At 37.2% G+C, this 288,358-nt stretch overlaps 1 protein-coding gene across 1 annotated transcript; it reads right to left on the reverse strand.

Annotated features, from left to right (window-relative positions):
* Positions 1-57,229: 57,229 nt before the first annotated feature.
* LOC128657790 (deleted in malignant brain tumors 1 protein-like) lies at positions 57,230-217,048 on the reverse strand. Its single transcript, XM_053712203.1, is given in 27 exon segments — positions 57,230-57,938; positions 58,511-58,899; positions 70,601-70,776; positions 77,357-77,577; positions 78,403-78,544; positions 80,771-80,991; positions 86,570-86,723; positions 86,815-86,850; positions 90,402-90,419; positions 95,482-95,502; positions 96,959-96,979; positions 99,012-99,217; positions 108,575-108,728; positions 108,811-108,834; positions 109,196-109,219; positions 121,790-122,104; positions 130,849-131,072; positions 161,911-162,064; positions 162,145-162,168; positions 177,527-177,559; positions 178,535-178,576; positions 180,651-180,965; positions 186,715-186,770; positions 197,591-197,621; positions 205,399-205,713; positions 216,200-216,363; positions 216,897-217,048. Coding segments are annotated over 27 exon segments (3,882 nt in total). The 3' UTR covers positions 57,230-57,688.
* Positions 217,049-288,358: the final 71,310 nt, after the last annotated feature.

Raw genomic sequence — 288,358 nt, forward strand, 5'->3', positions numbered from 1 at the left:
ATTTATATACGTGATCCGTTAAATATTAATATATTGTTTACATTTGATTTTGATTTTATTTTTAATCACGATAGTAAATATAATCCAGTCACATTAGTAAATGTTTTACACATTTGGATGTTTAATATTGATCATGTTATTTATTATATAAATATTTGTTATTGTAAAATGTATGTATTCATTGTTTATTAAATAAATATTGTGACTCATTGTGAAGTATTGACATTGCTCTATTAAATGTATTTACAATCCCAACAATGCACATTGATTGTGTGCTAGTGCTTGACATTAGAAAATAATTTTTAAAGATGCTAATCTCATGTTGCAAGATACGTTTACCACGCTATATTTCAGCAATGCTTAATTTGTATTTATAATGGACGGAACTTGGATAAAATATTTATAAATTTTAAAATCCACGTTTGTTCATTATTAGTAAATAAACCTTGAGCTTGTATTGGTCTGAACTGCTCACATATTTAATTGGGCAACGGCGTCTTTATTTTTTAAAGGACATTACACCCAAATATTTGATTTCTGGATCAGGAGAGAAAACACAATTTTAAATATTAAAATGTAACTCGATCTGTTTAGCTTATTCTTTACATAAGCTTTATAGAAGAAATAGCAATGCACATGGTTGATCCTATCACACAAGGCATCTCTGTGCATCCACCAAACTTCAGCTACTGAGCATATCTAGATATGGTTGTAAAGGAAAGTCTATCAAAATTATGAAGGAAATTAGATAATATAAGTACATTTTAATGCTAAAAAATATATTTTCGTGATGAATCATGAAAGAAATGGATTTGAATTAATGTCCATTTAATGATCTAATATGCAATCTTTAAATTAATCTAAAGACATCTCTCTAAACATTATAAACATGCATTGTTGCCCACCCACAAATAAGTAGATATTTCCCAGTAATGCTTTGCTGATCATAAATCTATGCATCTGTTTTTAAAAAAAAAATATGATTACATGAGAATAAAGCATATTTGTATTAACTTATGTATTGTATGCCCCACTGTGAATGAAATATCTTACAATGGCTGTAGCTTTTATCTCTTGATATTATTTCATGAAAAGTATATCTAGATAGGCTGAGGTGCTGCTGATTGATGGCTGCACATAGATGCCTTGTGTAATTGGCTAACCCATGTGCATTGCAATTTCTTTAACAAGGGTTATCTAAAGAAGGAATATAATTAGATAATAGAATTACATTTGAATGTTGTTTAAAATTGTATTCTCTGTCTGAATCATGAAATAAAATGTTGTGTTTAATGTCCCTTTAAGGACAAAACTATTATGAATATGTGAAGTTAACATTGGCTACATAAAATAAAAGGTAACGGAAATACCTATAGATATGTGATATCTATCCAACAGGTAAAGAGTATAATTGTTATAACTTCTATTTTGATATATCTATTTTTAACTGACCCTTCAAATTACTCCACTAGATTGAAAAGTCATCAATATGGCATACAATAACTAGCTTTGTAGAAATGTGAAATTAACTTACGTTTTATTTAAAGATCACTATAAATATATTACCTTGCTAAGAATTAAAGCATAATAACCTATATTTATTTAAATAATGTTTTTGGATACCTAAGAAAGATTATAGAGATTAGAATGTAAATATAACATTAACTTCTTACATTAAAGGGACAGTGTAGTTTAAACGCTTTCATTTCTTAAAAGTGAAATGATCAGTGAAGTTGTTATGTATAATCTATACTACATATCCTCGTCATAAACATTTTATGATTTTAACATCTATAAATCACACAATCAAATCATAGATGGCTGTATCTAACTCCACTTTAAATTTTGTACGATACTTGACTTTTGCATTATCTGCTTAAGCTGTGTTGATATATTTACATTATATAAATTAATCTGAGTCTATTTGATATCAGGCCTGTGCTCGAAAAATAGATACTTTAACAGTCATGTGACTAATATTTTGTTTATGGATGTATTTCTTCTTATCTTACTGTGATAGAGATGTCTCAAATAATATGTATTTAAATAAAATAAAATGGAAAAATATCGTATGTAAATAAATTTATTTAAAAAAAAAATAAAAAATAGAATTTTGGAATTCATCAAAAATGAAAATCTGAAAAAGAAAGAAGACATATTCAAAACATTAGTCATTTTATGAACACATCAATTAAAATATTTCTTAAATCTAATAATTTAAAATTAATCTTCTGTCTATGCTCTAACATGTACTGTTTGTCTTGATATTAAAAACAGGTTCAGACTTGAAATCTATATCTATCCATAATTTGCAAATAATCACATAAAATTGTCTAATCAATATTTTAATTACACATATTAGCATTTACAATTAGACAAAATAATGCATATCAAATTTTTAAAATATAAAATTATTGTTTTGTATGAGTGACATAATTTAATTTAATATTTCATGTCCATTAAAATAATAATATGCCTAAATGTCAACTATAAAATGTATCCCTTTGTCTGATTGGTCAGAATCTGAGTCCTCTCTAGCACAAAGTAGGGGTAATGTATATAAAATAAACATATTCTAAAATAGGACATGTATATATTCTGAATTATTTGAACATTCTTCCTCCTATGATTCGTACATAGCATGCATTGTGCAAACTAACCTGGATGTATGGTCTTTGAAAGACAATTCTCTTCAAAATATCAGTTTATCTTCATTAGGGGGCATATTTATCAAAGGTCTTGCGTACCTGATCTGACAGTGCGGATCAGGTCCGCAAGACCTCGCTGAATGCGGAGAGCAATACGCTCTCCGCATTTAACATTGAACCAGCAGCTCACAAGAGCTGCTGGTGTAATGCCGCCCCCTGCTGACTCGCGGCAAACCAGCAGGGAGGTGTCAATCAACTCGATCATACTTGATCGTGTTGAATTCTGGCGATTCCTGTCTGCCTCATCAGAGCAGACGGACAGGGTTATGGAGCAGTGGTCTTTAGACCGATGCTTCATAACTGCTGTTTCTGGCTAGTCTGAAGAAACACGGGCCCACAAGCTCTGTTCAGAGCTTGATAAATGGGCCCCTAGGTGTCCTATTCATCATTTTCAAAATAGAGGATTGTGAAATACCATCTAAAATTTAGAAAAAATAACAACCATAAGTGTGTCCCATAAGATACATCCTGCATCCCCAGTCTTGTTCCAGAGATTTGTTGCCACTTACCATGTGAACGTGTGTTAGTATGTTTTTCAAAGTCAGCACAGTTGAAAGACAATGCCACAGACATGATCAGATTGGTATTCTTCACTTTCAGTATGGAATTCTAAACTTTCAGTATGGGATTCTTCACTTTCAGTATGGGATTCATCACTTTCAGTCTGGAATTCCTCACTTTCAGTCTGTAGATGAAGTCATCTCCCTAATTGAAGATTAAGGCCTGTAGTTATCAACGTGTCTACTTACCTGCATTCGCCGGCCCCAATATGCTCGCCTAAGCTCGCCTACCATCACTGCTGCGGACCTGAAAAATCTTGGCAAAGTTATCAATAAATCTGTCAAAAAGCTGCGCACCAAGTACGGGGCAATGAGCAGCAGACTGTGATAGTTATCACTCATCCGATCTCGCTGCTCTTCGGCTTTTTTACAGCTTTATTGACAAGCTGTCACTAAGCACCCACAATAACTATAATGTTCTACCCCCTATACCGGCGCCCCCGGAGCCCCCGCAACTAAATAAAGTTATTAACCCCTAAACCGCCACTCCTAGACCCCACCGCAACTCTTATAAATGTATTAACCCCTAAACTGCCGCTCCCGGAGCCCACCACCACTCTAATAAACTGATTAACCCCTAAACCGGCGCACCCGGACCCCGCCACCACCTACATAATACCTATTAACCCCTATCCTGCCCCCTATACCGCCGCCACCTATAATAAATGTATTAACCCCTATCCTACCGATCCCTAAACCGCTGCTCCCAGACCCCGCCGCCACCTATATTAAACTTATTAACCCCTAATCTGCCCCCCCTACACCGTCGCCACCTATAATAAATTTATTAACCCCTATCCTGCCCCCCAATAACCCCTAAACCTAAGTCTAACCCTAACCCTAACAACCCCTAACATAAATATTAATTAAATACATCTAAATATTATAACTCTTATTAACTAAATTAATACTATTTAAAACTAAATACTTACCTTTAAAATAAACCCTAATATAGCTACAATATAAATAATAATTATATTGTAGCTATTTTAGGATTTATTTTTATTTTACAGGCAAATTTCAATTTATTTTAACTAGGTACAATAGCTATTAAATAGTTATTAACTATTTAATAGCTACCTAGTTAAATAAAGACAAATTTACCTGTAAAATAAAAACTAACCTAAGTTACAATTACACCTAACACTACACTATCATTAAATAAATTATTCCTATTTAAAACTAAATACTTACCTGTAAAATAAACCCTAAGATAGCTACAATGTAATTAATAATTACATTGTAGCTATTTAAGGATTTATATTTATTTTACAGGTAACTTTGTATTTATTTTAGCTAGTTAGAATAGTTATTAAATAGTTATTTACTATTTAATAGCTACCTAGCTAAAATAATTACAAAATTACCTGTAAAATAAATCCTAACCTAAGTTACAATTAAACCTAACACTACACTATCAATAAATAAATGAAATCAATTAACTACAATTACCTACAATTAAATAAACTAAACTGAATTACAAAAAACAAACAAACACTAAATTACAAAAAATAAAAAAAGATTACAAGAATTTTAAGCTAATTACACGTACTCTAAGCCCCCTAATAAAATAACAAAGCCCCCCAAAATAAAAAAATTTCCCTACCCTAATCTAAATTAAAAAAGTTAACAGCTCTGGGGCGGAGCTTGGCCACGCTTGTAGATGGCCACACACTAATCTAGCTCTGAAGCCTTAAGACTCTTGTTATAGGTATAAGTAGCTCACAGCACGTTGGAACCTGTTCAAAAAGTGGTACATAGCACCTAAGGTCGAGCCGGACACTTTTAGCAGTGACCCTGGAGGTTATAGCGGTTGCGGAGGTTTCTCATTAAGTGGAGCGCATTGGGGCCTGAGCTGAAAAGGAAGCAGCCGTAGCAGTAACAGCAGAGAACGCATGCGACAAGATACGGCTTATACCACACTTGGGCTAAAACAGCCATTTGCTGACGGCGAGACCAGGCTGACTGTGGCCCAGATTCCCTACAACTTAACAGACCTGGGCAGCTGGGTGCGGTAACACGCTGCATCGGAGACCGGGGGCATTGAGGCGCGCTGGGCCTACTGCTTCCCCCTACATCTAGGAGCAGACCGGGAGCCAGAGGTAGCCGCATGGAGGTGAGACGGAGACGTCCTGTAAAAAATTCATTATAGTGGGTCCTGAGCTGGAAGGGAACCAGCAGTGGCGGTTGTGTCAGGAGCCGCATCAAGTGAGGAGTGACCCGCACCACATTACAACTAAGTGCCAGTCTGGCTGAGGTTGAACGGATCCGGTGGACTATTCTGCCTGGAAAACTTCCCTAATAAGACGAAGCAGAAACAAACAGGTACATTTATAAAGAAGACCGGTGTGGCATGACTGGTGGGCCCTAATAGAGTAGTGGAATCGCATAAACATTAAAGGCCCTGCTGACAGATTGCAAAAATGAAATAAGAACTTGTGGGGACTTTTATATGAAAAGAGTTTAAAACCTCCTCATTTAACAGCACTAAGTAGACACTGTTTTATAGCGGCCTATTTGCATACACTGAGTCACTTTGGTCAATACAACTAGCCGGGCCTGACAGAAGTAAGAGAAAACTCTGAGCAGACCCCATGTGAGGCAAAACCACTAGATTGCATAAGCCTATCTCCCCTGATTTTACATCCCTTATAGGCATACAGTCACTCACTTGCTATTACTGAACACTGGGGAACCCTTTCCTGCCCTGTGGTGTTGTCCTGAACCCTGAAGAATGGCTAATAGGCGCATAGTCAAGCCGCACAAGGGCTCACAATCATCCAATATGGAGAGCTATTTAATCTCAGCTGACACTAACCCTGGTGCTCATAGAGAGGCACAAGACAGTGGTAAGCACTCTGCAGCCGTACAGACATCTAATCTGGAACCCCAGCAACCTTCTTACCTTACCAGAGATGACTTTAGCACCTGTCATCCAAACATGATATACACAAAGCTATGATGGATGTCAAGCTTATGTTTGGGGAATTGAAAAAGGACATAGCAGCAGTTGATCATAGAGTTTCCCAGATGGAAGAAGTACAAGAGACAATGCGCTCAGATCTCCAACACCAAGCCAGCTGCATACAATACCAAGACGCAACATTCCAGACCCTGACCGACAGGATTGAGGACCTGGAAAACAGGAGCAGGCGCAATAACTTGAGATTGCGCGGAGTGCCTGAAACAGTGAATCCACCTGAGATAGGCCAATATATACAACACTTCTTCAAATTTCTTAAAAGTGCACCTACCGCTGCAGATATACAAGTTGAAAGAGCACACAGGGCTCTTAGGCCCAGACCACCGGCCAGGGCTGCGCCAAGGGACATAATTATCAAATTACTCTCTTATAAAGATAAAGAAGATATCCTTCGGCTGTCCAGAAACAGGCATCCTCTTACATATGAAGGCACAGAAATTCAGGTCTTCACAGATCTGTGCCCTGCAACTCTGCAGAAGCAAAGAGAACTGCGCTACATTACCTCCAGCCTCAAAGAACAACAAATCCAATACAGATGGGGATTCCCCACTTGCATCATCGCCTCGAAGAATGGCTCAACAGCAATTTACAAGTCTCCAGAGGATCTTCACACTCTAAATCAAACTTTTGGATTACAGATCAGAGCACCTAATGTACCTGTGGCTCCTGCTCAACCAAACCCTGATGTTAACAGAGGGGGGACGGTCCGGGGTCGAGATTAGGCTATCTGAGGCCTGATATCCTGTATCATCGGCCTACATTTGGTGCACTGGTAGACCTATACCTTGCATAGAAAGCCCCGCCCGGGTTGAACAGTCCCAGGAACAGATAAGTTAATGACTACCTATTCCAATCTGTGAAATATGCTTAATCATAATTTTTCCCTTTCAGCTTTTTACCATGGTGCCTAGCATTAAATATATCTGACACCTCAGTTGGACTGTTTAAGCACTGAGAGACACTGACAGATACTTGGAACTGATGTATTGCATATAAACATGTCCTTCAATAGCACTGCATTAACTGTTTATTTGTGCTTAATAGTTATTATTGTATTGATACATGTGTTCACAATATATCACGCACTGAAATAATTTCTGCTCATAGATGTGACCTGTGGGTCTGCTGGCCGGCTCTCTCTCTCTCCCCCTAGATTTAGCAGAATGTACATATAATAAAATAATATAGAATGTAAGCAAAGGGGTCACTTGGGGTTTGGGGGGGAGGAGGGGACAGTCACTTGGAACATGTTGCATCAGGCAAGAGACACCAGGGTTGCATGAAACCAGAATTCTTACATAAGCTGTACTGGAGACCTATTGGTAAAACAATATCTAATAAATAGGGGGGGGGGGGAATTAAAAAAAAAAAAGCACTAGTCAAGAAACCTATTAGCCCAATTGAAGCGACATATGGGGATAAACGGAGGAAGAATTTAGCAAATTATAAGCTAATGCATATTGGATGGGTTTTATTGTTCAGGCACTATTTAGAATATATAAAGTACCAAGCGGGTGCTGTGTTGATGGACGGTCTGAGTACTCGTCCTTAGTTTATATCTAGGTTCTGACAATTTTATATGATATGTTTTTGAGTTACTTTACCTACAAAGTTCAAATATCTGTTAATATATTGTAACAAGAGTATTGAGGCTAATACCTCCTATTGGTTTATTTGTTTAACATATAGATACCAATCCCCTCTCTTCTAATCCTCTACCCCCAGATTCTACTGTGCTACGTGTGAGGATCCAACCTTTTGCTGCTTGGTCCCTTTTGGAATCCTCCACATCTGCTCTCTCTTCCCCTACCTCTCTGCCTAATATCCCTCTCCCCTTTAGGCCTCTTCTATCCACCTGAATTTGCCCTCACCTCCTTTCCTCTCTTTATTAGCTCTCCCCTTTCCACATTTAAAGCCTTCCCTTCTTGTCCCTTCACCTACCCCTCCCCCTTATCCCCCTTGTTCTCCACCCTCCCCCTTTTTTTTTCCCCCATTCACCTCAATGGCGCTCCTGCAACCACGAAATAGAGCCCATAATCTGGATCTACTCACAGTAAATGTTAAGGGCCTAAACAACCCGGGGAAACGCTCAATTATTACAAGAGATTTACATAGAGTGGGTGGTGACATCATTTTTATTCAAGAAACCCACTATTCTAAATGCAGGGAACCCAGGTGGTTTAGTAGACACTACCCAACAGCTGATTTTGCCTCTGGACCCTCCAAAAAGAATGGAGTTGGCATTTTGTTCCACCACAGTGTCCCCTTCCAGGCGGAGCAAACGCTGAAAGATCCTAATGGAAGATATATAATTATGACAGGTAAATTGTATGGCAGACCCATGACCCTGGCCAACCTTTCCAAACAAGGCTCAGGATGTGTTTTTTAAGAAAGTAGTGCAACATATCTTAGAAGTACAAAAGGGTGTCCTTTATCTGGGAGGTGATTTTAATATCTCACTAAATCCCAATTTGGACGCGTCGGACGGCCTATCTAGCGTCCCCCAAAAGGTGGCAAAACATCTGATTCGGTCTTTAAGAGACTTAGGCATCCACGATATCTGGCGTACCTTCCACCAATTGGACAAAATCTATACTTTTTATTCACATCCACACAGGAAGTACACTAGAATCGACTACCTCTTTACTGACTCTGCGGGTCTAGGGGTGATGATGGGTTGCAGTATTAATACAATCACGTGGTCGGACCATGCTCCGGTTAAATGCACTATTAACTGGCCAAACACTCCAATTACTCCTCACGTCTGGAGGCTTGATGAGTATCTCCTAGACAACAAAATCTTAGCGCTGGACCTACATAAAAACATAGAGGAATACTTCCTCCTGAATGCGAATGACGCTATGGACAGCTCTGTTGTATGGGAGGCACACAAAAGTGTAATCAGGGGTCGTCTGATTGGATATAGTGCAGCTAAGCACAGATCCAAAAGAGAAACCTATAGCACATTGCTAGCACAAGTATCACAAATAGAACTAGCGCATAAAGAAAGGCCCGCTGACCGAGCACTGCAAACAGAGCTAGCATCAGCTAGATCGGCGCTGCTACATCACCTGCAGGAGGAGCAGCACAAAAAAGTGCTCATACTGCGTCAAATGTTCTTTGAACATAGCAACAAAGCAGGGAAGTTCCTGGCCCGAGCACTGGCATGGAAAAGATTGCGCTCATATGTCTATGAATCTACAGACAAACAGGCGAAAATGCATAAGGAAGGTCAAGCCATAGCAAATATCTTTGGCAACTTCTATAAAACCTTATACAATATACGTACAGCAGAGGATCTGCAGGGAGACCCCCGAGATGGACAAACTCTTGAACAGGAGACCCTTGACTATATTGAAAATGCAGAGGTACCATCTCTGTCTGCTGAGCAGGCAAGTCAATTAGAAGCGCCTATAGCAGTGGAAGAGATCCTGGCAGCCATCAAGTGTCTTCCAGCGGGCAAGAGCCCTGGCCCCAATGGGTTTGGCATGCGCTATTACAAAAAATTTGCTGACATACTAATACCCCACCTGCTTCGGGTGTTCAACCGACATTCTGAAGCCCCCACTCTACCGAGTACGATGCTTGAGGCATATATTTCAGTTATTCCCAAGCCGGACAAACCAGAAAAACTGCCTGGCAGTTACAGACCAATATCGCTGCTTAACTCCGATGTTAAGATCCTGGCCAAAGTGATAGCGAACCGCCTCCAAAAATGTCTGCCCCAGCTGGTCTCCACGGACCAAACAGGGTTTATCCCAGCTAGAGAGGCATGGGATAACACTCTCAGAGTGATCCAGCTGATCGCACATGCACAGGCCAATTCCGCTCCGTTGGTACTGGTGTCGAAGGACGCGGAAAAGGTCTTTGATCGGGTCAATTGGGCCTTCATGCGGCATACTCTAGGAAAAATGGGTTTCGGAGCGCGTTTTGTAAATTATATATTCTCCTTATATTCCAACCAGAACGCCAAAGTGCGGGTGAATGGATTGTTCTCGGAATCGTTTTGGATTTCAAATGGAACGAGGCAGGGATGTCCCCTTTCGCCCCTACTATTTGCTCTGGTTATGGAGGTCCTGGCCTGCAGAATACGCAAGAACTCTGAGATATGTGGATACCGAACAGGGGGTGTGGAGCACAAACTGGCTATGTATGCCGACGATGTGCTTCTGACCTTGGCTGACAATGACATGTCTTTACGGGAATCGCTGGCCGAGTTTGAGAGATTCGGGCGGGTATCGGACTTTTCGCTCAATCTCTCCAAGTCTGAGATGTTGAACATTTCGATATCTGGAGACACTTTTGCATCCCACAACGACCGTTACCCCCTAAAAATTGCTACAAAACATTTAAAATACTTGGGCGTCACCTTGGCCTCCTCGGTCAGAGAAATAGTGAACACAAACTACAAGCGTATAAGAGAGGAAGTAACCCGGGATTTGGCGACTTGGAAGAACAAAACCATCTCTTGGATGGGTAGAATCCAAGTAGCAAAAATTAACATCTTGCCCAGAGTTCTATACATTATGCAGGCGATCCCTCTCTCATCAGCAGAGCATATAATCCACCAAATTCAGTCAGCACTAGAGTCCTATGTGTGGAATGGTCTGAGGCCAAGGATTAATAAAAGAACAATGTACCTCCCTAGAGATCGAGGAGGAGCAGGCGTCCCTCGACTGAGCGAATACCTTAAAGCTATTCAATTGCAGCACTTGGTGGAATGGTGTCATGGCTCATCCAACAAGGCTTGGATAGGCTTAGACAGAGAGATCAACCGGAGGGGCAATGTGGGCTCCCTCGCGTGGATCAGCCCAACGCAACGCCCCAATTGGCTCTCACAATACCCTCTGATTGACGATGTGCTACGTAGCTGGGACAAACTGATTAAGTCGAGACCACATATCTCCACCCCCCTCTCGCCGGTGACGCCTGTTCGAGAAAACCCGGATAACGGGTTGGCAAATAAAAATTACTCTCTGGGATCTAGCTACACACTAGCTGAGACCGCAATTTCGAGCACCCTGACAGGGAATAAAATCAAGCCACAGGCGGAACTGGCTGATTAGGATTGTGACCTATTCTCTTCATGGTTCAGAACGGCGCAATTTAATCACTATTTTAACACCCTGCGAGACAGGGACCCGATGAATAGGCAGAAAACACCTTTTGAGGCCCTTTGTACCTCACAGAACTTGCCAAAACATCTTATTTCGACTCTATAAAAGCTACTATTGGAAGGAGGAGATGATGTACTCCCTTCCTACGTGGTTGCATGGCAACAAGAACTGGGTCTAGAGCCTGACTCAAAGGCGTGGATATCTATATTTCGAAAGGCGAAACGGGCATCGGTCTCAATGAGACTTCAGGAATTACATTTTAAGTTCCTGAGTAGGTGGTACCTCACGCCACATAGGCTGAAAAAAATCTACCCGCACACGGGCGGGCGGTGTTGGAGAGGATGCGGAGAAGAAGGATCTATGTTGCACATTTGGTGGCATTGCCCCTACATACAACCCTTCTGGAGCGAGATATTTCGGGAATGTAGCAAACTGCTTGAAGTTATTATACCTCCGGACCCTAAATATCTGATATACCATGAGCTACCTAAAATTGCTATGGACGCAAAATGCCACCTGCTCCTCCTGATGTTAAACTGTGCAAAGGGACTTATACCAAGATATTGAAAATCACTACATGCACCCAGCCTTGAGGAATGGAGGGCCGGGGTCTGGGACTTACTGAGCCTGGAGAGATTCCATTACATGAGGACAGAGAGGTTGGAAATACATGAATACATGGTTCTGATCTGGGAGGGTAAGGTTATATAGATCATGACATAATATGGGAATTTGAACGGGTCGCTGAGGTGGAACCTGTGAAATACTTGGATTCCCTAGGCCAAATATGGTTAAAAATTCAATAATTGATATTCATTCCCCCCTTTTTTTTTCTTCTTTTCTTCCTCTCTCCTCCTTTTCACCCCTCCCCCCAATCATTTGCTCACCCCCCCTCCGTTTACTAACATGCTCCCTTCCCCCCCCCCTGTTCTTCCCCCTTCTATTTCCCCGCTCCTTTCCATGTCTTGTTCGAAATGTTCAAAGACCATCCGGGGTAGGCGTGGTCGGGTCCATCAATATTTAACGTTGAAGTGACAGCCTTGCTAGTGTGTAAACATAGTATCCCTGGGCCCGACGGCGTTAGCCTCAAAAATGTTTTTGCTTATAATTGGCAACTTGCTAAGTTAAATGTATAAACATTGAACATGCCAAATGTAATAATATGGTTATTTATCATTCCTTTACCTCGACTTATCTCCTTTGATATGATGTAAATATCTTGTCGATAAATATGTTATTTGTTGCACTCAATGTAAAGGATGTCATTCTGTATGTGTTCATTCAATAAAGCTTTTATTTGGGAAAAAAAAAAAGTTAACAGCTCTATTACTTTACCAGCCCTTAAAAGGGCATGCCCCAAAGAAATCAGCTCTTTTGCCTGTAAAAAAACACAATACCACCCCAACATTACAACCCACCACCCACATACCCCTACTCTAACCCAAACCCCCCTTAAATAAACCTAACACTACTCCCCTGAAGATCTCCCTACCTTGAGCCGTGTTCCCCAGCCGGGCACCGATGGACCAAAAGAGGGCATCCGGAGTGGCAGAAGTCTTCATCCTATCCGGGCAGAAGAGGACATCCGGACCAGTAGACATCTTCATCCAAGCGGCATCTTCTATCTTCATACATCCGGAGTGGAGCGGAGCCATCTTCTTCCAGCCGACGCGGATCCATCCTTCTTCCACGGCACCTACTCGCCGAATGAAGGTTCCTTTAAATGACGTCATCCAAGATGGCGTCCCTCGAATTCCGATTGGATGGATCCGCGTCAGCTGGAAGAAGATGGCTCCGCTCCAGATGGATGAAGATAGAAGATGCCGCTTGGATGAAGATGTCTACCGGTCTGGATGTTCTCTTCTGCCCAGATAGGATGAAGACTTCTGCCGCTCCGGATGCCCTCTTTTGGTTCATTGGTGCCCGGCTGGGTGAACATGGCTCAAGGTAGGGAGATCTTCAGGGGAGTAGTGTTAGGTTTATTTAAGGGGGGTTTGGGTTAGATTAGGGGTATGTGGGTGGTAGGTTGTAATGTTCTGGGGTGGTATTGTGGTTTTTTTTACAGGCAAAAGAGCTGATTTCTTTGGGGCATGCCCCGCAAAAAGCCCTTTTAAGGGCTGGTAAGGTAATAGAGCTGTTAACTTTTTTAATTTAGATTAGGGTAGGGAAATTTTTTTATTTTGAGGGGCTTTGTAATTTTATTAGGGGGCTTAGAGTACGTGTAATTAGCTTAAAATTCTTGTAATTTTGTGTGGGTTTTTTTTTTTGTAATTTAGTTTAGTTTATTTAATTGTAGGTAATTGTAGTTAATTGATTTAATTTATTTATTGATAGTGTAATGTTAGGTTTAATTGTAACTTAGGTTAGGATTTATTTTACAGGTAATTTTGTAATTATTTTAACTAGGTAGCTATTAAATAGTAAATAACTATTTAATAGCTATTGTACCTAGTTTAAATAAATACAAAGTTGCCTGTAAGATAAATATAAATCCTAAAATAGCTACAATATAATTATTCGTTATATTGTAGCTATATTAGGGTTTATTTTACAGGTAAGTATTTAGCTTTAAATAGGAAGACTTTAGTTAATAATATTGAACTTATTTCGTTAGATTAAAATTATATTTAATTTAGGGGGGTGTTAGCGTTAGGCTTAGCTTTAGGGGTTAATACATTTATTAGAGTAGCGGCGAGGTCCGGTCATCAGATTAGGGATTAATAAGTGAAGGTAAGGTAGCGGCGATATTGGGGGGGCAGATTAGGGGTTAATAAATATTATGTAGGTGTCGGCGATGTTGGGGGCAGCAGATTAGGGGTACATAGGGATAATGTAGGTTGCGGCGGTGTCTTTTAGCGGAAGATTAGGGGTTAATAATAAAATGCCGGTGTCAGTGATAGCGGGGGCGGCAGATTAGGGGTTAATAAGTGTAAGGTTAGGGGTGTTTAGACTCGGGGTTCATGTTAGGGTGTTAGGTGCAGACTTAGAAACTGTTTCCCCATAGGAAACAATGGGGCTGCGTTAGGAGCTGAACGCTGTTTTTTTGCAGGTGTTAGGTTTTTTTTCAGCCCAAACTGCCCCATTATTTCCTATGGGGGAATCATGCACGAGCACGTTTTTCCAGCTAGCCGCTACCGTTAGCAACGCTGGTATTGAGAGTTGAAGTGGCGGTAAATATGCCTGTACGCTCCCTTTTTGGAGCCTAACGCAGCCCTTCAGAGAACTCTAAATACCAGCGTTGTTTAGAAGCAGCACTAGAAAAAAAAACCATGCGTAGCTAACGCACCCCTTTGGCCGCAAAACTCTAAATCTAGGTGTAAGTTAATTGTTTTCTTTCCCTCTACCGAATTCCATTTATCTACTAGAAACAATATTCTCTCCTTATTGGATTGGAAATTTTCTAACTTCAAAGTCTTTTTGAACCATAATTCAACTTTCAACCAAAACTGGTGTTTGTTCTCTTTACTATTAAAATAGATTTTTTTTAATAAGTTGGCTTCTATTGTCCCATTCATAAAATATGGTGACCAATTCCCTATTATATATTGAAGATTTCTGTCCCCTCCTTGCGCCAATATAATTTTCTACCAAGGTGATATAGAGCACATTCCTTGTCTGGCAAATACCATCCATTGTTCTAAAATACCCCAACTCCAGTCAAACCTATGTTTAGATGTTAGCTCATTCGTAATATGCCTAACCTGGAGGTATGCATACAAATCTTTATTAGATAGACCATAGGCCTTCAAGAAATCAAATGCTTTTATAACACAAGTCTGTTTATCATAAAACTGATATATACATATAATATATATATATATATATATATATATATATATATATATATATATATATATATATATATATATATATATACATATTCTAATCCCTTAATCTTCCAGACATTAATTACCTTGGAGGATAATCCTTCTGGGAATTACGGGTTTCCCTTAATTGTTAAATAATTGGAAACGGCATATTTAAGATCTAATTTCCCACAAATTTTTTGCCAAGCCCGTATTGGGTAGTTTAGAGTTTTTAACCATTTTATGTCTTGTGCAAGTTTATCTGCTTGAATATGCATTGAATTCCTGAAATCTTCTTTTACCTTTTCTAGGGTAGGTAGGACATTTAATTTATACCAGTCATCTGAATTTAAGGATATTCTAATACCTAAATATCTAAAGGAGCACAGTACTTCTTTAAATGGTATATCTTTGGCGAAATCCGTATTTCTGATGATCAATAATATCTCAGATTTAGAGGTGTTGACCTTGTACCCTGAGAAAGAGCTAAAAACATTAATAATATTTAACAATCTGGGAATATTCCTCTTCGTATTTCTCATAACTATCAATAGGGCATCCGCGTAAAGTGCTATTTTTATTTCTATTTTTCTAACTCTAATTCCTTTAATTTCATCTCTTATCACTATTACTAGTGACTCTATAGCTAGATCAAATAGCAATAGAGAGAGGTGGCAACCCTGTCGGGAACAACCTCTATTCTCCTATGAGGCTAAGAAACAATCTAGAGAGAGATGTGAGGTGGGAGGGATTTTAAGCTCTGATTTATCCCATATGTTATTTGAGGACTGTGGACCCTCATTATTTTAAGAAATAAATACATATAATTTTAACATTGTATTTAAGTCTATCGTCATAGCTCCTATAGTTTTAATAGTGTAACAGGCTTTCATTAACCCTGTGATACACCTGTGCTTGTAAATGTAATTTTTAGTTAACAATGCATAACTTTGCAAATAAACTTTGTTTATAGCATGCTTGTCTCAATAAAAGCTGCTATGTAAATGTTAGTTTTAAGTGTTAGTATTAACATTGCTATAAAATGTTTGATTAAAAACTATACCAACAGTAAGAAATACATTCTTTCAGCAAGACACTTATAACTTACTATAAATGATAGATTTCTTTTAAATCTATCATGTACAGCTTCTATACATAAAGACTGTACCTTGTTATAAGAGCCTTTTCACATAAATTGTGAAAAATATAATCTTTAATATGCTTATTTTGCAATATATAAAGTGTGTTTAAATGATGTACTTCTATAATGTGTACAATGTATAACTGTATCCTTTTATATGTTTAAACAAAAGTCTTTTACAATATAAAAGGTTTTTATTATCTGTATGCTAACATACTAACCAACTAACTAGTTTTAACATAAGATGTTATATGATCTAAAATGGAGGTTTATTCAACCTTGAATTTATAGCTCTAAAATGGATGCTCATTGCAATTTCAAGTGCGTATGTCTAAACTCTTGTATAACAGATTTTCAAGGCCACGTTCCTAAAACAAGTTAGACAAGTTTTGTTGATGTTAAAATGATGCTAAAAATACATATAAAAAGAAAACAATAAATGATGACGTCATCCAAATAAAAAACTATAAATACACCTTGTTGTAAACATGAGGCAGGTGACTCTGACAGGATGTTATAGAGCATCTCTAAGGATAAGATTTGGTTGCAAAGAAGTCATTTCGAGTGGTATGTAACAATTGTTATTGAAAGCAAGTTTAACTGATAGTCTTTTAACTCTGTATGTATTTTTGGATTTAAATGAATTTAATTTTGTATTACTTCTGTAAGCTGATTTTTCTGTATAATAAAAATTTATTTTTAAACAATGTTATCCTCTCAAGTACCATTTCTTTATTGTACTCAGAAACTTTCTTTGTAAGAAATGAGACCTATTTCATTGATATAATATTAAAGGTCAGTGCTTGGAATTTATATTTCAATATAACTGTGCTTTAAGACCTTATAAGTGAATTAGGTGTGAACCACTACAATAGGGAGTCTTTGTGTGTTTTTTGGTCTTTAATAGTCATGTAGAGCGAAGACATGGGCCTCTAGTTATGAAGCCGTCTACTTACCTGCATTCGCCGGCCCAATACGCTCGCCTAAGCTCTCCTTACATCGCCGCCGCGGACCTGAAAACGTTCAGCAAAGTTATAAAAAAAGCTGTCAAGAAGCCGCGCACCAAGTACGGAGCGATGAGCAGCGGACTGTTGTTAACTGACAGTCATCAATCTCGCTGCTCATCGGCTTCTTCGCAGCTTTCTTGATAGCCTTTCACTAAACACCCACACTAAACTATACTGTTTTACCCCCTAAACCGCCGCTCACGGATCCCCCAACACCTAAATAAAGTTATTACCCCCTAAACCGCCGCAACTCTAATAAATGTATTAACCCCTAAACCGCCGCTTCCGGACCCCGCCGCCACCTACATTATACCTATTAACCCCTATCCTGCCCCCCACTACACCACCGCCACCTATATTCAAGTTATTAACCCCTATCCTGTGGATCCCAGACCCCGCCGCAACTAAATAAATTGTTTAACCCCTAAACCGCCGCCCCCGGAGCCCACCGCCACCTACATTACATTTATTAATCCCTATCCTGCCCCCCACTACACCGCCGCCACCTACATTAAACTCCTTAACCCCTAAACCGCTGCTCCCGGACCCCGCCGCCACCTATATTAAAATTATTAACCCCTATCCTGCCCCCCTATACCTCCGACACCTATATTAAAATTATTAACCCCTAAACCTAAGTCTAACACTAACCCTAACCCCCCCTAACTTAATATTATTTTAATAAATCTAAATAATATTACTCGTATTAACTAAATTATTCCTATTTAAAACTAAATACTTACCTGTAAAATAAACCCTAACTAATAATTATATTGTAGCTATTTTAGGATTTATTTTTATTTTACAGGCAACTTTGCATTTATTTTAACTAGGTACAATAGTTATTAAATAGTTATTAACTATTTAATAACTACCTAGCTAAAATATTTACAAAATTACCTGTAAAATAAATCCTAACCTAAGTTATAATTAAACCTAACACTACACTATCATTAAATTAATTAAATGAATTACAATTACCTAAAATTAAATTAAATTAAATAAACTAAACTATAGTACAAAAAACAAACAAACACTAAATTACAGAAAATAAAAAATAATTACAAGAAGTTTAAACTAATTACACCTAATCTAAGCCCCCTAATAAAATAATAAAGCCCCTCAAAATAAAAAAATGTCCTACCCTATTCTAAATTACAAAGTAACCAGCTCTTTTACCAGCCCTTAAAAGGGCTTTTTGCAGGGCATTGCCCCAAAGTAATCAGCTCTTTTACCTGTAAAAAAAATACACCCCCCCCAACATTAAAACCCACCACCCACATACCCCTACTCTAACCCACCCAAACCCCCCTTAAAAAAACCTAATACTAACCCCCTGAAGATCACCCTACCTTGAGCCGTCTTCACCCAACCGGCCAAAATCTTCATCCAAGTGGCACAGAAGAGGTCCTCCATCCAGCAGAAGTCTTCATCCAGGCGGAGTCTTCAATCTTCATCCATCCAGAGAGGAGCGGAGCCATCTTCCAAGGAGCTGACCCGGAGCCATCCTCTTCAACCGACGACTGAACGACGAATGACGGTTCCTTTAAGGGACGTCATCCAAGATGGCGTCCCTCGAATTCCGATTGGCTGATAGGATTCTATCAGCCAATCGGAATTAAGGTAGGAAAAATATGATTGGCTGATTCAATCAGCCAATCAGATTGAAGTTCAATACCGATTGGCTGATCCAATCAGCCAATCGGATTGAGCTCGCATTCTATTAGCTGTTCCGATCATTCTATTGGCTGTGTTTAGACTCGGGGTACATTTTAGGGTGTTAGGTGCAGACATTTCCCATAGGAATCAATGGGATATCGGGCAGCAGCGAACATGAGCTTTCGCTATGGTCAGACTCCCATTGATTCCTATGGGATCCGCCGCCTCCAGGGCGGTGGATTGAAATCCAGGTACGCTGGCCCGGAATAGTGGCGAGCGTACCTGGTAGTAGTTTGATAACTACCAAAAGTAGTCAGATTGTGCTGAACTTGCGTTCGGAACATCTGGAGTGACGTAACCATCGATCTGTGTTGGACTGAGTCCGGTGGATCGTGGGTTACGTCACTAAATTCTACTTTTGCCGGGCTGTAGGGCTTGATAACTATGGCGAATCAGCCTCGCCACAAATTGAAAAAAATTTTTTTTTACAAAAAAGAAAAAACACAACTATACACTTCATTTGGTGATATGGCCACACAGGGCATCTTAAAACATAAACAAAGTTATAAATATATGACACAATCTTTTCACATAATCAGAACTAATATTTAACCCCTTAATAACGGCCCTGCGGTCACCTGTATAAATTATACTTTTTCAAGGCCTTCATCTCTATAAACTTAACTTTTATCCAAAAAAAAAAGTAATAGGGTACTCCCTCTCACCATCCTTCCCGAACTCCCCTCCCCTGAAACATACCCCCTTCAGAATCTACTTATACCTTTATATTAAGTCTAATATTTCTGTGAATTTAAAGGGGTAAATAAGCATATTTTGTTCTTTTTCTGGTAAGCCATTCAAGAACAAGTTGAGCTTTTCTATTATACATTGCTTCTTAATAAAATTAATCAGATCTCCAAGTTTAGGCTCTTGTCTAGTTTTCCATTTTTTAAAGATTATATATCTTGCAACTAATATGACTAAGTTAAATTATATAATAACTAAATGTATTTATAAGTAATAGTAAGTATGTGCAAGAATTAAAAAAAAAGTTTAATAACACCAATAGCTACTTACTATTTTAATTTTTTTAATTTTTCAAAAGAGCTTTATTGGAAAAGAATGGTTTAAAGTGTACAACATAACAACAAAAAAGATACATCTCTGAAAGGGATTCAGATCCCGTACATCTAGTATGCAAATATGTACTTCTTGTCAATTCTTCAAACCAATGAGTAACCAGATCTCAAAACATACATGGTCAATAAAGTTCAACTTTGGTGCTCCAGCTTTCCTCTTTCACTAAACTGTATACCAATTATAATTGCTATGGTAGTTAAAGGATTAAAGATGTGAGGCAAGGGCAAGAAAGCAGAGGGGAAGACACAAATATCAAAAGTATAACATTTCAAAATATCTGTCTTCCTGGGTATAGAAGTCACATAGCTGTATATTATCTATACATTACTCATAGTTAACAAATTATCACTACTTATATGTGGATGAAATTAATAAATTACACATATCACTTATAGCACAAGCCAGGTTATAGTATGGTAGCTAGAGAGTTAAACATATATAAACTCTGAGCAGTATCAGAACAGATAAAGTCTTAATACCAACAAGCACAAATTCTTATTACCACTATCATGATCCCTATCAGGTTGAAAATAACTAGAACTTAAGATCAGCAATAGTCACTATATGTTCTCCTGTTATAAATATCAGCTGAAATAGTATGCTCGTAGTCTTAAGCATTCAGCACATTTCCTCCCTGTGCATTTATATTATGGGAAAGGAGAAATAGGTAGTAAAAACATTCACATTATCATAAGTTAAGCAGGAGGGACATAGAGGTCTCCCTATGAACTAACTGGGAGTGTTGCCGACATACAATATACAAAGAAAACCCTAACAATACCTGAGGAGTATGTAAACATATCTAAATGATAACTGAACATTTATAACCCATTGGAGTATAAACTTCAATCTGTATTATTATGAGATATCTGATCCCAGCTTTAACATGAGAAGTGTCAGGAATTTAACCCACACCTAACTTATAATGAATGTAGTCAGAAATGAGGTAAATCTTTCCATTCCCTTGGAATTGAACTACTTCCTTAATCTTCAGCCAGACTGCGGTCAGTAAAATGCCTTGATCTATGAGCCTCTGTTTGTTCCGTCTTCTCCTCGGTTTGAGATCATCAAGAGCGTTATAAACCACTAAACCCAACTGCACGTTTTGAACTAGGTCCTGTATGGGCCCAACGGCTCTGATTGTTAAGGAGTCTGACGCTGCAAATTCTCCAAGAGACTGTGCCGTCCCTTGGGAGCAGAAATCATCCAAAGGCGATAGGACCATCTGACTAGCCACTTTGATATCCACTAAGTCAGAATCGTCCTGGGGGATAGTTGAAATTTGTAGGGTGGTACAATCGTGTGTCTCTGTCTGTACTTCTAATTTATGACATACATAGTCTGATATCTGGGATCGATCTGTGCCTATCATAGTGGTATTTGCAGAGTATATTGTTGCTAGCTGAAACACTGACCTGAGTTCATTTTCTAATTTGTCAAGTTGCTGTATTAGTGAGTTCAGAACCGATTGTTCCCATATGTAATATGACTAAGTTAATTGTTTTCTTTCCCTCTACTGTACTCCATTTATCTACTAGAAATAATATTCTCTCCTTATTGAATTGGACATTTTCTAACTTCGAAGTCTTTTTTGAGCCAAAATTCAACTTTCAACCAAAACTGGCGTATTTTTGTACATTCCCAAAATAAATGGTTAATATCTGCTTTCTGGAGGTAACACAGCAATTATTAAATTCTAACGGCTAGATTACGAGTCTTGCGTTAGGCTTAAAAAGCAGCGTTGGCCGGTCCCAATGCTGCTTTTTAACGCCTGCTGGTATTATGAGTCTTGCAGGTACAGGTGTACCACTCACTTTTTTGGCCAGACTCGGAAATACCGCAAATCCACTTACGTCAATTGCGTATCCTCTTTTTTCAATGGGACTTGCATAGCGACGGTATTACGAGTCTGCCAAAAAGTGAGCGGTAGACCCTTTCCTGTCAAGACTGGTACCTCATATTAAAGTCAGTAGTTAAGAGTTTTAAACTACAACCCCATAGCATAAAACTCTTAACTAAAGTGCTAAAAAGTACACTAACACCCATAAACTACATATTAACCCCTAAACCGAGGCCCTCCCACATTGCAAACACTAAAAGAAACATTTTAACCCCTAATCTGCTAAACCGGACATCGCCGCCACTATAATAAATATATTAACCCCTAAACCGAAGAACACCTGCAATAACTGAGCGTAAAGTTCCGTAACGCAGCCCCATTGATGTCTATGGGGAAACAAAATGTATGTTTACACCTAAGACCCTAACATAAACCCCGAGTCTAAACACCCCTAATCTTCCACCCCTGATATTGCCGACACCTACATTATACTTATTAACCCCTAATCTGCCACCCCCAATGTCGCTGACACCTACATAAATTTATTAACCCCTAATCTGCCGTCACAATGTCGCTGCCACCTACATAAATTTATTAACCCCTAATCTGCCATCCCCAATGTCACCGCCACCTACATAAATTTATTAACCCCTAATCTGCTGCCCCCAATGTCGTCGCCACCACTATACTAAAGTTATTAACCCCTAAACCTCTTGCCTCCCACATCACTAACACTAAATAAATATATTAACCTCTAAACCTAACCTTAAGTCTAACCCTAACCTTAACACCACTAACTTTAATATAATTAAAATAAATCTAAATAAAACTTACTATCATTACCTAAATAATTCCTATTTAAAACTAAATACCTACCTATAAAATAAACCCAAAGATAGCTACAATATAACTAATAGTTACATTGTAGCTATCTTAGGTTTTATTTTTATTTCACAGTTAAAGTGAAGGTAAAGTTTTCAGGGTTGTAACACATCAAAGCATTTGTTAATCCTTATATAAGTGAATCGCTAACTTGTTTTCTCTATATAATTTATATTTTGCAAAATATGAAGATTTATCATTCCCTACCGTTTCCATGATTGACTCCTCCCAAACCCTATTTCCTGCTTTTCTGATCTTTGACGTATAGAGCGGTCCCACGACTAAAGCGCGTTCACGACATCCCTCTCCACTGTGCATGCGCTAACCGGCAACCCCTTCTGAATTGCGCATGTGTTAAATTAATGAAAACAAACAGTTGAAACCAGCTCCACTAGCCCTGTGCCCCCTTACCACACTTCCGACACAAACAGCGATATCTGTTTACTTCATGTGTCCGTGGTATCTCTGGTGGAGGCTGGTGTCCCTGTGGAGCTGGAAACTCTACTCCTCCTCTTTTCAGGGGTGTGTGTCTGTCTTGTCCAATCACATTGCAGGATACCGGTTTCATCGGGCGGCTCAGCTGATTCCAGGCAGGTACACAAAGAAAATGTTCGCCAGATAAAGGATATATTAAAACTCACTTTTTATTAGCATCTTTAAAATTGCACAGTCTTTGTAGTACTGCAACAGAGTAAAGAAATGACACAAGCACACTGGCGTAGCACAGAACGGCTTAAACAGCCGTAGTCATAGCCTGATTTCTTTACTCTGTTGCAATACTCCAAAGACTGTGTAATTTTAAAGATGCTAATAAAGACTGAGTTTTATCTGGCGAACATTTTCTTTGTCTACCTGCTTGGAATCAGATGAGCCGCCAGATGAAACCGGGTAAAAGTAATTTCCTCACCGCATGTAGCCGTCCGTATTGTCTGTAGAAATAAAAGCCTAGTTCTTATTATTTTTCAAAATAAAATTACGCATGCGCGAATCTGGAGCGCGCGTGGAGTCAGAGGAGGAAAGAAAAAATATAGCGCATGCGCATATTGTAAAGGAGGCTAATGACGTTGATTGACGGCCGCCTAACGGCCAGATTTTCAATAGGCTAACATAAAAACGTGATCCATACAGGAAAAAAAAAAAAAATCGGGTTGAATTTTCAGACCATCAAACAGTGAGTAAAAAAGGACATAACTTTATTTACACTCATAATTAAAAAAAAATGATGAATTAAACTCATATTCATTTTGAGGAAAGTATATTATTCCGGATAGAGATGAAGGTAACTTTACCTTCACTTTAAGTTTGTATTTATTTTAACTAGGTAGACTAGTTATCAAATAGTTATTAACTATTTACTTACTCCCTAATTAAAATAAATACAAATTTACCTGTAAAATAAAACCTAACCTGAGTTACACTAACACCTAACATTACAATAAAATTAAATAAATTAAATTATAAAATACATTTATCTAAATTAAAAAAAATAAACACTAAATTACACAAAATAAAAAAGAAATTATCAAAAATAAAAGTGAATTACTCCTAATCTAATAGCCCTATCAAAATAAAAAGCCTCCCCAAAATAAAAAAAAAACCTAGCCTACACTAAATTGCCAATAGCTCTTAAAAGGGCCATTTGTGGGACATTGCCCCAAAGAAATAGCCCATAAAAGAGCATTTTGCAGGGCATTGCCCCAAAGAAATCAGCTCTTTTACCTGTAAAAAAAAAATACAAACACCCCCCCAACAGTAAAACCCACCACCCACACAACCAAACCCCCCCAAATAAAATCCTATCTAAATAAACCTAAGCTCCCCATTGCCCTGAAAAGGGCATTTGGATGGGCATTGCCCTTAAAAGGGCATTTAGCTTTTTTACAGTGCCCAAAGTCCCTAATCTAAAAATAAAACCCACCCAATAAACCCTTAATAAAATCTAACACTAACCCCCGAAGATCCACTTACAGTTTTTGAAGATCGAACATCCATCCTCATCCAGCCGGGAGAAGTCGTCCTCCAGGTGGGCAGAAGTCTTCTTCCAGACGGCATCTTCTATCTTTATCCTTCCGACGCGGAGCGGCTCCATCTTCAAGACATCCGGAGAGGAGCATCCTCTTCATACAGTCCCAGCCGTACACTGAAGGTTCCCTTTAATGGACATCATCCAAGATGGCATGCCTTGAATTCCAATTGGCTGATAGAATTAAAGGGTAAAAAAATCCTATTGGCTGATGCAATCAGCCAATAGGATTGAGCTTAAATCCTATTGGCTGATCCAATCAGCCAATAGGATTAAGCTTGCATTCTATTGGCTGTTCCAATCAGCCAATAGAATGCAAGCTCAATCCTATTGGCTGATTGGATCAGCCAATAGGATTAAAGCTCAATCCTATTGGCTTATAGCATCAGCTAATAGGATTTTTACCCTTTAATTCCAATTGGCTGATAGAATTCTATTAGCCAATTGGAATTCAAGGGACGTCATCTTGGATTTGAATTTGAAGAATCAACTCAGGAAATAGGAATGCAAGGTATGCAATCTTGAAGATGGAGCCATTCCGCGTCGGAAGGATGAAGATAGAAGATGCCGTCTGGAAGAAGACTTCTGCCCGTCTGGTGGACGACTTCTTGCCTCTTGGATGAAGACTTCTTTCGGCTGGATGAGGATGTCCGATCTTCAAAAACTGTTAAAGGGACAGTCTAGGCCAAAATAAACTTTCATGATTCAGATAGAGCATGTAATTTTAAACAATTTTCCAATTTACTTTTATCACCAATTTTGCTTTGTTCTCTTGGTATTCTTAGTTGGAAGCTTAACCTAGGAGGTTCATATGCTAATTTCTTAGACCTTGATGCCCACCTCTTTCAGATTGCATTTTAACAGTTTTTCATCATTAGAGGGTGTTAGTTCACGTATTTCATATAGATACCACTGTGCTCGTGCACAAGAAGTTATCTAGGAGCAGGCACTGATTGGCTAGTCTGCAAGTCTGTCAAAAGAACTGAAAAAAGGGGCAGTTTGCAGAGGCTTAGATACAAGATAATCACAGAGGTTAAAAGTATATTATTATAACTGTGTTGGTTATGCAAAACTGGGGAATGGGTAATAAAGGGATTATCTATCTATAAAAACAATAAAAATTCTGGTGTAGACTGTCCCTTTAAGTGGATCTTTGGGGGTTAGTATTTTAAGGAACTTTCTAATTTACTCCTATTATCAATTTTTCTTTGTTCTCTTGCTATCTTTATTTGAAAAAGAAGGCATCTATGCTTTTTTTGAGTTCAGTACTCTGGACAGCAATTTTTTATTGGCGGATGAATTTATCCACCAATCAGCAAGGACAAACCAGGTTGTTCACCAAAAATGGGCCGGCATCTAAACTTATATTCTAGCATTTTAAATAAAGATACCAAGAGAATGAAGAAAATTTGATAATATGATTAAATTAGAAAGTTGCTTAAAATTTAATGCTCAATCTGAATAATGAAAGAAAAATTTTGGGTACAGTGTCCCTTTAATTGTCTTTGGAAACTCAGTCCAAAAACTATTTTATTCTTAGGGTTTTGTATAGGTTTTTATAATGAGACCTTCTATGGGAAGATTCTTTCTTTCTTAGTACATTCTATTCTTTGTCCCAAAGAAGAAAGGTTTATTCAGTCAAATCTTGGATCTGAAAACGTTATATTGTTTTGTAAGAGTCTCAACTTTCAAGTTGGCGACTATAAGGACTATTATGCCTTTTGTTCCGCAAGGTCATTTCATGTCCACTCAATTTCACAGAAAGTTTATTTTATTTCATTCAGACCACTTTTGGTTTCTGAGATTCTCTTTTTTATGTGAGCTTAACCAATTTGTTTGTTTTCCATTTGGTCTAGCGACAACTTTATGAATCTTTTCAAAGGTTCTTTGTGCCCTTCTTTCTGTATTTAGACAGTAGCATATTGTGGTGCTTCCTTATTTGGATGGTATCTTGGTATTAGCTTAAACTTTTCTTTTATTAGAATCTCTCATGAATCAACTAGTTTTGTTTCTTCAAGACATGGTTGGAGCATTTATTCTACCTAAGAGTTCTGAGATTCCTCAGACAAGGGTTACCTTTTTTTGGGTTTCTAGATGGGTTCAGTGTTCATGACTTTATCTTTATCGGACAAGAGTCAATTGTAATTGGCGTTAGCCTGTCTAAACTTCTAGACAGTCAGACAGACAGTCTAGAACATTCCTTTCAGTGGCTATGTGCATGGAAATTTTAGGTCTCATAACGGCAGCATTGGATGTGGTTCCTTTTCCTCGTTTTTCATCTGAGACCTCTTTAGCTTTGCATACTGAGTCAATGGTGCAGGGATTGTTTTCAGATATCACATTTGATATTCTTAAATTCCAACACTCAACTCTCTCTGATCTGGTGATTAGATTATCATTGTTTTTTTCAGGGGGCCTCCTTTTGTTCGTCCATTCTGGATTGTATTCTTATTGGATACAAGTCTTACAGTTTGGGTAGCTGCCTGAGGGTCTCTGACAGCACAAGGGGTTCTTTTACGAGAATTTTTCTTTCAGACAGACAACTGTGGCATATGTCAATAATCAATAGGGACTCACAGTTCCTTAGCAATTGAGAAGTATCTTGCATACGTTCTTAGGTGGATTTAATCTCCTGTCTAATCTCTATGATTCATATCTCAGGTTTAGACATTTGGGAGGTGGATTATCTCAGCCATCAGATTTTACATCCAGGGAGAAAGGTATCTTTATACAGATGTGTTTTCTCAGTTTCCAAGGTACCTTTTAAGGTCCAGGGATCCTCAGGCGGAGATGGTGGATGCATTAGCAGTGTCTTGGTTTTGCAACCTGGCTACATGTTTCCGCCTCTGGTTTTATCTTCCAAATGTGATCTCCAAGATCATATTGGAACAGTCTTATGTGTTTCTGATAGCATCTACATGGCCTCACAGGTTTGGTATGTGGATCTTGTCCGGATGTCCAGTTGCCATCCTTGGCCAGCCCTCTTGTTTCAAGGGCCGTTTTTCCATCGGGATCTCAAATGACTAATTTGTAGGTATGGAAATTGATCAGTGTTTAGTCATAGAGTTTTTTTCTGACTCAGTTTTTTTCACTATGTTGCAGGCTTATAAATCTGTGTCAAGGAACATGTATTATCTGGTTTGGAAAATGTATATTTTATGGTGTTCTTTTCATAAATTTTCTTGGCATTCTTTTAGAATTCCAAGAATTTTACAGTTTCTTCAGGATGGTTTGGATTAAGCTTGTCTGCAATTTTTTTGAAGGGACAAATCTGTTCTTTCTAATTATTTCTTAGAAAGATTGCTTAACTTCCTGCTATTCACTGTTTTGTTCAGGCTTTGGTTTGGATCAAGCCTGTTAAACCAAATTAAGACTCCAAAAAGGAGAAATTAATAACTTAATGGGCCAGTAAACCTAGGAAATAATGTAATATAATTCTGCACATAGTGCAGAATTATATAACATTCGCTTAGCTCAAGATTTAAAAAGTAAATAGTTAAAAAGATATCACGCAAAGAAAACAGAACGCTGCTCCTGGCTCTACTGAGCGGGTCTGTTTTCTTCTGCTAAGCGCATCACAGGTAGCGGATAGCGGGAGCGAGCTACATTGATTTTAATAGTGCAATCGGGCCGGCTGTGATTAGACAGCGTGCCCAGATGCGCTTAGCAGAAGAAAACAGACCCGCTCAGTAGAACCAGGAGCGGCGTTTTCTTTGCGAAGACTTCTAGTCAATTTGCTGTTTTTCTGGTTCCAGAAAAGGTTAGAAAGCATCTGCCATTTCTTTGGCATCCTGGTTAAAGGATTTGTTTCTCAAGGCTTATTTGGAGGCAGGGCAGCTCATTCTGCTAAGTTCAGTCTCAATTTCTGGGGCTTTTTCAGAATGAAACTTCGGTTGATCAAATTTGCAAAGCAATAATTTGGTCTTCTTTGCATACTTTTATTGTTTTTACCATTTTGATGTATTTTGCTTCTTCTGAAGCAGTCTTTGGTAGGAAAGTTCTTCAGGCAGCTGTCTCAGTTTGATTCTACTGCTTTTGATTTGATTTTTTAAAAGAAAAGCGTAATTATAGTGTGGATTTAATTTCTCAGTGGAAATAGCTGTTGTTATTTTATCCCTTCATCTCTAGTGACTCTTATGTGGACTTCCACATCTTGGGTATTTCTATCCCATACGTCACTAGCTCATGGACTCTTGCCAATTACATGAAAGAAAACATAATTTATGTAAGAACTTACCTGATAAATTCATTTATTTCATATTGGCAAGAGTCCATGAGGCTCATCCTTTTTAATGTGGTTATGTTTTTTTTTATAAAAACACAATAATATTTCCAGTTCCTCTTTTTGTATGCTTTTTTACTCCTTTTGTTATCACCTTACTACTTGGCTATTCATTAAACTGAGTTGTGGGTGTGGTGGGAGGTGTATTTATAGGCAGTTAGAGGTTTGGGAAACTTTGCCCCCTCCTGGTAGGAATGTATATCCCATACGTTACTAGCTCATGGACTCTTGCCAATATGAAAGAAATGAATTTATCAGGTAAGTTCTTACATAAATTATGTTTTCCCTATTATATATTGAAGATTTCTGTCCCCTCCTTGTGCCAATATAATTTTTTACCAAGGTGATATAGAGCACATTCCTTGTCTGGCAAATACCATCCATTGTTCTAAAATACCCCAACTCCAGTCAAACCTATGTTTAGATGTTAGCTCATTCATAATATGCCTAACCTGGAGGAATGCATAAAAATCTTTTGGCTAGATTACGAGTTTTGCGTTATAGTGAAAAAGCAGCATTATCAGGTTATAACGCTGCTTTTTCACTACTGCTGGTATTACGAGTCTTGCAGAGTTAGGGGTACCACACACTTTTTTGGCCTTACCGCAAATCAACTTACGCAAATTGCGTATAGTCTTTTTTCAATTTGATTTTAATAGTGCCGGTATTACAAGCTTGTCCTGGGAGGCCAAAAGGTGAGCGGTACACCCTATCCCGTCAAGATTTGTAACGCGTTCTAAAGTCAGTAGTTATGAGTTTTACACTACAAAGCTGTAGCATAAAACTCATAACTAAAGTGCTAAAAAGTACACTAACACCCATAAACTACCTATTATCCCCTAAACCGAGGCCCTCCTGCATCGCAAACACTAAAATAAAATTATTAACCCCTAATCTGCTGCTCCCGACATCGCCGCCACTTGAATAAACATATTAACCCCTAAGCCGCCGCACTCCCGCCTCGCAAACACTAGTTAATTATTAACCCCTAATCTGCTGTCCCTAACATCGCCTCCACTTATCTACATTTATTAACCCATAATCTGCCGCCCCAACATCGCCGCCACTATACTAAAGTTATTAACCCTATCCCTAAGTCTAACCCAAACCCTAACCCCCTAACTTAAATATAATTAAAATAAATCTAAATAAAACTAAATAATTCCTATTGAAAACAAACTACTTACCTGTAAAATAAACCCTAAGCTAGCTACAATATAACTAATAGTTACATTGTAGCTAGTTTAGGGTTTATTGTTATTTTACAGGCTAGTTTGTATTTATTTTAACTAGCTTGAATAGTTATTAAATAGTTATTAACTATTTACTAACTACCTAGCTAAAATAAATACAAATTTACCTGTAAAATAAAACCTAACCTGCCTTACAATAAAACCTAACCTAACCCTACAATTAAATAAATTCCCTAAATTAAATACAATTAACTAAATTCAATACAATGAGCTAAATTACAAAAAAACCCACTAAATTACAGAACATAAAAAACAAATTACAAGATCTTTAAACTAATTACACCTAATCTAATAGCCCTATCAAAATAAAAAAATCCCACCCAAAATAAAAAAAAACCTAGCCTAAACTAAACTACCAATAACCCTTAAAAGGGCCTTTTGCGGGGCATTGCCCCCAAAAAATTAGCTCTTTTACCTGTAAAAAAAATACAGACAACCACGCCAACAGTAAAACCCACCACCCACACAACCAACCACCCAAATAAAACCCTAGCTAAAAAAAAATAATCTCCCATTGCCCTGAAAAGGGCATTTGGATGGCCATTGGCCTTAAAAGGGCATTTAGCTCTATTACAGCCCAAACCCCTAATCTAAAAATAAAACCCACCCGATACACCCTTAAAAAATCAAGAAGTATTCAACGGCAAGAAGTATTCAACGAAGCCGGCAGAAGTGGTCCTACAGACGGGCAGAACTTTTCACTCAGACGGCATCTTCTATCTTCATCCTTCCGACGCGGAGCGGCTCCATCTTCAAGACATCCGGCGCAGAGCATCCTCTTCAATCGATGGCTTCTTCTACAATAAAGGTTCCTTTAAATTACATCATCCAAGATGGCGTCCCTTAGATTCCGATTGGCTGATAGAATTCTATCAGCCAATCGGCAATAAGGTTGAAAAAAATCCTATTGGCTGATGCAATCAGCCAATAGGATTGAACTTCAATCCTATTGGCTGATCCAATCAGCCAATAGGATTGAGGTTGCATTCTATTGGCTGTTCCAATCAGTCAATAAAATGCGAGCTCAATCCTATTGCGGAGTTTCTAAAAACCTGTAATACCAGCGCTGTAGGTAAGTGAGCGGTGACAATAACGTGCAAGTTAGCAACGCACCCATCTTACCGCAAAACTCATAATCGTTAATTAGACAGACCATAGGCCTTCAAGAAATCAAATGCTTTTATAACACAAGTCTGTTTATCATAAAACATATATACAAAACGAAAAATGATATCCAGGCTGCAGATATTAAAAACAAAGTCTTTATTAAATTCCACTTGGGATAAAAAATGATGAGACAGGGGGATCCAGCATATCAGTGTAACCAAAAAAGCTCCGCTAACATGTTTCGGTAAAAACCGTAATCATAGCTAATTGGAGACTGGTGTGCTGGCTACTTAAAAGACAAAAACATCACTCATTGGACAATGTTAAAACCAATGACACAGGTAATTTCAAACCATAGTTGAATTGAAGAACAAACACTCCCTGACATCTAAGTGAACGAACTCACATGTCACATCACAAAAGACAATCTCTTAAGTGAAGGCTGCGAGCACTAAGAGACAGAGGAAACAACAGAAACGAAAACACATGTAAAATATTAGATGTTAACCTCTTAAGGACATATGACGGAATTTTTCCGTCATAAAACAATTGAGCAAACTGAAAGCTGCGTCCTTAAAGGGTTAAATGTTAGATCCTACACATACAACATATGGCAAAGTTGCAGATAAGAGAACAAAAATATTTGGGACATAGAATACTCACATTGATCGAATTAAAACACACATCTAAATACAGGAACCACCTAGCATATGAATAAGTATATATGAATGTATGGGCAAAAAAATATATATATATAAGTAAACAAGTGTAAATACAAAAACATATATAAAAAAAGGTAAATATATATATGCACATATACAAACACATTTGATATATTGCAAATGCAAGGTATATCTAAGTATGGCCTGCTGAAATAACTATTAAAAATAAATTATATGATTTTAAATGATTTTTTTGATTACTTGTGATTACTATTTAATATCCAATATATCAAATTTGATACTTGATATTTGGAATTTTAATTTTTAAAATCATATAATACTTTACTATTTGTTAATCGTCTATTAACTTTCTTAATATATAATTTAAGAATAGGGCATACTCATTGTTATCCACAATTGTCATTGTCTCCAATTAGCTATGATTACGGTTTTTACCGAAACATGTTAGCGGAGCTTTTTTGGTTACACTGATATGCTGGATCCCCCTGTCTCATCATTTTTTATCCCAAGTGGAATTTAATAAAGACTTTGTTTTTAATATCTGCAGCCTGGATATCATTTTTCGTTTTGTGCCTAACCTTTCCAGCGCTCTGGGCTGTATCAGGAGAGTGCCTCTATTCCACTCCCCCTTTACCTCTCTACACTGTGCATCCCCTCCGACGTTGAATTCTGCAAGCCTCCTGGTAGGCTAACGGATTCCATTGGCTGTGACGCCCGATGCTCATCACATGACCGGAACCGGCTGGATAGTGGCATCAGGGCTGTTTTAGATGCCGTGGATAACGGAGCACACAGCAGGATCTTTTCACACAAGTTGTAAGTTCGTGACTACCAGAAAGACTGGTGAGTTACACAGCTTCTAGCTGTTTGGGTATTATTACAGATATCCTGTGGCAACGCTGCATTGTTTGCATGAGGGTGACGCATCCTCAGTTGCCTTAGATGAGACTCACCAGCCTACTCTGATGAACTTTATCTCTGCTAATATTGCTTGAGGGGGTGTTTGCACATTTTGTGATTGGACATTGTTGCTTTTTACAGTGAACTGTTTTTTAAGCCTGCATAAGGGAATAGATATCCACATGGTGGCTTAATACACACTTATCTCTTGGAGTCCCTTTACTTTATTCTTTTTTGTTTGCATAAAACATATATATATATATACATATATATTCTTTTTTTTTTTTTTTATAATTTTTATTGTTTAAATAAATGAGTGAACATAAGAGCATCAAGAGCATAAATGTAAATAACAAAAGTACATAATACGGTACTTGTAGAACATTACAATGTATGGAACAGATACATATAAGAAAAGGCATAATAGAGAATGCTGGATGTCAGAGTCCATTGCCTGTAAATCTCCAGATCTTTCCCGCCACCTCTCCAGGTGGGAGTGTTAGAGGCCAATATCCACGAGGAGACAGACACAATGTTAGTAGTCCAGAGAGATCAGCATTTTCCATGTAATATAAAGATTATATCATAACTGTTCATACCAACATCATAAATTAACCATCGAATATTGTAAATCAGATATATTAATCAAACCATACTGAGACTATGTCAAGCTGTTAGACAGAGGGGAGGAGAAAAAAAAAAAAGGAATGGGGAGTGTGGGAGGAGGGTTGTAGGGCAGAGGGCAAGGGGGGAACGGATTCATTCAAGGGAAGGGAATAGGAGCCTGAATGGATAAGTTTGGTCGTGTAGTTTTGGAAAAGACCAGTAACAGGGAACCATGAGTCCCCCGTAATTTTGGCAGTAAGAATCATTCTGGGCCGTATGCCCAAATTTTGATCTGGAGGTCTTCTGACCCATGAATGTGGAAGACATAGGATTCCATTTTCTTGACAAAGTTTAAGATGTCAGTCACTTGCTCCCAAGAGGGTGAAATATTTTGTAGCCACATACGGGCCACAGCTAGTTTAACGGCTAAGAATAGGTAAATACAGAACAATTTTTGAGGCAGGGTCAACTGCCTGGGCAAAATGTGAAAGAGACAGATACTTGGTGACATGGATAACTGAATACCCTCTGAAGAACAATACTGGATTGCCGCTTGCCAGAGCGGCTGGATATGTGGACAAGACCACCAAATATGTCGGGGGGTTCCCAAATCCTCGCATCCCCTCCAACACTTAGGTGAGTGAATGGACAAAATTTTAAAAAGGCGGACAGGAGTCATATGCCATTGGAGTACAACCTTGAGAAACAACTCATACAAAGTTGTACAATGTATAGCTTTTTTGGTGAGTTGGACCGCAACTCGCCATTGTTGTGGTTCATGTGTAACCGCTAAGGAAGATTCCCAACGTCGTATTGGGGGGGGGATTTGTAAAAGACTGGGGGATTCATGAGTACAAGATATGAGATAGATAGGAGTCTAGCAGGGGGGACGAGGAGTCCCATCTTACCTCCCAGCTAGTTTTGGTTCTCAGGGGGCCTTTATCAAAGCCCCACGAGATGATGAGGCTGCGTAGTCTCCAAAACTCAAAATGCAAAAGGGGAGGTGGGCTATACTTCCGAAGGAAACCTTGGAAAGTGAGCAGTTTATCTCCTACATAAAGGTCTGCTATTTTGGTTAGGCCCAAAGCAAGCCATAAATTAGGATGAGAGTCCGGCAGTGCTAATAACAATCCTCTCAGTGAGTGTGATGGCGAAGGGTGAGGTGCTATAGATGGAAGGTTACGAATCTTATCCCAAAATTTCAAATTTGATTTTATAATAGAGTTAGCCAAAAGGGCAGGTGGCCTGGAATGTCTGGGGATCCACAACAGGTCTCTCAGGGTATACCCTGTTGGAAGGGATGCCTGCTCAATCTCAGCCCACCGGCTCTCCAAGGTCACGCTCCATTGAATTACGTGAGATAATCTGGCTGCTTCATGATATTTTAAAATGTTGGGGGCAGCCGCTCCGCCCGCCAGCAAAGGCTGTTGTAGGATGTTAGTAGCTAGTCTTGGGACCTTATTACGCCATATGAATTTATTGCACAATTGTTGGAATTTGTAGATTGTAGGTCTAGGGATTGGGATAGATAAAGATCGAAACAAATAAGTAAGTTTCGAGAGGAGGCTCATTTTGAAAGCTGCTATCCGGCCCAGTCAGGACAATGATGGAACATTCCATGTACCAGTAGATTTTTCGATGTTTGATAACAGGGGGGTAAAATTTAAGTCAATCATCTCCGGTATATTATGGGATAGGTAGACCCCAAGATGTTTAATATGTGATGTGGACCACGAGAACTTGTATGTGCTCTTTAGCGCATTGAAAGTCTTTTCCGAGATGTTGATTGCGTAAGCCTCTGTTTTGAGAACGTTTAGCTTATAATAGCTAACTAGGGAAAATTTGTCCAACAGGAAGAACAGGTGGGGGAGAGAAGCAAGAGGGTCAAATATAAGTACTGTTAAATCGTCTGCGAACAGAGCTGTCTTCTGCTCTGTGTGGTGTATACTGACCCCTTTAATCTGGGGACAGGACCGGATAGCTTCGGCCAGGGGCTCCATCATAAGGGCAAATATGAGCGGGGATAATGGGCACCCCTGTCTCGTGCCATTCGTTATCAAGAAAGGTTTGGAGCAGAATCCCAGGCCCTTGACCACTGCCGATGGAGTAGAATACAACGCAGCGATTGCCGTGATAAAAGGTTCCGGAAGACCGAATCTTCGCAACACGGCAAACATATATTCCCAGTTCACCCTGTCGAAGGCTTTCTCAGCATCCAACGACAGGGTGACACAGGGTAGGCGCGATCTATGGGCCTCAAAATAGATATTCAGGAGCCTTCGAGTATTATCCAGTCCCTGACGCTGCAAGACAAAGCCCACTTGATCAGAGTCAACCAATATAGGTAGCAAGGAGTTAAGGCGCGCGGCCAGAATCTTGGCATAGAGCTTAACATCGAGGTTCAGCAATGAAATTGGCCTATAACTTCCGCATAGTGTCGAGTCTTTCCCTTGTTTCGGGATAGTGATAATAGTGGCCCGTAAAAATTCAGCCGGGAAGGTTCCCCGCGCACTTGCCAGTGAAAAAAGACACCCTAAGATAGGAATCAGCTGGGTTTGAAATTTTTTATAGAATAAGTCCGAAAAACCATCCGGCCCCGGTGATTTGAAGGCTTTGAGGGATTTGATAGCCCTCTTAATTTCCGTTAGCAAGATGGGACTCTGCAAGGAGTCAATGCGGTCCTGAGGTACCGAAGGAAGATTTAATGAGGCTAGGAATGTGTCAATAATTTCAGGTGTTGGGGGGAGAGTCGAGCCTCCCTGTTTCAAATTATAAAGGGAAGCATAATAATCTGCAAAGGCGTTGCCAATGTCTGTGGGTTTCGTAATACATTGCCCGTCCACCTTCAACGAGGGGATACGTGCTGCTGCAGTTTTTTGGCGCAGCCTATTAGCAAGCAGTCTATCGGCTTTATTACCTTTGTGGTAGTAGATTTCTTTAAGCCATAAGAGCCTCACGGCTGACCTCTCGGTCTCTAGTTTAACTATCCGTGTCTTGAGGTCCGTTAGCTGTTTAGACAGCGCAACTGTAGGGTTTCTCTTATGCTCCTCAGAAATCTTATGAAGACTCATAGGCCTAGATTTGGAGTTCGGCGGTAGCCGTCAAAACCAGCGTTAGAGGCTCCTAACGCTGGTTTTGGCCGCCCACTGGTATTTGGAGTCAGTGATTAAAGGGTCTAACGCTCACTTTTCAGCCGCGACTTTTCCATACCGCAGATCCCCCTACGCCATTTGCGTAGCCTATATTTTCAATGGGATCTTTCTAACGCTGGTATTTAGAGTCGTTTCTGAAGTGAGCGTTAGAGCTCTAACGACAAAATTCCAGCCGCCTGAAAATAGCAGGAGTTAAGAGCTTTCTGGCTAACGCCGGTTCATAAAGCTCTTAACTACTGTACCCTAAAGTACACTAACACCCATAAACTACCTATGTACCCCTAAACCGAGCTCCCCCCACATCGCCGCCACTCGATTAAAATTTTTAACCCCTAATCTGCCGACCGCCACCTACGTTATACTTATGTACCCCTAATCTGCTGCCCCTAACCCCGCCGACCCCTGTATTATATTTATTAACCCCTAACCTGCCCCCCACAACATCGCCGCCAGCTACTTAAAATAATTAACCCCTAATCTTCCGACCGCAAAGCGCCGCCACCTACGTTATCCCTATGTACCCCTAATCTGCTACCCCTAACACCGCCGACCCCTATATTATATTTATTAACCCCTAATCTGCCCTCTTCAATGTCGCCGACACCTGCCTACACTTATTAACCCCTAATCTGCCGAGCGGACCTGAGCGCTACTATAATAAAGTTATTAACCCCTAACCCGCCTCACTAACCCTATCATAAATAGTATTAACCCCTAATCTGCCCTCCCTAACATCGCCGACACCTACCTTCAATTATTAACCCCTAATCTGACGACCGGAGCTCACCGCTATTCTAATAAATGTATTAACCCCTAAAGCTAAGTCTAACCCTAACACTAACACCCCCCTAACTTAAATATAATTTACATCTAACGAAATAAATTAACTCTTATTAAATAAATTATTCCTATTTAAAGCTAAATACTTACCTGTAAAATAAATCCTAATATAGCTACAATATAAATTATAATTATATTATAGCTATTTTAGGATTAATATTTATTTTACAGGCAACTTTGTAATTATTTTAACCATGTACAATAGCTATTAAATAGTTAAGAACTATTTAATAGTTACCTAGTTAAAATAATAACAAATTTACCTGTAAAATAAATCCTAACCTAAGATATAATTAAACTTAACACTACCCTATCAATAAAATAATTAAATAAACTACCTACAATTACCTACAATTAACCTAACACTACACTATCAATAAATTAATTAAACACAATTGCTACAAATAAATACAATTAAATAAACTATCTAAAGTACAAAAAATAAAAAAGAACTAAGTTACAAAAAATAAAAAAATATTTACAAACATAAGAAAAATATTACAACAATTTTAAACTAATTACACCTACTCTAAGCCCCCTAATAAAATAACAAAGACCCCCAAAATAAAAAATTCCCTACCCTATTCTAAATTAAAAAAGTTACAAGCTCTTTTACCTTACCAGCCCTGAACAGGGCCCTTTGCGGGGCATGCCCCAAGAATTTCAGCTCTTTTGCCTGTAAAAGAATAAATACAATACCCCCCCCCAACATTACAACCCACCACCCACATACCCCTAATCTAACCCAAACCCCCCTTAAATAAACCTAACACTAATCCCCTGAAGATCTTCCTACCTTGTCTTCACCATCCAGGTATCACCGATCCGTCCTGGCTCCAACATCTTCATCCAACCCAAGCGGGGGTTGGCGATCCATAATCCGGTGCTGAAGAGGTCCAGAAGAGGCTCCAAAGTCTTCCTCCTATCCGGCAAGAAGAGGACATCCGGACCGGCAAACATCTTCTCCAAGCGGCATCTTCGATCTTCTTCCATCCGGAGCGAAGCGGCAGGATCCTGAAGACCTCCAGCGCGGAACATCCATCCGGACCGACGACTGAACGACGAATGACTGTTCCTTTAAGGGACGTCATCCAAGATGGCGTCCCTCGAATTCCGATTGGCTGATAGGATTCTATCAGCCAATCGGAATTAAGGTAGGAATTTTCTGATTGGCTGATGGAATCAGCCAATCAGAATCTAGTTCAATCCGATTGGCCGATCCAATCAGCCAATCAGATTGAGCTCGCATTCTATTGGCTGATCGGAACAGCCAATAGAATGCGAGCTCAATCTGATTGGCTGATTGGATCAGCCAATCGTATTGAACTTGATTCTGATTGGCTGATTCCATCAGCCAATCAGAAAATTCCTACCTTAATTCCGATTGGCTGATAGAATCCTATCAGCCAATCGGAATTCGAGGGACGCCATCTTGGATGACGTCCCTTAAAGGAACAGTCATTTGTCGTTCAGTCGTCGGTCCGGATGGATGTTCCGCGCTGGAGGTCTTCAGGATCCTGCCGCTTCGCTCCGGATGGAAGAAGATCGAAGATGCCGCTTGGAGAAGATGTTTGCCGGTCCGGATGTCCTCTTCTTGCCGGATAGGAGGAAGACTTTGGAGCCTCTTCTGGACCTCTTCAGCACCGGATTATGGATCGCCAACCCCCGCTTGGGTTGGATGAAGATGTTGGAGCCAGGATGGATCAGTGATACCTGGATGGTGAAGACAAGGTAGGAAGATCTTCAGGGGCTTAGTGTTAGGTTTATTTAAGGGGGGTTTGGGTTAGATTAGGGGTATGTGGGTGGTGGGTTGTAATGTTGGGGGGGGTATTGTATTTATTCTTTTACAGGCAAAAGAGCTGAAATTCTTGGGGCATGCCCCGCAAAGGGCCCTGTTCAGGGCTGGTAAGGTAAAAGAGCTTGTAACTTTTTTAATTTAGAATAGGGTAGGGAATTTTTTATTTTGGGGGTCTTTGTTATTTTATTAGGGGGCTTAGAGTAGGTGTAATTAGTTTAAAATTGTTGTAATATTTTTCTTATGTTTGTAAATATTTTTTTATTTTTTGTAACTTAGTTCTTTTTTATTTTTTGTACTTTAGATTGTTTATTTAATTGTATTTATTTGTAGCAATTGTGTTTAATTAATTTATTGATAGTGTAGTGTTAGGTTAATTGTAGGTAATTGTAGGTAGTTTATTTAATTATTTTATTGATAGGGTAGTGTTAAGTTTAATTATATCTTAGGTTAGGATTTATTTTACAGGTAAATTTGTTATTATTTTAACTAGGTAACTATTAAATAGTTCTTAACTATTTAATAGCTATTGTACATGGTTAAAATAATTACAAAGTTGCCTGTAAAATAAATATTAATCCTAAAATAGCTATAATATAATTATAATTTATATTGTAGCTATATTAGGATTTATTTTACAGGTAAGTATTTAGCTTTAAATAGGAATAATTTATTTAATAAGAGTTAATTTATTTCGTTAGATTTAAATTATATTTCACTTAGGGGGGTGTTAGTATTAGGGTTAGACTTAGCTTTAGGGGTTAATACATTTATTAGAATAGCGGTGAGCTCCGCTCGGCAGATTAGGGGTTAATAATTGAAGGTAGGTGTCGGCGATGTTAGGGAGGGCAGATTAGGGGTTAATACTATTTATGATAGGGTTAGTGAGGCGGATTAGGGGTTAATAACTTTATTATAGTAGCGCTCAGGTCCGCTCGGCAGATTAGGGGTTAATAAGTGTAGGCAGGTGTCGGCGACGTTGAGGGGGGCAGATTAGGGGTTAATAAATATAATATAGGGATCGGCGATGTTAGGGCAGCAGATTAGGGGTACATAGGGATAACGTAGGTTGCGGCGGTTTACGGAGCGGCAGATTAGGGGTTAAAAAAAATATGCAGGGGTCAGCGATAGCGGGGGCGGCAGATTAGGGGTTAATAAGTGTAAGGTTAGGGGTGTTTAGACTCAGGGTTCATGTTAGGGTGTTAGGTGCAGACGTAGGAAGTGTTTCCCCATAGGAAACAATGGGGCTGCGTTAGGAGCTGAACGCTGCTTTTTTGCAGGTGTTAGGTTTTTTTTCAGCTCAAACAGCCCCATTGTTTCCTATGGGAGAATCGTGCACGAGCACGTTTTTGAGGCCGGCCGCGTCCGTAAGCAACTCTGGTATCGAGAGTTGCATTTGCGGTTAAAATGCTCTACGCTCCTTTTTTGGAGCCTAACGCAGCATTTTTTGAACTCTCGATACCAGAGTTAATTTTATGGTGCGGCCAGAAAAAAGCCTGCGGAGCGTTAACAGCCCTTTTACCGCCAAACTCCAAATCTAGGCCCTAGTGAGCTGAGCCATAGTTTCCCCTTTACGCTTTTTCTCGGCTGCTGCTATTTTTATGAACGACCCCTGAATATACGCCTTCAACGTGGCCCACAAAGTGAAATCATATACTTCATTGGTGTCATTTAAAGATAGAAATTCCGCAAGATCCCTGGCAATAGAGGCTTCTGTTCCAGGAGCTGTGAATAAGTGGGGGAGTAAGCTCCACGTTGGAGTTTCGTAGAGGAGAGTAGATTAATATACACAGGGTCGTGGTCTGACCATGAGCATTGGGGGATCCAGGCTCGAGTTACACTGTCCAAGAGACCCGGATCGCAAAAGAAGAAGTCTAAACGTGAGTAAGAACGATGCACTGAGGAGAAGTAGGTGTAATCGCGAGCCGAAGAATTAAGGGCACGCCATACGTCAAACAGATTAAACTGATAGATCAAATTCCAAAATTTGTGTGACAGTTCAGCTACTGGTTTTATTGATTTGCGGGTAGTATCCGACCGCCTATCCAAGTTGGGGTCGCACACAACATTGAAATCTCCAGCGAGAAGCAACAGGCCCTGACGCAAAGCCTCCAGTTTCTGGAGAAATGTACGTATCGAGCGGATATGTTGTTTATTGGGTCCGTAGTAAGAGGCCAATGTATACATAACACCATCCAACTTACAAACAAGAATTAAGTATCTACCCTGAGGGTCAGAGTCAACAAAAATGCTCTCATAGGAGACAATTTTAAGTATGAGTATAGCCGTTCCTCTTGATTTCTGGGTGAAGCTAGCAGTCTCAACTATTGGTTATAGTTTAGATTGAATGGGTATTTTTGCGCCCTTTACCCAATGAGTTTCCTGGAGAAAAGGTGGGCTCCAGATTTTGCTAAAGACCTAAGGCAGATAATGCGTTTGGTCGGGGAGTTGAGCCCCCTCACATTGTGGGTGACACAGCAGAATTGCATAGTTCACTGGTATTTCTTCCTCCTATGGGCAGGAGCCAGAGGGGTTGTCTAATGGGAGTTGGGGTTCACTATGGAGAAGAGGGTATTTAAGGGGAGGCAAATAGGGTGAAGGGTCGGAGGAGGGAGGAGAGAGAAAAAAAAAAAAAAAAAAGGTAGGTAGTTAGAGCTCAGTACAGTCCCAAAAAGTTAAAGAGAAAACCAATGGTGTGGGCAATATCTGAGAAAAGAGAAAACAAAACAAGACACAAAAAAAATATGAGCACAAAGGATGCGGTATATAAACAAGGTAAACCGCGTGTGTAGCCTCTGGAACACACTTCCAGAGTACTTTAAGTGGGGGGGGGATAGCCAGCGTTAGCTGGTAGCTTTAGTTATTAGCTGAACATGTGAGAGAGGGGAATATGCAGCAAAGAAAAGGAGAGAGAGAAAAGCAAAGAAACAAAAAGAATCAAATAATGTGAAGTGAGGGGAGGAGGGGGAGATAGCGTCTCCGGATCCAAGGGAGAGGGGTGGAAAAAGTAGAGAGGGAAGAAAAGGGAAAAGAGAGGAGAGAGAGAAGAAAAGATAAATAAAAAAAAAAATCAATAGCAAGCCTAGTAAGAAGTTGTCAAAATGGAGGGGGAAGGGATGGGGACATGAGGCTGAGGCAATGCGTGGGTTGTAAATGCTAAACCCACACTAATGGTTTGTAAACATCAACATAGTAATAATAACCAAAACGAAAAGTACAACTATGCCAGTTGTGTAACACCATGCCTCAGTGATGTTGCAAATTACAGATAGCGCACAAGCCCACCATAAGATAGATAGGCTTAATGGGATAGCAACGGTTAAGGCAGTACGCAACACAAAATGGCATATATATTGTATTATGTGTCGGCTAGGGTATAATTCAATTATAAAACAGATAACATATACAAGATAACAATGCGTAAAAGGGTATCCCAGCCACAGGTATTACAATCAATGTTAAACCTGGTAGAAGATTGCCAGTATATGACTACCCCACCCTCTAAATAAAATATAGCACATTAGCAATGACATACTTACAAGTACATTCTTAGAAAACTTAAGTGCATTCCTAAGCTTTAGTCGAAATTTGAAAATGCTAGGCCCACCGTAATGGCTTGTAAACATCAACATAATATTAATAACCAAAACGGAAAGAACAAATATGCCAATTGTGTTACACCATACCTCAATGATGCTGCAAACTACAGATAGTGCACGAGCCCATCATAAGATAGATAGGTTTAGTAGCCTGGCAATGGTTAAGGCAGTATGCAGCACAAAATGGTATATACATTGTGATATGTGTCGCCTAGGAAACAATTCAGTTATAAAACAAATAACATAGACAAGATAACAGGTCATATGAGGGTATCTCATCCCCAAGTATCACAACTAATGTGAGCCCTGGCAGGGGATCGCCAGTATATGACTACCCCACCAGTTAAATAAAATATAGCACATTAGCATTGACGTATACAGATACATTCTTAGAAACTTAGGTGCATTCCTGAGTCTTAGTTGGAATGTGATGGGGTATACCAGTTGAAGAGGGGATAAGGTAGGAGGAAAGGAGGGGAGAGGAAAAAAAAAAGGGGAAGAGGGAAAAGGGGGAGGGGCCTGGGGGATGGGTAAGGTATAGAGAATAAATCAACAATAGTACTTGCAATACATAGATATGACAATAGAAGTTGCAATAAGAGTAGCATATAATCCTCAATGTGCACTGCATTTGGAGAGTATAGAGCGTCACCAAGATGGGGGGGGGGGAGAGGGGTATGGACATAAGGTTAAGTCTATGTGTGAGCTATAGGTGTTAGACCATTACCAATGGCTGTTAAACATCAACAGCACATTAATAATCGGAGCTGAGTAAACAAATATGCCAGTTGTGGAACACTATACCTCTCTGACATTGCAAACTGCAGATAGCGTAGCAGCCTGTCTTAAGATAGACAGGCTAGCAATATGTCAACGGAAAAGGAAGTATGTAAAAAAGTGGCATATACATTATAACATACAACGCCTATGATATAACTTAATTAGAAAGCAGACAGCATGTACAAGATAACAGTGCATAAGAAGATCTCACACCCAGTGGTTGATAGACCCAATAGTAAATTGCCAGTGTGTGTCTACCACACCACCTGGGCAGGGCAGAGCACCCTGGCAACAACTCATTTTACAAAGACATTCTTAAAAACGAAAGTGTATTCCTAATTCCTAGTTGGAATGTGGGTGGGTATACCAGTTGGGAAGGGAATAAGGTAAGAGGAAAGGGAGAGAAAGGAAAAAAAAAAAAAAGGGGGGGGAGGGAAGGGGAAAAAGGAGAGGGGGAAAAAAAGGGGAAACAGGGGAGGGGAGACATACATATACACTTAGAGTTAAGGTTTTTGCATTTACCAAAGTAAGAGCAGAGAAGAATACTATCAATAAATAAGTCACATGCAGTTTATGTGCAGAGATGGGGAGAAAAAAAGCGGATGTAGGCATTTCACCTACCCTGTCCCTCATAATCAGTCATCACCCTCCTCCTGGGTGCGACTGAGTGTAGTTGAATCCTTGGGTAATCTTTGAGGGAGTAGGCCCCATTGTGGGACCAATGGATTCAGAGAGCTTTGGGGTGGGGTGCCATGTGAAGGTGTAGAACTCCATCTCTGCAGAAGACTTTGACTTTGCTCGATTGTGGTGACTATATGCTGTTGGTTATCTTTTAGGACAAAGAGTCTGGTCGGGTGACCCCATCTGTACTTTATATTATGTGCTCTAAGGAACTTAGTGAATTCTCAAAAAGATTTACGCTGTTGGAGGGTGTGGTAAGAGAGATCTGCGAAGATTGTGATGTCTTGGAACTGATCTGGCATAGTAGGTTTGGACAGGGAAGCTCCAACGAGCCGCTCTTTATACGTATAGAAATGAGGTCGTACAATGACATCTCTTGGTTTATCAGTTGCTAGGTTTCTAGGGCGAAGGGCCCTATGCGCTCTGTCGATAAGTCCCTCAGTTGGATTCACTGGTGGTGCCAGAAGGTTGAAGAATTCGGACAGGTGAGTGACTAAGTCACTCGAGGTCACACTCTCAGGGATTCCCCTAAGGCGTAGATTGTTGCGGCGGGATCGGTCTTCGGCATCCGCCACTTTATTTTCGAACATAATAAGTTGCTCCGCCAAACTTTGCGCATAAGCCAAAACATTAGATTGTTCAACTACCATGTCCTCCTGCTTCCTCTCAATTGTGTCCACTCTTTCTGCAGTAGAGGTTAGATCTCGCCGCATCTCTACCAATGAGGCGGTAATTTGGGATTGAAAAGAGGAGTGGTGTGCCTCGAGTAAAGATTGTAGGGATGATAGGATAAATGTAGGTGTTACAGTTGTTGGGGCAGCCTCTTGAAGAGCCTGAAGAGTGGTAGCCACCATGTCTGATCCTGGTGTAGAAGTATTTGAGCTGTCCTGTGAATCTTCATTTGCAGAAAGTAGCAAGGGGTTAAAATGACCCGCTACAGTCCTTTTGGGGCCAACAGGAGGCTTTGGTTTCCTTTTGTTTGACTGCGCCATTCCTAGAACTATGGAAGGCACAGCGTATGAGCAGGGTCCCAAGCCAAGACCAGAGGAGATAAAAGTTGAAAATTAGAGTTATGGTATAGACTAGAGCTGTGTGTATATGTATTAGGATCCAGAGACTTGAGGTCTCCCCCTCCTCACAATTAATGCAATTAGCAGAACATTTGTAGTACAGGAGAGTGTCTATGAATTTTACAAGGTATTCCTCTACCTCTCACTTCATGGAGTTAGGATGGGCTCAGAACTTCGAAACAGTCGCTTGCCACATGATTTGTCTTTAATCGAGTATGTAATCTCAGACCCCCAGTGGGGTATCTTTAGCCTTATATTATAGTAACCTTGGTGTACCCAGGATGCTAATGCCAGCACCTCGGATTCAGGATCTGTGTATGATCTATGTATGACCCCCTCCCAGGGGAGTGCCCCTTTTGGGCGAAGTGGGAAAAGGAAATTGGGTATGACCCGCTGTTACCAGGGGCAGCGGGAAAGGGTGAGAGGGTGTCAGAGCTTGGTAATAAGTAACAGTGTCTTCTCTGTTTTTCCTGAGATAGATATACAGCCATCAATATAAAGAGTGTGACTTGGAATGTTTTAAATGTAGGCTGATATAGGCCACACTGTGAAAAAGATGTCACAGTTAGAACACAGCATACAACGTAACAGTAACAGCAATAGATGCGACTCCAAAAGAACTATATGTGCAGTATTCAACTTAGCTGTGAGTTAGTATTAAAGGATTAACACTAGAATCTCAGTAGAAACTGTGTGCTTTGAAGTGGAGGGGTCCCCCAAGCAAACAAACAACGTTGGAAATGTTTGAATAGGAAGAAATTGGGTATTTCAGCTTGTAAGGCTCCTGTTGTTGTAAGACAAACTGTATGAGGGTCATTATATGAGATTATTTATTTATAGTGCAGCAGGGTGACTTTATAACAGTCCAAAGTTCAGAATACTCCTTGGTATGAAAGGAACAAGTGGTAAAGGGTATCCTGCAAAAATTGAATAGGTCTAAGTGAGAGGCCGGAGTCGTTAATTAGTGTGATTTGCTCCACAGCAAACTATAGAGGCCTCTGCAAGCAATGTGTCTCGTGTCGACTTTGTATATGTGGCGCGTAATGGCGGACAGTGAAGGTCGCGTGATTCAGGGCCCCTCCGGTCGCCAGGTGAGTGATTATGTGACCATGTGTGGGGGGTACATAAATATCTTACTGTGCTCACCTGTGAAGTGCTGCCGCCATATAATTTCTGCCGTGTCTCCAACGATCAGGTGCAATCAGCTCCGGTCTCCTCTCTTTTGCCAGCTGCTATGCAAGATATACTCCGGAGCGGAGCCCCGACCCTCCGGAGTTGGGGAGAGACCCCGCTGATAGCAGATGTTCAAAGCGGCAGTGCGTGCAGTCCAGAGTCAGCAGGCTAGAAGGCAGGCAGGCTAGCAGATTGTATTCCCTCTGTCTATCACAAATGCTACTCCTTAGCAATGGCAGAAGTGTGGTTCTTATCTCTTGTCCACAAGAATTTAATAAGGTTTTGGGTTCTTTAATCCTCTCCACTGATGTTTTTTCACAATTTTGAGTACTGGGCTCAGGAGCTCTGAAGAAACACGTCTGCCATAGTTGAGCTCTAGCCATAGTTGAGCTCTAATCCCTTAATCTTCCAGACATTAATTACCTTGGAGGATAATCCTTCTGGTAATTACGGGTTTCCCTTAATTGTTAAATAATTGAAAACAGCATATTTAAGATCTAATTTCCTGCAATTTTTTTTGCCAAACCCGTATTGGGAATATTAGAGTTTTTAACCATTTTATGTCTTGTGCGAGTTTATCTGCTTGAATATGTACAATTGATGTTAGATAATAAAGGTAAGCCACATTTTCATCTCAATCAAGATATGTAAAATAAGGTTTACCAGAAAACCATTCTATTACTATTTTCCTTAATCCTACTAAGTTATATAATTCCATGTCTTGAAGTGATAGGCCACTATTCTGCCTTGTGAGGAAGAGTTTTTTTATAAGCTATTTTTGTTTTTTTACTCTGCCAGAGAAACTTGACCACTTCTTTATAAAATATTTTTTATCTTCCTTCTTTTTAATAGTATAGGAATATTTTGTATTATATATAAGATTTTTGAGAAGGAAATTATTTTGATCAGGCTTACTCTATGTGATAAGGACAATGGGAATTTCTCCCAGTTCCTAAAATCTTCTTTTACCTTTTCTAGGGTAGGTAGGATTTTTAATTTATACAAGTTTAATCTATATTCTAATACCTAAATATCTAAAGGAGCTCAGTTCTTCTTTAAATGGTATATCTTTGGTGGAATCCGTCTTTCTGACCATCCATAATATCTCAGATTTAGAGGTGTTGACCTTGTACCCTGAGAAAGAGCTAAAAACATTAATAATATTTAACAATCTTGGAATATTCCTCTTTGTATCTCTCATAACTATCAATAGGTCACCCGCGTAAAGTGCTATTTTTACTTCTATTTTTCCAACTCTAATTCAATCAATTTCATCTCTTATCACTATTACCAGTGACTCTATAGCTAGATCAAATAGCAATGGAGAGAGGGGGCAACCCTGGCAACCCTGTCGGGATCAACCTCTATTCTCCTATGAGGCTAAGAACCAATCTAGAGAGAGATGTGAGGTGGGAGGGATTTTAAGCTCTGATATATCCCATATGTTATGGAGGACTGTGGACCATCATTATTTTACGAAATAAAAACATATCATTTTAACATTGTATTTAAGTTTATCGATATAGCTCCTATAGTTTTAATAGGGAGATTTTGTGGGGGGTTTTTGGTCTTTAATAGTCATGTAGAGCGAAGACATGATGTAGATGTAGGCGTTCTGTGGAAGTTAGCTGGGTATTCCAGAGGAGTAACCTGTATTGTTATCGGGATACATTGCTAGTAGTGCAATATAGTCCTAGGGCAGTCCTGCAGATTAGGTATAGGGTTTCAGCCTTGATTTTCTTGCCACATTTTCAATAGTGAGACTATCCAGTGTGAGGCAGGTAGTGTAGGTGTAGTTACAGTAAGGATACACAGGCATTATTTGAAATGTTTCTACACAGAAACAGTGTTTTGTTTCAGTGACTGCACTGTCTGTGTTGCGTAGGAACACTTCAAATACCACCCCTCCCCCGCCTGCTGATAGTACCGACAAGTGGTGTTGTAGGCAGAAGCCGCAATACCTATTATTTCCTATGGGAGACACATTGTCCTATTTCATTATTACATTGTATTTTATGCAACTTTCTAATTTACTCCTAATATCAAATTGTCTTTGTTCTCTTGGGATCTTTATTTGAAATGCAAGAATGTAAAATTAGATGCCGGCCCATTTTTGGTGAACAACCTGGGTTGTTCTTGCTGATTGGTGGATAAATTAATCCACCAAAAAAGTGCTGTTCAGAGTCCTGAACCAAAAAAAGCTTAGATGCCTTCTTTTTCAAATAAAGATAACAGGAGAACAAAGAAAAAACGATAATAGGAGTAAATTAGAAAGTTGCTTAAAATTGCATGCTCTGAAAAATTGTATTCTCTGCTGGTTTCCGGAGGAGGAGCACAGGTGTGAGGTCAGGTGAGACACCTGTGCTGACTCTCCTACCTGCAAGCTTGCTGGCGGGAACTCTGCGCCCCAACCCTCTGACCTGGGCGGCTTGCATAGCTCACAATATATCGCTACTGGAACCCGAATTAGTGCCACTTCAAAGCACTAAAGCTGCAGACGGCAGCATTACCACAAAGACACAACTCGGAACAAAACAATAATATGGACACTTGCATAACACTACTTAATTTGGCTGAAATCTGAACGCAAAAGGAAGAGGAATAGACTCCCTCCCTCCTGCCGTTAATTGTACACATATAAGTTATCAACTGGCTCCTACACTTCCTTCTGTTATAAGCACTAAGTGGAAGCATATATTGCTCCGGTACACAGAAGAGCTGGAGGTCGATTAAAAAGAGGGGAGGAGAAGGCTTTTTACCTGGGTCTACTATGAACTGTGATCATCCTACGATTTGAGCTCAGCTGAATAGCCCTGAGGCTGAGGTGCCTCCTGATCATGTGCTGACCAGCCGGGCAACACCTGTTATTAGAGGAGTCGCAGAGGAAAGAGCTTTTTACCTGGGTCTCCTATGACCTGTAATCATCTTGCGGTCTGAGCTTCATCGAGCAGCCCTGAGGCTGAGGTGCTTGTTGATCAGATACCGCCCAGCCGGGCAAACACCCATCATCAGAGGAGCCGCAGAATTTTTTGGTGAAGAGAGAGAGTGACAGAATTGCGAGCACCGTCTTTCACTGATCCGGTTGTTCCCCTCCCACCGGTGCTGCGAGAGGGGCACGGATCAACTTTGTTTGCTACGCTACCTGTCCAACCAGGAGTGCGGCTCTCCTTACCTCATTACCCACCGGGTCTGCTTGTGTGGCTGGAGACATTCCGGGACTTCCGAGTCTATCTATCAGAGCTGTGTCCCCCCTCCCATCGGAGCTGTGTGAAGGGAGGCTAATTTCCACAGATGGGATTGTCGACAAAGGGTAAAGTAAAATCTACTCATCTGATATGTGACTGAACTGTGAGCATTCTCTGGTCTGCCTTTAAGGTAACAGTGTAATCTAACCTGAGCCGTACAGCGTAGAGCTGAACTTCTGGCATAACTTTGTTACAGTTTAATTAGTGTTGCAGTCTTCATTAGAGAATATATTTGGACTGTTGTTGGCGGCGGTTAAATTGGAAAATGGACATTAAGTCTGGACTAAAAGAAAAAAAACTGGGCAATAAAAGGAGGAGAAAGTAACAAGAATTGTGTTATATTGAACTTTTGAAAACAAGCCCTCCTACTCTTAGTATAACATTATGACATAGTGACATGTATATTTGTTCTTTTAAAAAATCTGGTCTACAAGGTTAAAAATATAAAACAACAACCCAGAGTTCTTGGTTCTCCTGATAAACCGGTATTTGGTTACCTTTGCAGTAGCAACTTAGTTAATTTTTGCGCTATTTTCTATGATTGATTTTACTTTTTTGAAATCTGTATGTAACCAATAGAGATTATTACTAACATCATATTTACTCTGTCTAATCACATCCTAAATTAACATACAGATTGGGGGAAAACGTTATACCTTGTTGTCTTTGCAAATAAATATTTCCCCTTGCTTAAAAGGGGAGAGAAGCAGGCGAGGACGGGAAAGGGAAGGGAAAGAGAAAATACCTTAGATAAATTTAAAGATACAAAATACTAAATATAGAGGGATACAAATAACCTATCTTGAGATGTGAATATACAGTGTACAGTTTATTTAGAAGCACACAATTATACAAGAAATATTAAGCACTAGTACCCAAAATTCTTTGTATTAACCTATGAGTGAAAATCTAAATACACAAATTACCTGAATTAGTGACATAAAGAATAGTAATAAGGGCAGAACAATTTAAAAGGAATTTGTTATAAAGGCAGATAAGTAACCCTCTAAAATAATTTAGAACTCACATAGCACTTAGAGTTTATTGTTAATTAATAATCCCGTACTTGAGAATGCCACTGATCTAATACAATCAGATATTCACAACCCAGAAAAATTTGGTACTATCCCGCCCTATCTAAACTAAGTATAACAAGGTGACCCTTACAATATTGGTACTTAGAAATTTAAAGTTAAACTTATCTTTCCTGATAAAAATTAGGGTTTTTTTTTTTTTTTTTTTTTAAGGTGTGAAATAACAACTATATAACCTTATCATAAAGGTTCTCCTGCAGGCTTCTTACTAGATAAATCAAAGCTGAACTAGGTTTCTCCTTCCTCTGACTATCCCCACAATAATCACCGAATCTAATTGATTATAGTATTTTCACGACACCTGCACTGCCTCACTTTTCACTCCCCTCCACCACTTCCCTTATAGAGCTTAACTCCCATATATCACACCTTTTTACAGAATTCTTTCTTTTTTCCTGTCCTCCTCACTATATCAACTCACCTCTTCACCAGTCACAATTCATATGATTATAATCATATGGATAAATTTTTACATCTTCACCTCAAAACACCACCTCCCCCTATGGCGGCTAGACAGAGAGATAGGCGAAATAAAAGCACTCTTGATCCTCCTGCCGAAACACAGTCACCTAACACCAACATTCAAATATTAGCAGAAAACATGGACATCCAAGCATTAGTTTCTAAAATATCTGAAGCCCTCACACCTAAATTTGAAACCCTGAAAAACGAGATTAGAGTAGATATTGCGCAACTCGCACTAGAAGTTAAACAATTTGCTGCTAGGCTCACAGAAATAGAACAAAGGGTTTCAGATCTTGAAGACGCCACAATAGAGAATAACATCAGATCTGAAACATCCTCCAACATTATATCTAAATTACAGAATAAAATCGAGGATCTAGAGAACCGCACACGTAGAAATAACTTAAGAATAATTGGAGTTCCAGAAGATAAACAATATGACGATTTATTTAAACTACTCACACTAACAATTCCCCAGCTCTTAAAGATCAGTGAAGAATTCCCTAAAACTTTCATAGAAAGGGTGCATAGAATAGGTACCATCTCTTCTAATAAAAATAATACAAAACCTAGGCCAATTATTGTTAAATTTCTTAATTATCAAGACAAGGTTACATTTATGCAATCATTTCGTAAGCATCAACCTATATTTTTAGGGGACAATAAAATCCTCTTGTTTCAAGATTACTCACTTGAGACAACCACAAAGAGAAGGGAAATATCCCCAATATGCACAAAATTTATTCAAAAGGGAACACGAGCAACTATTTTACACCCAGCTAGGCTTAAAATATACTCAGATAATCAGACATATTTTTTTGATTCTGCCACAGAGGCAGGAAGATTTTATGCCAAAAAGCTCCCTGAGGACTAAGAAATTATCTATTTAATATCAGAAATGTAAATAATTCAATGTCTAATAGAATTAAAATCAAGGTGAAGCCCTGCTTACATTGGGTACCAAAGAGACAGGATGGCACGAGGTTCCCTTTTTTTTTTTTTTTTTTTTTTTTTCCTCTCTCATTCCTCTCACCCCCCCCCCTATCCTTTACTCCTGTATGTTAAAACAGTTAACCTTGTATAGTCAATAGTCATGTTTAATAAACTTAAATTTACTTCGTGGAATATTGGAGGCCTAACATCCCCCATTAAAAGAAAAACAATAATAGCATATTTAAAGAAAATTAATACCTCCCTGGCATTTCTCCAAGAAACTCACTTAAAACCCGAAGAAATTCTCAAACTTAAGTCTTCCTGGGTTGGAGAAGTCCTCTTCTCCACAGGTATTAATAGAAAGGGGGGAGTAGCTATTTTAATAGGTAAAAATGTTAAATATGAAATAATCCAGGTAGATCCCGACTCTGAAGGGAGATTCTTAATTGTAAAAATAAAAATTGATAACATTTTATATACTCTTTGCAATTTATATGCCCCAAATGTTTTTGATTTATTGTTTTGGGAAAATTTACAAGCTAAGCTTATGACATGTGTCGAGGGTTATCTCATTATGGGAGGGGATTTCAACATGGCACCTAAATGTCCGCTTGATAGGCTTAGAAAGGATACTGTTCTAAAGAAGACAAAAAGGGACAAACTAGAATCAAAGCTTTTCTCTAGATTATTCACTAACCTGAAGGTTAGGGATGTATGGAGGCTACAAAATCCTGACACTCGTAATTATACTTGCCTCTCAAAAGCGCATAAATCGCTGTCAAGGATAGACATATCCACAGATATTATCGATTGCTATATCAGATCACGCCCCCATCTGTCTGGACTTCAGTGTTGGTGACTCAATGGGAGGTCCCAGGCGATTTTCATTCCCTACTTATCTTGTGAAAGATCTTAAATTTAAGAACTGGCTGGAATCCAAATTTAAAGATTATACCCAATTTAACCAGGAATTCATTCCCCGATCAATGTTATTTTGGGAAACGGCCAAGGCAGTATTAAGGGGAGAAATCCTAGCCTATTGTGTCAAAAGAACTAGAAAAATTAAGCAAAGAGAGGGGGAGTTAGTACGAGCAGTCTCAAACGCCTATAACTTACATTTAATTGAAAATTCTTCCCGAAGTTGGGTTAAGTATAATACAGCCCTACAAAATAGAGATTCCTTTTTACTTTATAAAACAACTCAAAAAGACACAAAGGTCCAATCTAAATTATACCGGTATGGTAATAAGACAGGGAAAATATTAGCAAATCTTTTAAAAATTGAGAAAGGTTCCCAACTGATAGATTCTATAAATATAGAAGGTAAGATTTTTAAAACATCTGAAGAGCTCTTACAAGTATTCCATGAGTACTACAGCGATCTCTATCACTCACAAACCTCGGTAGTGTCAAACCGAGAGGAATTTTGGAGTAAAATTACTCCCCCTTCAATAGACTCAGAAATCTTAAAAGACTTATACGCCCCCATAACTGAAATAGAAGTGAAAGAGGCAATTCAAAACCTTCCGCACAATAAAGCATCAGGTCCAGACGCATTACCCAATGAATTCTATCAAATATTACAACCTGCTATCACATCACATTTAACTAGGCTATTTAATGACATATATATAGAGGGAAAAGAACTCTCAGCTAATTTTACAGCATCTCATACCTCTTTAATATTAAAACCAGGAAAGGAATCAACAAAGAAAGAATCCTACAGACCCATTGCACTGCTCAACACAGATTATAAGATTTTAACATCTATACTAGCACATAGATTACAAACTATTCTGCCCCTTATCATTAACACTGATCAAGTAGGCTTCATAAAAAACAGAAATTCAGCTGCTAAAATACGGGAATTATTTCTTGTTATTGATTATTTTGAATCCTTAAAGACTCAGGGGATGATGGCGGGAGAGGGTATCCCTGACAGGGTAGTAATATCTATTGATACAGAAAAAGCATTCGATTCAATACATCACGATCATCTTCTGTTTACGCTAAATAAATTTGGTATAAGGGAAAATTTCGCTAGGTTCATAGCCAATTTATATCAAAGCGCTTCTACGAAATTAGTAGTTAATGGGAACCTGTCTCCAGATATACAACTTCAGCGAGGTACTAGGCAGGGATGCCCTCTCTCACCGTTATTGTTTGATATATCCATTGAGCCTCTTGCCATTTCAATAAGAAAACAACTTGAAGGTATAAATATAGGCAAAAAGGAGTTAAAGATTGCTTTATATGCGGACGATGTCCTTATATATATGTCCAATACAAAAACAAATATACCTAAGTTAGAATCTATAATACAACAGTTTGGATCTTTCTCAGGCTATAAAGTAAATAATACAAAATCTGAATTATTTTGGATTAATCGCGCAATAGATTCCTTGGCAAATATACCGTTTTCCATAGCCCAGACCTCCTTTTGTTACTTAGGTATTCATATCGCGTCCACCCCAGACACTTGGTATACTCTCAATATTACGCACCTATTAAATAAAATTAAGGATATACTTAAAAATTGGCAGAATCTTCCTCTCTCTTTATCTGGCCGGATAGCAGCTTACAAAATGATGATTCTCCCTAAATTGCTTTACACTTTACAAAACATCCCTCTTCTTCTTAAGAAAAAAGATGTTGATTATTTGAACTCTATCTTGAGATTATTTATATGGCAGAGTAGAAAACCCAGAATATCCCTTATCAAACTTTCACTGCCTGTGAAATTTGGTGGCCTTGCACTGCCAGATATACGGGCTTATAATCAGGCTTTCTTGACATGAACAGTTATAGATTGGATATTATTGCGGAATTATGTAACAGACTATGAACTTGAGAAAAGTATAACATATCCCTTTCAACCACAGGCACTCATACACTGTGATACCAACATGATATCACCTGAAATTAAGAAATTAAAGTCGATATATAATCCAATTCTTGCCTGGAAAAGAACCTGCAAGATACTGGAAGTGGACCATCATGTTTCCAGGTATATTCCATTTACGGGTAATCCCCAATTCCAAGCAGGACTTCAAACAAGAGTTTATTTAGAATGGGAAGCATTAGGACTTAATTATGTATATCAGATCCTAGATTTTGAGAGACGATGTATTAAATCATTTGATTCCCTAAGAATGGAATTTAATTTATCTCAGAAGAATTTCTTCGCATATTTACAGGCACGACATTATGCTTTAAAACTCACTCAAGACCATAAATGGGATTGGTCCCTGAGAAAGATTGGCGATTGGCTTACCATCGCCAAAACTGGAAATATGTCAATTACCCCAGGATATTCAATCATGGTATCAGTCAAGGGCTTAAAAAATCTAGAGGGAATCTACAATAAGTGGGCTTTAATGATTAATCAAACACTTGATTCCCACTTACCTTATAATTCAATACAAGAGGCTGCTCGTGTGACTCTCTCCTCGACATGGAGGGAATCCCATCTAAAATTATTATATATGTCATACTTTACCCCAGAGAAGGGAGCCAAATATAAGAACTCTAGTTTTGATCGTTGTCCAAAATGCTCTCTCCCGGCAGCAGACCTTCGACACATGTTATGGGCTTGTCCAAAGGTTAGGAACTTTTGGCTGAAACTTCAATATTGGTTAAACAAGATAGTGAACCCCACTACGGTGATTTTTTCATTTAAAACGGTAATTTTTCTATTTCATACAGGGGACAATTTAGCTATCAATAAAAAAATTGTTAACATGACCATATTAGCTGGAAGGCACCTTATTTTTAGAAAATGGAAGTTGAGATCTATCCCTAGCATAACTGAAATCAAAAATTATTTAAAGAAACAGTATATTCTGGAACAAATAGATACTAATCCAGATGAAGAACAAGAAATTAGGAATCTTTTCATAAAATGGTCCCCTTTCATTAAAGATATGACACCTAGTGAAATTGACTATTTGATATATCCCTTTAGAAATACAGAGTTAATTGAGCTAGGTATATGGTAGTGTTGATGGGGCGAGGATAGAGGGGGGGGGAGAGAGGGGGATTCCCTACAACACTCTCCTTTCTTTTTTTTTTTTTTTTTTTTTCCTTTCTTTCTCAGACTTTTGTCTATTGTGGTATAGAAGTATGGCCGGGGGCCATACAGGGAACAGGTTACAAAATATGGGGAAAAAAAAAAAAATCCAATTTAGATACAGCAAAATATGTATTATTGGTACTTGCATTGTCATTTAATTATTGTACTACAATGGTTTTTTTTTTTGTTTTTTCTTTTTCTTTCTTTTTTTACAAGAAGTATTGTTAAAAATGTATTATTGTTTTGGAAAAAGCTGTAATCTTGAATTGGAATAAAATAAGATAAAATAAAAAAAAAAAAAAAAATTGCATGCTCTATTTGAATCATGCAAGAAAAAAAATGGGTTAATTGTCCCTTTAAGAGGTATTTCAAAGGGTATGTCCATTTATTTCAAAATATTATAAATGTTGCCACAAAACCATAGTGTATGTGTATGTATATATATATATATATACATATATGTGTGTGTGTATGTATTTTGTACGTTGATTGTTTTCAATGCAGTTAATCTATTGTATATATTATTATTATTATGCAAATGTATGAAAAATAAATTTAATATCCCATTAAAGACATGATAACGTTCACTTTGTATGAAATTCCAAAGATTTATTATAAAACACTCAGCAGGGATTTCAGTCATTATAGTTTTATTCAATTAAAAACAAGATATCAAAGGTACATTGAGAAAAAAATCACCATAGTGTTATTAATATATTCAAAGACTAATGGAGTGCTATTATCTCTGTAGGTGACAACCGCTCTGGATATTATCACATTTCACTCAAATGCTTGGCCAACACATCCACATAATACATTTGCTTTCATTTCCTGCATGTCAGATTCATTTTAATAAGTGCTTCATATAAAATGTATTTACAGCAAGGTCCATTAACTATAATTAATATATCGACTGCCAGAGAACTCAAATTCATTGACAACAAAAATGATAATTTAAAATAATATAACTGTGCTATAAAGTTTAAGTTGTTGTTATTATTAACACAAATAATAATTTATTTCTATTGATATATCTTTATCACAATCTGCTCGCCCCTATGGAACCCAACATTGATGGTGTTCATTAATTCTCTAGATCAACAGTTGAATGGGCCCAAGTAAAACATTAAGTTGTTGATGGGATGGTACTGCCCCCCTTTTGCGTCTGGTGATACAACCCTGTGTGCATCTTGAATTGCTGCTGTAATATGGACACACTGTCAGTTTACACTGCAGGTAAACAGTGGAATATCGGCTAACAAACCCAAAGGCACTGAATCCGAAGCGAACTTGTCTTGAGTATGGAGAATAGTATGCTGTATATGTAGAGTCTTTTACACACCTAAAAAAATGAAGAGATACAGAATTTTTTAATTAAGATCAGAAGAATAATTTGTAATATAAGAAATAGCAAAAATATAATAGCCCAAAAAATGTATAGAAGAATGAGATATGCTGAGTATATGTGAGGAAGCTAATAATACAGTCACTAATATTTTTATTTTATATAAGTCTTAGGGAGACATGCTATTCACTATACTAAACAGTGATTTTAAAACTTACTCTGGCATAAAATCACTTTTATTTATTACCATGTAATATTGCTAATTAGATGTCTAGGGTTGTAAAACTAATTCTACCATACACAATAAATATTTATGTGTATGCAGTACCTCATTCACATATATTTAAAATTTTATAAAAATGTAATGGTACAGAATGGTTCTGATGTGTATGTTCCCTTATCTTCTGTAAAAATCTAAAAATAATATAATGTATTTCAGTGTAATAACCCACAAGCTATAATAGGACGGGCACACTGCAAGAATGTATTATACTGCAGAGTAGATGGCAAAAATAAATGCCTGTTACATAAAGAAGAAGGAAATTAAAAATCTGAAATAAAATAATTACCCATTGCGTATTAAGTCATAGGTTTGAGTTACAAAATCATTGTGATCTGGTGATGCCACACATGTGTCTACAAACAAGATGAGATTAGGATCTGAACTGTGTAATGTTGCTTGAAGATATAAGTCCTGGTTGAGTTGGACAAAGAATGGTGATTGATACACAGGATTGTTGAAGCTTGGACTCCAGTAGAAGGACATGCTAGCATGATACAAGCCTTGTCGTGTCAGGTTAACATCTCTGGTATCATCAGCGTGGTACATAATTTCCACCATTGTATTTTGGTACATTTGACAACGAAGGTTCAAGCGTAGCTTTCTGCTGCGTTCAATCACTTGACCAGAATGGTAAGCATGCACAGTGTTTGAATAGCTTATTGTGTCTCTTTCACCCTGGCAAAAAATAACAATAGTTGATGATAATAGAACTGTTATCTAGAAATACTTTAAAAAAAAAAAATACAGTTATATTATTACAGCATACGTGCTATTTACTTCTTTAGTGTTTTACTTTAAAATTTTTGTGAAAACATAAAGTCTATCTAAATTCCTATATGTTATTGTTAATAGTGGTCTGAAATTGCATTCCTTTTAGTATGCTGAGCATTTTGATGATGCTACACACATCTCATAATATCTTTATTTATTTGCTATTGAATCTTACTGTGTTTTACTAAAGGATATTCTAACCATGGAGGTATTTTAAAGTAAAAGCAGGAAAAATTAATAATAAATATATTGTAATTTTCCTTAGTTAAACATTTTGAGCTAGATTACAAGTGGAGAGCTAATTAATGCTCAAGCTCAATCGTTAATTGCACTAGAAGTAAACTTTTTGTGCTCATCTGGTTGTGCTCGTTTAATGAGTTGGAAATGAATTGTTTTCGCTTGCGTGCTATACCGACAAGCGCAAAAAGTCGAACTTACAATATAGCATGCGTGTTCACATGTTTCCCCATAGAAGTAAATGGAGAAAAAAAGTGGAAAAATAGCCTAACACCCCACTCTCACGTAAAAACGATCGCATATTCCCATGTGCGCTAACCCAACATGAAAATATGAATATTTTCACATTCCAATGTTCTGCACATAGAAGAATATGTTCTATTTATTCCTAAATAAATATTTCTATATACTGTATATCTGATTATTTTTTGGTAAAATATCTATCTAAACCTATATATATATATATATATATATAATGAAAGCTTTTTCCTTTCATTCTATCATTCTTTTGGCTGATTTGAATTTGAAGATTCAAATTAACCATAGTAATGCAAGGGTGTCCCCATATAAAAGGGGTACCTCACATTCATTATTCAGTGTGCGACTGTCAGAGTGCCAGGAATCAGACTGAGACGAGAAGTGCAAAAATAATTACACCTTTATTAATAACAAAAAATAATAAAAAGTCCAGGAGTCAAAGCCAGAGCTGGTAGTCAGACGAGCCAAGTCAGGAGCCAAAGCAGGTAGTCAGACAATTCCGGAATCAGGTACAAGGAGAACAGCAGAGTCAGTAACAAGCAAGGGATCAGGAACCAGAATGGACGTCAGACAGCCAAGCGATACACAGGAACTGGAACACAGTAACTCACAAACAGATCTGAGACAACGCAAGGGCAAAGCATACTGAACAGAGGGCCTTTAAATAATAAGTGATAACATCACAATTCTGAGACTGCAACCTGTCTCAAACGGATGATGTTCACCAGTCTGGCCAAAAGATGGGGTGCAGGAAATGAGGAGCATCACACACTCTGTACCAGATTCAGTAAGAGAGGTGAGTAAAATGGCTACCAGCAGCACATGGCAAACAAAGCAGGGAAAAAACCCTGACAGTACCCTTCCCTCAGCTACCCCTCCCCCAAGGAAGGATAAAAGGCTTATTGGAGAAACGGGCATAGAAGGCACGGAGGAGGGTGTTAGCATGAACCCATGAACGCTACTCCGGACTGTAGCCCCTCTAGTGAACCAAATACTGTCTGCAGCCCCTGGACATACGAGAGTCAATAATGCTGCTGACCTCATATTCATCATGGTTGTCAACAGAGATAGGACGGGGATGAGGTAACACAGTGGTAAACCGATTACCAATGGTTTCAAGAGGGAGACATGAAAAACATTGGAGATGTGCATTGCAGGAGGAAGGTCAAGAGCATAGGCCACAGGATTGACCTGTCGGAGTATTCGAAAAGGACCAACATAACTGGGAGCCAGTTTATTGGAAGGCACACAAAGGTTCAAGTTGTGGGAAGACAGTCAACCCTCTCACCAACCTGGTAGGAAGGCGCAGCCAGACGCCTATGATCAACCTGGAACTTTTGGCACTGCATAGAACTATGAAGGCAATCCTGAATCTGCACCCTGGTGGAACGGAGTTGCCGGAGATGTTCCTCCAAAGCCGAAATACCCTGAGACATGAATGAATCGGGCAACAAGGATGGTTGTAACCCATCATTCGCCATGAACGGGGATAATTGGGAGGAAGCATTAATAGCACTATTATGAGCGAACTCTGCCCAAGGTAACAGTTCAGACCAATTATTGTGGTGATCTGAAACATAGCAATGGAGGAACTGTTCCAGAGCTTGATTAGACTGTTCCGCAGACCCATTGGATTAAGGGTGATATGCCGAGGAGAAGGAAAGCTGGATCCCCATTTGAGCACAAAAGGAACACCAAAATCTGGAGACAAACTGGCTACCCCAGTCCGAGACTATCTCCTTGGGTAACCCATGTAAACGGAAGACCTCCCAGGCAAAAATTGAAGCAAGCTCCTAAACGTTAGGCAGCTACTTCAAGGGAATACAATGTGACATTTCCAAAAAACGGTCAACCACTATTAGGATATTAGTATTGTCATTGAAAACAGGGAGCTCGACAATGAAGTTCATGGAAAGATGTGTCCAAGGACGCTCATCATTAACAATAGGTTGAAGAAGACCCACAGGAATACGTCGAGGAGTCTTATTCTGTGCACAGACTGAGCAGCAGGCAACATACGAGGCAACATCAGAACGAAGACCTGGCCACCAGAATTGTCGAGTGACAGACCAAATCATTAGTTTCTTGCCCGGATGACCTGCGGCTTTAGGATAGTGATAAGTGTGCAAAAGTTTAGTTTGAAGATTCTCAGGAACAAAGCACTTACCACTAGCTTTCTCAGGAGGTGCATTGGTTTGTGCAGCCAGGAACTCCTCCCCAAGGGAGAAGTCAAATTAGTACGTATGGTAGCCAAAATATATTCAGGAGGTATAACTGGAGTAAGTACAGACTCCTCCTTGGACAGAGACGAAAATTATCTAGAGAGGGCATCAGCCCTATCATTCTTACTACCAGGCAGGTAGGAGACCACATAACTTAACCGAGACAATAAATAGTGCCCATCTGGCCTGTCGGGGCAACAAACATTTTGCTTCGGATAGATAAGTTAAATTCTTGTGGTCAGTAAGAATGAGCACTAGTACGCCAGTACCCTCAAGAAGATGCCTCCATTCCTTGAGTGCCAAAATTATGGCCAGTAATTCCCTGTCGCCAATTTCATAATTGCACTCTGCTGGAGACAATTTCATAGAGAAGAAACCGCATGGATGCAAGGAACCGTTGAGCAAAGGACGTTGAGACAAGAGGGCACCTACTCCAGTCTCAGATGCATCCACCTCAAGAACGAAAGGCAGGACAGGGTTAGGATGAGCCAGAACTGGAGCAACAGCAAAGGCAGTCTTAAGACTATCAAAGGCCTTAATGGCAGTAGGTGACCAATGGAGTGGATCATTCTCTTTACAGGTCATGTTTAATAAACTTTCTATAGTAATTGGTGTAGACCAAAAAACATTGAATAGACCGAAGACCAACTCGGTGAGGCCACTGCAGAACTGCAGACAACTTGTCAAGATCCACGGAGAACCATGCAATGGAGATTACATAACCTAGGAAGGTTAATTGAGTCTGATGTAACTCACATTTCTTGAGTTTACAAAACAGGCCGTTCTCACGTAGTCTCTGAAGTACCTGTGTGACATCAGAACGAGCCTCAAGTGTGGGTATAAGTATGTCGTCTAAGTACACCACAACACTCTGTTGCAACATATCTCATAGGAAATCATTAATTAATTTCTGAAAAACAGCAGGAGCATTACATAGGCCAAAGGGCATTACAAGATATTCATAATGCCCGCTCCTTATATTAAATGCTGTTTTCCATTTGTGGCCCTCCTTGATCCTAACGAGATTGTATGCTCCTCTCAAATCAAGTTTAGAAAAGACTGTAGTTCCCTTGAGGCGGTCAAAGAGTTCCATAATGAGCGGAATAGGGTAAGCATTCTTAATGGTAAGATGATTAAGACCCCTATAATCGATGCATGGTCTTAACTCGCCACCCTTTTTCTTCACAAATAAGAAGACAGTCGCTGCAGGAAAGCAGGATTTGTGGATGATCCCCCGTAACAGAGCATCGGCAACATACTACTCCATAGCACAATTCTCCACAACAGACAAAGGGTAAACCCGGCCCCAAGGAGGAATGGCTCCAGGTTGCAGGTCTATGGTACAATCATAAGACTGGCATGCACCTTGTCAAAAACGTCTAGGAACTCTCGGTACTCCTCTGGCAGTTGAGATACCGAAGAAGTGCACATGACTTTGACTGGTTTCCAAAGACCAGTGGAAATACATTGCGGAGACCATGAAAAAATTTCGGACCTGCACCAGTCAAGTCTGGGATTGTAATTTTGGAGCCAGGGATAACCAAGAACAACGGGAAAATGCGGAGAGTTTAGCACTTGGAACTGGAGGGTTTCAAAATGGAGAACCCAACAGCCATGGATAATGGAGCGGTTTCGTGAGCAACGAGTGCGGGCTGAAGGGGCCTGCCATCAATGGCCTCAATAGCAAGTGGAAAGGACCGAGGCAAAACAGGAATGGGGTGCTTTGATACAAAAGCACTGTTAATGAAATAGCCCGCAGCACTGGAGTCAACAAGAGCCTGGGTGACTATAGAGGAGTCCACCCAGGAAAGGACAACCGTGACCAAAGCTTTTTCCTTAAGCGGTTCCAGGAACGAGGATAAACCAACCAAGGTCTGCCCCCTACAGGACCTTAGGTGTGAGCGTTTCTCTGCCGTGTAGGACATGACTTTAAAAGGTGTCCCTGTAACCCACAATAGAGGCAGAGCCCCTCCCTTCTCCTAAAGGCCCTCTCCGCCGTGGAGAGAAGCGTGAATTCCAACTGCATCGGCTCAGCAGTACCTGGTGACTCGGGACCAGAAGGCATGGGAGGAGAGGGAGGCATGGGTGGGAACGAACACGTAGGAGACAATGGAACAGGAGACTTCTGCAAGTGCTCCTTGAAAGAGGGCCTCCCTCTGAGTCTGATGTCAATTAGGATTAAAAAAGACACCAACACCTCGAGATATCTCTGGCAGCAACTTCATCTTTAATAGCATCAGAGAGCCTATGAAAGAAGGCGGCAACAAGGGCTTCATTGTTCCAACCTATCTCTGCAGCAAGCGTATGGAACTCAATGGCATACTGAGCAACAGATCTCGTACCTTGATGAACGGACATGAGTCATTTAGCAACAGAGGAGGAGCGAGCCGGAACATCAAATACATTTTGAATGGAGGCCACAAATTCAGGGTAATTTGAAATCACTGGTTTATTAGTCTCCCTCAAGGGATTAGCCCAGGCAAGAGCTGTGTCAGAGAGTAATGAGATGAGAAATCCCACCTTAGCTCTGTCAGAGGGAAACATCTGAGGTAACATCTCAAAGTAATTTCCCAACTGGTTTAAAAACCCTCTACACTGAATACGATCGCCTCCATATTGCTGAGGTAGAGGTGCAGAACCAGACATGCTCCTGGTAGGACTAGGTGCAGCAGCGGAAACAGGAGCAGCCATAACTTGTGGGACACTCTGGTCCAAATGTGCAGTGCAAGTCAGCAGGGATTGCAGGGCTAGTGCAAATTGATCCAAGCGGTGATCCTGTTCATCCATCCTGGAAATGATGGTAGGTAAAGGTGGATTATTAGCACCATCAGGATTCATGGCCCTTGCATAATGTCAGGGTGCCAGGAATCAGACTGAAATGAGAAGTGCAAAAATAATCACACCTTTATTAAAAAAAAAAAAAAAAGTCCAGGAGTCAAAGCCAGAGCTAGTAGTCAGACGAGCCGAGTCAGGAGCCAAAGCGAATAGTCGGAAGAGCCGGAATCAGGAAAAAGGAGAACAGCAGAGTCATGAACAAGCCAGGGATCAGGAACCAGAAGGGACGTCAGACAGGCAGGTAATACACAGGAACTGGAACACAGGAACTCACAAACAGGTCTAAAACAACACAAGGGCAAAGCATACTGAACAGAGGCCCTTTAAATAATAAGTGATAATATCACAATTGTTAGACTGCAACCTGTCTCACACGGATAATCTTCACCAGTCTGGCCATAAGAGGGCGTTCAGGAAATGAGCAGCATCACACACTCTGTACCAGATTCATTAAGAGAGGTGAGTAGAATGGTTACCAGCAGCACATGGCAAACAAATCAGGGAAAAAAACCCTGACAGCGGCTTGGGACTGCTGAAGAGGATCTCACTGTTACTGCTCTGAAGAGGAGGACAACTGTTGCTGCTGCTATCACCGCCGCCATTTCCGCCACCACCGGGATGAAGATAAGAAGATGGATGAAGATGGACTGCCGCCGGGATGAATGTGTTTTTTTTTATAGTTTAAGTTTTTTATTTTTTGGAGGGCAGCAAAAGAGCTGAATGCCCTTTTAAGGACAATGCCCATCCAAATGCCATTTTAATGACAATTGGTAATTTAACCAAGGCAATTAATTGGTACGAAACTTAATATCATATTGACAAATTGTTTAAATAAATGAATGTCTGCATGGCCAAAAGAGCAAAATGCATTTATTCATTACAAAGAATGCAGACAGGCACTAGCCAAACAGAATTATTATTCTGTTCAGAAACTTGATTGATGGTGACAAAAGCCTATCTTGTGAAGTTAGACTGTGATGTCTAGCCAATCCTTTTTGCCAAAGGGGTGACTGAAAATTAACATATAAGGCCATGGATGCAGTTTCTACTTTTACTTTGCTATTAATTCATTAATTTAACAATTGATTGTCAAACTTTTGGTGCTTTTTTGAGCATTATATTTCAATGTATGTGTGTTTTCTTTGCATACAGCACTCTGCTTAGCTAGATAAGCAGATCCATGTATAAAATTTGCCTCTATAAAATTATTTGAGGAAACTCGTCGTACTGATGAGATGTTATAGATCATCTCGCCAGAGCAGAGAGCTTCAGATAATCAGGCCCCCGAGAGACAGAGGGCTAGATCCAATAAAGCTCATGAAACTAATATATCATGGGAAAAAACTTGCTGTAATATTGCCACTCAAAAATAGTGAAATTCAAATAGATTTGTGTTCCCCCTAATCACTGCCACAAGTTGTAAGTTGCACTGTCAAGAACAACAGAATCTCAAAAACACCACCAAAAATTTACAAAACACAATAAAATGAGAAAAGAATTTGTGTCAAATCTTAGTTACACAACAAACAATGAGTCGCAACATGATTTTAATTTTAAAAAACAAACAAATTGCACAATAGCAGCCAGTGTTGCATTTTATTTTAATTAATATAGTTATGCTTACTTCAAATTATACTTAGTAATGTAAGAAAGATGATGATAGATAGATAAATAGATGTATGATAGATAGATAGATAGATAGATAGATAGATAGATAGACAGAAAGCTAGATAGATAGATAGATAGACTGTGATGTCTAGCCAATCCCAAAGGGGTGACTGAAAATTAACATGTGCATTCGGCATTAATGTGCATTCGGCAATTTAATTTGCTGTCTATTGCGGAAAAAGTTGGCAACAGCTTGCTGCATTCAGCTCTGTTTGGAGCTGAATTTCTTCTTGTGAAAATGCAACAAAAAATCCATGCGAATCCAGATCTTAGTGTGTTGCCCTTTAACAAGAGGAAATCCAGCTCTGAAAAAAACAAATTCACCATCGGACTAAATTCACCTTCGTCCGCATTTTGCAGTGGATGAAATTGCAGAATTCACGTGTCTAATAAATACTAATATACTATAAGAGAAAAAATATCAATATAATTATTTTTAAACTATAGTAAGCAGTAGATGCTAATATATTTAACCTTATAAACATCCAGTAATATTATTCTACACTTTAAAAGTTTTATGGTCTAATACACTCATGCATCAAGTAAAACATCTTTTTGCCTTGTAAAAGGTAAAACAAAAATACTAATACAGTTAGAATAAGAATACATTGGGACATGAAACTCAAAATGAAACGGTCATGATTCAGATAGAGTAAGCAATTGTCAAAACAATTCAGATTTGCTTCTATTATCAATTGGCTAGATTACGAGTTTTGCGTAATCTTTAGATTAATCTAAAGTTATTAACGCCTAAACCTAAATCTAACCCTAAACCCACTAACTTTAATATAATTAAAATAAATCTAAATAAAAATTACTATCATTAACTAAATAATTCCTATTTAAAACTAAATACTTACCTGTAAAATAAACCCTAAGTTAGCTACAATATAACTAATAGTTACATTGTAGTTATCTTAGATTTTATTTTTATTTCACAGGTAAGTCTGTATTTATTTTAACTAGGTAGACTAGTTAGTAAATAGTTATTAACTATTTACAAACTACCTAGTTAAAATAAATACAAATTTACCTGTAAAATAAAACCTAACCTGTCTTACACTAACACCTAACCTTACACTAAAATTAAATCAATTAAATTAATTAAATACAATTAACTAAATTACAAAAAAAAAACCTCTAAATTACACAAAATAAAAAATATATTATCAAATATTTAAACTAATTACACCTAATCTAAAATAAAAAAGCCCCCCCAAAATAAAAAAAACCTAGCCTAAACTAAACTGCCAATAGCCCTTAAAAGGGCCTTTTGCGGGGCATTGCCCCAAATAAATCAGCTCTTTTACCTGAAAAAAATGCAAACAACCCCCTCAACAGTAAAATCCTCCACCCACACAACCAAACCCCCCAAATAAAATCCTATAAGCTCCCCATTGCCCTGAAAAGGGCATTTGGATGGGCATTGCCCTTAAAAGGGCATTTAGCTCTTTTTCAGCCCAAACCCTACTCTAAAAATAAAACCCACCCAATAAACCCTTAAAGAAAACCTAACACTTACCCCCGAAGATCCACTTACAGTTTTTGAAGACCGGACATCCACCCTCAACGAAGCTGGGAGAAGTTTTCATCCAAGCAGCAAGAAGTCCTCAATGAAGCCGGGAGAAGTCTTCATCCAAGTGGCAAGAAGTCATCCTCCAGACGGGCAGAAGTCTTCAACTAGACGGCATCCTCTATCTTCATCCTTCGAACTCGGAGCAGCTCCATCTTCAAGACATCCGGCGTGGAGCATCCTCTTCTTTCGATGGCTAACAAAGAATGAAGGTTCCTTTAAGGGGCGTCATCCAAGATGGCGTCCCTTGAATTCCAATTGGCTAAAAGAATTAAAGTTGAAAAAATCCGATTGGCTGATGCAAACAGCCAATAGGATTGAGCTTTAATCCAATTGGCTGATCCAAACAGTCAATAGGATTGAGCTCACATTCTATTGGCTGTTCCAGTCAGCCAATAGAATGTGAGCTCAATCCTATTGGCTGATTGCATCAGCCAATAGGATTTTTTCAACTTTAATTCCGATTGGCTGATAGAATTCTATTAGCCAATCGGAATTTAAGGGACGCCATCTTGGATGACGTCCCTTAATGGAACCTTCATTCTTCGTTAGCCGTCGAAAGAAGAGGATGCTCTGCTGGATGTCTTGAAGATGGAGCCGCTCCGCGTCGGAAGTATGAAGATAGAAGATGCCGTCTGGATGAAGACTTCTGCCCGTCTGGAGGACCACTTCTTGCCGCTTGGATGAAGACTTCTCCCAGCTTTGTTGAGGACTTCTTGCTGCTTGGATGAAGACTTCTCCCGGCTTAGTTGAGGATAGATGTCTGGTCTTCAAAAACTGTAAGTGGATCTTCGGGGGTTAGTGTTAGGTTTTTTTAAGGGTTTATTGGATGGGTTTTATTTTTAGAGTAGGGTTTGGGCTGAAAAAGAGCTAAATGTTTATTGGGTGGGTTTTATTTTTAGAGTAGGGTTTGGGCTGAAAAAGAGCTAAATGCCCTTTTAAGGGCAATGCCCATCCAAATGCCCTTTTCAGGGCAATGGGGAGCTTAGGTTTATTTAGATAGGATTTTATTTGGGGGGTTTGGTTGTGTGGGTGGTGGGTTTTACTGTTTGGGGGTTGTTTTTATTTGTTTTTACAGGTAAAAGAGCTGATTTCTTTGGGGCATTGCCCCACAAAAGGCCATTTTAAGGGCTATTAGAAGTTTAGTTTAGGCTAGGGTTTTTTATTTGGGGGGGGGGCTTTTTTATTTTGATAGGGCTATTAGATTAGGTGTAATTAGTTTAAATATTTATTTTTTATTTTTTATAATTTAGTATTTTTTGTAATTTAGTTAATTGTATTTAATAATGTAATAGATTTTTTTGTAGTGTAAGTATAGTATAGTGGCAGGGATTTTCGGGGGCAGCAGATTAGGGGTTAATAACAGTAATGTAGGTTGCAGCGATGTTAGGGACAGCAGATTAGGGGTTAATAATATTTAACTAGTGTTTGCGATGCGGGAGTGCGGCGGTTTAGGGGTTAATATGTTTATTATAGTTGCAGCGATGTCGGGAGCGGCAGATGAGGAGTTAATAATTTTATTATAGTGTTTGGGATGCGGGAGTGCCTCGGTTTAGGGGTTAATAGGTAGTTTATGGGTGTTAGTGTACTTTGTAACACTTTAGATATGAGTTTTATGCTATAGCTTTGTAGCGCAAAACCCATAACTACTGACTTTCAGTTTACGGTACGGATCTTGTACTTATATGCTGTACCGCTCACTGTTTGGCCGGACAGGCAAACTCGTAATATCGGCGTTATCTAAGTCCTATTGAAAAAGGACTTTTTGAAAGCTGCGGTAGTTATGTTGCGTAACAGCCAAAAAAGTGCGGTACAGATATACCTGCAAGACTCGTAATACCAGCGGTAGTGAAAAAGAGCCATAACGCTGCTTTTTCACTCATAACGCAAAACTCGTAATCTAGCTGAAAGTTACTTAATTCTATTGTTATCTTTTATTTGAAAAGGTAGGTAGCCTCAGGAGCGTGCACTTGTTTGGAGCAGTATATGAGAGCAGTTGTACATTTTGAGTACAATGTATAAAACAACAATTTTTTCAGAACTGCTGCCATATAGTGTTCCGGACACGTGCCCGTTCCTGAGCTTTTCTAGATATGCACTTTAGCAAGATACCAAGATAAAGTAGATTGAATATAGAAGCAAAATTGATTTTTTTTTCATATTCTGTCTGAATCATGAAAGTCTAATTTTGAGTTTTGTGACCTATTAATTAACTAATAGAAAATGAGAATATCTACTAATTATATAGTAAGAATGGAAATATATTAACTAATAGCAAGTGAAGAAACGAATATATTAGAAAATTAGAGTTATTTAAAGGGACATGAAGCACAATTTTTTTTTCATGATTCAGATAGAACATACAATTGTAAACAACTTTCCATTTTACTTATAGTATCAAATTTTCTTTGTTTTCTTGTTATCCTTTTTTGAAAGTAGGAAGGTGAGTTCAGGAGTGTGCACGTGCCTGCAGCACTATATGGCAGCATTTTTGCAACAATGTTACACATTAGCAAGAGCACTAGAGGGCAGCACTATTTCCTGTTATGTAGTTCTTCAGACATGTGCACACTAACTATCTAGATATCTCTTCAACAAAGAATAACATGAGAACAAAGGGAATTTGATAAGTAAATTGGAAAAAAAATGTATTCTCTATCTGAATCACAAAATGAACCATGTGTGTTTCACTTCCCTGTAAGTATTAATTTAAAGAGCACAAGATGGACAGTGGTATTATTTGCAATATACATTTCTAAATAAATAACACCATTGAGTCTATTCTATGAAGCTCTGCAAACTGTTATCATACCTGTCTTGTTGTACCACATTGATTGTAATATATGTAAAATGTCACCCAGCTCCCATAAATGTTAGGATGACAATTAGGGTCATTCAAGAAAACATCATTTACTGAATAACCCAAAGACTGAAGGTACCATATTGAAATCTGTGCTTGCATGTAATCTGATGTACATGACAGAGTCACTGCAAAGAGGAAAAAGAAAAAAGTCAGTTATGAATTTCACAATCAAGTAATGTCATTAAAACAAAAGCTTAATACTACAGCATCTATAGTTAAATTCCCCTAAAAAATGTATTTAACTTTCTTGTGCATCAACAACATCCTACAACAAGTTTGTCATTTAAAACAGGAATGGCAAAGTTGTGTTCCAAGGGCCATGTGTTCTTTAGTGCTAGTTTTTGTGGCCCCCTGGAAAAAGCAGAACTAAAAATCTGTGCCATAGATTTGTAGTCCCAGGAAAAAGTGGAAGTAAAAATATTTGCTTGGGATAGCCACAAATCAAATGAGTCCTCTAAGGGGAGAAGAGCAGACTTTGCAATCTTTCCTAAAATTGGCCCTGTGACACTGGACATTTTTAGGAAATATTGTCTGCGTATTTAATAGCCATACGTTTAAAAGCAGCCCCTAAAGCTTCTTCAATATTGATCTGTGGCCCTCCTGTTAGTTGTCAATCACTGATTTAACACATTTATAACTTCTATTAAAACATCTTATACAATTTTGTTTGAAATAATGAGTACATTAGATTTTTATTTTATTTACTTAAATGGATGTAAAAGAGCAAAAAGCAAATGTTGCAGATTATTTATTGCACTATTGCTTGTATGTAACTGTGTGTCTAACTCCTGCAAATGAATTAAACACATAGTAAAAAATTGCTTCCAAGCAGCAATGTACTACTGGGAGCTAGCTTAAAATACCCGGTGAGCCAATGACAAGAGACAAATATGTGTAGCCGCCAATCCCCACCAAGCTGCCAGTAGTGTAATATATGTACTTTTAAAAAAAAGGATACCAAGAGTTTAATTTTGACTTGCCTATCCCTTTAAACAGATACATAATTCATAAAGAGCTTGTATTATGGATAAGCAAATCAAAAAATCTTTGATTTACATTGAATTTGTAAGTTCAATGTATACTGGAATAAAAAGCCTACACACCCTTATGAAATTGCAGGTTTTTGAAATTTAAAGCCAGAAATAGATACAATGTAAATGTCCTTCTGTAATGTGATCTTCCAAAAAAAAAAAATCCATAGAAACAAATAGTTAATTATTAATACTTTTTGGAAGCACCTTTGGCATTAATTACTGCAGCAAGTCTTTGGCCTAGATTTGGAGTTTGGCGATAGAAGGGCTGTTAACGCTCCGCGGGTTTTTTTCTGGCCGCACCATAAATTTAACTCTGGTATCGAGAGTTCAAACAAATGCTGCGTTAGGCTCCAAAAAAGGAGCGTAGAGCATTTTTACCGCAAATGCAACTCTCGATACCAGAGTTGCTTACGGACGCGGCCGGCCTCAAAAACGTGCTCGTGCACGATTCCCCCATAGGAAACAATGGGGCTGTTTGAGCTTAAAAAAAAACTAACACCTGCAAAAAAGCAGCGTTCAGCTCCTAACGCAGCCCCATTGTTTCCTATGGGGAAACACTTCCTACGTCTGCACCTAACACTCTAACATGTACCCCGAGTCTAAACACCCCTAGCCTTACACTTATTAACCCCTAATCTGCTGCTCCGTAAACCGCCGCAACCTACGTTATCCCTATGTACCCCTAATCTGCTGCCCTAACATCGCTGACCCCTATATTATATTTATTAACCCCTAATCTGCCGCTCCCAACATCGCCGCCACCTACCTACACTTATTAACTCCTAATCTGCCGAGCGGACCTGAGCGCTACTATAATAAAGTTATTAACCCCTAATCCGCCTCACTAACCCTATCATAAATAGTATTAACCCCTAATCTGCCCTCCCTAACATCGCCGACACCTACCTTCAATTATTAACCCCTAATCTTCCGATCGGAGCTCACCGCTATTCTAATAAATGTATTAACCCCTAAAGCTAAGTCTAACCCTAACACTAACACCCCCCCTAACGTAAATATAATTTACATCTAACGAAATAAATTAACTCTTATTAAATAAATGATTCCTATTTAAAGCTAAATACTTACCTGTAAAATAAATCCTAATATAGCTACAATATAAATTATAATTACATTGTAGCTAATTTAGGATTAATATTTATTTTACAGGCAACTTTGTAATTATTTTAACCAGGTACAATAGCTATTAAATAGTTAAGAACTATTTAATAGTTACCTAGTTAAAATAATAACAAATTTACCTGTAAAATAAATCCTAACCTAAATTATAATTAAACCTAACACTACCCTATCAATAAAAAAATTAAATAAACTACCTACAATTACCTACAATTAACCTAACACTACACTATCAATAAATTAATTAAACACAATTCCTACAAATAAATACAATTAAATAAACTAGCTAAAGTACCAAAAATAAAAAAGAACTAAGTTACAAAAAATAAAAAAATATTTACAAACATAAGAAAAATATTACAACAATTTTAAACTAATTACACCTACTCTAAGCCCCCTAATAAAATAACAAAGCCCCCCAAAATAAAAAATTCCCTACCCTATTCTAAATTAAAAAAGTTACAAGCTCTTTTACCTTACCAGCCCTGAACAGGGCCCTTTGCGGGGCATGCCCCAAGAAGTTCAGCTCTTTTGCCTGTAAAAGAATAAATACAATACCCCCCCCAACATTACAACCCACCACCCACATACCCCTAATCTAACCCAAACCCCCCTTAAATAAACCTAACACTAAGCCCCTGAAGATCTTCCTACCTTGTCTTCACCATCCAGGTATCACCGATCCGTCCTGGCTCCAACATCTTCATCCAACCCAAGCGGGGGTTGGCGATCCATCATCCGGTGCTGAAGAGGTCCAGAAGAGGCTCCAAAGTCTTCCTCCTATCCGGCAAGAAGAGGACATCCGGACCGGCAAACATCTTCTCCAAGCGGCATCTTCGATCTTCTTCCATCCGGAGCGAAGCGGCAGGATCCTGAAGACCTCCAGCGCGGAACATCCATCCGGACCGACGACTGAACGACGAATGACTGTTCCTTTAAGGGACGTCATCCAAGATGGCGTCCCTCGAATTCCGATTGGCTGATAGGATTCTATCAGCCAATCGGAATTAAGGTAGGAATTTTCTGATTGGCTGATGGAATCAGCCAATCAGAATCAAGTTCAATCCGATTGGCTGATCCAATCAGCCAATCAGATTGAGCTCGCATTCTATTGGCTGTTCCGATCAGCCAATAGAATGTGAGCTCAATCTGATTGGCTGATTGGATCGGCCAATCGGATTGAACTAGATTCTGATTGGCTGATTCCATCAGCCAATCAGAAAATTCCTACCTTAATTCCGATTGGCTGATAGAATCCTATCAGCCAATCGGAATTCGAGGGACGCCATCTTGGATGACGTCCCTTAAAGGAACAGTCATTCGTCGTTCAATCGTCGGTCCGGATGGATGTTCCGCGCTGGAGGTCTTCAGGATCCTGCCGCTTCGCTCCGGATGGAAGAAGATCGAAGATGCCGCTTGGAGAAGATGTTTGCCGGTCCGGATGTCCTCTTCTTGCCGGATAGGAGGAAGACTTTGGAGCCTCTTCTGGACCTCTTCAGCACCGGATTATGGATCGCCAACCCCCGCTTGGGTTGGATGAAGATGTTGGAGCCAGGACGGATCGGTGATACCTGGATGGTGAAGACAAGGTAGGAAGATCTTCAGGGGCTTAGTGTTAGGTTTATTTAAGGGGGGTTTGGGTTAGATTAGGGGTATGTGGGTGGTGGGTTGTAATGTTGGGGGGGGGGTATTGTAATTATTCTTTTACAGGCAAAAGAGCTGAAATTCTTGGGGCATGCCCCGCAAAGGGCCCTGTTCAGGGCTGGTAAGGTAAAAGAGCTTGTAACTTTTTAAATTTAGAATAGGGTAGGGAATTTTTTATTTTGGGGGGCTTTGTTATTTTATTAGGGGGCTTAGAGTAGGTGTAATTAGTTTAAAATTGTTGTAATATTTTTCTTATGTTTGTAAATATTTTTTTATTTTTTGTAACTTAGTTCTTTTTTATTTTTTGTACTTTAGATAGTTTATTTAATTGTATTTATTTGTAGCAATTGTGTTTAATTAATTTATTGATAGTGCAGTGTTAGGTTAATTGTAGGTAATTGTAGGTAGTTTATTTAATTATTTTATTGATAGGGTAGTGTTAAGTTTAATTATATCTTAGGTTAGGATTTATTTTACAGGTAAATTTGTTATTATTTTAACTAGGTAGCTATTAAATAGTTCTTAACTATTTAATAGCTATTGTACCTGGTTAAAATAAATACAAAGTTGCCTGTAAAATAAATATTAATCCTAAAATAGCTATAATATAATTATAATTTATATTGTAGCTATAATAGGATTTATTTTACAGGTAAGTATTTAGCTTTAAATAGGAATAATTTATTTAATAAGAGTTAATTTATTTCGTTAGATGTAAATTATTTTTAAGTTAGGGGGGTGTTAGTGTTAGGGTTAGACTTAGCTTTAGGGGTTAATACATTTATTAGAATAGCGGTGAGCTCCGGTCGTCAGATTAGGGGTTAATAATTGAAGTTAGGTGTCGGCGATGTTAGGGAGGGCAGATTAGGGGTTAATACTATTTATGATAGGGTTAGTGAGGCGGATTAGGGGTTAATAACTTTATTATAGTAGCGCTCAGGTCCGCTCGGCAGATTAGGAGTTAATAAGTGTAGGCAGGTGTCGGCGACGTTGAGGGGGGCAGATTAGGGGTTAATAAATATAATATAGGGGTCGGCGGTGTTAGGGGTAGCAGATTAGGGGTACATAAGTATAAAGTAGGTGGCGGCACTTTGCGGTCGGAAGATTAGGGGTTAATTATTTTAATTAGCTGGCGGCGATGTTGTGGGGGGCAGGTTAGGGGTTAATAAATGTAATATAGGGGTCGGCGGTGTTAGGGGCAGCAGATTAGGGGTACATAAGTATAACGTAGGTGGCGGTCGGCAGATTAGGGGTTAAAAATTTTAATCGAGTGGCGGCGATGTGGGGGGAGCTCGGTTTAGGGGTACATAGGTAGTTTATGGGTGTTAGTGTACTTTAGAGCACAGTAGTTAAGAGCTTTATGAACCGGCGTTAGCCAGAAAGCTCTTAACTCCTGCTATTTTCAGGCGGCTGGAGTTTTGTCGTTAGAGCTCTAACGCTCACTTCAGAAACGACTCTAAATACCAGCGTTAGAAAGATCCCATTGAAAAGATAGGATACGCAAATGGCGTAAGGGGATCTGCGGTATGGAAAAGTCGCGGCTGAAAAGTGAGCGTTAGACCCTTTAATCACTGACTCCAAATACCAGCGGGCGGCCAAAACCAGCGTTAGGAGCCTCTAACGCTGGTTTTCACGGCTACCGCCGAACTCCAAATCTAGGCCCAAGTGAATTAACTTTAACTTTGTGAATTTAACTCTATTAATTTTGCACCTTTAGACTTCAAAATTGTATCCCACTCTTCCTTCCTTCAAATTGTGAGGGGATCTCCTGTGTACAGCGCTCTTTTTAGATAATTCTACAGGTTTTATTTTGATGTGATTGAGGTCTGGGCTCTGACTGGGCCATTCCAAGACTTTGATTTTCCTTTCCTGGCAGCCATGCCTCGGTAGACTTTGTTGTTTTTCTTTTAGTCATTGTCATGGTGGAATGTGAAATTCCTCTTCCGCTTTCTGACAGAGGCCAACAGGTTTTGTGCCAAAATATTTTGTTATTTGGAGCTATTTATTGTCCCATCTATTTTAACAAAAGCCCCTGACCCAGGTGAGAAAAAGCAGCCCAAAGCATGATGCTACCACCACCATGCTTCAAAGTTGGTATAGTGTTTTTTGGATAATAGAATTACTTTCTTTTCGCCAAACATATGTTTTATAATTTAGGCCAAAAAGTACAACCTTTGTCTCGTCAGACCATAGCACATCTCCCACATGGTTCGGGGTTACTTAATTAATCTTTTGCCATAATTTAGGAGTGCTTGTATGTTGCTTTTTGTAAAAAATTGTTTCCATCTTGCATCCCTACCCTATAGCACACATATGTGCAAAATATGAGAGATAGTACTCACATGCAAGGAGTATCTGGTACCTGCCATACATTTCTGTAACTCCTTCCACTTGATAGCCTCCCTGATTAATGTTATACTTGTCCCCTCAACAACTTTAAAGGGTTGTCCTGATCTTTCTAATGTCTCTGTGGTGCCACATTTTCTCCTCTTATTGATGGTTTTGACAGTGCTCCATGGTACATCCAGTGATTTTGATATTCTTTTAATCCCCTCCTGATTGGTACCATGGCTTTTCCAGTAGGATGCAATCCCAAAAATGTAAGCAAATCCTACAGCAACAGCTAACTTTAATCTGGATTTACTATCTTGCATGCTATTTACCTATAGCCATAGTTTAGAATGTGAACGCAGCTAGAGACACCATTATGAGTTTTTTTATTAATTTTTTTTAATTTAAAATGTTCTTAATAGCTACCTTTTTTCTCTGGATTTTTGTTTGTTCGAAGATTACATTACAGATGGAAAATTATTTGAAACTAGCGCTGCATTTTGGTTTTTATGGACCATATAGTGAAAGCATGTGATTTGTTCAGCACCACACTTACCATTCTGATTACTTTGATATACAGAAACATAATTGGCACGGAACCCTCTGACAAGGCTGCTGCTACTTCCTCTACTTGAGTAGACAACACTTAAGCTGTTTGAGGAGGAGGTAAAGTTGAGTCTGTATGTTCCACAAAATTTCCCAAGTAATGGAGAATTTTGGGGTGTCCCATCATAAATTGATACAAATCCAAATGAACAAGAAGGGGAATTTTCAAGTCTGGTGATAAAGATCATCAATAAGATTTAAAGAAAATGCAACAAAAGAGAACTTTAGTCTAGTATCATTAGCCAAGACATACATCTGTCTACTAATGGCATAAATATGTCTGTATAAAATTACATAATAACTGCCTCACAACTTAAATCTATGTATAAGAGATAAACACTAGATTTGAGCATTTGGATCCTTTGTGAGGATTTAAATGCACAAGTAAGGAGCCGCTCATTCCCTTTAAATATTTTCATAACCAAATGGAATCCTGTAAAAGATCCCCACTCTAAGATCTGGATTTGCCCTGATCTTAGAGTGGGGATCTTTTACAGGAATCAATCTGTCTACAAAAATATCTGAATGGAACGAGCAGCTCCTTACTTCCGCTTTTGGATCCTCACGAAGGATTCCAATGCACACATCTAATAAAAACTAGAAATGTGCATTCTGAGATTTTGGATACCTTTGAATGCGGAAGAAGACGGACCTTCATTCTATTTGGCTATTTTCAAGCTGAATTTATACCTGGGAAACAACACACTAAAATCTGTGAAAATCCAGCCTTTAGTGTGTTGCTGTTTCACACATATAAATGTGGCTCTGAAAATAGTCTAACATAAGAGAAAGACAAATCTGGACACCTCCTCCAATGAAAAAGTATTTCCAATGATATTTTTTTTTATAGAAATGGGATAATTTAAAAAATTTTATATGAACACTGCTACAACAATATAATTTCTGGAGGGTTTTGTTTTACCTCCAAATTACATTGTATTCAGGACATTTCACATGATGAAAATCTTCATATTCCACAATGTCTTTGTTACTTACGCAAAATCTATAAACTGTATTTGGAGTACATTGCCAGCTCCGACTTGTAAATGCCAGACACAATCCGCAGCACTGTGTGAATATGGGTAGGATGGGCTCTCAATGTATCCCCAGTGATTATTTATGATTCCTCCACAATTCACTGCAAAAAAGGCCATATAATTATATGCTGTAATTCAATTTAAATGATAAATTAGAATAGAGATGTCAAACTCCAATTAAGGAACACATGATTCAGTGATCTACCTTAGAAACAGTCAAATTAACTGATCCTGTATGACTTATCTGCTTTTAAGATGGTTGATTCTAAAATTCTGGCATATTTGGAGAACTAATAGACTAGTGTTGGACAGCCACTTTGTTGTAACTTTCAAATTTTATTAAGAAAAGACAATTTTACAAAGATTCACTAAAAGGTTGAATAATTCTCCCGTAAGACATTAGTCCTTCTAGTGTAAGTCCAGTAGTGTAAAGTGAACATTTGACAGCTTTCTAAACTACTGCCCTTTAAATAGGTAGCCAACGGTGATTAAAACCAACAATGTAATCTCAGTCTACGTGTTTTTGTAGAGAAAATGACTTCACTCATAATCCTATAGCTTTTGTGCATCTCCCTTAAATCAAACTTAAAATTGCAGTCTTTACTTTTTAACACAGCACCTAGAAGTGAAGATATATACAGTGGGGCAAAAAAGTATTTAGTCAGCCACCAATTGTACAAGTTCTCCCACTTAAGAAGATGAGAGAGACCTGTAATTTTCATCATAGGTATACCTCAACTATGAGAGACAAAATGTGGAAACAAATCCAGACAATCACATTGTCTGATTTGGAAATAATTTATTTGCATATTATGGTGGAAAATAAGTATTTGGTCACCTACAAACAAGCAAGATTTCTGGCTCTCACCGACCTGTATCTTCTTCTTTATGAGGTTCCTCTGTCTTCCACTCATTACCTGTATTAATGGCACCTGTTTGAACTTGTTATCAGTATAAAAGACACCTGTCCACAACCTCAAACAGTCACACTCCAAACTCCACTATGGTGAAGACCAAAGAGCTGTCGAAGGACACCAGAAACAAAATTGTAGACCTGGGAAGACTGAATCTGCAATAGGCAAGCGGCTTGGTGTAAAGAAATCAACTGTGGGAGCAATAATTAGAAAATGGAAGATATAAAAGACCACTGATAATCTCCCTCGATCTGGGGCTCCACGCAAGATCTCACCCGGTGGGGTCAAAATGATCACAAGAACGGTGAGCAAACATCCCAGAACCACACAGGGGGACCTAGTTTATGACCTGCAGAGAGCTGGGACCAACGTAACAAAGGCTACCATCAGTAACACACTACGCCGCCAGGGACTCAGATCCTGCAGCGCCAGACGTGTCCCCCTGCTTAAGCCAGTACATGTCCGGGCCCATCTGAAGTATGCTAGAGAGCATTTGGATGATCCAGAAGTGGATTGGGAGAATGTCATATGGTCAGATGAAACCAAAGTAGAACTGTTTGGTAGAAACACAACTCGTCATGTTTGGAGGAGAGAGAATGCTGAGTTGCAACCAAAGAACACCATACCTTCTGTGAAGCATGGGGGTGGCAACATCATGCTTTGGGGCTGTTTCTCTTCAAAGGGAACAGGACTGATCCGTGTACATGAAAGAATGAATGGGGCCATGTATCGTGAGATTTTGAGTGCAAACCTCCTTCCATCAGCAAGGGCATTGAAGATGAAATGTGACTGGGTCTTTCAGCATGACAATGATCCCAAACACACCGCCCGGGCAACGAAGGAGTGGCTTTATAAGAAGTGTTTCAAGGTCCTGGAGTGGCCTAGCCAGTCTCCAGATCTCAACCCCATAGAAAACCTTTGGAGGGAGTTGAAAGTCCATGTTGCCCAGCGACAGCCCCAAAACATCACTGCTCTAGAGGAGATCTGCATGCAGGAATGGGCCAACATACCAGCAACAGTGTGTGACAACCTTGTGAAGACTTACAGAAAATGTTTGACCGCTGTCATTGCCAACAAAGGATATATAACAAAGTATTGAGATAACCTTTTGATATTGACCAAATACTTATTTTCCACCATAATATGCAAATAAATTCTTTCCAAATCAGACAATGTGATTGTCTGGATTTGTTTCCACATTTTGTCTCTCATAGTTGAGGTATATCTATGATGAAAATTACAGGCCTCTCTCATCTTCTTAAGTGGGAGAACTTGCACAATTGGTGGCTGACTAAATACTTTTTTGCCCCACTGTATATTTTTTTTTAATTTTTCAACTCTTTTTACTCATTACTTTTCAAGAAAAAAATATTCAATATATTCTCCCTTAAAAATATACTGTTAAATAAGTACCTGGTGTGCTGCTGTTTCTGTATGCTGATGTGTATACAGCCTGGAAACCATATCTCTGGACGCTAGAATCAGTTTGGAACACAACGCCCATGATATTTGAGGTAGAGATGAATGAAGTGTTTTGACCAGGTGTGCATATTTTTGCTATCAGAGGAGAGTTCTGTGGGAGGCCGTCATATATAGTCACTGAGTCATATACACATCCAGATGCTACCTCCAAGCTGTAAAATTGAGTTAACAAATTATTCCATTCCAAAAGACTGCAATCATGAGGAATCATTTGTTGAATGGCTGTCATTTATGTATTTAAATCAATACATGATTTTAGTTTAATAATAGAGGATATTTTAAAGTAATATGATCATCACTATAATAAAAGTCATATATAAAGAAATATGTTTTTAGGTTAAAAACATGTTCCTGAGAGAATGCAATGCCATTATTATTATTATTATTATTATTATTCTTTTAAATGTTACTTATTATTATAAGGGTCGATCAGAACAGAAAAACATATCAAATTATTTATCTACAAAAATATCCATAGATTTTAATAGTGATTTTCTTTTGAAAAGTATTAGATACATTTTTTGAAGGATTGTTATTGACCTCATAGTGAGTAGAATATGATTTTATAACTTGCTTGAAATACAATATATTTAGATGGGATTATAGAAGGTAAATTTGTATAAATATATTTGTGAGGGCACATACATAGATATCAGTAATTCACGTTCAGGGCCGCCATCTGGGGGTGACAGTGGTGACTCCTGTCAAGGGCCCAATGGGCCAGGGGGGCCCCATGAGGCAAGAACTAAATTTTTAAAATTTTGGCAGCCACCAGTGGGTACTACAGCAAAGTGCTAAATGAGCATGGGAAATGTTATTACAAGGAGTAAAGTATTAGCATTTGAGAGGATTTCTGAGTGTGCACTAAACCACTATGCACAGTGTGAGACAGACTTGGCACTTTGTTTGTACAGTGTGTGCCTGAGTCAGACGGCAGATCATTTGCAGAGGAGGTAGGACTTATATAGCAAATGTTTTTTATTTCTTTGTGTAATTTCGGATTGTAACTTCAGTGTGGTAGTAGTTGTATGGTGGGGCCACATTTTTTTTAGCAGCAGTGTATTTATGATTATTTGACAATGCTGTAGAAATTCTATATTTAAAACCATGCAGAAATGTTTCCTCCTCAATACACAAATGGTAGGTGCCCTTTTTGCAGATATGCATTTTTTAATTTTTATATATATATATATATATATATATATATATATATATATATATATATATATATATAAATAGATATCTGATGAAGCGCGTCAGGTGATCCTTGGGTTACTTATCCTGTACCTGGCAACTTGGCTGAAATAAACCTTTACCAAGCCTTGAAGCCTCCTGTCTCTGACTCCTCCTTTTTTGGAATACTATATATATATATATATATATATATATATATATATTGCATTCCAGTTTACTGCCCCTTTATGCATTTCGTGGAAGCAGGACACAAGGTAGCCAACCTTAAATACATCATTATCGACCACATCCCCCCACTAAGTAGGGGAGGGTGACAGGGCTAAAATTATCTTACAAAGAGAGTCAAGATGGATTTTCAATCTTGGGACAATGACCCCCCGGGGACTCAATGTCCACCTTGACTGGCACTGCTGTTTATAAGGACAAGACTCTGTAATGAACCACCTCTCTATTTTCAAGACTGTTCCTGCCTTTGGTTCTATCGGACATTATGTAATCAAGTAAGGTACACCATATAAGGGACTGCTTCTAACTATGTGTTTACGTTCTCTTGGGTATTTTCTTAAGTTATGTTTTTTGAAGTGTACTATGTTCTTTGAAGTGTTCTTTGTTTAAGTTGTCCTATTTTTTGCTTTGCTAAGTTGTCTGATACCTTCCCTTGGGTATCTGCATTGGTTATGTGCCGTGGCATGGAGTGTGTGATAACGACTATCACTGCAGGTTCAACCTGGCTTGTGTGTTTTGCCTCTATGCCTCGCTACTTCTACCTGCATGAAATAACAGGGGGAACTTAAGAAGACCGCTATCGGTAGTTCTATACCTGGGCTCCGCAAATTGTCCAGTAGTTCATTACCTGTACTTTAAGATATGATATGGTTGAGGCTGTATATGTCTATGTGTATTTATGCTGTGGAATTACGGTCACCCTGGTGATTAACGCTATCTGCATGATAATATACTACTGCTTGTTTGGTTGTTAACATTTTTGTTTAAACCCATGTTTGTATTTATATATTGCTCCTAACAATCTGTTTTGCCTATGTTTTTAACTTTCACTATGTTTTTAACTTTCACTTGGTTTACACTACTGAGTGTCTGGTTGCTATGCCAACGGGGCTTGACCTTGTGTCATGTGACATGGTTTTACTTCCAGGTGCCAGGGTGTTTACCACACTGATTGTTTGCTGTGCAGGGGTATTTAAGGGGGGTGAGTATACTGTTTCACACTGTGCTGTTTTTTGAGAAAGGGGTAACACCCAAAACGTCAAAATAAATACTTTATCTTTTTGCAAGACCCTGTGAGTGACCTCCTCTTTGCTGCTATATCTATAAATAGATATCTGATGAAGCGTGTCAGGTGATCCTTGGGTTACTTGTCCTGTACCTGGCAACTTTGCTGAAATAAACCTTTAACAAGCCTTGAAGCCTCCTGTCTCTGACTCCTCCTTATATATATATATATATTGCATTCCAGTTTACTGCCCCTTTATGCAAGGACTTTCCAGATGCAAGGAGGCATTTTATCTAAGATTTTTCATCTGCATAAAATGTTATACTCTCAGAGTAAGATTGCTCAGTGTTTGAAATGAGACAGGTTAACTTAAAACTGTTCAGTTTACAGCTGACTTAATTTTGAAATACATACTAACAAGCCTAAATCCGGCATTTAACCAGATCTAATGGTATGAGTACCACAGCTTATGGTTCCACCAAGACCATAAAAAGTACAGCATTTTCAAAATCCATAAGTACAGCTGACAGATGGGAACATTTGTACACTATATTCACCATTTAACCTTTAAATTATTGTTTAGGCAGTTTAGGGCCCTTCCTTTCAGCCACTGCATGCTGTTGCCATCATTTAGTTGGCATCTTCCTTTACAAAAAGATAATCAGAACTCCATATTTTGTTTTATAAATCTCCTTTTTTTTACAAAACTGTAGTTTACCTCATTACTTGTCAGGTCAATGTAATAAAGTGCTGAGTGTCTGTTTGGGTGTTTCTTTGCATGTCTGCTAGAGTGTCTATATGTGAATCCTTATGTGTTTTTGTGTGTGTGTGTTTCAGTGTATGAGTGTGTCTATGTGTGTGTATGTTACATCCCTTTACAACATTTCCAAGTTTAAATAGACACTTAAGAATAAAGTACATATACGTTTTAGTCACTTGGTCGAAAATTGCACATGTCAAAGGAGGGGGGGGGGGGGGCCTGATCAATGGATAAGTCAGGGGCCCCAAAATTTCTAGTGGCGACCCTGTTCACGCTGTACATTATGGTCTCATGTTTTTAGAAGCGTATTAAACTATTTGCTGTTTGAATAATGCTAGAGTTTAAAATCTTACTTAAAGGGACAGTCTAGACGAGGCTTAGATACAAGGAAATCACAGAGGTAAACATTGTATTATTATAACTGTGTTGGCTATGCAAAACTAGGGAATGGGTATTAAAGGGATTATCTATTTTTTTAAACAATAAAAATTCTGGTATAGACTGTCCCTTTAAATTTAAAAACTTAGTAGACTCCTGGCTATTAAGTCTAAACATATATTCAGAAAGGGAAGTCTATTTGATATGTTTTATTGTTTAAAATAGATAACATCTTAACTACCCATTCTCCAGCTTTGCATAACTAACATTGTTATATTAATATACTTTATAACCTCTAAGTTTGCCTGTGCCTAAGCCCCAGCAGGCTGCCCTTTATCTAAGCGCTTTTTAAATCTTGCACAGCAGCTATACATTGCTAGTTCATGTGGGCCATATAGATAAAATTGAACGCCTGTGGAGAATGATAATGATAATGCAAGAACCAGCACTAATTGGCAATAATGCAATATTGTAAAAAGCCCTGAGATAAGGGGCGTAATGCAAAGTAATCATAGAGATAAAAAGTATATTAATATAACAATGTTGGTTATGTAAAACTAGAGACTGAGTAATAAAGGGATTATCTTTATTAACAATTTTCAAGTAGACTGTCCCTTTAATGTACCATTCAAATATTAAATGCAGCAACATTAATATTTAAATGTACTCTGTTTGCACATGTGCAGTTGAGACAGTTCGGGGAGGCCTACAACCTAGTTACTATTGCAAAGAATGGTTCTCCTATCATGATTATTGATGCAATACTGATAACCCACCCTTTACAAATATGTGACAGCTGACAATCTTAGGGGGAGGGGGAAGTAAACAAAAGCTTACATAAATTACCTAAAAGTAGTATCCCAAACCTCCCTGGGAGAAAGTAAAACAAGCACACATTTTAGATGTATTTTACAGCAAAAAATACCAAAATAAATAATGAATGTACTGTATATTGCAATAATGTTGCACTTGCAATAATGAAATATTTTATGCGTTATGAAATTTCAAGTTTAATGGTCCTTTAAAACAAGCAATCATAACCTTAATTATGTTTTTATTTTTACCAAAATTATACCTCAGCCCTTGGTTAAATTAATTGCACAGCTTGCAAAATTTTTCCCCCAATATTCACAATCCTAAAACGCTTCTGTGGTTACTTCTCGAATTAACACAAAGGAATCAACTACAATCCTTTTGAAAAATGTATCTAATGACCTAGCTGAACACATCAGGTGAGCCAATGACATGAGGCATATATGTGCAGTCACCAATCAGTAGCTAGTTTGCAGTAGTGCATTGCTACTCCATAGCCTACCTAGGTATACTTTTTAAACAAAAGATACCAAGAAAACTAAACAAATTAGGTCATAGAAGTCAAATTAAAAGTTTTTTTTTTTTTTTTAAATTGCATGCTCTATCTGAATCATGAGAGTTTAAATCTAAGTTTACTGCTTTTTAAGTATTCGAGAATCTGGATTGTGACCATTAAAAAAGGACAAGGACATTTTAAGTATAGGGCTATTCTCCACAAAATGATTATGAAACAAATGCTGATGATAAACAATTAAAATGTCTGTGATCAGCTCAGTATTGAAATGGGCTCATCTGCAACTGTTAACATGCTGATAATTATCAAATGATAGGTTCTAATAAACCCCATAGTTGGCTAGGATCATTAATACCAAAATGGAATTATCTAACGGATTAGAGCATGTCATTTATGTATTAGTCTTTTTAACATATGCTGTCGGCATTTATCGATGTGCGGCGGACATGATCGCTACAGCGGATTATGCCTGTCCGCACATTGATAATTCGGCCCCATCAACTCAACACATGGTGAAGAAAGAAAAATGCTGTTGATCAAACAACTAAAAACATGCACTTTTAAAGACAGTTTGTAATATCACTTAAAAAAGTATACAATAACTAAATCTGCTTCGAAAACTTTCTCTTCTGATGAAAATGCCCTTTCATTTTATTTTCTAAGCATTATTTTGCAATCAGTTGGATTCTTTTTTTTGAATGTCCCTTCTTCTTGGAGCAGTTGATTGATATTTTTGGAAATAATAGTGAGATGGTTTGCTTTCAGTTGCAGAAGACATGTGGAGAATCATGCAAGTTATAAAGTGGAAATTATTTATTTACATTTTGCTTAAGAACTTACTCTAAATGTGGGAACTGAAGCTCCACGTGATGACCAGGGCTGACTCGTATTTCCCAGACACAGTAGGCATTATTAGGGTAAGGACTTGGGAAATTAGGGCTATAGAAAACATCATTGGGGTTTGTAAGAACACCACCACATGTGTAGTTGGGAGCTGAAATGGTGTAAACAAAAAAAAGGGGTTAACTCAATTCTTTTTGAAATGAGGCATATTTAACAAATAATACAAATGAACATGTACTCACTGATTGTTACCCAGTTTGACACATTCGGGAGGAAACCTAGAATAAAGTGTATAGGTAAGTCAATATAAAGCACATTGAATTACATGGTCTGCCTAATTGCAATCAATTTAACACTAAATATATTTAATAATAACTAGAAAAATATAAAGAAATTTCATTAGGCCATAATCTATAAAAAAAAAATGTGTGATGGCTCAGTTGGTAGCACTGGATCACAACATTCTCTTACATTTTTAGAAACAGCACTTTGTACAGGTCATCAAAATGTAGCATATCTCTGCATCTGGTTGCTATGCCCAGCAATGTAAGGAGTTGTAAGTATGCTTGTTGTATATAGTCCAGTAACCCTGACTGCTGCTGAACTCTACAGCTATTAACCCAACGGCAGGTGATTAACACCTCAAACTGCAGTTAAGCCTAACTATTATCCTGTCCCCTACTCTGTCGCCAAATGAATAATATACCAGCAGTATAAACAGGATATGTGAAAGTATAAAAATGATGCTCTGAACTTGATGATGTATCATAAAGTCACTAGGCTTTCAAAGATTGCTGCTTGAGGACATCTTGGAAGAAATTGGAACACACTTCCTTGCCTCAAGGATTTATGTTAAATGATTTGATCTGGATTACTCATACTTCCCCCTTCTCACATCTTTTGAGGACTACTACTGGTGCTTTTTGATACACAGTCAACATTAAAGCATACTTGTGAAATTACCACAATTTAAGACTTGTTCCATGATTATACCATCATCTCATTTTGCCAATTTTAGTAAAAGTTTCCCAAAAGACATAAAAGTGTTTCCTAAAATGAACAAGGAACAACATCTATAAACCACATTTGAATTTGCCATTTGAAGTGCAGTGATTCAGTTCTTGTTCCCGTTTTTATTTATACATATACACATGGTGTATTGAGGCCACTGAGAACTTGCATTAAAACATAAGTGGAAACTGATGAAATGTAGTGTAGTGTTTTTTTTATCTACCTTGCATACATGCTCTTGGGGTGACGTGTATTTGTTGTTAATTTGGTGAAATCATAGCAATATATAGTTTTTTTTATAATGCTCACTGTTTATTAATAAATTAGGCTATTTGTGTATATACTTCTGTGTGATCAGAGATGAAATGTATAACTCTAATGTCCTTTGTGTTTTTATGAAATGCCCACACACAAAAGTTAATACCCATGACCAGGTTGGCATATGTTAACCCTCAGCTATGCCTTATAACTTCAGGGAGAAAACACCTTCATATTTTTTTTAGGGATGAAGAAAATTAAAAAGCTTTGAATGGACTTAATGTTCATACTGAAATGTACATGAGTGCATTTTAATTGTGAATAATCAATAAACATTTATTAGCAAACATCTTTCTAGTAAAAGTTATGACTCTTTTAAGAAGGATACAAATATGACTTACATACCCCATGCATCAGCATTTATGCACTACATTTGCTATGAGAGTCAGTGATAGCTTTCTGAGCCACTAATGTGGTCCAGTGTTGAATGCTGGTGCATGGGATATATAAAGCATGTGTGTTTATTCAAGTATATTGCAAAAAATGCCCTCTTTTATTATCTACATGATTAGGTACAGAGGTGACTCAATGTCAATAGAAACTCATCTAAATTTACTCCTCAACTTGATAGAAGCTAATTTATCTAACAGTTTTCCTGTATCCTTAATGTAACTTAAATCTTTCCATCGATTGCAAAAAATAGTCTCTCAGTTCAGAGATGGGGGCCGATTTATTATTGCCTGGTGGACATGATACGCTGTAGCATATCATGTCCGCCAGACATGGCGGAATGCAGACAGCACACTCTGTCCGCATTCAGCATTGCACAAGCAGTTCTGGTGAACTGCTTGTGCAATGCCGCCCCCTGCAGATTTGCGGCCGCTAGCAGAGAGTGTCAATCACCCTGATCGTATAGGATCAGGTTGATTGCTGTTAGCCGCTCAGAGGCGGCAGATACAGTTAAGGAGGTCTTTAGACTGCTGCTTCTTAACTGCTGTTTCTGGTGAGCATGAAGGCTTGTGTGGAAACAGGGCAAGATGGCTCAATTCTGGCCATCATAAATCGGCCCCATGGGCTCACTTAGGTCTCGGTATTTAAAGCATTGACAGACAATGAGACACTGCTTTTCTGGCCTCTACCTGTCGATATTTTCTTAAAAGGGGGTAGACCCGCAAAGTGCCATTTAATTAAAGTTTAATGTGAGAAAATGTGACAAACATATAAACTAGCCTTCCCAGAAGTTCTGAGGCAAAGGACAGTAGGGAAATAGGGTGGCAGGTGGATGGTGAGGTTGGATCAAGATGAAGAAAAGGTTTGTTTGATGAAGACAGCTCTATCACTGATGTTGTTGTACATTAAAGGGCTATAATACCCAAATGTTTAAACACTTGAAAGTGATACAGCATAGCTGTAAAAAGCTGACTAGAAAATATCTCCTGAACATCTCTATGTAAAAAAGAAAGATATTTTACCTCAAAAGTTCCTCAGTAGCCACATCCCATTGTAAAGGATTTCTAAGCAGCATTTTAGTGTGTCTGTCCTTGGACAGCTTAGGGGATGAGCCTCGTGAACTCTCATATTATTTCACCAATCAGGTAAAGGAAGCTTACTATGAAATCTCATGAGAGTTAAGTCAAATCTCATGAGATCACAGTAAGAGTTCATGACCTCAGCACTGCTGATGCTGATTGGCTGCTGTTCATTTCTTCCTTTTTTTTATTTTTACCTGCAGCTGGGAGCAGCTGAGTATAACTTTTTACATGGAACTTACTCTGCTGAGCTGAGGAGATTGTGAGGTAAAATATCTTCCTTTTTTACATAGAGATGCTCAGGTGATATTTTCCTATTAGCTTTTAACAGTTATACTGCATCAGTTTCAAGTGATTTAGCATATGAGTAGTATGTCCCTTTAAGTGTCCGAATACTCACATCTGAATTTGTAAGTTGCTTGTGATTGGTTGGGTGGGAGGTGACTGGGGTACAACATACAGCTACAAAACTAATGGTGTTATTCCTCAAGCTCTTAGACATATGAAAAAATAATAATTATGTTTAAAAGCATAATAGGGGGTTGAGACAAATAGCATAATAGAATGTCCTGCTTTACATGGAGGAGATTCATAATAACTAGAATGCTGGAAAGTGAATTGGAATGGCACCTTCCTTCCTTAAGTGATCACATAGTTTATATGCTTTAAAGACTTGAGACCCATATGAGATAGTAATGTAAATGTTGCTTTTGCTTCAAGTAGGAATTTGTATTGTTTCTTTAACACAGTTTTAATGAAGATTGTTACATTCTTTGGAGTTGTTATCAGAAGTTTGGCCTTATAAGTCATGGTGAACCATAAAGACACTGCCATCTGCAGAATTCAAGTTTATAAATATCAAACTCTGTTTTTCAAAAGAAAGTTGTAATACAATGCCATAAAGTCTATTCAATTACTCTGTCTAGACATGGAAAAGTAGTAAGAAAAACATGATTGTTTCTAAAAATGTTTAACTATCGCTGGCTGATAATTCATCATTCAAAGGGGAAAAAAATCATAATGATTATTACCTGTAGTTCCAAGATTAACTGTAGAAAGAAAAATATAATTGTTAACATATGGATAACCATTACAAAGTTTATAGATTGAAAATTTTAGAAAAATAAATAACAAATTAAAATGTAAAACATGAGATAATATTGTAAGAAATTGACTTTAATATACATAAAGCACCTTGCAACTACACTACTTACTGCTAGTCTTGCAATAAACTAACAAATCATCCAAGTTTGAAAACTTTCTAAATTGTTCTTGTTTGATACAATTGTTTTCTAATGGAGAAGCCAATTCTGACTTGTTATACTGTAATTCTATTGGCTATTCTAATCAGCCAATAGAATTACAGTAGCTCTTATTCTATTGGCTATTCAAATCAGCCAATAGAATTAAAGTAGCTCTCATCCGATTGGCTGATTTGAATTTGAAGGCTCAAATCAGCCAATAGGAATTCAAGGGACGCCATTTTTAATCGCGTACCTTGAATTCCTATTCAGTGTACGGCGGCGATCGTATGAAGAGGATCCTCCACGCTCCATGGCTCCGGTCTTCAGTTCCAGCGTCACCGATCTTCAATTCCTGCATCGCCGGTCTTCAGTCCCAGAGAGGACGGTCTTCAGCTCCGCGGTCATCAGTCTTCAACTTCTCCGCTCCGCGCCAGCTGGTTCCTGGAAGAAGAGGTCGCCGCCTGGAAGAAGACTTCTCCGCCTGGAACAGGACCTTCTCCGCCAGTCTTCAGGACAGGTAAGGACCACTTGGGGGTTAGACTTAGGTTTTTTTTAAGGGGGGATAGGGTGGGTTTTAGAGTAGGGGTGTGTGGGTGGTGGGTTGTAATGGGGGGGTTGTTCTTTTTTTTCACAGGTAAAAGAGCTGATTACTTTGGGGCAATGGCCCATAAAAGGCCCTTTTAAGGGCTGGTAATAGAGCTGATTACTTTTTGTAATTTAGTTTAGGGTAGGGACAATTTTTTATTTTGAGCGTCTTTGTTATTTTATTAGGGGGCTTAGATTAGGTGTAATTATCTTAAAATTCTTGTAATATTTTTTTTATTTTTTGTAATTTAGTGTTTGTTTTTTTGTAATTTAGTTTAGTGTATTTAATTATATTTTAGTTTAGATAATAGTAGTTTAATTAATTTATTGATAGTGTAGGTGTATTTGTAACTTAGGTTAGGATTTATTTTACAGGTAATTTGGTAATTATTTTAACTATGTAGCTATTAAATAGTTAATAACTATTTAATAGCTATTGTACCTAGTTAAAATAAATACAAACTTGCCTGTAAAATTAATATAAACCCTAAAATAGCTACAATGTAATTATTAGTTATATTGTAGCTATCTTGGGGTTTATTTTATAGGCAAGTATTTAGATTTAAATAGGAATAATTTAGTTAATATTATTATTATTTAGATTTATTTTAAAAATAATTTAGTTAGGGGGTGTTAGGGTTTGACTTAGGTTTAGTGGTTAATAATTTTAATAGAGGTGGCGGCGGTGTAGGGGGATTACATTAGGGGTTAATAATTTTAATAGAGGTGGCGGCGGTGTAGGGGGCTCACATTAGGGGGCTAGATATATAATATAGGTGGCGGCGGTGTAGAGGGCTCACATTAGGGGGTTAGATATAGGCAAGTATTTAGATTTAAATAGGAATAATTTAGTTAATATTATTATTATTTAGATTTATTTTAAAAATAATTAAGTTAGGGGGTGTTAGGGTTAGACTTAGGTTTAGTGGTTAATAATTTTAATAGAGGTGGCGGCGATGTAGGGGGATTACATTAGGGGTTAATAATTTTAATAGAGGTGGCGGTGGTGTAGGGGGATTACATTAGGGGTTAATAATTTTAATAGAGGTGGCGGCGGTGTAGGGGGATTACATTAGGGGTTAATAATTTTAATAGAGGTGGCGGCAGTGTAGGGGGCTCACATTAGGGGGCTAGATATATAATATAGGTGGCGGCGGTGTAGAGGGCTCACATTAGGGGGTTAGATATATAATATAGGTGGCGGCGGTGTAGAGAGCTCACATTAGGGGGTTAGATATATAATATAGGTAGCGGCGGTGTAGAGGGCTCACATTAGGGGGTTAGATATATAATATAGGTGGCGGCGGTGTAGAGGGCTCACATTAGGGGGTTAGATATATAATATAGGTGGCGGTGGTGTAGAGGGCTCACATTAGGGGGTTAGATATATAATAGAGGTGGCGGCGGTGTAGAGGGCTCACATTAGGGGGTTAGATATATAATAGAGGTGGCGGCAGTGTAGAGGGCTCACATTAGGGGGTTAGATATATAATATAGGTGGCGGCGGTGTAGAGGGCTCACATTAGGGGGTTAGATATATAATAGAGGTGGCGGCGGTGTAGGGGGCTCACATTAGGGGGTAATACAGTTAATATAGGTGGCGGCGGGGTCCGGGAGTGGCGGTTTAGGGGTTAATATATTTATTGTTAGGAGTGAGAGGGGGGATTGCGGATAGAGGGGTATACATGTCGGGCTATGTTTGGGAGGCGTGTTAGACAGTTACGGGAGATTTTATAATTTAGTCAGTTTTTGTAGGCGGCGGCAGTTTCTAAAGTGCCGTAAGTCACTGGCAACTCCAGAAATTTGTACTTACGCAGATCTCTGGACATCGCTAGTTTGTCAGACTTACGGCACTCTAGCAACTGCCGGCGCTGTATATGTGATAGCTCGCTGGGCGAGCTGAAAGTAAGGGAGGTGCAGGTTTCCACACTTGCGCCGAAACCTGCGCCGTATATCGGATCGCGCCCCAGGTGCTTGCAACTTTAGATTGGGTAAACAGATTACTTTTTTTTTTTTAAATTATATTTTGGAATAATCCATTCAATTAGATTGATTATTTTTAGAGTTATTTAGAGTCAGTTAACTTTTTTAATGTTAAGAGACAAGAAGATTATTAGCTTAACCTATGGAAAAAAATACTTCACCAATCTTTATGAAACTTGTCATGCAGATAGATTTTATTATCTAGTATGTTTTATTCTTTAGGGAAAAATAGTAATTGCTTAGATATAAAGGGGACGATTTATCAAGTTCCGTATAGGGAGCTTGATGCCCCTTGTTTCCGGTGAGCCTTCAGGCTCGCCAAAAACAGAAGTTATGAAGAAGCGGTCTAAAGATATCGAATACAATCGGGTTGATTGACACCCCCTGCTAGCGGACAATTGGCTTCAAATCTGCAGGGGGGCAGCATTTCACCAGCAGTTCACAAGAACTGCTGATGCAATGATAAATGCCGAACGTGTATGCTGTTGGCATTTATTGATGTGCAGCGGACATGATACTCTACATCATATAATGTCCGCTCACACATTGATACATATGCCCCAAAGTGTTAATGTTGCCTACATTTGCACATGCATGGAAAATAGTCATGCTCAGCAGTATTTTCTCATAGTTTCACTCAACCAATATAGCTGCAACTTGGATTTGTAAAAGATACAAAGATGGAAACTGTTCCTGCTTCCTATGCATCTTATTTTAATGTCCTAGAGTTGCATCTGCAGCCCCAGGACTGCACTATAGATTAAAATATGTGAACTTAATTACTTTTAAAATGATATAAAATTAAATAATGAGTATTACCTGGAGGTACTGTAGAATTAACTGCAGAAAGAAAATAAAATGTGTTAGTTTATGGTGAACAATAACACCATGTTATGCTACATTCCAATACTAAAAGACACCAACAACTCTACTTTATTTTGGGGCCAAAATTGTCTAGGAATAGCTACCATCTCTTCATTTGATAAGTGATCCAGCTGTGCCAGAAATATTCTCTGAAATTCACACATGTTTCTGTACAGGGATTTGTAGATTTGAGTACCATGCTTGATAACGTAATAATGCAGGATTAAAGGGTTATGAAACCCAATTTTTGCTGTGGGAATCATCTTTACAAACCAATAATCAGTAGAGTCCTGCGACTCAGTTGTACTCAAACATACACTTCCTGAGAGCTTCACTTTAAATTGTTTATAGTGCAAATAAATATTTAACATGTTTACTTGCTGTCCTTTCATGTAAATAATAGAAGTTTATTGGGGTGGAAGGTTGCAATTTATAGCTGGCATGGAGACCATGGTCCCAAAAATAGATATTTTTTTTAATTTAAATCACTCTATTATAGTTGCATGGTAGTATAGCTAACAATGAACCCTGATTATCAGGCGCTTGCAACTTTAGATTGGGTAAACAGATTACTTTTTAAAAAAAATTATATTTTGGAATCATCCATTAAATTAGATTGATTATTTTTAGAGTTATTTAGAGTTATTAAGTCCTGAAACAGTGACTTTTTTTAATGTTAAGAGACAACAAGATTATTAGCTTAACCTATGGGAAAAAATACTTCACCAATCTTTATGAAATTTGTCATGCAGATAGATTTTATTCTCTAATATGTTTTATTCTTTAGGGAAAAATAGTAATTGCTTAGATATAAAGGGGGCGATTTATCAAGCCCCGTATGGAGCTTGATGCCCCTTGTTTCCGGTGAGTCTTCAGGCTCGCCAAAAACAGAAGTTATGAAGCAGCGGTCTAAAGACCGCTGCTCCTTAACTTGTCCGCCTGCTCTGAGGCCGTGGACAGAAATCAACCCGATTGAATACAATCGGGTTGATTGACACCCCCTGCTAGCGGACAACTGGCTTCAAATCTGCAGGGGGCGGCATTGCACCAGCAGTTCACAAGAACTGCTGATGCAATGATAAATGCTGACCGTGTATGCTGTCGGCATTTATTGATGTGCAGCGGACATGATACTCTACATCATATAATGTCTGCTTGCACATTGATACATATGCCCCAAAGTGTTAATGTAGCCTACTTTTGCACATGCATGGAAAATAGTCATGCTCAACAGTATTTTCTCATAACTTCCCTTAACCAATATAGCTGCAACTTGGATTTGTAAAAGATACAAAGATGGAAACTGTTCCTGCTTCCTATGCATCTTATTTTAATGTCCCAGAGGTGCATCTGCAGCCCCAGGACTGCACTATAGATTAAAATATGTGAACTTAATTACTTTTAAAATGATATAAAATTAAATAATGAGTATTACCTGGAGGTACTGTAGAATTAACTGCAGAAAGAAAATAAAAAGTGTTAGTTTATGGTGAACAATAACAGCATGTTATGCTACATTCCAATACTAAAAGATACTAGCAACTCTATTTTGGGGCCAAAATTGTCTAGGAATAGCTACCATCTCTTCATTTGATAAGTGATCCAGCTGTGCCAGAAATATTCTCTAAAATTCACTCATGTTTCTGTATAGGGATTTGTAGATTTGAGTACCATGCTTGATTAACCTAATAATGCAGGATTAAAGGGTTATGAAACCCAATTTTTGCTGTGGGAATCATCTTTACAAACCAATAATCAGTAGAGTCCCGCGACTCAGTTGTACACAAACATACACTTCCTGAGAGCTTCACTTTAAATTGTTTATAGTGCAAATAAATATTTAACATGTTTACTTGCTGTCCTTTCATGTAAATAATAGAAGTTTATTGGGGTGGAAGGTTGCAATTTATAGCTGGCATGGAGACCATGGTCCCAAAAATAGATATTTTTTTTAATTTAAATCACTCTATTATAGTTGCATGGTAGTATAGCTAACAATGAACCCTGATTATCAGGCGCTTGCAACTTTAGATTGGGTAAACAGATTACTTTTTTAAACAAAATATATTTTGGAATCATCCATTAAATTAGATTCATTATTTTTAGAGTTATTTAGAGTTATTAAGTCCTGAAACAGTTACTTTTTTTAATGTTAAGAGACAAGAAGATTATTAGCTTAACCTATGGGAAAAAATACTTCACCAATCTTTATGAAACTTGTCATGCAGATAGATTTTATTCTCTAGTATGTTTTATTCTTTAGGAAAAAATAGTAATTGCTTAGATAGAAAGGGGGCGATTAATCAAGCTCCGTATGGTTATTGATGCCCCTTGTTTCCGGTGAGCCTTCAGGCTCGCCAAAAACAGAAGTTATGAAGCAGCGGTCTAAAGACCGCTGCACCATAACTTGTCCGCCTGCTCTGAGGCCGTAGACAGAAATCAACCAGATCGAATACAATTGGGTTGATTAACACCCCCTGCTAGCGGACGATTGGCTTCAAATCTGCAGGGGGGCAGCATTTCACCAGCAGTTCACAAGAACTGCTGATGCAATGATAAATGCTGAACGTGTATGCTGTCGGCATTTATTGATGTGCAGCGGACATGATACTCTACATCATATAATGTCTGCTTGCACATTGATACATATGCCCCAAAGTGTTAATGTTGCCTACATTTGCACATGCATGGAAAATAGTCATGCTCAGCAGTATTTTCTCATAGCTTCACTCAACCAATATAGCTGCAACTTGGATTTGTAAAAGATACAAAGATGGAAACTGTTCCTGCTTCCTATGCATCTTATTTTAATGTCCCAGAGGTGCATCTGCAGCCCCAGGACTGCACTATAGATTAAAATATGTGAACTTAATTACTTTTAAAATGATATAAAATTAAATAATGAGTATTACCTGGAGGTGTTGGAGAACTAACTGCAGAAAGAAAATAAAAAGTGTTAGTTTATGGTGAACAATAATAGCATGTTATGCTACATTCCAATACTAAAAGATGTCCTTGACAAAGCATACCAGCGAAACGTACGTCGGAACTGAACTGTTCTATATTGAGTTTTATCGCGTCTCTACACTAGCCAGGACACCTGGGGGCTTAGCGCTATTGTCTTGCTACTAAAGAGGTTTTGGTTTTGGCGGTCACACTCCTGCTGATCCATTTACCTCTTTGCAAGTTTGGCGATTTGAAGCATTTGTTACAGCATATCTGCTTTTGTACCCTTACATTGTGGTGTTATCAAGGCTTATGTGACGCTTTTATATATTTTAAAATAAATTTGTATCCAAGTTTTGCCTAGTGTACTGTTTTCCCATCAGTATAAAGTGGGAGTGCGCAGATCCTTGAGCTTAGTCGAAAGCTCCAACAAATGTGAGTAGTCATTTGTTACAAAACAACTACTTCCTCAAAGTGCCATTACAGATTCACACTATGTTGCAATTTTCTGTTTCCTTTTTTATGGGATCTCACTGAGGAATGCTAACAAGCTGAAAAACTCATCCAGAGGACACAGACATATCCTTGATTCAGAACTTTATTTGGTTTTCCTTTTATGATTTTCGTTATCACATTTATTTCACATTTTTTTCTTTGTGATATTCGGTATATTTATTACAAATTGCTAATCAGCCAATCACATGGCAGCAACTCAATGCATTTAGGCATCTAGACGTGCTGAAGATGACTTGCTGAAGTTCAAATCGAGCATCAGAATGGAGAAGATAGGAAATTAAGTGACTTTGAACGGGCAGGTCTGAGTATTTAAAAAACTGCTGATCTACTGGGATTTTCACACACAACAGTCTCTAAGGTTTACAGAGAGTGGTCTGAAAAAGAGAAAATATCCAGTGAGCGGCAGTGTTGTGGAGGAAAATGCCTTGTTGATGTCAGAGGGGAATGGGCAGACTTGTTCGATATGAAAGAAAGGCAACAGTATCTCAAATAATCACTTGTTACAAGCAAGAATGCAGAATACCATCTCTGTACACACAACACGTTGAACCTTGAAGCAGATGGGCTACAGCAGCAGAAGACCACACCGGCCAGTCATGTCAGCTAAGAACAGGAAACTGAGGCTACAATTTGCACAGGCTCACCAAAATTGGACAATAGAAGATTGGAAAAATGTTGCTTGGTCTGATGAGTCTCGATTTCAGCTGCGACATTCAGATGGAACGGTCAGAACTTTGCGTAAACAACATGAAAGCATGGATCCATCCTGCCTTGTATCAACAGTTCAGATTGGTGGTGGTGGTGTAATGGTGTGAGGGATATTTTCTTGGCACACTTTGGGCCCCTTAGTACCAATTGAGCATCATTTAAATGCCACAGCCTACCTGAGTTTTGTTGCTGACCATGTCCATCCCTTAATGACTACAGTGTACCCATCTTCTAATGGCTACTTTCAGCAGAATAATGCACCATGCCACAAATCTCAAATCATCTCAAACTGGTTTCTTGAACATGACAATGAGTTCACTGTACTCCAATGGTATCCACAGTCACCAGATCTCAATCCAATAAAGCACCTTTGGGTTGTGATGGAACGGGAGATTTGCATCATGGATGTACAGCCGACAAATCTGAAGCAACTGGGTGATGCTATCATGTCAATATGGACCAAACTCTCTGAGGAATGTTTCCAACACCTTGTTGAATCTATGCCACGAAGAATTAAGGCAGCTCTGCAGATAAAAGGGGGTCCATCCCAATACTAGCAAGGTGTACCTAATAAAGTTGCCAGTGAGTGTATATTTACACACTTTTCAGCCCTTCCCAATCCAATACCTTGTCATATACCATATCACTTTAAATCACTACTAAAACACTTTTAATAGTAAAAAACAAACAAACATATATTACATATAATCGGTATGCGTGTGTGAAATACTTTATTTTAATATATTATACATGTGTTTTGTTATAATTTTTTCCTAGCCCTAACACTTTCCTTACCTGTTTGGTAATATGAATTAAACACAGCACGAAAGCCAGAGTGATGAATAATACTGTCACTACTAAATTCAACTCCGATTATGTTAGATGAGGAGTAAAATGTATAGGTTCCGGCGTGGCAGATTTTTGCTAGCTGGTGAGAGTATCCAGGAATACCATCGTACACAATCACCCAATCCCAAGCACAATTTGAGTGAGGTTCTAAACTATAATAGGAAAAAACATATATAATAAATATGTATATATAAAATAAAACTAGGATAAAACTGAAAAAAATAACATTTTGTGATAGTTTATGAAAGGATTCTATAATGCACAAAGGTTTAACTATTTGGTGTATAGGCGGCACTTTTGCTATCTTGCCTACAGCTCCAAAGGGCTCTATTTTGCCAAATCAACATTATTTTGCAGATAGATAGATAGATAGATAGATGATTGATAGATAGATAGATAGATAGATAGATAGATGATAGATAGATAGATAGATAGATAGATAGATAGATAGATAGATAGATAGATAGATATGATAGACTGACAGAGAGATTGATTTCACTTTATTCTTGTCTATGTAATACTATATAGTCAAAATTAAATTTTCATGATTCAGATAGAACATGCAATTTTAAACAACTTTCCAATTTACTTTTATCATCAAATTTGTTTTTTACTCTTGGTGTTCTTTGTTGAATGCTAAACCTAGGTAGGCTCATATGCTAATTTGTAAGTCATTGAAGGTCGCCTCTTATCTCAGTGCATTATGAGTTTTTCACAGCTAGACAGCACTAGTTCACTTGTGAAAAGTGTAAGAAATAAAGATCACTTGCCTGAGGAAACAGCATGGTTAGCACTGAGAAACGCGTAGCGTGTTGTACTGATAAGATATATTGATTTTATCTGTTAATTGTTTTTAATATTTTGATTATAAAACAATCTTTTTTTACTGGAGTCTCCTTTTCATCATTTCACACCCAAGAGTGTTTGGAGCTGAGAACAGCCTTGGTTTTATGTGCGCTGGGCCACTGCAATATACCCAGCATACTACAATTGCACTATAGTGTGCTTTTAACCTTGTGAGTATATACCTATTGGGATTAATCAGTGGGTTTATTTTTAACACCTATTGATCTGCACTAGAAGTCACCCTCTTTATTTCTTACACTTTTTAGACTGCAGAAAATTAGATTTTTCCAGGAGGAGCTGCCCTTGTACTTGTACACAGTCAGCTGGGACACTGCAAAGTTCCCAGACCGCACACCTAGGCACTATCTTTGCCTTCACAAATTGTGAGTACCATTTTACTTTTATGAGTATTATTGCAACATCCACTGGCTACACTAGGAGGCGCCCTTTCTGTTCTTTTGACTAGTTCACTTGTGCCATATTGATAACCTTGTGCTCACTCCTGTGGAGTTATTTATGAATCAGCACTAATTGGCTATAATGCAAGTCTGTCAAAAGTGCAAAATTGGGGAATGAGTAATAAAGGGATTGTCTATCTTTTTAAACAAAACAAAAAAATCCGGAGTAGAGGCTCTTTAAATCTGGAGAATCAAGAGTAGAGTCTCTTTAAATATCGCAAGTGAAATAAGTAATAGTTAAAGGGACACTCAAGTCAAAAGTAAACTTTCATTATTCAGATAGAGCATGCAATTTTAAACAACTTTCCAATTTACTTCCATTAACAAAATGTGCACAGTCTTTTTATATTTAAACTTTTTGAGTCACTAGCTCCTACTGAGCATGTGCAAGATTAACAGAATAAACGTGTATGCATTTGTGATTGGCTGATGGCTGTCTCATGGTACAGGGGGAGTGGATATAGACATAACTTTTAAAATTGTCAGAAAAAAATCTACTACTCATTTGAAGTGCAGACTAAGTGCTATTGCATTGTCTTGTTATCTTGCTTTTGTTGATTATGCAAATCTACTGTGTTGACTGGTCCTTTAAGTCAAAAGTAAGGATAGTCAAATGTCATGAAAAAAATGAATTTCTTATGGTAGAAAATTGTGTCTATATTTTGTTTGCATGTAGGTTTATTGAGCGGAACTCAGCCCCACCAAAAGGCGTTAAGAGTTTTATGAAGTGGTTACATACATTAATTAGTCAGTAATGCTAGATCAATGGATTAGATATGTCAAAGAGCAGCAATTGGCTCATAAGGTAAGTGAGAGGACAAACAACAGGCCTTGGGATGGTTTGACAAAGAAATAGATGAAAATATGGTCAGAGGGAGCGCATATGGTAGTAGTTAGTAAATTGAAGCAGAAGTTAGAAAAATTAAAAAACTCAGAAAAGAGAGTGGCAAGAACTGTGAATAAAATATAACCTTTATGAAATAAGTAAAACTATATTGCATCTAAGAACGTGAGCATAAACTGTGTTTCAGCTATATTTATATACTTATTAAAGGGACATTAAACCCATATTTTTTTCTTTCATGATTTAGATAGAGCATGCAATTTTAAACAACTTTCTAATTTACTTCTATTATCTAATATGCTTCATTCTCTTGATATCCTTTGCTGAAAAGCATATCTAGATAGGCACAGTAGCTGTTGATTGGCGGTTGCACATAGATGCCTCGTGTGATTGGCTCACCCATATGCATTGCTATTTCTTCAACAAAGAATATCTGAAAAATTAAGCAAATTAAATAATAGAAGTACATTGGAAAGTTGTTTAAAATTGTATTCCCTATCTGTATCATGAAATAAATTTTTTGAGTTCAATATCTCTTTAACCCCTTAAGGACCACAGCACTTTTCCATTTTCTGTCCATTTGGGACCAAGGCTATTTTTACATTTCTGCAGTGTTTGTGTTTAGCTGTAATTTTCCGCTTACTCATTTACTGTACCCACACATATTATATACCGTTTTTCTCGCCATTAAATGGACTTTCTAAAGATACCATTATTTTCATCATATCTTATAATTTACTATAAAAAAAATTATAAAATATGAGGAAAAAATGGAAAAAAACACACTTTTTCTAACTTTGAACCCCAAAATCTGTTACACATCTAGAACCACCAAAAAACACCCATGCTAAATAGTTTCTAAATTTTGTCCTGAGTTTAGAAATACCCAATGTTTACGTGTTCTTTGTTTTTTTTGCAAGTTATAGGGAAATAAATACAAGTAGCACTTTGCTATTTCCAAACCACTTTTTTTTCAAAATTAGCGCTAGTTACATTGGGACACTGATATCTGTCAGGAATACCTGAATATCCCTTGACATGTATATATTTTTTTTTAGAAGACATCCCAAAGTATTGATCTAGGCCCATTTTAGTATATTTCATGCAACCATTTCACTACCAAATGCGATCAAATAAAAAAAATTGTTCACTTTTTCACAAATTGTTTCACAAACTTTAGGTTTCTCACTGAAATTATTTACAAACAACTTGTGCAATTATGGCATAAATGGTTGTAAATGCTTCTCTGGGATCCCCTTTGTTCAGAAATAGCAGACATTTATGGCTTTGGCATTGCTTTTTGGTATTTAGAAGGCCGCTAAATGCCACTGCGCACCACACGTGTATTATGCCCAGCATTGAAGGGGTTAATTAGGGAGCTTGTAGGGAGCTTGTAGGGTTAATTTTAGCTTTAGTATAATGTAGTAGACAACCCAAAGTATTGATCTAGGTCCATTTTGGTATATTTCATGCCACCATTTCACCGCCAAATGCGAACAAATAAAAAAAAGCGTTACATTTTTCACAATTTTAGGTTTCTCACTGAAATTATTTACAAACAGCTTGTGCAATTATGGCATACATTGTTGTAAAAGCTTCTCTGGGATCCCCTTTGTTCAGAAATAGCAGACATATATGGCTTTGGCTTTGCTTTTTGGTAATTAGAAGGCAGCTAAATGCCGTTGCGCACCACACGTGTATAATGCCCAGCATTGAAGGGGTTAATTAGGGAGCTTGTAGGGAGCTTGTAGGGTTAATTTTAGCTTTAGTGTAGGTATCAACCTCCCACATGACACATCACACCCCCTGATCCCTCCCAAACAGCTCTCTTCCCTCCCCCACCCCACAATTGTCCCCGCCATCTTAAGTACTGGCAGTAAGTCTGCCAGTACTAAAATAAGAGTTTTTTGGGGATTTAAAAAAAAAAAAACAATAATAATTCTGCTCTGTAGGATCCCCCCTTAGCCCCCAACCTCCCTGATCCCCCCCAAACAGCTCTCTAACCCCCCTCTCTGCCTTATTATGCGCCATATTGGGTACTGGCAGCTGTCTGCCAGTACCCAGTTTGAACTCAAATGTTTTTTTATCAATTTTTTTTTATTTTATTATTTAGCTGCCCCCCCCCTCAATTATGTAGCTGCCCCCCCTCAACCCCCAACCTCCCACCCTCCCAGATCGTTTAAATGTTTTATGATGCCACCCTCTCTCCCACCAAGTACCCCTGTTGTTCCATAGTGTAGGTTTCCCACCCCCCGCGCGCGCGCACCCGCTCCCGTGCACGCGCGCGCACCCGCTCCCGTGCACGCGCGCGCACCCGCGCACGCGCGCGCACTCGATCCCGCCCCCCTTCCCACCAATGGCCGCCCACCCGCCTCCCTAGATCAGCTCCCACCCACCAACGAACATGGCCATTGATGGCCGATGCAGAGAGGGCCACAGGGTGGCTCTCTCTGCATCGGACGGCTAAAAAATGTTATAGCAGGATGCCTCAATATCGAGGCATCACTGCTATAACATGAAAGCAGTTGGAAGTGATCAGGATCGCTTCCACTGCTTTCAAAGACCAACGACGTACGGGGTACGTCCTTGGTCATTAACTGCATTTTTTTGCAGGACGTACCCCATACGTCGTTGGTCGTTAAGGGGTTAATCAATATGTTCCCACCACTTTTTAAAAAAGCTTAATACACTTGTGACTGGATAAAAACAATATCCATACAACATAATAACACATGAATAACAGGATGTATAGCCAAATCACTAGTGTAGCAAATAAAAAGGTTGTTAAAAGGGTAGTAACCTATAGTTTAGTAAGTCTATGGATATAGCTATATGCTTTGATAGATGTGATGCTGCACTCGGTTTATGCTTATGTTCCTAAATATAATATGATTTTAATTGTTGTTTAAATTCCAATGTTTTTCACATAGAAGAATATGTTCTATTTATTCATAAATACATATTTCTATACATATATATGATGTGTTTTTTTGAACAAATATATATTTATACCTATATATATATATATATATATATATATATACTATAATTGCGTTTGTAATGTCCGTCGCCGTCGGCAGTTGCCCACAGATCCTCAATGGAATCGACCGGGATGCAGCGAGGCAAACAGAGCAATATAAAAAAAACAAACTCTCACACGAAGTATAACAAAAAAAAAAAAAAAACTTCCACATGAAGTATTGACACATACACACCGCAAACCCACACATCGCAAAATAATAAAGTAATTAACCCCTCAATCCCTTAACCATCAACCACCCACATCACAATAAACCTAATTACCCTATTAACCCCTAAACCGCAAAACCCAACATCGCAAAAAAAAAAAACGGTTTACCCTATTAACCCGTAAACCACAAAACCCCCACATCGCAATAAACATAATTAACCTAAAAACCCCTAAATCGCAAATCCCACACATCCCAATAAACCTATCTACCCTATTAACCCCTAAACCGCAAGAACCCCACATCGCAATAAACCTAATTAACCTATTAACCCCTTAAACCACCAAAACCCACAATGAAAATAACGAATTAAATTACTAAGCCCCCTAACCTAACACCCACTAAATTAACACAAATTAACTAAACTAAAAAATACTAAAGTTACAAAAAAAGCTAAGATTACAAAAAATAAAAAAGCTAACTTTACAGAAAATAAAAAAACAAATTACCAAAGTTTACAAAATTAAACCTAATTCCTATGAAAATAACCCCCCCAAAAATAAAAACACCCCCTAATCTAAGAATAAATCTAAGTCCCCCCTAACAGTATACCCCCCCACCCACCAAACCCCCAAAATAAAAGAACCTAACACTAAAAAACCTAAACTACCCATTGCCCTGAAAAGGCCATTTGTTTGGGCATTGCCCTTAAAAGGGTATTTAGCTCTTTTATTGCCTACCCCTAATCTAAATAAAGCAAACCCCCCCCCCCAAAAAAAAAAAAAAAAACAACCTAAGTCTAACCCCCAGGTTGGTACTCACTGTTCCGTAAGACCCTGGAGCTGAAGACCGGCGACCGCTGAGCTATGGAGCGTGGAGGATCCTCTTCGTACAATCTCCGCCATACACTGAATAGTGAATTCAAGGTACACGATTAAAGATGGCGCCCCTTGAATTCCTATTGGCTGATTTGATTCTTCAAATTCAAATCAGCCAATAGGATGAGAGCTACTGAAATCCTATTGGCTGATTTAAACAGCCAATAGGATTTCAGTAGCTCTCATCCTATTGGCTGATTTGAATTTGAAGAATCAAATCAGCCAATAGGAATTCAAGGGAAGCCATCTTTAATCATGTACCTTGAATTCACTATTCAGTGTACGGCAGCGATCGTACGAAGAGGATCCTCCGCGGTCCATGGCTCCGCGGTTGCCGGTCTTTAGTTCCAGGGTCACTGGTTTTCAGTTCCAGGGTCTCAGGTCTTCAGCTCCGCGGTCATCGTTCTTCAGCTCCGCCCTCTGCTCCATGCCAGATTGTTCCTGGAAGAAGAAAGAAGAGGTCTCCGCTTGGAAGAAGACTTCACCACCTGGAACAAGACCTTCTCCGCCAGACTTTAGGAATGGTGAGTGCCAACCTGGGTGTTAGACTTAGGTTTTTTAAGGGTTTTTTGAGGGGGTTGTTTTATTTAGATTAGGGATGGCAGTAAAAGAGCTAAATGCCCGTTTAAGGGCAATGTCCAAACAAATGCCCTTTTCAGGGCAATGGGTAGTTTAGGTTTTTTAGTGTTAGGTTCTTTTATTTTGGGGGGTTTGGTGGGTAGGGGGGTTTACTGTTAGGGGGACTTTTTTCATCTTTAAAAGAGCTGTTTATCTTGGGGCAATGCCCTGCAAAAAGCCCTTTTAAGAGCTATTGGCAGTTTATTCTTAGATTAGGGTGTATTTTTATTTTGGGGGGGCTTTTTTATTTTCATAGAGATTAGGTTTAATTTTTTAAACTTTGGTAATTTGTTTTTTTTTTCTCTAATATTAGATTTTTTCATTTTCTGTAATTTTAGCTTAATTTAAATTTAGGTTTATTTTTGGGGGGTTAGACAGGTTTTTTAAAAAAAAAAAAATATATATATATATTTTTTAGATTAGGGATGGGCAGCAAAAGAGCTGAATGCCCTTTTAAGGGCAATGCCCATACAAATGCCCTTTTCAGGGCAATAGATAGTTTAGGTTTTTTAGTGTTAGGTTTATTTATTTTGGGGGGTTTGGTGGGTGGTGGTTTTTACTGTTAGCAGGGACTTAGAATTTTGGGTAACTGCAAAAGAGCTGTTTAACTTAGGACAATGCCTTACAAAAATCCCTTTTAAGGGCTATTGGTAGTTTAGCATTAGATTAGGGGGTGTTTTTATTTTGAGGGGGAATGTTTTATTTTCATAGGGATTAAGTTTTATTTGTTTATTTTTTTCTGTAGTTCATTTTTTTTTTATTTGTATTAACACCACAGACTGAGAGGGGAGAGAGAGCAAATGAGAGGGGAGAGAGAGAGAGCAAAAGAGAGGGGGAGAGAGCAAAAGAGAGAGGAGAGAGAGAGCAAAAGAGAGGGGAGAGGGAGAGCAAAAGAGAGGGGAGAGAGAGAGCAAAAGAGAGGGGGGAGAGAGATCAAAAGAGAGGGGGAAGAGATCAAAAGAGAAGGGGGAGAGAGAGCAAAAGAGGGTGGAGAGCAATAAAAGGGGGAGAGAGAGCAAAAGAGAGGAGGAGAGAGCAAAAGAGAGGGGGAGAGAGAGAACAAAAGAGAGGGGGTAGAGAGAGCAAAAGAGAGGGGAGAGAGAGCGCGCAAAAGAGAGGGGAGAGAGAGAGAGCAAAATAGATGGAAGAGAAAGCAAAATAGAGGTGAGAGAGAGTGCAAAAGAGAGGGGGGAGAGAGAGAGCAAAGGAGAGGGGTGAGAGAGAGAGAGCTATAGAGAGGGAGGAGAGAGAGAGAGCAAAAGAGAGGGGGGAGAGAGAGCAAAAGAGAGGGGGGAGAGAGAGAGCAAAAGAGAGGGGGAGAGAGAGAGCAAAAGAGAGGGGGGAGAGAGAGAGCAAAAGAGAGGGGGAGAGAGTGCAAAAGAGGGGGGAGAGAGAGCAAGAGAGAGGGGGGATAGAGAGCAAAAGGGGTGGTTAAAGAATCCACCTGGATGGATTCTTTCACCACCCTATTATTTTCAGAATCCACCTGGATGCAGCATAAACTGCATCCAGGTGGATTTCAAAAATGGCAGGGTGGTGAAAGAATCCACCTGGATGCAGCTTTTTTTGGAATCCAACTGGATGCAGCGTAAGCTTCATCCAGGTGGATTCTGAAAAAGCAGGGTGGTGTCGTCACCACAATAGACTGCCCTTCCGAAAATGGCAAGGTGGTTCCATCACCACAATAGACTTCCCTCTGGGCAGGTTTTCCCACTAGTATATATATATATAAATATATATGTATATATGATTATATATAGGTATAGATATACAGATATATATATAGGAATATTTATTAAGAAATACATAGAACATATTCCACTGTGCAGAACATTGGAATGTGAAATATTTACAGTATAACACTTTATTAAATATGAATATTGCATAAATATGCTTTTACATGTTTTCATCTGTTTAACTGCAAAGGGCACTTTTTTGTTTCACCATGCACTTAACCATAGCTCTGAGGATACGCTAAACTGATTCATTATTGTGCTCAAGCAATCGTGTTTACTTTCAACTTGTAAGTCAAACAAAAACCAGGAGCGTGAAACCACACCCTTGATAAACCCCAAATTGCTTGCCCGTAATTGTTAGAGTTCCACTCACAATCCAACCCAAAATATCTCAGTTCTTATGTATTGTATTGGCGTATTCATGCATCCATTTTTCTTATTGTCAAAGCTGTCAATCACCTTCAACATAAAGTGCCAGTATATGTATCTTTTAATTAATTCTTGGAACATGGATGACTGAAAAGTGTGCAATATGTCTTTGATGCTTTTTCACATTATTTTTACTGTGCCATTCAAAATCAGATGGTGGCTGATCTAGGTAGGTATGGACACTGATCAGATGCAGGCGAGTATAGCAGTCTATGGCCAGTGGTACGGTAAGTGCAGATAATGACAGATTATTGCCAGTGGTTAGTTATAGGCAGCTAAAGAACAATAGTTAGGTATGGAGAGGGCAGTAATAGCAGTTCAAGAACAGAAGATTATGGAGTAGAGCAAAGATTTTGCAAGATTTCTATCGATGTTGGCTAGTTTTTCATCATCAGGTCCTAAATATTAGACATTTCACATGGACTCACGGACAAAAGTGAAAGCTTAACTTACAAAGACAAAAGAAGTTGTAGACGACTAAAATGATCTCCTCCAATAGAAAACATACTTACTCAAAGTGCACAAAGTCAAGTATAATATAATATCCTACAGCAGTACGAATATCCCATACACAGTGTACATTAGCTGTGTAATTGTTTGGAAAGAAAGGACTGGATATTTCTCCTGAAAACTGGAGCAACAGGCCCCCACATGTGTAATTTAATCCTGAAATTAATTAGGAATAAGTGTTTAAAATCTGACAAGCAAAATGCATTTGTACAAATGATAGAATAGATCATTTGCATACCTGGTGTAGAGAAAGAAGGTATATCTGAAAGAATGAAAAGCAAGTAGCATAAACATTTAGTCCTCACTTTCAGCAAACATATAAAATAAAACAATTGATTTGCAAACAGTAATGTGCTCTTATTGTTTTACCCCAGATTGTGACTATAGTAAAAAAATAAAAAAATAATAATAATATAAAATGGCACCAAATATTTAAAAGGATTAAATACCAGGTCTCAGATTTTGTTACATAATACAAAAGGCTCTTCTGTACACTCGTGCCTATAGGAAACACTTTTGTCAACACATGTGTAATTTAATCTTGAAATTAATGAGGAACAAGTGTTTAACATCTGATAAGCAAAATGCATTTGTACAAATGATGGGATAGATAATTTGCATACCTGGTGTAGAGAAAGAGGGTATATCTGAAAGAATTAAAAGCAAGTAGCATAAACATGAGTTTCAACATAAAGTCATGAGTTTCAGCAAAAATATAAAATAAAACAATTGATTTCCATACAGTAATATGCTCTTATTGTTTTATAACATATTGTGACAATACGTAGTAATAATAATAATAATAATAATAATATAAAATGGCACCAAATATTTAAAAGGATAAAATACCAGGGGCTCCATGTACTAAGCAGCAAAAGCTACTCTGGAGCCCTTGCGGGGCAGGTTTGCATATGTGAGTCTGCTTCCCGCAATGTAGGAAATAGCGGTCACTCTACGCCACCTCTGAGGTGTCCAGGGGAAATCACTGAGAGATTGCTCTCTCTCTCTCTGTGATTGACAGTCCCTTCTCTTTACATATTAACTTGCGTGTGTAATGAAACATACGGGCGTGTCATATATGTTCCTGACTTTATCCTTCAATGTACTGCCTCTTTAATTTGGGATGGTGTTTTTACCTTTTACCTCTCATAAAAGTCCTTCTCTCAATACAATCTCTGATTGGTAATTTGTTTGTGTCTTAGCTGAAAGACTGACCTCTGATGCATCTGAAAACTCCTTGATATTCAGGATCTTCCTGCACTTGTATCTGCGAAAGGAAACTCTGCTTATTTGAATTTATATATATATTGATATTTCTGGACTCTATCTACAACTAATCAAAGTTAGTATTGCTTGTTTTCCTACATATTTACTGCAAGGTATCCAAGACTCTGGATTGTTAACCGGCTCTCACTTACACTTCCGGATTGTTCTGTACACGGAATCATTTTGCTTATACTGCAGTAACTTTCTCCACACTCACTATCAGCCATATACATCAGTTTGCTGTAAACCAGAATCCAGATTCATACCTGCCTTTTGACCTCAGGGGTACGTATAACCTTATTTGTATTAGATCAGGGGATGAGTGGCTAACGGTATTCCATACTAGGTACGGGTTTTTTGAATATACTGTGATGCCTTTCGGCCTTTGTAACACACCTGCTACTTTCCAAAGTTTCATAAACTATATATTCCGTCACCTATTAGACACGTTTAGTGATTTACCTAGATAATATCTTATCTATTCCAAGGACACTTCAAACATGTAAGATGGGTACTAAATCATCTCAGAACTCACAGTTTACACATTAAAATTGAGAAATGTATTTTCAATTCAAATAATATATATTTTCTAGGACATCACATCTCCCCTACTGGCATTCATATGGAAGAAAATAAGCTTGAAGCAGTCAGAACTTGGCCTACACCAACATAAAAAAAAGAAGTTCAGAAATTTTTAGGATTCGCTCATTTTTACCGCAAGTTCATAAAAGGTTTCACCACAATTACAAAACCATTAACTCATGTCACAAGAAATAATCCTGTTTTAAGTGGACACCAGATGCTGAACAATCATGTAATACATTCAAAAATAAGTTCACCACTGCATCTGTACTAAACTTCCCAGATCCCCCTCTATAGTACATATTAGAAGTCGACGCATCAGACTATGCCATCGGATCTGTGCTTTCACAAAAAACATTTTCAAAGAACCTATGCATTCAATTGCATTCTACTTAAAAGTGATAAATCCAGCAGAATTAAACTACCCCATTAGAGAAAAGGAACTATTAGCCGTAAAGTATAATTTGATCATTGGCTGCATTTGCTAGAAGGGACTCAAATTCCAATACATATTTACACTGACCACAAGAATTTACAGTATCTCAAAACTAACAGAACTCTCTCCTCTAGACAAGTCAGATGGAACCTTTACTTTTCCCATTTGAAATATATAATAATTTATAGACCAGGAATTAAAAACGGAAAAGCTGATTTCCTGTCTCCTAGAGACCCCAGACCTATTCTCCAAGTTGAAACAACAACAGTCATACCTCTTGAACATTTCCTAGGTTTTACAACTGATTTAATATCTCTGATTAAAAAAAAAGAAGAAAATGACACCAATATTCCACTATCAAAATTACATTTGGGAAATGATGGTCTGTACTATTACCAAGAACATATCTACATACCTCCAAGTCTGCAAGACAGCATTTTACAAATGGTTCATGATTCCAAGTTAGCCGGCTATCCAGGTATACACAAGACCTATGATTTATTGAAAAGATCATTCTGGTTGCCAACTATGAAGAAAAGTGTTGCAGATTATATTCAATGCTGTGATACATTCAACAAATGTAAACCTGAGAAGAAGCACCCTTAAGGATTAATGATGTAACTTCCTATTCCAGAAAGACCATGGAAGGATGTCGCTATAGATTTTATTGTAGAGCTTCCAAAATCTTCAAACAATACCACCACCTTAGTTATAGTAGATTTATTGACAAAAATGACACATTTCATTCCTTACCACACCCTGCCTACTGCTTCCCAGGAAGCTCAATTGTTTTTAGAACATATTGTGAAACTTCATGGACTTCCCACAAACATCACCTGGGACAAAGCTACTCAATTTACTTTAAAATTCTGGACACAGTTATGTTAATCTTTAAACATTGTACAAAGATTCAGCACAGCGTATCACCCACAAACAAATGGCCAAACTGAAAAAAACAAACCAATGATTAGAACAATATCTCAGGTGTCACTGTACTTATCAGCAGGATAACTGGTCCTCCTTTCTACCTACAGAAGAATTTGCCTACCATAATATGATTAACTCCACCACCAAAACTACGCCATTATATGCTAATTATGGTTACCATCCTAAGTATTTCTCCCACAACAGGATAACACTTGTATTTTTCCCACTGACACTATTAACTCCCTGACTGAAGGCTTTTAGATTTTTCAAGAAATAATCAAACATGCACAAGAAAATTTGTACTATGATAAGAGGAGGAGAATTCCCCTTATAAAGTAGGCGATAAAGTTTGCTTGTCAACTAAACACCTCTGCTTATTCTGAGTAGGAAACTTAGTGGACTTTTCATCGGTCCACTTGAGATTTTTAAAGTTTTCAAATCCAATGCAGTCATGCTTCAACTGCCTCCTTTCTACAGAATCCACTCTATTTTCCATGTTTCCCTCCTGAAACCATATACGTTGCCTGGAAGGCTCTCTACTGATCCAATACCTCACTTTCCACAGATCGTAAATGACACTGAATAAGTGGATGTCTGCAGTATCTGGTCTGTTGGAAGGGTTATGGTCATGATGAGGACTCTTGGGAACCTTCCACTAATCTATCTGCGCTAAGACTTGTCTCCCTATTTCACAGAAGGAATCCTGATAGAACCTGGCCATGATCCGCTGGGCGGCTCCTTTTGCGGGGGAATTATGCCATATATGTTCCTGACTTTATCCTTCAATGTACTGCCTCTTTAATTTGGTGTGATCTTTTACCTTTTAGCTCTCATAAAAGGCCTTCTCTCAGTTCAAAATCTGCTTGGTAATTATTTGTGTCTCTCAAGCATCTAATTATTCCTTGATATTCAGGATCTTCCTGCACTTTTATCTGTGAAAGGAGACTTTGCTTATTTGAATTGATATATATTAATATTCCTGGACTCTATCTACAACTAATCATTAGTATTGCTTGTTTTCCTCCAATTTGTCTTTTAATATTGCTGATTGGGCATCATAATCTGATAAAATACTACAATTTTTTCTCATTCTCAAGAACTGTCCTTTTGGAATGTTCTTTTTCCACTGAGAGTGGTGACAGCTCAGTTGGTGAATGTAATTGTTCGCATCCACTTGTTTAAAATGAGTTTTAGAGTGCAACCTATTTTCCCTTACAAAAATTTCTAAATCCAAAAATTGTATAGTAGTATGGATTTTTTTCCCAAGTGAACCTTAAGTTTTTATCATTTGAATTCATAGAAGAAATAAAATTGTCTAAACTTTCTTCATTCCCATGCCAAATCATAAATATATCGTCTATGTACCTTCTATAGGTGACCAGGTTTGCCCCCATCTGGCTGTTTTCTATTTTATATGTTTATGTATGCATTGCATTTGTAAGATTGTAGATGTACATCTTTTAATGTGTGATATTTTATTGTGATATTTAAATTTTTGCTTCACAAATCAGAAGAGTTTATTAAAATTATCTTTCTAGAGATACATATATTCTCTCTCCTATAGTACTCCTCTAGTTTTGGTTTGCTGCACTCATTTAGCAATCTATTGCGATAGCGCAGCAGTGTTCAATTACCTGTTTGCAGTTTACTGCAGACAGTGTAGTTAACTCTTTACAGAATAGGTGTACCGCACACCTTTTTGGCCGTCATGCAACGTCAGTACCGCACTTTTAAAAAAGTCATTTTTCAATGGCACCTACATAGCGCCGGTATTACGAGTTTTGCAGTGAGGCCAAAAAGTGAGCAGGACACCCTAAAATGACAAGATCCGTACCGCTATCTAAAGTCAGTAGTTATGAGTTTTATGCTACAAAGCTGTACCATAAAATTCATAACTAAACTGTTACAAAGTACACTAACACCCATAAACTAACTATTAACCCCTAAACCGAGGTCCTCCCACTTGGCAAAAATTATAATAAAATTATTATTAACCCCTAATCTATAATATTCCCTAAACCTAACCCTAACCCTAACGTAACCCTAAGCATAAGCCTAACCCTAAGACTCCCTAACTTAAATATAATTAAAATAAATCTAAATAAAACTTACAATTATTACCTAAATAATTCCTATTTAAAACTAAATAATACTTACCTGTGAAATAAAACCTAAGCTAGCAACAATATTACTAATAGTTATATTGTAGCTATCTTAGGTTTTATTTTATTTCACAGGTAAGTTTGTATTTATTTGAACTAAGTAGACTAGTTAGTAAATAGTTATTAACTATTTACTAGCTACCTAGTTAAAATAAATACAAACTTACCTGTAAAATAAAACCTAACCTGATTTACACTAAAACCTAAGATTACAATAAAACAAATTAAATTAATAAAATAAAATTATCTAAATTACAAAAAAATATAAAAACTAATTTATACAAAATAAAAAACAAAATGATCAAAAATAAAAACAAATTACTCCTAATCTAATAGCCCTATCAAAATAAAAAAGTCCCCCAAAATAAAAAAAAAACCTAGACTACATTAAACTGCCAATAGCCCTTAAAAGGGCCTTTTGTGGGACATTGCTTCAAAGAAATCAGCTCTTTTACCTTTAAAAAAAAAATACAAACAACCCCCCAACAGTAAAACCCACCACCCAACCAACCAAACCCCCCAAATAAAATTCTATCTAAATAAACCTAAGCTAACCATTGCCCTGAAAAGGGCATTTGGATGGGCATTGCCCTTAAAAGGGCATTTAGCTTTTTTTACGGTTCCCAAACCCTAATCTAAAAATAAAACCCACCCAATAAACCTTTAAAAAAACCTAACACTAACCCCTGACGATCCACTTGCAGTTTTTGAAGACCGGACATCCATCCTCATCCAGGCGGCAGAAGTCTTCATCCAAGCGGGCAGAAGTCCTCATCGAAGCCGGCAGAAATCTTTATCCAAGCAGACAGAAGTCTTCATCCAGACGGCATCTTCTATCTTCATCTGGCGCGGAGCGGGTCCATATTGAAGACATACGGCGCGGAGCATCCTCTTCTTACGGTTGCCGCTGGAAAATGAAGGTTCCCTTTAACTGACGTCATCCAAAATGATGTCCCTTACATTCCAATTGGATGATAGAATTCTATCAGCCAATAGGAATTAAAGGGGAAAAAATCCTATTGGTTTTTGCAATCAGCCAATAGGATTGAGCATTCATCTTATTGGCTGATCCAATCAGCCAATAGGATTGAGCTTGCATTCTACTGGCTATTCCAATGAGCCAATAGAATGCAAGCTCAATCCTATTGGCTGATTGCAACAGCCAATATGATTTTTTCCCCTTTAATTCCTATTGGCTGATAGAATTCTATCAGCCAATTGGAATGTAAGGGACGCCATCTTGGATGACGTCACTTAAAGGGAACCTTCATTTTCCAGCGGCGACCGTAAGAAAAGGATGCTCCGCCCTGGATGTCTTGAAGATGGACACGCTCCGCGCCGGATGGATGAAGATAGAAGATGCCATCTGGATGAAGACTTCTGCCCGCTTGGATGAAGACGTCTGCTGCCTGGATGAGGATGGATGTCCGGTCTTCGAAAACTGTGGATCGTCGGGGGTTAGTGTTAGGTTTTTTTAAGGGTTTATTGGGTGGGTTTTATTTTTAGATTAGGGGTTGAGCACCGTAAAAGAGCTAAATGCCTTTTTAAGGGCAATGCCCATCCAAATGCCCTTTTCATGGCAATGGTTAGCTTAGGTTTATTTAGATAGAATTTTATTTGGCGGGTTTGGTTGTGTGGATGGTGGGTTTTACTGTTGGGGAGTTGTTTGCATTTTTTTTTTTAAAGGTGAAAGAGCTGATTTCTTTGGCGCAATGCCCCACGCAAAAGGCCCTTTTAAGGGCTATTGGCAGTTTAGTGTAGGCTAGGTTTTTTTTGGGGGGGGGGTTTATCTTGATAGAGCTATTAGATTAGGAGTAATTCATTTTTATTTTTGATAATTTTGTTTTTTATTTTGTGTAATTTAGTGTTTATTTTTTTTGTAATTTAGATAATTGCATTTTTTAATTTTATTAATGTTATTGTATTGTTAGGTTTAAGTGTAAGGCAGGTTAGGTTTTATTTTACAGGTAAGTTTGTATTTATTTTAACTAGGTAGTTAGTAAATAGTTAATAACTATTTACTAACTAGTCTACCTAGTTAAAATAAATACAAACTTCCCTGTGAAATAAAAATAAAACCTAAGATAGCTACAATATAAATATTAGTAATATTATAGCTAGCTTAGGTTTTATTTCACAGGTAAGTATTTAGTTTTAAATAGGAATTATTTAGGTAATAATTGTAAGTTTTATTTAGATTTATTTTAATAATTTTTAGGGTGTGTTAGGGTTAGGGTTAGGTTCAGGGTTACGTTAGGGTTATGCTTAGGGTTAGATTTACGTTAGGGTTAGGGCTAGGTTTAGGGGTTAATATATTTATGTAGTGTTAGTGATGTGGGAGGCCAGAGGTTTAGGGGTTAATAACTTTAGTATAGTGGCGGCGACATTGGTGGCGGCAGATTACGGGCTAATAAGTGTAGGTAGGTGGCGGTGATGTTAAGGCCAGCAGATTAGGGGTTAATAACTGTAATGTAGATGGTGCCGATGTTAGGGGCAGCATATTAGGGGTTAATAAGTGTATTTAGGTGGCGGCGATGTTAGGGGCAGCAGATTAGGGGTTAATAACATTATGTAGGTTGCGGTGATGCCGGGGGCAGCAGATTACAGGTGTTTAGACTTGGTTTTTATGTTAGGGTGTTAGGTTTAAACATAACTTTTTCTTTCCCCATAGACACCAATGGGGCTGCGTTACAGAGCTTTTCATTCTGCGATTGCAGGTGCTAGGTTTTTTTTTAGCCGACTCTTCCCACTGGTGTCTATGGGGAAATCATGCACAAGCACGTCAAAACAGCCTTTGTATTTACATGAGGTATGGAGCTCAACGCCACAATATCACCCGCACAAGCCGGGTTTTTAAAAACCTGTAATAGCAGCGCTATAGGGAAGTGAAATAACACCACTTCTGTGGCGGTCGTTAATTTCCCTATAGCTCTCAAAACTCGTAATCTAGCAGTCTGTTTGGATAGTTTACCGACTATCACCTAAACTTCTGTGCATGGAATCAGTTTGCTTATACTGCAGTAACTTTCTCCGCACTCACTATCAGCCGTATACATCAGTTTGCTGTAAACCAGAATCTGGATTCATACATATTAGAACTTCGTTGGTGCCTATCTAATAGATAGCTGCATGTGTTCGCTCTACCACAGGGATTCCTAGCTCACATCACAGATTCAAGCAACAGAAGCAGTTCACTTCCCTTCTGGGAACTCCCCTGCTGATGTCAGGGACTTGTGTAGTCGAAATCCTTTTCCAGTCAAGCCTCAACCTGCGGCAGGTTTGCTACTCTGTTACCTTTCAACAAGCAGTATCCAGATTGCAAGTTTGTATATACTTAAATAGTAAGTCTTTACTTCCACGTTACTTACGTAAAGTAAGCACGTAAATGTTACTTACTTAGCATATTATTCCTGTTACGCAGCTGATTCTCAGTAAGCTCAAAGTAATTTATACGCAAACACATTCGATTCTTGTTTAAAACATTGCTCTTACTTATACTTTTGCCATCTTACTCTTAATTTATGATCAGAATTCAGATTTCTCTACTATGCTGAATAAATCTACTTTTTGAGACTGAGAGAGTTTATGACAGGGTGTCGAATCCTGTTCGTCCACTGCCTATATGTAGCGAAGGTGAGCAAACATCTCGAGTTGTGAAGCTTGTTCACTCGCTGCTTAGTACATGGAGGCCCAGGTTTCAGTTCTATTTTGTAAAAAAGTGCTCTTCTGTACACTCTTGCCCATATGCAACACTTTTGTTTTAATTTTCATTCATTCTAAAATCATGGATGCACAATACCTGTTGTGTTTGTTGTGTAGTTAAATGCTGCAAAAACAAAAGAATACAAATTTTTAAGGGGTTCAAATGGAAAGGTTATGCATAAAGTTTGGCTTATTAGGAATTAAACCTTGATCGTATATAATGACTGAGGCATCTCTGTAAATCCCAACAGTTTTTCTTACGTCTTTTTCCCGTTCTTCAAAAATAATCTGTTTGTCTGATGTGTATTCTGCATATACAATGTACTGCTTACAAATACTACTACAGTATTAAAGGGACATGAAACCCGCATTTTTCCTATCATAATTCAGGTAAAGCAGAAAATTTTAAACTTTAATATTTACTTTCATTACCAAATGTGCTGTATTCTCTTGATATCCATTGTTGAAGGAGCAACAATGCACTACTGGGAGCTGAGAGTTAGGTGAACACATTGGGTGAGCCAATGACAATGTGCAGGTACCAATCAGCAGCCAGCTCCTAGTAGTGCATTGCTGCTTCTGAGCCTACCTAGGTATGCTTTTAAACAATTAATACCAAGAGAACAAAGTAAATTAGATAATAGAAGCTAATTGGAAAGTTGTTTTATATTAAACGCTCTATCTGAACCAAAAAAAATGTTTTGGGTTTCATGTCCCTTTAATATAACATTGTTGGTTATGCAAAACTGGCAAATGGGATATACAGGGATTATCTATCTTTTTAAACAATAAAAATTATGTAGTTTACTGTCTCTTTAACTGCACATGTGCAAACAGAGTTCAGGCCATGGGGTAGATTAATTAAAGGTCGAGCGGACATGATTCCGCCGTAGCAAATCATGTCTGCTCGACCTCGCTAAATGCCGACAGCATACGCTTTCGGCATTTTTCATTGCACAAGCTATCTAGTGAAATGCTTGTGCAATGCCGCCCCCTGCTCACTCACGGTCAATCGGACGCTAGCAGGGGGTGTCAATCATCCCGATCATATCGTGATGATTTCAGTCCACCACCTAAAAGGTGGCGGAGAAGTTAAGGAACAAAGGTCTTTGATTTCAGGCGAGCCGGAAACAAGGCGCGTAGAAAGCAGCATCGGCTGCTTAATAAATCTACCCCCATATCTGCGTATTAGTTTGCGCTTACTTAGCAAGGGTTCTTTTCTTCTGGTGGACAAGGAAATCAGTGAAAAGAACAAACATAAAATATTATACTTATTTGACAAAATAAAGTTGTATTATTCATTGCTAAATTCTTCTCAGATATATTGGTACATTGTTATGCAGATTACAATTTGTGTTTAATGTCCCTTTAATTAATGCCAAATGAAAATATTATTTCTAACATCACCTGGATCTGTGGTGGGTCGTTGAGAAGAACCTATGCAAAAAAAAAAAAAGTTTAATTAATAAAAATGACATAGATACAAATATATAAACACACAGATTTGCATTCAGTGTATAATTGGTTTATTCATATAAATCAAATCAATACAATGAGTTATTGCTACATTTCCATTAATTCAGTTTAAAGGTATATGAAACCCAACATTTAGCCAACAATCAGCAAGTGCTACCCATGTTCTGAACCAAAAATGGGCGGGCTCCTAAATGTACATTCTTGCTTTTTCAAATAAAGATTAGAAAGTTGCTTAATATTACATGCTCTATCTAAATCATGAAAAAAATTGGGTTTCACTATTTCCAAATTAAAATATTATTTCAAATATTACCTGGATCTGTGGAGGGTCGTTGAGAAGAATCTATGAAGAAAAAAAAAAAGTTTTATTTAATTGCAGGGGTTAAACACACTTATATACAAGCAATAGTACCATTTTAAATGCTCTAAAATATTAGATAATTTTCTTTTTGCACTTTTATATATCTTTCAAAAAGTAATAATATAGACACACACCTACTCCCAAATTATATGTAGTTTTTATTTTAAAAGTTTGTTTATTTAACTTGAGTTGGTTATTTTGTGACTATATACTATAATAAAAAACTAATTAAATATACATAAAGGAGCAGCAAAGTAAAAAATAATATTGCATGATTCAGATAAAGTATGGATTTTAACCTCTTAACAATAGCCGATGTAGCCGATGTACCTTGTACGTTGGCTGTTGTTTTTTAACTAAGGGGTTAAGTAGCTTGGGTCTCGGCACCAGTGGTGAGAACTCGCTATAGCCAAACACCCCTGGACTTAGGCAGGCAGTAATAGCACAATCATCAGCATAAAAACAACCTTAATGACACCTGCATGTACACAGTACGTCATGTCATTAGGGGGTTAAAGAACTACCCATTTTCTTCTATTATTAAATTTGATTTGTTCTATTGTTTTCCTTTGTAGAAGTGTAAACCATGGTAGTCTCAAAAATAAAAATGCCCTTTTAGGACCTAGCTGAACGCATCAGGTGATCCAAAAGAGCAGGATATATATATATATAATGTGCAGCCACCAATAACCAGCTAGCTCCCAGTAGTGCATTGTAGCTCCTGAGCATCCTAGTTTTGCTTTTTAACAATAGATACCAAAAAATAAATGCACATTTGATAATAGAAGTAAATTGAAAAGTTGTTTTAAATTGTATGATCTGTCTAATTATAAAAGTTTAATGTTTACTTTACTGTCCCTTTAACCCCTTGTGCTAATCAGACTTAGATCTATCGTAGTCCATCATACCGCATAATATAGATCTATGTCGGACCTTCAGCAAGCAGTCTTGGTTATCAAATAACTTACTCTTCTTGGGCTACAGGCATTTGCCCTTATATGGTAACAGAGCACGATCAGTACTCTGTTATCATATGAAGGCAGATTGCCTGATCATTACTGACAGTGACACTGTCTGTAACGATCTCCGTTTTTGCCCATGGGAGGTTTGGGAGGGATGAAGGGAGGTTGGTGGCACAGCAGTGGAGAGCTGTGGGAGTGGTGAGACCCTACGCTACAGAAAATGCTGTAATAAAGGACATTTCTTGAAGACTATTTTGTGTTGTGCAGCATTCATTTTATTATATGTTTGCAGCTGGTGGTCGCCATATTACCCTACATGCACCTTACCTAACAAGGATAATTTTTCTGTTGCTGGTCTAACTTTGGACTGTGTGGATGGGATAGGGAGAGAAGTGACACTGCATTACAGAAAAATGGGGAATCAGGGTGGGCGGGGGACCCTACAGAAGTGATTGCAGGGAGAGGGGAGGTGGGGGGACTACTACGCTAAAGAAAAAAATGTAAACAGAGTAAAACAATAATAAATACAAATAAATCTATAAACTGGGTACTGCCTGTACCTACGATGGCAGACACCATATTATTAAATACAATTAATATTTAAAAGAAATGTCAGATGTGATTTTAATCATCTCTGCATTAAAATAATTTTACCCTTACCAGCTAACCAATTAACCCCTACATTGCTGGGAATTTTAGAAGTTTGGTGCGCAGTTGCAATTAGCAGCCTTCTAATTGACAAAAACTATTTGTAAAGCCATATCTGCTATTTCTCAACAGAAGGGACACCAGAGAACCTTTTACAACCATTTGTCTTATGACTGCAGAAGTTGTGTGTAAATAATATCAGTGAGAAACCCGGTTTGTAAAAAAGTTAAGAATTGTTTTAAAAACAGTGGCATGAAATAAACCAAAATGGACTTAGATCAATACCTTGGGTTGTCTACTTAAAAAAAAAAAAAAGTATACGATTTTAAAAGGTAAATAAAAAAAACAAGGCTCTATTTCTGTAAAGGGAGTAATAGCAAAAATGCTAAAAACTCTATAATATTTTGGGCGTTTTTTTTTTGTTTTTTTTTTAAATCTCTGTAGTGAAGGGTTTAATATATTTTAATATTTTGAGGCACAATTTTGTAAACTCCTGTATTGTATGATAAACAAAATAAATATGCTATTGTATGAAGCATATAATAAAAAGACCTTATATATTGCACTTTTGAAGAATAAGCACAGTAATTGTTTTAATTACCTCTTTAAAGCGTTATGAATTTAAGGTCTATGCTAATTATACCCGGGTGAATTCAAATGTAGTAAATAAATATTGTTTTCTCATAATTACTTACATGAGCAGATGACCCCAGCATCCTCATGATGACCACAGTTGTGAGCGCCCCAGCCATTATGAGGACACTGCCAAAGGTATTGTTCATATCCACTACACTGTAAATTATCTAAAAGAATTTGTCCAGAGCCTTGTCCAAAATATGCATTTTCTAAAGCAGAAACAGCAGTTCCGCAATTAAGTTGTCTGCAAACAACAGAAGCATCTGAGAGGTGCCAGTGGTCATCACACACTGTACCCCAGGATCCATTGTAGTATATTTCCACACGCCCTGCACAACCGTCCCAACCACCAACAAGGCGTATTGGATATACTTCTAAAACAGATATTAAGGGAAAGAAAATATATTTTTATCACAACAAAGATCTAAATAGATGTATAAATAACAAAAAGTTGTATATATGATGTTGTATTGAGTGTAAACATGATATGAGTTCTTAATAACATTTTGTTACATGGCTTGTTTTAATATTATTTAATATCTGTTGTTAGTAATTATGTGTAGTTAAAAAAACTTTGCAGTATACTTTAATTGTTTATTTTGTCCCCTTTTCCTATCATTTAACTTCTAATTTACGAGTTTCTTTAAAGTAATGGATGCCACCATATTTTAACTTGTTTTCTATCTTCCCTGCTTAGGACAATTAGGGACAGATAAAAAACAGGCAATAAGACTGTGAGTAACATAGTATTTTTAAAGGGACAGTATACACCAATTTTCATATAACTGCATGTAATAGACACTACTATAAAGAAGAATCTGCATAGAAACGGATCTAAAAATCCAGTATAAAACATTTTAAATTCTTATTTAGAAGCTCCAAGTTTAGCACTGTTGATGATGTTAGGCTGGAACACCCATTGAAAGAGGCTGAGAAAAGAGCAGACACTCCCCCTCACCCCTTCCTTGCATATGAAAATAAAAACTTAAACAAACAGGAGCAAGCAGGAATCTGTAGACCTCAGTCTACATCTGATACTTTGGGGCTTGGTTAGGAGTCTGGAAATCAGCATAATTAAAAAATAAGCAAAATTATACATTGTTACAAAACCACTCCCAGATAGTCTATATAAATGGATCATCTACAAAACATTTATGCAAACAAAAATATATTGTACAACGTTTCCATGCAGCCTTGTTTGTATATTATTTGTATTGCCGTTTTAATACCTGTCCTTAATTGGCCTCAGCAAGAGAGATAAATAAGGGGAAACTTGTTTAAACGTCATCTACTACTTTTTTAAAAACTGAAGTAATTCATAGAAACTAAACCTTTACAAATATCTACACTTATATATTTAATATTTAAATAACTAACGGCTAGATTACGAGTTTGGCGTTAGCCTTAAAAAGCAGCGTTGGCCGGTCCTAACGCTGCTTTTTAACGCCCGCTGGTATTACGAGCCTTGCAGGTACAGGTGTACCGCTCACTTTTTTGGCCAGACTTGGAAATACCGCAAATCCACTTACGTCAATTGCGTATCGTATATTTTCAATGGGACTTGCATAGTGCCGGTATTATGAGTCTGACAAAAAGTGAGCGGTAGACCCTCTCCTGTCAAGACTTGTACCGCATTTAAAAGTCAGTAGTTAAGAGTTTTACACTACAACGCCGTAGCATAAAACTGTTAACTAAAGTGCTAAAAAATACACTAACACCCAAAAACAACCTATTAACCCCTAAACCGAGGCCCTCCCACATCGCAAACACTAAAATAAATATTTTAACCCCTAATCTGCCGAACCGGACATCGCCGCCACTATAATAAATATATTAACCCCTAAACCGCCCCACTCCGGCATCGCAAACACTATTTAAATATTATTAACCCCTAATCTGCCAGCACTAACATCGCCGCCACTTACCTACATTTATTAAACCCTAATCTGCCGCCCCCAATGTCGTCGCCACTATAATAAAGTTATTAACCCCTAAACCTAAGTCTAACCCTAATACTAACCCCACCTAACAAATATAATTTAAATAAATCGAAATAAAATTACTACAATTAACTAAATTATTCCTATTTAAAACTAAATACTTACCTATAAAATAAACCCTAAGCTAGCTACAATATAACTAAAAGTTACATTGTAGCTAGCTTAGGGTTTATTTTTATTTTACAGGCAACTTTGTATTTATTTTAACTAGGTACAATAGTTATTAAATAGTTATTAACTATTTAATAACTACCTAGATAAAATAAAGACAAATTTACCTGTAAAATAAAACGTAACCTAAGTTACAATTACACCTAACACTACACTATAATTAAATTAATTCCCACCCAATCCCACCTTAAAAAAACCTAACACTAACCCCCTGAAGATCACCTTACAGGGAGACATCTTCACCCAACCGGGCCGAAGTCCTCAACAATGCCGGGAGTAGTCTTCATCCAAGCCAGGCGAAGTGGTCCTCCAGACAGGCATTAGTCTTCATCCAGACGGCATCTTCTATCTTCATCCTTCCAGCGCGGAGCAGGTCCATCTTCAAGACATCCGACGCGGAGCATCCTCTTCTTCCTATGGCTAAACACAGAATGAAGGTTCCTTTAAATGACGTCATCCAATCGGGAATTGAAGGGACGCCATCTTGGATGACGTCATTTAAAGGAACCTTCATTCCGTCAGAAGAAGAGGATGCTCCTCGTCAGATGTCTTGAAGATGGACCTGCTCCGCGCCGGATGGATGAAGATAGAAGATGCCATCTGGATGAAGACTTCTGCCCGTCTGGAGGACCACTTCGCCCGGCTTGGATGAAGACTTCTCCCGGCTTCATTGAGGGCTTTGGCCCGGACATTTAAGGGGGTATTGGGTGGGTTTTAGAGTAGGGTTGGTTGTTTGGGTGGTGGGTTTTAATGTTGGGGGGGAATTGTATTTTTTTTTCAGGTAAAAGAGCTGATTACTTTGGGGCAATGCCGTGCAAAAGGCCCTTTTATGGGCTATTCGTAATTTAGTGTAGGCTAGGGCTTTTTTTTATTTTGGGGGGGCTATTTTATTTTGTTAGAGGGATTAGATTAGGTATAATTAGTTTAAAAATCTTGTAATTTCTTTATTATTTTCTGTAATTTAGTGGGGTTTTTTTGTACTTTAGATAATTGTATTTAATTGTAATTAATTGTATTTAATTTCGGTAATTTATTTAAATGTAGTGTAGTGTTAGGTGTAATTGTAACTTAGACTCGGGGTTCATGTTAGGGTGTTAGGTGTAGACATAACTTTTATTTCCCCATAGGAATCAATTGGGCTGCGTTAGGAGCTAAACGCTGCTTTTTTGCAGGTGTTAGTTTTTTTTTCAGTCGGCTCTCCCCCATTGATTCCTATGGGGAAATCGTGCACAAGCACGTTTAAACAGCTCACCGCTAACGTAAGCAGCGCTGGTATTGAGTTGAGATGTGGAGCAAAATTTTGCTCTACGCTCACTTTTTTGCGGTTAACGCCGGGTTTGTAAAAACCTGTAATACCAGCGCTGTCTGGTGGTGAGCATAAACTGCTGTTTAGCAGCGCACAGTATCTAACGCAAAACTCGTAATCTAGCCGTAATATTGTAAAATACATCTACCTATTATTTCAAGGGTAATCTTTGTTTTGAATTCATGTCTATCATGTATTTACTCTTGTATATCCCTTAAAACCTAGTTAACCTCAAACCTAAAGTTTGGTGCAAGAAATTAGCTTTTAGAGTTTGAATTGGAAGAGTTTACAAAGCCAGAAAACAATGGCAATTAATTTATTACTCAGTAAAAATAGGAAGTAGTAAAAGAATGACTGTGGTATAAAAATAAATTATCTTTAAAGTATCATTCTGCCTTAAAGATATATGGCATTGCATAGGTTAATGATAAAAAATTAGTTGTAGCACATATCATAATGGGACACTTTGAAATAAATATCTCTCTTCAAACATTGTATGAAAACATTTTAAAATATCAATAAATATAATGATATGCTATCAAAGTAGTGAGGTTATATATAATAGACCATATTTTATATTAATTTATTACAGTATTAATAAAGCATATTCATGATTTACCTGGATGTGTTGTATAATCAGCATGATTTGATGTTATTGCTGGAAAGCAGAAAAAAATGAAAAAGTCACCATTTACATACATGTATATATGTACTTATCATGATTTAGTCATGCTTATACTAGGAACCATAAAGCTAATTTTGCTGCCAGACAATTATTTTAGAATGTACAGAGCTTTGTTTACTAAAACATGGTATCAACCCACATCAAGCAACATATTAAAAGAGAAACTCTTAACATTTCATGAACCAAGCAGGAAAGAGCCCTTAAAGGGACAGTCTAAATAAACTTTCATGATTCATATAGAGCATGTAATTTTAAACAATTTTCCAATTTACTTTTATCACCAATTTTGCTTTGTTCTCTTGGTATTCTTAGTTGAAAGCTTAACCTAGGAGGTTCATATGCTAATTTCTTAGACCTTGAAGGCCACCTCTTTTCAGAATACATTTTAACAGTTTTTCACCACTAGAGGGTGTTAGTTCATGTATTTCATATAGATAACACTATGCTTGTGCACGTGAAGTTATCTGGGAGCAGGCACTGATTGGCTAAACTGCAAGGGGCAGTTTGCAGAGGCTTAGATACAAGAAAATCACAGAGGTTAAAAGTATATTAATATTAATATGTTGGTTATGCAAAACTGGGGAATGGGTAATAAAGGGATTATCTATCTTTTAAAACAATAAAAATTATGGTGTAGACTGTCCCTTTAAGTAAAGTATGAGTTTCTTTTGCCAACTTTCATTTTACTTCTACAGTGGCAGATTTTATTTTTTTCAAAGTTTTTTTTTTTTGTTTATGTAAATTTACTAAATCCATTAATATTATTTCCATTATTTAATGTTATTTTATTGCAATTGTGTACTTTTTTCCATAAAATGTTGGCAATTAATGGGTTTAGTTATCAACTATTATGTCATGTGCTTAACTGTCATTTTTTTTTCTACTTTTAGAAATTGTATACCTTAATGTTCCAGTAGACTATTGTTATTTCATGCTAGACTTCAAGCAAAATTTTAGACTCATTCATATGTAATTTTATATAGTTTTATGCAGGGCCGGTGCTACAATAGAGGCAGACTAGGCGATCGCCTTAGGCTTTATGTGGAAGCATCTGGCTGAGAATCTCACTGCACAGCCTCTGTGCTCTCTGCAAACCTTCATAAAAGTACTGACAATCCTGCAACTTTAAAATACTATAAAACATTAGTGAACTATCTTCTCCTGCACAAAGTCGGACGAGCGATCCCCATCAGGCACTCATCGTCATTATACAGGGCAGCATGTTCTGTTTTTTAGGGTATGAACTTTCAACATCATTATTCCATGTGGCATATATATTATTAGCATATAAACAGATGAACGATTCACCACAGGAAGGGTAAAATAAGATCCAAAACTTTATTAAGTCTTCATGCATCTGTTTATATGCTTGCTTATGCCGGTTCATTCATCACTAACGGTGCTGGAGTAGGTGTGAGCGGGAGTGGCGCTTTCATCATGGCCGGATTTACATCTCAGGTGCCTGTAGGCACAAAGACCTGAAGCGCCCCCCCACCCCCCAAAAAAAGTGGAAAAAAATTAGGACTTTTTTTTATTATTATTTAGGACAACTAAAAATAAATATTAGATGTAAAATAAAATTTTTCCTTTTATGGAGATACACAAATACACACACCAATTGCAATATTTGTTGTAATGGAAGCTACACCAAAAATCAATATTCACTTGACTCAAATGGCCATACAATTTCTATTATGTATAACAAAAACAAATCATGTTAAACTTTTAATGCAAAATATTCTAAAGAAAACCCTATTTAAAGGGACATAAAATGTGACAGTTTATTAGGGCATTTTATTATTGCACTAGTGCTTGCACAGAACTGTGTTAGCCTCTTGCAAAAGAGTTAAACACATAGTCAATGTCAGTTCTGAGACAGCAATACACATCTGTGCAGACCCAGATGGGCTCATAGGACATGTTTATTGACAAGCCATTAGTGTATTGCTTTTCTGGAGATGACTTTGACTATGTGCTTAACATTTTGTTAGAGTTAAACACAGTTTTGTGTAAACAATAGCAATATTAAAACTAGCAGCATGCAAGCTTATCAACAACCTGTGCAGCCAGTGGAAGAAAATATAAAATGTAGGTATTTTTTACACTACATGAAAAAAATCTTGTGAATATGATGTTGCTCTCAAAGGAAAACATGGAATGTTGTAGATAATATGTAATCCAGGGGTCAACAAATGTGTTTAAAATTAGAAATTCAATTTACCACAAAACACAAACTTACCACACTTACTTGATAAAAGAACAGATTAACAATTGTTAATGTGATGTGTGTGTATGTGTGTGTATATATATATATATATACACATACATATACATACATACAAACAAATATGCCATGTGAGTGGTTTACACACATACACATTTTACAGCCTTACAGTCTACAAACTTTGTTGTCAAAGTTCCCTAAAGGCTGTAAATCACAATTGGCAACTTGTAATAAAGAGCAGAGCAGCACATAACCTCCTCACCTCCAAGGCCTTTATAGAACAAAAACATTCATCCTGAAGCAGAATTTAACCCCCTGGCTATCAAAATGCACTACAGCACATAACAAGTGAATTCACTGCAATCCGCTCTGGTAGCCAAGGGGTTAAAGTGCTCTGCTTGTTATGTTGTCATTCTAGGCAGCATTAGAAGCCTTGTACAGTCCTAACCTGTTGTTCTGAAGCTTTCATTCCTTCAACAAAAAGTGTCTGCACCACATCAGCATGGAGCTTGGCTGTGTGAGGCAACAGAAGTACATAAAATAAAAGTGAAACATGCCTGGCAAAAATGGGAGGGGTTTAGTTTTAATCTTTGCCCCTCTCTCCTTCATGGCTCCCTCAACTGCTGTAACATATTCCCAATGAAACACTCGACTCTGTAAGCACCTGGCAGCACAATTCTTACTAAAATTAATGCCCTCACAAAAAAAAAAAGTTTTTTTATTTTTTTTTATTACTGACAGGCAGACGCCCCTCACTGCAAGGCGCCTGTAGGCACATGCCTACTGTGCCTAATGGGAAATCCGGCCCTGGCTTTCAATGGATCAGAGGAACTGAGGACGTCACTGGGCGTGACCTGGAGCGGCGTGGTTTTCCCCTACGAGGACGCTAAGCCTAAACCGGTGAAGAAGCAAGAGCATTTCTACAGGTATAAGGATATATCGATGCCCGCTATAAAAGTCCGGTAAGATTAGGCTGGAGAGTGAGTGGGGTGTATGTAACAGCCGTAGGATGCCCTGTATTTTTAGTGACTTTCTGTGAATGCGCCTATACTCCATTTAGGATTTAGTCTGTATCAACGGACTTTCACTATTGGAGAGTTCGCTCTTTGTGTGTTATATGTATTATTAGAGCAGAATGTTGTATTTATTAGTGTATAAATGTTCATTTACATCACTATACATTTTCATCACTATACAACTATAAACCTAGAAAGGACCTTGGATAAAAGTACATAGCAACCTTTTAGCAAAAAATAATTTCCCTAAAAAAGGTCAACAGATTGTATGCAATTTTAAAATTAACCCCTTTAAAGCATATGAACCAAGAAATCCTACAGCAACACTTATTTTAAATCTACTGTTGATTGTGAATCTTGTCTTTGAGTTTGCTTGTGTTGGTAAACAAACACAGGTGTGCAGACGTTATTGATCAAATCTGAAAGTAATTCCTAATATTAGGCTTGCAGCAAACTTTAAAACATACTTTAAAAAATATTCAAAATACATTAGAGTTTGCATCTATTTCAAATTATACTGGAAACAAAAAACCTTAAAGCGAAATGCATACATCCCTGTTTTTCAACAAAAGTTAGCAAGAGAACAAAGAAACATTGATAACAGAAGTAAATTGGAAAGTTGTTTAAATTTGCCTGGTCTATCCGAATCATGAAACACAATTTTTGGGTTTCATATCCCTTTTATCACAATAAGAAGAATCTCCCTGGGATTAATATGTAGCGAGAATTTTCCCTTATAATAGACTACAGAGGATAGTTTTCCTGTGTAACTCATGCAGTCACCCAGTACTGGGTCCAAATCCTCTGAAAAACCCTAGTTTAAAGAATGAAACAATCATTTATGTTGGGGTTGATCACAATCTTTTAGAAAAACTTTCAAATGGTGTATCTATAAAATCCCCTTAGACTAAAATGTTGACTTTCTGTTGAAAAACACTAGATACGTTTTTATACAAGATTGTGATTGACCCCATTGTTATATGTTTTCATTGTGATATTAAAAACAACTTCAAATGAATGTCATACCATTTGGCAAAAGGAATATTCTATTCAAGTAATATACAAGTTAATTTTACTGTTTAGCCATTTTTATATGTTTGAGAAATTGAATTTTTTTTAACATATTATCAGGATTTGCAATAAATTAAATTTATAGTAGGTGAATAATTCTGGCAAAACAAGATCTGCCAGAAAACTGTCATTTGTTTATATGGCGAGCCAGTGATATGATAGATAATCGAATAATAAACAGACACATGGGGGCCAATTTAACATCTGGCTGGCGGACATGATTCACTGTAGCCAATCATATCCGCCCGACATAGCTAAATGCAGACAGCATACGCTGTCAGCATTTAACATTGCACAAGCATTTCAGCTTGTGCAATGCTGCCCCCTTCACATTCGCGGCCAATCGGCCGCTAGCAGGGGGTGTCAAACATCCCTATCGTATCTGATCGGGATGATTGCAGTCCACCACTTCAGAGGTGACGGAAAAGTTAAGGAGCAGCGTTCTTACGACCGATGCTTCTTAACTTCTGTTCCGGCAAGCCAAAAACTACGAGGGTAGATTGCAGCATCCGCTGCTTAATAAATCTACCCCATGGTGTACATTATGGCACTCTAAAAAAGATAGTAATGATAATGGTATTAACTTTACACTATAGACATATCATATATAGTTTTATATAATATATGCTTATAGAATAGAATTACCTGGCCAGCTTGTGGATGCAAATCCATAATGTGAGTAGAACACAGCACGGAAGCCAGTATGCTGGACATCAGAATCACTCCGGAATTCAACACCCATGATGTTAGAAGATGAGTAGAACGTATAGTTCCCAGGATAGCAAATCGTTCCCAGCAGAGCAGAGTATCCAGGAAGACCATCATATATTCTTACCCAATCATAAACACAACTAGGGTGAGGCTCCAAACTGTTCACAGAACAAAATGTTTATTTTAAAACCATGTAAAACACTGGGCGATGATATTTTCATTACCAGTATAATTCTAATGCTCTAAATAGTTTTTTATTTAAAATGTCATGGTTTGAAATTTGAGAATTTGCAGATCAGATATGGATTTTAGAAAACTAAGTTTATGTGTAAGTATAGACAGATCTGCAGGAAAATCATTTACATAAAGAAAGTGTTTGTGAACAAATTTCACCTGTGCAGAGAGAGTATAATGGCTAATTCTCCATCAGGTAGATTACAAGTTTGTGCGTTTGTCTTTTAACGCTGAAAAAAATTGTAATTTCAGTAAAGCAGCCATTACAAGTCTTGTCGTTAAAACTGCACTGCAAGCCTTTTAGCCTGTAATGCAACGTCAGTCCCGCACTCATAAAAATGACGTTTTTGCATGGGATTTCCATAGCGCTGGTATTACGAGTTTTTCTGGGAGGCTAAAAAGCTTGCATTATACTCTATAACCACAAGATCCGTACCGCCATCTGAAAGCAGTAGTTATGAGTTTTACGCAACAAAACTGTTACATAAACTCATAACTAAAGTGTCAAAAAGTACACTAACACCCATAAACTACCTATTAACCCCTAAACTGAGGTCCTCCCGCATCGCAAATACTATATTAAAGTTATTAACCCATAATCTGCCGCTCCCGACATCACCGCCACTAATAAAATGTATTAACCCCTATTCCGCAGCTCCCCGACATCTTCACCACTCCAATAAAGTTATTAACCCCTAAACCACTGCCCTCCCACATCACAAACACTATTTAAATATTATTAACCCCATATCTGCCGTCCACCCACATCGCCCCCACGATACTAAAGTTATTAAAGCCTGCACCGCCACCACTATAATAAACCTATTAACCCCTAAACCGCAAGCCCACCCACAATGAAATATACTAAATTAATCTATTAACCACTAAACCGAAAGCCCCTCACATCACAATAAACTAATTTAAACTAGTAACCCCTAAACCTAACGCCCCCCTATCTTTATATTAAAATTACAATTTCCCTATCTTAAATTAAATTAAAAAAACTAAGTTTAAACTAACAATTAAACCAATCTAACTATTAAACTAAAATTAAACTAACTACCAATTAAATAAAACTAAAATCCACATTTAAAAAATCCTAACACTACTATAAAAATTACAAACCAACAGCTAGATTACGCGTTGAACGTTATGAGTCAAATAGCATCATTTTCGCTAACACAGCCATTACGAGTCTTGTCGGTGTAGCTGTACCGCAAGCCTTTTAGCCTGTAACGCAACGTCAGTACCGCACTTGTAAGAATTACATTTTTTAATGGGATTCCCATAGCGCTGCCATTACGAGTTTTGCATTCTGGCTAAAAAACTGGTGTTACAGCCTAAAATGACAAGATCTGTAACTTCATCTATACTCAGTAGTTATGTTTTACGCTACAAATCTGTAACATAACACTCATAACTAAAGTGTTAAAAGGTACACTAACACCCATAAACTACCTATTAACCCCTAAACCGAGGCACTCCTGCATCACAAACACTATAATAAATGTATTAACCCCTAATCTGCCGTCCGGCCACATCGCCCCCACTATACTAAAGTTATAAAGCCCTACACAGCCGCAACTATATTAAACATATTAACCCCTAAACTGCAAGCCCCCACAACAAAATATATAGTAAACTAATAACCCCTAAACCAAAAGCCCCCACATCGAAATAAACTAAATTAAACTAGTAACCCCTAATTTTATATTAAATTTACAATTTCCCTAGCTTAAATTAAATTAAAATTTACCTGTCAAATTAAAAAAACTAAGGCCTAGATTTAGAGTTCGGCGGTAAAAGGGCTGTTAACGCTCCGCGGGCTTTTTTCTGGCCGCACCATAAATTTAACTCTGGTATCGAGAGTTAAAACAAATGCTGCGTTAGGCTCCAAAAAAGGAGCGTAGGGCATTTTTACCGCAAATGCAACTCTCGATACCAGAGTTGCTTACGGACGCGGCCGGCATCAAAAACGTGCTCGTGCACGATTCTCCCATAGGAAACAATGGGACTGTTTGAGCTGAAAAAAACCTAACACCTGCAAAAAAGCAGCGTTCAGCTCCTAACGCAGCCCCATTGTTTCCTATGGGTAAACACTTCCTACGTCTGCACCTAACACTCTAACATGTACCCCGAGTCTAAGCACCCCTAACCTTACACTTATTAACCCCTAATCTGCCACTCCCGCTATCGCTGACCCCTGCATATTATTATTAACCCCTAATCTTTCGCTCCGTAAACCGCCGCAACCTACGTTATCCCTATGTACCCCTAATCTGCTGCCCTAACATCGCCGACCCCTATGTTATATTTATTAACCCCTAATCTGCCCCCCTCAACGTCGCCGACACCTACCTACACTTATTAACTCCTAATCTGCCGAGCGGACCTGAGCGCTACTATAATAAAGTTATTAGCCCCTAATCCGCCTCACTAACCCTATCATAAATAGTATTAACCCCTAATCTGCCCTCCCTAACATCGCCGACACCTAACTTCAATTATTAACCCCTAATCTTCCGATCGGAGCTCACCGCTATTCTAATAAATGTATTAACCCCTAAAGCTAAGTCTAACCCTAACACTAACACCCCCCTAACTTAAATATAATTTTAATCTAACGAAATAAATTAACTCTTATTAAATAAATTAATCCTATTTAAAGCTAAATACTTACCTGTAAAATAAATCCTAATATAGCTACAATATAAATTATAATTACATTGTAGCTATTTTAGGATTAATATTTATTTTACAGGCAACTTGGTATTTATTTTAACTAGGTACAATAGCTATTAAATAGTTAAGAACTATTTAATAGTTACCTAGTTAAAATAATAACAAATTTACCTGTAAAATAAATCCTAACCTAAGATATAATTAAACCTAACACTACCCTATCAATAAAATAATTAAATAAACTACCTACAATTACCTACAATTAACCTAACACTACACTATCAATAAATTAATTAAACACAATTGCTACAAATAAATACAATTAAATAAACTAGCTAAAGTACAAAAAATAAAAAAGAACTAAGTTACAGAAAATAAAAAAATATTTACAAACATAAGAAAAATATTACAACAATTTTAAACTAATTACACCTACTCTAAGCCCCCTAATAAAATAACAAAGCCCCCCAAAATAAAAAAATCCCTACCCTATTCTAAATTAAAAAAGTTACAAGCTCTTTTACCTTACCAGCCCTGAACAGGGCCCTTTGCGGGGCATGCCCCAAGAAGTTCAGCTCTGTTGCCTGTAAAAAAAAACATACAATACCCCCCCCCCAACATTACAACCCACCACCCACATACCCCTAATCTAACCCAAACCCCCCTTAAATAAACCTAACACTAATCCCCTGAAGATCTTCCTACCTTGTCTTCACCATCCAGGTATCACCGATCCGTCCTGGCTCCAAGATCTTCATCCAACCCAAGCGGGGGTTGGCGATCCATAATCCGGTGCTGAAGAGGTCCAGAAGAGGCTCCAAAGTCTTCATCCTATCCGGCAAGAAGAGGACATCCGGACCGGCAAACATCTTCTCCAAGCCGCATCTTCTATCTTCTTCCATCCGGTGCGGAGCGGGTCCATCTTGAAGCAGGCGACGCGGATCCATCCTCTTCTTCCGATGTCTCCCGACTAATGACGGTTCCTTTAAGGGACGTCATCCAAGATGGCGTCCCTCGAATTCCGATTGGCTGATAGGATTCTATCAGCCACTCGGAATTAAGGTAGGAATTTTCTGATTGGCTGATGGAATCAGCCAATCAGAATCAAGTTCAATTCGATTGGCTGATCCAATCAGCCAATCAGATTGAGCTCGCATTCTATTGGCTGTTCCGATCAGCCAATAGAATGCGAGCTCAATCTGATTGGCTGATTGGATCAGCCAATCGGATTGAACTTGATTCTGATTGGCTGATTCCATCAGCCAATCAGAAAATTCCTACCTTAATTCCGATTGGCTGATAGAATCCTATCAGCCAATCGGAATTCGAGGGACGCCATCTTGGATGACGTCATTTAAAGGAACCGTCATTCGTCGTTCAGTCGTCGGTCCGGATGGATGTTCCGCGCTGGGGGTCTTCAGGATCCTGCCGCTTCGCTCCGGATGGAAGAAGATCGAAGATGCCGCTTGGAGAAGATGTTTGCCGGTCCGGATGTCCTCTTCTTGCCGGATAGGAGGAAGACTTTGGACCCTCTTCTGGACTTCTTCAGTGGATGTCTAGCCCCCGCTTGGGTTGGATGAAGATATCGGAGCCAGGACCGATCGGTGATACCTGGATGGTGAAGACAAGGTAGGAAGATCTTCAGGGGCTTAGTGTTAGGTTTATTTAAGGGGGGTTTGGGTTAGATTAGGGGTATGTGGGTGGTGGGTTGTAATGTTGGGGGGGGGGGTATTGTATTTATTCTTTTACAGGCAAAAGAGCTGAACTTCTTGGGGCATGCCCCGCAAAGGGCCCTGTTCAGGGCTGGTAAGGTAAAAGAGCTTGTAACTTTTTTAATTTAGAATAGGGTAGGGAATTTATTATTTTGGGGGGCTTTGTTATTTTATTAGGGGGCTTAGAGTAGGTGTAATTAGTTTAAAATTGTTGTAATATTTTTCTTATGTTTGTAAATATTTTTTTATTTTCTGTAACTTAGTTCTTTTTTATTTTTTGTACTTTATCTAGTTTATTTAATTGTATTTATTTGTAGCAATTGTGTTTATTTAATTTATTGATAGTGTAGTGTTAGGTTAATTGTAGGTAATTGTAGGTAGTTTATTTAATTATTTTATTGATAGGGTAGTGTTAGGTTTAATTATATCTTAGGTTAGGATTTATTTTACAGGTAAATTTGTTATTATTTTAACTAGGTAACTATTAAATAGTTCTTAACTATTTAATAGCTATTGTACATGGTTAAAATAAATACAAAGTTGCCTGTAAAATAAATATTAATCCTAAAATAGCTACAATGTAATTATAATTTATATTGTAGCTATATTAGGATTTATTTTACAGGTAAGTATTTAGCTTTAAATAGGATTAATTTATTTAATAAGAGTTAATTTATTTCGTTAGATTAAAATTATATTTAAGTTAGGGGGGTGTTAGTGTTAGGGTTAGACTTAGCTTTAGGGGTTAATACATTTATTAGAATAGCGGTGAGCTCCGATCGGAAGATTAGGGGTTAATAATTGAAGTTAGGTGTCGGCGATGTTAGGGAGGGCAGATTAGGGGTTAATACTATTTATGATAGGGTTAGTGAGGCGGATTAGGGGCTAACTTTATTATAGTAGCGCTCAGGTCCGCTCGGCAGATTAGGAGTTAATAAGTGTAGGTAGGTGTCGGCGACGTTGAGGGGGGCAGATTAGGGGTTAATAAATATAATATAGGGGTCGGCGGTGTTAGGGGCAGCAGATTAGGGGTACATAAGGATAACGTAGGTGGCGGCGCTTTGCGGTCGGAAGATTAGGGGTTAATTATTTTAAGTAGCTGGCGGCGATGTTGTGGGGGGCAGATTAGGGGTTAATAAATGTAATATAGGGGTCGGCGGGGTTAGGGGCAGCAGATTAGGGGTACATAAGTATAACGTAGGTGGCGGTCGGAAGATTAGGGGTTAAAATTTTTAATCGAGTGGCGGCGATGTGGGGGGAGCTCGGTTTAGGGGTACATAGGTAGTTTATGGGTGTTAGTGTACTTTAGGGTACAGTAGTTAAGAGCTTTATGAACCGGCGTTAGCCAGAAAGCTCTTAACTCCTGCTATTTTCAGGCGGCTGGAATCTTGTCGTTAGAGCTCTAACGCTCACTGCAGAAACGACTCTAAATACCGGCGTTAGAAAGATCCCATTGAAAAGATAGGCTACGCAAATGGCGTAGGGGGATCTGCGGTATGGAAAAGTCGCGGCTGCAAAGTGAGCGTTAGACCCTTTAATCACTGACTCCAAATACCAGCGGGCGGCCAAAACCAGCGTTAGGAGCCTCTAACGCTGGTTTTGACGGCTACCGCCGAACTCTAAATCTAGGCCTAAGTTTCAACTAACAATTAAACTAATATAATTATATAATTATTAAACTAAAATTAAACTAACTACAATTAAATAAACTAAACTACACATTAAAAAAGTTACAAAAAATAACAAACACTAAATTGCGGAAAATAACAAACAAAATTATCCAAAATAAAAAAGAATTACACCTAATCTAATAGCTCTATCAAGATAAAAAAGCCCACCGAAAACAAAAAAAACCCCTAGCCTACAATAAACTAACAACAGCCCTTAAAAGCACCTTTTGTAGGGCATTGCCCAAAGTTAAACATCTCTTTTAGCTGTAAAAAAATTACAAAGACCCCCAACAGTAAAACCCACCACCCAACCAACCCCCAAAATAAAAAAAAAACTAACAAAAACCAAAGATACACATTGAACTGAAAAGAGCATTTGTATGGGTATTTAGCTCTTTTGCATTGCCCTGAAAAGGGCATTTAGCTCTTTTACAAAAAGCCCAAACCCTAAACTAAAAACAAAAACCCACCAAAAAAAAAAAATGTAAAAAATTCTAACACTAATCCTCGAAGATCCACTTACAGTTGCTGAAGTCCCGCTTGAAGGATCTTCATCCCAGGGGCTCCCTCTTCATCCAGGCGGCTCCATCTTCATCCTGGCGGCATCTTCTATCTTCATCCCAGCCACATCTTCTATCTTCATACAGACAGCTCCATCTTCATCCATGCGGTATCTTCTATCTTCATCCCGGCAGCGTGAAGCGGGTCCATCCTGAAGACATCCAGCACGGAGCATCCTCTTCATATGGTCGCCGCCGTATACTGAATCTTCAATACAAGGTACGAGATTGAAAATGACGTCCCTTGCATTCCTATTGGCTGATGTGATTTTGGAAATTAAAATCAGCCAATAGGATGAGAGATACTTAAATCCTAATGGGTCTTTGTATTTTTTTTTTCAGGTAAAATAGCTGTTTAACTTAGGGCAATGCCCTACAAAAGGCCCTTTTAAGGGCTATTGGTAGTTTATTCTAGATTAGGGTTTTTATTTTGGGGTGTTTTTTTTTTTTAAATGGGTATTAGAATAGGAATAATTTTTAATAATTTGTTTGTTGCTTTGTTTAGTTTTTTTTTTCATTTTGAGGGGGTTTAAAATAGCCATTTTTTAATTTTAATGGGAAGCAAAATAGCTGAATGCCCTTTTAAAGTCAATGCCCATACAATTGCCCTTTTCAGGGCAATGGGTAGATTAGGTTTTACTTTATTTTTATTTTGTGGGTTTGGGGGGTGGGGGTTTGTATACTGTTAAATAGGGTATTAGAAAATGAATAATTGTTATTGTTTTGGATAATTTCATTTACTATTTTTTGTAATGGTATTTATTTATTTTTGCAATTGTAGTGTTTTGTTTTGTTTTGTAATGTTAGCTTTTAGTGTAAGATAGCTTAGGTTTTATTTCCCAGGTAAGTTTGTATTTATTTTAACTAGGTAATTAATAACTAGTTGATAACTATTTACTAAATAGTCTACATAGTTAAAAAAAATGCAAACTTACCTGTGAAATAAAAATAAAACCTAAGCTAGCTTAGGTTTTATTTCACTGGTAAGTATGTATTTAGTTTTAAATTGGTATTATTTAGTTAATAATTGTAACTTTAATTTAGCTATATTTTAATTATGTTAATGTTAGGGGGTGTTAGGGTTACGTTAGGGTTATCTTAGGGTTAGGTTTAGGGGTTAATATAGTTTAATTTAGGTTGTTGCGATGTGGGGGGCTGGCGGTTTAGGGGTTAATAGATTTATTTACTGGTAGTGATGTGGGAGGCCAGAGGTTTAGGGGTTAATAGCTTTAGTTGTGGCGATGTTGGGGTGCGGCGGAATAGGGGTAAATTGATTTTTTATAGTGTGGTCGATGTTGGAGTGCAGGGGAATAAGGGTTAATAACCTTAGTATAGTGGCAGCGATATCGAGAGCAGAAGATTAGGGGTTAATAGATTTATTTAGGTGGTGGTGATGTTGAGGGCGGCAGATAAGGGGTTAATAACATTTCGTAGGTGCCGGAGATGTCGGGGGCAGCAGATTAGGGGTGTTTAGACGTGGGGTTTATGTTAGGGTGTTAGATTTAAATGCAACTTTTCTTTTCCACATAGACATCAATGGGGTTGCGTTACGGAGCTTTTCATTCCGTGATCGCATGTGTTTTTTTTCTGACCCGCTCTCCCCATTGATGTCTATGGGGAAAGCGTGCACGAGCATGTCAAAACAGCGCTTGTTTTTGGTGCGGTAAGGAGCTCAACTCAACCATATCGCCCGCACAAGCCAGCTTTTTCAAAACTTGTAATGGCAGCGCTATAGAGGGTGAAATAACACCACTTTTTTGCGGTCATTAAAAAACCCTCTAGAGCGCATAACTTGTAATCTCGCTGCATGTGCAGTACATAACTACATAACAATACTCTATAAGTAAGGAGTTAAATTAGTTTTAGTTATTATATTAACCTTTAAAAAGAAAACTTTAAATTGAATGCAGTGGTTTGTTTTCAAACAATTTTTGTTAATCATACACATTTTTTTTCCCAACAAACCATAGGTGAAAATTCCCAAAACTCCTGAAAAATGTTCTTAATAAGTATTTTTTCTGATTTATTTAAATTCTGGGGCTCAGCTGTCTTCGTGCAAAGTATAGGGGCATTTATCACATTAAAAATGCATTTGAAAAGCTTCAATATAAATGGTTAGAATTTGAAAACTTTACAAAATGTCATGCAATGCACTTTGCATGGGAATTCTGATGGACTGAAATGGGAAACTGACCTAATTTTTAGATAGTGTTCTGATCAACTCAAGTCCCAGAAATAATACATAAACCAGACCATATTATTAAGAAAAATATGTGCAAATTTGTTCTATTTTCCAGATAATCTGAATATATATTTACTATTAATGCATGAAAAAAAGTTTAAAAAATCAAGAATTGTACATGTGTTTTTCATATAAAATTTGTAATAAATCTTATCCACTAAGAAGAAAAAAAACTTGGTAAATTTGAAAAAAAAAAGAAAAGATAATAACTGACACTGCTCACAAACTGTAACTATGGCCAGTCTACGTATATACACACACACTTTCACTCTCTTGAGCACACACACACATAAACACATAAATGTTTTACAACCAATTTCCATTTTAGTTTATTTTATTGAATGATTTTTACAAATGTATATGTCCCTTACTAGATTTGGTACCATCTTATTTAGAAGATATTTTTTAATTAATTTATTTTGTGATTCAGATAGAGCATGCAATTTTAAGCAACTTTCTAATTTATTCCTTTTATCATTTTTCTTCACTCTCTTGCTATCTTTATTTGAAAAATAAGGCATCTAAGCTTTTTTTTGGTTCACAACTGTGGAGAGCACTTTTTTATTGGTGGATGAATGTATCCACCAATCAGCAAGAACAGCCCAGGTTGTTCACCAAAAATGGGCTGGCATTTAAACCTACATTCTTGCATTTCAAAAAAAGATACCAAGAGAATGAAGAACATTTGATAATAGGAGTAAATTAGAAAGTTGCTTAAAATTGCATCCTCTATCTGAAATAAGAATGAAAAAAATTTGGGTTCAGTGCCCCTTTAACCCCTTAACGACACGCGTCGTACAGGGTACGTCGCACACAACCTGGTCTTTAAAGACCAGCGACGTACCCTGTACGACGTTGGGGTTGAAAGCGGCTGGAAGCGATCCTGATCGCTTCCAGCCGCTTTCCGGTTATTGCAGTGATGCCTCGATATCGAGGCATCACTGCATTAACATTTTACCCCATCCGATGCAGAGAGAGCCACTCTGTGGCCCTCTCTGCACCGGACATCGATGGCCCGCAATCGTTGGTGGGTGGGAGCCGACGTGGGAGGCGGGTGGGCGGCCATCGGTGCATGTCGTAATGCAGCGGTGGGCGGGATCGTGGGCGGGCTCGCTGGGGGCGCGCACGGACGCGCACGCGTGCACGCAGGGAGGCGGGCGGGCGGGCGTGTGCACGGGGAGGGAGCGGGTGGGAACCATTACACTATGGAACAGTTTGTTAAAATATAGAGGCAGAGAGGGGGAATAAAAATTTATTTTAAACAATCGAAGTGATCTGGGAGGGGGTGGGGGTTTTATTCTTTGGAGGGGGGAAGCTACACTACAGAAAAGTGGGGAAAAAAATAAAAAAATATATATTTTTTTGTAAACTGGGTACTGGCAGACAGCTGCCAGTACCCAAGATGGCTCCCAATAATGTAGAAGGGGAGGGTTAGAGAGCTGTTTGGGGGGGATCAGGGAGGTTTGGGGCTAAGGGGTATTCTACACAGCAGCATATGTAAATATGCTAAAAAAAAGAATTAAAAAAAAGATACCTTTTATTTTAGTACTGGCAGACTTTCTGCCAGTACTTAAGATGGCGGGGACAATTGTGGGGTGGGGGAGGGAAGAGAGCTGTTTGGGAGGGATCAGGGGGTCTGCTGTGTTAGGTGGGAGGCTGATCTCTACACTAAAGCTAACATTAACCCTGCAAGTTCCCTACAAGATCCCTAATTAACCCCTTCACTGCTAGACATAATACACGTGTGATGTGCAGCGGCATTTAGCAGCCTTCTAATTACCAAAAAGCATCGCCAAAACCATATATGTCTGCTATTTCTGAACAAAGGGGATCCCAGAGAAGCATTAACAACCATTTGTGCCATAATTGCACAAGCTGTTTGTAAATAATTTCAGTGAGAAACCTAAAATTGCGAAAAAATTTACGTTTTTTAAAATTTGATCGCATTTGGCGGTGAAATGGTGGCATTAAATATACCAAAATGGGTCTAGATCAATACTTTGGGTTGTCTACTACACTACACTAAAGCTAAAATTAACTCTACAAGCTCCCTACATGCTCCCTAATTAACCCCTTCACTGCTGGGCATAAAACACGTGTGGTGCGCAGTGGCATTTAGCAGCCTTCTAATTACCAAAAAGCAACACCAAAGCCATATAAGTCTGCTATTTCTGAACAAAGGGGATCCCAGAGAAGCATTTACAACCATTTATGCCATAATTGCACAAGTTGTTTGTAAATAATTTCTGTGAGAAACCTAAAGTTTGTGAAAAAATTTGTGAAAAATTGAACAATTTTTTTTATTTGATCGCATTGGCGGTGAAATGGTGGCATGAAATATACCAAAATGGGCCTAGATCAATACTTTGGAATGTCTTCTAAAAAAAATATATACATGTTAAGGGATATTCAGGTATTCCTGACAGATATCAGGGTTCCAATGTAACTAGCGCTCATTTTGAAAAAAAGTGGCTTTGAAATAGCAATGTGCTACTTGTATTTATTGCCCTATAACTTGCAAAAAAAGCAAAGAACGTGTTAACATTGGGTATTTCTAAACTCAGGACAAAATTTAGAAACTATTTAGCATGGTTGTTTTTTGGTGGTTGTAGATGTGTAACAGATTTTGGGGGTCAAAGTTAGAAAAAGTGTGTTTTTTTCCATTTTTTCCTCATATTTTATAATTTTTTTAATAATAAATTATAAGATATGATGAAAATAATGGTATCTTTAGAAAGTCCATTTAGTGGCGAGAAAAACGGTATATAATATGTGTGGGTACAGTAAATGAGTAAGAGGAAAATTACAGCTAAACACAAACACCGCAGAAATGTAAAAATAGCCCTGGTCTTTAAGGGAAAGAAATTGAAAAATGGCCTTGGTCCTTAAGGGGTTAAATAGAAAATTTTGGTAAACGGTAAACATTAAGAATTTGTGTTCTTCTATTCTTCATGCAAAGGGCCTACAGTGTATTAGGGACAATTTTAATTTTACAGATTATTAATTAGTTTAATTCTAAACTTCACTTTACTATAAAATCAAAAGGAGACACAACAGATAAGGAAACTGGATACTAGGATCCCTTACATTTCATTAGCATTTTTTTCAGTGTACTTGAAAGTTTATAATTATTAGATATCTTGCTGTAATTAAGTATTTTCAGTTTATTTTTCTAAATGATATGCTGATGTTGTTTGTGCACACTGAGGTTCACTTTTCCTACTTAGGATATATGTTGGACTTTGATGGCTATAAATTTTATCCTAGCTACAGATTCCATCAGGCCATGTGGAAAGGCAAAGTCCAAAATGCTCATTGCCTGTGAGTGACATGAAATGCCAGCCTGCTAGAGTGAAGCGCAAGTGATGTGAACTTTTGTCATCAGATTGTGCAGACCTGCAATTCTCTACATAGATTATTGCAACATGGAGCTTTTGTTCCTTAACCCCTTACTAAAAGCCTCTGTCGGTGAGATCCAGGCTAAAAGAGCGCTTTAACCCCTTAGGACATGTGAAGTATAGAGGGTAATTTATATAAATTTGACACAATGGGGTAGATTTACTAAATGTCGAGCAGACATAATGCGCTATAGCAAATCATGTCCGCTTGACATCGCTAAATGCTGACAGCATTTATCATTGCACAAGAATTTCTAGTAAAATGATTGTGCAATGCCGCCCACTGCTCACTGGCGGCCAATCGGCTGCTAGCAGGGGCTGACAATCATCCCAATCATATCGGATCGGTATGATTTCAATCTGCCACCTAAAAGGTGGTGGACAGGTTAACGAGCAGCAGTCTTATGACCGCTGTTTCTTAACTTCCATTCAGGTGAGCCTGAAATTATGGGTCTCCGAGCAGCATCCGCTGCTTCATAAATGGAGCCCTATGACTTTACATTTCCAGTGGGACCAATCCCTTGAATACTGGAGGGACTATTATTATCTGAGTTTATAAAAGTTGAATTATAAAGTGGTATACCCACTGGAATATCTCTGGAGAGCCGAATCATAACCTGTATTGGATTAAAAAATCTACAAAAATAAAACGTCTGCGAGATATTAAGCATTGTGATCTGATGTCCTCAAGAAAAAGTAAGAAGGGATAGAAAAGTCAAAATTAAACTTGCGGGATTCAGATAGAGCATCTAATTTTTAAAAACTTTTAAGTTAGCTTCTATTTTCAAATGTGCTTCGTTATCTTGGTATCCCTTGTTGAAAAAGAATACATACATATCCTACACTAGTGGGAACTAGCTGCTTATTGGTGCCTGCACACATTTGTCTCTTGTGATTGGCTAACTAGATGTGTTCATTTGCTGCCAGTAGTGCAATATTCTTTCTTTAGCAAAGGTTAACAAGATAATGAAGCAAATTTGATAATAGAAGTAAATTGGAAAGTTGTTTGAAATTATATGTTCTATCCGAATCATGAAATAAACTTTTGGGGTTTCCTGTCCCTTTAAAGAGATTTTTTCACTGCATCTTAGAACAGCTCAGATTGTATATATTTCCATGGCTACATTTAGCCACCAATCAGCAAGTGCAACCCGGGTGCTGAACCAAAAATGGCTGGCTCCTAAGCTTCCATTCTTGCTTTTCAAATAAAGTTAGCAAGAGAACAAATAAAAATTGATAACCGGAGTAAATTAGAAAGTTGCTTAAAATTGCATGCTCTATCTGAATCATGAAAGAAAATATTTGGGGTTAGTATCCATTTAAGACAGTATTAAACACGTAACATAAGCATATATCTGACTTGATAGGATAATTAGAAGAAAGCTTCATTCCCATTACTATTATAACTGGTAAAACTGGAAAAATATTATATAATAAGTCATTAAAATAAATTGAACAGCTCATCTGTAATCAAATGTTATTTAAATTTTTTAAGATTCAGACAGTGCATGCAAATTTTTTTTAATCTTTATTCCAGCGTAACAGAGGAGCAGAAAAAAAAACCCACACAATTTGTACATCTCATATAAATAAAGAACAACATTGCTCTTATTCTAGGTACAGCACAATAATTATAATAAATGAATGTTGAATTCATAAAAAAGAAAATAAACCAATAATGAAGTATGAGATCAACCTAGATAGAACCGACTGTATAAATACCAACACAATCAGAAAGAACAGTAAGTATAACAGAATACAACCTAAAGATTTACACTGTACAAACATTTAAATTTCTTCTGTTACCCTTTTTTTTCTGTATACATCCTAAGAAAAACACCACAGGAAAAAAAGAAAAGAAAATTAAAAGAAAAAGAAAAAATGAAAAAGAGAGATGGAAGCAAAAAAAAATGGGGAAGGGGAGATAATGGGCAAGATACCTTAGAGTTCTACCACAGTATTAGAAGGGGGCGCAAAAGCAAAACCCAGAACCAGGAGACAAGTGAGATTCACACAGAAATCCCTACATCACAAGAAGTAAATACCACTGAGCTAAATATTATTAATCTCTCAAATATAATTCTGACACCTGATCAAATATCTGTCCTGAAAAAAGGCCTATCATTCATACCCACACCACAATTTAATAAGTTTGAGGCGATTAAAGATATACATTTATTCATTCGTAAAATCCTTTTGAAAAAATATTTCAGCAATCCTGATCAGGACCAGCTAAATGCCTCTGATCAGGCAGCCATCAGTGATCTAATTTCTCTATTAGAGGAATCTATTAGTAATGTTGAAACTGAAGATAACAATAGTTGGTGCCAGATCTTAAAAGCAAAATCGAAATTTGTTCCCCCTAACAACACATCGTTCAATGCATTAACTTTCCTAAACTTAGTGTGCCAGGATGTCCTCGATATCCAAGGTCAAATTGGAACACCTAACTATAATCTGAGTAAGGAAGAGAATGTAGCATTGAAACAATTATCTGAAATGAAGAATATTCAGATCAAATGTAGTGATAAGGGTGGGAACATAGTTATCTGGCCTGACAGTATGTATCGCGAAGAGGCATTTCGCCAATTAAACAATCCATTAAATTATAAACCACTATTGTGTAACCCTATGGATATGTTTTTAAACAGTTACAACAAACTAATTAAATCAGCTTTCACTAATGGCATAATTGACCAAAAAGAATATAACTTTCTTGAAGTGAAATTACCCAAAATAGCCACACTTTATTTATTGCCCAAGGTCCATAAAAACATGTTAAAACCACCCGGGAGACCTATAGTCTCTGGGATTGGATCTTTGACTGAGAAGGCAAGTAAATACATAGATGCAAGGCTGAGATATATTGTGGAATCTCTTCCATCTTATACCAGGGATACCATGCACCTATTAAATAAAGTGAATGATTTGAAGCTTGATATGAATTCTTCGCTATTGGTTACTTGTGATGTAGAATCGCTCTACACAAGCATTAAGACTCAGTGGGGATGTAGAGCGATTTCTTATTACTTATCCAAAAATACCAATATAAGTCAAGAGGTGAAAGAGTTTCTGCTCAATTTGTTGGAATTTGTTTTGACACATAACTTCTTTGTTTTTGACGACAAGTTCTTTTTACAAGTATATGGCACGGCCATGGGCACGTCGTGTGCCCCTACATACGCGAATATATACCTGGGCTGGTGGGAGGAAACCGTGGTTTTCCATGAGGATCTCAAACATCTCACCCAACACGTATCCCACTGGTCCAGGTATATAGATGATATATTCTTTGTATGGGATGGACCTGAACACCTTTTGACTGAATTCATTAATATTCTCAACAATAATCCCTTTGGATTATACCTTACATCTACTGTAGAAAAGTCTAAGTTTGAATTTTTAGACCTCTATATTGAGAAGGTTGATAACTCCATTGCAACTAATGCATATAGGAAACCTACATCTACCAACAATATCCTACATGCAAATAGCTACCACCACCCTAATACTATTAGAGGGTTACCAATGGGGGAATACATTCGTCTAAGACGAAACTGCAGCACTATTGAGAATTATAAAGAATCAGCTAGGGATCTGAGACAGAGACTGCTAGAACGAGGCTATTCAAGAAAGATACTAGCCAAGGCATATAATAATGCATTGCTGAAAGATAGAAAGGAGTTACTCACTCCAAGATCAAGAGAAAGTAATACCCCAATCAGGTTTATCACGACATACTCACCTCAGAGTGATAAGATAACCAACATTCTAAAAACACATTGGCATGTCCTGACCCAGGATACATTAATGAGACCATTGTTAACAGATAGACCACTGGTGACTTATAGGAGAGCTAGCAACCTTAATGACAAGTTAGTAACTAGTCATTATGATAGGAATGCTAAAAGGGATCCTATACACAAAGGTTCTGTCGCATGTGGACACTGTAAAGTGTGCCAACATATGGTTAAAAAAGAATATATAATGGATAGGTTTGGTAAAAAATGGGCAATAAAAGAACATATTGTCAAAGCACTAATGTGATTTATTGCATATCCTGCAGCTGTGATTTACTCTATGTTGGCATGACCACACGATGCCTGGGCACACATATGACTGAACATCTTAGCAATATTAGGACAGCCCAGAGAGATGTAGAAAAGAAGAAACAAATCACTAGTGTAGCCAAACATTTTCTAATGTCTCATAAGGGGAACACCAATGCAATGAAATGTTGGGGACTGGAAAAACTAAAACCTGGGATAAGAGGTGGGGACACCGAGCAAAGATTGTTAAAAATGGAAACCAAATGGATTTTCAATCTGAACTCGGTTATACCCAATGGCATGAATGAATTTAACAATTATTGGGTGTATATCTAAATATTTGTGAGCATTTAAACATGATCTATGAACTGAATAAACATATATTGCCCACCTTGTACCTGTAACTTGGCATTAGGGAGACTGATCACTGCCTTATGGTAGATAGTTAGATAATTATTCCCTGATGTTCTGTTTAAGGGCAAAAATTGGTGGAAATTCCTGTTCTGTAAATTGAAAATATGTACTTTTTTAGATTTAGAATTATTAGTACGTGCAAAAACATAGTGAGGATATAACTATATACCACTAAACCAGTGGGAATCTGGTCGTGAGTATTTTAAAAGTACCTTACGATTATTTTGTGTTTCTTAATAATCTAATCGTATCATTATTACAGCAAGTGGAAGTTTATTAACAATTAATCCATACGATATTTGCACTTACTTCGTTTACAGTATTTAAGCATAGATATATGTTACCGCATCAGTTTGGAATTTTTTATGTTTTTTAATGCTTACATTATATCATTCCATTCTAAGTGCAGGCAATTCATAGCTAAGCTCGATATCACTCGATATTCCTCCAATCACAACACTACTATCGATAGGCGTGTGCCGAAATACAAGCTGATTGGCTGTCATGGAGGCGGAGGTTCCTGGAAGTGTACCGGATTGGTAGAGAGCAATTGTTCTATGGATATTTAAGTCCTGCACCCCGAAGCCTCTGCTTATTCATTTTTTCAAAGAAAGTGTAACATTGAGAAAGGCGATATTAGAGCCGAAACGCGTTTGTTCCGCACTTTTGATTACAGGTCGACCATTCACTCCAGCCACCTGACGCCGATGTTTCCAGTTCTCGGCCAGGAAACAGAAGAGTGTTTGGCGGCCATATTTTACTTTTAAACTTTAGTTTAATAAACGGTTGTGGGTAATTTAAAGGTTCCTAGGGATATTTATCCTAGATTTTAAAACATAAATAATAAAGTATGTATGATTTTATTTTTGACTTTTTTGAGTGAGAGTGAGTGCTATAGTAACCCCTTAGCTGCCTATTCCTTGTTAGTCCGATAGTTCTACCACAGTCCCAGCAGCACTAACTCTGAATTCCTAAATGAGGAAATCAGGTAAAAAAAAAACTGCCTGATATCAGATTCATCATTCATGTTAGTATCTGTTCCAAAATACATTGTTTTTTTCAGACAATTTTTGACTTCTATGATACTTGGGGTTGCATTCACTTTACATTTTTTGAAAATTAAATATCTAGCTCTAAGAACAGTCATACTAATTAATTTATCATTCAATTGTGGTACTTCCCTATCCTTCCCTAAAAAGACAATATAGATCAATGGTAGTGTCAGAGGAGAGACCTTCAGTGAGTTATTCAGCCAGTATTCTAGTTTCAACCAAAAGTGTCTTATCTTAGGACAGTTCCAAATCATGTGTGAGAGGTCGGCTGCAGGCCGTGAACATTTTGGGCACTTATTGAATTCCAAATTCCCACACCTGGAACCTTTTTCAGGGTAAAGTATGTCTTATAAAGGAGTTTGATGTGTGATTCCCTCCAAGTTGAGGACAGAGTAACCTGTGTATTTTTTTAAATAGAAACTTGGACAAACCTAGTGTCAATGTTGTTATGAGGTATCAGTACATTCCAGTCTGCAGAGATTTTTTCAAGGTTAGATATACCTTTAGGAAAGCTGAGAAGCAGGTTACATGGGGAAGTTGACATATGTCCATTTTTGACCAAGACTAACCAACTTTCCAGACTCCCCAAGGTCCACCACCAGCCTGACTTGTTCATTAGTTCTACAGCAAAATGTTTTGCTTGCAAATACGCAAAAAAACTCCTTATTGGAGAGAATGAATTCTTCCTTAAGTACGCCAAAGTTTTTAACACGTTGCCTTTCTTTATCTATTAGCTGAGTGACCCTATCAAGGTCTAGATTATGCCACCTTCGGAAAGGTACCGAGTGCGTACCTGCTGGAAATTTGGGATTTCCCATAAATGGTAAATAATTAGAGACATTGCAATCTAAGACCAAAAGATTGCCAATCTTCCACCAAATCTGTAGAGGGTTAAATATAGTTTTAAGTTTTTTTATTTCTTGGGGTATCAATTTGGGTTTGCAATGAATTAAGGCTACAGGGAGAAACAAATGACATACATTTTTTTCCAATTCATTATCTGTAACATAGTCAGTGTGCCAGTCTGCCACTATACTTGCTAGAAAAACGAAATTGTATAAGTGCAAGTCTGGCAGTGCAAATCCTTCATATTTTCTAGGTAGATCAAGTTTAGATAGAGCAATTATGGGAATTATATTTTGCCATATAAAGCTTCTCAGTGCAGTATTAAACAACCTGATGTCCTTCCCTTTAAGAATTATTGGAATGTTCTGGAGGACATATAGTACTTTCGGAAGAAGGACCATCTTAAACAGGGCTATCCGGCCGGATAAAGATAATGGGAGATTTTGCCAATTTTTCAATTTCTCTTTGATTTCTGTCAGTACCGGAGGAATATTGAGAATATAAGAATTATCCGGATTGGAAGAGATGAAAACACCCAGATATTTAAATGAATCTGAAACAACTCTGAAGGGTATATTTAATGGAGAATTATTATTTTTCCTTAACCAGAGAAGTTCAGGCATAGAAGTGTTAACCCTATAACCTGAGAAAGATCCAAATTGATCGATAATTGAAGGTAGTTTTGGTATATTATTTCTGGTGTTCGATAAATATAAGAGGATATTGTCCACATACCAAGGATTTTAAGCTCCTTGCATCCTATATTTTTATACCTTCTAGTTGATGTCTAACCATGATTGCTAGAGGTTCAATCGATACATCAAAAATGAGGGGAAAGAGAGGACACCCCTGCTGTGTTCCCCTTTCTAGTGTAATCTCTTGCAAGAGAATATTATTAACTAGCAATCTAATATGTTTTTTTTTATATAAATTCCCCATGAATTTGAGAAATTTACCTTTAAAGCCAAATTTAGAAAGGGAGGATAACAGGTGATCATAGCGTAATGAGTCGAATGCTTTCTCAGCATCTACTAAGATAACTGCCAGGTCAGAGGTGTCCTCTCTCCCCCCCAGTTCCGACCCCTCCAATGTTTTGAAGTATTTAACAACCATCAGAACCTCCATTATTTTAGCTGAGGAATCCCGTTTATATAAGAACCCAGCTTGGTCCTTATGAATAATACTAGATACTAGAGAGTATTGACTGTAACCTTTTTGCTAGAATGGAGGTGAACATTTTGTAGTTGGAGTTCAGGAGAGCTATGGGTCTGTATGACTCCTTGCTGGGATCTTTTCCCTGTTTAAGTATTAAAGTCGTGTGTGAAGCAGAGAAATAAGAAGAGATCGGGAGGCTATCAATGTACATAGCATTAAAAAGTTGACAAAGATGCGGAACAATCAGCGGAGAGAACATTTTATAGAACTCATTAGGTAGCGCATCCAGTCCTGGTGCTTTATTTGGTGAGAGATCATTTATAGCTCTTTCGATTTCCACTTAGAGAATAGGGGCATTAAGGGTTTCAATAGATTCCGCCATAAGTGTAGGGAATAACATTTCTTTTACAAGATACAACGAGTCCACGGATTTCATCCTTACTTATGGAATATTGCCTCCTGTTTAGCAGGAAGTGGCAAAGAGCACCACAGCAGAGCTGTATATAGCTCCTCCCCTCCCTCCCACCTCTAGTCATTCTCTTTGCCTGTGTTAGTGATAGGAAGAGGTAAAGTCAGGTCAGGTGTTAGTTTTAGATTCTTCAATCAAGAAGTTTTTTATTTTAAAATGGTGCCAGTGAGTACTATTTTCCTCAGGGAGATATCGTCAGTCTATACCTTCCCAAGAGGAGTGGAGACATCTTATTTTCTGCCCTGATGTTGATGATCTTAGCAGAATGTAATCTAAGATCCAGGCTGGTTCCCACAGAGCAGTTAAAGGTAGTTTAAAGAGACATCTTCAGTGTGGAGAACCATGTCATGCTACAAGCAGCATTGAAGTATGTTCAGTCATTTGTTTCTGGGGAGATTCGATGCATCAGATCATGCTGACATTATTCCCTATCTGTGGAGGGGTAAGCAGTATACACTACATATGATAATGGTGTACCTTGAATTCCCTTTTGTATTGTAAATGTGTCTAATTTAAAAGAGGGAACGTTATGAGGATTACTCTGTATGTTATACGCTTGGAGATGCGGTGCTGAACGGTCATAGTTTTACATATCTCTGACCTAAGGGAGTGCAGTTTTGGGTCTTGCAATTGGACTTGATATTGCGACATTTTGTGTAAGAGGGGCACATGACTTACTTTTTATTAAAAATACCGACATGTTTGCATTTTTTTTTGCTAACCCATGCGGGTCTCTATTTCAGCTAGTTTTATGCCCACGGATGGCGGGGCCTATTTTCGCGCGCTCAGATGCGCAGTACCATCCGGATTGCATAGAAGCAAAGTCCTGGGCTCCGGTGGGGCCTAACTTGTTTTGCCTATCGCAAGGCTCTAAGGGCTTCTCAAAGAGCAGTAGTGTATTCCGGGGGCAGGTAGGCATCACAGCAGAGCTGTTGCGAGTTGCCGGAGGCCTAAATAAATAAAAAGATTTTATTATACTGTTATATCGAATTATATTGCCTTTTATTCATCTTAGCAAGTGGATGCAATACAGTTAAGATATTATGGGCACGTTAGAAAAGTTTTATTGACAAAAAACGCTGTTTCAAAGATAGCAGAAAAATTGTTGCGCTTTTATTATTTAAAGGTGCAGTACACTTTTTGGTACAAATATTTTGTTTATGTAATTTGACTTCAGAGCTCAATATTTCAAATAAGAAACAACTATTATTGCTATTGCTAGTCTGTTTAACATGTCTGAACTTGAGGAAACTACTTGTTCTATGTGTTTAGATGCCATTGTGGAACCCCCTCTTACTTTTTGTTCCTCATGTACTGAAAGGGCCTTACAATGTAAAGAGTGAATTTTCTTTAACGAAAGTGTGTCTAAAGATGATTCTCAGGCTGAAGAGAATCAGGGTATGCCGCTACTCTCTCCCCATGCGTCACAACCTCTAACGCCCACGCAAGCGATGCCAGGTTCTTCAACCGCGTCTACTTCATTTACTCTGCAGGATATGGCTGCAGTCATGTCATCTACCCTTACAGAGGTTTTATCTAAGTTACCAGTGTTACAGGGTAAACGCAGCAGGACAGAAGTCAATTTGAATACTACGACCTCTGATGCTTTGTTGGCTATTTCCGATGTACCCTCACAGGGATCTGATTTGGGGGTCAGAGAACTTCTGTCTGAGGGGGAACTTTCTGATTGGGGAAATGTGTTGCCTCAGACAGACTCGGACATCATGTCCTTTAGATTTAAACTTGAACAACTCCGCCTGTTGCTTCGGGAGGTTTTAGCAGCTCTGGATGATTGTGACTCAATTGTGGTACCACCAGAGAAATTGAGTAAGATGGACAAATACTTAGAAGTGCCTACTTACTCTGATGTTTTTCCGGTTCCTAAGAGAATCTCAGATATTATTACACGGGAATGGGAAAGACCGGGTATCCCATTCTCACCTTCCCCTAATTTTAAGAAAATGTATCCCATATCTGACACTCTTCGGGACTTGTGGCAAACAGTCCCTAAGGTGGAGGGATCTATATCTACCCTAGCTAACGTACAACTATTCCTATTGAGGACAGTTGTGCTTTCAAAGACCCTATGGATAAGAAATTGGAGGGTCTTCTAAAGAAGTTATTTATTCATCAGGGTTTTCTGTTACAACCGACAGCCTGCATTGTACCAGTTACCACTGCGGCGGCCTTCTGGTTTGACGCCTTAGAAGAGTCTCTTAAGACTGAGACCCCTTTAGAGGAAATTCTGGATAGAATTAAGGCGCTAAAGCTGGCCAATTCTTTTTTTACAAACGCCGCTTTTTAGATTGCCAAATTGGCGGCTAAGAATGCTGGATTTGCCATTCTAGCGCATAGACCGTTATGGTTAAAGTCTTGGCCTGCTGATGTGTCATCTAAGTCAAAGCTTTTGGCTATTCCTTTCAAAGGGAAGACCCTATTCGAGCCTAACTTGAAAGAAATTATTTCTGATATTACGGGAGGTAAGGGTCATCTCCTACCTCAGGATAAAGCAAATAAACTAAGGGATAAACAAAGTTCCTTTCGGAACTTCAAAGGAGTCCCTGCTTCTTCTTCCGCCAAACAGGAAGGGAATTTTGCGCAAACCAAGACTGTCTGGAGACCCAACCAGGCTTGGAACAAAGGTAAACAACCCAAGAAGCCCACTGCTGCTCCCAAGACAGCATGAAGGGGCGGCCCTCGATCCGGGACCGGATCTAGTAGGGGGCAGACTTTCTCTTTTTGCCCAGGCTTGGGCAAGAGATGTTCAGGACCCCTGGACACTGCAAATCGTGTCCCAAGGGTATCAACTGGAATTCAAAAATTCTCTCCCAAGGGGAGGTTTCTTCTTTCACGATTGTCTGTAGACCAGATAAAAAGAGAGGCGTTCTTACACTGTGTAAAAAACCTCTCTACTATGGGAGTAATTCGTCCCATTCCAACTGGAACAGGGGCAGGGAGTTTACTCAAATCTTTTCGTGGTTCCCAAAAAAGAGGGAACGCTCAGACCCATTTTAGATCTCAAGAGTCTAAACAAGTTTCTCAGAGTCCCATCCTTCAAGATGGAGACCATTCAAACAATTTTACCAATGATCCAGGAGGGTCAGTATATGACTACCGTGGACTTGAAGGATGCATACCTTCATATTCCTATCCACAAGGATCTTCATCAGTACCTAAGGTTTGCTTTCCTGGACAAACATTTTCAGTTCATGGCTCTTCCTTTCGGGTTGGCCACAGGATCTTCACGATGGTTCTAGGGTCCCTTCTGGCGGTTCTCAGACCGCGGGGTATTGCAGTGGTGCCTTATCTAGACGATATTCTAATCCAGGCGTCGTCTTACCATCTGTCAAAGTCTCATACAGACATGGTTCTGTCCTTTTTGAGGACTCACGAGTGGAAGGTGAATCTAGAAAAGAGTTCACTAATCCCACAGACAAGGGTTCCCTTCTTGGGGACTCTGATAGATTCCTTTTCCATGAAAATTTTCTTGACAGAGGTCAGAAAGTTAAAGATTCTGAATACTTGCCGAGTCCTTCAGTCCAATCCTTGGCCATCAGTGGCTCAGTGCATGGAGGTAATAGGATTGATGGTGGTGGCAATGGACATCGTTCCATTTACTCGTTTTCATCTAAGACCACTACAACTGAACATGCTCATGCAGTGGAATGGAGATTATGCGAATTTGTCTCCTCAGACAGATCTGGATCAGGAGAAAAGAGACTCTCTTCTTTGGTGGTTGTTGCCGGATGATCTGTCCCAAGGGACGTGCCTCAGCAAACCCTCATGGGTGATAGTGACAACGGACGCCAGCCTACTAGGTTGGGGTGCAGTCTGGAATTCCCTGAAGGCTCTGGATGTGTGGACTCGGTCAGAGTCTCTTCTTCCAATCAATATTCTGGAATTGAGAGCAATATTCAATGCGCTTCAGGCTTGGCCTCAGTTGGTCTTGGCCAAGATCATCCGTTTTCAGTCGGACAACATCACGACTGTAGCTTACATCAATCATCAGGGAGGAACAAGAAGTTCCTTAGCGATGACAGAAGTATCCAAGATAATTTGGTGGGTGGAGGCTCACTCTTGTTATCTGTCAGCAATATACATCCCAGGAGTGGACAACTGGTAAGCGAACTTTCTAAGCAGACAGACGTTTCATCCGGGGGAGTGGGAACTCCATCCAGAGGTTTTTGCAGCCCTGATTCTCAAATGGGGCAGACTGGAATTGGATCTGATGGCATCTCGTCAGAATGCCAAGCTCCCAAGATACGGATCCAGGTCGAGGGATCCTCAGGCCGAACTAATAGATGCCTTGGCAGTGCCTTGGTCGTTCAACCTAGCTTATGTGTTTCCACCGTTTGCTCTCCTTCCCCGGGTGATTGCTTGGATCAAACAGGAGAGGGCTTCAGTAATTCTAATCGCACCTGCATGGCCTCGCAGGACTTGGTATGCCGATCTAGTGGACATGTCCTCTCTGCCACCGTGGAAGCTTCCATTGAGGCAGGACCTTCTAATTCAGGGGCCTTTTTAACACCCAAATCTAGTTTCTCTGCAACTGACTGCTTGGAAATTGAACGCTTGATTCTATCTAAGTGAGGGTTCTTTGATTCGGTCATTGATACTTTGATTCAGGCACGCAAGCCTGCTACTAGAAAGATCTACCATAAGATATGGTGTAAATATCTTTATTGTTGCAAATCCAAGGGCTACTCATGGAGTAGACTTAGGATTCCCAGAATTCTGTCTTTTCTCCAAGAAGGATTGGAGAAAGGATTATCAGCTAGTTCCTTAAAGGGACAAATTTCTGCTTTGTCAATTTTACTACACAAACGTTTGGCAGATGTTCCAGACATTCAGTCCTTTTGTCAGGCTCTGACCAGAATCAAGCCTGTGTTTAGACCAATTGCTCCACCCTGGAGTTTGAATTTAGTTCTTAATGTTCTTCAAGGGGTTCCATTTGAACCCATGCATTCCATAGATATTAAGTTGTTATCTTGGAAGGTTTTATTTTTAGTTGCTATTTCTTCTGCTCGTAGAGTTTCTGAGCTTTCAGCATTACAATGTGACTCGCCTTATCTTATCTTCCATTCTGATAAGGTGGTTTTACGTACCAAACCTGGTTTCCTACCTAAGGTTGTTTCTAATAAGAATATTAATCAGGAAATTGTTGTTCCTTCATTATGTCCTAATCCTTCTTCTAAGAAGGAGCGTCAGTTACATAACTTGATTATGGTCCGTGCCCTGAAGTTTTACTTGCAGGCGACTAAAGAATTTCGTCAATCATCTTCATTATTTGGGGCTTTCTCTGGAATGCATAGGGGCCAGAAAGCTACGGCTATTTCTCTTTCTTTTTGGCTGAGGAGTATCATCTGTCTGGCATTTGAGACTGCTGGACAGCAGCCTCCTGAAAGATTACGGCTCATTCTACTAGGGCTGTGGCTTCTTCATGGGCATTTAAAAAAAAGGCTGCAACTTGGTCGTCTCTTCACACTTTTTCCAAATTTTTTCAAATTTGATCATTTTGCTTCTTCTGAGGCTATTTTTGGGAGAAAGGTTCTTCAAACAGTGGTGCCTTCCGTTTAGGTTCCTGTCTTGACCCTCCCTTTCATCAGTGTCCTATAGCTTTGGTATTGTATCCCATAAGTAAGGATGAAATCCGTGGACTCGTCGTATCTTGTAAAATAAAAGGAAATTTATGCTTACCTGATAAATTTATTTCTTTTACTATACGACGAGTCCACGGCCCACCCTGTTTTTCTGAGACAGGTTAAAGTTTTTTATATTATTCTTTGTTAAACTTCAGTCACCTCTGCACCTTGGCTTTTCCTTTCTCTTCCTAACTTCGTTCAAATGACTGGAGGTGGGAAGGAGGGGAGGAGCTATATACAGCTCTGCTGTGGTGCTCTTTGCCACTTCCTGCTAAACAGGAGGCGATATTCCATAAGTAAGGATGAAATCCGTGGACTCGTCGTATTGTAAAAGAAATAAATTTATCAGGTAAGCATACATTTCCTTTTTGTTCCAAAACTCATCAGATTGGAACTTATCCAAGTTCCTAAAAGAATAGAGTTCTTGATAGTACTTTGTAAGAACCTCCGAGATCTCTTCTGTCTTTAGAAGGGCTTTCCCCGCTTGTTGAAGTGCTTCAATCACTTCTGACTTGTATCTCTCTTTACCAAGTTTACCAGGAGTCTCCCTGACTTGTTGTCATATCTATAAAATTTAGCTTGCAATTTTAAATCCTTTTGTGTTGCTTGGTATATTAGATAGATGTCCCTATATTAGATAGATGTCCCTTTCATTTTTCGATCTAGTATATTTTGCCCAGTTTGCTGGAGTTGTTTTAGACAGATAGAGGTTAAAGGAGTTAGTCAGTGATCTAAGCACTTCTTTCTCTCTCACTTTGAGCTTTCTTAATACATTGGAGCTATACAATATTATTTCTCCCCTAAGCACTGCTTTTGCAGCTTCCCAGAACACCGTAGGATGTTAGAATAGTCATGATTAAAATCGGCATATTCTTCAAATTTAGATTTAAACCAGTTTTTTAATTTTAAATCAGTTGAAAAAATGCTATTTTAAACAACTTTCCACTTTACTTCTATTATATAATTTGCTTTCTTCTCTTTGTATTCTTTGTTAAAAAGCATACCTAGGTATGCTCTTTTATTGTGTAAAAACAGCAATGATGTAAAAAAAACAATAATTGTTGTTTTTGCACAAAAAAAGAATTTGTATTTTTATACAATTGGAAAAAAATGTTTTTTAAGCTCTTTACACTGTATCTAAAGTTTGATACTCTTTTCAAAGAATCTCTTTACACAACAATTCATCCTGTTAAAGATCAGCCATCCAGAGGACAAGGTCACGTGACATTATCGGTGTGAAAAAGGCTGAGCAAGACCAAGCTGAATCACAGCCCAAAGGTAATAGCAGTGATCTGCCGTTAATGGCAGCCAGCTGGAGGCCATAATATCCAGTCAGCTTTGTCAGCACTAATTCAAATTTAATGATCAACTGAATATGAGTGTCACATTTTGGGTTTCTTATGTTATACTAATAGATTATTAAGTGCCTTCTTGTTTTTTGTTTGTTTGTAGATTTTTTAAAAAAATACTTACTGTAAGTCTGAAAAAAAAGACTCCATTTGGTTCTATGGCAATTCTCATTCAAATTTTCTTCTGCAACCCCACCCCTTGCTTTCACATAACCAATTGAACAAGAGCATGGCTTGTCAATCATGCCAGACTGATCAGTCCAGTATGTTTATGAAACAAAAAGAAAACAGTGAACCTTTTGATCAGTTTTACAGTGCATTTATTAGTGTGTTCTTTTTCAAAAATTATATATTTGGATTTATAGTAGGAATTTTCCTGAAATTTGATATATGTGTTTCAACTATCATTTACTACAAAACTCAGACAGGTAGATTATAAGTTTGTGCGTTTGTCTTTTAATGCTTAAAAAATTGTATTTTCAGAGTTTAAACAGTAATGCAGCCATTGCAAGTCCTGCACTCATAAAAATGATGTTTTTGCATGGGATTTCCATAGCGCTGGTATTATGAGTTTTTCTGGGAGGCAATGTTCAAATCAGCCAATAGAATTTCAGTAGCTCTCATCCTATTGGCTGATTTGAACAGCTAATAGGATTTCAGTAGTTCTCATCCTATTGGCTGATTTGGTTTTCCAAAATCAAATTAGCCAATAGGAATGCAAGAGATGCCATCTTGAATCGCATACCTTACATTGAAGATTCAGTATACGGCGGCAACCGTATGAAGAGGATGCTCCGCGCCGGATATCTTCAGGATGGACCTGCTCTGCGCCGCCGGGATGAAGATAGAAGATGCCGCCTGGATGAAGATAGAAGAGGCTGCCTGGATGAAGATAGAAGAGGCCGCCTGGATGAAGACTTCTCGCCGCCTGGATGAGGACTTCACCGTCTGGATGAAGATTGTTTAAGCGGGACTTGTTAGGTTTATTAGTGTTGGGTTTTTTTAAGGTTTTTTGAGGTGTTTTTTTTTTTTTAGTTTAGGTTTAGGGCTTTTGTAAAAGAGCTAAGCTAAATGCCCTTTTCAGGGCAAAGCAAAAGTTAGTAATTTTTTCAGGTAAAAGAGCTGTTTAACTTAGGGCAATGCCCTACAACAGACCCTTTTAAGGGCTATTGGTAATTTATTCTAGATTTGTTTTCTTCTTTTGGAGTGTTTTTTTTTTTTTTTTTTTAAATGGGTATTAGAATAGGAATCATTTTTATTATTTTTGATAATTTGTTTGTTATTTTGTGTAATATATTTTTTTGTTCTGGGGTGGGTTTTTATTTTTAGATTAGGGCTTGGGCATTTCACAAAAGAGCTGAATGCCCTTTTAAGGGCAGGAAAAATAGCTAAATGCCCTCTTTAGTGCAATGCCCATACAAGAGCCCTTTTCAGGGCAATGGGTAGATTAGGTTTTACTTTATTTTTATTTTATGGGTTTGTGGAGTGGGGGTTTGTATACTGTTAGGGGGTGTTTGTTTTGTTTTATAGCAAAAAAAACTATAAACTTAAAGGGACACTGAACCCAACTTTTTTTCCATGATTTAGATAGAGCATGCAATTTTAAGCCACTTTCTAATTTATTCCTATTATCAATTTTTCTTCGTTCTCTTGCTATCTTTATTTTAAAAAGAAGATATCTAAGCTTGTTTTTTTATTCAGAACTCTGGACAGCACTTTTTTATTGGTGGATGAGTTTATCCACCAATCAGCAAGAACAACCCAGGTTGATCCCCAAAAATGGGCCGGCATCTAAACTTACTTTCTTGTATTTCAAATAAAGATACCAAGAGAATGAAGAAAATTTGATAATAGGAGTAAATTAGAAAGTTGCCTAAAATGTCATGCTCTATCTGAATCACGAAAGAAAAAATGTGGGTACAGTGTCCCTTTAAGTGCACACAAAAGGTCCTTTTAAGGGCCCTTGGTAGTTTATTCTAGATTAGGCTTTTTTATTTTGGGGTGTTTTTTTTTCTAAAGGGTATTAAAATAGGAATATTTTTTATTATTTTTTATAATTTCTTTTGTTATTTTTTTGTAATGGTAGTTTTTTTTTCTTTTTTGTAATTTTAGTTTTTTTCTTTTTTGTAATGTTAGGTTTTAGTGTAAGACAGCTTAGGTTTTATTTCACTGATAAGTTTGTATTTATTTTAACTAGGTAGTTAGTAAATGGTTAATAACTATTTACTAACTAGTTTACCTAGTTAAAATAAATACATACTTACCTGTGAAATAAAAATAAAACTTAAGCTAGCTACAATATAACTATTAGTTTTATTGTAGCTAGCTTAGGTTTTATTTCACAGGTAAGTATTTAGATTTAAATAGGAATTATTTAGTTAATAATTCTAAGTTTAATTTAGCTATATTTTAATAATGTTAAAGTTAGGGGGTGTTAGGGTTAGGCTTATGGTTAGGTTTAGGGGTTAATATAGTTTAATTTAGGTTGTTGCAATGTAGGGGGCTGGCAGTTTAGGGGTTAATAGATTTATTTAGTGGTAGTGATGTGGGAGGCCAAAAGTTTTCGGAGTTAATAACTTCATTTAGTTGCAGCGATTTTGGGGAGCGGCGGAATAGGGGTTAATAGATTTATTTTAGTGTGGGCGATGTTGGGGTGCAGGGGAATAGGGGTTAATAATTTTAGTATAGTGGTGGCAACATCGTGAGCGGCAGATTAGGGGTTAATAGTTTTATTTAGGTGGTGGCGATATCGGGAGTGGCAGATTAGGGGTTAATAACATTATGTAGGTGGCGGCGATGTCAGGGCAGCAGATTAGGGGTGTTTAGACGTGGGGTTTAAGTTAGGGTGTTAGGTTTAAACGTAATTTTTTTTCCCCATAGACATCAATGGGACTGCGTTACGGAGCTTTTTATTCTGCAATTGCAGGTGTTAGGTTTTTTTTAGCCCGCTCTCCCCATTGATGGCTATGGGGAAAGCGTGCACGAACACGTCAAAACATCACTTGCTTTTGGTACGGTATGGAGCTCAACGCAACCATATCGCCCGCACAAGCCGGGTTTTTAAAAACTTGTAATGGCAGCACTATAGGGGGTTAAATAATGCAACTTTTGTTGTGGTCGTTAAATTCCCTGTAACGCACACAACTCGTAATCTAGCTGATAGTTTTTAAGTGAATCAGTTAATTATTTACTGAGATATTTTTCCAGTTAACTTTGGATTGGAATATCTATCTGTTCAGTTTTGCAATCACTAAAAAAAATGAAAACTTAAAATGAATTTATCTGAATAAAGGAGTAAAAAAAAAGTGAAGCTTTGTTTTAAAATGAAGTATTAATATTTTCTTTGGTCATAAGGTAACAAACATGAGTGAGCATCAATCACAGAACAATTTGTTACGATCTGAGTTATTTATAATAGTGGTTTTAAAACAATGTACCACAAACCTGATACAGTATAGTGATTTTTTTCCATGTACTAAGCAAAGAGGAATGCATGATTTTACCTTAGCTGCATATACTTACTTAAAATCAAGAAAGCGTAACTCCAAATAATAACCGGCTGCTGTCCTAATGTCCCATGTGCAATAGGCATGTGGTGGATAAGGGTTTGGATAGAAAGGAGTGGTTATCTCTCCTGAATACTGTGTTAAGAGGCCTCCACATGAATAGCTAATTCCTAGAAGTTATAAAGAATTTAAAAAAAAATTAATATAATGTTATATCTGCTGAAGGGCATAAATGAAGTAAATTGCATACCTGTTGTCCAATCATGTGGCGAGTCTGGGAAAAAAAAGAAAAATGTTAAAACGAACTACAAAAATGTCTATCTGTTATATCTATATCTATCTATCTATCTATCTATCTATCTATCTATCTATCTATCTATCTATCTATCAATCTATCCAGTTGTGTAGCAATGTTCATTACTTATAGCACTTTTACTATGAGAAACATCAATCTGTTATCTGGAAAGCAAGCATTTATTATTATTATTAATAATAATAATTAGGAATAAAACTCTAGACCAATTGCATAACAGAACACCAGGTATATATACCCCTATAAAATTTAGTATACAAGTTTCTGGGCATTAATGGAATATTCATTTTTACTATCACATGAAAAATTAGAAACACTAAAGTTTATATAGTTTAGAACACAAACTATTGCAATTTATTGGGTTTGCACATGAGTAAGGTGTTTTTTTTTTTGCTCCTTTGACTTCTATGGTGGAATATGTTTGTCTAAGTTCGACTTTTTACTCGCGACGGGTTAGCACGCAAGCAAAAACTGTTTTCTTTCAACTTGTAATACGAGCGCTACTTGACTAGTGCAAAAAGCTTACTTCTAGTGAGTTAACACTTGAGCGTTAAATACCAATCCTCTTGTAATTTGGCCCTAACAGTTTAAATGCTTTTTAAAACTTTTATTTTGTATGCAGATGTTTCATTACTGCTTTATACTATGTTTACATAAAAAGTATTTATTGTCCCTTTAAGATTAGGGTACTTCTTTAGATTATATGGAAAAATGGAAAATAAGAATGTTATGAGATTGAAGAAGTTATATTTTAAAACGTCTGTTTTTTAAGATGATGTATGTCAAACCAGTTTTTGCTTAACTATAGTTCTATGAATTCCCTGTTGCCAAACAGTGATTTTCCTTACTAGATACAAAACATCAACCAATACTTGGATTTAACACTCTAATCCTTTCTGTCACCTGATCTTGATTATAACATTGGTTCTTCTATGACCCAGTTAAAATAAGAATTCAACAATGCTAATATTCTGCCTGGATTACTGTTAGAGGTCCTCTCATAGCCGGTATACCACTTATCACTTATCATAATTATCCTGGAAATGAATAATCCCCCATACAAGGCCTTGGAGAGAATATAGTCTAAGTCCGCTCTTTTTATTATAAACAGTGCTATGGTTATATAGTATACATCAACCAAAAAAAGGAAAGTAGACTTAGCAGCTTGTGTAAAATAGCATTTATTCAGTCAAATAGTAAAAAGTCCATGGAGGGACGTGGGTACACAAACAAAAGAGAAACAGTATATGCGTTTCGGCTAGGCGCCGCACTCACTACTGCTAGCTGTTTCTCTTTTGTTTGTGTACCCACGTCCCTCCATGGACTTTTTACTATTTGACTGAATAATTGCTATGTTTTACGCAAGCTGATGCTTCTACTTTCCTTTTTTGGTTGATGTCTACTATACCCATTGAAGCAGCGCTACTTCCACAGTGACAGCCTTTTGTTTGCTGAGTTGGGAACTTCCAGTACCTACGATCCACGGATACCTGCATTGCCGATGAGTGACAGCCCTCAGTTTTTCAGCATTCTATTGGATTCACAGGGTGAGAGTGGTCTTCACGCTGTGAGCGGAGGAGCCGGAACAGCACACTGGTGCAACGCTTCCATCTGGACCACCTGTGTATAACGTACAAAGTACGTCCTTCTTGCTGGCGGCTGGGCTGTTTAATGGAGGCACACCGGAGTGAGCAGATATCACTATCACAGTTTGACATACCATTTCACTCAAGTTAGAGTTGAAGGCTGCGGAGATCGCTACAAAGGAGGTATTTGTTCCTTGTTTTTTTGTATGCTGACTTGAACGCTCCCGGATTTCTCAGGTACAAGTGATACTATATACCTACATAGTAGGATTTGTACTGCCAGTTCCCTACATTTAGACTGTTTGTCTCAGGATCACTATTTTTAACCCTTTCCACGCCTGCCAATCTTTCTGGTTGTTTATATAGTATACATCACATACATTGTAAATTGACACAGAAGGGCTTCATTCACGCACTCTTATTGCAACATATTCAGTGGAAAATTACAGAACTTTAGACATGAAATTGTTTATGTAAGAGGCAAGAAAACTTAGACATTCGTCCTTGGTATAATATAAGAAATGTGGTGAGACCATGTAGATACTAGCAAGTACACAGTTACGGTTAGCAACAAGATAAAAAATTATAAGTCCACGAGAAAAAATGTCAGCAGACTAATGTTGAAAATAACAAAAAAAAACAAAATAAGTTGAGAAAAACAATAGTTCAGTGTTAGTTCAGAAATTCTGAATACATACAAAATGGAAAAGTAAAAATATGTAGGCAGGTTGGCTATATATTCTTACAATTACATTCAGAAATGTGATTGACTCATTAAAGGCTCAAACTCCAGCTCTCAGGCTGGTTCAACAACTCACTATGGGCCCAATGATAAAACGTTCTCCAGCAGACTTCAAAGGCACAGAACTCGTTGAAGGCGGAATCTAGAAGTCCCAAGAACTGAGAGCTGCCTTCCATAGAAAGTAATTAAGTTCTCTTGGATAGAAAATTTTACCAGGGGAAAATACAATTAACAGGGGAGCACATAGCTATGTTATAGGGCCACATGTATTGATATGCAAGCGGACAAGGTTCTCAACTAGAGAACTTGTCCGCACTGCTTTGCAGCATAGGGCAGCGGACCCTGGTCGTCTTCTGCCCGTATGAACCATTACATGCCCAAGTGAGCGTGAACAATCACAATAGAAAAGGACCTGTCAATCATCCCGAGCAAGTGAGTTCGGGTTGATTCCGGCCTTCCAACTCAGAGGAAGCATTGACTGTAAGAACCAGCGGTTTGTTATTGGAATGTGAAATATTAATATTTTATGTCAGGTTAGAACATTTGAGAAAATGAGTTTGGTTTGCGCAAGGGTGTTAGATTTTGTCCACTTTTTGCACTTTATTGAAGTCATTGGGGGAATATGTTAACATGGTTGCGATATTCAAAGTTCTGCTTTTTGAGTGTGTTGGGTTAGCGCTCATGCAAAAAAAATTACGTATGCTACTTGATACACAAAAAGGTTGCTTCTAGTAGAGTTAGCGCGCCACTCATAATCTAGCCCTGAGTTTCACATATAATTTGAAATTCTATTTTAAGCATTTATAGAAAGTTATAGCATCATATACAAATTGTTTATTTCTCTTTAAATATTTTAAAGTATATATGTTGCAGCATCATATTCAAATGGTTTATTGTGCACGTCAGGTAGTGAGCATATTACAACTTAAAAGTTTTCTCATGAGGGCTTACCCAACATGTGCAAAGAGGCAAATTTTAAAAATCACAACCAACGTAACATATTCTACCATAGGAGTGCGGAAAATGGATAAAAACACACCCTTACTCATGCACAAATACGATCGCATGTTCTCAAGTGGCTAGTGGAAATTTTAACCCTGTATCTATATGTATATATATGTATATATATATATAATATGTGTGTGTGTGTGTGGGTTTGTATATTTATATATTTATGATAGCAAATGAAGAGCACTCTCACTTCAAATCCAGCTGCCAGGGTGCAAACAGCAAATAAATAACACTGAACCATGGAATGCACTCACTGGTCTTTTTTAAACAAACGTGCCTTTAATGTGAAGGAAGGGGATACGGTCCCCGAAACGGCACATTAAATGCACGTTTGTTTAAAAAAGACCAGTGAGTGCATTCCATGGTTCAGTGTTATATATATATATATATATATATATATATATATATATATATATATATATATATATATATATATTTACAAATCTCAAGGAAGAAAAGTTTGAAGAGGTCACAGTAGTGTTCTCTCCAAAAGAGACAGGGATTTCAGCACTCCATTTAAATATTATGTTCAATGCACGCATACGTAAGTATTAATTTAGAAATAGGTGTTCCAGGCCTCCATGCAACCAAACAACTTCTGGGTCCCCTAAACCAAAACCACACAAGATTGTTATAAATAAATTAAATTTATTAGTGCAAACAAAGAAAGAAAAATCAGAAAAATCACATACATTTAAGAATACATTGTGCATATTAAATGCATAGATAAAGCTGGCCAGCTCACTCAGGTTGATATGATGCAGGTGAATACCTAGATATAGGCTTTTGAGTTATTAGGCAACACCCCTACCAGTGGGTAGCCCTGTGTACCAACAGGAATCTGCTACCATGGATAGTAATGGGGATCCATGCGTAATCACTCATATAATGCACAAATGAAACTGACAACACCTGTCTCAGAGGGTAACCCAAACGAATATGAGAGTCTTGTTACCATGAGATAAATATTAGGATCTATGCCAGTTACTTATGTGCTGAACTGTAACAATGTAACAAAGTATTACATGCTTATACATTTACACACTTATATTGAGAAAACAACACCCTGACCAGAGGGTAGCACCAATATTGAAAAAAGGTTCCAGCTACCTTAGTACTAAATAGGGATCTATGTATCTCTAATGATAGATGTGTAATCACAGCAATAATAGCAATCACTTATATAGTGCAAGCAGTATAGATTACATAAAAAATATGTTAATAGGGCTTTCCACATCCGCTGTGATTTTGTTTAAAGCTTAAGTATGTATGCTTTAGTGCATGTTCCAGACAGTACATTCCATTTCAGACTCGTAAGTCCATGAATACTTTACAAATCACTTTTGTGCGCTTGTAGTCCTTCTCCTTTTAAGCTTGGTGCAAAATCCGGGTGCGGTGCCTGCTTGCTGCTGTAGTTAGAAGAGCTGTGTGCTGCATCGGGTATCAATCAGGGGCTGGTTCTCAGCTGTGCAAATGACGTCACATGCCAACGGCCGTTTCACCCCCCACGTGACCAAATGTCATTGGGGCTTCCTCAGGGCGTATACTTAGCAACTCCATGTGCGCTTTATTTAAGCTCAGCCCTTTCGTTGGATTGGTGAAAATATCCTCAGTGAAAATGAAACAATGTTTTTTATTTCTCAGATGTACCCAGTATAGTCATTGGTTCTCACCATAACCATACAAATTAACAACATTGTGGTAACATATTAGACGTTTCAATACTTGCAAATATACAGTAGCAAAAATCAAAAAACGTTGTTCGCACTTGTTACAAAAATAATAATTATTTCCAGCAAGGCCAATCCTGCGCGAGATAAACAATGGGAGTAGGAAAAAATATATTGTTAATCTATATTTTAGATTTTTTTAGATTTTTACTTTAAGAAAAACGACATTACAAATTTCTGCATTATGATAAAGTGGTACCATATTATTTTTGTACAAATTATACACTTTTTTACCTTTATAAGAAAGGAGCAAAATCTAATTTTTCGTTCAAGCCATTTGGTGACAATGTTTTTAGTTGAAAGATCCATGCCACTTCTTTTCTAAGTAGTAAATTATCAATATCTCCATTGTCACCAAATGGCTTGAACGAAAAATTAGATTTTGCTCCTTTCTTATAAAGGTAAAAAAGTGTATAATTTGTACAAAAATAATATGGTACCACTTTATCATAATGCAGAAATTTGTAATGTCGTTTTTCTTAAAGTAAAAATCTAAAAAAATCTAAAATATAGATTAACAATATATTTTTTCCTACTCCCATTGTTTATCTCGCGCAGGATTGGCCTTGCTGGAAATAATTATTATTTTTGTAACAAGTGCGAACAACGTTTTTTGATTTTTGCTACTGTATATTTGCAAGTATTGAAACGTCTAATATGTTACCACAATGTTGCTAATTTGTATGGTTATGGTGAGAACCAATGACTATACTGGGTACATCTGAGAAATAAAAAACATTGTTTCATTTTCACTGAGGATATTTTCACCAATCCAACGAAAGGGCTGAGCTTAAATAAAGCGCACATGGAGTTGCTAAGTATACGCCCTGAGGAAGCCCCAATGACATTTGGTCACGTGGGGGGTGAAACGGCCGTTGGCGTGTGACGTCATTTGCACAGCTGAGAACCAGCCCCTGATTGATACCCGATGCAGCACACAGCTCTTCTAACTACAGCAGCAAGCAGGCACCGCACCCGGATTTTGCACCAAGCTTAAAAGGAGAAGGACTACAAGCGCACAAAAGTGATTTGTAAAGTATTCATGGACTTACGAGTCTGAAATGGAATGTACTGTCTGGAACATGCACTAAAGCATACATACTTAAGCTTTAAACAAAATCACAGCGGATGTGGAAAGCCCTATTAACATATTTTTTATGTAATCTATACTGCTTGCACTATATAAGTGATTGCTATTATTGCTGTGATTACACATCTATCATTAGAGATACATAGATCCCTATTTAGTACTAAGGTAGCTGGAACCTTTTTTCAATATTGGTGCTACCCTCTGGTCAGGGTGTTGTTTTCTCAATATAAGTGTGTAAATGTATAAGCATGTAATACTTTGTTACATTGTTACAGTTCAGCACATAAGTAACTGGCATAGATCCTAATATTTATCTCATGGTAACAAGACTCTCAAATTCGTTTGGGTTACCCTCTGAGACAGGTGTTGTCAGTTTCATTTGTGCATTATATGAGTGATTACGCATGGATCCCCATTACTATCCATGGTAGCAGATTCCTGTTGGTACACAGGGCTACCCACTGGTAGGGGTGTTGCCTAATAACTCAAAAGCCTATATCTAGGTATTCACCTGCATCATATCAACCTGAGTGAGCTGGCCAGCTTTATCTATGCATTTAATATACACAATGTATTCTTAAATGTATGTGATTTTTCTGATTTTTCTTTCTTTGTTTGCACTAATAAATTTAATTTATTTATAACAATCTTGTGTGGTTTTGGTTTAGGGGACCCAGAAGTTGTTTGGTTGCATGGAGGCCTGGAACACCTATTTCTAAATTAATACTTACGTATGCGTGCATTGAACATAATATTTAAATGGAGTGCTGAAATCCCTGTCTCTTTTGGAGAGAACACTACTGTGACCTCTTCAAACTTTTCTTCCTTGAGATTTGTAAAAATATTTGTCTACAGGGCCTGCACCCGATATTAATTAATATAAAGTGGATTTTTGATACCTTCTCCTTAACAGACTCAGTATATTGTATATATATATATATATATATATATATATATATATATATATATATATATATATATATATATATATACAGTATATATATATATATATATATATATATATATACTGCATATATATATATGAATATCTATTTATAAATACATATATATATATAAATATATATATATATATATGTGTGTATGTGTGTATACATATGTATTTTTTGTATTTATATGTATATATATATATATATATATATATATATATATATACAGTATCTCACAAAAGTGAGTGCACCCCTCACATTTTTGTAAATATTTTATTATATCTTTTCATGTGACAACACTGAAGAAATGACACTTTGCTACAATGTAAAGTAGTGAGTGTACAGCCTGTATAACAGTGTAAATTTTCTGTCTCCTCAAAATAACTCAACACACAGCCATTAATGTCTAAACCATTGGCAACAAAAGTGAGTACACCGATAAGTGAAAATGTCCAAATTGGACCCAAAGTGTCAATATTTTGTGTGGCCACCATTATTTTCCAGCACTGTCTTAACCCTCTTGGGCATGGAGTTCACCAGAGCTTCACAGGTTGCCACTGGAGTCCTCTTCCACTCCTCCATGACGACATCACAGAGCTGGTGGATGTTAGAGACCTTGCGCTCCCACACCTTTCATTTGAGGATGCCCCACAGATGCTCAATAGGGTTTAGGTCTGGGGACAAGCTTGGCCAGTACATCACTTTTACCCTCAGCTTCTTTAGCAAGGCAGTAGTCATCTTGGAGGTGTGTTTGGGGTCGTTATCATGTTGGAATACTTCCCTGGGCCTAGTCTCTAAAGGGAGGCGATCATGCTCTGCTTCAGTATGTCACAGTACATTTTGGCATTCATGCTTCCCTCAATGAACTGTAGCTCCCCAGTGCCGGCAGCACTCATGCAGGCCCAGACCATGACACTCCCACCATCATGCTTGACTGTAGGTAAGACACACTTGTCTTTGTATTTCTCACCTGGTTGCCGCCCCACACGCTTGAACCAAATAAGTTTACCTTAGTCTCATCGGACCACAGCACATGGTTCCAGTAATCCATGTCCTTAGTCTGCTTGTCTTCAGCAAACTGTTTGCGGGCTTTCTTGTGCATCATCTTTAGAAGAGGCTTTCTTCTAGGATGACAGCCATGCAGACCAATTTGATGAAGTGTGCAACGCATGGTCTGAGCACTAACAGGCTGACCTCCCACACCTTCAACCTCTGCAGCAATGCTGGCAGCACTCATACGTCTATTTCCCAAAGACAACTGGATATAACGCTGAGCACGTGCACTCAACTTCTTTGGTCGACCATGGTGAGGAACCTGTCCTGTGAAACCACTGTATGGTCTTGCCCACTATGCTGCAGCTCAGTTTCAGGGTCTTGGCAATCTTCCTATAGCCTAGGCCATCTTTATGTAGAGCAAAAAAAAAATTCTTTCATGTAAATGGCAAGAGTCCATGAGCTAGTGACGTATGGGATATACATTCCTACCAGGAGGGGGGCAAAGTTTCCCAAACCTCAAAATGCCTATAAATGCACCTCCCATCACACACATACTTCAGTTTTACAAAGGTGGTGAAGTAAGTTTGTGCTTGATTTTTATGATTTCTTCTATGATAAGGGCTTCTAAGCATTCTAAAGCCCAATTCCTCTCAAAGTACAGTGTTTGTCAGAGGGACGTGAAGAGAGTATTGCCTGTTGATTTTTACGGTTTCACTCATGGGAAATCTTTTCAAGGGCCCTCTGTTATTGGTCATAGGGATTCATCTCCTACCTCCCTTTTCATATCGACGATATACTCTTATACCATTACCTCTGCTGATAGTTTACAGTACTGGTTTGGCTGTCTGCTATATGTGGATGGGTGTCTTCGGTAAGTATGTATCCTTATTTAAGACACTCTCAGCTATGTTTGGCACTTTATGTATTAATATAACGTTTTAAATCTATGTATTTACTTATATTTGCCATGAGTCAGGTCTATGTATATTTCCCTTTGCAGTCTAACAGTTTCAGTATGAGAATTATGTGTAAGGAAGTTATTTTTTTTTGTTTTATTTTTTATTTTCTTTTTTCTTTCTTCTTACCTGGGGTTTAGTCTTTTTTTCCAATTTGACTTGTTTTATTTGCGGGCAAATCTAGGCTCGCGTGGGCGCAAAATGCTGTTATTTATTGCGTCATTTTTGGCGCAAACTTTTTTTGTGCAAATTTGCGTCTATAGTGGTGCAAGTTTTGTCATTTCCTGTGTCTTAATTGATGTTAGTTTGTTGGTGCGGAGTTGCACTTGTTTTGATGCGAGTTGCGTCATTTCCGGATGTTTATTTGGTGGCAAAAAATGTTTTACTTTGCGTTGTGCATCATACTTGGCGCTAAAATAATTTTTTAGTTATATTACCACACTTCCTTTATGCTCCCTTCTCACTTTACATTCTAGAGGGTTATGCTGTTTGCTTTTCTGCTTATTTAGCATATGCATTTTTTCCCCATTCCTGAAACTGCTATATGAGGAAATTGGATATTTTGTTTAAATGTTATTTTTTTCTTTTACATTTTGCAAGATGTCTCAGTCTGATCCTGTCTCAGACGCTACTGTAGGAGCCATGCTGTATGAACACAGTTCTACCAAAGCTAAGTGTATCTGTTGTAAGCAAGCTGAGATTATATCTCCGGCTATATTATGTAACAGTTGTCCTGATAAACTTTTGCATGCTAATAATGTTTCTATTAGTACTAGTACAGCACCTGTTGTTCCCTCAACATCTAATGTACATGATATCCCTGTTAATATGAAAAATTATATTGCTGATGCAATACAGAAGGCTATGTCTGCTATTCCACCTTCTAATAAACGTAAAAGGTCTTTTAAAACTTCTGATATAACTGATGAAATTTGTGATGACCAACAACATACTGAAATATCCTCCTCTGAAAAGGATCTCTCTGCTTCAGAAGATCCTACTTCAAACATTGAAATTGATACATCTTCTTATCTTCATAAGATTGAATATATTCGGTCTTTGTTGAAAGTATTGGTTACTTTGGGGATTGAGGAGTCTGATCCTCTTGATAATAAAACCAGTAAATGTTTAAATTCTGTTTTTAAACATTCTGTGATTACTCCTGAGGTTTTTCCTGTTCCAGGTGTGGTTTCTGATGTGATTGCTAAGGAATGGTCTAAGCCTGGTGCTTCTTTTAATCCTTCTTCTAGGTTTAAGAAGTTATATCTTTTACCAGTGACTAATTTGAGTTTTGGGAAAAAGTCCCTAAGGTTGATGGGGCTATTTCTACTTTTGCCAAATGTACTACTATTCCTATGGAAGATAGTACTTCTTTTAAGGAACCTTTAGATAGGAAGATTGAATCTTATCTAAGAAAAGCTTATTTACATTCTGGCTATATTCTCAGACCTGCCATTTCTATGGCTGATGTTACGGCTGCATCAAATTTTTGGTTGGATAGCTTAGCACACCAGGAAAGAGATCCTGATTTGTCTAGCATTGTTCATTTGCTTAAACATGCTAATCATTTTACCTGTGATGCTATTTTTGATATTATCAAGATTAATGTTAAATCAATGCATTTAGCTATTCTGGCCAGAAGAGCTTTATGGCTTAAATCGTGGAATACTGACATGGTATCTAAATCTAGATTACTATCTCTGTCTTTCCAGGGTAATAATTTATTTGGTTCTCAGTTGAACTCAATTATTTCCACTATCACTTGGGGGAAGGGAGTTTTTTTGCCCCAAGATAAAAAGTCTAAGGGTAAATCTAAAGCTTCTAATTGGTTTTGTTCCTTTCGTCAGAATAGAGAACAGAAAACCGCTCCTTCCCCTAAGGGCGCTGGCTCCAATTGGAAGCCATCTTCAAGTTGGAATAAATCCAAGCCTTATAAGAAACCAAAGCCAGCCCCCAAGTCTGCATGAAGGTGTGGCCCCCAATCGACTTCAACTGGTGGGGGACAGATTGAAATTATTTCAAAACATTTGGGCAGATTCTGTTCAGAATCAGTGGATCCAGAGCATTGTTTCTCAAGGGTATCGAATAGGTTTCAGAGTACGACCTCCTGTGAGAAGTTTTTCTCTCTCTCACATTCCAGCACATCCTGTGAAAGCTCAGGCTTTTCTGAAGTGTGTTTCAGATTTGGAGCTTTCAGGGGTTCCACTTCAGGAACAGGGTCTGGGTTGTTATTCAAATCTATTCATTGTCCCAAAGAAAGAAAATTCATTCAGACCAGTTCTGGATCTGAAGTTTTGAATCGTTTTGTAAGGGTCCCAACTTTCAAAATGGTGACTATAAGGACTATTCTGCCTTTTGTTCAGCAAGGTCATTACATGTCCACAATAAACTTAGAGGACGCTTATCTTCACATTCCGATTCATCCAGATCACTATCGGTTTCTGAGATTCTCTTTTCTAGACAAGCATTACCAATTTGTCACTCTTCCATTTGGCCTAGTGACAGCTCCAAGAATCTTTTTGAAGTTTCTCGGTGCCCTTCTATCTGTAATCAGAGAGCAGGGTATTGCAGTGTTTCCTTATTTGGACAATATCTTGGTACTGGCTCAATCTTTTCCTTTAGCAGAATTTCACACAAATCAACTAGTGTTGTTTCTTCAAAGACATGGTTGGAGAATCAATTTACAAAAGAGTATCTTGATTCCTCAGACAAGGGTCACCTTTTTAGGTTTCCAGATAGATTCAGTGCCTATGACTCTGTCTTTAACAGACAAGAGACAAATGAAATTGGTTTCCGCCTGTCAAAACCTTCTATCTCGATCATTCCCTTCAGTGGTTATGTGCATGGAAGTTTTAGGTCTCATGACTGCAGCATCGGACGCAATCCCCTTTGCTCATTTTCATATGAGACCTCTGCAGCTTTGCATGCTGAATTAATGGTGCAGGGATTATACTCAGATATCACAATTGATATACTTGATATACTTGATATACTTAAATCCCAACATTCATCCACCATCATCGGATTATTCAAGGGGACTCTTTTATCCTTCCTGGACTGTGATCTCAACAGATGCAAGCCTCACATGTTGGGGAGCTGTCTGGGGGTCTCTGACAGCACAAGGGGTTTGGAAACCTCAAGAGGCGAGGTTACCAATAAATATTTTAGAACTATGTGCTATCTTCAGAGCTCTTCAGGCTTGGCCTCTATTAAAGAGAGAACTTTTCATTCGATTTCAGACAGACAATATAACAACTGTGGGATATGTCAATCATCAGGGGGGGACTTACAGTCCTTTAGCAATGAAAGCAGTATCACAGATACTTTCTTGGGCAGAATCCAGCTCTTGTCTAATTTCTGTGATTCATATCCCAGGTGTAGACAATTGGGAAGCGGATTATCTCAGCCGTAAGACTTTGCATCTGGGGGAGTGGTTTCTCCATCCAGATGTGTTTTTTTAGATTGTACAGATGTGGGGTCTGCCAGAAATAGATCTGATGGCTTCCCATCTAAACAGGAAACTTCCCAGATACCTTTCCAGGTCCAGGGATCCTCAGGCAGAGATGGTAGATGCGTTTGCAGCTCCTTGGTCTTACCAACTTGCTTATATTTTTCTGCCTCTAGTTCTTCATCCAAGGGTGATCTCCAAGATCATAATGGAACAATCGCATGTGTTTCTAATAGCACCAGCATGGCCTTACAGGTTTTGATATGCAGATCTTGTCCGAATGTCCAGTTGCGAACCTTGGTCACTTCCTTTACGTCCAGTCCTTCTCTCTCATGGGTCGTTTTTCCATCAGGATCTCAAACCGCTAATTTTGAAGGTATGGAAATTGAACGTTTAGTGCTCAGTCATAGAGGTTTTTCTGACTCAGTGATTAATACTATGTTGCAGGCTCATAAGTCTGTTTCTAGGAAGATTTATTATCGGGTTTGGAAAACCTATATTTCATGGTGTTCTTCTCATAAATTCTCTTGGCATTCTTTTAGAATTACTAGAGTTTTACAGTTTCTTCAGGATGGTTTGGATAAAGGTTTGTCTGCAAGTACTTTGAAAGGACAAATCTCTGCTCTTTCTGTTTTATTTCATAGAAAGATTGCTAAACTTCCTGATATTCACTGTTTTGTTCAGGCTTTGGTCCGTATCAAGCCTGTTATTAAGTCTATTTCTCCTCCATGGAGTCTTAATTTGGTTTTGTAGGTTTTGCAGGCTTCTCCTTTTGAGCCTATGCATTCTTTGGATATTAAATTACTTTCTTGTAAAGTACTGTTCCTTTTGGCTATCTCTTCTGCTAGAAGAGTTTCTGAATTATCTGCTCTCTCTTGTGAGTCTCCTTTTCTTATTTTTCATCAGGATAAAGCTGTTCTGCGGACTTTGTTTAAATTTCTTCCTAAATTTGTGCATTCTAACAACATTAGTAGAGAAATTGTTGTTCCTTCTTTGTGTCCGAATCCTAAGAATTCACTTGAAAGGTCATTACACTCTTTGGATGTAGTAAGGGCTTTGAAATACTATGTTGAGGCTACTAAGGATTTCAGGAAGACTTGACTATTTGTTGTATTTTCTGGTCCTAGGAAAGGTCAGAAAGCCTCTGCCATGTATTTGGCATCTTGGTTAAAGCTTCTGATTTACAAGGCTTATTTGGAGTTAGGACAGTCTCTGCCTCAGATAATTACAGCTCATTCTACTACATCCATCAGTTGCCACTTCTTGGGCTTTTAAGAATGAAGCTTTAGTTGATCAGATTTGCAAAGCAGCAACTTGGTCTTCTTTGCATACATTTATTAAATGTTACCATTTTTATTTATTTGCTTCTTCAGAAGCAGTCTTTGGTAGGAAAGTTCTTCAGGTAGCTGTCTCAGTTTGATTCTTCTGTTTATAAGAACTTATTTTGTGCATTTAATTTCTCAGCAGAAATAGCTGTTTTTTATTTTATCCCTCCCTCTCTAGTGACTCTTCTGTAGACTTCCACATCTTGGGTATTTTATCCTATACATCACTAGCTCATGGACTCTTGCCATTTACATGAAATAAAACATAATTTTTGTAAGAACTTACCTGATAAATTAATTTATTTCATAATGGCAAGAGTCCATGAGGCCAACCCTGTTTTTGGTGCTTTTTGCATGCTTTTTTACTCCATTTTACACCTCACTACTTGGTTATACGTTAAACTGAAGTATGTGTGTGGTGGGAGGTGTATTTATAGGCATTTTGAGGTTTGGGAAACTTTGCCCCCTCCTGGTAGGAATGTATATCCCATACGTCACTAGCTCATGAACTCTTGTCATTATGAAAGAAATGAATTTATCAGGTAAGTTCTTACAAAAAATATGTTTTTTTCAGATCCTCAGAGAGTTCTTTGTCATGAGATGCCTGGTTGAACTTCCAGTGGCCAGTATGAGAGAGTGGGAGAGCGATAACACCAAATTTAACATACCTGATACCTTGTAACTTTAATGAGTCACATAACACCGGGGAGGGAAAATGGCTAATTGTGCCCAATTTGGACATTTGCACTTAGGGGTGTACTTACTTTTGTTGCCAACAGTTTAGACATTAATGGCTGTGTGTTGAGTTATTTTGAGGGGACAGCAAATGTGCACTGTTATACAGGCTGTACACTCACTACTTTACATTGTAGCAAAGTGTCATTTCTTCAGTGTTGTCACATTAAAAGATATAATAAAATATTTACAAAAATGTAACGGGTTACGGGTGTCCTCACTTTTGTGAGATACTGTATATATGTCTGTAAATACATATATACACATATAAATACATATGTACACACATATATACATATCGATTTGTGTGTATGTTAAAGCCCTATACAGCCCTTTGTTTTTTTTATAACACCTTAGACCTCATATCTTTGAGCCCTTATAACTTTTTATTGTATTTTTTAAAAAATATTTTTTTATTAGATAATGTAACTGAAATTTTGATGAGTTTTGTGCAACTTTTTAGTTGAGCATAACATTTAACAAGAGCTCTAAAGTTGCGCTACTTGCTGCGCAATAAATTGAAGTGCGCCCAAGCAATCGCGTCTACTTTCAACTGGTTATTTGCGTTCTTCTTCTGACGCGTGCAAAGAGCCACGATAAACCCGTTTTTCCTTGCACACAACAGTGCGGCACTCGTAATCTAGCCCTATATTAGTTATAGTATAATATCCAAATGATTTACTTTTTATTATTTCAAATTATATTAATTTAGAGCTTTTAGTTGTGTAGTAATAAAATGGGGTTAAATATTACCTGTTGAATGTTCTAAAGTTGTAGGATAGAAATCTGAAAGAAAAATACATTATTTTAAGCAACGTTTAAGAAGAAAATACATTTTTTTAATGCTGTTAAATGTTCATTTTTAGAATAGTTTGTTGACAATTAGCTTTGTTCACAATTTAGAAGAATCAAATATTTTAGATGATTTCGTGAAAAATGAATATGCAAAAAATGTCCACACTACAGAAAACAAAAATATTTATTTCATCCTTAGCAGATAGAATGCATTTTAATTTTATATATTGTTGTAAATAATCCTAGATATACAGTATATGTGTTGCTATTAATAAAAAGGTAGCCTGCTTTTGAAAAAAGATTGCAAGCCAACCCACACATTGGTCTATCTCATCCCTTAAAGGGACAGTCTAGTCCAAAACAAACTTTCATGATTCAGATAGGGCATGTTTATTTTTTTTTTCCAATTTACTTCTTTCACCAATGTTGCTTTGTTCTCTTGGTATTCTTAGTTGAAAGCTAAATTTAGGAGGTTCATATGCTAATTCTAAGACCTTGAAGGCCGCCTCTTATGTCAGGGCATTTTGACAGATTTTCACCACTAGAGGGTGTTAGTTCATGTGTTTCATATAGATAACACTGTGCTCACGCACGTGGAGTTCCTAGGAGTCATAACTGATTGGCTAAAATGCAAGTCTGTCAAAAGAACTGAAATAAGCGGGCAGTTTGCAGAGGCTTAGATGCAAGATAATCACAGAGGTAAAAAGTATATTAATATACCTGTGTTGGTTAAGCAAAACTAGGAAAATAGTAATAAAGGGATTATATATCTTTTAAAACAATAAATATTCTGGTGTAGACTATCCCTTTAAAATATAATGGGACAACTTTGCTTTTAAAAAAAGGTTATTTTTTTAGCTCCTAAATTAAAAGATGGCAATTTTCAATTTGTTTTTATTTTTTTATTATTTACAATCATAGAGGTCAAAACAATAAACAAACAAACAAACAAACAAAAATGAATACCTGTAGATGCTGGTGAAGGACTCTGGGATGCACCTGATGAATCTGAAGAATGGAAAATAGTCATTTTAAAATAAAGTTGGAGTGGTATCAAAATTTTTAGTCAATATTTCTTCCAGTGCCATTTTAATCTTACCAAAACGACACTGAAATTGTTTAGTAAATATAATGTCACACACCTTTCTTCTCAGTGAAGTTTACACCTTGTTTTACTTACCAAAATCTTTCTGACAACAAATATTACATTTTATCTATACATAGTACATTCTTGAGAACCACACTTACAATGTATTTTAAACAACATACTATGCAATAGGAAGATATTCAATATCTAGATCAGGTTCACTGCACATGAACCTCTCTACATGTTTATTGAAGTCAAAATCTAAACTGTATCAAATGGATTCAAAGCTTTACTGTCCTACTTATCCACCTGTGTGTGGAAGTTGTTTTACTCTTCTTTATTGGACATAAATAATAAGGGACCTCTTTGTCAAATGCCCCTTTAATATATAAGGGATCACTGTAAAAATTGCAGTCAACTGCATATCCTATCGAAATGATGTTCTAATGGAGCTAAAATGCCCTATACACCCTCTTTTACCATATGGACTAAGAAGTCGCACCCATTAATAGACAGAGGAGAAGCCTCAACTGTGACCTGTACCAATATAAAACAGGGAGTTTTTTGCAAGTGGGTGGGAGTTTTTTTTACGGAGCCCCTTACCAGCACTCCATTTTATTCACTAATGTGCACACAGGGGACCTTACCTACACCCCTAGGCACCAAGTTACATAATAGTTTAAGCGAGACAGAGCAACCAAACACTCTATTTAAAAAGAGGATTTTATGTTGTTGGTAAATTACCCTACTGGGTTTAAAACCATCTTTCTGTCTCTTGTGTTATTATTTAATAAGTTTAAGTTGTTTTGTTATACAAAAGTGATTTATGTGGCACACTGCCTGACAATAGGACATGTAATCCCATATGCTCTTGTATGTCAGGAGAATTCATGACAACACCACCAATATTCCACAGGCGATCCTGATATCCAGGAATAGTTAGCCTGTTGCAGTACTAAGTATTTTTACTGCTACTAGAATCGCTATATGTACACTTTACTCCATATATGCAGAAACAGAACTGAAGCTGACAGAAAGAAAAGGCATCCTTGAGACTATTGGAAAGGTTTCTGCCTACTCAAACAAGACTCAATGCAGTATATCCCACTCGTAAGGTAATTAGTAAGATGGTCAAATACTATGTCACCCATAGAGTGTGAAAGAAAATTGTTAGATATTGAAATCTGTATACACCAAACATTATTACTATTTTTAAATGATATAGGCAATTATGTTAAAAAGCCATGAAACCCCAATTTTTTCTTTTATTATTCAGATAGAAGCATTTACTTCTATTATCAAATTTTCTTCATTTTCTTAGTGTCTTTTGTTGTACAGCAGGTACATAAGGTCAGAAGTATGCACGCATTTGGATCACTATATGGCAGCGGTTTTGCAAGAATGTTATCGATATGCAAGAGCACTAGATGGCAGCACTATTTCCTGTCATGTAGTTCTCCAGGCACCTAACTAGGTATCTCTTTAACAAAGAATAAAATGAGAATGAAGCAAGTTTGATAACAGAAGTAAATCGGAAACTTTTCTAAAGTTGTATGCCCTAAAAAATATGGGGTTTCATATCTCTTTAATCCTTTAAAGGGACACTCAGGTTAAATTAAATTTTCATGATTCAGATACAGCATGTCATTTTAAACAACTTTCCAATTTACTTCCATTAAAAAAAATGTGCACAGTCTTTTATATTTACACTTTTTGAGTCACCAGATCCTACTGAGCATGTGCAAGAATTCACAGACTATACATATATGCATTTGTGATTGGCTGATTGCTGTCACATGGTACAAGGGGAGTGGAAATATACATAACTTTGAAATTTATTATAAAAAATCTACTACTCATTTGAAGTTCAGACTAAATGCTATTGTATTGTCTTGTTATCTTGCATTTGTTGATTATGCAAATCTAATGTGTTGGCTGGTCCTTTAAGCATAGATAATATTTGGCAATATCATCTTCTTTCAATCTATTGCATACCTGAGCAAATAACTCCAGCATCTTCACTTGGACCACAGTTATGAGCACCCCATCCATTGTGTGGGCACTGCCAAAGGTACTGCTCATATCCAAAGCAACGCAGATCATCTAAGAAGATATTTCCAGAGCCTTGCCCAAAATATGCACCATGAGGTGATGCTACAGCATATCCACAATTAAGTTGTCTGCATACAACAGCTGCCTCATATATATCCCAGTTGTCATCACACACAGTACCCCACGTTCCATTATAGAATATCTCAACACGTCCAGAACATCTGTCCAAACCACCAACAAGTTGAATAGGATAATTCTCTAGAACACAGATGAACAGACATTACATTAACTTTATATAATAAATATTTAAGTCAATAAAAACATTGCTCTAATGTCTGATAACTAAAAACACACAACATGTTTAGTTTAATTTGTAAAAGTATATAATTAATTTTAAGTCATTAGATGATATACAGTGTGTGTGTGTGTGTGTGTGTGTGTATAGATCAATATTAATTGTTTGGGGGTGGAAGTCTTGGTGAGTTCCCACACTTTTTTTGTAGGACTTGACCCCTGGCTATATTTATGTTTAAATGGAGTGATAGCAAAGATGCTAAAAATTCTCTGGTATTTTTGCCATTTTTCTCTAAAAATTTCAAGTAGTAAAGGGGATAATTAATTTAAAAATGTTAACACTCACATGTTAATTTATTGCAAGACAGCAAACATATTGTAGTTATGAATTGTTTACTAGGCTTGTCCATTAGTATCTTTACAAATGTAAATTTGTGACGAAAACACAAATTTACTAAATGAATATTCGAACAAATGCACTATTTTAAAGAAAACAAACAAATACTGATGAAATTTGAAAAATATTTATTTGTTTCCTTTAAATTAGCTGGTAAAGGTAAATAATTACCTATAGCGCGATGGAGAGCCACTTTAATCCAGACCCTTCTTCACAGAGCCCCTGGCTGTGCTAATAAAAGGCGTAGAGTTGCAGAACACAGAGCCTGCATTTAATGATAAGGTTCTTTAGTGCAGGTTCTGTGATCTGTTGCACTAAGCCTCCTATTAACGAGGACATGGGTTCTATGAAGCAGGGTCGGGATTAGTGAGGCTCTCCAGTGCGCTGGATGGTAAATATAAGGCTACAGATGAACTTTTTCATTGAAAACAAATGGAAATGTTCCCTAAATATGCAGTATTAAATTCAATTTAAAACTAAATGAATACCAAATAGTGCAGAAAATGAATATTCTGACAATCTAATTTTTCTGGATATTTGTTCCAAAATATTCATCCGAAATTTTTGCTGATGCACAAGTCTAAAGTTTACTGTCCCTTTAATTTACTTTATACTTTCATTACATTTAAATTTTGTACTCTCTATTGTGTGATTTAATGCATTAAGACTTTGTATGCATCAATGTATTTAGGAGTGTGATTTGTTCAAAGTATGATTGTAATTTGAATGTTTTTTAGTATCTTTAGCAAGTTATGACCATGCTGTTTATATTTCGGTGTATATTTTACAATTCATATTTTACTTTACATTGGAATTGATTACAATCTATCTGCAATTTGCTCACAAAACTTTTTTTTGCTTTCCGGCCGAATTGGTCAATATGTTTTTTAATTGAGCACATTGCAAAATGAATCCATGCGTTAAAAGTCAGGAGCTGCAAACCCATTTTTAACAGTACGTTCTGAAAAGGCGTTTTTTGTGTTAAACGCTTGTTTTCTCAATAGAAACTGACATTTATCATGGCCCTTTAACACCTGTTAAGGTTACAGTAAAGTGCTCTTGAATTAACCTCTTTGCTCAGTGTGTAAGGGAAATGCGTTTTTACATATGTGAGATTAACCTATTGCAATTTGATTCCATTCTCACCACTGCTAAATCATCTGAATGCCATTTGTATTTAGACATGATGGGCATACTGAGCATAATTACTTAATCACTATATTGTCACTTTTTATATTATTAAGTATTGTGTTTTTTTTACATTATTAAAATGTATTAATTGTAAAAGCACTGTTTAGTTTAAAAATGTAGGTACAAGCACTATAAAACGCAGTGTCATGAACATGTTTGGACTTAGTATGCATGAAGGAGTGTTGCCTATAAAACTCTGTCACAAAGGTGTAATCTCATTTGAACGTCTTCTAGGCCTAGCTGGGCTCCTGGAAATCGGTGCCAGACTGGAATTAATATAGGATAATCCACTCATCAATATATTATGCAGAATATTTTCTATTTTTATATACCTTTCCACATTACCTGGACAAATATCAGGGCATACCTTTAAATACATTGTTTGGACACAGACATTTGGACATTATATTTGAACCATTTTTTTACTTTTTTCATTGGGATCCCTCTGATTTATTATTTTATGATATGTATTATTTATGCACATCTGTTTTATATAATTTAATTTAAATACACTTTAGTCTATTTGGAGTAAGGCGCGCTTCTTTTATACAATTATCACTTTAGGGCCAAATTATCATTGTGCGAGAGGACATGAGCCGATATTGCAGATAATGTCCGCTGCACATCGATAAATGCCGACAGCATATGCTCTTGGCATTTATCATTGCACCAGCAGTTCTGGTGAACTGCTGGTGCAATACCGCCCCCTGCAGATTTGCAGCCAATCGGCCGCTAGCAGGGGGTGTCAATCAACCTGATCGTATTCGATCGGGTTGATTTATTTCTGCTGCCTCAGAGCAGGCGGACAGGTTATGGAGCAACGGTCTTTAGACCGCTGCTTCATAACTTGTGTTTCCGACAAGCCTGAAGGCTTGCCAGAAACACGGGGTATCAAGTTCCGTATGGAGCTTGATAAATATGCCCCTTAAAATCTGATTATAACATTTTCAGTGGAGCGTGTGTATTTTAGTTTTATAGAATATCTTCTTGGGGCTATAATAATTTCTAAGCTCCAGCAAATTCTCGACGGTCTGTCAATGCTTAAAACATCGGGGCCACAGGGAGTAGCCCACTCTCAGGAACAACCAAGCAGTGTGTATTATACTAAATAGATAGATATAGTTACATATACACTCATATATATATATATACAGTGGGGCAAAACAGTATTTAGTCAGCCACCAATTGTGCAAGTTGTCACACTTAAGAAGATGAGAGAGGCCTGTAATTTGCATCATAGGTATACCTCAACTATGAGAGACAAAATGTGGAAACAAATCCAGACAATCACATTGTCTGATTTGGAAAGAATCTATTTTCAAATTATGGTGGAAAATAAGTATTTAGTCACCTACAAACAAGCAAGATTTTTGGCTCTCATAGACCTGTATCTTCTTCTTTAAGAGGCTCCTCTGTCCTCCACTCATTACCTGTATTAATGGCACCTGTTTGAACTTGTCATCAGTATAAAAGACACCTGTCCCCAACCTCAAACAGTCACACTCCAAACTCCACTATGGTGAAGACCAAAGAGCTGTCGAAGGACACCAGAAACAAAATTGTAGACCTGCACCAGGCTGAGAAGACTGAATCTGCAATAGGCTAGCAGCTTGGTGTGAAAAAATCAACTGTGGGAGCAATAATTAGAAAATGGAAGACATACAAGACCACTGATAATCTCCCTCAATCTGGGGCTCCACACAAGATCTCACCCCGTGGGGTCAAAATGATCACAAGAACGGTGAGCAAACATCCCAGAACCACACGGGGGGACCTAGTGAATGACCTGCAGAGAGCTGGGACCAACGTAACAAAGGCTACCATCAGTAACACACTACGCCGCCAGGGATTCAGATCCTGCAGTGCCAGACGTGCCCCCCTGCTTAAGCCAGTACATGTCCGGGCCTGTCTGAAGTATGCTAGAGAGCATTTGGATGATCCAGAAGCGGATTGGGAGAATGCCATAGGGTCAGATGAAACCAAAGTAGAACTGTTTGGTAGAAACACAACTCGTCGTGTTTGGAGGAGAGAGAATGCTGAGTTGCAACCAAAGAACAGCATACCTACTGTGAAGCATGGGGGTGTCAACATCATGCTTTGGGGCTGTTTCTCTGCAAAGGGAACATGACGACTGATCTGTGTACATGAAATAATGAATGGGACCATGTACCGTGAGATTTTGACTGCAAAATCAGCAAGGGCATTGAAGATGAAATGTGGCTGGGTCTTTCAGCATGACAATGATCCTAAACACACCGCCCGGGCAATGAAGGAGTGGCTTCATAAGAAGCATTTCAAGGCCCTGGAGTGGCCTAGCCAGTCTCCAGATCTCAACCCCATAGAAAACCTTTGGAGGGAGTTGAAAGTCTGTGTTGCCCAGTGACAGCCCCAAAACATCACTGCTCTAGAGGAGATCTGCATGCAGGAATGGGCCAACATACCAGCAACAGTGTGTGACAACCTTGTGAAGACTTACAGAAAACGTTTGACCTCTGTCATTGCCAACAAAGGATATATAACAAAGTATTGAGATGAACTTTTGATATTGACCAAATACTTATTTTCCACCATAATTTGAAAATAATTTGTTTCCAAATCAGACAATGTGATTGTCTGGATTTGTTTCCACATTTTGTCTCTCATAGTTGAGGTATACCTATGATGAAAATTACAGGCCTCTCTCATCTTCTTAAGTGGGAGAACTTGCACAATTGGTGGCTGACTACTTTTTTGCCCCACTGTATATACAGATAAATATAGGATAATCTATTTATAAATACATAGAACATATTCCCTTATGTGAAGAACATTGATTGAAAATATTTATAGAAAATACACATTTAAACACTGGACATGTGTATGTATGTATGTATTTTTATATATATATATATATATATATATATATATATATATATATATATATATATATATATATATATATATATATATATATATATATATATATTATATATACATACACATACAGTATCTCACAAAAGTGCAAAAGTGAGCACACCCCTCACATTTTTGTAAATATGTTATTATATCTAATTATGTGACAACACTGAAGAAATGACACTTTGCTACAATGTAAAGTAGTGAGTGTACAGCCTATATAACAGTGTACATTTGCTGTCCCCTCAAAATCACTCAACACACTACCATTAATGGCTAAACCATTGGCAACAAAAGTAAGTACACCCCTAAGTGAAAATGTCCAAATTGGGCCCAATTAGCCATTTTCCCTCCCTGGTGTCATGTGACACGTTGGTGTTACAAGGTTTCAGATGTGAATGGGAAGCAGATGTGTTAAATTTGGTGTTATCACTCTTACACACTCTCTCATACTGGTCACTGAAAGTTCAACATGGCACCTCATGGCAAAGAACTCTCTGAGGATCTGAAAAAAAGAATTGTTGCTCAAAATAAAGATGGCCTAGGCTATAAGAAGATTGCCAAGACCCTGAAACTGAGCTGCAGCACGGTGGGCAAGACCATACAGCAGTTTCACAGGACATGTTCCACTCAAAACAGGCCTCATCATGGTCGACCAAAGAAGTTGAGTGCACGTGCTCAGTGTCATAACCAGAAGTTTTCTTTGGGAAATAGACATATAAGTGCTGCCAGCATTGCTGCAGATGTTGATGGGGTGGGGGGTCAGCCTGTCAGTGCTCAAACCATATGCCGCACACTGCATCAAATTGGTCTGCATGGCTGTCGTCCCAGAAGGAAGCCTCTTCTAAAGATGATGCGCAAGAAAGCCCGCAAACAATTTGCTGAAGACAAGCAGACTATGGACATGAATTACTGGGACCATGTCGTGTGGTCCGATGAGACCAAGATAAACTTTTTTGATTCAGATGGTGTCAAGCGTGTGTGGCGGCAACCAGGTGAGGAGTACAAAGACAAGTGTGTCTTGCCTACAGTCAAGCATGGTAATGGGATTGTCATGGTCTGGGCCTGCATGAGTGCTGCCAGCACTGGGGAGCTACAGTTCATTAAGGGAACCATGAATGCCAGCATGTACTGTGACATACTGAAGCATAGCATGTTCCACTCCCTTTGGAGAATGGGCCACAGGGCAGTATTCCAACATGATAACGACCCCAAACACACCTCCAAGACGACTACTGCCTTGCTAAAGAAGCTGAGGGTAAAGGTGATGGACTGGCCAAGCATATCTCCAGACCTAAACCCTATTAAGCATCTGTGGGGCATCCTCAAATGAAAGGTGGGGGAGCGCAAGGTCTCTAACATCCACCAGCTCTGTGATGTCATCATGGAGGAGGGGAAGAGGACTCCAGTGGCAACCTGTGAAGCTCTGGTGAACTCCATGCCCAAGAGGGTTAAGGCAGTGCTGGAAAGTAATGGTGGCCACACAAAATATTGACACTTTGGGCCCAATTTGGACATTTCCACTTAGGGGTGTACTCACCTTTGTCGCCAATGTTTTAGACATTAATGGCTGTGTGTTGAGTTATTTTGAGGGGACAGAAAATTTGCACTGTTAATTATACATGCTGTACACTCACTACTTTACATTGTAGCAAAGTGTCATTTCTTCAGTGTTGTCACATGAAAAGATATAATAATATATTTACAAAAATGTGAGGGGTGTACTCACTTTTGTGAGATACTGTACATATTTAGACGTGTATGTATGTATTTATATATATATATATATTTATATTCATATACATATTTAGACGTGTATGTATCTATCTCTATGTTAAAACCCTTTTCTAACACCTGAGACTTCATATCTTTGAGCCCTTAAAACGTTTTATTTCAATTTTTTTCAAATATTTTTTATTACATAGTGTTATTATAAGTGTAGCTGTACTTTTAAATATAATTTTGATGTGTTTTGTGCAACTTTTTAGTTGAGCATAACAGTTAACCAGAGCTCTGAAGTCACGCTAATCAGAAACGCGTTAAACTGTGCTCAAGCAAATGTGTTTTTGTCTTTTATCACATAAAAGGTGCACTTCTTCCAACGAGCACAAAGAGCTGTGATAAACCCCTTTTCATTCTCACACCACAGATAGCATGCCCTATAAATTATAGCATCATATAAGAATTATTGATTTATTACTATCTCAAAGTGTAATAATTTAAAGCTTTTAGATGTGTAGTAATAAAGTACAAAGTTAAATATTACTTGTTGTATGTTTTGAAGCTGTAGTATAGATATCTGGATGAAAAAATATATTATCTTTTGTATTGTTTCAGAAGAGAATATATATTTTGTATGCTGCTAAATGTTAATATTTGTTCTTTTTGTTTAAAATTAGAGAATAATTTGTTTAAAATAAGCTTTTTTTCACAATTTACAAGAACAAAATATTATAGATGATTTATTTTATATTTATGTAAATAAATATTTATATTTATATAATTAATACGCAATTTCCACACTACAGAAAAAAAAAATTAATACATTTTTATTTCATATTTAGCAGATAGAATGCATTATAAATTATATATATATTGCTGTAAATAGTCCTAGATATACAGTATATGTTTTGCTGTTATTAAAAAAGGTAGCCTGCTTTTAAAAAAAAATGATTGTAAGCCAACTCAAACATAGGTCTATCTCATCCCTTAAAATATACTTGGGACAACTGCTTTTCAAAAAATAAAGTTATTTTTGTTAGAACCTAAATTAAAATACTGCAATTTTCACAATGTGTTTTTATTTTTTTGCCCAGCTAATATTTATAAAATAGGGGGCAAAACAATAAATAATAAAAAAAAGAATCTTATACCTGCATATGCTGTTGTTGCAGATGAAGCACTCTGGAATACATCTGATGAAGAGGAATCTGAAGAATTGAAAAATATTTATTTTAAAAAAAGGTTGCAGCTTTATCAAACTGTTAATATGAATTAATGTTTCTTCCAGTGGCATCTCAGTCTTACAAAAGATCCGATCGGGATGATTGACACCCCCTGCTAGCGGCCAATTGGTCACGAAAGTACAGGGGGCGACATTGCACAAGCATTTCACTGGAAATGCTTGTGCAAGGTTAAATGCCCACACAGTATGCTGTTGGCATTTAGTGATGCTGGGCTACAGCGAATCATGTCCGCCCGGCATTTGATAAATCTCCCCCATACAATGTATTTTAAAGGGAAATGAAAACCACATTTTTTATTTTATGATTTAGATAAAACATGCATTTTTAACCAACTTTCTAATTTACTCCTATTATAATTTTTTCTACGTTCTCTTGGTATCTTTTTTTTAAAAGCGTGAATGTATGCTTAGGAGCTGGTCCTTTTTTTTTCAGCACCCTGGTTAGCGCTTGCTGATTGGTGACTGATTGGGAATTTCAGAAGTGTGGTACGCAGCTGCAATTAGCGGACTTCTAATTAGCAAAAAGCAATGGCAAAGACATGTATGTCTGCTATTTCTGAACTGAGGTAATCACAGAAAAGCTTTTATGATAATTTGAGTCATAATTGCACAAGTGGCATATAAATAATTTCAGTGAGAAAACCCAAAGTTTGTGAAAAGGTTAACAATGTTATTTTATATTATCTCATTTGGCGGCAAAATAGTGATATGCTAAATATTTTCTGGTATTTGAGGCATTTTTTTCTAAATATTCGCAGTAGTGAAGGGTTTAATTAATTTAAACATTTTAACACTCACATGTTAATTTATTGCAAGACAGCAAACATATTGTAGTTATGAATTGTTTGCTAGGCTTGTCCATTAGTTTACTTACGAATGTATATTTGTGACGAAAACACAAATTTACTAAATGAATATCCGAACAAATGCACTAACTAATTTAAAGAAAACAAACAAATACTGATGTAATTCAACAGTATTCATTTGTTTCCTTTAAATTAGCTGGTAAAGGTAAATAATTACCTATAGCGCACTGGAGAGCCACTCTAATCCAGACCCTTCTTCACAGAGCCCCTGGCCATGCTAATAAGAGGCTTAGAGGTTTAGAGTGTAGGAGAAGGTCCTTTAGGGCAGGCTCTGTGATCTCATTTTAACGTGGTCAGGGGTTCTATGAAGCAGGTTTGGAAAAAGTGTGGCTCTCCAGTGCGCTGGATGGTAATTATAAGGCTACAGGTGAACTTTTTCATTGAAAATGAATGTAAACGTTCCCTGAATATTCTTTATTAAATTCAATTTAAAACTAAATGAATACCAAATAATGCAGAAAACAAATATTCTGAAAAACTAATTTTTCTGGATATTTGTTCCAAAAGGTTCATCCGAATAAATTTTTTTGCTGATACACAAGTCTAGTGTTTACTGTCCCTTTAATTTACTTTATACTTTTATTACATTTAAACTTTGTACTCTCTATTGTTTTTTTTGTTTTTTTATATTTTTATTTGTTTTCAAAAGAAAAAAAAAATTGTACATACAATATTATAATCATACGATGACAAGACAACATTTTTGTAAATAATCGATTTGTATCGGTATCTAATACAAAACAATATTTTAAATTTGAACGAACCATATTATCGGTTGGATTAGATACAACATCTTAACAATAACTAAATTCTCCTATTGACGAACATATGATATAAAGCAGTGTCCATAATTCCATCATTACAAACAATACAAACAAAAAAGATATTATGATAATATATCCACATAAGTTAGCACAAGAGAGGGGGGAGAGAGAGGTGAAAAAAAAGGAGTGGGGGGAAGGACTAGATACATAGCATAAACTCGGGTACCTCCCCTCTACTATCCACTGCTGTCATTAATCCTCTAGTCTAGTATTCTTACTCCTCCGCTAACCAAGCCTCTGGAAAATAGCCTGCATAAATGTTTTGTAACACGTAATCTGAATTTATAAAGGGTTTGACTAACTGAATTTGGATGTTATTAGGACATCCCCATCCATTTATTAATAAAAGATTTTAATCTTTTACTATCTACATCTTTTATATTATATTGTTGCAACCTGAGTTGCATAAGGAGGTTTTTTTTTAACTCAAGAAATTGAGGGCCCCTAGAAGCCTTCCATGTCCTTAGTATGCAATTACGGGCCACTATCAATATTGTATTAATTATTTCAAAATTAGGTTGGACAGCTGAATATTTAAGAAGAAAAAAGATATGCTGTGGGATTATCTCGTAATCCATTTTTATCACATTTTTTAGCCAAAACTTAATTCTGTCCCAGAACTGCATTATTTTCGGACATGACCAAAAGCAGTGGAACATATTGGCCCGCTTCATGTTACATCACGTAAAGTAACTTGTTTCTTTATACCAATTTGTTAATTTTTCTGGGGTAATATAGACACCGTTTTTATATGGGATTCAAGCCACACTGTAGGTACTCCTGAATCAATTATTTTAAAACTATCCTGTATATCTTGAATCTCAATATTTGGGAAATATCTTTGCCACTTATATTGTATATCTGTCTAGGGTTATGTGCTATAAGAATATCATAAAATGGTGAGATCGTATATATACCTTTTTGGTACATCTTCCTGCAATAGAGCCCATTCCGGTTTATATTTCCTTTGTAATTCTACGCAGAAATGTCTCAGTTGTAGAAATGCAAAGAAATCCCTATTTAATAAATCAAATTTTTTACGAATATTACTAAAACAGTCCAATGTCATATCTGTAATTACTATTTGTTTAATCCATTTTAACCCTTTGCTTTCCTGATCCTGAAAGACCTTGGTCGTATTTCCTGTTAAAAAGTCAGGGTTACCCCTAATTGGTAAAAACTCAGTAGCATACGGAACTAAGTTAATCTCTAAACAATATTTCTGCCAAGCTATATTTCTAAAGGTAATCAGATTATGAACAGTAGAAGGTAATTGGGATACCGGGCAGTGTAACAAGGCTTTTAAGTCAAACTGAGCCATTAGACTAGTTTCGCATTGGAAGAATGAAACATATTTCTCCTCTGTGATCCTATCAATAGCAAATTTGAAGAGCACAGTTATATTATAATATTTGATATTAGGGAACGCCAACCAGCAGCAGAATTCAAACTCATCAATCTACTTAAGGAAATGAGAGGTCTGCTCCCTTTCCATATACTTTTAGTACAATATTGATTACATTTATTAATGTCAGATTTTCGCAATAGAATTGGAATATTCTAGAAGAAATATAATAATTTTGGGAATAATATAGTCTTGATTAAAATGATACGCGCTGTGATATTAATTGGAAGTTTCATCCAATTATTCAATTTGCTCTTGCATTCTTTGAAAAATGTAGGAAAGTTTAGCTCGTACCACTCTCAAATTTATGCCCAAATAGTTAAACTTAGTGGTTTCTTTAAATGGATGCTTAATGACTAGTTTTGATGGTTTTCATTTCCACAAAATTTTTGCTGATACACAAGTTCAGTGTTTACTGTCCCTTTAATTTACTTTATACTGTTATTAGATTTAAACTTTGTACTCTCTATTGTGTGTTTTAATGCATTAAGACTTTGCATGCATCAATATATTTAGGAGTGTGATTTGTTCAACGTCTGTAATTTGAATGTTTTTTAATATCTTTAGCAAGTTTTGACCATGCTTTTTATATTTCTGTGTATATTTTACAATTCATATTTTACTTTACATTGGAGTTGATTACAATCTATCTGTAATTTGCTCACAAAACTTTTTTTTGCTTTCAGGCCGAATTGGTCGATATGTTTTTTAAGTGGGCACATTGCAAAATGAATTGACTATATTGGAAAAGAGATTAAACTTCTTGCGCTATAAATCCAACAGCAAGGACCAGCACCACAGATGGATACTAGTTTCCTACAAACTAGCAAAAGGAATATTGAAGTGAAAAAACAAGTACTGTACTTTTCTTGATCATTTTACCTATAATTTGTTAAAAGATTTTTTTTTTTTCTTTTTTTTTTCTTGATCATTTACCTATTATTTGTTAAAAGATTTTTTTCATATGTATTAGGACATAATCAACACATATATTTTTTTTTTTTACCTGCCCTTTAAGGCGCCCACAGTACTTGTTTTTTCACTTCAACATTGCAAAATGAATCCATGCGTTAAAAGCCAGGAACCGCAAACCCATTTTCAACAGTAAGTTCTAAAAAGGCCTTTTTTTGTGTTAAATGCTTGTTTTCTTGATAGAAACTGGCATATACAATAGCCCTTTCATACCTGCTAAGGTTACAGTAAAGTTCTTTTGAATTAACCTCTTTGCTCAGTGTGTAAGGGAAATGCTTATTTACATATGTGAAACTGACCTATTGCAACCCGATTCCATCCTCATCACTGCTAAATCATCTGAATGCCATTTGTATTTAGACATGATGGGCATACTAAGCACGATTACTCAATCACTATATTGTCACTTTTTATATTATTAAGTTGTTGTTTTTTACATTATTCAAATTTATTAATTGTAATAGCACCGTTTAGTTCAATAATGTAGAAACAAGCACTGTAAAACGCACTGTCATGAACATGTTTGGACTTAGTGTGCATGAAGGAGCGTTGCCTATAAAACTCTGTCGCAAAGGTGCAATCTTATTTGAACATCTTCTAGGCACATAAACTGTGATGAAGATTCAGTACTGTTCAAATCCAGTATAAGAAGATATTATAAGTGCTTGTAATAGAAAAACATAATCTTGTTCTTGTTTTCAAATCATGACAAACTGGAAATAGAGCTTTTACAATAAATAAATGTAAATACTTTAAAAAAAAAGAAAGAAAAAAGCTATTTGTAAAATATTGAGGGCTAGATTACAAGTGGATCGTTATTTATCGCTCCTGCTCAGACACTAACTCCGTGTAGCTCTTATATTACAAGTTGAAAGTGAATACTTTTCTCACGAACACTAACCCAATGCATGCAAAAAGCCAAAGTTAGAATATTGTGTTCATTCATGTATTTCCCCATAGAAGCCAATGGAACAAAAAAAGTGGGGGGAAAACAACACCCTACTCAAGCGTAAACCTGATCAAATATTCAAGTGTGCTAACCTGACATGATATTTCACATTCCAATGTTCTTCACATAGCAGAATATATTATATTGATTCATAACTACATATTTCTACATTTATGCATGATATATAAATTAAATATTAATATTGCATAAAAATGCTTTTACATGCTTTACATGCTTTTTTTGCAACCCTTTTTTTTCTAACACCCGAGTACTTCATATCTTTGAGGCTTAATACATTTTTGTGCATTTTTTTTTTTAATATTTCTTTTTATTATTTGATGTTATTATGAGTCTAACTGTAATTTTTAATATATTTTTGATGTGTTTGATGTTATTTTATTGTTTTGCAAAAATTAACCAGAGCACTGAGGACACGCTAACCCGACGAGCACTAATTTGCTCAAGCGATTGCATTTACTTTCAACTTGTAATATGAGCAGTAAACCTGACATGCTCAAACACCCACTATAAACCCCTTTTCGCTTGCATGTAACTGTTAGTGCTCCACTCATAATCTGGCCCTAAAAGTGACAATATAGTGATTGAGCAATTATACCCATAATGCCTATATACAAATGACATTTACATGGTTAAAGGTACATGAAACCCACCTTTTTTATTTCATGATTCAGATAGAGCATACTATTTTAATCAGCTTTCCATTTTACTTTTATTATCTAATTTGCTTAATTCTTGTGGTATCATTTGTTGAAATCATATCTAGATAGGTTTAGGAGCTTGGAGCTAGCTGCTAATTTGTAGCTGAACTTGTATGCCTATTTTCATTGGCTTACAAATGTGTTCAGCTAGCTGCCAGGTGTGTATTGCTGCTTGTTTAATAATATCTACCAAGAGAATGAAGCAAAATTGATAAGAGAATTGATAAGAGAAGTCAATTGGAAAACATAAATTATGCTTCTCAGATAATTTCCTTTCCTTCTGTACAGGGAGAGTCCACAGCTGCATTCCTTACTTGTGGGAAATACACCCCAGCCAAAGCTTAAATACCTCCCCCTCTTCCTCATAACCCCAGTCATTCTGCTGAGGGAACAAGAAACAGTAGGAGAAATATCAGGGTGAAAAAGGTGCCAGAAGAATAAATTAAAATGTAGGGCCGCCCATCGGAGAACACGGGCGGGAGCTGTGGACTCTCCCTGTACAGAAGGAAATTATCTGGTAAGCATAATTTATGTTTTCCTTCTTAATACAGGGAGAGTCCACAACTGCATTCATTACATGTAGGGAATTATATCCAAGTTCCAGAGAACACTGAATGCTAACGGGAGGATAAAGAGAGGCAGCCCCTAATCTGAGGGCACCACAGACTGAAAAACCTTTCTTCCAAAGGCTGCTTCAGCAGAAGCAAAAACATCAAACTTGAAAAAACTTGGAAAAAGTATGTAAGGAAGACCAGGTAGCCACCTTACAAATCTGATCCATAGAGGCCTCATTTTTGAAGGCCCAAGAGGAAACCACTGGTCTCGTAGAATGAATGTCCCACTGTCTCATATGCTATATGGATGACACTCCTCAGCCAAAAAGATAAGGAAGTCGAAGAGGCCCTCTGACCCCTACACTTCCCAAGATAGATAACAAACAGAGCAGAAGTTTGTCTAAATTCCTTTGTGGCCTGAACATAGAACTTCAAGACACAAACCACATCCAGATTATGTAGTAAACGTTCCTTCGATGAAGAAGGATTAGGACATAAAATAGGAACCACAATCTCTTGATTAATGTTGCGATTTGACACAACCGTAGAATGAAAACCTAACTTGGTTCATAGAACAGCCTTATCAGCATGGAACGCCAGAAAAAGAGGGAGACATTGCAAGGCAGCAATCTCAGATACATTGCCCACAGAAGCAATAGCCGGCAGAAAAGGAATCTTCCAAGACAACAATTTAATGTCTACAGGGTCCGTTGCAAAACTTTAGGAACAAGATTTAAACTCCAAGGAGGAGCATTAGATCTAAACACAGGTCTGATCCTAGCAGAGCCTTAACAAATGACTGTACATCTGGAAGCTCAGCGAACCTCTTGTGCAGTAAAACAGACAGGGCTGAAATCTGTCCCTTCAGGGGTCTTGCAGAAAGGCCCTTCTCCAGTTTATCCTGGAGAACAGAATAAGTAGGTCCTCCACACCTTATGATAGATACAATGAGCAACTGGCTTATGAGCTTGAATGAGAGTATAAATAACTCTCTCAGAAAAAACCTTCTCTTGACTAGGACTAAGCGTTCAATATCCACGCAGTCAGCCTCAGAGAATCTAGACATTGATAAACAAAGGAACTTTGGTCAGCAGATCCCTGCGACAAGGTAACTTCCACGGAGGAGATGATGACATCCCCACTAGATCAGCAAACCATATCCTTCATGGCCAAGACGGAGCAATCAGTATCACTGACGCCTGCTCTTGCTTGATTCAAGCCACTATACAAGGAAGTAGTGGTAATGGTCGGAAAAGATAAATTAGATTTAACCTCCAAGGCACTGCTAATGCATCTGTTAGCTCTGCCTGAGGATCCATGTACCTCGACCCATATCTGGGTAGCTTGGTATTGAGCCATCATAATATCTATGCAAATGCAAATCTCCACATACACTTTGGGATGGAGAGACCATTCCCCCCGGATGAAAGGATTGTCTGCTGAGGAAATCCGCTTCCCAGTTGTCCAAACCCGGAATGTGGATCACTGACAGCGAACAGATGTGGGTCACTGCCCACTCCAGAATCAGAGATACTTCCCTCATAGCTAGGGAGCTTTTCATTCCCCCCTGGTGGTTGATGTAAGCCACCGAGGTTATATTGTCTGATTGGAATCTGATAAACTGGGATGAACCCAGCAGAGGCCAAGCCTTCAGAGCATTGTATATTGCCCAAAGATCCAAAATGACATCAGGAGGGAGCTTTCCTCCTGAGTCTATAGGCCCTGTGCCTTCCTGGCACCCCAAACATCTCCCCATTCTGACAGAATTGCCACCATAGTCACAATCACCCAGGATGGTCTTAAGACGGACGTCACTCGGGACAAGTGATCCGAAAAAAACACACCAAGAGAGCGATTCTCTCGATCGATTGTCCAGAGAAATCTGTCGAGACAGATCCGAATGATCGCCGTTCCACTGCCTCAGCATATGCAGTTGCAATGGACTGAAGTGAAACCTGGCACAGGGAATGATGTCCATGAGACCAATTACCTCCATACACTAAGCCACGGATGGGATTAAGGAGGTCTGGAGGGCAAGACATGTGGAAGCTAGCTTGCAACGTCTCTGGTCTGTTAGAAATATTCTCATGTCTAGGGAGTCTATTATAGTATCCAGGAATTCTACCCTGGTACTTGATATAAGAGAACTTCCTCTATATTTATCTTCCAACCATGGGATCGAAGAAGACAGAGGAGAGATTTTGAATGGTCTACTCTTCAAAAAATGTATTGGAGCCGTAGCTAGACCAAACAGAAGTGTAATAAACTGTAAGTGCTGGTCCAGGAGCGCAAACCTTAGGAACTGGAAGTGGGCCTTGTGGATTGGTACGTAAAGGGAGCATCTTTCAAATGTATCATGGTCATGAACTGCCCTTCTCGAACGAGGGGAAGAATGGACCTTATTGTCTCCATCTTGAACAAGGGGACATTTAAAAACGTGTTTAAGCACTGTAGGTCCAGAATCAGACGGAAAGTTCCCTCATTCTTTGGGACCACGAAAAGGTTTGAATAGTATCCCAAACCTCTCTCTGCGATAGGCACCGGGACAATAATTCCTAAGAGGACAGATCCTGTACGCACCCCAGAAAGGCTTCCCTCTTTTCTGGTCTGGAAGACAGGATTGAGAGGAGGAATCTGCCCTTGGGTGGCTGAGACTTGAAACCTATCTTGTAACCCTGAACTATGACCTCCAGGACCCATGGATCCTGCACATCTCTGAAACAAGTGACTGAAAAGAGAGACAGTCTGCCCCCTACATGATCCAGAAGAAGACCAGGGACTGCCCATTCATGCTTTTGCTCTGTTTGGATTTATTCCAGGACTGAGCCAGCTTCCAAGTGCTCTTGGTTTGCTCTGGCTTAGCGGAGGACTGCTGATGATGAGCTTTATCAGAACAAAAAGAATAAAAATTGAGATTTTGTCCCTTAGACTAGTTTGTATTCTCTTGCGGTAAGAGGGCACACTTGCCTCCTGTGACCGTGGAGATAATGCTGAATAACGTTGAGGGGACCCTCCACCTCGATCAAATCCTATAAGGAGTCACACCAGTAGGTAGTATCCCCAGCAACCACGGCAACAGCGGCTGCCGGTTGAAACAAATATCCTGCATGTTGAAACATCTTTCTTAACAGAGTTTCCATCTTTTATCCATGGGCTCTTTAAACGAAGAGCTTTCCTCAAGCGGGATAGTAGTACGTTTAGCAAGGGTGAAGATAGCGCCATCTTATTAAGGGACGGAACCCCACAACTCCATTGAGAGTTCAGGACCAGGAACAATTTCTTAAAGGGAGAAGAGGGGGAAAGGAATCCAATCCTGTCCCATTCGTTCTTAATAATGTTCGCCATCTAACAGGGAAAGATAAGGTACCACCCTGTCCTCAAACTCTATCAAATTTAGGAATCAAAGGTTCATCAGGCAATTTGGACTCTGGAACCTCTAAATTCGCCAAAACTTCCTTTAGAAGAAAGTGCAAATTCCTAAAACTAATGTCTGGTTCCTCCGCAGCCGGAGGTTTAGAGGCAGCAGACTCTGACCCAGAATGTTCATACTCTGAAGTCTCAGAAAGAACTTCATCCTTGGATAACCTATCAGTTAAATCCAATAAATTACCTGATGTACTCTGGGAAGGAGTGTAATATGTAACCTTTCACTTGCGCTTAGCAGGGCGAGGTAAAGCATTAAAGACTGCAGACACCGCCGTCTGAACTGCGCAGTAACGTCTAGCCCCCTCCAGATGGAGGATCAGCAATGCTACAGGAAACTACATGTGTAGAGGGAGATGAATGTAGGGTAAGCACCTCACTGGAGGACAACTCCTCATAGGTGGACGGCTCAGTGGTATCAAACATTTTTAATATAATCATATTATCAAGGCATATGGAACATAATTGAGAGGGCGGATCGAAGGCCTCCTCACAATATAAACATGAATTACTCTTAGGAATAGAGGGAGTACCTTCTAAAGTAACAGAATCCTCCATCGCTAGAGCAATAACCGGAGAACTATAGTAAATAAAACAATCTTATTTTATTTTAAAAAAAACGGCACCTTTATACCCCAATGACTGGGGCACTCACCACCTCCTATGACCCAGACAGTACAGAGATTTATGACTGCTCTCTGATAGACACCCGGTCAGGAAAGAGGGAATGAAAGCCGCCATCACTCCCGGTCACATGGTGCACAATGCAGGACCCTCCCTGCTATGAGAAAAAGCACGCCAAGCTTGTAAACTGCAAAGCTCTCAAAGTGAAAGCGAAACCTGTATATTCCATAACATCTCACACATAAAAGCAGCATAAAATCAAATAAACATATATGATTATTCCCCACTGTTCAATAATTCCCCTCAGGATATATTAACCCTTGATTCCATAAAGATAAAGGAGCCACACTGTGACCCTGTCTTCTATTGTTAACATGAGTGTAAATTAATGAAACGATCTTACCAGAATCTATGCCATGGAACAGTGACACGGTCCTTCAAGTTTGACAGATTGTAGCAGTGCTTCTGACATGGACTTGAGTGAAGAAAGCAGGCAGCAAAGCTGGTCAATGCTGATTGCCTAAGGAGCTGTTAATATGAGTCTGGATGGGTTCGCAGAAAGACTCTCCTTGCATCTCCAGACTCTAACTTCCGTCATTGCTCTCACTGAGAGGCTGACAAGACTACTTAAAACTCCAGTCCCATCTAGAAGAGTACTACCCTCCATAAGAGACAACTCCGAATCTTCCGACACTTCTCTGCCATCCTCCTGTGACGAAAGGCAAAGAATGACTGGGGTTATGAGGAAGTGGGGGAGGTATTTAAGCCTTTGGCTGGGGTGTCTTTGCCTCCTACTGCTGGCCAGGTTCACTATTTCCCACAAGTAAGGAATGCAGCTGTGGACTCTCCCTGTATTAAGAAGAAAAGATGTTTGAAAATGTATAATTTATCTTAGTCATGACTGAAAACTTTTGGGGTTTATGTCCATTTAAGCAATGGTGAGGAAAGAATCAAACTGCATTAGGTTCCATTTGAACTTGCAATTCTACAAACCTGTTTTAAAGGACAGTTATGAAGATGTGTATTACAAGTTGAAAGTAAAACTTTTCTACGCAAATGAAACTCAAAGCATGCTTTAGCACATTCACCCCATAGACTTCAATGGAAAGAGTAGAAGAAAAAACTTAAAGGGACATTAAACACTAAATACACGCTAGATAGAATGATGCATTCAAAGAAAAGATTAGTCCATGACTAACATGTAGATGTATTTTTTAAAGTTTCATTAGTTGTTTAAAAAGTGACAAAATAAGTGTAAAGTTTTAGTGTCTATAAAACACTGGGAGCTGCCATGTTGTAACTTGTGTTACCTTCTCTGTTGTGGCCAATTAGGGACCGTTATAAATAGGTCACTAGAGTGTGCAGCCAATGGTTGTGCTGGATTTAACAGTGTTCTGCACTTCCATTTCTAACAGGAACTGAAAAGCTCACCATTTCAGAATGGAAGCAAAGAGGACAAAATAAATAATGAAAGTATATTGCACAGATGTTTTATATATACAGTTTATCATTTTATATTACCATCTCAAAGTGTTTAATGTCCCTTTAAATAGATAGTAAACACCAAAAATGTTATTGTTTAAAAAGATAGATAATCCCATTATTTACCATTCCCCAGTTTTGCATAACCAACACTGCTATAGAAATATAACATAGATATTGACATAGATATTGACGGCAGATAAGAGCCATAGGCCCAGCAAGTCTGCCCGACCTTACCTAACAGTATAAACTTATCTAGTTCGTAGGATAGCCCTATGCTTGTCCCATGCATTTTTAAAGTCCCCCACAGTGTTTGTTGCTACTACCTCTTGAGGAAGTTTATTCCATAAATCAATCACTCTTTCTGTAAAGAAATGCTTCCTCAAATTACTCCTGAATCTACTACCCTTTAGCTTGAGCTCATGACCCCTTGTTCTTGAATTTTCCATTTTATGTAAAATAACCACAGCCTCAGTTTTACTAAACCCTTTAATGTACTTGAAAGTTGCTATCATATCACCTCTTTCCCTTCTCTCCTCTAAGCTATACATATTTAGGTCATTGAGCCTATCCTGGTAAGTTTTATTTTTTAGACCATGTACCATTTTGGTAGCCCTCCTTTGCACAGATTCAAGTTTGTTAATATGAATACTTTTTACTTCTCTAATTACCTTGTATCTAAGCTTCTGCAGACTGCCTCCTTATCTCAGATCTTTTGACAGACCTGCATTACAGGGAATTAGTGCTGACTCTTAAAGGGACAGTCAACACCAGAATTTTTGTTGTTTTAAAAGATAGATAATCCCTTAATTAACTATTCCCCAATTTTGCATAACCAACACAGTTATAATTATACACATTTTACCTCTGTAATTACCTTGTATCTAAGCCTCAGCAGACTGCCCCCTTATTTCATTTCTTTTGACAGACTTGCATTTTAGCCAATCAGAGCTGACTCCATGCTATATTCACGTGCATGAGCTACATGTTATCTATATGAAACACATGAACTAATGCCCTCTAGTGATGAAAAACTATCAAAATGCATTCAGATTAGAGGCAGGCTTCAAGGTCTAAGAAATTAGCATATGAGCCTCCTAGGTTTAGCTTTCAACTAAGAATACTAAGAGAACAAAGCAAAATTGGTGATAAAAGTAAATTGGAAACTTGTTTAAAATGACATGCCCTATTTGAATCATGAAAGTTTTTTTGGACTTGACTGTCCCTTTAAATAACTTCACATGCATGAGCACAATGTTATCTATATGAAACACATGAACAAATGCCCTCTAGCTGTGAAAAACTGTCAAATGCATTTATATAAGAGGCAGTCTTCTAGGGTTTAGAAAGTAGCATATGAGCCTACCTAGGTTTAGCTTTCAACTAAGAATAACAAGAGAACAAAGCAAATTTGATGATAAAAGTAAATTAGAAAGTTGTTTGAAATGACATGTCCCTATCTAAATCATGAATGTTTAATTTAAACTTTACTATCCCTTTAACACTTATCATTTGCATGCTAACCCGACAGGAGTTATTAATATTTTATATTCCAATGTTCTTTACTGTATATATATATATATATACACAGTAAATTAATATATGTATATAATATAGCTCTTTGTAATCATTTTCATTGCCATGTACCATACTCATTTGAACCCTTATGTTTTTTATTAATTTTTATATGTCTAATTTTTATCAGATAGTGCTTATATTTGCATATAACAGTTTATTTTAATGTATTTATATTGTGTTTGGTGCAACGTTTATTTTATCCCTAACCCTTTATGTGCATCTTCAGTTGTGCTAATCCGATGAGCATTAACTTTGATTGTGCATAAACAAACAAATAAAATATGTGAAAGGTTTTTAACTAAATTTTATTCAAATCACATTTGCACTGATATTAAGAACAATTTAGGATTGCAAATGTTTGAAAGGTCTGAAAATGTTTATAATAAATGTATTCAGTATGATATAAAATAGTTAATTATGGACATCAGGAACTGTACTTAATGACATTTGCCACCATATTTTAATTACACATTGTCTTCTAATATTTTCCATCTGTATATGTATGTGGAAACCAGGGGTCAAGTCCTACAAAAAAAAGTGTAGGAACTTCCACCCCCCAAACAATAAATATTGTTTTATATATATACACAAACACACACTGTATTTATATGTTTATAAGCTATACACTTTGGTTAATGAAAGCAAATTTAGGGTTGAATGGTTGCCTTTGGGTCTGAGATTTCTCCTTTGTCACAGAGTCTCAGCCACTTAAACTGCAATAGTTCTATTTCTGCTAAGGATACCTAAATAACCCCAAGCAAGCCACACAAAAATAAAAGCACCATGTGTTCCACACATTGCGGAGTGATAACCCCGCGCTGACAGACTTGCATTTTGTGTGTTGTAGGAAGTGTTACTGTCCATTACTAGAGGATCTCACTATCCCTCTAACCAGACTATGCTACAGTTCCTCCCACCAACAGCAACAGTGTTTACTGAAGTGTTTCTGTTCTATTTCTTAGTTCCACCTGCAAAAATAGTGCAGGAACTCTGTTCCCATGCGTTCTCCCTCGATTTGACCCCTGGTGTAAACCCTCACAAAGAACCCTCATAAAAAAAACGGGTTTTTTTTTAAAACTGTTCTGTAATATATTGCTCATGATCCAGACAGTTTAACTAATTTAAAGTGGTGCTTCTAATAACCTGGCATGTCATGGGGAAGGAAGATAAAAAGTATGCAAGTTACATATGAGGTAATTGCTATTGGGTTAGGATGGGGTCCTATCATGGTTTAAACAGTTGTTTTCTTTGATTACCTGGAGGTGCTGATGTTGGTCCATGGGAAGAAGCTGTAGAGAGTAAAACAAAAGAATATAAAAATATATTCCTCTCAATTTTCTGTGATAAATATAAGATACAATCTGTGTAATCCAAGACAGATATAGGTAGATAAATGTTGATAAGGTGAAATATAAACAATCCTGTTTCTAAACATTATGGTTTGTGTGCAATCAAAATCCTGGTTGTCAAAAAATATCTATAGCAGCTTAATGACAGTCAGGTATAATTAGTGAAAGCTATAATTATATAATCTTTATAGGTAATTTTAACTATGCATCCCAATCTTGTTGCTATAAACAACTGACTACAATTTTGCTCTTCCTGCTCTGTTATGAACTATGGGTTCTGCAAAGTGGAATTGGCATTTGTAATAGCATCAGATTCGACTTTAAATAAATATTAAATATTATTTTTTTGGTACATTAACACTAGTAGCTATATTATTTAAATATCAGTGTTTTTTCCTATATTACAGGGATTTCCTAATCAACTACAACCTCTCCCACCACCGTAAACCCTTTTTTTACGCCACTGCAATTAAACCTTCACTGCACTAGATCTTCACGCAACCTTTAACTATTCCACCTATTGCCTGTTTTATAATATTTTTTCACCACCCAGACCCCCCAAACTTTTGGTTTGCCACTATCCTGTTGCAATTAACACCCAATTACCAGACCTGTAATGCATTAACCCTATACATTTTAGTCATCAGTCTGAGACCTTTAATTGATTAAACCTAAAGAATTACTCCTCTAGCACCCAAGGCCCAAATAAATGACCTAGAAGAGCACCCCCTAATTACTCAAAATACTTTCCATCACAAGCCTCTAGCACCAACAGGACTGCCACATTGCAACTTCCAGAATATAATAAATAACCCTTAAAAATAATGTAACCCCATAAAAAACACCAATTTTATTTTCCTAGCTTAGGGATAGATCAAAATCCTTTAGCAAATGTTAGCCAATGATTTATTTACAAAAAAAACAGACTTTAATGGTGAATTTGTAGAAAAAAACATAAGATAAATGGATTGTGATCAATCCCATTATCTTCATTCCAAATATGTTTGTCTACAGCCTGTTCTGGCTTGATCATAAAAAAAAGTTTTAGTTGATATTTGATTATCACTGAAGGCAAAATTGTTTGATTTAATAGGAAAACATTATTAAGAAGTTGACAAATTTTACAGCAATCTACAGTTATATTGCCCACATTTGTGAATAAAATTAGGAGAGCTAAAAGAGACTGCACCCTACCTGGATGTCATCTCATAGTTACAGACTCAAGTCTAAACCCTTAACTCCTTAGCCATAAGTGTAAATGATTTTAAATTTGCATGTTTTTTTTATTTTTTTATTTGTACATGCCCATGACACAGGCAATTGCCTTTAAAACAGTTGGTCTTCAATGTTTCTAGAGCCTGATGGGGCTGAGATAAAGGCCACTTACTGCAGCCTGCACTTCCAGATCTCTGGAAATTCAACCTGGCCACCTCCTATGTGAGGGAAAGTGTGTGTGTGTGGGGGTGTGTGAAGTGAGATTAGCTGAAAAAGAGCCTCCCCCAGTATGACGATACATGGTCGTCATCATCAATTAAGGAATATGAGTCAACCACAATCCTGTTGAAAACTTTAGCTATTTTCTACAAAATTCCCCATTAAAGCCTATGGGGATATTTGTGGACAAATAATTTGATCAAATTTTCTACAGGATTTTTATTGACCCCATAATGTGGATGACAAGCAGGTGTCATCATCCACACTAAAAATGGTTAATTCCTATCATATTTGTTACATGCTATTTAGAATCTTTTTCATAAATAAGTTAAGGGTTAATGAATAAGTCAAGGGTGATGAATTTTGGTTAATTTAGAGGAAACTTTTACCAAAACAAAAATGTATGTTTAAAAATACATTGGGAGACAGCTAACAAATAACTTTAAAGACTAAAAAGTATAGTAGTAGGGAGATCACATGGAATGGTGTATTTAAATTTCCTGGGGAAGTTTATGTAAGAGCCCCTGTTGCTAATTTCTAATTAGTGATACACATGGTGGAGTAGACAGCAGTAATATGTATCTCAGTGACATCTCCTGTGTCATGTCCACTTCTCTGAAATAGAAAAGAACGTCCAATTTTTTACTCACCCCCCAGAAAAAAAAATTGTATAGTTATATGGCGCTCAAAAGATTTATTATTTTCTACTTACATGGTATGTAATCACTTTTGCCAAGGAATAATTATAAAAAACACATTGTAAATAATACCTGAGCAGATAACTGCAGAATCTTCATGAGAACCACAGTCGTGAGAGCCCCAGCCATTGTGTGGGCACTGCCAAATGTAGTCTTCATATCCATAACAATTAATACCATCTAGCAGAATGTGCCCAGAGCCTTGTCCAAAATGTGCATTTCCTAGAGCTATGTTTGCATATCCGCAATTCAGCTGTCTGCAAACAACATTTGCGTCATTGATGTCCCAGTTGTCATCACAAACTGTACCCCAGGCATTGTTGTAGTATATTTCCACACGTCCAGAACAACGGTCATAGCCACCCACAAGACGGATAGGATAGTATCCTAAAATGAACACGTATGGATACCATATCATTTGAGGTAACAAAGCAGAAACAAACTTAAATTCTTAATGCATGTTATGTAAATATTAAATATAAAATATTAATAATAATTATTAAAAATTATTATAGATATTGTAATAGTCTAAATAATCCATAGAATATATATATATATATATATATATATATATATATATAAAATATATAATAAATTTAATGTAAAATATATATCTATACCGATATTTCTATAGAAATAACATAATTTATGTAAGAACGTACCTGATAAATTCATTTCTTTCATATTGGCAAGAGTCCATGAGCTAGTGACGTTTGGGATATACAATCCTACCAGGAGGGGCAAAGTTTTCCAAACCTCAAAATGCATATAAATATACCCCTCACCACACCCACAATTCAGTTTAAAGAACAGCCAAGTAGTGGGGTGATAATATATGGAGTAAAAAAAGCATATACAAAGAGGAACTGGAATTAAAATTGTGCTTTTTATACAAAAATCATAACCACCATAAAAAGTGTGGGCCTCATGGACTCTTGCCAATATGAAAGAAATGAATTTATCAGGTAAGTTCTTACATAAATTATGTTTTCTTTCATGTAATTGGAAAGAGTCCATGAGCTAGTGATGTATGGGATAGAAATACCCAAGATGTGGGAGACCACAGAAGAGTCTCTAGAAAGGGAGGGATAAAATAAAAACAGCTATTTCCGCTGAAAAAAAATAAATCCACAAAAAAATAAGTCTTTCTTATAAATTTCACATAAATTTCAAGAAAAAAACTTAAATCATAAGCAGAAGAATCAAACTAAGACAACTGCCTGAAGAACTTTTCTACCAAAGACTGCTTCAGAAGAAGCAAATACATCAAAATGGTAAAATTTAGTAAATGTATGCAAAGAAGACCAAGTTGCTGCTTTGCAAATGTGATCAACCAAAGCTTCATTCTTAAAAGCCCAAGAAGTGGTCACTGATCTATTAGAATGATCTGTAATTCTCTGAGGCGGAGACTGTCCCGCCTCCAAATAAGCCTTGTGAATGAAAAGCTTTAACCAAGATGCCAAAGAAATGGCAGAGGCTTTCTGGCCTTTCCTAGGACCAGAAAAAACAACAGACTAGGGGGTATATCTATCAAGCTCCAAATGGAGATTGATGCCTTGTGTTTCTGGCGAGCCTGCAGGCTCGCCAGAAACAGCAGTAATGAAGCAGCGGTCACAAAGACCACTGCTCCATAACCTGTCCACCTGCTCTGAGCAGGCGGACAGACATCGCCGGAATTCAACCCAATCAAGTACGATCGGGTTGATTGACACCTCCCTGCAGGCGGCCCATTGGCCGTGAGTCTGCAGGGGGCGGCATTGCACCAGCAAGGTCAGCGAGGTCTGGCGGACCTGATCCGCACTGTCGGATCAGGTCCGCCAGACTTTATTCAATAGAGGCCTAGAAGTCTTCCTGAAATCTTTAGTAGCTTTGACATAATATTTCAAAGCTCTTACAACATCCAAAGAATGTAGAGATTAGACATGTGCAGCCGCGAAAAATTCAGTTCGGTTCGGATCGATTCGGACCGATTCGAATTTCGGTTCGGATCGATTCGAATTCGGAAGAAATCAAATGAATTTGTTTCGGATTCATTCGGATTCTTTCGGATTCGGGTGAAATTCGGTTTGGTTCGGTTCGATTCGGTTCGAATCGATTCGGATTTTCGGAATTTCGGCACTGTTAAGTGGGATGTGCTGTGTATTACACTAGTATACTGTACAATACTAGTGTAATACATGGCCATCCGAATCCATCCGAATCCAGCCGAATCCATCCGAATAAATTCGAATCGATTCGGATTTTTTCGGTAGATTCGGCACTGCCGCAATTCGGAAATTTGAATCGATCCGAATTCCGAATTCGACAAAATTCGTCCGAATTTTGATTCGGACCGAACCGAATCGCACATGTCTAGTAGAGATCTTTCAAGAGCATTCTTGGAAATAGGACAGAAGGAAGGAACAACAATTTCCCTACTAATGTTGTTAGAATTCACAACCTTAGGAAGAAATTTAAACAAAGTCCGCAAAACAGCCTTATCCTGATGGAAAATCAGAAAAGGAGACTCACAAGAGAGAGCAGACAATTCAAGAAATCTTCTAGCTGAAGAGATAGCCAAAAGGAACAAAACTTTCCAAGAAAGTAGTTTAATATCCAAAGAATGCATAGGCTCAAAGGGTGGAGCCTGCAAAGCCTTCAAAACCAAATTAAGACTCCAAGGAGGAGAAATTGATTTAACAACAGACTTGATATGAACCAAAGTCTTAACAAAACAGTGAATATCAGGAAGTTTAGCAATCTTTCTATGAAATAAAGCAGAAAGAGCAGAGATTTGTCCCTTCAAAGTACTTGCAGAAAAACCTTTATCCAAACCAACCTTAAGAAACTGTAAAATTCTAGGAATCCTAAAAGAATGCCAAGAGAATGTATGAGAAAAACACCATGAAATATAGGTTTTCCAAACCCAATAATAAATCTTCCTTGAAACAGATTTACAAGCGTGTAGCATAGTATTAATCACTGAGTCAGAGAAACCTCTATGACTAAGTACTAAGCGCTCAATTTCCATACCTTCAAATTTAGCGATTTGAGATCCTGATGGAAAAAAATGGCCCTTGAGACAGAAGGTCCGGCCTTAAAGGAAGTGGCCAAGGCTGGTAACTTGACATACGGACAAGATCCACATACCAAAACCTGTGAGGCCATGCTGGTGCTATCACAAAACACATGCAATTGTTCCAATATGATCTTGGAGATCACCTTTGGAAGAACTAGAGGCGGAAAAATGTAAGCAGGTTGCTAAAACCAAGAAACTGCTAACGCATCCACCATCTCCGCCTGAGGATCCCTGGACCTGGAAAGGTACCTGGGAAGCTTTTTGTTTGGATGGGAAGCCATCAGATCTATTTCAGTGAGACCCCACATCTGTACAATCTGACAAAATACATCTGGATGGAGAGACAACTCCCCTGGATGTAAAGATTGACGACTCAGATAATCCGCTCCCAATTGTCTACACCTGGAATATGTATCGCAGAAAGTAGACAGGAGTTGGATTCTGCCCAAGAAAGTATCAGAGATACATCTTTCATCGCTAAAGGACTGCGAGTCCCCCCTTGATGATTGACATATAACAAAGTTGTGATATTGTCTGTCTAAAAACTAACGAATAATTCTCTCTTTAATAGCTGCCAAGCCTGTAGAGCCCTTAAAATAGCACAGAGTTCTAAAATATTGATTGGTAACCTCGCCTCTTGAGGATTCCAAACTCCTTGTGCTGTCAGAGACCCCCAGACAGATCCCCAACCTGTGAGACTTACATCTGTTGAAATCACAGTCCAGGCAGTACTAACAAAAGAGGCCCCTTGAATAATCCGATGATGGACTAACCACCAGGACAGAGAGAGTTGAATGTTGGGATTTAAGTATATCAACTTTGATATCCGAGTATAATCTCTGCACCATTAATTCAGCATGCAAAGCTGCAGAGGTCTCATATGAAAAACGAGCAAAGGGGATTGCGTATGATGCTGCAGTCATGAGACCTAAAACTTCCATGCACATAGCCACTGAAGGGAATGATCGAGGCTGAAGGTTTCGAAAGTCAGAAACCAGTTTAATTTGTCTCTTGTCTGTTAAAGATAAAGTCATGGACACTGAATCTATCTGGAAACCTAAAAAGGTGACCCTTTTCTGAGGAATCACAGAACTCTTGGTAAATTGATCCTTCAATCATGTCTTTGAAGAAACAACACAAGTTGATTTGTGTGAGATTCTGCTAAATGAAAAGATTGAGCCAGTACCAAGATATCATCCAAATAAGGAAACACAGCAATACCCTGCTCCCTGATTACAGATAGAAGGGCACTGAGAACCTTCAAAAAGATTCTTGAAGCTATTGCTAGGCCAAATAGAAGATCAACAAACTGGTAATGCTAGTTTAGAAATGAGAATCTCAGAAACCGATAGTGGTCTGGATGAATCGGAATATGATACTCATCCTGTAAGTCTATTGAGGACATGTAATGACCTTGATGAACAAAAGACAGAATAGTCCTTATAGTCACCATCTTGAAAGTTGGACTCTTATAAAATGATTCAAAAACTTCAGATGCAGAACTAGTCTGAAAGAATTTTCCTTCTTCGGGACAATGAATAGATGTGAATAAAAACCCAGACCCTGTTCCAGAATTGGAACTGGTACAATCACTCCTGAAAGCTCTAGATCTGAAACACACTTCAGAAAAGCCTGAGCTTTCACAGGATTTGTTGGAACGTGAGAGAGAAAAATCTTCTCACAGTAGGTCTTATTGTGAAACCTATTCAATACCCCTGGGAGACAATATTCTGAATCCAATGATTCTGAATGGAACCTGCCCAAGCGTCTTGAAATAATTTCAATCTGCCCCCATAACTGGATCGAGGGCCGCACCTTCATGCAGTCTTGGGGGCTGGCTTTGGTTTCTTGTAAGGCTTGGATTTATTCCAACTCGAGGATGGCTTCCAATTGGAGCCAGAGCCTTTAGGGGATGGAATGGTTATCTGTTCTCTATTCTGATGAAAGGAACGAAACCAATTAGAAGCTTTAGATTTTTATCTTGAGGCAAAAAAACTCCCTTCCCCCCAGTAATAGTGGAAATAATTGAATCCAACTGGGAACCAAACAAATTATTACCCTGGAATGAAAGAGATAGTAACCTAGATTTAGAAACCATGTCAGCATTCCATGATTTGAGCCATAAAGCTCTTCTAGCTAAAATAGCCAAATACATAGATTTAACATTAATCTTGATGATATCAAAAATAGCATCACAGATAAAATGATTAGCATGTTGAAGCCAACGAATAATGATATGCAAATCAGAGTCTTTTTCCCATTGTGCTAAGCTATCCAACCAAAAAGTTGATGCAGCTGCAACATCAGCCAAAGAAATGGCAGGTCTGAGCATATAGCCTGAATGCAAATAAGCTTTCCTTAGATAAGATTCATTCTTCCTATCTAAAGGATCCTTAAAAGAGGTACTATCTTCCATAGGAATATTAGTACGTTTAGCAAGAGTATAAATAGCCCCATCAACCTTAGGGACTTTTTCCCAAAACTCTAATTTAGCCACTGGCAAGGATACAACTTTTTAAACCTTGAAGAAGGAACAAAAGAAGTACATGGCTTAGACCATTCCTTAGCAATCACATCAGAAATAGCATCAGGAACAGGGAAAACCTCAGGAGTAGTCACAGGAGGTTTATAAACATAATTTAAACGTTTACTGGATTTATTATCAAGAGGACCAGACTCCTCAATATCCAAAATTATTAACACTTCTTTTAACAAAGAACGGATATACTCAATCTTAAAAAGATAAGTTGATTTATCAGTGCCAATGTCTGAAGTAGGATCTTCTGAATCAGAGAGATCCTCATCAGAGGAGGATATATCAGTATGCTGCAGGTCATTACAAATTTCATCAGTATTATGAGAAGTTTTAAAAGACCTTTTACATTTATTTGAAGGCGGTATAGCAGCCATATCCTTCTGTATCGCATCAGCAATATCATTTTTCATATCAACAGGGATATCATGTACTATAGATGTTGAAGGAACAACAGATACTGTACTAGCACTAATAGAAACCTTTTCTGCATTCAAAAGCTTATCATGAGAACTGTTACATACTACAGCTGGATATATAATCTCCACTAGTTTACAACAGATACACTTAGCTTTGGTAGAACGGTGTTCAGGCAACATGGTTCCTACAGCAGCTTCTGAGACAGGATCAGATTGAGACATCTTGTAAAATGTAAAAAAAGAAAAATAACATCAAAGAGAAATATCTTATTTCCACATATAGCAGTTTAAGGAATGGGAAAAAATGCAAATGCTAAAATTGGCAAAAAAAGCAAATAGCATAGCCCTCTGAGCATAAAGAAGGCAAGGAGCATATAGGAAGTGAGGTAAAATAAAACTAAATTTTTTGGCGCCAAGTATGACGCTCAGCGCAAAAGGAAGCTGAGACATTTTTTGGCGCCAACAAACATCCGGAAATGACGCAACTCGTGTCATAACAAACACAATTTTGCGCCAAACAACCTAGCTTCAACTAAGACACAGGAAATTACGAACTTGCATCATGACAGACGCACATTCGGGCCCAAAAAATTTCTCGCGCCAAGAATTACACAATAATTAACAGCATTTTGCGCTTTTGCGAGCCTAATTTGCCTGCAAGTTTTCTAAGAAAAAAACAAGTCAAATTGAGAAAAAGATTATACCCCAGGTAAGACAAACTTCCTAAACATGATTCCCATAACAAAACTGCTGGACTGCAAAGGTAAATACACATAGACATTACTCATGGCAAATATAAGTAAAATATATATATTTCAATCTTTATATTAATACATAAAGCGCCAAACCATAGCTGAGAGTGTCTTAAAATAATAATACATACTTACCGAAAGACACCCATCCACATATAGCAGATAGCCAAACCAGTACTGAAAGCTATCAGCAGAGGTAATGGTATATAAGAGTATATCGTCAATCTGAAAAGGGAGGTAGGAGATGAATCCCTATGACCGATAACATAGAACCCTTGAAAAGATTTCCTCACGGAAAACCATAAAATCAAACAGGCGATACTCTCTTCACATCCCTCTGACAAACACTGTACTCTGAGAGGAATTGGGCTTAAAAAAATAAATAAAAATCAAGCACAAACTTACTTCAGCACCTCCATAGGAGGCAAAGTTTGTAAAACTGAATTGTGGGTGTGGTGAGGGGTGTATTTATAGACATTTTGAGGTTTGGGAAACTTTGCCCCTCCTAGTAGGATTGTATATCCCATACGTCACTAGCTCATGGACTCTTGCCAATTACATGAAAGAAATATATATATAAATATATATATATATATATATATATATATATATATATATATATACAGTATATAGGTATATACAGATATAAATAGAAATATGTATTTACAAAAACAATAACATGTTCCTGCATGTGAAGAACATTGGGAATGTGCAATATTAATAACTCCTGCTGAGTTAGCCTGCGAGAGATAAGTGTTAGTTTTTTTTCTTCTGGGCTCTCCATTGGAGTCTATGAGGTGAATAAGTTATCGATATATAAAGTACTTTGGTTAGCGTACAAACTGTTTACTTTCAACTTGTAATATGCATGCTCTCCAACACCCACAAAAAAATTACTTTTAGCAAAGTTTACACTCGAGCGGGATGGCTAAATAGCGTGCCACTTGTAATCTAACCCATAGTGTAATGAATTATTTGGTAGGGGAGCTTAATTTTATAATTTCCACACTTTTAATTTTTTTATTGGGAATGTAAACTTTGTCATTAACATATTTTGTTGCCATTTAATATAATAGTATATAAATGGACATGTTGATTGCTATTCATATGCTTATTGCTTAACACTCAATTTCAAATTTTGGATGAAAAACAGGTTGGGTGATATATATATATATGTGTGTGTGTGTATTTGTTGTATCTCATTTCTTTATAATATACTTTTACATTTGCAACTTTATATGAATTTATTTCACTAAATCTTTTATATGGTTATTACCATGTGTTACTCCTTGTGTCGGAACATCTACAAGAAAGAAAGAAAATTAATAAATTAAAAATATTTTTGATACTACCACAAAATATAAGAAAGAAAGTAACAAAGTAAAATATGTCAGATGTGTATGTGTGTCTGTATATTTGTTGTATCTCATTTATTTATAACTAGTTGATAAGCCTGCCCAGAGGCTTTGTGAAAATACAACTCCCCAAGCTACAAAAAATTAAAAATAGAAATACAGAAAAAAATAAACAAAGCTATCAAAAATTATAAAATTAAACCCAAACTAATACCCCCATAAAAAAAAAATCCCCCCCAAAATAAAAACACCCCCTAATCTAATACTAAACTACCAATAGCCCTTAAAAGGGCTTTTTGTAGGACATTGCCCTAAGTTTAACAGCTCTTTTACATTAAAAATAAACAAAGTCCCCCCCTAACAGTAAAACCCCCCACACATCCTATTGGCTTTGCTGTGGATAAAGATGATGGACCCGCCTGGAAGAAGATCTTCTCCGCCGGACTTCAGGAACCGTGAGAACGCATTTGGGGCCACATCGAAATGGAATGACAGGAGAGTTTATTTGTTTCTTCCATAAATCTTCCCCCAAAATGGTCAGCAGGCTCCTTGGCATAAAAATGTTCCCAAACAATGCTGTTACGAGTGTGTCCAAGATGTTTATACTCGGAAATGAGATAATAGTCACTGGGTCATAGACTATAGCTGCAATGTAATTTGCGTTAGGGTGGCTTATGTCTTCCTTGGGACTTGTTATAACAGGGGTCGCCACTAGTGCCGGCACTGAGCAGTACAAAGAATATCTGCCCTCTGCCCAGGAGAACCATGCGTGGGTTATTACAGATGCTGGGTCAGTAGCTGTACTTTACAGTGTGATGACTATCTCCCACCGGCTGTCCATGAACTGTGCTTCAGCGCTCATGTGAGTGTTAGGGCACGCAGGCACCAGAGGACATATGATAGACAAATCCAGCACTTGCGTGTCTGACTTCAGTAGTACACTCTCCTTCATTGCTTGGAAAGTACTAGATTGTAGAGAATCTAAAAGTTTGCTATACTGCACCTCTTTAGTCTCCCACGTTTGGATGCCAGGTAGTGTAGTAAGATCTAGTGCTCTCTCATTGAGCGAAGGTTCCCCTGGGTCTCCCCGCAATGTCGAGGATAGATTGGTCAAATTCTGACACATTTTTTGCTCGTTTCGCAAAAGTTGAGCGTAATGCTTTGTGGATATTCTCCCTCATAATCATGTTTAGACAGTGGCACTTTACCCCGGCCTGGGGGGGGGGGTTTGATGATATCTGTTGTAGGCCGCCACCGGTGATCAAGTCCTAGTTTTATTTTTTAATAGTTATTGCTGGTGGTTATATTTTTTTTCTAAACAGTTTTTGCTGGCTTTTTTTTTTAGTTATTGCGTGCAGTTAGATTTTTATTTTTAATACTTACTGCGGGCGTTTTTTTTTTCTTCGTAATGCTCTGTCTGCCTTCGCTGCATCCCAGTGGATTCTGAAAATGGCAGCGTGGTGAAAGAATCTGCATCCAGGTGAATTATTTTGGCTGCGTACTCAGCCAACATTCTGTTGGCTGCCTCGCACTGCCAACATTCCTTTGAGGATGTGTGCGCAACTGGCGACACCGACGGACGCGTTACAAACACGATTATAGTATAGATATTCTTTAACATTTACAACTTTATATGAATTTATTTCACTTAAACTTTTATATGGTTATTACCATGTGTTACTCCTTGTGTCGAAACATCTACAAGAAAGAAAGAAAATTAATAAATTAAAAATATTTTTGATACTACCACAAAATTTAAGAAAGAAAATAACAAAGTAAAATATGTCAGAATGCTGTTTAACATTAAAGGAGCAGTATTAGCGCTGCGGAATCTGTTGGCGGTCTACAAATAACCGATAATAATAATAATTAAAGGGGCAGTGTACTTTAAAAGTGATTTGGTATACTTGCTGCAGAGTTTAAAATGCATGGGAAATGTCTCCTTTTGGTATATTTATGTTTATAATTAGCTTTCTCTGCTAAATGAATCCATAACCTAATTAAATTGACAGAGCGTGCAGGGAGGACAGACCACATTATCTTATCACTCTTATTATAGTTATCCTTTGCTGAAGATTTTGTTTTATGAAACCAAAAATAACAATTTTTTTTAATTATTTTTTTGATATTATAGTTACCCTTTGTTGAAAATGCAACAATTTTTTGATAACATAGTTATTCTTTGTTGAAGATTTTGTTTCATGCAAGCGCAAAAATAGTTATCCTTTGTTGAAGATTTTGTTTCATGCAAGCACAAAAAACAAATTTTTTAGTTATTTTCTATTTTATATCGGCAAATATAATTTACAAACACACTTTGCACACATTTTTGCAAACATTTTAATTTCACTTATGATCATTTGATATACATTACATATTTGAAATTACAATTAGATGAAGGATCCTGTAAGCACAGAAACAGAGAGGCGCAAGATAGAGCAGTATCATCTGGACAAGCGGAAAAATCAAAGCAACGAATACAGATCTAGTGGAAAGCTACTCACAAGTGAAGCGGCACCAGCAAAGTGCCTAACACAGCATGTCAGGTCTGTTTAAGCGTTGCCCGACAGACACTCCCCAGGATAATACGACCAGGTAATCGATGATCCACACACACCACTCCGATCTGGGCGGCCAGCCAACACAGGGGGTGTGGGAGAACAAACCAGCTCCTGATAGGTTCCCAAAGGGATGTGACGATCAGACAGTCACCGGGTGGGTGGTTAGCAGGCAATAAGTCCCGTTTGAGCTGATACTGTCACTGGTTTCCTCATCTGGGTCTTCCACCTGACACGTCAAATACAGATCTTCTGTTATCTCATTTTTTACTACATCAGAGTAATCTTCATGAATGAGTATATGGCAGATGCTGAGCACAGCCAAATCGTCAAAAACTACACTGTGTGTGTATTCCTGGTATCTAGTGGGTAAAATCTCAGATACCAGTATAGAAAGAGAGCTTTGCGTGTGTTCACCGTTGATCTCTGAGATGGCTGAGAGGGCGACTACTGTCTCAGAGATCAATGGTGAACACACGCAAAGCTCTTTCTATACTGGTATCTAAGATTTTACCCACTAGATACCAGGAATACACACACAGTGTAGTTTTTGATGATTTGGCTGTGCTCAGCATCTGCCATATACTCATTCATGAAGATTACTCTGATGTAGTAAAAAATGAGATAACAGAAGATCTGTATTTGACGTGTCAGGTGGAAGACCCAGATGAGGAAACCAGTGACAGTATCAGCTCAAACAGGACTTATTGCCTGCTAACCACCCACCCGGTGACTGTCTGATCGTCACACCCCTCTGGGAACCTATCCGGAGCTGGTTTGTTCTCCCACACCCCCTGTGTTGGATGGCCACCCAGATCGGAGTGGTGTGTGCGGATCGTGGATTACCTGGTCGTATTATCCTAGGGAGTGTCTGTAGGGTGACGCTTAAACAGACCCGACATGCTGTGTTAGGCACTTTGCTGGTGCCGCTTCACTTGTGAGTAGCTTTCCACTAGATCTGTATTCGTTGCTTTGATTTTTCTGCTTGTCCAGACGATACTGCTCTATCTTGCGCCTCTCTGTTTCTGTGCTTACAGGATCCTTCATCTTCACGACTTTTGCTGAGAGTGCTGCCGACATCTGGGACTTTACCTTTGACCTCACTAGCGCACCTCCCTGGGGCCCCCTGGCTCCGGCTACTATCTGAAATTACAATTAACCCTATAGCTTTCTTCTAGCGCACATATACACTATTTTTTTTTGGGGGGGGGTTGTTTTTTTAGAGTAGGGTTTGGGCAATGTGGAAAAGAGCTGAATGCCCTTTTAAGGGCAGTGAAAAAGAGCAATGCCCATACAAATGCCCATTTAGGGGCAATGGGTAGTTTAGGTTTATAAGCGTCAGTTTATTTTGTATTTTGGGGTTTTGGTGGGTGGGGGGTTTTACTGTTAGAGGGGGGCTTAGTAATTTTGTAGGCAAAAAGCTGTGAAATTTAGGGGAATGCCCTACAAAAAAAGCCCTTTTAAGGGCTATTGGTAGTTGAGCATTAGATTAAGGGGTGTTTTTATTTTGGGGGGAATTTTTATTTTCATAGGGAGAAGGTTTCATTTTTTATTTTGGATAGTTTTTGTAGTCTTTTTTTATTTTCTGTAATTTTAGATTAATGTAATGTATTTTTTTTTTACATTAATTTTAATTGTAATGTATTTTTTTATGTAATTAAGGGTTTAATATAGGGGGTGTTAGGTTAGGGGGCTTAGTGATTAAATTAGGTTTTTACATTGTGGGGATTGGCGATGTAGGAGTTAATAGGTAAATTAGGTTCAATGTGTTGTGGGGGGTTGGTGGATTAGCGGTTAGTATATGTATTAGGTTGTTTGCGATGTTGGGGTTGCGGACTTAGGGGTTAATAATTTTAATAGATATATTTTATTTTTTCTTAATACTTTGTACGGGTGGTATTTTTTTTTTTAAACACTTATTGCATGCGTTTAGTTTTATTTTTTAATAGTTATTGCGGGCCGTTAGATTTTTTTTCTAAACAGTTACTGGGGGCGTTTAGATTTTTATTTTTAATACTTATTGCAGGCATTTTTTTTTTTTCGTAATGCTCCATTTGCCTTTGCTGCATCCTGGTGAATTCGAAAAATGGCAGGGAGGTGAAAGAATCCACATTATGTTGGCTGCCTGGCGCAACTGGCAACACCGATGGACGCGTTACAAACACGATTATAGTATAGATATTCTTTAACATTTGCAACTTTATATGAATTTATTTCACTTAAACTTTTATATGGTTATTACCATGTGTTACTCCTTGTGTCGAAACATCTACAAGAAAGAAAGAAAATTAATAAATTAAAAATATTTTTGATACTACCACAAAATTTAAGAAAGAAAGTAACAAAGTAAATTATGTCAGAATGCTGTTTAAAATTAAAGGAGCAGTGTGGAATTATATTAGCACTGCGGAATCTGTTGGTGCTCTACAAATAGCCAATAATATTAATAATTAAAGGGACCGTGTACTGTAAAATTGTTTTCCCCTTGGGTCTACAATGACTTGGTAAACCAGCTGCAGAGTTTAAAATGCATGGGAAATTTCTCCATCATGTATATTTCTGTAAATAAATAGCTTTCTCTGCTAAATGAATCCACAACCTAATCAAATGACAGAGCGTGCAGGGAGGACAGACCACATTATCTTATCACTCTATATTTACTCAAAATCCTCTTTATCTTATTTCTCACTGTTTACATACTGAGACTAATACTAGTGCCCCAATGTTCAAAGGATCACTGTGTCTGCCAATAAATGTTCATTTCTGTTTTGCCAGTCCTTCAAAGCTCTTGCCAGGTGAAATGTTGTAAAGATGTGGAGTTACCCTTGTTGTGAAGATGATATCTGATGTGGCTTCTATAGGAAAGTATAGGGCTCTGTACCATTGAAAATTCCAAGCACATCGCTAATGAATGTGAATCTCAGCAGTGTGGGGTGGGCATATTTTAAAAATATGTTTACGGTGTATATATAGGAGTCTATCACAATCCTATATAAAAGGTTATAGATTGATATATCTTAGGGAATTTGTTGTAGAAAATGATTAGAAAAACTTTTCTAAAGGATTGTGATTGACCACATAATGGACTAGATTACAAATGGAGTGCTATTTATCGCTCGCGTGTTAACTCCGCTGGAAGTAAGCATTTTGAGTGCGTATTGTAAGTTGAAAGCAAAAAGTTTTTGCTCACGTGAACTTGACTCGCACAAAAAGCCAAAATTAGTTAACGTATTCCCCCATAGACATAATTGGAGAGTAAAAAGTTGAAAAAAAACACCCAAGTTGTGCAAACACAATTGTGTTTTCTCAAGTGCGCTAACCTGACATAAAAATATGAATATTTTACATTCCAATTCTCCAATATATATATAATATTGCCCTTTGTAATCATTTTCATGGCCATGTACCATACTTATTTGAACCCTTTTTTTTTAAATTTATTTCTAATTTTTATCAGATAGTCTTTATAAGCGTATAACAGTTTATTTTAATGTATTTATATTGTGTTTGGTGCAACGTTTATTTGATCCCTAACCATTTATGTGCGTCTTCATTCGTGTTAATCCAATGAGCATTAAGTTTGATTGTGCATTAAACAAATAAAATATGTGAAAGGTTTTTAACATTAAAGGAGAAGTGTTGAATTAAAATGACAAGAATCAATCTCCCAAGCCCATGGACCCACACAAATCTATAAATGAATAAGGTGTTTTAATTGTTGTTGACATGCACTTTTAGTCAAATTACATTTGCACTCATATTAAGAACAATTTAGGATTGCAAATGTTTGGAAGGTCTGAAAATGTTTATCTTAAAATAATTCAGTATGATATGAAATAGTTAATTATGGACATCAGGAACTGTACTTAATAGTTAAGTGAAAGCACACAGATTAGACAGTTATTATTATCAATACTGATTACATTTGCCACCATGTTTTAATTACACATTGTCTGCTAATATTTTCCATCTGTATATGTATGTGGAAACCAGGGGTCAAGTCCTACAAAAAAAAAGTGTGGGAACTTCCACCCCCCAAACAATGAATAATGTTTTATACACACACTAACACACAAACACACACTGTATTTATATGTATATCAGCTATACACCTTGGTTAATGAAAGCAAATTAAATCCAATGAAGAGTTGAATGGTTGCCTTTGGGCCTAAGACTCTAGTGCAGGAAATCTGTTCCCATGCATTCTCACTCGACTTGGCCCCTGGTGGGAACCCTCACAAAGAATCCTCATGAAAACCCTGTTTTTTGTAAATTGTTCTGTAATACTTTTCTCATGATCCAGACAGTTTAACTAATTTATAAAGTGGTGCTTCTAATAACCTGGCATGTAATGGGGAAGGAAGATATAAAGAATGCAAGTTAAATATGAGGTATTTGCTTTTGGGTTAGGATGGGGTCCTATCATGGTTTAAACAGTTGTTTTCTTTGATTACCTGGAGGTGCTGATGCTGGTCCATGGGAAGAAGCTGTAGAGAGTAAAACAAAAGAATATAAAAATATATTCCTCTCAATTTTCTGTGATAAATATCAGATACAATCTGTGTAATCCAAGACAGATATAAGTAGATAAATGTTGGTCTTTTTTAAACACACATAAGGTGAAATAACAACAATCCTGTTTCTAAACATTATGGTTTGTGTGAAATCAAAATCTTGTTTGTCAAAAAATATCCATAGCAGCTTAATGACAGCCAGGTATAATTAGTGAAAGCTACTACTTTCAAAGTCTTTAAAGGTAATTTTAACTATGCATCCCAATCTTGTTGCTATAAACAGCTGACTGTAATCGACCTGCTCTGTTATGAACTATGGGTTCTGCAAAGGGGAATTGACATTTGTAATAGCATCAGATTCGGCTTTAAATAAATATTAAATATTATTTTTCTGTTACATTAACACTAGTAGCTATATTATTTAAATATCAGTGTTTTTTTCCTATATTACAGGGATTTCCTAATCAACTACAACCTCTCACACCACTGTAAACCCCTTTTTTTACGCCACTGCTATCAAACCTTCACTGCACTAGATCTTCACGCAACCTTTAACTATTCCACCTAGTGCCTGGTTTATAATAATTTTTCACCACCCAGACCCCCCAAACTTTTGGTTTGCCACCACCCGTTGCAATTAACACCTAATTAACCAAACCTGTAATGCATTAACCCTTTACCATTTTAGTCATCAGGCTCAGACCTTTAATTCATTAAACCTAAAGAATTGCTCCTCTAGCACCCAAGGCCCAAATAAATGACCTAGAAGGGCATCCCCTAATTACTCAAAATACTTTCCATCACAAGCCTCTAGCACCAACAGGACTGCCACATCGCAACTTCCAGAACATAATAAATACCCCTTAAAAAAATGTTAGCCAATGATTTATTAACAAAAAAAACCCATAGACTTTAATAATGAATTTGTAGAAAAAAACATAAGATAAACTTTTCTAATGGATTGTGATCAACCATACTATATTCATTCCAAATATGTTTGTCTACAGCCTGTTCTGGCTTGACCACAAAAAAAAAAAAGTATTGTAGTTGATATTTGATTTATCACTTGATTTAATAGGAAAGCATTATTAAAGGGCCATGAAACCCACATTTTTTCTTTCATGATTTAGAAAGAGAATGCAATTTTAAACATCTTTCTAATGTACTTCTATTATCTAATTTGTTTTATTCTCTTGATATTCTTTGCTGAAAAGCATATCTAGATATGCTCAGTAGCTGCTGATTGGTTGCTGCACATAGAAGTCTTGTGTGATTGGCTAACCATGTGCATTGCTTTTTCTTCAACTAAGGATATCTAAAAAATTAAGCAAAATAAATAATAGAAGTAAATTGTAATGTTGTTTAAATTTCTCTATCTGAATCATGAAAGAAAGATTTTGGGTTTAGTGGCCCTTTAAGAAGTTGACAAATAAATTTTACAGCGATCTACAGTAATATTGCCCACATTTGTGAATAAAACAGGAGGGCTAAAAGAGACTGCACCCTACCTGGACACCATCTCATAGTTACATAGTGATAGCTAACGCCTTAATTAATGAGCCATCTGCCCCCTACCTGGACTCCATCTCATAGTTACAGTCATCTCTAAACCCTTTACTCCTGAGCCATAAGTGTAATAGAATTTTAAATGTGCATGGTTTTTTTTGTGTTTTATCTTTACATGCCCATGACACAGACAAGTGCCTTTTAATCAGTGGATCTTCAATGTTTCTAGAGCCTGATGGGGCTGAGATAAAGGCCACTTACTGCTGCCTGCACTTCTAGCTCTCCATAAATTCAACTTGGCCACCTCCTATGTGAGGGAAAGTGTGTGTATGTGGGGGGGGGGGGGAGGGGTGTAGGGAGATTAGCTGAAAAGAGCTTCCCCCAGTATGAAGATACATGGTTGTCATCCTCAATTATGACATATGAGTCTCCACAATCCTGTTTCTAGTTTTTTCCTCAACATTTTTCATTAAAGCCTATGGGGATATTAGACAAATGATTTGATCAACTTTTTTACAGGATTGTGATTGACCCCATAATGTGGATGACAAGCAGGTGTCATCATCCACACTAAATTTGTTAATTCATATCATATTTGTTACATGCTATTAATAATTGTTTCATAAATGAAAGGTTATAAGTTAAGGGTGCTGAATTATGGTTAATTTAGAGGAAACTTTTACCAAAATAAAAGATGTAAAAATACATTGTAAAACCGCTAACAAATAAGTTAAAAGATAAATGATGTTCATAAATTTTAGTGACTAAAATCATAAGTATAGTAGTAGGGAGGTAACATGGAATGGTGTCTTTCGATTTCCTGGGGTAGTTTATGTAAGAGCCCCACTTAACTGTTGCTAATTTCTAGTTAGTGATACACATTGTGGAGAAGTCAGCAGTAATATGGATCTCAGTGGTATCTCCTGTTTTATGTCCACTTCTCTGGAATAGAAATTAATGTCCCATTTTTTACTCCCCCCTCTGTTTAGTTATATGGCGCTCAAAAGACTTATTATTTTCTACTTACATGGTATGTAATTTTGCCAAGGAACAATTATAAAAAAAACATATTGTAAATCATACCTGAGCAGATCACTGCAGAATCTTCATGAGAACCACAGTCGTGAGAGCCCCAGCCATTGTGTGGGCACTGCCAAATATAGTATTCATATCCATAACAATTAATACCATCTAGCAGAATGTGCCCAGAGCCTTGTCCAAAATGTGCATTTCCTAGAGCTATGTTTGCATATCCGCAATTCAGCTGTCTGCAAACAACATTTGCGTCATTGATGTCCCAGTTGTCATCACAAACTGTACCCCAGGCATTGTTGTAGTATATTTCTACACGTCCAGAACAACGGTCATAGCCACCCACAAGACGGATAGGATAGTATCCTAAAATGAACAATTATGGATACCATTTCATTTGAGGTAACAAAGCAGAAACAAACTTCAATTCTTAATGCATGTTATGTCAATATTAAATATAAAATATTAATAATAATTATTAAAAATTATTAAAGATACTGTAATATTTTAAATAATCCATAATATATATATATATATATATATATATATAGTAGACAAAAAGTGGCACTCACAGGTCTTTTAAATATAAGTACAACGTTTTTTATTTAGGAACGTTTTCGGGGATCTAGTCCCCTTCGTCAGCATCGAAGGGGACTAGATCCCTGAAAACGTTCCTAAAGTACGTTGTACGTAGTGTCGTCGCACCCAGGCAGCTGTCAGGAGGAGCGCTGAGCTGGAGCTAAGTGGTTTATATATATATATATATATATATATATAGAAATAAAAATATATTTTACAAAAAAAAACATGTTCCTGTATGTGAAGAACATTGGAATGTGCAATATTAATAATTCCTGCTGGGTTAGCGTGCAAGAGATAAGTGTTAGTTTTTTTTCTTCTGTGCTCTCCATTGAAGTCTATGGGGTGAATAAGTTAACGGTTATGATATCTGAAGTTCTTTGGTTAGCGTGCAAACTGTTTACTTTCAACTTGTAATACGAGTGTTCTCCGACACACACAAAAAGATTACTTTTAGCAAAGTTTGCACTTGAGCAGGAGGGCTAAATAGCGTGCCACTTGGTATCTAGCCCATAGTGTAATACATTCTTTAGTAGGGGAGCTTAATTTCATAATTTCCAAACTTTTAATTTTTTATTGGGAATTTAAATTTTGGCGTTAACATATATTGTTGCCATTTAAAGGGACACTGAACCCAATGTTTTTGTTTTGTGATTCGGATAGAGCATGCAATTTTAAGCAACTTTCTAATTTACTCCTATTATCAAATTTTCTTCATTCTCTTGGTATGTTTATTTGAAAAGCAAGAATGTAAGTTTAGATGAAGGCCCATTTTTGGTCAACAACCTAGGTTGTTCTTGCTGATTGGACAGCACCAATAAACAAGTGCTGTCCATGGTTCTGAACCAATAATTTGCTGGCTCCTTAGCTTAGATGTCTTCTTTTTCAAATAAAAATAGCAAGAGAACAAAGAAGAAATGATAATAGAAGTAAATTAGAAAGTTGTTTAAAATTGCATGCTCTATCTGAATCATGAAAGAAAAAAATTGGGTTCAGTGTCCCTTTAATATAAAATTTGCTATTTATATGCTTATTGTTTAAAGGGACAGTCTACAATATAATTTTTATTGTTTTAAAAGATAGATAATCCCTTTATTACCCATTACCCAATTTTGCCTAACCAACACTGTTATTTTAATATATTTTTTACCTCTGTGATTACCTTGTATCTAAGAACCTCCTTCCAGCCCCCTGATCACATGACTGTGACTGTTTATTATCTTTTGACTTGCATTTAGCATTGTGTTGTGCTAAATTTTAAATAACTTTCTGTGCCTGAACACAGTGTTATCTATATGACCCACATGTACTTTCAGTCTCTTTGTGTTGAAAATCAATTTAAAAAGCCTGTGATAACAGGTAGCCCTCAAGGGTTTAGAAATTAGCATACGAATCTGCCTAGGTTTAGTTTCAACTAAGAATACCAAGAGAAAAAAGCAAATTTGATGATAAAAATAAATTAGAAACTTGATTAAAATTGCATGCCCTATCTGGATAATGAAAGTTTAATTTTGACTAGATTGTCCCTTTAATACTCAATTTAAAATTTAGGATGAAAAACAGGTTGGGTGATGTATGTATGTATATATATATATATATATATATATATATATATATATATATATATATATATATATGTATTTGTTGTATCTCATTTTTTTATAATATACTTTTACATTTGCAACTTTATATGAATTTATTTCACTAAAACTTTTATATGGTTATTACCATTTGTTACTCCTTGTGTTGAAACATCTACAAGAAAGAAAGAAAATGAATAAATTAAAAATAATTTTGATACTAACACAAAATATAAGAAAGAAAGTAACAAAGTAAAATATGTCAGAAGGCTGTTTAACATTAAACTAGCAGTGTGGAATTATATTGGTGCTCTACAAATAACCGATAATTATAATAATTAAAGGGACCGTGTACTGTAAAAGTGTTTTCCCCTTGGGTCTACAATGACTTGGTATACCAGCTGCAGAGTTTAAATGCTTTGGAAATTGCTCCTTTAGGTATATTTCTGTTTATAGTTAGCTTTCTCTGCTAAATGAATCCACAACCTAATCAAATTGACAGAGCTTCCAGGGAGGACAGACCACATTATTGTATCACTCTATGAGGCCGATTTACCAAATGTCTGTCGGACCTGATCCGACACTGCGGATCAGGTCTGACAGACATCGCTGAATTCAGAGAGCAATGCACCTCCCCCTGCAGACTCACAGCCAATCGGCCACCAGCAGGGAGGTGTCAATCAACTCGATCGTACTCGATCGGGTTGAATTGTGTCGATTCCTGTCCGCCTCATCAGAGCAGGCGGACAGGGTTATGGAGCAGCGGTCTTTAGACTCGCCAGAAACACGGGCCCTCAAGCTCCGTTCGGAGCTTGATAAATGGGCCTCATTACTTACTCAAAATCCTCTTTATCTTATTTCTCACTGTTTACATACTGATACCAATACTAGTGCCCCAATGTACAAAGGATCACTGTGTCTGCCAAAGAATGTTCATTTCTGTTTTGCCAGTCTTGCAAAGCTCTTGCCAGGTGAAATGTTGTAAAGATGTGGAGTTACCTTGTTGTACAGATGATATTTGATGTGGTTTCTATAAGAAAGTATAGGGCTCTGTACCATTGAAAATTCCGAGCACATCGCTAATGAATGTGAATCTCAGCAGTGTGGGCATATTTTAAAAATATGTTTATGGAATATACTGTATATGGGTCTTTCACAATCCTATAGAAAAGGTTATTGATTGATTTATCTTATAAAATCTCCAAAGACTTTATAGGGAATTTTTTGTAGAAAATCATTAGAAAAACTTTTCTAAAGGATTTTGATTGACCCCATAATGGACTAGATTACAAGTGGAGTGCTATTTATCGCTTGCGTGTTAACTCCACTGGAAGTAAGCTTTTTTAAACGCATATTACAAGTTGAAAGCAAAAAGTTTTTGCTCACGTGAACTCGACATGTGCAAAAAGCCATACACCAAGATTACAGGTTATGCGCTAAACCCGGTGTGTAAATAATGCAAAAAATTTAGCGGTACCACACTTTCCATAGCGCTGCCATTACAAGTTACAAAAAAACCTTCTTGTGTTGTGCGTTATGGTGCGTTAAGCTCCATACCGCACAAAAGCCAAGTCCTGACTTGACGTGCTCATGCAAATTTTCCCCCATAGACATCAATGGAGAAAAAGTGATAGAAAAAAACTAACACCTGCAGTTGCGGAATGGCGATCACTATAACACAATCCCCATTGATGTCTATGGGGACAAGAAAGTTATGTAAAAACACCCTAACATAAACCCCTAGTCTAAATACCACTAATCTGCCACCCCCCAACATCGCTGACACTAAATAAAGCTATTAACCACTAAACCGCTGCCCCCGCATCGCTAACACCTAAATAAACCTATTAACCCCTAAACCAGATTTATTTAGACTTAGGTTTCTTTTATTTTGGGGGGTTGGTTGGGTGGGGGAGGTTTACTGTTAGGGGGTACTTTTTTTAATTTTTAAATGTAAAAGAGCTGTTTAACTTAGGGCAATGCCCTACAAAAGGCCATTTTAAGGGCTATTTGTAGGTTTTTGTTAGATTAGGGAGTGTTTTTATTTTGGGGTGGTTTTTTTATTTTTATAGGGGTATTAGTTTAGGTTTAATTTTTATTATTTTAGATAATTCCATTTATTATTTTTTGTAATCTTAGATTTTTTTTTATTTTTCTTATTTTTAGAGGGTTTTTTATATAATGTTAGTTTTTTATTTTTTCGTAGTGTTAGGATTTTTTAATTTTGTAATTTAGGATTTTTTATTTTTAGTTTATTTTAGTGGTTTTAAAATAGTTATGTTAGGTTTATTTATAGGTTAATCTTAGCTTTTTTTTATTTCACAGGTAAGTTATTATTTATTTTAAGGAAGTTGTATTGTAATTTTAATTTAAAGTTCAGAGGGTGTTAGAGTTAGGGGTTAATAGTTTATTTAGTGTGTCGCAATGTGGGGGCCGGTGTTTTAGGGGTTAATAGGTTTATTTTAGTAGTTGCGATGTGGGAGGTCGGCGGTTTAGGGGTTAATACTTTATTTTAATATTGGTGATGTGGGGGATTGGCAGTTAAAGGGTTAATAGGTTTATTTAGTGCTGATGATGTGGGTGGGCAGCGGACTAGGGTTAATAGGTTTATTTAGTGTTGGCGATATGGGTGGGCAGCTGATTAGGGGTTAATAGTGTAGTTTATGGGTGTTAGTGTACTTTGTAACATTTTTGTTATGAGTTTTGTGAAACATTTTTGTTTTGCAAAATCCAAAGCTACTGTGTTTTTGATCGCAGAATGGATTGTGGCGGTATAAGCTATAAGACTTGCGTAATAGCCTTACCGAACAACTTGTAATACGGGTGACCTGAAAATTCCACACTCAAAAGCCATTTTTTGAGTGCAGAATGGAGAGTTGAGGTAAAGGCTAAAACAATAGCGATATAGCCGTACCGTCGCGATTTGTAACACAGGTGACCTGTCATTCCACATGCAAAGGCCAATTTTTCAGCAGTATAGCCGCACCGCAAAACTTGTAATTTAGGGGAAAATGAGTTAACGTATTCCCCATAGACTTAATTGAAGTGTGAAGAGTGGAAAAAATATACCCAACAACTCGTGCAAACACAATTGTGTTTTATCAAATGCGCTAACCCGACATGAAAATATGAATATTTCACATTCCAATTCTCTTCACACAGTAGAATATGTTCTACATTTTCATAAGTACATATTTCTATACATATCTGATGTTTTTTTTAGTGCTAGAGACAGGGCACCACTATATAGTTAATTGTGGTGATCCTGGTGCAGGAAGTTTATATAATTACTTTAATATATACTAATCGCTCTCAGAGCTTCATCAGGCATGACAAGTTGATGAACATCAACTTGTCATGCCTGATAAAGCCCTGAGAGGGATCAGCTGTGGGATATAACATGTGTAGCTGGAAGCTGGAAAGACACACTATGAGTAACTAATAGTGTGTGCACTTTCTGTTCACTGAGCCAAATTCTCTCCTCTTTGAAGAGACATTTCTTCTTTTTGACCGTGTTCAGATGAGTATTTTCACAGCATGAATCAGCACCATGTATTTCCTGAACAAGGGACACCGGTCTTGGAAATAAGCAGTACCCTGGGGGTAAGGAAATCTTCATACCTATCAACCAAGTCAGAGCTGCTGAGCCCCTGTGGGAGATCTTGTAGTCTGGTGAGCTCGGTCTCTGGGAGGACCCCTGATCTGTTTACATGCTTTGGTGAATTTTATGGTCAAACCCCTGTTACTACGAAGAGACACTTATTCAACCCTGTATTGTTACAGTTTGCAACATATTGTGGATACACAATCCAAAATAGAACTTTAACAATTTTGCTGGCTATGTGTGCTACATCACATGGCTAGTATATACTGTATATCAAGCTGCAATATTCTTACCAGTAACATTTATACAGGGATCCCTGATATAGGTTCAGTTGAACTGGTTTGTTTTTATTGCCCTAATAAATATTATTTTGATGTATCTTAATTGGAGTGTGAAGTATACACTGGTTTGTTCTAGAAGGAGAGGTGTCAGCATTTTGTATTTGATTGGCTGAAAATTGGGGGTTGCAGGATTAGGTTTACTTATAGTTTTCTCTTTGATTAATATATATATATATACTGTATATATATATATATATATATATATACATATGTATTTATGAATTTATATGTGTATATATGTCTGTAAGTACATATATACACATATAAATACATCTGTACACACATATAAGTATATATATATATATATATATATACCGTACATACATACATATACATATTTATACATGAATATGTATGTATCACTATGTTAAAGCCCTTTGAATGCATACAGTATATCTTTGAGCCCTTATAACTTTTTATTGCAATTGTTTTTTAAATCATTTTATAAGATAGTGTTATTTTTTGTGTAACTGAACTTTTAAATATAATTTTAAAGTGTTTTGTGTAACTTTTTTGTCTTGCATAACAGTTAACCAGAGCTCTGTGGATACCAAGAGAATTAAGCAAAGTTGATAATAAATGTAAATGATAAAGTTGTTTAAAATGTCATATTCTATCCAGTCAATGTAAGTTTAATTTTGATTTTTCTGTCCCTTTAAGTATTGATATGTTAAGAAAAGGTGAAGATACAAACTTTTAAATTCACTTCTATTTTCAAATGTGCTTCGTTCTCTTGCTATACTTTATTGAAAAAGAATATGCACATATTCTACACTAATGGGAGCTAGATGATAATTGGTGCCTACACATTTGTCTCTTTTGATTGGCTAACTAGATGTGTTCATCTTGCTGCAATAGTGCAATGCTGTTCCTTCAACAAAGGATAACAAGGGAATTACAGTGGGGCAAAAAAGTATTTAGTCAGCCACCAATTGTGCAAGTTCTCCCACTTAAGAAGATGAGAGAGGCCTGTAATTTTCATCATAGGTATACCTCAACTATGAGAGACAAAATGTGGAAACAAATCCAGACAATCACATTGTCTGATTTGGAAAGAATTTATTTTCAAATTATGGTGGAAAATAAGTATTTGTTCACCTACAAACAAGCAAGATTTCTGGCTCTCACAGACCTGTATCTTCTTCTTTAAGAGGCTCCTCTGTCCTCCACTCATTACCTGTATTAATGGCACCTGTTTGAACTTGTTATCAGTATAAAAGACACCTGTCCACAACCTCAAACAGTCACACTCCAAACTCCACTATGGTGAAGACCAAAGAGCTGTCGAAGGACACCAGAAACAAAATTGTAGACCTGCACCAGGAGCAATAATTAGAAAATGGAAGACATACAAGACCACTGATAATCTCCCTCGATCTGGGGCTCCACGCAAGATCTCACCCCGTGGGGTCAAAATAATCACAAGAACGGTGAGCAAACATCCCAGAACCACATGGTGGGACCTAGTGAATGACCTGCAGAGAGCTGGGACCAACGTAACAAAGGCTACCATCAGGAACACACTACGCCGCCAGGGATTTAGATCCTGCAGTGCCAGACGTGTCCCCCTGCTTAAGCCAGTACATGTCCGGGCCCGTCTGAAGTATGCTAGAGAGCATTTGGATGATCCAGAAGTGGATTGGGAGAATGTCATATGGTCAGATGAAACCAAAGTAGAACTGTTTGGTAGAAACACAACTCGTCGTGTTTGGAGGAGAGAGAATGCTGAGTTGCAACCAAAGAATAGCATACCTACTGTGAAGCATGGGGGTGCCAACATCATGCTTTGGGGCTGTTTCTCTGCAAAGGGAACATGATGACTGATCCGTGTACTTGAAATGATGAATGGGGCCATGTATCGTGAGATTTTAAGTGCAAACCTCCTTCCATCAGCAAGGGCATTGAAGATGAAATGTGGCTGGGTCTTTCAGCATGACAATGATCCTAAACACACTGCCCGGGCAACAAAGGAGTGGCTTCATAAGAAGCATTTAAAGGTCCTGGAGTGGCCTAGCCAGTCTCCAGATCTCAACCCCATAGAAAACCTTTGGAGGGAGTTGAAAGTCTGTGTTGCCCAGTGACAGCCACAAAACATCACTGCTCCAGAGGAGATCTGCATGCAGGAATGGGCCAACATACCAGCAACAGTGTGTGACAACCTTGTGAAGACTTACAGAAAACGTTTGACCTCTGTCATTGCCAACAAAGGATATATAACAAAGTATTGAGATGAACTTTTGATATTGACCAAATACTTATTTTCCACCATAATTTGAAAATAAATTATTTCCAAATCAGACAATGTGATTGTCTGGATTTGTTTCCACATTTTGTCTCTCATAGTTGAGGTATACCTATGATGAAAATTACAGGCCTCTCTCGTCTTCTTAAGTGGGAGAACGTGCACAATTGGTGACTGACTAAATACTTTTTTGCCCCACTGTAAGTACATTTTATAATAGAAGTAAATTGGAAAGTTGTTTAAAATTGTATATTCTATTCAAATCATGAAAGAAGTGTTGGGGTTTCCCAATACAAAAAAATATTTTCTGTTACATCAACACTAGAAACTATAATATTTGCATACCTGTGTCTTTTATGTTAGAGGGATTACACTTACTGCTAATAAACATTTACTGCACTGCCAAATAAAAAAAATGCAACGCAGTACTTTTCCCCTCCATAGGTTGGTCCTGGTCTGGATTACCTCCGATATCTTTTTTTTATGCGGATTGGTTATGCAATCAAGGAATCGGTAGTAATGTAGTAAGGCACAATATAAAAATGATATTCTTATTGATTGATCAAGTAATTAACCAATCAAAATAGAAGGAATGCTCAATTCAGCTATTATGGTCTTCAGCCTCAGTCCTGATTAGCTAATTGATTAACCAGGGAGTCAATCACAATCCATTAGAACATTTGCCATTGAAGTCTGTGGAGATTTTGGAGACAAATCATTTGATAAGTTTCTCTACAGGATTGTGATTGGCCCTAAGGATTCTTTAATAAAAAAAACACCATAACTAAGAGGTAATTAAGACCAGACTCAAACTACATTGAGAAAGAAAACTATAGGAACATTATTTAGTCATCTCTCTGAAAGACGCTCTAGATATATTTTACTGGAAAAAGGATTAAGTTTGAAGAAATAATTTTAGTGTTTTAAATTTGAATGTATTGCTTTTATGTTCTTTTCATAAATATGGAGTCACAGTGCAAAAATGTTCATGTGAAAGAATTTCAAAGCTAGAGCTAATCTCTACAATGAGGGTGATGTATCTAAGAGTAAATCTCCCAAGCCCATGGGCCTACACAATGACCAACCTGCAACTGGTATAAAGAGGGATGTTGTTATTTAAAAAAATATATATATGGCAATTGTGATCATGCCCTTTTTTATTTGTATATAAAACAAGATGCAAATTACCATCAGTTGTAGGAGAGTCTTCTGCAAAAAAAGAAGAAGAAATATATTACTAATGTATTGTAACCATCCTCTATGGTAGAGGTTCACAATTCTTAAAGGGATGTGAAACCTAAAAATGTATTTTGTGATTTAGACAGAGCATACCATTTTTAAAAGGTTTCCAGTTTATTTTATTATCAAATTTGCTTAATTACTGTATATTCTGTATTGAAGAGATACCTAGTTAGGCATTTGGAGCAATACATGGCAGGACATAGTTCTGCCATCTAATGCTCTTGTAAGTGGATACCATTCATATATATAATATAGTGTTCCCGAAATGGGCCAGTTCCTAAGCAACAAAAGATTCCAAGAGATGGATGAAAAGTTGAAAATAGAAGTAAATAAAAAAGTTGTTTAACATTGCATGATCTATCTGAATCATGAAAGAAAAAAATGGGTTTCATATCCCTTTAACTCAATGAACCCTGACAGTCTAGTTTTAAATTAGTTCTTTACTTGATTATAGTTGAAACTGTAACAAAATTGAGCTACTGAACAGACCAAGAAAGAAAATAATTAATTAAAATGTGCCCTGTTAGGGTAAATTGAGGGCTGGATTAACTGCATTAGAGCTACATTTCTGAATTCAAACCTGTACCTATCCTGAAACATATTGATAAATCAGTAGAATTATCTAATAAATATCAAATTAAATATGTATGTATGTAAATCTAATTAATATAGCAAACAAATATATCAGTGTTTTAAATCTGTTGGTACCTATAAAACTGAATAAACCACACAACACCTCTATGTACAGTTCTAAAATATTTTGCTGCACCCCGTTTTAATTCTTTAAAATGCCAATGGAAAGTTTCTCACGTAGCTTTTTTGGGGTGTTCTAAAATTTGAAGCCATCGCAATCTATTAGATACTTCATACAAACCATCATATACCAAGCCTTTCAAATACATTTTTTTTTCAAATTCATCAACCCTGACCTCTTTAAAACCCATTTGGGCCTTATTGAATAGAAAATTTTGATTGTTCACTTCACATAGCTTTATTTCAGTATTAAAGTTATGTATACTCAGTTAAAATGTTAATAAATAAACACAATAGATTTTTGGTTTAATAAAAAGGTAAACAAAATAGGTCAATCACATTTGCACTCAAATTGAAAGCAGTCATCTGATTTCTAATTTGTGATTGTGAAGTGTTCGGAAAGTTAAATGTAAATTTAAATGATTGAATACGATATCAGATTATTAAAGGGATAGTAAACCCATTTTTTTTTCTTTAATGGTTCAGATACAGTATGCAATTTTAAGCAACTTTCTAATTTACACCTATTATAATTTTTTCTTCATTCTCTTGCTATCTTTATTTTAAAACCAGGAATGTAAAGCTTAGGAGCCAGCCAATTTTTGGTTCAGAACCTGGGTTATGCTTGCTTATTGGTTTGCTAAATGTAGCCACCAATAAGCAAGCACTATCCAGGGTGCTGAACCTAAAATGGGCTGGCTCCTAAGCTTTACATTCCTGCTTTTAAAATAAAGATAGCAAGAGAACAAAGAAAAATTGATAATAGGTGTAAATTAGAAAGTTGCTTAAAATTGCATGCCCTATCTGAATTATGACATAAAAAAAAATTGGGTTTAGTATCACTTTAAATTCACACATGGGATAAACTGATACCATTGGGTAAATGAAAGCCATGTGTAGAAACATTTTAAAGTCATCAGTATCAAAATTGATTCAAGCAGCCACTGTATTTTAATTTTGGCTGCTGATATTTTGCTGCTGTATATGTGTACAGATACCCTAATAAAGAGCTCTTACGAGAAGCCTAAGGAAGGTTTGTTTCTTATAGTTTACAGTTTACTTAATCTAAAAATTGTCTTTTTACATCTTGTTCATAATTAAGCCAGTTTAATAAATTTACAATATATTATAATGTCATAGAAAAAGGATCCAAAAAATGTCCAAGTTAAATAAAAGGTGTTCACTTAGTAATCTCTAATAACTTGAAGCATGGTCCTATAATGGTTAGAAAAAAGGATTTGCTTTTATTACCTGTAAGACTTGGTATTGTTGAATAGGCAGAGGCTGTAGACAGTAAAATTGAAAGATTATAAATATGTATTTCCACTGAGATTTTTCAAAATAAATATCAGATACAATTAAGGTAGGGAAATTGTCCTTTTTAAACAGACATAAGGCAAAATAACAGCAACCCTGTTGTTACAAATTGTGGTTCATGTACACTCAAACCCTGGTTGTCAAAAAAATGCCCACAGCAGTTTTAATGGATACTAGGTTCTAGTAGATACTAGATATTAGGTTCCCTAGTAAAATCCCATAGGTTCCAATATCATTTGTATACCGATGACACCCAAATCTACTTCTCTGCACCAGACCTATCTCTTTCCTTGCTAACCCATTTAACTAACAATCTTTCTCAAATCTCTTCCTGTATGTCCTTTTAATACCTCAATCTAAATCTCTCACAAACTGAGCTCCTTATTTCCCCCCCTTCTTCCAAAATCTCCAACCCCCAATCTCTCTATAACTGTCGAGAACTCCATCATTACTCCGACCCCGCATGCCCGATGTCTTGGGGTCACATTTGACTCAGATCTTTCTTTCACTCCTCACATTCAGTCCTTGGCTAAATCCTGCCGCTTGCACCTTAAAAACATCTCTAAAATTAGATATTTCCTTAAACAAGACACAACTAAGATTTTAATCCACTCTCTCATTCTTTCCCACCTCAATTACTGCAACTCTGTCCTTTCTCTCCAGCTGCCGCCTAGCTCCTTTACAATCCATAATAAATGCCTCTGCCAGGCTCATCTTCCTTACACGTTGCTCTTCATCTGCTGCACCTCTCTGCCAGTCCCTTCACTGGCTTCCTCTTGCCTCCAGGATTAAACACACAATTCTCATTCTGACATACAAAGCCCTCAACTGCACTGCTCCCACCTACATCTCAGACCTTGTCTTCAGATTCTCTCTCTCTCTCTCTCTCTCTCTCTCTCTCTCTCTCTCCCTCCCTCCCTCCCTCCCTCCCTCTCTCCCTTCCCCTTCTCATTCTGCTCATGACCTCCTACTCTCCTTCTCTCTTGTTACCTCCTCACACTCCCGTTTACAGGACTTCTCCAGACTGGCCCCCATCTTGTGGAACTCTCTGCCTCGCTCCACAAGACTCCCCCCTAGCTTTGAAAGCTTCAAACACTCCCTGAAGACTCTACTGTTCAGGGATGCATACAACCTACACTAACCTTTCTTTATACCAGTTCCTCCCCTCCATTGCTATCCCCTTGAACCCCCTTAGCATATAAGCCTAAGAGCCCAGCTGTTTGTAGATCACCTTCTTAAGAGCTGACTACAACAGTGCAACTCTTGGCAGGGTCCTCTACCCGTCTGATCCCTATAAATGTGTTGTTGTACTCCGCCTATGTGTATAGCGCTGCAGAATCTGTTGGTGCTCTACAAATAGCTGATAATAATAATAATAATAATAATAATAAATAAACACTTTGTTATTACAATACATTTCTCTTGTCCTGCTACAGAACAATATATCAGTAATTTGTGTTTGCTGCAATTTTTTAATATCCAAACTCCACCCATCAATTGCCCTATTTGGAGGAACCTATCTGGGTATGAGAGTGCAGACAACAAGGCTAGCTGTGGTCATTATGTTAGTTTAATATGCATTATTTTACAGTTGTTATCTGCTGAAGCCAATTAGGTTAAGATATGCAGCAGGTGTAACCTTGATAATCTGCAGTGTGCATTTTTTCAGTTCTGAGAATTACAAAATCTACAATTGTCAGCGCTAAATAACATGAAACATTAACAAAATAAATCATTAGTATATTGCAAAGTTTTTTTGCTAGACATAACTTAATCTTTTATATTAAAATCTCAAAAAGTTTACTGTATCATTAAAAGTAGCCATGTAATAATAGTGACAGTTATTACATTCAAAGAGAGTCACTAATGGTATTTTACATATGTATCCCAATGTTGCATGATTCAGATAGAGCAGGTCATTTTAAGACACTTTTAAATTCACTTCTATTTTCAAATGTGCTTTGTTCTCTTGGTATCCCTTGTTGAAAAATAATATTCACATATCTTACACTAGTGAGAGCTAGCTGCTGATTGGTGCCTACACATTTGTCTCTTGTGATTCTCTAACTAGATGTGCTCAGCTAGCTGCCAATAGTGCAATGTTGCACCTTCAGCAAAAGATAACAAGGGAATTAAGCAAATTTGATAATAGAAGTAAATTGGAAAGTTGTTTAAAATTGTATATTCTATTCCAATCCTGAAATAAGTTTTGGGGTTTCTTGTCCCTTTAACAGCAACCAATACAAAAAAAATATTTTCTGTTACATCAACACTAGAAACTATAATATTTGCATACCTGTGTTTTTTATGTTAGAGGGATTACACTTACTGCTAATAAACATTTACTGCACTGCCAAATAAAAAAATTGCAACGCAGTCCTTTTCCCCTCCATAGGGTGGTCCTGGTCTAGATTCCCTCCTATTTCATTTTGTTATGCTGATTGGTTATGTAATCAAGGAATTGGTAGTAATGTAGTAAGGCACAATATAAAAATTATATTCTTATTGATTGATCAAGTAATTAACCAATCAAAATAGAAGGAATGCTCAATTCAGCTATTATGGTCTTCAGCCTCAGTCCTGATTAGCTAATTGATTAACCAGGGAGTCAATCACAATTCATTCAAAAATTTGCCATTGAAGTCTGTGGAGATTTTGGAGACAAAACGTTTGATAAGTTTCTCTACAGGATTGTGATTGGCCCTAAGGATTCTTTAATAAAAAAAACACCATAACTAAGAGGTAATTAAGACCAAACTCAAAGTACATTAAGAAAGAAAACTGTAGGAACATTCTTTAGTCGTCTCTCTAAAAGAAGCTCTAGATATATTTCACTGGAAAAAGGATTAGGTTGGAAGAAATAATTTTAGTGTTTTCAATTTTAATACATTGCTATTTAAGTAATTTTCATAAATATGGAATCACAGCGCAAACATGTTCATGTGAAAGAATTTCAAAGCTAGAGCTAATCTCTACAATGAGGGTGATGCTTTTAAGAGTAAATCTCCCAAGCCCATGGACCCACACAATTACCCACCTGCAATTGGTATAAAGTATAATGTATATGGCAATTGTTACCCTACCCTTTTTTATTTGTGTATAAAACAAGATGAATATTACCTTCATCAGTTACAGAAATGTCTTCTGCAAAAAAAAGAAGAAATATATTACTAAGGTATACTCAGTTAAAATGTTATTAAACAAACACAGGGTATTGAACCTAAAATGGGCTGGCTCCTAAGCTTTACATTCCCGCTTTTTAAATAAAGATAGCAAGAGAACAAAGACAAATTGATAATAGAAGTAAATTAAAAAGTTGCTTAAAATTGCATGCTCTATCTGAATCATGAAAGAAAAAAAAAATGGGTTTAGTATCCCTTTAATTGCACACATGGGATAAACTGATATCATTAGGTAAATTAAAGTAATGTATAAAAACATTAGAAAGTAATCATTATCAAAATTGATTCAAGCAGCCACCATATTTTAATTTTGGCTACTGTTATTTTGCTACTGTATATGTGTACAGAAACCCTAATAAAGAGCTCTTTCGAAAATCCTAAAGGGACACTAAACCCAAATTCTTTCTTTCGTGATTTAGATAGAGCAAGCAATTTTAAGCAACTTTCTATTTTACAACTATTATCAATTTTTCTTTGTTCTCTTGCTATCTTTATTTGAAAAAGAAGGCATCTAAGTGTTTTTCTTGGTTCTATCTTTATTTGAAAAAGAAGGCATCTAAGTGTTTTTCTTGGTTCAGAACTCTGGACAGCACGTTTTGATTGGTGGATGAATTTATATACCAATCAGCAAGGACAACCCAGGTTGTTCACCAAAAATGGGCCGGCATCTAAACTTACATTCTTGCAGTTCAAATAAAGATACCAAGAGAATAAAGAAAATTTGATAATAGGAGTAAATTAGAAAATTGCTTAAAATGTCATGCTCTATATGACTCACAAACGAAAAAATTTGGGTTCTTCTTATAGTTTATAGTTTACTTAATTCTAAAATTGTCCTTTAACATCTTGTTCATAATTCAGCCAGTTTAATAAATTCACAATATATTAGAATGCCATAGAAAAATGAGCCAAAAAACATCCAAGTTAAATATGTTTTTTTTGCATAGTAATCTCTAATGACTTGTAGCATGGTCCTATAATGGTTACAAAATAGGATTTACTTTTATTACCTGTAAGACTTGATGTTGTTGCATAGGCAGAGGCTGTAAACAGTAAAATTGAAAGATTATAAATATGTATTTCCACTGAGATTTTTCAAAATAAATATCAGATACAATCAAGCTAGGGAAATTGTCCTTTTTAAACAGACATAAGTCTCCAGTGTGCATTTGACCAGTTCTGAGAATTACAAAATCTACAATGGTCAGCGCTAAATAACACAAAATGTTTGCAAAATAAACTTTTTTATTTTTTTTACTGGACATAACTAAATCTTTTTTATTAAAATCTCAAAATATTTACAGTATCATTAATAGCAGCCAGGTAATAATAGTGACAGTTATTCCTTTCAAAGAGAGTCGCTAATGGTATTTTACATATGTATCCCAATATTTTTGCTATAAACAGCTCACTACCATTTTGTTCTCACTGTCCTATTTTTAATTTTGGCTTCTGAATTAACACTCTGGAATGAGAATATTTAAGAGCAGCCAATACTTTTTTTTCTGTTACATCAACACTAGAAACTATAGTATTTGCATACCTGTGTTTTTTTATATTAGAGGGATTTATACCGGATCATATTTTTTTATGCTGATTGGTTACATAATCAAGGAATCGCTAGTGATGTGGTAAGACACAATATAAAAACTATATTCATATTGATTGATCAATCAAAAGAGAAGGGATGCTCCATTCGGCCATTACGGTCTTCAACCTCAGTCCTGATTAGCTAATTGATTAACCAGGGAGTCAATTACAATTCATTAGAAATAAACGTATCTGATGATTTTCAACTGAAATTCGCAATTTGATAAGTTTCTCTACAGGATTGTGATTGACCCTGAGGATTCTTTAAAAAGCAAAAACAAAACACAATTTAGAAGTAATTCAAACCAGACTCAAACTACATTGAGAAAGAAAACTGTAGGAACATTCTTTAGTGATCTCTCTGAAAGACTCTGTAGATAAATTTCATTGGATAAAGGATTAGGTTGGAAGAAATAATTTTAGGACTAGATTACAAGTGAAGCGCTATATTATCATACGCCCGCAAAGAGGCAAATTTACCCATTTGTGGTTGTGCGATAATTAACCAACCAATACAAGTGGCTGGTTATTGCTACTAGGGGTAGCAATTAAAGCTCAGAAAATTAACCAGAGATCCGATCTCTGGTTCATTTTCTAAAAGTGCCCCAAATGCCCTCAAAATAGAGGGCATTATAGTTTTTAATTAAAAAAAGCTTCTTTTTTTTATTAAAAACAACTACACTAAGCAGTTTTTGGGGTCTAAAGTTGGTGGAAGTGGGTTGTTAGAAAAAAATGGCACTGAAAAGTGACTTTACAATGCAGTCTATGGGAACTGTGTATTTCCAGTAAATATATATGTATTTACTTATATACATATATATTTATGTGTTAATATGTGTATATACACGTTAACATGTAATAAATATATATGTATTTACTTATATACATATATATTTATGTGTTAATATGTGTATATACACGTTAACACGTAATAAATATATATGTATTTACTTATATACATATATATTTATGTGTTAATATGTGTATATACACGTTAACACGTAATAAATATATATGTATATATTCATATATATTAAAAAATGCTGCCCATCGCTGTGCTACTTACTCCTTTACTGTGCAAGGTTCTAATGCCGTCTGGGACGTCATCAGAATGAGGCTCATATTAGAACCTATGGAAGTGCGCTCTCGTGAGTGCAATGTTTCCCTCCAATGAGAATACTAGCTCACATTTGCATTGCGTTAACTTGTAATACTAGCGCACATTAGCCTGCATTGGTATTACACAGTCGAGCGCAAATATCACTTTTTTATGAAAGCGACATTTAGTGCTCCACTTGTAATCTGGCCCTTAGTGATTTAAATTTGAATGCATTGCTTTTAAGTTCTTTTCATAAATATGGATTCACAGTGCAAATTGTTCATGTGAAAGAATTTCAAAGCTAGAGCCAATCTATATATTCAGTGTATATTCTCTTTGCATTCTTTTCAAAGGATAACAAGAGAAGGAAGCAAATTAAATAAAAGAAGTAAATTGGAAAGTTGTTTAAAATTGTATTCTCTGTCTGAATCATGAAAGAAAATTTTTAGGTTTCATGACCCTTTAAGCTTGTAAGAATACATGAAACTTTTAAAAAATGATTGTTTGTTAGCAGCCAAAAATGGCCATAAAGCTCCACCCAAAACCTTCTCTTTAGTTTTAGTTAGCTATTTCAAAAAGCACATGCACAGATCAGCATGTGAGAGTAGGAAAACGTAATCACAAGTCGAACGTGATTGGACAAACTTAACATACCAAAATATACACGCAATAGGTGAACCATTTTCAGCACCTAACGAATGATAAATATTTAAATGTTTCATGTACTGTACATCTTACAAGCTTATAGATGTGGGACCAGCTGCAGGATGCTTCTCTGGTATGTAACAATAAGTAATAAAAATTATGTATTGGATCTAGACTGTCCCTTTAAAGAAGGCTTTTGGTGAAGTTTTGCAAAACCTTTACTTGTGGTTCAGCAGCATAGAACTAGATTACAAGTGGCACGCTACTGTAATTTTTTCAATTAAGATAACTAAAATCTAAAAACATAATGTTTATATATATATATATATATATATATATATATACAGTCATGGCCAAAAATATTGGCACCCATGCATTTCTGTCAGATAATGCACCACTTAGAAACATAGAAACATAGATATTGACGGCAGATAAGAGCCATAGGCCCAGCAAGTCTGCCCGACCTTACCTAACAGTATAAACTTATCTAGTTTGTAGGATAGCCCTATGCTTGTCCCATGCATTTTTAAAGTCCCCCACAGTGTTTGTTGCTACTACCTCTTGAGGAAGTTTATTCCATAAATCAATCACTCTTTCTGTAAAGAAGTGCTTCCTCAAATCACTCCTGAATCTACTACCCTTTAGCTTGAGCTCACGACCCCTTGTTCTTGAATTTTCCATTTTATGTAAAATACCCACAGCCTCAGTTTTACTAAGCCCTTTAATGTACTTGAAAGTTGCTATCATATCACCTCTTTCCCTTCTCTCCTCTAAGCTATACATATTTAGGTCATTGAGCCTATCCTGGTAAGTTTTATTTTTTAGACCATGTACCATTTTGGTAGCCCTCCTTTGCACAGATTCAAGTTTGTTAATATCCTTCTGAAGATATGGCCTCCAGAACTGCACACAATACTCAAGATGAGGCCTAACTAATGATCTATAAAGTGGCATAAGAACCTTACTATTTCTGTTGCAAATACCTCTACCAATACATCCAAGCATTCTGCTAGCCTTACTCGCTGCATTACTACATTGTTTACTAAGTTTTAAATCATCTGAAATAATAATTCCCAAGTCCTGTTCCTCGTCTGTAACAGTCAGTAAAGTGTCATTGAGTCTGTAATTAACATTTGGATTTTTCTTCCCTAAATGCATTATTTTACACTGTGTTAAACTTTAGATCCCAGTCGTTTGTCCAATCCTCCAATTGTTGTATATCACTTCTCATTTTGTCTACCCCCCCTGGAACATCCACTCTGTTGCAAATTTTTGTATCATCTGCAAAGAGACATACTTTCCCCTGTAGCCCTTTGCTGATATCGCAGATAAATATGTTAAACAAAACAGGCCCCAGAACTGACCCCTGAGGAACAGCACTAGTAACAGCCCCCTCTGCTGAATGAACTCCATTTACTAAGACACTTTGTTTTCTGTCCTTAAGCCAGCATTCCACCCAGTTTACAATTTTTGAATCTAGACCAAGGAGATATAGTTTGTAAATAAGTTTATTGTGTGGGACGGTGTCAAATGCTTTGCTGAAATCTAGATATGCTACATCAACTGCTCCTCCCTTGTCTAATACTTTTGTTACATAATCAAAGAAGTCAATTAGATTAGTCTGACATGATCTCCCTGAAGTAAAACCATGCTGATTTTGGTCCTCTAAATTGTTTGTCTTTATGTAAGTCATAATTCTTTCTTTTAAGAGGCTTTCCATTAATTTCCCTACTACTGAAGTTAAACTAACTGGCCTGTAGTTGCCAGATTCCTCTCTACTGCCCTTTTTATGAAGAGGTATTACATTTGCTATTCTCCAATCATCTGGGACAGCTCCTGTTAATAGTGACTGATTAAACAGATCAGTTAATGGGACACTTCACCCAGAAAATTGTTACAATTACAAATGTTTAGGCATTCTCATGTTTATTTCTTTTCTTTGTAATAGTATGACACAAAAAAGTGGAGAAAAAAAAGCCAAATCTGACACATTCGCAAAACTGCAAAAATTGACTGGACAAAATTATTGGCACCCTCAATTTAATATTTGGTAGCACACCCCTTGGAAAAAGTAACTGAAATCAATCACTTCCTGTAACCATCAATGAGTTTCCTTCACCTTTCTACTGGAATTTTGGACCACTCTTCTTTTGCCAACTGCTCCAGGTCTCTCAGATTGGAAAGCTTCCTTTTCCCAACTTCTGTTTTGAGATCTCTCCACAGGTGCTCTATGGGATTGAGATCTGGACTCATTGCTGGCCAGTTCAGTAGTCTCCAGCGATTTGTCTAAAACCATTTCTGGGTGCTTTTTGATGTGTGCTGTGGGTCATTGTCCTGCTGTAAGACCCATGACCTTTGACGAGACCCAACTTTCTGACACTGGGCCCTACATTGTACCACAGAATTCTTTAGTAGTCTTCAGATTTCATAATGCCATGCACACAGTCTAGACATCCAGTGCCTGAAGCAGCAAAACATTCCCAAAACATCAGTGAACCTCCACCATGTTTGACTGTAAGGACTGTATTCTTTTCTTTATAAGCCTCATTTCTTTTTTTCTGACAACAGTAGAATGATGGGCTTTTCCAAAAAGCTGTAATTTTGTTTCGTCTGTCCACAGCACATTCTCCAAAAGGATTTTGGCTTCCTCAGGTAAGTTTTGGCAAACTTCAATCTGGCTTTTTTATGTTTCTGTGTCAGCAGTGGGGTCATCCTGGGTCTCCTACCATAGTCTCCCTTTTCATTCAGATGGTGACGTATAGTGCGAGCTGACACATTTGTACCCTGTGCCTGAAGGTCAGCTTGAATTTGTCTGGAAGTTGATCAAGGTTTTATTATCCACCATTATAACAATCCTTCTTTGCAATCTTTGATCAATTTTTCTCTTTCGTCCACATCCAGGGAGATTAGCTACAGTGCCATGGACTGTAACCTTCTTGACAATGTTGCACAAAGTGGACACAGGAATATTAAGATCTCTGGAGATGGACTTGTAACCTTGAAATTGTCCATGCTGTTCCACAATTTTTGTTCTCAAATCCTCAGACAATCCTTTGCTGCTCTTTCTCTTCTCCATGCTCAGTGTGGCACACAGAGACACACAGAAGAAGAAAAGGACTTGCTTGATAAAATAAACAACTTTATACGAGGTCTCAGGAATTTAACATAGAGATACATACATACACATGTCTAAATATGTATGAATATATATATATATATATATATATATATACTACTATAGATATATAGGTATAGATATGTATTTTACATGAACATTATCATATATATATAGAAGTATATATATATATAAATATATTTTTAATAATAAAAAGTACATTATTTTCTATCAGGTAGATTATGAGTTGTGCATTCGTGTTTTAACGCTGAATAAATGGTAATTTCAGCTATAAAACAGTAATGCAGCCATTATAAAACTTGTCAGAATAACTGTACCGCAAGCCTTTTAGCCTGTAACGCAACTTCAGTCCCGCACCCAAAAAGATGATGTTTTTTCATGGGATTCCCAAAGCGCTGCCATTATGAGTTTTGCGGTGAGGCTAAAAAGCTTGCGTTACACCCTATACTGACAAGATCCATACCGCCATCTGAGACCAGTAGTTATGAGTTTTATGCAACAAAACTGTTAAATAAAACTCATAACTAAAGTGTTACAAAGTATACTAACACCCATAAACTACCTATTAACCCCTAAACCAAGGCACTCACATTGCAAACACTATTTTAAAGTTATTAACCCCTAATCTGCCGCTCCCAAAATTGCAGCCACTAATAAAATGTATTAACCCCTATTCCCCCGCTGCCTTACATCGCCCACACTATACTAACCTTATTAACCTCTATTCCCCCACACCCCAACATCGCCCACACTATAATAAAGATATTAACCCCTATTCCACTGCTCCCCGACATTGCTACCACTAAATAAAGTTATTAACCCCTAAACCTCTGGCCTCCCACATCACTGCCACTAAATAAACCTATTAACCCCTAAACCTAAGACCCCCCTAACTTTATATTAAAATTACGAGATTCCTATCTTAAAATAAATAAAAACCTACCTGTGAAATAAAAAATAAATAAATTTAAACTATAAATTAAACTAACATAAATACTAGACTAAAATTAAAACTAACTACAAATTAAATAAACTAAATTACAAATTAAATAAACTAAATTACAAATTATAAAAACCTAACCATACTAAAAAAATGAAATCTACAATTACAAAAAATTAAATATACTAAATTACAAAAAATTAAAAATTTCTAAAGTACAAAATAAACAAACACTAAATTACGAAAAATAACAAATGAAATTATCGAAAATAAAAACAATTACACCTAAACTAATAGCCCTATAAAAAAAAGGTCCCCAAAAATAAAAAAACCCTAGCCTACAATAAACTACCAAAATCCCTTAACAGGTCCTTTTGTAGGGCATTGCCCTAAAGAAATCAGCTCTTTTCCCTGAAAAAAATACAAAGACCCACCAACAGTAAAACCCACCACCCAACCATCCCCCCAAAATAAAAAAGGGCATTTGTATGGGCATTGCGCTTAAAAGGGCATTCAGCTCTTTTTCTTTCCCTGAAAATTGCATTACGCCCTTTTAAGAAAAATCCCAAACCCTTATCTAAAAAACCCACCCCAAAATTTAAAAAAAAAAACCTAACACTAACCCCCGAAGATCCACTTACAGCTTCTGAAGTCCGGACATCCAGGCGGTGAAGTCTTCATCTAGGCACCAATGTCTTCATCCAGGCGGCGAGGTCTTCATCCATCCAGGAGGCGTCTTCTATCTTTATCCAGGCGGCATCTTCTATCTTCGTCCAGGCGTCGCAGAGCGGGTCCATCCTGAAGACATCTGGCGCGGCGCATTCTCTTCATACGGTCGCTGCCGTATACTGAATCTTCAATGCAAGGGAGCCTTTTCAAAATGGCATCCCTTGCATTCCTATTGGCTGATTTGATTTTTGAAATTCAAATCAGCCAATAGGATGAGAGCTACTGAAATCCTATTGGCTGTTCAAATTAGCCAATAGGATGAGAGCTACTGAAATTCTATTGGCTATTCAAATCACCCAAAAGAATTTCAGTAGCTCTGAACAATTGAAGCCAAATAAGACAATATAAACAATCCGAAAAGTTTTTTATTAGAAGGAGTTATCTCTCAAAATAGAAATATTGTGTTTTTTTAGAGGAGAAATCTCTGTGACAAACTTTACAACATGTAACATGAATAATACACTACCTGAGGGACATACTAATAGTTTTTAAAGCTGAGTAAATAAACTCCAACACTGGATGTATAAATACATCAAGGGTTAATTCTAAAGAACAGGATATGAAGGAGGACCTAAAGGAAACTATAAAAGGATACATCCGGATCAAAAATGGCATCTTGATAAAGGCTTCACAGCTGAAATGCGTAGAGAACCACCACACTTGATCCAGACCATCTCTTAAATATTTTGATCTAAGTACAGCTATAGGAGATCGTTAATCATTTGAAAAGAGGGGAAAAGTGCCTTATTCAGTGGTGTCAAGTACCCGGAATAGAAGTGATACCATTGACCGCTCATATTAGTATATTCATATTAAGGATAAGAGTCTGTACTGAAACCGGCAAGATACGTAGGACAGGCTGTGAGATGATTGGCCACCTCTAGGACACGAATTTTAAAGTAAAAGGTCCATTGACATTACCTTTGAAGAAGCTGAGTATTCGCAATTTGGTAAAAAGAAGACAAGGTACTGTGTAATACACCTTTACATTCACACTACCTAACAAGTAGCAGGCACCTGTTTACAGCGATTGCTAATTATTGACTGCTTATAAAAACCGTTGTTACCAGTAAGAGATTTATTGTGTGAACACTCCTAGATCTTCAACACTCATAAGCCATTAAAGGGAAATTAAACCCACATATTTTCTTTCATGATTCAGATAGAGACTACCATTTTAAACAACTTTCTAATTTACTTCTGTTATCTAATTTGCTTCATTCTCTTGATATTCCATCCTGAAAAGCATATCTAGATAGGCTCAGATTGGTGGTTGCACATATTTGCCTCATGTGATTGGCCCACCCATGTGCATTGCTATGTATTTAACAAAGGATATCTAAAGAGTGAAGCAAATTAGATAATATAAGTAAATTGGAATGTTGTTTAAAATTGTATTCTCTGTCTGAATCATGAAATACATTTTTTGGGTTTAATGTCCCTTTAACAGTTTTGAATAACTGACTTTTATCATCTGTTATTAATAACGGCCAGTGTTTTAAAATCGCTGCTAAGAGAATAATACAAACACAACCAATCGATTTTTATTCAAATCCCAGGTCGGTCAGTTTATATCCTGTGGAATTCACTTTTTCACTTTTTTTCACTTTTTCAAGGATTGTATATTCATTTAATATTATTGATTTTATGAACTTTACAACAGAGCTCTGTCAATTGATTGTTATTTTATTGTTGATATTAAATTGTTTATTTTTGTATTCAGAGACTTTTTTTGAAATGTACAAATGTTTTCTATATTTGATTAATTTAACCATAAAGATATATATGATGTATATTATATGTTTTATTACCTAATTAACATTGTTATTCGCTACGTTTTAAGAATTTTCTATAAACGTATCCATCAACTTTTATAGACTTCCTTTATTTTCTTGTTGTATTGTATATTTGCCCACTAATAAAATTGCCTACTGATACAATTGTGTTAGTAAATTGCACACATTATAAGAAAGATCAACCATAATGGTTTGATACTTGATTCCCGCTTAGAAAACTTTATAGATTCTCTGTATAATTTTGGCAATTCGATTTCACACGAAGTAGTTTCAATTCATTTAAGAAATTATTTTGTTATCTCTGCTATTTGATATTAGAAGATTAATATTAGTCTACCTGGGAAACTAATTAGTGAACACTAGTTTGATTTATTGATTCTCACACAATTATAATTTAGTTTTTTGCTTTTATTACATGTATACACACGTTTCCGTTTTAAACAGAATCCACTAAACTGAAGATAAACACATCTGAATTTGTATCACTAAATTTGTATCACATAATTTAAAGGTAGCTTACATATTTATACATTTACACCTACACACAATAGTTTCCAAAACAGCAATTTCTTTTTTGTGCCACCTTCACTTTATGTTCTAAAATTGTCCATCACAAATTAACTTGGGAAAATGTGTTTTTTAAGGGAGGTAGTGTTTGTTTTTTTTGAGTTTCCTGGAAGATATATTATTTAATTCTTTATTATAGGTTTTTTTTATAGTTAGGTTTTTTATTCTGCGGGGTTGGTTGGGTGGTGGGTTTTACTGTTGGGGGGTCTTTGTATTTTTTTTTTTTTTTTTCAGGGAAAAGAGCTGATTTCTTTAGGGCAATACCCTACAAAAGGCCCTTTTAAGGGCTATTGGTAGTTTATTGTAGGCTAGGGTTTTTTTTTTTATTTTTTTTTATTATTATTTTTATAGGGCTATTAGATTAGGTGTAATTGTTTTTATTTTGGATAATTTCATTTGTTATTTTTTGTACTTTAGTATTTTTTTATTTTTTGTAATTTAGTATTTTTTATTCTTTTGATAGTTATTTTAATTTTAGTATAATCATAATGTTAGTTTAAATTATAGTTTAAACGTAGGTTTTTTAATTTCCCAGGTAGGTTTTTATTAATTTTAAGATAGGGATCTTGTAATTTTAATTTAAAGTTAGGGGGTTGTTAGGTTTAGGGGTTAATAGTTTAATTTATTTTTTGGCGATGTGGGGGGCTGTTGGTTTAGGGGTTAATAGATTTATTTAGTGGCAGTGATGTGGGAAGCCAGAGGTTTAGGGGCGATGTTGGGGTGTGGGGGAAAAGGGGTTAATAACTTTATTATAGTGGCGGCAAAGTCGGGGAGCGGCGGAATAGGGGTTAATAAATGTTATTAGTGGGAGCGATGTCGGGAGCAGCAGATTAGGGGTTAATAACTTTATTATAGTGTTTGCAATGCGGAAGGGTGGCGATTTAGGGGTTAATAGGTAGGTTATGGGTGTTAGTGTACTTTGTAACACTTTAGTTATGAGTTTTGTGTAACAGTTTTGTTGTGTAAAACTCATAACTACTGCTCTCAGATGGCGGTACGGATCATGTTGGTATAGGCTGTAATGCTAGCATTTTAGCCTCACCGCAAAACTTGTAATGGCAGCGCTTTGGAAATCCCACACAAAAACGTCATTTTTTTGAGTGTGGGACTGAGGTTGTGTTACAGGCCTGTGGTACAAGACTCGAAATGGCTGGGTTACTGTTTTAACGCTGAAATTGCCATTTTTTCAGAGTTAAAACACGAACGCAAAACTTGTAATCTAGGTGTTACTTAGAAGCTCCCAGTTTATCACTGTTGAAAAGGTTAGCTGGAACACTCACTACAAGTGGTTCTTTAGCAAAAAAAGCAGGCACTTCCCCCTCCCTCGCATATGAAAAGACTCTTGACACAAACAGGAGTAAGCTGGAATAGGTAAGGTATACATCAGTATTCTCCTAAAACCTAAAAAGCTGTATAGGCTATAAATGGATCATCTACAAAACATGTATGCAAAGAAAAATCTAGTGTATAATGTCTCTTTAAGCAGACTAGTAACTTTTGTTCTCCTGATTATGAAGTATTCTATTTCTCTATCTAATCTTTCCTCACTGCTTCTCTCTGTCTCTCTCTACAATAGACCTGCTAGCTGTCATGTGCACAGGTCTACAGCATAGATCAGTGACAGGTAGTGTGCACTGAAGGATATCTCCAATTGTAACCTTTATGCCTCTATACGAAGTATAAGAGAAATAAAGAGTCAAAACTGGTTAAAGATTAAAGCAGATTAATATATAACCATGGAAAATATAACCAAGATACTAATAATAGTGAAAAGATCTAGCAATTAGATGTGTTAAAGGGAAATGAAACCCACAATTTTTATTTCATGATTCAGATACAGCACGTGATTTTAAATAACTTTCCAATGTATTTCTCTTATTTAATTTGTTTAATTCTCTGTGTATCCTTTGTTGAAAAATATACCTAGGTGGGCTCAAAAGCTGATGATTGGTGGCTGGACAAAAATGCCTCTTGTCATTGGCTTTCAGCTAGCTCCCAGTAGTGCATTACTCCTTCTTTAGCAAAGAGTACCAAGAGAATGAAGCAAATTAGATAATAGATTGTATGCTCTATCTGAATCATGAAAGAACAAAAATTGGGTTTCATGTCCCTTTAAATATTATGATCTATGTATTTTATTTTATCCTTGGTTGTGTCCACTCCATTTCTTGGGGATTTAACCCCTTGGTGACCGAGGACATGTCAGGCACGTCCTACAAAAAATACAGTCAAGGACCAATCACGTGTCTGACACGTCCACGGGTAATCTAAATGCTGGAAGCAATCAAGATCGCTTCCAGCCGCTCAAACAGGATTGCAGCAATGCCTCGATGTTGAGGCATCCTGCAATACTGTTCCTGACTGCCGGGCTCCATTTTGATTGCTCCCACGGAGCGATCACTTCCGGTTTGGCTCCATGTGGGGCCTGGCAGTCAAGCTGAGCATCAGAGGCCATTGGGCAGGCTTCTGATGCTCTGACAGTGTGCTGAGTGCCTAAGTGGAATGAGGCACTTAGTAAAATATAATATTTAAAAAAAACATTTTTTTTTTAAAAATACACATTTTTTTTTATAAAAAATCCCCATATAGCCTCCCTCCCCCATGTGGCTTCAAAGATGGTGCTGCCCAGTGTATCATGGGGCTTCTGGGGGTGTCCCTAGCCTGCCTCATCATAGGCTGGGGTTATCCAATCTGAGCTTGCCCCATAATTAAATATATAATAAAAAATCCCATTTGTCTGATCATGTCAATATTAGTAAATATTTACACTGACCAGTGTGTGGATCTCCTTACCCTCTCCTCACTTGCGTTTTTATGGGAGAGAGAGATTTACAGCTAAATTATGAGTTTGTCGTTATGAGTCAAATAGCAGCGTTGTAACCCATAACGCATAATTTTCCCAAATCCAGCCATTGAGTATTGTTGGTATAGGTGTATCGCAAGCCTTTTAGCCTTTAACGCAACGTCAGTACCGCACTCTTAAAAATTATGTTTTTTCATGGGATTCCCATAGCGCTGGTATTACGAGTTTTTCTGGGAGACTAAAAAGCGAGCGTTACAGCCTAAAACGACAAGATCCGTAATGCCATCTAAAGTCAGTAGTTATGAGTGTTACTCTACAAAGCTGTAACATAAAACTCATAACTAAAGTGTTAAAAAGTACACTAACACCCATAAACTACCTATTAACCCCTAAACCGAGGCTCTCCTGCATCACAAATACTATAATAAATTTATTAACCCCTAATCTGCCGCTCCCGACATCGCCGCCACTAAATAAAATTAATAACCCCTATTTCGCCGTTCCCCGACATCGTCACCACTATACTAAAGGTATTAACCCCTAAACCGCTGCCCTCCCACATCGCAAGCACTATTTAAATATTGGCAAACAATTGGGATTGAGACTCCCTGAAAGAAAAATGCTCTAATAGCACTCTATGCCCAGACTATAAAGTAGAGGCAAAAAGGAATTAAAATTTAACTTTTATTGTTTTGGTTAAAATATGGGTAAACACAAACATTTAAAATTCGTTTCTCTAATGTTGGTAGCTATATAATATATGTGAGATCTGTTATATGTCTATTTGGCCTTTCTACCATTAATTTCTAATCAGGTCTCACTATATATATGGTACCATTAATCTAGGTTGACATGTACCTTGGTAAGTGTAATTGTATTAAATATTATAATTGGTTGTCATATTAATCGCACTTAACCATGGAGAGTTAAATTGAATTATCTAAATATCATTGCCACAAAGGCACTAATACTGTTGAGTGGATATGTGTTCTCTTGTTGTGATATTTCTAGCCAACGCCTGTTAGTACCAAACACTATGTGACGTGCTCGCACTCATTAGTATTATGTTCCTGAGAGGATGTGATTGAAAAATTGGGGTTATGTTAAGGTTCAAATACTTATCCAAATAAAGTTTTGACTACTGGATATGCTTCCTACTGTGAATGTATTCGTCATGTATAAATAAAGCTTATATCCAACCAAGTGTCATCAATATTTGTTTCATTGCATATATACACCTGTTGCTAGTATTTTTTAGTGATATTCAATCCCACATCAAGTGTCACACTTATCGTTTGTTATCATGAGCTACTATATATTTTTCCTTATAGCATGTAATTGCTTATGGTATATTTTCGCTCATGCCTTCGGTATTTACTCCTATTGCTCTGATATTGTGGCACTTGTAGTCTATGTGGGTGAATTGGCTATGCACTCATTTTATATGCGCACCATTCGCTTTTCTTACCACCTAGGTAAGAGATGTATATGGGTATATACTGCAGTGCTTTGTTATAACTGGTTACTTGGCTATATTATCCCCACTGTTGGTTTACAATTGGTAACTTGTTGTCAGGCTGATTTATTCCATAAATGCACGCTGTATTGGTTTGTGTGCTGGATCAGAGCTATAACGTATGTAAGTATTCAGATAATATCAATAGTTGGCCTCACTGTGCACAATTCTTGCCGTACAATATCATTAAATCTGAGCTTTTGGTTTGCCAAGTATATTGCTTGATGCTCGGCTGTTTGCTCTCTGTTATCAAACAGTGTAAATATATGTACTCCAATAATAGGTTGCACCCGTGTGCTTTAGCTATATTGTTCCCACTTTGGATTTATAAATATAACTTATTATCGAGCCAGTGTATTCCCTAAGTGCACACTGTATCAGTATAGGTGCTAAATCCAGGCTGTAAAATATATACTTGTTCAAGTAATATCGATAGCTAGCTCCACTGTGTACAAACCCTATTATACAATGTCATAAGCTCTGAACGTTGGGTTTGACAGGCAATGTATATTGCTTAATGCTTAGCTCTTGTATACACAAGTTACTCTCTATTATCGTGCGATATGAACGCTATTCACTACTGTATAACACAGCCGTTAGCCGGTAATTTGTTATTATTCTACTTGCGATACAATTTGTTGCATTTGCCAAACACTCAATTCATACACGCATCATTCACGTTTCTTTCATCCTCTAGTAAAAAATGTATAAACATATATCTGTATTTCAGTAAGTGATTATGATTGAGTGCTTTGGACTATGTTCATACCACTGTTTGGATTGTAAATGATAACTTCAATCAGATTTACTTATTCCTTTAATGCATGCTTTATCGGTTTGAATATTAGTTCAGGGCTAAGAAATATATATATAGTGTATGATTTTTAAGTCAAATCCTTAGCTCGCCCCAATTATACATAAGCATTACTGTGCATAATCGCTGAATCTAAGCGCTGGTTTGGTTGTAAATAATAATTTCAATTAGAATGATCTATTTCTTTAATACACACTTTATCAGTTTGTTTATTAGTTTGGGGCTAAGAAATATAGATATACAATATGTGATTCTTAAGTTAAATCCTTAGCTCGCCCCAATTACTGTGATAATCGCTGAATCTAAGTGCTGGTTTGGCAGGCTGAGTATTGTTTACTAACTAGCCCCCTTATCCACAATTGACTCTCCACTATCGTGCGGTATACACACTTATCCACTACTATTCAGCATAGCCGTCAACCGCTAGTACAATTCTACTTTCAGATACACTTTAGCTACGTTAGAGTTCGTTTAAAATATACAACAATTGCGGGACCCCATTGTCCCACACAACCCCCCTGACGCGTTTCGCCTGTTTAGGCTTTATCAAAGGCGGCGGGCCGCCGTGGTTGAACCTATTTATATGCATTTGAACCGGATGTCCCGCTTCTACTCTTTTCTAATTGGTTCTGTTGGCCTTGATGGTTTCCATTACCACCAATCGGGATCCAAATAGTTCCATGGATGTTCTTGGGATTCTTAAGGAGGACTGCACCATATCTCATCCATTAATATTAAGGTGGATTATCTTGTCATTTTACATAAAACTTACCTATGTTACTTTTACGTTTCCTATTACGGTATAAATTTCAAAATTGGGCTAAAGAACAAAAGCAAGGTTGCTCCTATATGTGATCAACTGATCTTGAACATAATTTTACCCTTATAATGTACTGGAAATTAATGATAATTTCTTCTGGATAAATACAGTGCTTGAAATTGGGCAAAGTCACATGGTGTTGCTTGTGTTGCTACGTAAAAAGTGATTTATAAACTTGGTGGGATTGTGACAAAAAAGTGAAAAAGAAAAAAAGACATAGTGTTGTAAAAGAAAAGAAAAATGAAAATAAATCAAAAATAGGCATGATCGTGAAAAAAGAGAGAAATCAGTGAAGTGCCACCCTTTATCATAAGGTTGTGATAGGATGTGAGTTGATTCTAATTATTTCCTAGGGTAAGTTTTCAATTAGTATTTATATACTTGAAATTATTTTTATCTTCCCCATTCTATATTTAATATACTTTGCCTTGTTATATATTATCCAAAATTTTGGAGGTTGCTTTTCTCACCCTCCTGCTGAATCTGTTATGTTTTCCATTTTACTATCTTACACCTATTGTGTGTTTTCTTTCTTGTTATACTATGCAAACTTGCAGTGTGTCTTATACATTCTTCTTCAAGATCCTCTTATGAGATATTTGTTTATATTTTAATTAGTCAAGTCTACATTCATTCCTGCTCTATATGCTCTAGTATATTCTCTTTTATTAAATCTTGATATGGGGTCATTGCTTGAAATAGCCCCAATTCCTAATTGTAACCTCGAAATCTATATGCACTACTAATATTGATGTAACAGTTCATGTCTGAATTCCAGACTGCTACTACATATGTGTGTACGTTTCTGTCAGATTCTGTCATTATAATGTCAACATTCATTGTGTCATATCTCCAATAGAATTCTTCTAATATGTATAGTATTCTATTGTGTATAATGTAAGGGTTCTTATTTCTGTCCATTCACCTTGATTAGGTGTGAATTCCCCGTGATCTTTCCTAATACCCCCCCGTGTGTAGTCATGGTAAGGTGAGTCGGTGACATTGAAAAGTGTTCTAATTGTGAGTATTTAAAGTGATGGAACAGCCCTTCTGCTGTTTCAATATTGTCATGTCTTCTGACTTTTTGTGATGTAGATTTATGTTGAAACTGTGAATATTGTGTGAAAGATTTTTTAGTGTTGTAACATGCTCTCGATTTATTGATGGTTGAATTTCAATTATGCAGAACCTGTGACCTGATTAGAAATTAATGGTAGAAAGGCCAAATAGACATATAACAGATCTCACATATATTATATAGCTACCAACGTTAGAGGAACTAATTTTAAATGTTTGTGTTTACCCATATTTTAACCAAAACAATAAAAGTTAAATTTTAATTCCTTTTTGCCTCTACTTCATAGTCTGGGCATAGAGTGCTATTAGAGCATTTTTCTTTCAGGGAGTCTCAATCCCAATTGTTTGCCAAAGTTCATGTAATAAATGCTAGCACCAATTCTCACAATATAAATGTGCTGAGATACTGACACCACAAGTATCCATAAAAATTCAAATAAGTGAGAAGTTTGCCTTAATAGTGCCCTTGTTATCTCGTGTGGGTACTATTTAAATATTATTAACCCCTAATCTGCCGTTCGCCCACATCGCCCCCACTGTACTAAAGTTATTAAGCCCTACACCGCCTCCACTATAATAAAACCATTAACCCCTAAACCGAAAGCCCACCCACAACGAAATATAATAAATTAAAGTATTAACCCCTAAACCGGAAGCCCCCACATCGCAATAAACTAAATTAAACTAGTAACACCTAAACTAAATTAAACTAGTAACCCTTAAACTAACAATTAAACTAATATAATTATAAAACTAAAATTAAACTTATTACCAATTAAATTAAACTAAACTACACATTAAAAAATCCTAACTATTACAAAGTATCTAATAACAAAAAAAAGACTAAATTACAAAAAAAAAATCTAAATTATGGAAAGTAGCAAACAAAGGATCAAAAATAAAAAAGAATTACACCTAATCTAATAGCCCTATAAAAAAAAAAAGCCCACCCAAAATAAAAAAAAAAAACCCTAGCCTACAATAAACTACCAATGGCCCTTAAAAGGGCCTTTTTTGGGGGCATTGCCCCAAAGATAATAGCTATTTTACATGTAAAAAAAAATACAAAGACCCCCCAACAGTAAAACCCACCACCCATTCCCCCAATATATAAAACCTAAATCTAAAAAAACCTAAGCTACCCATTGCCCTGAAAAGGGTATTTGGATGGGCATTGCCCTTAAAATGGCATTTAGCTCTTTTACTGCCCAAACCCTAAAATAAAAATAAAACCCACCAAAATGTGGAAATAAATGTGAAAAAAAAAATCACAAACACGTCAGAAGTTTGGCATTGCACCCCCAAAACAAGCCAACAAACCTATGCATAGGTGGTATCACTGTACTCAAGATGTTGCTGAACACATATTGGGGTCTTCTTAGGCAGTAACACATAACAGAAGCTGAGAATCTATACCTAAAGTACAATGTGTGTGAAAAAAAACACCAAAAAAAGACTGCCCAATAGTTTGACAAAGACTGGTGGTTAAATTAGTGCATGGAAAGTGTTAAAATACCAGTGTTTCAAAAATATATGGTTTGATAGGGGTAAATTACATTGGCCAACTTCAAAAATGTCCGAAATAGGACATGGGTGCATATGGGATGTGAAAATTCTAAGTTGGAAAATTGGAATGTGCCTCCTAAAAATAAGGCCTTTTAGCTCCCTGAGAACCTGACAAACCTTTTCATAGGTGGTATCACTGTACTCAGGAGATGTTGTTGAACACATATTGAGGTGTTTTTTGGCAGTAACACATAACAGGAACCGTGAATCAATGCCTAAAGTACAATGTATGTGAAAAATAACACAAACAAATGACTACACAAAAGATTGACAAAGACTGGTGATTGAATTAGTGCATGAAAAGTGTTAAAATACCAGCTTTTCAAATACCCTAGGGTGTCTACTTTTCAAAAATATATGGTTTGATGGTGTAAATTACATTAGCCGGCTTCTAAAATATCCCAAATAGGACATGGGTGCATGATGGCAGATGTAAAAATGCCCAGTTAGAAAACTGGAATGCGCCCCCTAAAAATAAGGCCTTTTGGCCCCCTGAGAACCCGACAAACCTATTCAGGGATGGTATCACTGTACTCAGAAGATGTTTTTGAACACATATTGAGGTTTTTTTTTTGGCAGTAACACATAACAGGAACCGAGAATCTATGCCTAAACTACAATGTGTGTGAAAAATAACACAAAAAATGACTACCAAAAAGTTTGACAAAGATTGGTGGTTTAATTAGAGCATGGAAAGTGTTAAAATACCAGCATTTCAAATACCCTAGGGTGTCTACTTTTCAAAAATATAAAAAATACATATCCCAAATAGGACATGGGTGGATGATGTCAGATGTGAAAATTCCAAGTTGGAAAACTGGAATGCGCCCCCTAAAAATAAGGCTTTTTAGCCCCCTGAGAACCCAACAAACCTATTCATAGGTGGTATCACTGTACTCAGGAGATGTTGTTTAACACATAGTGAGGTGTTTTTTGGCAGTAACACATAACAGGAACTGAGAATCCATGCCTAAACTACAATGTGTGTGAAAAATAACACAAAAAAATGACTACCCAAAAGTTTGACAAAGACTGGTGGTTGAATTAGTGCATGGAAAGTGTTAAAATACCAGCATTTCAAATACCCTAGGGTGTCTACTTTTCAAAAATATATGATTTGATGGGGGTAAATTACATTGACCAGCTTCAAAAATATCCCAAATAGGACGTCACCACAGATGACACCCTCAGAATCAGGAAATCCATCCACTCTGGGGCACCCTCGGACCCATGCCCCCATCACATATTCAACAAAGCAAGCAACACCATCGCCCCTGAACTCCATCAAAACCGGCACCTTCCCGGATATCTGGAAGCACGTGGAACTGAAACCCCTGCTGAAGAAACCCTCGGCAGACCCCACAGACCCGAATAACTACTGCCCCATCTCTCTACTCTGCTTCCCGGCCAAAGTCATAAAGAAGTCCATCAACTTGCAACTTATTGACCATACTGAGGCCATCCACACCCTGGACCACTCCCAATCCAGTTTCAGAAGCAACCACAGCACCGAGACCGCCCTCCTCGCCGCCACAGACAACATCTGCACCATGCTCGACCGAGGAGAAACCGCCGCCCTCATCCTCCTAGACCTCTCAGCAGCTTTTGACACTGTCGACCACAACACCCTCCATACCCCCTACACAACGCTGGCATATGCAGCACAGCCCTGGAATGGATCACCTCCTTCCTCACGGGCAGGACCCAGAAAGTCAGACTCCCGCCTCTCTCCTACAAACCCACACCAGTCATCTGCGATGTACCGCAAAGCTCTTCAATGAGCCCCACCCTCTTCAACATCTACATGGCCCCTCTCGCTGCCATCGTCCGACGCCACGACCTCAACATTGTCTCCTACACCGACGACACCCAGTTAATCATCTCACTCACCTGAGATACCACCACCACCAAAAAGAAAGTCCACAAAGGCCTGACAGCAGTCGCCGCCTGGATGAAGGACAACCGGCTCAAACTGAACACAGACAAAACCGAAGTCCTCCTCATCAAACCCAATAAATCTGCATGGGATGACTCCTGGAGGCCCACAGCCCTCGGTCACCCTCCAACCCTAACTGACCATGTACAAAATCTAGGCTTCATCCTGGACTCCTCACTCTCCATGGACCGACAAATCAATGCCATCACCTCAACATGCTTCCACCTTCTCCACCTGCTATGAAAAATCTTCAAGTGGATCCCTACTTAAACCAAGAAAACAGTTACCCATGCCCTCATCAGCAGCCGGTTAGACTACGGCAACACATTCTATGCCGGCTCCACCATCAAACTCCAAAAGAGACTCCAACGTATCCAGAACACCTCAGTCAGACTCATCCTCGACATCCCTCTCCAATGCCACATCACGAACACCTAAGGAACCTTCACTGGCTCCCCATCAACAAGAGAATCACCTTCAAGCTCCTTACCCATGCGTTCAAGGCCCTACATAACATCGGACCTGAACACATCAACCACCGCGTATATTTCGACACCCCCGCTAGACATCTCCAATCGGCCTACCAAGCACTCACAGTCATCCCCCGCATCAGCAAATCCACAGCGGGTGGAAGATCCTTCTCCCACATGGCAGCAAAGACATGGAACACCCTCCTGCTGCACCTCAGACACACCTCCCTTACAAAGTTCAGAAAGGACCTCAAAACCTGGCTCTTCAACTGAACTCCCATCCCCTATGGTTTGATAGGGGTAAATTACATTGGCTGGCTTCAGAAATGTCCTAAATAGGACATTTGTGCTTGATGACAGATGTGAAAATTCCAAATTGGAAAACTTGAATGCGCACCCTAAAAATAAGGCCTTTTAGCCCCCAGAGACCCCAACACACCTATACATAGGTGGTATTACTGAACTCAGGAGATGTTGCTGAACACATATTGGGGTGTTATTTGGTAGTTAACCTTAATGTTCTCAGTAAATGTATACTTAAATTGCTATTTTACCCAAAAAAATGATTTTTTTTAAACTTTGGCATAGATTGGTGGTAAAATGGTTGTATGAAAAGAGTCAAAATACCCCTAGTTTAATACATTAGGTTGTCTTCTTTAAAAATATATACATGTGAAGGGTTATTCAGGGATTGCTGACAGATATAAGTGTTACCATTTTGGGGGAAAAATGTTTTGGAAATAGCTACTTGTACTTATTGCCTGTCCAGGTTATGGAGCAGCGGACAGGTTATGGAGCAGCCATCTTAAGAAGGCTTGTGCGGAAACAGGGGCATCAAATTCCATATGGAGCTTGAAAAATTGGGCCCGTGAAATAAACTTTTGCGCTCAAGATTCAGATAGAGAATACAATTTTAAACAACTTTCCAGTTTAGTTGTATTATCTCATTTGCTTTATTCTCTTGGTATTCTTTGTTGAAGAAACAGCAATGCACATGGTTAAACAAACAACATGAGGCATATATATGTAGCCACCAATTAGCAGCTCCTCAGCCTACCTAGGTATGCTTTACATCAAAAGATACAAAGACAAATAAACAGATGTCACTAATGACTGGTGCATATGCATATATGCATGATTATAATTAGCTCACCAGCTGTATCATCTGGATTGGCATGGGAGCATAGTTTTTATTGTGTATTTAACTATTTTGCAGGGGATTATATATGGTAAAAAGAAATAAAAGAATAATAGAATGTTAACAAAACACAGCACTTTATTTTTACACCAGAAAGTCCCTTTAAAATATTAACCTTTATCATACATAAATATACTGTATATATGAATCACCAAGCCATGAAACTAAGATCATCACTGTGGATGTTAAATCATTAGCAAATCAATGTACGTGGAAAACAGATAAAGAGAATAAGAATTGTGGTTAATCATTACAAATAGCATGTAAATCTTCTATATTATGTGTCCTTTTACAGCCTCTTACATATTCTTCCTTATTTTATATATAGATCCTATTATTTTTTTTTTAAAGAATAGTTGTCTCTTGATGTTGTTTGCAGGTAATTTTTTGCAGCAGTTCAAAAAATATGTTGTGCTTTTGAAAATGGATGTACGCCAATACCTTTTTTGTTTTTGTAATTACTGGGTCATATTGGCAGCACTCCCAAAGATGTGTATATAAACTTTTTGTAAGGTGTGCTAAAAAAAACAAATTTTGTATTTGTATTTAAAATAATCAGGGAGACTGACCATCTCCCATTAGTTTAAGCACCCCACCCAAGCTCAGGTGTGCTCATGACAGTGTAATGGAGTTGTGAATATTAAAGGGACAGTATACACTCATTTTCATATAACTGCATGTAATACCCACTACTATAAAGAATAAGATGCACAGATACTGATATAAAAATACAATATAAAATGGTTTAAAAATGTACTTAGAAGCTTTCAGTTTAGCTCTGTTGAAAAAGCAGTTGGAAAGCCCACTGCAAGTGGGAAATAAGACACTCCCCCCTCCCCCTTCTTTTGCATATGAAAAGACCCTTTACACAAACAGGAGCAAGCTGGAGAAGGTAGCTGACGGTATTCAAATAAAACTTTGGGGCTTGGATAGGAGTCTGAAAATCAGAGCAATGTTATTTAAAAATAAGCAAAATTATACATTTTTAAAAAAAAAAAAAACTTTATGGGCTTTATAAATAGATCATCTACAAAACATTTATGCAAAGAAAAAATGAGTGTATAATGGCCCTTTAAGCTAGGGAGTCTCATTCTATTATGAAGAGTAAAAGCAGGAATGATTCAGCCCTCTGTAGCAAAAAGACTGTAGTGTTAGGACCAGTCTATATTGGGGCACCTTGTAAGTGGTGACTGGCTAAGCAAAATATGGCCATATTGTGTGACTAAGATCCCAATTTTCTTTAAAAAGAATAGTTGTCTCTTGATGTATTTGCAGCCAATTTTTTGCAGCAGTTCAAAAAATATGTTGTGCTTTTGAAAATGGATGTGTGCCAATACTTTTTTGTTTGTGTGTGTGTATATATATATATGAGGTATTTTGTATTTCAAACAAAATAACACTATGTGCCGAGGATCAAAAACTCACCGGCATGGAGAGAAATAGTTCAAAATCTTTTCTTTTTTTTTTGACCTTATATTGCAATGTTAGTGTCCCTCTTTCACACCTAGAGCCTATATTGTAAACTAAACAGCCCTCAAGCTAAAATTTGCCTTCCGAAAATTCTTTGAGGGCCCAACAGTACTGAAGAGAATCAAGCCCCATATAGGGCTAGAGTACTAGTGGAGCTCTATTCAGCGCTCCTGCTCGAGCGTAAACTTCGCCAGACGGAAACTTATTATTACAAGTACAAGTATTACAAGTTGAAAGTAAAAAGTTTGCGCGCAAGCGAAACCTGTTGTGCGCTAACCAAATATCATGACCCTGTTAACTTCTCCCCATAGAAGTCAATAAAGATTGCAGGAAAAAAACCCTAACAACTATTGCTCAAATGCTTGCTAACCCGACAGGAGTAAAGAACAGTTCACATTCTAATGTTCTTCACATACAGAACAATGTCATTTTATTGTAAATATTTATATATATATATTTCTGTATATACCTATACCTGTATATCTATTCTTATAGATATAAAGGTATAGATATCTATTTTACATTAACTAAGCTCATCTAGGATTATTCTTAAAGAAAGAATACCAAGCAAACTAAGCATAATTGATTAACTATCCTATATATATATAAAAATAAATAAAATTCTATGTGAAAAAAATAGGATTGTAAAATATGTGTAATTTGCATCACGGTTTGCAATTTAGGTCTAACACGATGCAGTTAGCGCACATGAAGAATTGCTAACTTTAATGCTCATGAAATATTGCATATAAAACATTGAAAAATATTAATAACAATTATTAAAGATTGTGATACATACTGTACAAAATATAGATATTCTATGGATTATTTAGTATTTTTTAGTGTGTTTAATCATTTTTAATAATTTGTATTCATTTTTTTCTAATATTTTCTATTTAATATTTTAAGAACACACATTGAAGTTAACAATTCTTCATGTGCTATTACCCAACACCACGTTAGACCTCCAATGCCCATTTCGCATATTTTCCATTCTAATGTTCTTCACATAGAAAATTATGTCAATTTTATTTTATATATACAGTGTGTGTATGTATATATATATATATATATATATATATATATATATATATATATATATATATATGTGTGTGTATAAGGAATAGACAAACAAGTATAGGTGTATACAGATATATATATTGAAATATGCATTTAAAATAAAAATTACATCATCCTGTATGTGAAGTACAATGGAATGTTAAATATGAACAGTAAAACATATAAATACATAGGTACACACATTTATACATATATACATACATACACATATTTAGGCATGTCTATGTATGTGTGTATATATATATATATATATATATATATATATATATATATATATATATATGACCTTTGCAGCCTTTTTTTGTGAAACACCTTATACCATCTATCTTGTAGCCTTATAAATTTGTTTAACACTTTTTTTTTATAATTATTATCAGACTAGTCGATAAGCCTACCCAGAGGGCAGTCTAATTATTTTTTAAACAGCATATGTAGAAACAACATATTTTGTAACTCTTATTTTATATAAATATTTAAAGGGACATGACACCCACATTTTTTCTTTCATGATTTAGAAAGAGAATGCAGTTTTAAACATCTTTCTAATTTACTTATATTATCTAATTTGTTTTATTCTCTTGATATTTTTTGCTGAAAAGCATATCTAGATATGCTCAGTAGCTGCTGATTGGCTGCTGCACATAGAAGCCTTGTGTGATTGGCTCACCATGTGCATTGCTTTTTCTTCAACTAAGGATATCTAAAAAATGAAGCAAAATAAATAATAGAAGTAAATTGTAATGCTGTTTAAATTTCTATTCTCTATCTGAATCATGAAAGAAAGATTTTGGGTTTAGTGGCCCTTTAAGCTACAGGTGTAGCAATACTATAATTATTATGGACTACTGTCTTAAATATATCAAAAATATTTTCTATATCTTAAATCGAATTAACTTATTAACCCCTTAAACCACCAAAACACACCCTTAAATTAACCCAAATTACCTAAACTAATACATTCTAAAGTTACAGAAAATAAAAAAAAATAAGTTTACAAAAAATAAAAAAGACTAACATTACAGAAAATAAAGAATCAAATTACCAAATTTAACAAAATTAAACCGAATGTTAGCCTTTTTTATTTTTGTAAACTTTTTTTTTTTTTTTTTTTTAACTTTAGAATGTATTAGTTTAGTTAATTTGGGTTAATTTAAGGGGGTGTTAGGTTAGGGGGTGTTAGGTTGGGGTACTTAGTTATTTAAATAGTTATTTGCATTGTGGTTTTTTGAGGTTTAAAGGGTTAATAAGTTAATTAGCTTTATTACGATGTAGGGGTTTGGTGGTTTAGGGGTTAATAGGATAATTAGGTTTATTGCAATGTAGGGGTTTTGCGTTTTAGAGGTTAATAGGGTAATGAGGTGTATTCCGATGTGGGTGGTTGACGGTTAAGTGATTAAGGGGTTAATTACTTTCTTATTTAGGGATGTGGGGGTTTGCAGAGTATGGGTTAATATTAGGGTTTTTTTTTAGTACTTGATGCGGGCGGTTAGTTGTTGCTTTTGTAATGCTCCGTTTGCCTTCGCTGCATCCCGGTGTGAATTCTTTTGTCCTCGCGCTGCCAAAATTTAATTGCGCATCTGCCGACGGCGACGGACATTACAAATGCAATTATAGTATAAATAGTGTTTATATGACTATAACTGTACTTTTAAATGTATTTATGTTGTGTTTTATGCTCCTTTTATTTAGCCCTAACCCTTTACGCAAGCTTTAAATTCACGCTAACCCAATAAGTGTAAATCTTGATTGCACTGGAGCGAACTGGTTTACTTTAAACTTGCAATAAATGCGATATTTCCGTTGTGCGCAAAAAGCTGGAAAAAAACGATATTGCGCACAAAAGATTTTGTGCTTCTCATAATCTAGCCCATAATAAGCCTTTTTCAAATTCCAAACCATTTAAATCTATTAGATAAACAGTTTTGAACAGTTTTTAATCACTCACTTTAGAGTTAACTATCAGATACTTATTTAAAATAAATATATTGCAACTATTCTTACAATGTAGATTTTTATCAAGAGGATTTACTAAAGAAAACCTATCACAATGTCTTACATAAAAATAGAAAACTTTTGAGACTTATTCGTAGACCCAATAATGGTACCTTCAGATTTATCTCAATTTATATCCCACAAAATAATCAGGCACACTAAATATTTAAAAAGTATTGTCCACTTGGCAACAAATCAGTTTGAAAGAAATTCTAAAAGCAGCCCCTTTTAAGGGAATAGATATCTTGTGATAACTGCAAGGTGTGTGCACACATGATAAAAAAATAAATTGCAAAAGTAAAAATGTAATCTATGTATCGCCTGTGACTGTGCTATTTTGTATGTAGGAGTGATAACAAAGAATCTAAACATTCATATTACAGAACACATCAGTAATATCCGCAATGCAAAGAAGGATTTGGGTAAATGCTCTAAGATTAGCTAAACATCTCTGTGACAAACATAAATTGCAATAGCCAATGTTTGAAATGTTAGGACATAGAAATATGTAAAACATAGAATCTGCCTTGCTACAAATAGAAACAAAATTAATTTTCCTTTTTAACTCGCTCATTCCATAAGGGAATCGATGAATTAGCAAAATAACTATTGGACAATCTTATGACAATTTACACAACACTGAAGTATTTCTAGATTTCCCTGCAATTTTCTACAAATTTTCAGATGTGCTTATTTTTTAATAAAACATGTTTCCCATCTTAAGGTTCTTTAAAATGTGAGATGAAATAATGATCATAATTCTTGGATTATTAAGGTTAATAAGTTTGAATTACTGGTGTAACGTTATGTGCTGATGAATCCTTATGAGCGTACTTACTACTACTGCTGTGGCATATTTAGGTTTTGTGAGGGTGTAACATTACTTTTTTTTTCATGGCATTTCCAAAGCAAATGTTCATGTTCAAGTGCACGTGTGTGTACATGTGTGTGCGTATATATGGTGAATGTTTGTGGAGTGAGTGTGTGTAGTTTTGTGAGTGTGTAGTGCAGTGTGCATGTACGTGTGGGTGTAGTGAGTGTGTGTAGTGAAACCAAAAAAGTGCTGCCCCCTGCTAATCTGCCACCCTAGGCAAGTGCCTTGCTTTCCTAGGCCAAAATATATTCCTGGTCATCTGATAAGTATTTGTGATAGGTAAATGATCAATTTGTTTGATCTTATAAAACTTAAATCTGTATATTGATGGAGATTATATCATTTTAGCTATTAAGTGGAATTTCAGCATATTACTTCATGTTTGTTATAACTTAAAGAGACAGTAACACCTTGAGATTTTTATATACAATGTTTAGTTATTTCAAATGTAACAACTTTGCAATATACTTTCATTATTTACTGTGCCCTCTTTGCATGTAATTTAGCTCTGAAAATAGATTTTTTTAATTCTCAGAACTTACAATAATAGCTTTTCAATGAGGGCTTTTCACTGATAACCCTGCTAAATATCTTTCCCTAATTGGCTTTAAGAAATGACACATGCATAAAAATATACTTTATACTAACTTTCTGGCAGTGGTTAGCCTTGTTTGTGGATTAAACCCCAAATTGGCTTCTCTGAAAAAGGCAAGTGGTGGGTGGAGTTTTGTTGTTGATAAATGCAGTAAAAAGGATGTGAATTTGTTTTAGATTTTTTTTAGATTTCTATATGTTATTCTACAGTAACACAACAAAAGTGTTTTGTAATTACTAGTTGTTCACTGTCCCTTTAAGTTACCGGGCAGCGGTTATAACAAATATGATGACAAGCTAGCCATATGACATTATTTGCCCTATCAGCATAAGCTTTATAATACACCTAGGTGTATATAATGCATAATGATAATATATACTATGCAACAATCTGGACATCTCTTGAGATTTTTAAGTTCTGTCCGGTGGATAAGGATGCATTGAAACTTACAGTGTAAAAGTGACCAAGGCGATACAATGGGACAAATGCTTATAGCAATAATGATTGCAGTGTAATTACCCTTCACAATGGACCATTTTTGAGGACACACTCCATTGATTGTAGCCTGATAAACATTGATTGATATATAAATAGGTGTTAGACACATTCTTGAATTTGATTGGCTACCCAGTAGTTTAAATGCCATGCTCCATGGGAAAATGGTATGATCATTCAGGCAGTAGATGCTGCCTGCTTACCGCGATGCCGGGTGGACAAGGTTCCCTAATGGGAACCGTGTCTGTACGATTTTGATAAAAGGGGGCATATATATATCCAAGCTAGCTGAACACATTAGGTGAGTCAATGACAAGAGGCATATAAGTGCAGCCTCCAATAAGCATCTATCTCCAAGTAGTTCATTGCAGCTCCTTTTCAGCAACGGATACCAAGAGAACAGAACAAATTCATTAATAGAAGACATTAAATTAGAAAGTTGTTTAAAATTACATGCTCTATCCAAACCATGAAATAATTTGCTTTAGTTTGATGTCCTTTAAGATACAGATTACCTTGCTATTTAACCAAGATTTATTTCTATTATATATTTTTTATAATATATACGGTATATATTCACAATATTACTTATTAGAACAATCCACAGTTGACATCATATACATATAATATAGATGCCTTTATTATTCTGTTGTAAGAGGAAAGTTAGAAGTCAGTAAAGGAAAAAAAACTGCTATATATATATATATATATATATATATATATATATATATATATATATATATATACACATATATATACACACAGATTTTCACAGATAAATCATTTGAAACTTTATTTTAAAGGATTGTAATCAACCCCTTAATCTGTATTTTCTTTAATTCTCTTTTCTTTTTTCTCTAAATAAAATTATATATATATATTACATGAAAAACAAATGACATGAAATAGTACATAGGATTACAGCCCTGAAGAGATATATTAACAGTTGCAATTGCTAATATTAAAAACTAATAAATGCAGTCATATGTTTGGTCATGGTCATGTGTACATTACCTGTAAAGATCAACGGAGCAAAAAGAAGCAGACTATACAGTGTTGTTGTCCCCATTCTGACAGTAATTCTCTGTGGGACATAGGATGACATGGGAAGCAGATATATATATATACATATTTGAAAGAGGGATGTCTTCTGGGACATGGCCACATCCCACACCTGTTTCTAACAATGAAACAGCAAGATTCCATTGCTGATAATTGTAATTCAAAGATACTCTCAAATTCTTTTATATGTTAGTATTCACTGCTATGTGTGTGTATATCTATATATTTCTATCTATCTATCTATCTATCTATCTATCTATCTATCTATCTATCTATCTATATATATATATATATATATATATATATAATATAGATATATATATATAGAGCTATATGTGCATGTGTGTGTGTTTTCAATCTTAGCAGTGGCTTTGCATACACAGTGTGAAAAGCTGAGAAAAATAATTAATAATTGCTAACTTTGTAAATTATTTTATTTTGAAAAATAAATAAAATATTTTTTTGGTTAGATTTAGCTACTGCTTAAAGGGATATTAAACTCAAAATTAATTTTTAAATGCATGTTCATTTGTTTTCACCTGGGTTTACTGTAAACTAAATGTGAAATCTGTAATTTTACGGTTGCCCCCAAAGAGAGGCTGGAGTGAATTCTGTGTAAATAAGAATACTAACCACCCTGCATGCTGCACAGTGATTGTTTGACTGATACAGGAGTTATAGCTGTCCATCACTGACCAAAGCAAAAAAGGTGAGATAAACAACATTCAATAGGCTTTTCAAGGTTTGTGTCTATGGGAAGAATAATAAAACACATTTTGCTAACAGCATGACACTGTTAATTAGATTTGTGCATTCTGAGGTTTTGTTTGTCTCCGATTGCGGAAGAAGGTTTCTTGTGCTGCTTTGCTATTTTTGTTGCCACATTTATTCTTGTGCAACAGCAAAACACTAAAATTTGTGCAAAAGCTAAATTTTATAAAAATCAAAAGAGAGAGAACAGAAGCTGGAATAACTTCCATGCCTGTTCATTTTTATTGTATAAATCTAAATTTTAGTGTGTTGCTTTAGCAGAAGAATAAATGCTGCAACGAAAATGAAGAGCTGAATGCCTCCAAATGCCTCCAAATGCACGTGTCTAGTTTTAATGGCTATAAAAAGTACTTTAATGTCTCTTTAAGAGGGGCAGCATTACAAAGAACACTGGAAATACCCAACTACAAAGGGAATCGAAAGTGCTAGAAATGCAATTTGTTGCATTAGCATTAAAGATAGCAACGTAAGCAAAGGCAATAAAATAGTATATCTATGTAATAAGGTACAATAGGGAAGTAGATTAAAAATATCTTGCTCTACAGATTTACAACTTGATGTAATTGCTAAATGATTAGTTACTCTGTATGTCCCTTTTTGCAATTTGAGTACTAGTATGTTACAGAGCTTTTGATCTATGCTTTTATGATTTTGAAATAAAGATTTGAATATTATCTGTGAAAGTCCTATGAGTGCCCTTCTATGAGAGGATTTGCATATTGGATTCAAAGATTGTACCCAGGCTCAGATTTTATCTGAAAGGTTGGATTGCTGGATTGCTGGCTACTATATATATATATATATATATATATATATATATATATATATATATATACACATATACTGTATATACACACACATACTATATATACACCTGTATATATATGTGTGTGTGTATGTCATTTCATATTGTCACAGGGGCATTTTTTGGCAAGGCAAACAAGGCACTTGCCTAGGGAGGCAGATTTGGAGGTGCAGCACTTTTTGAGTCTCACTACACACACACTGCACTACACATGCACACTGCACTACACGCACAGACCATAAACACACACTCAACATATACACGCACACATATACACACATGCGCACTTCAACACGAACATTTACTTTGGAAATGACAATTAAAAAAGTCACCTTACACCCTGAACAAAAAAAGGCCTTAATCCTGGAGAGGTGGGTATGGGGGGGCAGCAGAATTTTGAGTGCATAGGGCAGCACAAAACCTAAATACACCACTGTATTGTCATAATTATTGAATGATTCTTGAATACTTATGTTTTACAAAATATGAATATCCAATGTATAATTCACATATATGGTATCATGTTAGACGCTGAAAAAAAAAGTCCAGCAAATATTTTGTGATCCTAGATTACTAAAACACTTGCACCTAGTTTACAAGTTTTGCGTTCGTGTTTTAACGCTGAAAAAATTGCCATTTCACAGTTAAAACAGTAACGCAGCCATTACAAGTCTTGTCGGTATAGCTGTAGTGCAAGCATTTTAGCCTGTAACGCAACGTCAGTCCTACACTCCAAAAAATTACGTTTTTGTGTGGGATTTCCATAGCGATGCCATTACAAGTTGTGCAGCCTATACCGACACAATCCGTATCGCCACCTGAAAGCAGTAGTTATGAGTTTTACGCAACAAAACTGTTACACAAAACTCATAACTAAAGTGTTACAAAGTACACTAACACACTTAAACTACTTATTAACCCCGAAACTGAGGCCCTCCCGCATTGCAAGCAGTATAATAAAGTTAATAACCCCTAATCTGCCGCTCCCGAAATTGTCGCCACTAATAAAATTTATTAACCCCTATTCCGACAGTCCCCGACATCGCCTCCACTATAATAAATTTATTAACCCTTATTCTCCCGCACCCCAACATCGCCCACACTATAATAAATATATTAACCCACATTCTGCCACATTTTCGGAATTTAGTGTTTGTTATTTTTTGTAATTGTAGATTTAATTTTTTTGAGTAGCATTAGGTTTTTTAATGTGTAATTTAATTTATTTTATTGATAGTTATTTTAATTTTAGTATAATAGTAATGTTACTTTAATTTATAGTTTAAACTTTTTTTTTTTTTATTTCCTAGGTAGGTTTTTATTTATTTTAAAATAGGGATCTTGTAATTTGAATTTAAAGTTAGGGGGTTGTTAGGTTTAGGGGTTAATAGTTTAATTTAGTTTTTGGCAATGTGGGGGCTGTCAGTTTAGGGGTTAATAGGTTTATTTAGTGGCAGTGATGTAGGAGGCCAGAGGTTTAGGGGTTATTAACTTTATTTAGTGGTGGCGATGTCAGGGAGAGGCGGAATAGGGGTTACTATCTTTATTTTTAGTGTGGGCAATGTTGGGGTGCGGGGGAATAGGGGTTGATAACTTTATTATAGTAGCAGCGATATCGGGAGCAGCAGATTAGGGGTTAATAAATTTATTTTGGTGGCGGTGATGTTGCGAGCGGCAGATTAGGGGTTAATAACTTTATGTAGGTGGCGGCGATGTCGGGGGCAGTGGATTAGGGCTGTTTAGACGTGGGGTTTATGTTAGGGTTAAACGTAACCTTTTTTTCCCCTTAGACATCAATGGGGTTGCATTATGGAGCTTTTCATTCCGCAATCGCAGGTGTTAGTTTTTTTTCTAACACCTTCTCCCCATTGATGTCTATGGGGAAAGCGTGCACAAGCACGTCAAAGCAGCGCTTGTATTTTGTGCAGTATGGAGCTCATCGCCACCATATCGCACGTACAAGGCGGCTTTTCAAAAAACTTGTAATGGCAGTGCTATGGAGGGTGAAATAAGCTACTTTTTTTGCATTCGTTTAGCACCCTCTATAGCACAAAACTCGTAATCTATGTGATTATGATTAAAGTGACGGTATTACATGTCAATAGCTATCCTCATTTCATAGCCTAGGATTTTTTCTAAACGCTATATACCAAATCTACGTTTCCTACTTACTAAAACAATATGTTCTTACACTAATATTACTGTAAAAAAACCTTTTTGTTTGTTTAGAGCAGGGTTCTCAAAGTACCGGTCTGTGGGCCATTTCCGTCTTGCAAACGAGTTACGCACGGCAAAGACTGGCCCACCAGGATACCGTGAAAATGCCTAGTGGGCCGTGGCATCTGGGCCCACTGGGACGCACCCTCATTTTCTTTTTTTTGTGGTGCCAGTCTGCAATTAAATAGTTGCTGTTCTTAAAAATGATAACCTTAAGCGGCATTATACTACTAAACATGCTGATCAGTATGCAAAGTATAAGGCAGAAGAAAGCAAGAGGCACATTTTCCAACTTCAGAAAGCCCAAGTTGCAAAAGCAGGGAAGCCATATACAAAAGGATAGTTTTTACAAGTTTGCATGGTAAGCAAGCACTACCTAGTACTACATATAGTTCAATTTTGTTTTTGAAGTTTGGAATTTTGTAAGCGGAAGCAAACTTGTCCAGTGGCCCCAAGGTAATTTGAGTTTGAGACCCTTGGTTTAGAGTAAAATGTATGTCTATTTTCCTTAAAAGAGCATGAAACGCCTCTTGCTTTTGTGTAAAAAGTGTCCGTTGTGCCACACTCCCTAGAGAGGCTAAAAAGCTAATTATGCAAATTAGAAAGATGGTTTGAGCAATTTGTATCATTTTGAAAACTTAAAGGGACATGAAACCCAAACAATTTCTTTCATGAATCAGATAGAGCGTACAATTTTAAATAACTTTCTAATTTACTTCTATTATCTAATCTGTTTTATTCTCTTGGTATCATTTGTTGAAGGAGCAGCCGTGCACTACTGGTTTCTAACTGAAAACATGGGTGAGCCAATGACAATCAGTTTATATATGCAGCCACCAATCAACAGCTAGATCCTAGGTTCTCTGCTGCACATGAACTTTCCTAGATAAACATTTCAGCAAAGGATAACAAGAGAAAGAAGCAAACTAAATAATAGAAGTAAATGGGAAAGTTGTTTGAAATTATATTCTCTATCTGAATCATAAAAGAAAAATTTGGGGTTTCATGTCCCTTTAAGTTAACGATTTTGATTTTTTTTCTGCCTTTCTAGGAAGTGTTAAATGTCTCTTTAAGGGTCACATCTTGTCACATTCTGTTTCATTGGTAAATACAGTGCTTTTGGCAACCTTCCTTATGGACACAAACTATTATCTTTAAATGTTAAGGACATCTCCTTTTTAAGCACATCTTTTCTGGTGAAAAGGGAATTGATTTAACTAAACTCATCTAATAGGTTTAGCTATAAATTCTTATTCATTATGTTGCATTTTTCTGAACATTGTCTAATTCTGAAATGTTCATTTGGGGAAATATATGTGCTTAAACAGCACTCCATCAGCTCTATTCATAATCAAAGTATATACAGAAAACTGTCAGAGAATTCACTTGATGAGGCAAAATATATAGTCAATTCAGTGACATGTCCTGGGACACATGCATTGTTGCAATTAAAAAAAATACACACAAGTTATTTTAGTTTCCTTGGAATATAAATTAGCACAGAGTTGATTTATAGTGAACATTTCTTTATTTAAAAAAAATCAATCATTCAATCAATACACACAGAATTACTATAGCGATCACCTTTAAAGTTGAGGGTATGAGACCACACACTGAAAAGCAAAATCATGAGTGTGACTTTCAAAGTCTATTGCAAATCCCACCATAGTACCCTTCATCAATGATATAGTGCTCCATTTAACAAGTTGCATATGCAGCTGGAGAACCCCTGCGCTGCAGACTCACTCATGCAAGGCCACCACCACAGAGGTCTTACGTCTACTTGATTCTAGTGAAACACCCAATCATGGGTTGGTTCATTTCATAAACTTCAATGCATTATGTAAAGAGCCAGTTTAACAGCATTCTAAGACTGAAATTTTGGATCATGGTCTACCATATACAGTATCTATGCAGGTACAGCATAAAAATAAATGAGTTTGAATACCAGGTTTTTGCAATCTGAAAATGTTTATCGTTTACAGAAGACCCATGTCAACAAATCCACAAAACCACAAAGAATATGTTTGTCTGCAAATTATGTTTTATCATAGCAGGAATTGACTAAAAAGGAGCAAATGCTTATCTTGTTTATCATTGTTCTTGGAAAAATGAATGGAGACATTTGTGGATAAATAGCATATTGAGCACTATCATTTCTGTCACTTAAACAGCTCCAAATAAATCTATGTGATCAGTAACTGACATTTTATCACTCTCATCAAGGGGTTGGGTTCAATAGTTTTCTAAGAAACATAGGCTATGCTTCTATTGCTGTTGTAAACTGTATAAAATGGTGGTAGCAACAATTATCTCTATTAAAGTATAATGAAATGTTTTACGTTACCATCTGTTTGAACAGTTTACAACAGCAATTGAAACTAGGCTTCATTTTTAAATCATTAAAACCTGTGTACTTTTATTAACAAACCATTCTTAGGCCTAGTTTCCATTGAGGTGGTAAAGTTAGGAAACTGGTGATAACATAAAAAATTCCCATAGAATTTAGTGGAGATAGATGATTTTATAACCACATTTCAATGTAAACTAGTCCTTAGTGGGTAAAGTCTCGTGATCAGAGCTTTCAGTGCATTCATAACGTTTCTCTACTCTCCCTAACTCTAGCACATGATCACAGTCACAACCTGTCAATATTTTAATTTTGTGATCCAAATCTACCTTTTAAGTTGAAGAAGTCAGCATGATTGGTAACTGAAAACATAAGCTCTGGTTTGACAAATATGTCTCTCTTGCTTGCGTTATCCAGCATAAGATGCTCCTTTTTCAGGCATGGACGACAAAGGACAACTAACAAATATAGTATTATATCTCCTAGATATAAAGGAATGAAGGTATAAGTGAATACCTCATGTAACAGCAGGAAAAGAATATCAATCACTAAAGTTCTGGACAAGCCCTAGGAGTAGTTTATGCAGGAGAGTAATTTTAGCTACAGTGACAACTAAAAAATAGAAATCCCAATCCACATAAATAAGGGACCTGAAAGAAAAGAAAACACCTCTCACATTTATTATTGCACAAGGACGTTATTGTGCAGCGCAGCATCCTGCTCTTTTGTAAAAAAAAATGGAGCAAGAGTAGGGCCTGTCAATCACCCTCAATGAATGAGTTCAAGGGGATTTAACTCTGCCACTTCTGTAATGGTGTTGAGGTTAGGAAGCCACTGGATTAAAACTGCAGCTTCTCAACTAGCAGCAGGCATGAGTGAGCCTGCACCACAAGGGATCCAAAGCTGCCTTAAAGGGACATAATACTCATATGCTAAATCACTTGAAACTGATGCAGTATAACTGTAAAAAGCTGACAGGAAAATATCACCTGAGCATCTCTATGTAAAAAAGGAAGAGATTTTACCTCACAATTTCCTCAGCTCAGCAGAGTCAGTTCTGTGTAAAAAGTTATACTCAGCTGCTCCCAGCTGCAGGTAAAAAAATTAAAAAAAATGAAGAAATGAACAGCAGCCAATCAGCATCAGCAGTGCTGAGGTCATGAACTCTTACTGTGATCTCATGAGATTTGACTTAACTCTCATGAGATTTCATAGTAAGCTTCCTTTACCTGATTGGTGAAATGATATGAGAGTGCACGATGCTAGTCCCTTCAGATGTCCCAGGACAGACACACTAAAATGCTGCTTAGAAATCCTTTACAATGGGAGGTGGCTACTGAGGAACTTTTGAGGTAAAATATCTTTCTTTTTTACATAGAGATGTTCAGGTGATATTTTCTAATCAGCTTTTTACAGCTATGCTGCATCACTTTCAAGTGTTTAAACATTTGGGTATTATGGCCCTTTAACAGCTTGATAAATGTAGCCCTTTATCCAGACTATGCTCTTTTTCAGAACTTTCTTACAGGTATTTCCCTTTAGGGTGAATGAAGGAGATTACAATTATCAGAATAAGGGCCTTATTACGAAAACGTCACTGGCATGAAAGAAATCACTGAAAAGCTTTAGGGGCTTTTTTCAAGCATTATATTGTAATGTAGATGTCTCTTCTTTATATTCACACCCCCTGCATAATTAGATAAACAGCTCCCAAGCAAATTGCTGCCTTTCTAAAATCAGTAATGATGAGACTTCTTAGATATTCTCACTGGAGTGGAGAGCTTTAGATCATTGGACCCTTAAGGGCCGAATTATCAAGCTCCGAATGGAGCTTGATGCCCTTGTTTCCGCGCGAGCCTTTAGGCTCGCCGGAAACAGCAGTTATGAAGCAGTGGTCTAAAGACCGCTGCTCCATAACTTGTCCACCTGCTCTGAGGCTGCGGACATCAATCTGCCCGATCCTATATGATTGGGCTGATTGACACAACCTGCTAGCAACCAATTGGCCGCAAATCTGCAGGGGGCGGCATTGCACAAGCAATTGTCGGCATTTATCGATGTGCAGCAGACATGATACGCTACATCGTATCATGTCTGTTCACATTTTCATAAATCAGCCTCTTAGGGCTCCATGTAATAAAGCGTCAATTTGCTCGCTGAAAGCATGCCTGTTCGATTTGCTAAAACTCGCAGGCAGCGAGATGCTGCCTGCTCGCCATATGTACTAAAACAGCTTAAAATTGTTGTGTCTAATCTGCATAGAGCTCAGGCAAATGATTCATACATCTGACGCCTCGCTATTAGCGAATTAACTATTATTTTCTTACAACTTGTCAGTCATGTTTGTCCCATGTGACTGTAAGGTGTCAGAAACATCACATTTGTCGCGGGAAGTTATTTCAGCACTATATAAAGTCCACTTTATCTATTTTTTTAGACCGAAAAATTACTGAACCTGAATCGTTTCAAACTTATATTTTTATTTTTAATAAATTAAGTATGGCAACTTCAGGATCTGATTCACAGACAACCAAATCCAAGAATCCCCACTTCTCACATCAGCAGAACCTGGTTCTTGTTGATATGGTACTGGACTCTTATGAATATTTATTTGGTTGTCGTGCAAAGCAAACTTCCAGTCACCGCAAAAAGAGTATCTGGACTTGTATCAGTGATGCTGTCAGTGCTCAGGGCCCCGGGAAAAAGGACGTTGAGCAGATAAAGAAAAGGTACAACAACATTAAAAGATCGGCCAAAGCGAAATTTGCAAAAGAAAAAAAATCTTCACATGCTACCGGAGGTGGACCAGTTATGACGCAGATCTGACCGATTACGAGCAGAGACTGGTGCAGCGTTTAGGCCCTAAAGTTATTGTCGGGATTACAGAGGATTGTGATAGTGAACTAAGCGGTATTAAAATCAATAAATCTAATTTTTAAAATGTAATTCTTTTAATAGAATGGTAATTAGAATTATATAGTACAGTAGGTGTAGCCAATGTATTATTATTTCAATTTTTTTTGAATATCCATGTTAATTTGCAACAATTTTAATAATCTAAGATATAGGCCTATCCTGCCCATATTTTATGATGCATTTTCTATTTTATTTGACTGATATTAAAAGGTCTCAATTGTAATCCTTACTTTATAGAAAGTATCTCTATACCACTTGGCACTTTCTATTTTTAATTTCTTAATAATTATTTTTTTAGTATTATCACCAGTCACAAATATAGAATAATGTTTTTTTTTTTTTATTTGAACAATTTTTTACTCCCTACTCCCGTAAATTTAAGACTGATCACAATATTATCTACAACAAGAGGGTTTGGTTTTGCACACCTAACAAAAACATTTTATATATTAGCATACATACTGTGGGAGTGCTGCATCCAAACACATTAGACCACATATATTTTCACATATTTTTAACATATTTATAATTGTTGCAATTTTTTTTGCGTGCTTAATATTTTTAAACTTTTATATTTTTAAATAAAGTTGGGATCTTAGTCACACAATATGGCCATATTCTGCTCAGCCAGTGACCACTTACAAGGTCTCCCAAAATAGACTGGCCCTAACACTATAAAGCTAAGCCTTACTGGGTTAAATCATTTGATTCATATTTACCAAAATAGAATTTCAACACTGCAGTACTTGCCACAAATCAAGACTGTTAGAATGAGACTCCCTGGCTTTTTATATATAACTCAATTAAATTGTCTATTAACACACCTGAGCAGGGTGGTGTGCTTTAACCTGAAATTTAAGCACTACAACAAGAGGGTTTGGTTTTACACACCTAACAAAAACATTTCATATATTAGCACACATACTGTGGGAGTGCTGCCAAAATGACCAAAATAATTAATAGGACAAAAACAGGTATTGGCGCACATCCAAACACATAAGACCACATATATTTTCACATATTTTTAACATATTTATTATTGCTGCAAAAAATGTTTTCCCCATTACCAACATCGTTGAGTCAGGACTGCCCTTTTTGCTCACTTCGGTTATAGCAGGTAGGTATAAGGGGATAAAGATTTCCTGAGCTACCGTCCCAGAGCCAACGTCATACTGCTGTTCTGGAGCATGGGTCTAAGAAACTCTGTGTTTTCTGGCTGTGTGGACTTTGGGTAATGGGGCTGACTGGACTGCCTGTGCTCCCCTGGTAAGTACATTTCCGGTCCAATAATGATGTTTGCACTCTCGTTATGACCCAATAAGACCCGGTTATTCGCCCTCATCTCACCTGGTTCCATTAGGGAGATAGTGTTCAGCCATGATCCGGCGCCATCTTGAGGTGTATGCTGTAGATTCATTCTCTCAGACCATTGTGTGAGCAATAAGCGTAGATCTAAAAAAATGATCTTTCAGCAAATCACATAATTCGTCCTCTAGTAGTCCCATCATCTTTGTCGTTAGGAAAGAGTGTCCCTTCCATAAAGTTAGCGACCTCTGTATCGGCCACTGTTGCCTTATGATCAATAAAAACAGCAACCCAGATAGAAAGTATAATGTGTACTCTTGGTTCTTCCAGGACTGCAGTAAGTGTCCTTAGTTATGGATCTGAAGAATAGATCAAAAATATACTGAAAATTTGAGCCTAAAAGCCCCAATAATCAATATAAAATCCGGGAGCTGCTGCTATGTGCTTCCAGTGTTTCGGCAGTTAGCTCCGCCCCTCAGTTACATTTTTTTTTTAATTACTATTAGTTAAAGTTTTCATATCACAAGATATTCACAGGAAAACTATAAATATTAGAGAAAGCAGGAAAAATCATTTTTTTCATTTAAACAGTTAGGTGCTACGGTATTGAGTTTGTACATCCATCTACTTTCATGTTGTAACAAAAGTGGATCTACATCACTTCCACAGCGATGTTGCTTAATGTGTTCAATCCCTGTAACTTTAAGGATTGTGAAATCAGAATTCTGATTACTCTCAAAATGCCTTGCGACAGGGCTATCTTGTACTTTGCCCTTAATGTCATCCCTATGTTCCCTAACTCGATCTTTTAGTTTTCTCTTTGTTTTTCCTATATAATATTTTGGACACGAACAGTGTAGAAGATAAATGACACCTGTTGTACTGAAAGTTATCCATTGTCTTATAGCATATTGTTCATCTGGATTTGTACCAAATGTATTTGTTTTCTGGATAAATCTGCAGTACACACAGTGGCCACAAGGACTACAGCCAAGCCACCTACTCCTTTTTCCTAACCAGGTTTTTGGAATGTCTTTCTTTGTATACTCACTATGTACCAACCTGTCCTTTAAACTCTGTGCTCTGCGAGCTGTTAATAAGGGATAATCCCCAATATGTTATTTTAGATCTGGGTCAACTGTTAAAATGTGCCAATATTTTTTCATAATTTCTCTAATCTGCTTCCAGTAAAAGTTATACTTTGTTATTTCTCGAACCTTCCCTACATCTTGGTTTCTGTTCTGTTTATTGTAGAGAAGGTCACATCTTGAACTCTGTCTGGATCTAATCCATGCATTTTCTATCTGTTTTTTTTTTAATAGCCCCTCTCCAAAAATCTGGATGACATTTCTTTTGTCTGCTCTTCAAAATCTTTTTAACTAGAGCAGTTCCTTTTTAAACGTAGGACCTGCCCTACTGGAATTCCTGACTTCAAACTTTCAGGATGGTGGCTGCTAGCATGTAACAGGTTATTTGTGGCTGTCGACTTCCTATATACCTTAGTATTTAAACTATTGCCTTCTTTCCAGATTTTTAAATCTAAAAGGGTTGCTTCATTGCGGCTATTCTCTCTAGTCAGAAAAATGTTATAACCATTATCTATATTCAGTGTATCAATGAAGGAATTTAATTGTTCTTCACTGCCTTGCCAAAGTAACAAAATATCATCGACAAAAGCGATCCAAAGGGACATGTGCGCTTTAACTAGCATTTCAAAATTTGAGAAAATCTCTCGGGACTCCCATAACACAAGATGTAGACAAGCATATGTCGGAGCACATGTGGCCCCTATTTATGTTCAATAATGTCCTCATTCAAAACATTTTTTTATTTTTATAAATTCTTATAAACTATTTAAAAGTCACAATATTCAATGCTTTAATCTATGTATATATATATTTTTTTTTTAAAAAAACATTTTTTTTTCAATGTAGCTTTTCCAGCAAAATAGGCCCCATATTGATCCATGCTTATGATGGATTTTCTATATTTTCAATATGATAAATGACAAAATTAAACTTACCCAGCAATATATGTATTTTAGAAAAAAATAAGAATATTAGCTATATTTTCTATATTAAAGGCAAGGAACGGTGAAGGATAGTCCGGCACTCCATGCAGATGATAAAATAATTTTATTGGTATCCAAATAATAAAAGCAGCTGCATACACTGCAACAATCCACTGTATACAGCACACTGTGAGACAGCAAACGATGGTGGTCACTAATGCTGACGCGTTTCGGCTTCCCACGCCGTAGTCATAGCAATTTGATGCTATGAGCAGGGATAGTCACTTATACTCAGACAGAGGAAGGGTAAACAAGAAACAGTTAATAATGCAGGAGTAGGTAACTTGTTATCAGGCAGTTTGAGGGTTAATACTGTGTAGTCAGTCCTTGAAGAGTTTGGCAACAGTTTTTCAAGCAGTTTGTAGGTTTATACTGGATAGTCAGTACATGCAGAGTTAGATAACAGGATAACAGGTAGTTTGAGGGTTAATACAGATTAATCAGTACTTGCAGGGATTGGCAACAGGTTGTCATGCAGTTTGAGAGTTTCACAGAATAGACAGTCTTTGCAATGTTTGGCAACAGGATATCAAGCAGTTTGACGGTTTACACTGAATTAACAGTATTTGCAGAGTTTTGGCAACAGGTAAACATGCAGTTTGAGAGTTTCACAGAATAAACAGTCATTGCAATGTTTGGCAACAGGCTATCAAGCATTTTGAAGGTTTACACTGAGTAAACAGTATTTGCAGAGTTTTGGCAACAGGTAAACAAGCAGATTGAGAGATTCACAGAATAAATAGTACTTGCAATGTTTGGCAACAGGTTATCAGGAAGTAGAGGATTAACCCAGGATAGTCAGTCTTTGCAGAGTTTGGCAGTTAGAGAGATTCCACAGCAAAGTCCTCACAGGAGCCACAAAGAGTAACGAACAAACGGGCACTGAAGAAACAGAAAGCCCGGAATAAAAAGCCTGGTAGTGACATCATCAGGAAGGGGAGGCTCAGACTACCTGTCAATCAAGCACACAGAGAGGACAGCTGGAGCTTCCCAGTGGCCGATGGTGACAAATACAAATAGCAAATGTATAAGATAAGAATGACTGATTGGTAAGATGAAAGAGTTGAAAGAGAGTTCCAAAAAAGCACTAGTGTGCTACACTGGAGATGACTCCTAGGAATATTAATCAGTATAGTTCTGAGACTTCATACACTTTGTCAGTTCCCAAATGTAGAGGAAGTCTTTGGATGTAAATTTTGTACACAATGGTATCAGGCAATAGTTAGCCTAGTCTCGTACCAGGAGGTACTAAATGTGCAATGTCCAAAGAGTCACCAGAATAAACTTTGTAGAAAGGTAAAACAGTACTTATCTTATCTCTGCTTCCGAAAGTTGGTGCAAAGGGTAAATAGACAGTAAGTTGTGTCCAATCCTTAAGACCTCTCAGTCTTCGACTGGTCCATGTGTATAACAACTGCGGACAACCTCCACCGGCGTTTCTAGTCGAGCAATGAGGCCCTCCAGTCCCTTCAGCAGGAAATGGCCACAGGATGCAAACACGTCCGTCTTCGGTTGATTTTCCACCCGCAATGACGTCAGGGCTGCTGCGCTAAGGGTGAGCGCCAGGTGATGAGGTCAGTTGGAGAGAAAAGTAAGATGCACCATTCGTCTGTAGACAGGGCTTAAGGCTGCGGTAAGCTGTAAGCGGTATCCCATCCGCTGTATAAAGCAAAGGAATTTCCCGAAGGAAGGGTAGCAAAAAACTGGAGTCAAAAAACTTGTATGCTTTTATTTGATTCAGCAAAGTTGCCAAGTATCAGGTAGATAGACAAAATGACATCTGACGCGTTTTGCGCATGCGCACATGCGCTTCATCAGAGGCTGAAGACTCAATGTACAAGGAGGCCTATATACGGACCAGCAGCCAATCATCTATTCAAGAAAACTATACATAGAATTCTGAGGCCAAATAACGGAAGTCAGATGACCAATAAAAAAGGCTGTTGGTACGTGCATGGGTCTATAAGTCATATATTCATATATAAATGGATGCAACATTATGAGCAAAATACATGAAAAATATATATAAACATATACATAGATACAAAACATAAAACAGTAGAAAACATAATTTATAGTTTCTCTTAGTTATAGAGCTATTAAATAGGTAAAACATCAACCAAAAAAGAATATTATATGTGGGCGCTCTAACTTATTGGAACAATGATAATATTGCGATTGATGAGTACCTTCGCCCAACCACAGCAGAAATACTCGACAAGCGCAATAATGAGGATAGTAAAAAAGAAAAGAAAAAAAACAAATGATATTAAAATAAGTAAAAAAATAAAAATAAGACCAATTACAAAGTAACTAACTATCAGAAACACATAAAAAAATAATAATAAAGTTTAAAAATATATGTATCTAAAAAATGAATGAATAAAAGAGAAAAGATCTATATAGTATTACAGGCATTTGCAAAATAGTTAATACAAATGAATGCTAGTAAATACATAACTTTAGCAGGTCAGTGGTAGAGATATGTGCATAATAGTTATCTAAAGATGTCACAGGGAAGGAGAAGTGTTAATCTACTGGCCCAATTTTATATATTCCAGTTGATATCTTCTTCAAAGGACTAACTATACCACTAAACTGTCGAATTTAAATCCTCATAAGCTCATAAAGATCATGACATCAACAATTAAAATATATGATAATGTAAGTTAAAAACACAAGGAGGAATTAATTATATGTCCTGAAACAAAACTTATATGGGATAAGGATGTGAGAATGTATTGTTATTCAATGAATAGATCTACGTCCATTCTTTTATTCATACCCTCTGGGGCCCTAGTATGTAATTTTACTATCCAGAAAATATCTTTCCTACGAAGGCTCCTTTCTCTATCAACCCCCCCTTGGAAGTTTCCTTATAATATCTATCGCTATAAATGAGAAATATCTAGAACCTTGACCGTGTAATCTAAAATGTTTTTCAACCGGAGTTTTTGGTTCTTTCTCATCCAGGGATTGTAAGTGTTCGCGCATTCTATCCTTAAGTGGGCGTGTCATGATGCATTGAGTCTTCAGCCTCTGATGAAGCACATGTGCGCATGCGTGAAACGTGTCAGGTGTCATTTTATCTATCTACCTGATACTTGGCAACTTTGCTGAATAAAATACAAGCATACAAGTTTTTTTACTCTGGATTTTTGCTACCCTTCCTTTGGGAAATTCCTATATATATATATACGTTGATTGGAGTAGCAGCGTTAGTCCAGTGATTTAGATATCAAAATAACAAGAGTATTGCATTGAGCAATGATACTTTTTTATTGGACTAACTATACATTTATAAGTTGACAAGCTTTCGGAAGATAAATAACAAGCTTTTTTTATTTTGATATATATATATATATATATATATATATATATTATATATATACAGTATATATAGCATATCTTTTTACAAATATATAGAACATATTCTGCTATGCGCAAAAAATAGGAATGTGAAATATTTGCAGTAAATGCATAGTTAAAATCTTTATTAAATATGAATATTGCATAAATCTGCTTTTTCATGTTTTCATCTACTTGACTGCAAAGGGATCTAATGCACTTCAATATATTTCTATATATATATATGTACATATGTATTTATATGTTTATATGTGTATATATGTCTATAAATACGTATATACACAAATAAATACATAAATACATATTTATACACACACACATATATATATATATATATATATATATATATATATATACATGCATATACATACATATCGATCTTTAGATATATATATATGTATGTTTCTCTTTGTTAAAGCCCTTTGCCTGCCTTTTTTTTTTCTAACTCCTGAGACCTCATAACTTCAGCCCTTATAACATTTCTGTGCAATAATTTTTTTAATAACTTTTATTAGATGGTGTTATTATGAGTGTAACTGCACTTTGTAATGTATTTTTTATGTGTTTTGTGACACTTTTTTATTTTGTGAAACGGTTAAACAGAGCTCATGAGGATGTGCTAACTTGAAGAGTGTTTACTTGAATTGCGCTCAAACGATCGCATTTACACTAAACTTGTAATTTGAGCGGAAAACCCGGTGCGCAACTGTTAGCGCTCCACTCATAATTTGACCCACTTTGTTTAAATTCTTTGCATAGCTAGCAGAGATAAGGGAGCAAATAATTATGACAAATCAAATCAAAACAAACAGTTTAATAACCATATTTGCTGGATGACATGGCATTATTGCGGAAGATAAGACTACAGGAAATATGTTACAAATGATTTTTAAAGGTCAACCATAGTAGCTAAGGTGAGCAATGTAGAATACAAAAATTCAAATTTAACTACAAAACCATAGATCCCATCAAAAGTGCAGTTTCAACATACTGAATTCACTGTCCCATAATTGCATAATTCTATGTTTATCTGTGTTAAATTATGTTAATTAAAGGGGCAGTAAACAACTTGAGATTGTAATATAAAATGTTCAGATATGTGTTATAAAACAACTTTGCAATATAATTTTGTTATTCATTTCCCCCCTCTTCATGTAATTTAGCTCTCAAAATTCTGGCTTTTCTAATTCTCAGAGCTGCAAATGCACCCTGTTGACTTCTCAAGGCATATTTTTATCCTAATTGGCTTTAACAAATAACAGCTGCAAAACAATTTACTTAAAAAAATACTAACTTAATTACTGTAACTAGCCTTGTTTTCTGCAGACTCAAGCCCAGATTGGTTCCTCCAAATAAGTTAAAGACACAATCCAGTCAAAATTTAAATGTATATAGAAGAATTACATCTTTGAATAGAAACATACTGTATTTGCCATATTCATGTATTGGCAAAAACACTTCTAGTAAAAGCTATCACAGTTTTAGTGTTAGCATGTTTCTCTGCATGTGCATATGAAGCATTGCTAGATATTCTCAATACACCCACGTTTTAAATACTGCAGCTGCTCAGAGCACCAGTGTAGTTTATTATGTCAGCAATAATGTAATTTGAGTAATTACCAGATGGTACAAGCACCATAGGCTCTCTGAGTAAGTGTTTTGATTAAAATGCTGGTGCACGGTGCATACTTAAATATACTTTTGAAACAGCTATAGCTTTTATTAGAAGCATTTTTGCTAACATATGTATATTACAAAAATGTTTCTATTCAAAACTAAAATGCATTCATGTGGATTCAAATTTTGGCTAGAATGTCTCTTTAACCCCTTAATGACCACAGCACTTTTCCATTTTCTGTCCGTTTGGGACCAAGGCTATTTTTACATTTTTGAGGTGTTTGTGTTTAGCTGTAATTTTCCTCTTACTCATTTACTGTACCCACACATATTATATACCGTTTTTCTCGCCATTAAATGGACTTTCTAAAGATACCATTATTTTCATCATATCTTATAATTTACTATAAAAAAAATTATAAAATATGAGGAAAACATGGAAAAAAACACACTTTTTCTAACTTTGACCCCCAAAATCTGTTACACATCTACAACCACAAAAAAACACCCATGCTAAATAGTTTCTAAATTTTGTCCTGAATTTAGAAATACCCAATGTTTACATGTTCTTTGCTTTTTTTGTAAACTATAGGGCCATAAATACAAGTAGCACTTTGCTATTTCCAAACCATTTCTTTTCAAAATTAGCGCTAGTTACATTAGAACACTGATATCTTTCAGGAATCTCTGAATATCCATTGACATGTATATATTTTTTTTTAGTAGACAACCCAAAGTATTGATCTAGGCCCATTTTGGTATATTTCATGCCACCATTTCACCGCCAAATGCAATCAAATACAAAAAATCGTTCACTTTTCACAAATTTTTTCACAAACTTTTGGTTTCTAACTTAAATTATTTACAAACAGCTTGTGCAATTATGGCATAAATTGTTGTAAATTCTTATCTGGGATCCCCTTTGTTCAGAAATAGCAGACATATATGACTTTGGCGTTGCTTTTTGGTAATTAGAAGGCCGCTAAATGCCACTGCGCACCACACGTGTATTATGCCCAGCAGTGAAGGGGTTAATTAGGGAGCATGTAGGGAGCTTTTTGGGATAGTTTTAGCTTTAGTGTAGTGTAGTAGACAACCCCAAGTATTGATCTAGGCCAATTTTGGTATATTTTATGCCACCATTTCACCGCCAAATGCGATCAAATTAAAAAAAAAGTTACATTTTTCTCAATTTTAGGTTTCTCACTGAAATTATTTACAAACAGCTTGTGCAATTATGGCACAAATGGTTGTAAATGCTTCTCTGGGATCCCCTTTGTTCAGAAATAGCAGACATATATGGCTTTGGCATTGCTTTTTGGTAATTAGAAGGCCTCTAAATGCCGCTGCGCATCACACGTGTATTATGGCTAGCAGTGAAGGGGTTAATTATGTAGCTTGTAGGGAGCTTGCAGGGTTAATTTTATCTTTAGTGTAGAGCTCAGCCTCCCACCTGAAACATCAGACCCCCTGATCCCTCCCAAACAGCTCTCTTCCCTCCCCCACCCCACAATTGTCCCCGCCATCTTAAGTACTGGCAGAAACTCTGCCAGTACTAAAATAAAAGGTATTTGGCCATTTAAAAAAAAATTAGCATATTTACATATGCTGATGTGTATGATCCCCCCTTAGACCCCAACCTCACTGATCCCCCACCTAACAGCTCTCTAACCCTTCCGCTCTGCCTTAATGGGCGCCATCTTGGGTACTGGCAGCTGTCTGCCAGTACCCAGTTTTGCAAAAAATTTGCCATTTTATTAAAAAAAAAGCCATTTTCTGTAGTGTAGCTTTCCCCCCCACCAAGACCAACCCCCCACCCCTTCCAGATCCCTTAGATTATATTTTTAAAGTTTAAACTTTATTTTTTTTGTTTCCTTTTTACTTTATGTTTTTCTGTAGTGTAGCGGTTCCCACCCGCTCCCGCCCCGTGCACGCGCCCGCCCTCCAACCCCCGTGCACGCGCGCGCCCCCGTGCGCGCCCCCGTGGGTCCCGCCCCCGATCCCGCCCCCCTCCACTCCATACACAACATTGATGGCCGCCCACCCGCCTCCCACGTAAGCTCCCACCCACCAACGATACCGGCCATCGATGTCCGGTGCAGAGAGGGCCACAGAGTTGCTCTCTCTGCATCGGATGGCCAAGGGGGGTTATTGCAGGATGCCTCCATATCGAGGCATCACTGCAATAACCGGAAAGCAGCTGGAAGCGAGCAGGATCGCTTCCAGCTGCTTTCCAGACCAAGGACGTACGCCACACGTCCTCGGTCATTAAGTGTATTTTTTTTGAGGACGTGTGGCGTACGTCCTTGGTCTTTAAGGGGTTAACCTCTTAAGGACCAAGGGCATACAGGGTACATCCTACAAAAAATGTCACTTAAGGACCAAGGACGTACCCTGTTCGTCCTCAGGGTTTTCAAGCACTGGAAGCGATCGTGATCGCTTCCAGCTGCTTTAATGTTATTGCAGTGATCCTTCGATATTGAGGCATCCTGCAATAAAAAAAAATAAGCATCCTATGCAGAGAGAGCTACTCTGTGGCCCTCTCTGCATTGACCAGCGATGGTGCTGATCATTGGTGGGTGGGAGCCATTCAGGGAGGCGGGTGGATGGCCCTAGATCCGGATCTGGTTCCTGAGAGTCCGAGATTGCGTGGGGGCGGAGCTTGGGAGCGTGCGGACATTAACGTTATGTCCATTGTGCAAGGAGGGAGAGGGAAAGGGAGAGGGAGGGGGAAATAAAATCTTTGTAAAGGGATCAAGGAGTGGGAGGGGGGA

The sequence above is a fragment of the Bombina bombina genome, chromosome 4 (assembly GCF_027579735.1).
Source record: "Bombina bombina isolate aBomBom1 chromosome 4, aBomBom1.pri, whole genome shotgun sequence".
NCBI lineage: Eukaryota > Metazoa > Chordata > Amphibia > Anura > Bombinatoridae > Bombina > Bombina bombina.